The sequence below is a fragment of the Lutjanus erythropterus genome, chromosome 9 (assembly GCF_056507025.1).
Source record: "Lutjanus erythropterus isolate fLutEry1 chromosome 9, fLutEry1.hap2, whole genome shotgun sequence".
Classification (NCBI taxonomy): domain Eukaryota; kingdom Metazoa; phylum Chordata; class Actinopteri; order Lutjaniformes; family Lutjanidae; genus Lutjanus; species Lutjanus erythropterus.
The window spans coordinates 38,398,559-38,640,000 of record NC_139325.1 but is presented as its reverse complement, the minus strand read 5'-3'; the positions used below and the strand labels follow the sequence as shown (position 1 = coordinate 38,640,000).

Below are 241,442 nucleotides of genomic sequence, written 5' to 3'. Positions count from 1 at the left end.
CCCAGTCACACACTGATGGCAGAAGAGCTGCCATGCAATACGTTAACCACGACCCATCAGGAGCGGTTAGGGGTTCGGTGTCTTGCTCAGGGACACCTCAACATGAGCTCTGCAGGCCAGGATCGAACCAGCAACGGTTACAAGACGGCCACTCTACCCACTGAGCCATACCGCCCCGTCATTCAAAGTGATATATAAACCATGTATGTATGTATGTATGATTTATACATACATACATGCAGTCAAGCCTGAAATCAAACATACATACATACATACAGTCAAGCCTGAAATCAAACATACATACATACATACATACAGTCAAGCCTGAAATCAATCATACATACATACATACATACAGACAAGCCTGAAATATATCATACATACATACATACATACATACATACAGTCAAGCCTGAAATCAATCATACATACATACATACATACAGTCAAGCCTGAAATCATACATACATACATACATACAGTCAAGCCTGAAATCATACATACATACATACATACATACAGTCAAGCCTGAAATCATATATACATACATGAATACATACAGTCAAGCCTGAAATCATACATACATACATACATACAGTCAAGCCTGAAATCATATATACATACAGTCAAGCCTGAAATCATATATACATACATACATACATACAGTCACGCCTGAAATCATACATACATACATACATACATACAGTCAAGCCTGAAATCATACATACATACATACAGTCAAGCCTGAAATCAATCATACATACATACATACAGTCAAGCCTGAAATCAATCACATTCATACATACATACATACAGTCAAGCCTGAAATCAATCATACATACATACAGTCAAGCCTGAAATCAATCATACATACATACATACATATATACAGTCAAGCCTGAAATCAATCATACATACATACATACAGTCAAGCCTGAAATCATACATACATACATACAGTCAAGCCTGAAATCAATCATACATGCATACATACAGTCAAGCCTGAAATCATACATACATACATACAGTCAAGCCTGAAATCAAACATACGTACATACATACATTCAAGCCTGAAATCAAACATACATACATACAGTCAAGCCTGAAATCAAACATACATACAGTCAAGCCTGAAATCATACATACATACATACATACAGTCAAGCCTGAAATCATACATACATACATACATACATACAGTCAAGCCTGAAATCAAACATACATACATACATACATACAGTCAAGCCTGAAATTATACATACATACAGTCAAGCCTGAAACCATACATACATACATACATACAGTCAAGCCTGAAATCAATCATACATACGTACATACATACATACAGTCAAGCCTGAAATCAAACATACATACATACATACAGTCAAGCCTGAAATCAATCATACATACATACATACAGTCAAGCCTGAAATCAATCATACATACATACAGTCAAGCCTGAAATCAATCATACATACATACATACAGTCAAGCCTGAAATCAAACATACATACATACATACAGTCAAGCCTGAAATCATACATACATACATACAGTCAAGCCTGAAATCAAACATACATACATAAATACATACATTCAAGCCTGAAATCAAACATACATACATACATACATACATACAGTCAAGCCTGAAATCATACATACAGACATACATACATACAGTCAAGCTTGAAATCATACATACATTCATACAGTCAAGCCTGAAATCAAACATACATACATACATACATACAGTCAAGCCTGAAATCAAACATACATACATACATACAGTCAAGCCTGAAATCAAACATACATACATACATACAGTCAAGCCTGAAATCATACATACATACATACATACAGTCAAGCCTGAAATCAAACATACATACATACAGTCAAGCCTGAAATCATACATACATACATACATACAGTCAAGCCTGAAATCATACATACATACATACAGTCAAGCCTGAAATCATACATACATACATACAGTCAAGCCTGAAATCAAACATACATACATACAGTCAAGCCTGAAATCATATATACATACATACATACAGTCAAGCCTGAAATCAATCATACATACATACATACGTACAGTCAAGCCTGAAATCAATCATACATACAGTCAAGCCTGAAATCATACATACATACATACAGTCAAGCCTGAAATCAATCATACATACATACAGTCAAGCCTGAAATCAAACATACATACATACATACAGTCAAGCCTGAAATCATACATACATACATACAGTCAAGCCTGAAATCAATCATACATACATACATTCAGTCAAGCCTGAAATCATACATACATACAGTCAAGCCTGAAATCAAACATACATACATACATACATACAGTCAAGCCTGAAATCAAACATACATACATACATACATACATACAGTCAAGCTTGAAATCAAACATACATACATACATACAGTCAAGCCTGAAATCATACATACATACATACAGTCAAACCTGAAATCATACATACATACATACATACATACAGTCAAGCCTGAAATCATACATACATACATACATACATACGGTCAAGCCTGAAATCAATCATACATACATACATACAGTCAAGCCTGAAATCAATCATACATACATACATACAGTCAAGCCTGAAATCAATCATACATACATATATACATACATACATACATACAGTCAAGCCTGAAATCATACATACATACATACATACATACAGTCAAGCCTGAAATCAATCATACATACATACGTACAGTCAGGCCTGAAATCAATCATACATACATACAGTCAAGACTGAAATCAAACATACATACAGTCAAGCCTGAAATCATATATACATACATACAGTCAAGCCTGAAATCATACATACATACATACATACATACAGTCAAGCCTGAAATCATACATACATACAGTCAAGCCTGAAATCATACATACATACATACGTACAGTCAAGCCTGAAATCAATCATACAGACATACATACAGTCAAGCCTGAAATCAATCATACATACATACATACGTACAGTCAAGCCTGAAATCAATCATACATACATACAGTCAAGCCTGAAATCAATCATACATACATACATACAGTCAAGCCTGAAATCAATCATACATACACACAGTCAAGCCTGAAATCAATCATACATACACACAGTCAAGCTTGAAATCAAACATACATACATACATACAGTCAAGCCTGAAATCAAACATACATACATACATACATACAGTCAAGCCTGAAATCAAACATACATATATACATACAGTCAAGCCTGAAATCAAACCTACATACATACATACATACAGTCAAGCCTGAAATCAAACCTACATACATACATACATACATACAGTCAAGCCTGAAATCAAACCTACATACATACATACATACATACATACAGTCAAGCTTGAAATCAAACATACATACATACAGTCAAGCCTGAAATCATACATACATACATACAGTCAAGCCTGAAATCATACATACATACATACATACAGTCAAGCCTGAAATCATACATACATACATACATACAGTCAAGCCTGAAATCATACATACATACATACATACATACAGTCAAGCCTGAAATCATATATACATACATACATATGTTCAAGCCTGAAATCATACATACATACATACATACATATGGTCAAGCCTGAAATCAATCATACATACATACATACAGTCAAGCCTGAAATCAATCATACATACATACATACATACATACAGTCAAGCCTGAAATCAATCATACATACATACATACAGTCAAGCCTGAAATCAATCATACATACATATATACATACATACAGTCAAGCCTGAAATCAATCATACATACATACATACAGTCAAGCCTGAAATCAATCATACATACATACATACAGTCAAGCCTGAAACCAAACATACATACATACAGTCAAGCCTGAAATCAAACATACATACATACATTCAAGCCTGAAATCAAACATACATACATACATACATAAAGTCAAGCCTGAAATCATACATACATACATACAGTCAAGCCTGAAGTCATACATACATACATACATACATACATATATACATACAGTCAAGCCTGAAATCATACATACATACATACATACAGTCAAGCCTGAAATCACATACATGGTTATTATACATCATTAAAACTATATGACCAGAAGGACACAAAAGCAGCAAAAATGGAAATAAAATGACCAGAGAGGGACACAAAATAAACACAGAAGGACACTAAATGTTCAGAAAAGGACTATTAATATGGGTCTTGCTCCAGTCTATCATTTGTGCTGTGGCTTCTTATGTCAGATACTCTCTGTAGTCAGGACAATGGCAACCCACTGAAGCTGTTAAGATGTTGGAATGTTTGACTGTTGGAATGTTTCGTCCGTCTCTTTCTCTGTCTCTGGTCAGTTCTTTTTTTTTTTTTGTGAAGCTGCACTTTCATCTTTTCTTGGGTCCTTTGATGGAAACACCCTGTTAAATGACTGTTTCAGGATTGGTTATATGTTATATGTTATAGGCTATTATATTCACTGTTGTTTACATCGTTAACGTGTTTGTTAATAAATGGAGATTGCCTGAAAGAAGATATCTTGGTTCGATTTTTTGAATTTTATACTATGGGTCTGTGAGCAGGGCACTTAATAAAAATCTGTTCACCTTCGTATTTTACTAGACTATTTCTAGAATTGTTTGTCCTGTGCAATCACCTGTTGACTTTACACTTAATATAGCAGTGCCCGCTCAGTTTTCAAGATAATTTAATCTTTATTTAAAGCCTACAGGTAAATCTCATAATATACTTTATGACTGACCACTTTGTCACTTGACATCTTACTGATTAAAAGTGAGACCATTCATGAGACCATTAATGAGTGAGGCCTATATTTATGTCAGGTGTCACGTAATGTGATGTGGGTGTTAGGAATGCTTATGTTATATCTTTACAAATGAAGTGTCACTGACTTGTTTTCATGAGGTAATGATATGTTGGAAAACTGAAGTGAAGAGGTACGTTTAGGGAAGTTACCTGGGGTCTCCAGTGCTGCTCAAAAACTATACCAGAATTCCAGCTCAGATATATCTGAGCTGGAATTCTGGTCACCAAAGGAGGTAAGTCCATCACACACTCGCAGGACCAGGATGTCCCTGAGTATCTGCATGTGCATATAGCTGTATGGTATAGGTCTGCAATTCAGTCATTCTGTTGTTTCAAATCCAGTGTAGGCTATATAACAGTCTTGGATTCTCAAAACACAAAATGTAGAACTCTATATTACATTATCTGTCAAGTTTTACATTATTTTTTTTTTAAAAATGACCCACCTGAAAATGTAATAAATCTCCAATAATGTAATAAGGTATTATATCGGTAAAAATGTTATTACAATATCAGTCAGAATATTTTATTACATTATTAGTCAAGTTATTGCATTATTGAGTTTTATTACATTTTCGATTGAGTTAAGTGCAAATTTTATTACATTTTCAGGCATTATTACATTTTCAGTAAATTATTACATTATTGGGTGCTACAAGCTTTAAATAAAAAGTCTGCCAAGTGCTGGACAAACTTGGACGACAGTGTCACCATCAAGGCACTGAAAACTTGAAAACCCAAACTGATACTGTGACATTCTCACCCATTGTTTGGGATGACGGTCAAACAGTCACCAGTCTGGGCATCCCAAACCCGAATCTGTCCTGCCAGACAACAGCTAGCCAGCAGCATCCCGTCACTGGCCAAACACTCGATGTCCTGAAAGACAGAAAGACACAGTATGAACCAGTGTTTGGCTGACCATTGACCTGGAGCAATGTGCAATGTAAGCCGCAGCCTATATTTGTTTAAACAAATTGTCACCACAATAAAAGCATGCAGTATGAGATATCAGTGGCTCCTGCCTGCGATGTACCCATGAATGTCCAAACAACTCTCACAGTATTACTTTGATAAAGAAGAAAACTTAAAAACCTGATGATTCTTCTCAGCCAAGATATAAATACTCCATTTTCTATCATCTCTACGCAGATTTATGAAGGTTTAATGATGATGGACAGATAACGATATCTTTGGGAAGTGTAAATGACACTGAATTATATAAATGTGTTTCATGTTTGTGTGTTAAAAGTTGGCTGAGTTTTGACTCAACAGTGAACCAGATTTCTGATTCAGATTCACCTCACGCAGTATCTTTGGCTCACCTTCACTTCTCTCTTACTTCTCTGGGGAGGCTTTTGTCTTTGTCCTTCTTAACATCAATGTCAATTATGGACCCTATTATGTTAATTTCCCAATCGTTAAAATGCCCTCCGGAGGAGTTGGTTAAATTTCAGAAGAGGAAAAGTGAATATTTTACTCCCTAAATCCCCCTCTAATGTTAATCCCATGCAAATGGAGCCAAAGAGAGATTTTCGTCTTCCGTTTTTTGGTTATAAATTGCTGCCTGAAAATCATCTTGACCAAACGAATCCTTTTTTCAGTCGTCTAGGTTTCTTCCTCTTTCTTTTGTATTAATTGATTCTCACCATACTGTGGCCCCTCAGCAGCAGTGGTGAGATCTCGCTGACGGGTGGTGAGTAGCCATAGTCATCGCAGGGTAGGTCCCCTCGGCGCCGGCGCCCATGTGGGACACCGTTCTGGCCGTAATTACGTGGGCAGAGAACCCGGTAGAGACAGAAGAGCAGCAGAACCAGCAGGACACCCGCCGCCAGACCCAGAGCTGCCACCCTGGATGGAAAGGGGGACAAAAGAGGAGACAAATAAAAGATTTTTTTTTCCCCTTATAATCAGCTAAACACTAATGTTTTCTGCAGCAACACTGAGGTCAGCATTTACACCATTCTACATATTTACACAGTGGACAACCACTGTCTTCTAATAATTGTTCATTTAATTTTAAAATAAGTTTGAAAGCATTTCATTCATTTCTTATCACCAGAAGTGCTCCATAAAGTCTAATTTTCAACTGGAATATTACACTGGAAAATTATTATTAGTACACTTGATCTTATGTATCTTAAACATTAATGTAAAGACAGAAGGTTTTTCTCTTTTTTAACAGCTTTTGGATACTTTCAGAGACACATTCTTCATCAATACAACATGACAACTGAGTTCCCATCCAAAAATATTCTGCAGCTACTCCCTCACAGGTGCAATCTTACAAATTCAATCCCACAATGTGCTGAAATATCCATCTGGCAAAGCTTGACATGACATATCAGACTGCTCTCTCCTGCCTGCTGTGGAATGTATCATAACTGTGACGATGAAACCTGCCAGAGGAGTGTGAACTACTCCGCCTGAAATACCAGTCTTTTACGACTAAAAGTCACGTTTAGTGAAGTACAAAGTGAATTTAGAAGCGTGAGGAAAGCTGCGTCATAACCTATAAGATGGAAACTTGTATTTTGGGGGCATTTTTGCTTTTATTAGATAATAAGTAATGTATTGGGACATTTGAGTGACCTGTCAACCCTCGATCCTTGGAATCTGACATAGAAACAAGTGAATATGAGTCAGCCTGTATTTGTTTTGTTAGCCTTCAAGCTTTCATGGAATAAAATCAGCCACGTTAAGCCAACAGTACGTCCTTTGTCTGAGTTCTCATCGCTCACTTCTTGTTCTCTTACAAGAGGCCGGAAGTGAGATGTTTAATTTGTCCCCGTCTAACTGAAGTCACGCAAAGAACCCTGACATCAGTTTATAGTTAACTTCAGAGGGAATCAAATCTGATCTTGGCAATGCCTGAGTGGCACCCAGTTGAGCTGCATGTGGCAGTGCAGCACGTACACAGAGGCTCAGAAATCTTCTCTACAAAGACAGTGACTTGGAACAAAGTGGAGGGTTGATCTCTGTGCTGACACATAGATTTGCATTACAGAAAAATACACAAAGAAGCGCAGCATGTATCTCCGTTGGAGGTTTGAGGCTAAAAAGCTTACCTTCTTGTGTCTTTTTGCAACATTTAAAGATATAAGCTCTTGCTGTTCCCAGTTTAAATAGATGTAGCTTACATTTTCTACTACAACCTGTGTCACCAAACCTAAACAGATGAGCAGAGAGGCTACTGCTTCCTAAAGCCTTAAATATGTGTGTTTGTAGTCTTAAGACAGGTTTATGATGTGCAATTATGACCAGCTGAACATGTGGCTGTACAGAAATAAGCCCACTGTGAACACACACTGCAGAATAAAGGGAACAGGAAGGAAAACTGAAAATTGAAAATGAATGACGAGAAAGAAATATGGCTGCAATTAGTGATATTTTCACTGTCGACTAATCAAGTCAATTATTTTCTCGATTAATCAATTAGTTGTTTGGTGTACAATGGTAAATACACACCTTCAATTGTTCAAACTATAAAACTAAGCAACCAACTGAGGATTCTTACAAGTCTTTGAAATGAGTTTTTGAGAAATAGTGTAGAGTGAAGTGCTCAAAAACAGAGTCCGACATTAAAAGAGCCATTAAAATGTTCATGGCGTCATTACTGCATTATTATACACTGAAATTGATTAATATGTTTTATAAAACTTGGCGTGACCAGTTAAACAGTAGAAACCATCTTCAATGTTTGACAGAATCTGAAACAAAATGTTTTCAAACTGTTGGAATCACTGGGCTATAAAGTCTTTTCAGGTCAAAGACTAAAAAAACATTACAATTGGCTGAGAACCTTCACACAGGACACATCCTTCTCATCAACTATTTTAACAGGTGAAAAAAATAGATACTATCCTAATAATAAACCAAGATTTGCTTCAAGGAAAAAAAGAAAAGGCCATATCATGTGATGTTCTGCATTTGAAAATCAACTGAGATGACAAAGAAATGGCACATAACATGATGAACTGTGATACAATTTTCAGTCATATTTTCCAGCTCCTGGGACTCGTGCGTTAGGTGCCATCAGGAGGAGGACATGACACAGTGTTTCAGTTTAGTGGTTTAACTCATTCCTCAAGTAGAAGATAACGTCACTCTTTCCTCTCTGAGGTTTTAATACTGTTTGATGTTTGACTGTAGATCTTTTTAAGCTGAATTCCTGATTCCTCCACCACGTCACAGGGCCTTTGAATGAACATGAACACATACTGAGAGAAAACACTGGAAATACAAACAAATCTAAATGCTAATGTGGGAGGCGGTTGGGAGACGTGGTAAATGTGCTCTGAAGCAGGCAGAGTTGTTTGTTGTTGTTTGTATTGTTTGAAATAAGTCATCACAGTCAAATATGACTGGATGTATATGGAACATTTGACTGTTAAATAACATGTAAACTGAACTGAACTCCTCAAGGCTCCATTGTTGTGTTTTTGGCTGCAAGCAAAGATCTTTTCTAGTGATTTAAAAAAAAAAAAATCTTCCAGTGTTGCAACCTGCTAAATCTTGTTGTAACAACATGTTCACCTTTATCACACTGGCCTTCTCTCTGTCTCAGGGTCATCTAACGGTGCCGTAACCTCAGCTGCCACTTCCCCGCTGTTTAAGGTCATGACCCTGACCTACCTTCAGCTGATAGCCTTCGTATCTACTGTCCAGAGATGAAACGAAGGACTCAACCTTCCTCTGAGCAGTCAAAGTGACAACACAGCGCCTTACGCAACACGGTACAGTTAAAACACACTCCAGGAAAAATTTATGTAGTTCACAGGCCTCCTAAACAGACAGACCCAAAACACAACATGAAGCCTTGATTTCCAGGAGTAAAAGGCCTATGCTGTAAGTCAAAATGACGAACAATTTATGAAATTTTCTCATTGAAAAACCATAAATTGGTCATGAAGGGTGGGTCATGACCGAAAGAACAAGACTGTGGATACAAGTGGCTGAAATGTCTTTTTTTTTCTGTAGGGTGGTTGGCATCTCTCTTAAGGATAGGGTGAGAAGCTCAGTCGTCCGTAAGGGACTTGGAGTAGAGCTGCTGCTCCTTTAGAGGTGGTTTGGGCATCTCATAAGGATGCCACATGGTTGCCTCCCCAGAGAGGTGTTCCAGGCACGTTCAACTGGGAGGAGGCCAGGGGACAGACCGAGGACCAGGTGGAGGGATTTTATCTCCACCTCGGCCTGGGAATGCCTCGGGATCCCTGAGTCAGAGCTGGTTAATGTAACCGGGGAAAGGGATGTCCTCCCCTGGGGTCCCGTGCTGGAACTGGTACCTCCACAACCTGACTTCAGATAAGTGGTTGACTTAATTAACCTGTTTGAGTAATTTTTAAAGAAAAAAAACCCCAAAATTCTCTAATTCCAGCTTTTTGAATGTGAATATTTTCTGTTTCTTTTCATTCATTCCAACTGTAACCCAGTAATCATGTGAATGCAACACTCTTTCCATGCACACGTTTTCCAGATACACAGCAGTCAGACATCATCTATCAGAACAGAGAAGTAAAGAAAAAGCCCTGTCACTGTCCAACACCTCAGTATCTCCTCCAACTCTAACTATACACTACAGAACAAAAGAGATGCATTTAACCAACTGGCATATTTAATTGTTCTAGGACAATACAGGATAAATCGTCTTCCTCCCCACTGTTACATCACAGATCTCAAGTATCTCTGAAGCAACCAGTCGGTCAGGCTGGTCCAGTCAATGAGAAACAATATGTCCCGGAAGGCAGAGAAAAACCAGAAACCTTCTTCTTTGTTCTGTTTCTATTTTTTCCTCAGATAAGATAACAATCAGTCAAGTGACACTTGACACAGCGCATGTCACGCATCCCTGATTCAAAGATGTGGCTTCTCCTTTATTCCATAAAAGAAAAGGGCTCCTATACACTGTGTAGTTCCAAATATTACCCCATACAAGACCTGAAAAAGATTTATTTTCCGCATTAAATCAAATGCATGCTAATCAAATTTTTTAAAAATCCACTGTGTCATCGTTTTCTGCCCAGAGTTGGCCTTAAATGTGTGTTACATATGACAGCTCGACATGACCTCGACCCAAATCACCTTATAATTTATTCCGCTTTACTGCTCTACCTCCAGGTGAAGACAACTGCAGAGGAGACTTAAGCGAAAGTTTCAATGTCCACTGTGCAATCAGTTCAATGACAGTCTGGTGGAAAGACCCAAGGCCAAGGACCTTTAACTGCTGTGGCCTCTGCTTACACTAGTCCGTGAGTGAAGGTTTTTCTATTTGTTGTAACAAGGTGCAGTATAACCAATTAGATCAGACTGTACAGATGATGTCATTTCGACCTTGTTTGATCAGTGATTACAATGTGATTCAGTGCTATGAAGTAATAAAACATGACAAAGTCAGAGGCGTTGAGTGCTTTTATCTGCACTGTGCAAACAATATAAACTCAACGCAACTTCATCTAATAATCACAACAAATGTAATGATAACAAATACTTGCACTGTGCAACATTTTAGTTTAATCTACATTTCAGACAAATGAAATTCACTTTCTCATGATCATGTTAACATGCAGATAAGAACCTAGGGGCCCCAAACAAATTACTTTAAAATACACATTTACATGTAGCTGCTCAGTGATCAGATTTTCCCCTACCTACTGAAAAGTTTCTAATTAAGACTGGCATGTTTTAAGTTTTTCAGTAATATGAGACTACACTACTGCTTTTTGGATGAGAGGATTCTGACAGTTGTTGCAGACAGATCATGTGTTACTCTGAGTATTTATTTTACATATAACGTTCTTTTGAGATGTTGAAACTGACCTATTAAGAGTGTTACTTTCACTTGCTGAAATTCGTCATGTCATCAGCTCTATAAAAACTGGTGTAACGTGTGTTAGTACTAACTTGTAGAGGGTTAGATCCGTCTGTAGATCAGAGACTTTGGGAATGGGTGGAGGGGGGTGTCTGGTGTCCTGAGGGTGACGCGTCTCAATGGCCTCCTGGGGGCTCAGGTGAACAGTGACGGGAATGACAGGGAGGATGCTGATGTACCTGAAACAGGACACAGACAGTAATAAGAGAGAAAAGAGAGAGGAAATTATAAAACCTGATGGGGTTCTCTATGCAGAATCCAAGACCGGTCAAAGCACCTTTGTATAAGGGAGCAGGTTTATCACTTAACCCAGAACTTCTCAAAGTCTGGACTACTTTATTACATTTTGACAGGAGTTCAAACCTGTAACTCAAGGGTTTGCATTTGATTTTTAATCAAGGTCAGAGGTCTGTAATGATCAGCAATAACAAAATAACATTTAATCAACTCATCAAGCAATTAATTAACGTTAGATTAAGTAGGATTTGTCAGTTGCTGTTTGTAAATGCACCAGGAATATAGTTGATTGTTGAATCTCTCCAGGACGTCAAAGACTTTTTGCCTGCCTGACTCACCTCTTGGCTAAAGTGATGTTGTAGTAGCTGAAGAGTGATGGCCAGTGCCTGAAGGAGAGCCTCCTCCAGCCCTCCTCGTCCTCCGCCCCCCAGGTGATCTGGGGCACAGCAGGTGGAGCCTGAGGGAGGGGCTCTGCCCTGGCGGAGCCATGGTGGCCCTGTGATTGGTTCTCAGGTAAAGGAGTTGGATCTGGTGCTGGGTGGATGCTGAGGGTGCTGGTGGGATCTCCTCCGCGAAAGACGGGGGCTACGCCCAGGTGCGGGGGCAGACCACCTCCTCCAGGATCTCCCAGAGGGCTTTGCTCAGACACCTGCGCTGCCAGGTAGGTGCGTATTCCGGCCGGGTCGGTGTAGACGAGGATGCCGATCCAGATCACCGTGCCAACCTGGAGATGAAGCAGAATGATAATGATCAGTTCTCTGCTTGATTTGTTTTGACTTTTACTTCAAGCAGAGGTCACATTAACTGAATATTTTAAATCACTGACAGATTTTTTAACAATAATGAAAAAATCTGAAGGCTGACAGATAAAACTCTGAGGGCGATCTGCCATAATGAGCCGAAAAGGTTTGAAAAGTCACTAAATTTAGAGAGAAAGTAGTCAAGTTGGCAGCTCTGAGCTCAATAATTACGGTGGTGTTGAAATAAAGTAAAAGTGAAAACTGATGCGGTGTTTATTAGCCAGCTGCAGTGCTTTGTGTTTTCAGCAGACCTCCACTGCTGACATGAAAGGTGACTGCGCTATCAGTGTCTCTGTTCATCCTTTCTCTTCATGCCTTTATAACTGTATCATCTAAAGTTTGTTCTGTAAATTAAATGTAAGTGTTATCATGTTGTTTTTGAAAATAAATGCTATTTGATATTTACTGGCTGGTAAAAACAGAGCATGACTCAATTTTTGTGACCCTGCAAAGAGAAAGTCTACAGCGTTTTCCCTTGAAAAGGAATTTATCTCATTCTTTACATTTATGTTGATTTTTATTATCAGGCATACTTTCTTCCTGTCAAACAGATTTGTTGGCTATTGGCTGTCACAACAAACCAATTACTCACGTGCATCACATTGTGCCACAACAAGCAGAGAAACTCCATCAGCATTAAAACTCAAATGATACTTTCTGATCTGCACAGGGTTCGCATGACACACATTTAGTCATTTATCCATTTATCCATTTACGTCACCACATAATTTAGCCAACAGAGAAAATGCATCTGTTCCTCATCATTTTGGCCAAACTTAAGCTGGTCTTGTATTTGATGCAAGGGTTTAATTGCAGTCCTGCCATAGTTACCTCCTGCATAGGGTTTTAATTCATAGCTCAGTGTTGCACTGCACTTGTTCTTCTGCAACAATAGACAAATGTGTTGTATATGATCAGGATATATCATGCTGAATCCCCTAAAGAAACCATGTTCACATGATTTTATCATATAAAGCGACAATGAGAGGGTTCAAACAGGAGGAGGCCTTGGCTTGAAGCATCTTACTGAAAAGGAGACAATAACTTAGTATTTCCCCATAGCCCCAACGTGTGGTTAGATGTTGCAGGGGTGTCTTTCATGCTGGAACCCTTTACCACACAATCATAAATCCAGCTTTATCTGGTATTTTACATCCCCCAAATTTTAAAACAAGGATGATTTCCACAGTGGATGAAGCCGTAAAAGCTGGCCCCACGTTTGGACAGGGGAAACTACACTATTTTGACAAGACATCTACATTTCTGTTTGGACAGAGACCTTGAAAAAAAGAGCCTAAACAACAATTTTTCAGATTTAGATTAATGTGGATGTGGCCTTAAGCTACCAGTCAATGGTTGTGGTTTCAACTGCCGAGATACTTTATCCACTTTAAGCAATAAGCACACATTGCACATAAAAGTCAGCTTTAGGGTGCAGCCACACTGCTGTGTCACTGATCTGACAAATATTTGACAAAACAGTCCCATCTTCATGACATTAATACACAAGAATGCAATTAATAACACAATGACTTCAGGCACAGGAACAATGCAAAAGGACAAAAAAGTCAGACAACAAACTGTCCATAACACAACAAAAATTTACAGGCGGTTTTGAATCCATCTTCTTACCATGATGATGCGCTGAGCCAGGCGTGTGCGGGCCAGGAAGTACACCACGCGCAGCCTCTTGGGAAGCCTCAGGTTCCTGAAGGCCGGGGTCTGCAGGGTGATTGTGTGTGGGGAGGGTCGTGGCGGAGGGGGGACCTCGCGCGGACGCAGCGGGCCAGGCTTGGGTGGCGGTAGCCCTGCTTCGGCTGGTAGGCGGCGGTTCAAGTCAGCCAGCTGTGGGGGAGTGAGTTTGGTTTACCACTTTGTTTCAACCTTCTTAAAATGTTTTATTCACCACGACATAACTGTTTTAACTCCCAGGTGAGCTGTACTGAGGTTGTACAATCCTGAATGGCAAAAAGTTTCCTACAAGTAAACCGGAGTAAAACTGAGGTCCTAATCCTCAGCCCTCCAACACCAAAATCCAAATTCTTGTGCAAATAAATCGACTGTTTTAAGTTTAACCACAGTTCTTGCTCTTGCACTTCTCTCTGTGAAGGAATTAGTCAGGCAGGCTCAGCTTCTCAGACGAGCATTTGATACTGTCCTGTGTATTATATCATTGTATATCATTGTAGAATATCTTTGACTTTTGGACATTTAGTTGGAAAAAAAATATTTGAAGACTAAAAAAAAAAGAAGAAGAAGAAATCAGCTGATTACTTGCAAATAATAGTTAGTTGAAGCCATATTAATCACATATTTAACATATATCCCATATTCCTCGAAAGATTAAGGGTTTAAGGATATTTAAACAGATTTTTTGTGTGTATGTATATGTATAGGCTTATGGTGCTAATGCTCATTTATCAGGGCACTGAGCTAAACACCACTGAAAGGTTTCAGTATGTGTGTGACAGGTAGTGAAACAGTAAGAGGTTTTAAATAAGAAGTGCACATGTGGAAAAGCAGTAATCTGAAAACTATGTGGTGAATGTATTTGGGTTCTTGACCTCTATCTGACCTCACATATAACCTACAGCTGCTCATGAGGAAGAGCCCCAGGTTTCATGTTATCTTCATGTTTATATTTGAGATGTTTGCATTGATTATTACGATTGATTTACAGATATATGTATGTTTGTTAAGAATAAATACAGGCACACTTCAAAACAGTGGTAAACAACGGGTGGATTTTACTTCTTTTCACTTGGTATGTGTGCTTTGAAAGTAATTATTATGAAGAATAGCTGAAACTTAAAATGGGGATTTTATGAGGTACAAACTGATGTTTGAGTGTATGTGTGAGAGTTCTCACCTCCATGCGGCGGATGTCAATAGACAGCACTGTGGTGAAGAAGAACATCTGCAGGAAGAAGTCAGACACCAGCCCCACTACAGCAAACAGACAAAACTCCTACAACATACAGAGAGCAGGGGACACATCAGGCCAGCACACAGGCAAAGCACGTTAGGATTTCTCATATTTTTCACTGTTTAAAAAAAAAACAAAAAAACTGTGGCATGACAAGTAGCTGGCTCATAAAAATGAGTAATGCAGTAGCTTGCCACTAACAGCACATGTATGCTGAATTAGAACATAAGATTTCCTAAGACAGTTCTAATACTTTTTGGATTGAGTGTGTCATGCAGCAGGAAGGACACACAAGGTTTAGTGTGGAAAGAGAGAGGAGACAGAGGATGTAGTTTTTATACTGCATTAACATATTCTTCAGCACAAAACATGTCTAACTATTATTTCCTATACTTTGTTGTTTGCAGAGGCAACAATTCATATATATTTATGTTAAACATATAAATGAATATGTTGCACATTCCTGCACAGCTCTTTCATTTAAATGACATATTGTAGATATTTTTGTTTTACAATATTTGTAAAATTTTAATTTATGCTTCTTGACTTGCAGTACTTGCTTTGTATCTATTATTATATTTTTCTACACACTACGTTTAGTGTTATGCATCAATACTCAAAGCAAATTTCTTGTATGTGTACACCTGACAATAAACCTGAATCCGATTAAGACAATGTAAGATAAGATATTTCTGTTACCTGGATAGCTGGCACCAGAGTGAAATATCCAATGAGGATGATGCACAGTTCAGTGGCCATGTTCTTCATGATAGACCAGCTCTCATTACTTAGGCCTGGAAAAAAACAGTAACATTAAAGAAATGTTTTGTGTTTTATTTGCACAGTAAAAAACAAAAAGAAAAAAGTTAGAAAAAAAAAGACGTGCAGGTGAGGTAGAAACGCACAACAGGGTTATCTAAAACAAAATCTATATAAATAGACAAAAGAAGCAATGGATAATTAATATGGCAATTTATGCAGTAAGACACTCCAAAAGCTAATCAGTTTACCAGACTGTGACTTTTTAGAAAGAACAGAATACCTACTTGGTGAAGTAGTACAAATTTACTGATTAATTGGCATCTGGCCGCTGGTCTCATTGTACCTGAAACAGACTTGTTATACATTGTCTAGATTTACCCTGAGCGATGCGGAGTTTGACCTCGAGGTCGACGGGGGTGGACACCACAGACTTGGTGAGGACCAAGACGTTCTCCAGTCCAATCACCACCACCAGGTAAGGAAAAATCTCCCTGCAGACAGAAAACATGATTATCACTATGTAAATGTTCTCATGTCACTTTAGCATGTGTTTTTGAACCTCTGACTCTACTTTTCTCCCCATGCACGTTATAGCATCTGACAATGAAATCAAAAGTATCACTAAACAAGCTTTAGTTCCTGGATCATCAGCATTATAATAAACCCCAATCAAGGAGGGCAATAATTAAAACTGAGTTTGGTAGAATACATTTACATGTTTCTTTCTTAGGAGAAGCACTACTTTTTAAAAATGTATGCATCAACCATAATGACTCAGATGGTCATTGATTTCACCAGCAGCTTTGTTGTTTCTACATAACTGACTGTGTGACCATCAAGGGCATAACTTACAGTAAGAGTCAGATGAATCATCATGTTATTTGTTATAGAGGTTGACTGATATCATTTTTCAAAGGGGCCAATACTGATTATTAGTAATCTAGGACACCGATAACTGATATACATTCACAGTAAATACAAAAATCTTGTCAAGATTTATAACACAAACCTCTAACCTTTTTTAAAATGCCTTTTAGCATATGTTTAACTTAAGTTACTACAAAGAGTCTTTAACTGGTTATTAAACAGTCTCAGATTAACACTAATGTCTCTATATGACCTACATAAGCAATCAAGACCATCCGTGAGAAGATCAGCTATATCTGTATTGTTGTTTTTAATGTCGGATTCTCCTTGAAATCAGAAGAGAGGAGCCTGTGTTTATGTTTACAGTGAGTCGTATTTTAGCCAGTTAAAATGAAGCAGGGGATTTTTATTCACATTATTTTATTTTTAATGTTATAGTTTGTGGTTATTGCAGTAGAAACACTGCTGCTTTTGTCCACAGGGGCGTCCAAAAGAGAACTTCAAGTTAACTGAAAAGTTAAAATTCAAATAAATAAGCCACGGTTTTACAGAGTAAAATATAAATAAACCAACTAAAACTTTATTTTGTATTGAAATTTTAACCCTGCTCTCAAAGTACCTGTCCTCAATTTGTAGTCCCAATTCAGCACCAGATTGTGGAGCAGACAGCAAATTTGCTCAGCTGCTCTCCAGTGAGACGACTTCATCACTGGAAAACTGGTCATGCTCGTCATCATGAAATTAGATCATAGAGGTTGTGATGTTTATTGCAACAATATCTGCTGCCGTCCCTTCGAAACAAAGCTCTGCTCACTCAGTGAAGCTGCTCTAATCTGTGAATATGTTCCTCTTTGCCCGTCTGTGGCACAGTAGCCTTCAGTGTTGTTAGATTATTACTCGGGATGGGTGACCAATCATATAGCGAGAGAGACATAAAGGATAACTAGGGAGAAACGGGCCAAAACTACACCAGTTATTTCACCAAAGAGGCGTCTCTTCCTGCCAGAGCAGCAGTGAGAATAAATCAAATTATAACTACGCTCACAATGACCTATCAATACTTGGCAGGAGTCTGCGGGGAATTTCCTGCTCTGTTCAAGTGTACAGGGAGATTAGTTTGAGAGTTTAGATAAGCTTGTACTGCAGAAGTAAGTGTATAACTGGGTCACAGAGGAGTCAACAGCTCTGCACGTTACATCAGACGCATTCAGTAACACACACACACACACACACACACACACACACACACACACACACACACACACACACACACACACACACACACACACACACACACACACACACACACACCACTATCTCAGGAGCCTTGAGTGAGGAGTCGACTATGAGTAAGCAGGATGTGTAGTTTGCATGCATATCTTGCATGCTGACCCTGATGTGGATTTATGCAAACACGGTACAAGTGCAAGCACAGCCCATAGCAGCCCATGCGTGGATCCCGGTCATTGATTGGACAGCAGTGTGCCATTATCACGCCATGATGTCAGCTTTCTAGCTATCCTCAAGTGATTGGACAACCATTAAAAGTCAATATCAGTATATCTCCTCCCCCTCATGAAGTCCCACCCTCATCCATGCCCCTTCCCTTCTTTTTCATTCACAATAACACACTGGCTTTTCGCCCACACGCTGTAAACATTAACACAAATCCATGTATAATCAATGCCGAGGAAGTGGGAAATCAATAACGCAGCATGTATGTGTGAAAGTGTGTGCTGGTGGACCTGTCCTTGCATTTCTGTGAAGAAGATAAAAAATAATGATAAAACTGTAACGGCCTGTTGAGGCAGCAGGATAACAGGATACATTTGAATGTGAATAACAGAGCATGACTCTGCAGAAACTGTGACCCAGACGCTAAATTTACTGGGGGGTTTTTTCTGTGGTCTCTAGAGCCGCAATGAGAATTGCTAACTATTTTTATAATCAATGAATTAGTCTCAACTATTTTTTCAGGAAAAAAAGTAATAGTAAAGTAAAGTAATTGCTTTGGTCAGCGGCCTGGTTTGTACTACAACTGATCTTCATCAAGTTACCTCTATCAATGGCCTGTCATGATAACTACTTTTGTTGGGCAATATATTGACCCAGAAATAATACAAATAGGTTTGGGTGCTGTGAAAAAATGCTTAGGCGCTGCATCCAAGTCCTATAATAAAACAGTCATCATGTTGGCTAAAACAACGGGTAATATCATGCAATATATGGACAGAACCTCGATATTTTTTCCAACCTCAATAAGTTGAAAAAGTAATTATCATGACAGGCCTATTCTGTCGAAAAAAATGTATACATGACAATCTGTAACATAGATGCTGATGCTAACATTCGCTGATCAGCACTATAAAAAAAAAAAAAATCATTAAACCATTAAAGTTGAAGTTGAAGTCAGCAAGTGCAGGATTCCACCAAACATTTACACACTGTTGCACCTAAACACATCATTTCTGTTACTCATTTCAAGTCAAACTATTTTTTTTAACACCCTGGATTCTCAATTGGTTCCACATTCGCTGGTCTTGAGGTTATGGCTAATCATTTAAGATGAACTATTTATTTCCTTCTGCCAAAAACAAGTCACAGACTCTCTGCATTCATCTGTTTGTACCGCCGACAGACGGGCAAACAAACGAACCAGAGTGTTGACAAAACTATTTGGTAATTTTCCAACACTGAAGTATGCAGAAAACAGAGGGCATTCCTACCCTCCATTGAGCGTGGGTGTCAGTCCAAACAGCGTACACAGTCCCACAGACATGAGCAGAGAGCTGAGGACCGTCACCACAGCAGCCAGAGCCAGACCCCACTTAGACTTCACCATGTCAATCTTACCTGCAGGGAGGGAACAAAGAAGAGTTGTTGAGGACAGGACGGTACAGCTACACATTAAACTGTTAATATAAATACTCAACACCTCAGCCATTTTGCTGAATCAACTGAGTGCCAAGAGTTTCATTGACAGAGAACAGGTACGTGTTATCAAAATAAATATGAACTTTAGAAAATAGCCAGTCTCGGCCAGTGATCGGACAGGCAACAAAAACTCCAAGATGAATTTAGGAGTTATGATCCAAAATTCTTGAACACTGAGCAATTTCCAAAATCCCTACATTCTACAGATCTTGCCACATAATTTTCTTAAAATACTATAATTCAAAAATTAAATAATTATTCCTGAAAAAAGAAAAAATACACAAAGAGACACCTCATTTTTTAAATGCAAATCAAGACATTTTTTTCTCTTTCTAAAAAATGAAAACGTACGTAGTCGCAGTCAGTTTTTAGGTCAGTTGCACATTACATTTGGAAAAAACAAGGTACAAAACGTGAATCAACTAATCAGCTTGAGTGTGAATATAAATGTTGTATACTTTGTTCCATGAACTAATGTTTGTATTGGCACGTCGCTCAGGGTTAGGTAAGTGCATTCTTAGAGTGCTGTACAATGTTCCTGTGTGAGGATTATCCCTGCACCAGACAGGAACAACCTTGGCACACAAGCACACGTGCGCACACAAAGGCACAATGGGCATGAGTCTGGATCTTTGGCGCGTTACAAAGATTAAACGGTGCGATGTGTGCAAACAAAAGAAAGAGGCAAGAAGAAAAAACTACAGCGGAACAAGACACGCAGGACAGAGCAGACGGGCCGGGAGCCACACTCACGTGTGGAGAAGTAGATGTAGGCAAAAAGGATGATATATGTGGTGACGAGGGGGATGAGCTCTGCGATGCCGATCTCCTCTTTGAAGTGGACATGAACCATGTGGTCCTCTCTCAGGCTGCAGTTGGCTGACGGGTGGAGCTGCTTCAGACGGGCCCGCAGGCTTCCCAAGAACCTGGACACACAAAGACACCAAGACCATCATAACCACTACAGAGAAGAGTTTCTCAGTTTTCTCTCAACCAAGGAACCCATGCAAGACAGAAAATATGGCCAGGACCCCCTCATGTATATGGAATAATTTGATGAAGCCTGATTAAATTGATTGATTAAACAAATATTAGGCATTTATTAAAAAATATTATTATAGCAATCCAGCAGTTTTGTTTAATTCTTTTAAATAAATGTGATTCTAAACATCACTTTAAGACAGTTGCCTTTCTATGGTGTGAAGTGAAAAAAGATAATAAATAGAAATATCTAAAAAAAAAAAAATTCAATTCAAGTAAAACCGCATTTTTATTTTCCTCTACTATTGCATATGTGACTCACCTTGCATCGTATCTGGCCAGCACTAAGGTGATTGTGTACGTCACCACCCTCTTCCTGTTGTAGTGACTGACCCCAGTGTACTTCCCAGGGACGCCAAACAGCAGGTCTAAAAAAACACAAACACACACACACACAGTTTGTTAAATACACACAGCACACCACATTTGCCTTAATGACAGCCATTTCCTGTTGTACTTAGTGATATACAGGAAGTCAGAAGACAAAATATTCACACTTCACATCACAGTTTAGTAGTTGAGCAGTTGCGTAACAGCCAACTTAACATCCATGTTGTTGGTGTATTATACTGCCTCTTACAGCACGCTCAATAAAATCTATGTGCTGTTTAATTTTATTATACCTCACACAGGGTGCATAGCTTTTTATTGCATTAATTTGCACTGATAAAGAGGGAGTAAAGTGGGATTGTGAGGTGGCTGTGGAGACATACTTCATGATCCAGGTTCCTAAGGCAGTATGACTGGCCTTCCATCAGCTCAATGTGAACAAGAGTTATCAGTCTGACTGTATCTGGCAGCCAAGCTGTCCCTGACTCCGGCTCCAGAACAAGATTCCCACCTCTAAATCACCTGAGCTGCAAGGAGAGGCAGAATGCTGAGCAGGCTTTGAGCTGGCCAGGGAGGGTGATTTGGTTCACTGTGTCAGTGGGTAAAGTTTTACAGAGAACTCGATAAGTTTCCAAGGAATGAAACTGTTTGTTCTCTGTCAATGTGAAAGCTGCTTATTTTTCTGATACCACTAATCCTCTGCTCACCACCTCCCCACAATTACTCCTGCTGAATGATGGCAGGCTCCTTTCAACAAGGCAGTCAAGAGTACAAAAGCCTCTGAATAAACTCCACTTCACTATTTTGCACCTTTGTGTTGTATTTATAACAACCCTACCAACCTTCATCACTTTGATATGGTGACACCATTATAATTACTACAAATAAGTGAGTCGTGAAAGATGGAAACTTTGTGTCAAAGATGCTCTGCAACACAGTCAGACAGAGACTGGCAGCATCTACCAGACTATAAAATACATTTTCTTTTGTGGGTCATCCAGGCCTCTTAATGTCACAAAACAGGATGAGCACAGCACACTTTTGCAGCATGAGTCAAACTGAAAACTTTAGAAAGTGTTTTCTAGAAATGAAAAAACAGTGGTGGCAGTCAAAGGTCAATGACAACAATTAATATACTATTAGCGTTTCAGTGACATTCATTCAGCACTTTTGTCATCAGTAAAATTCAACTCAAATTTAGACACCAACATTTTTTCCAGGATTAAAAGCTGTGCCTCTGTAAGACAAGTCAAGTCCTGATTTGTAAAGATAAGATTATTGTTTTTCTGTCATTTACATTTTAAAATTCCCAGTGCCAGCATGTTGCCACAGTCTCAGAAAAGTGTTTCAGACTATAAAGGGTAGTTAAGTTACTGTAGTTAGCCATAATGTGGCTGGATAAGCATTTAATAATATTACTGAAAGGTCATGTACTGCGTTCGCTGTCACAGAAGGAAAATAAAAAAATCCTTGTTCATGCAATGTTACTGTGGCATCCTGTATTTGTCACAGCAGAGTTGTGTGAAATGCTTCTTAGCATGGATATCTGTTACCAGCAGAAAAACTAAGCTTGTTGCTAGATAAATGTAGCTATGATGGACAGCGATGTTCAGTCAAAGAACTGGCTACACCTCCAACTCTGTCAGTGCAAAGTGCAGCTGCAGGCTGCTTGTACACTAATCTGTGTTGTTTTTGAGATGTTGCTTTCTTTTATTCTGACATGTGCCAGATGCATGCAAGTAGGCAGGGGGAAAAATGATGGGAAAAGCTCATTTCACCCTCATATAAGGTTAGGGTGGTGATACATGGGAACATGTGCGTGGGCATCAAAAGCTAACTTGCAATGTATCTTGGTACATGCAGGCTGCGCCAGCACAGCACACCTGCATGAGCTGGAGAAATCAGCTTTCTTAAGCTTTCAATATAGCACACTGAGAAATTAATTTCTTAAACTGACTACATTTACCATCAACTCCGTCTGGACATCTACATGAAAAGTGCCAAATTTTGTGGGTAAAAGCTCAAGACTTATTATGCTCTACTAACTCACGTCATGGGTCAAAGCATAAGTCTGTTGGAAACACTGTACACAGAAGTATTTGACAGGTCATAAACACACATGAACTCAACCTTAAAAATTCAGCATGCTCTTTCTGTTCTGAACAAAAGCTCCAACTTCACTTTTTATGACAAAAAAGGAGGGCACACTTCTCCACAACCATGTTTTAAGTTTCTCTCACAACATCTATCCTTCCATCTAGGTCTGGGTATCAGTGCTCGATACGTTTCAGGTATCAACCAGAATAACCCAGTACAACAAACTTCTCCAGTCGAGTGATACCTGCATTCAGTCCTTTCAGCACCCTAATTAAAAAATCCCCAGCCCTACCCTCATCCCTACCTCGCAGCGTGGCCGAGGTGTGCAGGCCTTTCGGTTCGTGTTTCTGGATGGTCTTGAGGATATCGGGGTCCGAGTCGAACAGCTCCCGCTGGTTCTGCCAGTAGTTGCCGGGAGAAACGAGCAGGCAGCCATGCTCTGGCAGCACCGACTGCATCCGCCGTAACCCCGGAAACAGGTCTGTCACCTGGAGACACAGCGTCTCCAGACTGCGGATCCCGGAGCTGACAGAGGAGAGAGAGGGAGAAGAGGGAGAAGAGAGGAAGAGCATTTGATATTAACAAAGCTCACAAATACCAAAAGCTCCTCAAGGGATGATCAATTATCTATCAATTTAACTGCACAACTGAACATTAATAAATAATAGGGTGTGTGCAATTAGACGACTAGTCGATTAAACTCTATCTTCATTATTCGGCATCAGAAATACTAGAAGTGAAACTAATTAATATTTCATTAATGTACAACACTGGATATCTAACCCAACAGTATACAGGGTTTTTTTTATTATAAGGAACTATTATTAAGACAAGACAAGTATCATGTCATTCAGTCTTGAGAAAATGTTTTAGATTTGAACAGACGTCATTAAGATAAGCTGAAATGTACAACGTCTAAGCAAAACAAGAAACTGTCCTTTGAAACAGCACTCATATCAGTGCCTGGTATAGGACAGCTGTCAAACAAACAGATGGCTGCAGCACAGCACGTGCCCGACCTTCGTGTTCATAACAGATCAATGGTTCAGTTTGTTTTGTTTTCTCCGGTCTGCAATTTTTTTCATAGATGTCAGAGATGTTTTTCTTTCTTTCTCTCACGCCAAAGGCAAAATAGCTTTAGGTTCGTGACTTTGAACTGCTTAACCTGTGTCGGGGAACAGACACTAGTGTATCTTAAAAAGCAGCTGCATTCAAGATGTGGATGATTCTCCTTTACAAACCTCCAGGTAGCCTTAAACTTAAAGGTAGTTAATCGATTATAAAATTAATCTGCAACTATTTTGATAAGAAATCAATCATTGCTAATATTTCAAGAAAAGCTTCTATGAGGGGTGGAACAATTTTGAAAAAATATCTAATAGCAATCTAATATTTTAACTGATATTGCAAATGTGACATGATGAAGTTTACTGGAGACAGGAGTAAACAAAACTGAAAATATTCACATTTAAGAAGCTGAATTAGAGAATTTGGACTAAAAAAAGTGCTTAATCGATTACCAAAATTAGTGGTGATAATAATCAATTCGTCAATTAAATGTTGTGGCTTTACAATTATGTAAATTCTGGTTGCATTCTTAGTTTTGTTTATACTTGATGGATGATAACCTTTTTCCAGTGGAAAGAATGAACATCTGGTTTGCCACCTGCTGTTTGTGTGTCTGTGTGTGTGCTTACCTGTCTGAGTGAACATGGTTGCGGATCTCCTCTAGCAGGCTAAAGGCTCGACCCAGCGGCGACCGAAACACGTCCACCGGCACCAGACTGCTGTCCCACGGAGACACCGCCGCCTTCACCAACACCTGCTGGATGTAGGCAACCGGAGGACCCCGGTACTGCAGCGCACAAACACGCACAGGGACACATTAATATTTAGGTGACACATTCAGACGCAACACGAAATAGCAGCAGCTGATCTAGCACAGTTTAATGGTTGCTTTTTAAACCACAACACAGGCAATGAAAGTCTTCTGTGAACACTGATAAGTTTCCTGCTGCCCTGCCTTGAAGGCTCACAGGAAATTAAAACTACTGCTGACAAGTAAGTGAGCCACTGCTTTGTGTTCTTTTTGTGTCTTCTGCTTTCATAATTTATGAGCCTCCATCTTTCCTATGAGACCTGTATGCCTACTTCTGGGTCCGAGATGTTGTAGACATTCACTTTAGGGTTAATATTCAGTTTTAAGATTGTAATTCTTAGGTTAGGATGAGAATTAGGATTCAAGATCAAGGAATGAATTAAACAATGTATATAAATGTGTATGCATTCTCTTCTCCTACCCAGTCAGGTCGTTCTCCGAGGTCTCCCTGAGGCTCATGGGAAGGGACGCTGTAGTCTCGCACCCCTGTGGTGAACTCCACGGGACCCGTCCCAGGCAGGGGAAGCCTCAATAACGGATAGCTGAGGGAGGGAGGGAGGGAGGGGGGGAGGTCACAGGGTGCATAATAGATATGAAACACCAGTGTGAGAATGACTGAACCTCCCTATGTGAGCTGATTTTATCAGTTTTATATATTTTTAACAATACTGATCTAATTAAGCCATTTTTTTTGATCTGCTAATTCATCATTCAGGCATTAGTTAGGACAAACACCCATCAAAGGTTACCGGAGCTGAAATATTTAAATGACTGTTTATTTCTAAATCTGACAAGCAGCCAAAACGATCAGTTTTCCCACACATAGACTTAACTTGGGCGGAGCGCCCAGGTAAATAAACAATGCAATACAAATAAATCGACAATATTACACATTTTCCAACTAATTCAATACACAACAAATTATTCTTGCTTTCAAAGGTGTAAATAATAGATTGTGTGATGCTGCAGCCATGTTAAAGCTTCTGCTTAAAGGTTTTTGTGTGTGTGTGTGTGTGTGTGTGTGTGTGTGTGTGTGTGAGTGTTCACTGTGCAACACTTAAGGGAACATGAAACCAGAGCCTCCGGTGCTTCTTGCCACATGAAGTGCTACCTGGAGAGACCCGCTCTCTTTTCTTCCTGAAAAAGGGTGGGTCCTTATGAAACAAGTTCCCTTTGAGCACTTAAACCTGTCCTTCCTCTGTGTGTGTGCATGTGTGTGTGTGTGTGTGTGTGTAGGGGCAGAAAGTTTGTTTCGAAATAGTGTTGGGCAACTCTGACACATAGCTAACAGAGGTTTAAGCGGTGGCAGGAGAGATGGATAGATACTAAGACATACCTTGAAAAGATTTACACACAGCGTCCTTCTGACTGAGATAAGAGATTTTTTTCCTGTTTTCTTTTTTTCTGCTTACTGTTCACGCACACCCACATCACAGGATTAACAAAAACACAGCTAATCCCAATTCTTGTAAATCTACCATCATGGGAAAGAAACCTTTTAGCCTTACTAAGCCTCCCTGTCAGACTGACATTATTCAAGTACAATGTCATTATCAGCTTTACGGTAGGAGCACAGCCCCTCAAGAAAAGCCAACCACAGAGACAAATCAAAGCCAGAGCAGAGTTAACAGTTCACTGACTACATCTAAAATCAAGTCAAATCCGAGACCTGAGAAAAACCCTGTCCTCTTCAAAGACTCTCCTTTTGTATAAACACATAGCACCAGCAGCAAATTATAATATTGTAGGCCTGATGAAAGTGTTAACAGTATTCAAAACTTTATATAAATAATGATGCATTCAAAAAGAGGAGGGTTGCAGGCTGAATAATGCCCCTGTCATACAGGAGACATATTTGACCCAATCATACAAAAAAGCTGTCAGAGTCCATTCTGCAGTGTAGTTGCTGATACACTGATAAACCACAGACTTGCACAAAATGTTATTTTTTCTTTACTGCCCATTTGCCCCAGTTACTCTTAAAGGCAAAAATGGACTGTGTTAATTATTGTTTTCTGGTCCTTGACATGAAAGAGTTTTTCTCTGACACAGAAAAATCTTTGAGGCACAATTAAATTAACCTAAATCACAAAGTACAGTAGCATACTGTGACAGTGTATTGTGCAATGAGAAAATTATGGGTGGGAATCGCACTGAAGGGAAGGCTAGAGTTGTCTTAAACATACTATACTCTATTGTGTTTCCCACAGGATTTTGTGCGACAGTAAGGGGTGGACCTTGCAGGATTTCTCCATCTATGGTGAATCCAGAGACCTTGTTGGAGGGTCAGATTGATCATACAGGAATGAATAGTGATGACATGACAAAAAAGTCACGCCTCCATAGCATGGTAAACAAAACAGAATTTAACACAATTCACAAGTACAATATTTTTTCATGACAAGCTGCTATACATGTCCACAATGATATTAACTGGTTAGTCATTCTAAGCATTTATGGTGAAAAAAAAATGCATGTGTGCCTGGTTAATATTCTGTGACCTGGAGTTTAATATGTCATGTGTGATCATATTCTACTTGTTAATTAAAAATGCCAAAAATAATCCCAATATTTTTTGGTTAGTTGGTTCTAAATTTCTGTGATCAATTAGTCAGACTACCTAAGCACAAGCTTCAATATTAGCTTTGTGTACAATGCCCAGGATATTTTTAATTATTTTGCATATGCATCTGAGTGACAGTGAGACAGTGGCCAAACTTTTGAGTGGCATCTGCGTTAAGAAATGACGTGCCAGTGAAACACGAGTGGCATACCCCCACTGTAGACCAGTATATGCCACGGCACCAGCAGCATACCCGATCTACAGATCAGGATATGCTACTTTGCCACTAAGTGGCCTACCATCAGTCACTTTTCAATCTGCTGAAGTTGCGTTGCTTTTCAGTGTGTGTGGAGGAGCTCAGCAGCCCCACCCTCCTGCAAACAAACACTAACACAGAGAGGGAGGAAGAGAGAGAGCCGAGACAGCAGACTGACTGACTGTTTATTTCTGCTGTGTGACAGTAAAAAACTCCTCAGCCATCCACTAAAGTGGCTATTAAGACTGAGTGTGTTAGCCGGCGCTGCCGAAATCTACCCGCTTTTGGTGGGTGGGCGGATGTGTGTGTGAGTGCATAAGGGAGGAAGGGGGTGATGCACTAAGAGTGAGAGATGCTTTGCTCAAGCAACAGTTCAAAATGGAGATAAGAGATCTTTTATGTGATTATGAAAAGTGTAAAAATATTTTTGGTTCATTAAGAAACCCTGGTAGCCACAGTCAAGGTAATTTAATGCACTTTGCCAATTTGTGATCAATTTGTTATCCTGTGCTGTTTGTTAGTATAATTGTTACAGACTTCCCTTTTTGAAATTTGCTTGCCGATTGTATAGAACCCTCTCTTCATTCTGTTTTCTCTCCCTCTCTCTAACCTCCCACCCTTCCATGCCTCCCTCTGCCTCCCCCATACTCCGAGGTCACTGTACCTCCACAAAGGCCTCTTTTGTGCAGAGCCAGCCCCCCTCCTGACAGGCAGATGGAGGGACAGGCCTCCCATTCTAACAGGGCCATTTTCTCACAGCCCTCTGCTCTCTAGTCCTGCCTTTAACATCCCCATCGTCAAGTTCTTTTCTTTCACTTCGCCCCGGGTGGTGGTCAGTCGTCCATTCGGTCGGCACCCCCGCTGTAAGGTGCTGTGAGGACAGCACACAGCAGGTGCGCGTGTGAGTGTGCTTCATATTGCCAAGATTGTTTTACAGTGCCTTTACTGATGAAGCCAGGCCAACTCTCTGACCTATGTCCTCTCTTTTGACCAGAGATTTAGCAAGAGTAGATATGTGCGTGTGTTAAGTGAATGTTTGTGTCGTGGCGTCAGCAGGGGGCTGTTATGTGTGTGCAGATGGCCAGTTCAGATGAGCTGAGACGGTCTCCTCTGTCCAGTCACTTTCTCTACAATTCAGTCCATCTACACTGGATGACAAGATTGCTTCTCTCTCACACTTTAATGGAGCCTGCACTAAAATTCAGGCACTGCTAAGAGGTCTGAAGTCACACATCAATCCTAACACAAAGCATGACTGCCAGTCCCACACGCACAAATCTATCTTTTGTGGATGAAATACTTGTTGGCTGTACACTTGACAAATAGCTCCAAACAAAGTTTTTTAGAGGCAAGTTTTTTAAAGCTGTGGTCAACTTTGAGTCATCAGTAACGCTGTGTCTTTGGGATAGGTTTTGCAAGAACCAGTTCGAACAATGTGTTGTCCAACCATGTCGGAAAAGTTTTCACTGCTGTTCCAAGTGCCCACGCTCAAAGGTGGGGTGAAAAGCAAAGGTGGGTACAAATAATTAGGCCTGAGCAAGATAGCTGGAAAACCTATCACAATAGTGAAGTTTCATACCAGTCAATATCAGTAATTATTGATCATGTAGGTTATGACTGACTACATGTAGTGTACTCCAAGGGGTGGAGGCGGCTAAGATGATAAAACGAGTGAAAATCCCTATTTTTGACCAAATACCTTGAACCTGTGACAACACTGAAGGGATGACTTTCAGAAATTATTATGATGCTTTCAGAAAATATTAACCCAAATAGATTTTTTTCTACAACAATGTGGTGATTTCAGAAAATTACATCACTTGACTGTAATGCCACCTTTAACACCAGGAAAAGATAACACCATACTGCCATATCACGACATAACAATAGCTCAAATCTATCACGATATCTAGTCACATACCACAATCCAGTATAATATTGATATATTGCCCAGCCTTACAAATAATAGATTTCTAAATTATTATTAAAGATTTTGAGCACACGTGGGCGTATGGCTCTTTCATTGTTTACTGGAGGAAATACATTTCTGATTCCTCTTCACAGCAGAAACGTTTATCGAGCAGCCAAGAATGATGAGGAACACTGACTGAAAAATTTGTATATGACTGAAAGACAATCTACACAAATGTGGGATTAAAATCATGCTTGCATTTCATGCTTTACTTATAAATCTTATGATCAGTGTTGTTTAATATTTTCTCCAAAACTAAAGATTTCTTGTCATCTTGGGCGGCTGTGGCTCAGGAGGTAGAGCGGGTCGTCCACTGATCGGAGGACTGTCCTTGGGTAAGACATTGAACCCCAAAATGCCCCCTGTTGGCTGTTTCATCAGTGTAGGAATGTGTACGCAAAAGTGAATTAGACATAGTTGTGAAAGAGCTTATAAAGAATATAAATGCAAGTGCATTTAACAGTGTGATTACTTATTCTGGAATCCAGTATATCACAGGACTACTTGATCTGTGAAGAACAGGAGAAGCATTCAAATTGAAAAGTCGACTGTCACAGAGAGGGGAGAGATGACATATTTAAATATTGGGATAACAACCCATATTTTCAGAGAGTCTACCCTGGAAAGCATTCATAGAAGTTGCACTTGTTTGTTCACGAAAAAAGTGAAAAAACCGAGCTTGAGAGACAAGTTCAAACCCTGCTTGCTCTTTTATCTGTGAAGTGGGTGCAAATATCAGATTGTCAGTTTGAGAAAGTAATTACAGAAACTGTCAAACACAGCTTGCTCCCGATTTAGATGTTAGAAAGTGTGTAGGGAGGAGGGGGTTTTCCCAAAGCTGCACAAGCATCAGACAAGGTCTGATGGAGTATACCGGGGCCTTAACAGCGGCTCCTCCCTATTAGGGGTTGCCACAGTGGACCAGTGGGACAAGTAAAGGCAAATGAAGTGTGTAAAAATGTCAAAAGAAACCTATCACACCCTTCCTGCATAATGATCCACAGTGCAAAATAAATCAATCTTCTTTCTACAGAGCTACACCAAACAACCGGATCACCATGCAGAAGGAAGCGTGCATTTACTCATGGACAAGAGGTTACAGCTCAGCTAAGGAGGGTGCCATTAACGTTTACATCCAGTAGAGAGAAAGTAGTTCCTTCATTAAACTGCCCACAACAAGGTCTGTGCGCAACCAAGTCATGATTTCTGGAAAGAGACACTGCTGTTGAGAGCCATCTAGTCTCCTTATATTTGTGACAAGGCAGACAACTCCATCTCCAAAAATCCATCCAAAGAGTACTACGACTAGGAAGAAAGTATGTAGTTTTAATTAGTTTATATTCTTTGAGGGTGTCGTCCGTTACTCTGAGCAGCCGCAGTAGATAGCTTGTATTTGTTTGAATTTTCAAGGATTTCCAACACTACAATTTCTACTAATGCTCTATATTTCTAGCAGTTGAACAAATAAAATTTCACCAGACTGAACACCTACCAGCAGGTGAGGATGCTGGCTGAGGTGAAGAGGATGATGGGTACTGGGTAAGAGGCACACAGCAGCCCGTGGCGGTAGAAGGCTGCCGAGATCTTCTCTCTCAGCTGCTCGCGCAGCGTCATCCTGGTGGGCGGGGTCAACTCCCGGCCATTGGGAAGCACTGCGCGGCCGAGGATGTTGCGCCGCGGGGCATCCAGGGACCTGGAGGAGCCAAAAATAGTTTAACAGATCATTTAAAAACTTACAGTAACTGGTTTGTCTTTCACACGGTAAAAGCTACAGCAATGTCTATGAGGGACTGTTTTGTTTCCCCACACACATTCACCTCCACATGTACCTCACAGGCAGTTGGTATAAGTATCAGTGGTTATACGCAAAGCAAACTTTTGACGAATGTAAAAACTATCTATGTAGCTATTAAAGTTTTAATAATCAATAAATCATTTGCAGCTTCATATACACTTAGACTCATCTCCTTTCATACCTTTATGACTAGTACTTTTTTGAGAGTTGCAAGGCAGTTGTTTTTTTTAAAGACTAAACATGTTGCAGAGAATTGCCATTTTTTATAGACTAATGGTTGCTCAAAAAAAACAAAAAACTTCTCTTGACTGATAATTTACAGAATTATTCATTTCCATTCCTACTTAGAGGTTTTGATGGAACGGAATAAGTTCGTAAACTCCTGCTCAATTTCAGAAATCATTTAGCTGTGAGAAGGAATGAGTCCTATGTAAAACAAACCTGTAGCCTCGAGGCAAGGTTTTGTAAATGTAATCATGCATCTCGTCAGGAAAATGCTGTGGTACATCTCCACAGATACACAGGAAAACACAAACACACACAGTGGCCAGCTCTTATAGAGAAGCTCTGTCCTGAACACCTAATTTGTTGTATTCTCCATGTGTTAGCACATGTGCTGCTGACTAAATGCATGGTGTTTTTCCTTCATACCAGCTCAAACAGGGGTCACATGCTAGACGGCGTTTAGACACACAGCCCATTCACCAGCAAAAAAAGGTGTGGACACATTCCCACCAGCAGGAAACATGTAACTCTGGCTGGGCAGCTTCACTGACACTAACAGATGTGCACGTCTCATCAATCACCCCTGGCTGAAAAACAACCACCAGGTTCCCGCTCTCTCTTAAGAGTTATTGGACAACAGGCAAATCCCACTTCCATGCAGGTATGAAAGCACAGTAGGATAAACCAACCAAAGTGGAAGAATATAGCATTTAATTGATGTATTTACTACTACTGCTGAAATGATTAGTTGATTCACATATTCACAAATTAACATTCATTTTACAATGGAAAGCTGGGCCTGAAAAGAATTAGCCAATTAAATATTTAGTCGATTGACAGAAATTTAATCAGCAAGTTCTGCAAATATTTTGATAATCAATCATTTCAAATGGTCACTGTTGCAAGTTTTTCCAATGTGAGGGTTTGATGCTTTTTGTTTAATGTCATTGCAAAGTGATTATCTTTGGGGTTTAGTCTGTTGGATGGACAAATAAGACATGGAATATTTGTCTTTAGGGAATTGTGATGGTCACTGTGCTGGATGACATTTTATAAACCAAACGATTAATAAATAATGAAAATAACTGTCAGTTGCAGCCCTAATCCCGATTCCTCATTAGTGACAGTGAGTCAGATCAATGTAACAACACATTGACCGGGATTAACATATCAATTCAGCGTTCAATGATCTAATATTATCTATATTTTCATCTTTAAGATTTGTCTTTATTTTGAAAATAAGAATCTTGTGATTTAAACCCTGAGTGATCGTGAGTCTGCTCATTTCAGAACAGTTGTGCGCCAAAACCACTTAACTGTCACCTGACAAAACAAACAACAGAGCAAAAGCCATGGCAGATTTCCTATTTGACAAATAATTGCCAGCACAGACAGAAATGTTCAAAAATGATTTTATGTGAGCCAGAATGATACTCATCACTTCTCTGTCTTATCAATCTCGCTTGACGTGTGTGTTTGTATCAGCCACGTGGGTGAGGAGGGCCTGTACGCCGCTTGAAATAAGTGTGGCATCCAGCATATCAGTCAGGCGAGGGGCCATTACAAGGTTTTACAAGGCCATTATATTTCTCTTACTTTGTTTTGGGAAACATACACAGAATCACATACAAAATAAATTAAACCTGAAAGTCATGAAACTGTTAATACCGAATTGATGTCCAGGCATTCTCAAAATTATAGACCTACAGCACCGTGGCTCTGTGACTGCCAGCAGTCTGAACACTGATTTAAGATGAAATTTTTGCCTTATGGGTGGTTCACCAAACTTCAAACAAAATCGGTTCCCTCAGTTTCCCATATCAACGCAATCTCCTGTTGACTTCTCAGCCCAATCTCAGCTCTTGTCTCTGTGTTTACTCAGCACACAGGTTCAGCGCTGCCTATCAGTGTTTGTAGTTACACACTGCTCTGTTACAATATTTAACTGGCGGTGCTGGCACACATACAGCACCTGGATTTGTACAGTATCCACTTCTGCTAACCACTACCACCTTCCCAGCTCTCTCTTGCCTCTGCTTCTCATGAAATTACGTGTCAATCATGACAAAACACAACCACACACCCCTGTCACATCAGCTGTTGCCACGCTGCATCCATCATACAAGTCTTAAACTGTTCGGAGACCATACCTGCTAATGGGAGACCAGGTTATCTCTCTGACTCGTGGCCGCTTCTGTCCCCTGAAAGCGGCAGCACTGGGCTTTTTAAGCTTAAGCGTTGCCTTGTGGTTAACATAGTGTTCTCCTCTTGATTCAGGCAGAGTGTGCGACTGCTTGGCTTGTCCCCCCGGGAGCAACGGAAACATTCCCTGGGAGGAATTCGCCTCAGGAGTCTCTTGATCTGCTGTTATAAATACCCTATACAGTAAAAACAGCAACGTCCTGGCAAGCTTGCACAATGGGTTCTGCAAAGGTCAAAAAGGGCTTTGAAGTAAAGCCTTTCTGCTCCCTGTTTCTGTAGGAAAGTCGACTCTCAGCCAGGTTCTGGTCCTGCTCGCTGTCTAAGGAGGTAAAACTTTCAATGAATGCCTCCATCTCTCAGCTGTCTGTCCAGTATACTGCGTGCTGTGGTGTACGTGGGTGTAGCAGCGAGACCTGATTTGGCAAAGGCTCAGCAGCATCTCCGTCAGTGAACTAATCCGGGATTGAGCCGATCGGAAACTCAACGAGCAGGGCTCAGGGCCCTATGGCCACCCCCCACTGCTTCCCTCCTCCTTTGTTTGTTCTCAGCCCGTAGGCAGTCTATCCTGTACGTTGTAGCATGCCAAGACATTCACATCTCAAACACATGACAAGTTTGAGAGAGAATTAAAACTTCACAAACAGGGTGGAAAATTAACACCAGCCACCGGCCGAGCGCAGGTAAGCTGTTGTTTCAGGCTGGTGAGTTTGTGTTCTCTTCAGCCACTTTGGCAGGTAACCAGCAATTGTTTAGAAATCCTTTTTCGTCTGGCCGGATGGTGTTTAGTGGGATAAAGCAGCTACTATGGATGAGGGAATAAAAATAACATTTCTGCTTAAACTCAACAAACCACAAATGAATCTTAATGACACCGGCATGGAAAATGTCTCAGTTAAAAATCCCTGTGCTTTTGCGCATACGTGCAAGGCAACTAATAATCTAACAAAGAGCAGTCTATATGCCTCCCACGTGAGAAGCCAGCACACTTACTTGCAAACAAAAACACAGCTACAGACATGACAGACTGAGTGTTTCACATTGCAAGCACAAATTCAGTTAGGGAGATCATTGTGGGTCTCTGCAGCTTAATTAGGAGGCTTGCAGATAAGGGTAGATTTATAAAAACACACGTCTACAACATTACTGTAAGAAAAATGGTGTCTATGAATGACCTGCATCAAAGCTATTTCAAAACTAAGACTGTACACTTAAAACAACTGGAATGGGAAATTGGGCAAACAGCAAAAATACCAGCTTACCTCTTTTCAACACTTCCTAAAATGCCCAGCTTGAAGGCATCTCCTGGGTTTATAGCTTCCAATGACATATTGAGCAACTTTCTGTATCATGACATGCATTTATATGTGTTATTAAAACATAAAGTGGTTCACCATGACACAAAAACTCAAAAATAATCCACAAAAATTCCGGACAGCTTTAGGATGTGTCCTTTTTCCACAACACAACTCCATCAACATATAATCCCATAGTTGCATAATGTGGAGGCATGCTCCTCTGATCGGTGAGTCCCATTAGTCCTGCTCTTCATGCAGACCCAAGCTCAATGTGGAAGAGCAGATTACAGCAGCACGGCCTTTTACAACCAGAGCTGTTGACAAATGGGAAATGTCCTGTCAATCAGTAACTATAGAGTAATAATGAATGATGTGTAATAGGCAGTCCATTTCCGCATCAAACTTTCTGTATTTCTGGCAAATTCTTTAGAGGATTTTTAAAATTCATTATTATATATATATATTTTAAGAACTGATAATTATCTCCTTTTCATGACTAATACAGATCACCAATAATTTCAAATTTTTGTAATTCAAAAAGAAGTTAATACAATCTATAGTTCATGCACACCTGAGGTTAAGAAAGTGTAAAATGTACTGAGCAAAAACACCAGACCCAAGACCAAATCCAACTGACGTCACTATTACAACAAAAACAAAGAACAGTTCTGACTCTTCAAAAGTTTTGTTTTTTTCCAAGTAAAGAACATCATAAAACATCACTAATATACTTTTTATGGGGCAAAATGCTTTGACATAATCTGTCAAATCAGACATACTATAATTTAATTGTCAGAATAATCAATAATAATATTATTTCCCCATTATCTGCCAATCATTTATTATGCACCCTTATCAATTATATTTATCAGTTATAGTTTTGTCAGCTTTGCAATCTAGAGCACATAAAACCAGCCAATATGATGACATAGCTATTACAAGACAGTGAACACATGCAGAGATGATGGGGCTGATGCAACCCTGTCGCAACATCACCTGCCAGGAACAAGCTCACATAGTGGCTCCCTCAGCCACGGCCTGGGATGCACAGGAGAGACAAACAAGGGCTCTAGGATGGTCCTAAAATAAATAAAGGGTAGTTCTACTTTTCTCATGGGGGAGAATTTGACCAAATGTAAAGACAGAACAGGAGGATTTGCATGAGATTGAGTAATCCGCCACAGGTTTTGCCTGTCAGTTGACATTTCGAAAACCACATTAATTTAAATCAGTCACCACAAGGCATTTGTCAGATCAGTATCTATGTTTCTGGCAACACCAGAACCAAAAACAGTTCATGGCCTTCGTCAACAATTCTATAGTTTGTCATGAGAGGCTGTTGAAACCATTGAGCTCTCGCATACATATAATGGTCTTATTTTTTTATAGTTCAATGCCACTCATATTTTCAAAGTTAACACATAAATAAGCCTCGTTGTTAGTGCTTACTGGACGAAGTTATTTTCATAACTGAATCTGCTGTCAAGTGTCAACCGGCTAGCTGACTAACTACAGTAGCGTTAATGAAAACAGCTAGCTTAGCTAACGTTAGCATTTTGCATGTCTCCAACTTCCATTAAATGACACTAATTTTAAGAATTTAATATCAGTCTGAATTAAATGCTAGCACTCAAGTTTGAGACTTCAACAAAATTCATGAACTACAGAAATTAACAACAAATCCACTAATTGTTAGCTTGCTTACGTACGTGAGTGATCTCCCACATGCACAGCGCTCCATAACCAAAACATGTTTTAACTATCGGCAAATTTAAACACTACACCATTTCTTATGTTCAAGCCGACAATTAAATATATCCACACCTCTAAACTGTTGTACCTTTTGTGTACCTGAAAACAACTTGGGATGGCTCCAAGCTAAAGGCTACAATAGCTAGCAAGCGCCTAGCTATATTAGCTAGTTGTTTCTAAAAGGGAACCCCAGCCCCGCGAAAGATCTCGCGAGTGATTGATTTAGCCCTATTCATTATCTTTCCCTAATCATTTTCCAAGCGTTTTTCAGTAATTAAACCTATTTGAATTTAAATACATGATTGATACAATATAACATATCTTCAGTTTAAACAAAATGTACAGATGCGTACAAATCTCGCGAGGGTTTCGCAAATCAAGGGTTCCCTTCAATACACTCCCACGTTAGCTCCTCAACGAACCCAGTGAACCCGATCGATATGTATTTTATAAATCACATAGAAAAGCTTGTGGCTAACAAAACTGAGGTCATACGTGCTACTAAAGACTAGCGTTACTAACACCCGACTAACATGGCTGTCACTACGAAAGAATAGTTTATAGGTAACGTTAACAACGCTGCCAAATACCTAACTAATTAACGCTGAAGTTAGCTTGCTTAGCACGGTGATGGCGTTGGGTAGCAAAGTGTGGTTTGGGATGTCCGGGACTCAGGTTTGATTTTGCAAAACAAAAGCGATGCGTTTGAGCGCAATAACTGCAGTCTCGCTGTCATGGCCATTACAACGCTCAGTAAGTTAGCTAACATGTCATTAGGCAATTCAACAGCCCCCATGCTTTCCTCCGCCACGGAGCTAACTTTCGCACCGCAGCTAATGCTAACGACTTATTAACTGTTCACACACTTGCCTGGACAAACTTCAGAGATTCCCAAATGTTATTGTTGCTGTGGTCCTCCTGGGTAAACTGATGAACCACCACCGTGTTATTCCTTTGCTTTGGGAATTAGCTAAAGGCTAACTTGTACGCCTCCAATGTGATGCTGACATGCAAGAGCAGCGTTTCAAATCTACTGGTTGTCAAATCCCTCAGAGACCTCTCCCCTTCGACCTCTCACCCTGCAGAGTGGTGAGCAGGGACAGGGCGACCTCTAGTGTGCACACATGAAAATGACAACATTTTCCCCATGTCTAACAAAGAGGCAGTTCACAAGTCAAAAATACATATTTTCCCTTTTACCTGTAAGGCTACTAATCCATCTAGATAGTTTTGGCGTGAGTTGCAGAGTTTGGGCGATATCAGATGTGCAGCTGTCTGCCTTCTTGCCAATATAATGAAACTAGATGGCACAAAAAATACACTTAAGAACTTTAACAGCAATGTTTCATTCCAGAAATCATGACCTGGTTACTCAAGATAATCCAGAGACCTTGTTGTGAGCAGTTTCATGTATGTATCTATCTACTCATGGAGAGGCCGATGCTGCAATCCATTGCAAGTTGGAAGTCGATATTCCCAACTTCCAGTCTATTCATGTCAGTGCAAAGTGACCGTCAACTACAAAGTTGTTGCAGCAGATTTCAGAACAAAAGAAAAACTACATACGGTAATTTGATGAAAAGGTAACTGCTTGCTGTGTACTGCTATACTGTACTGTACGGTGTGTTTATGTAGGTGAACAGATGTAAACATTAACTGTAACCTCTTGTATATGAGTAGATGCACGCTTCATTATTCTCACTGATACTGTTGGTGTGTGTAGTTAAGTAGAAAGAAAATAGTTCCTTCATGAAACTGGTCACAAGCTCTGTCAAACATCTTAAGTAACCGGGTCATGATTTCTGGACAGAGACATTGCTGTTGAATTTTTCAAACGTATTTCTTTGGTGCTTTAAAAACCGAGTGCCATCGAGTTCCATTATATCTGAGAGAAGGCAGACATCTCCGAAACTCTGCAACTCGCACTCAAATTATCTAGATGACTGAATAGCACTACAGGTAAGAGGAGAACTATGTATTTCTGATTTTAGGGTGAACTATCTCTTTAACATCTAGTGACAACTCCATTAAATGTTAAAACAATTCTGGGTGGAAAGGCTCTTATTTCTTTATTATCATTATTATTATTAACTCTGCCACATTTCAGTCAGTCCATCCTCCATTAATGTTCACAAACCATCACAAATGTAAACAGTCTGCATTCACAAAATGCTGTTAACACACAAAAACTGTTTCATCTAGCAACCGAATATTGACAACAGCATGAGTCTGTAGTCACACTTTCATCAGACCAGCCTAGTAATGAGACTGAATTGCTATTCCTATTTGAATAGCTGTAAAAAAAAAAAAAAAATCTTTGAAGTGAGCAGTGTTTCAGAGATCTGGCTCCAGGCTACCAGCTGGCCGGATCTCCTTGTCCTCCTTGTCCAGACTGAGTCATTCACACCAGCAAGTATCAAAATGTAAAGCTTCGCCATACAGCTGGTAAAGTTGTCAAGTTCACCAACCACTTTGGCAGGTTAACAGTCAGCTGTCATGTGTAAAAGAGTGAAAAGGCAAACAAGAAGGCTGTAAGGTGGAACTAGAGAACAGCACTGGATGTCCCGCGAGCAAAGAAGGAGGCTCCTTTGTCATGGACTTTGTACTGAAAGAGTTTCTTCTGTGTGTGCTGCCCATCGCCTTGTCTCCTCCTCCAACACACTTCAACCTGCAAACAGAGAGAAAAACTCTTGGTTTATTTACATTTTTATTGCAGGAATTCATCATCTGTGTCTTGCACTGGGGCAATATATACCTTGCAGATATCTGTAGGTTCTTACAGACCTTATGCCATTTTTGTCACCTGTCAGTTATTTTTATCATAAGTGCTGTGATTTCAGTTGATTATTAATACTGTAAAGGTTTGAATGTTCACAAACAGCACCATGACTAAATCTAGGCTACTGATGATGCAGGTGATGGTTATGTTTGTTCATATTTATGAACATAAGTGAAGATTTAGTTTTCATCTATAGACCATCAAGTGCCAATGCCATGCCCCCTTATGGTTGAAAGAAATTGTGCTTTCACATGAAGAGAAAAAAAAGAAAATGCAGAAAAGCTGTTTTGTAGCAGGTTCAGATCTAATCTAGATCTCTGCTTCCTCGTGCAGCAGTATGAATTTATGAGTCTCCAGAGAACAGCGATTCTCTATTTTGGCAGCTGTGTAAATTCATTTTAGATGACAATGAATATGAATTAGCTTCTGTCATTTAAACTATGCAGAATAAGAATCTAGAGACGACTGTATTAATAACAAAGCCTTTCACACCAGATTTGAGACACATGAGATACATGAATATTCACTGTCAGTGTGGTAAACAGCTAAACAATAGTGGTGACAGTTACTACTGATGGACTGAGTGGGAGGCTGCAGGAATACAGTCACACAGTGTAGCAGCAACAGACTGTTGTCTCTGACTGAATCTCAGTTTCACCTGGACCAAACAGTTTGCTATTAACAGGTTGTTTATTTACAGACAGCACTGAACCTGACGATGCCTGGTGATTTAATCAGATTTGTAGAGATGTCAGAATAAGCAATGATTGTCTGTGTTACTGATCCACTTGGACGGGGAAGACTGAAAGTGCATGACAGCTGACTGATCAACCTTAATTTTTTTAAGGTATCACAACCGCTAAAGTTCAGGCTAGGTAGCAAAATTATTATAAGACGTGTAAAAAAAAAAAGACTACAGAGCAAAGGTTTAAAATGAAAAGAATTAGTACAAACTTGTCAAATTTTTAATCCAAACATATGTCAAATTGCATTGACACTTGTCGGATCTTTGTTTTTCTATCCCACAAAAAGCGGTGTGGCCACGACTGAGTACCTACATGTGCAGGTCTGGTCTAAAATTCAGTTCCAATTCTAATAAATTGAGTGAGCAATCTGTTACAAGCTATCTCAGTTGAAGACTGTTTGATACGGTCCTGCACACCTGTCTACCTCTTGGAATTCTGGGAGACAAAAAAAGATATGGGGACTACTGGAACTGATATCTAAAGGAATATAAAACAGAAAGGCTATACAGTCAGAGTGACACACACCTGCCCATGGATGTCCCTGCAGAAGCCAGTCGGGAGACCCTGTACGTGAAGAGTGAGGCTGCACTGGTGGGTGAGGCCCTTCAGAAGTCTCTCTGAGCCTTCATCATCTCCGTCATCCTCCTCCTCTTCCCCATCACAGCGTGCCAGTATCACCATATTGCCCTGGAGATAAGACAGAGTTTTTTTTAATAAAGCTGTTCCCTTTATTTTCTTTATTGAACATATCGTACGGCATCTCAGTGCATCCCATAAAATGTCTCAAATAAAAGCAAATTAAAGCTGGTGGAGAGATTTTGACGACGAGAGTTACAGCACAGACAGAAACACAATCATGCTTTGACAGCAAGAGGCAAACCTGCAGCTGGGAGCAGACGGTGGCTCGGCAGTAGTGGCTGAAGTCCAGCACGTCTCCAACACTGACCCCCAGACTCAGCAGCACACTGAGGTCATCCACCAGCAGCACCGGGGGTCCCCACTCCTCTGCCCCATCTGCCCCCTCTCCCCTGCCACCAGAGCTGTTTATACTGGACCGGACGAACTCATACAGGCTCTTCAGGCCAACAGCAGGATCCCTGAAAACAGACACAGGAGGGAGATGGAGATCATGAGAGAGATGAGAGAGAAGCAACAAAGTAGAAGGAAGTCTGGAAATACATGGGAAAGTTAATTTCATTTACAGTGTGGCTACAAAGAGATGTGACAACAGTGATAACATATGATGACAAAACAAAAATAAAGTTGCAACAAGCAAAAAAAAATATTTGTTTGTACCTGAGGAAATCCATGGCTTGACTTTGTGTGTTGGTTTCTTGAGGAATCAAAACTGACAGCGACTCCTTCAGTCCCTCTAGGAAAACCAGCTGACCTTTTTCTTTTGCTTGTGCCAGACTTACACCCTGAGGACATACATGTCAAATACAAATACACAGATTCAATGTCCACACCAAGCTAAAGGCTAACATTGCTAGTTATGCATACACATAGATTCAATTTTACAAGGTTAATTTACTTGTCATTGTACAACACAGAGTTGTACAAGAAGATTGAGGAGTCTCACAGCCTGAGGGTAGAAACTGTCCTGTCTGGTGTATGTGTGTGTGTGTGTGTGCCTCCTATCATCAATATTTGACAGAGCAGGTAACATGTGGCAAATTGTTGTAACACACGTTATTTTTAGGCTTTTTATCCTGCACTTATCTGGAGTTCAAAGTTTGAGAATGCTTACATTTCAAGCAACCAATTATGACCAATAATCCAACCTCACTAGCGCTATTCCTGTGACCAAAAATGACATTATAATACCATAGTGATGAGAAACAAGAATCATGGAGGGAGCAGATGACCTTTTTTAATGTTCAACTGTTTTTTTTTGCAAAGGAGACCGATATGGTGGATAATGGAGGATATAATTCTGTTGAATGAGTGCAAAATAAACTCACCGTTATTTGACTGCAACTTTTCATTAAACATACATGATAAGAATTTGCATAATGGGAAATTTATATCATGTATAATACTGACAAACTGTAGCCTATAAATATATAATTTGACAGTGTAGGAGCTATTTGTCTGTAAGTATTTAGTTGTCTTTTTTATGTGATTATGCATTTGATGTAACTTTTAATTGATAAATGGCCACAGCAGACAAATTAGCCTTTGTCGAAGCATTTAACTTGAATTCATATGCATGATGCTCTATAAAAGCCAAAGTATACACATATACAAGTTTGTTTTTTTACGTATTTTACTAGACAAAGTAAATTTTAAGAGTAAAAATTGTTCTTTTGTTTAAGTCAGAGATATGGATTATTAAATCATCCAGTTTTGCTCACTACATCTCAACCTTTCTTACCCTCAGGTGTACATAAACTACAGGTTATACAAACTTATTTTTATAATAAAAACATGGGAAATTATTAGTTATCTTATCTGTACTGGCAATGAGAGAAAAATACTGATGATATCAGTTATCGTGTCAGCTGAAAAAAAATCCATATTTTGCACTACTGTTCATGTCATGAGGTCCTCAAATAACACCCTGGTCTGTGTAAATGATAAATCAGATCACAGCACAAGGATGACATCAGTGGAAACTCACCAATCTCTGACTGATAGCACTGTAATGATTGAAGGACTGCACCAGACCCACGAACAACACTTTACAGCGTGCTGAAATTAAAAAGAGAGACATGGCTAAATAAACTGTATCACACCTGAATTTACTGCTTTCTCAATGTGACAACAGGTGATCAAACGTACCTCGTAGGTATAAAGACAGGAAGTGGTGAATGAGGAAAGAGGCATCACTCTGTCTGTCTGACACCAGGATATATTCTCCCTGTAGGTTGGGAAGTTACACATGTGATATTATGCATTATACTGCTGTGTCATTTTGTAGCTGAAGACTCTTACAGACATACCAGGAACTTAGACATAATAGCTACAACAACCTGTAACATTAATGTCACCGTTACAGTGCATGTTATCAGGCTATATCTATTAAAAATGATAAATCCTCACCTGTGTGAAGCAGTCGGGAGTGATGTTCAATATACTGTTGAGCTCTGTAAACATAGCTAACTTAACTAGCCAACCTAGTCTAACTAAATAAAACAAGCTAACCGCTAATTAAACAGTTTCTAGGCGAGCTAGAATAACGTTAAAATAGGAGCTGTTAACGGAAATTAATAAATACATTTGTCTCGTAAATTCAGAGTTTAAAACTAACGTCAGAGTTACTACTTCACACCATAATTCCCCAGCTTTCCTCTCTACTAGCAGGTGTGCTAACACCAGGTAGCCTAGCATGCTATCAAAGATGGGTGAAAACAGAACAAGAGGGCTCACTCTGCCTCGAGCGTAAAAGATTTTGGACCACGTTAACAACGGCTGGTGCTCTATCATATCTTACGCTTCAGAGTTTGCTCAACGAATTTTATCAAACACATAGAACACATAAACAAAATCTCAACTTTGACGACGGAATCGTAAATTTTCATGCGTCTTTTTTTAAACTAACCACCACAGGTCTGGGATATATTGGTATCCATGGTGACAGCAATGTACAGCTATCTTAATAGACGATCTTTGATAGCACATGGCGACTTCTTCGATGAATTTCTGTCCGTGTTAATTTGAAGACGTCGCCTCCTGCTGGCAATATCGTGTCAATGAGTAATAGTAGTAGCATTACGCAAACAGTAGTAGCAGTAGTGGTAGCTGTTAGAAGCTATGTTATCATAATCCATAGATATAGAATATATACATAGATATAGAATATATATTAATTTTGCTACAAAGATATGAATAAAGTCATCCACAGTTAAATGAATGTCAGTAAAAGAATAATGCTCATTTCTGTGGTGACAAATTCTACCTTAGAGAAACCAAACCTGAGCTCTGTTCTTCATTGTTTCACTCTAAAACTGATTTCTCTTTAAATTCGTGCATTTCAGCATCCAGATATGACTGAAGACAGAAGTAACCTTCCTTTAAAATTGTTCTCTTCATTTCATTCATGCCATCACTCTGCTTTTCATATAGGTAAATGGATTAATTATCAACTTTATAGAGGTTATTAAAACAGAAATCTGGCCTAATAACAGGAGAAATGTTAAAACAAACACCACCTCTTATTTGGCTCTGTCTTTACAGGAGGTGTTGCAAAAATTGCTCTAATCAGCTGAACTCATGTATTTATCTGCAGCACAACTCTCAGACACACGACATTACTGTATGTTGCAGTGTAGTTAAACCTGTTAGGTGAACTATGCTTACATATTTCTAAATCTGACAAAGGAATATTTACCAGACGATATAGTATATAAGTATACTCACTTCACAGTTCCTCTTTCTGTATAGAAATCTGAGTTTTTATTTCCCAAGTGGAATCAGCATCAGCATATGAAGATACATGTATCAGGAAATAATCCTCTGGATGTCTCTAATGCTTTATGTTTTCTGTTCCAATGCACAAATACAAGTGACAAGTAAATTTAGGGTCCACATAATATTTTTTTTGTCAATTTGCATTTACACCACATTTAAACCAGCATTCTCAAGGGTTATTTGTAAGAATGTAACAATGGCATCAAGGAAGATATAATTAATATATTTTTTTTATAATAACAATGTAAGCATAATGACATAGTGATGAACCTGCAGAGATTTATCACCTGAATCTGCAGCTCCCCTCAGCTTCAGCTCATTGTTTAGGTGTTCAGTCCACCACCTTACTGTTTTGGTTCACTCTCACCACTCTCATAGCATCGTTTCCTGTCATTTTAGAGATGATCTGAAAGCTCACTGTATACGACCTGCTCAGCACCAAACAACAGAGAGACACAGTCAGAGACTAATTGGTGAACATATTTAGAGTGCAGCTAAAGAGATGAAGGATCCTGGTGGAGACCAAAACTCTTATATGTATCAGGTGGATGCAAACACAAGTCCAAATAAATTCTGATGTTGTTGCTGGATGTTTAAATTTGCATCAGCTTAAATGGTGATGATGTTATTGCAGGTCAAAAAATGCTCCTCAAATACAGACATGTAGACACCTGTTGTCATATAAATATTTTATCATCCATCCTTGAAGATCAGTGCCAACAAAAGGTGTGCGGCTCTGCATTGAGCTGAAAAGCAGAAAACCTTCACGTTCATGTAAGTCATCCATCTTATACTCGTGCTTCATGCAGAACAGCAGAATAAAACACTTTCAAGTAAAATGGGAGATAGAGAAATTAGCAAGTGATCATCAGCAGATGGCAGTGTGTAGCTCTCAAGCAGCTCAATATCAAACACATCAAGACTGGGAATGCACTGAATCTGCATTTTAATCTTTAAACATGCTTCAAATTGCCCTACTAATAAGACTGGTTATCTGGTGCACTGCAGACTGGGTCATGTTTTAGTAATCACACCTGACTAAATCCTCCACATCTCCACTGTTTCTGTGTTACAGGAAGTGTTGCAGTCAAATAACTAAACCCTGAGGTAACTTTGCTTGATTGTGAGTCTGCAAACTCATGTAAAGAGCCCATGCAAATTTACATTATTGCAGCAACCGTCTCCAACTAAAATACTTCCATTATCAAAAACCTCCAACATTTAATACATACTTTGACCTGCAGATACCAGTGCACTCTGGGTTGATGATGCCAAGTGGTTGCACTCAAGGGGTGAGCTCATGGCGCCAGCCTCACCAGCACAAAGTAGAAAAAAATTCATTACATTAACAAACATTAACATATTATCACCTTTTTAAGTTTTTAGAGTATGTGTGCAAACATTTACACGTCCAGCTGACACAGATTTTGTGTACATGTCCACCTGATGAATGTTAATCCAAAATTCACTCTCCCTTTACCTTATTTTGGTGTCTAAATGCTCCACTTTGCTCACCAGCTCATCACTAACTCTGTCTGTCTGTTTGCTGCTGATCAGGTAGTGTACAGTGGCTTTATCAGAGCTTTATTCTCTTACAACAGCTGCCTGCAGCAGGTGGACAGAAAGTTGATCAGACTGAACCAAAACAGTGGAGCTGCAGGCTGTAAAACCAAAACATGGAGCTGAAAGTCACTAAATTTCTCTGTAGCTGAGAGAAACCATAGAGCTGCATGATCAGTGACGGGTTCACCACTACAAGCACCACTTTTCATATTATATAAAATCATTTGATCCATTGTTTACATGAAAATATTGATTAGCACAGCTTTAAAGGTCCAGTGTGTAAAATTTAGGGGGATCTATTGGCAGAAATTGAGTATAATATTCATGAGGATGTTTTCATTAGTGTATAATCACCTGTGTTTGTGTTACCTTAGAATGAGACCTTTAAATCTACAGCAGCGTTGGTCCTCCTCAGTGGAGGCCGCCATGTTGCATCACCGTGTTTCTACAGTAGCCCAGAACGGACAAAACCAAACACTGGCTGTATAGAGGGTCTTCTTCCATTTTTGAGTTTCTCGGCCATCGTAGGTTCTCGTACACGCTTGGAAGGGAAGAATGAGGCGAGGTGTTTGCAGTATGCAGGCTCACTGCTAGATGCCACTAAATCCTACACACTGTTCCTTTATCAATGACTATAAACCAATCACAACTTAACACTGTCAACATCCTTTCAAATCTGAGAATGAGAATTTCCACCAAGTCAAATAATAAAGGTGGGATAGTTTTCTGCAACTTTTGTCCATCTGCATGAGAAAAACAGACTCTTAGAGCAGGGATCAATAAAGTATCACATAATTAATATTCTACACCTGTACACAGACATTTCTATAATTTTACACTGCTGAGTCAGACATGAACGAGCTGAATGTGCCAGGATCAGGGTGCAGACACTGTGTCATGTGAGAAGAGGAATACAGAACAATCCAATGAGCTGTCATTGACTCGTTGTTTGGCAAACTGCCTGCTTGTTCTGGTATAATAGCTGGCACGGACGCTCAAATGTATAAATAAATGCTGGTGCTTCTGTCTCTGTGAAGGTTATTGGCAAACTTTGTAGTTGGAAACTCCTACAGTCCCTGAAGTGTTCCTGAGCAGAACAGGGGATTTTATTCATGTACACATGTGCATATTTTTCAAGTTATACATGAATATATATTTTCATTCTTATTACTCAATATACATTACTTTTGTAGTTGTTTGAGTTCTTTTTTCCTGATCTTATTCTTGTTGCCTTGTCTTTATTGTCTATTCTGTCATGGTTTTCATCATATTTCCTTTTTTTAAAGCACAAATGACTTAATAATCAAAACAATGAAAATGAACTGTTTTTTAAAAGACAAGAAAAATGACAAAAGCATTATTTTCCTCTTTTTTAAGTAACGAAAAGTGACAATAAAAAATACAAAGGCTTTCTGGCAGCGTCTCTCGCAGACAATTAAGGGTAACTTGTCCATCAGTATGAGATGCCAAAATAATCTTCAAATATTTATCATGCCATGACCTTTGTCATGAAACCTGCAACAATTATTTATCACCAAAAACTCCCTCTCATCTCCTGAGGACACTGCACAGATAGCACTTCCCAGTTGCTCACATTTATTACATTTTGGGAATGCAGACTTTTTGACAGCTCCTCGCAAAACAAATTGCAAGCTAGCGTCCACTTTTCCTGAATCACTTTCCATTTTTGTCCTAAGCCTTCTACATTACGCTCAAAATAACTGTTTCAACCTTGCATACAGTACATCAAACCATGGAAGCAAAACCCCATATAAATTCTTTTGAATTTTAGTTTCCCTGAATAAGAACCTCTGGTAAACACCAACAAAAATGCAACATAATACATTCACAACAATATTCAAGATGACAGCCAGGACAGTGAGATATGAGGATGAGTTAGTTTATCAGGGGGTGTAGGGGTTCAGAGTCCACTGTCTGGACTGCTGGAGCTCATTGATCATGGAGGCTGGCAGCGAGCGAGTACTGACGGGGCTGCAGACGGAACAGGGAGGAGACGGAGGGTACGTGTCGTCCTCCCACCGCAGGACCCGGTCCTTTGCTCTGCTGGGGCCATTAACAGTCCTGGCACGGGGCCCGTTGCGGATTCGGGGTTTGTTTTTGGGCACCCTGTAGAGGTAGACATCGTAGTGGGCAAAAGGACTTTTGGAAGGCTTGATGTTAGTCCTCTTGGCAAAGTGGAGCTCCAAGTCAATGGTCACCTTACAATAAAGGAACAGACTTGTTACTGACATGCAAAAGTAACCTGAAAGAGATATTCAGACACAGATAGATTCATACAAATATACAAATCAATTCCAGTGTTGCTACTGATTGAAAACACAGACCTGTCCTCTGGGGCTCTGCAGAAAAATGTGCTGCCGTGCTTCTATTGACCCTCAGCAGGCATCACATGGAAGCTTTATTCAATTTTACCTTGACACCCAGAGTGTCAAGGTATCTTATTAGTTTTGCAGCTATTTGGTTGTAAGAAAAGGCTGAAGGATCACCAAAATTTACATCTCATACAAGCTGAGATATTTTACCAGATAAGTGAAAACTTAAACCTGCTGGTGGTGCGAGAGAAAGAGATTCCTCCTCTGGGGACCATGAATGTCTGTCATTGAGACAGGTCAGACCGAAGTAGAGATGTACTGATTTCTCAGCCAAGCATCAGTATCAGCTTTGCTGACTGCTATCTGTTGTGGTGCATCATTTTTTCTCTCACTAAATGTTTTGTTGGTTATTTGCAGTCGGTTACAGATTCAGCACACTGTACCCGCTAGCAGATGAAAGCAACACACCAGAATTCTGAGGTACTTCAATATAAAACCCATCTGGAGTTGTAAGAGACACACCAGGCTTTTAAAATAACATAAAGAGGAAGAAAGTCTGCAAATGCAAATGCAAAAGAAGTCGGGGTGGATGGATTGGTCTGACAAAGTCAAGACTTTAGCCCTTTTAGACCAGGGTTCACGTGCCAGATACAGCCGGGGACCGGTGACAAATTGTTGGTATGTGACAAGTTGGGATGGGTTGCGTTTGCATAAGCTGTTGAGATAGCATCTAAAACACCAAATCCAGAAACTGTATCAACAGTGAATCTAAAAAAAACCAAAATGCTCCCACCCACACTTTTTGATTGACAGGTCAAAATTTCTAGGATGAGCTGTGAAGAAATGTCGCCAGTGCCAAAGATGAAACTCAAACAAAGAAAGCAGGACATCACCAACCAGAACAACAGAAGGACAGGCCAAGACTTTTTTTTTAGTCACACAGCCTCATCATCATCATCGTCATCATTATCAGTCTTTCCTGAAGCGAACAGTTGGGTCACGTCGCTCTCTCAAATCTCTGAAGTCGCTGCCATCACACCGCCCTGCTGCCAAACCAGTCACTGATTCACATGTAGTGCAGGACGGGGGGGGGGGGGGTTACTCTGCCTGAGACTGGTAATGTATCGCTACATTTCCATCAGAAAAGGAGCCAAAGGGTCCTGTTCTGATCAGCAGCATTCCTCAGAGCCTCATTAGTAAACTAGACGGTGCCAGAACGATTCATTTAGACTTTACCCCCCCCTCGCTTCTCTCCTCTTCCCTCTTGGTCTCAATCCCTTCTTTCAGGCGGCTTTGTAAGGCACACTGTGTGCTTGTGTGCGTGCATGCATGTAATTCTAAATTAAGTGCACTTGTGCAGTTTTCTGTGTGTGCATACATGTGTGTCACTGTGTGTGTTTTTTTGTTTTTTTTTGTGTGTGTGTGTTCAAATGTCCACGCACGTAAATCCAACTGTGTCAGTTTTATGTAAATTTGAACATTTGATTTTTGCATACATACATGCATGACTTTGTGTGACTCCATCACACACTACTATGTGTGTGTGTCTGCATCAACCAATCACGTCAGCCCCTTCAGGATCCTAACACCATCATTCCACCACATCGTCAGCCAATCACAGCCGGCTGATGAATCCCAAGTCCCAGCAGGTTTGACTCGGAACAGCAGAGAAAAAAAAAAGAAAAGAGAGAAAATCTTGACACGCCTTCGCCATGTTCTCTGTTTCTCAGTTCTTTTCCCTTCTTATATAGTATCCTCCACACACACTTCAGACCCCAGAGAGCTCTTTGTCTCATTTAAGATCAGCAGTACTGAGAGCAGAGCTGCTGATTTGGGATAAAATGAAAGTAACGCAGTACATTTACAGAACTGTGTAGTGTAATTTCAAATGCTTGTATTTTACTACGTGAGTATTTCCTTTTTATGGTAATTTTTACCTTGACTTCACTTTATTTCAGAGGTAAACTGGAGAGTCAAAGTCCCTCCCTTTCTGCTGTGTCCCCTGGGACCTTACTTCAGACAAAAATATAAACTGTAGTCAGTGGCAAAAGACTGTTTTTTGTTCCTGTTTCAAGTGCGCCACAAATTTCACATTGTCAGTTTAAAAGCTAATTTTACAAGATAAGAAAGTCTCAGGTTGTTGCAGGTTTGTCGTAGTTTTAGTTTAGTTTTGTGTGAACTACGTCTCTCGTCTTACACAACACATATCTTCATCCTCAACATCGTCTTTTGTAATTATCTTACCTTCAGTGATTTACCCAGTAACTCCTGGTGCCTTTATCAGCCAGGAAAGCGAAAGAATGAGCAAGACCTGCTCTTGTGTGTCTACATCCTGGTAGGAAAACACACAGGCATCAATGCTTTAATGGCTAACGTTAGCTTTTGGATGGAGAAAGTCATGAAGTCAATTACGCAACTTCTGGGTGTGTAGTGCCTGCCCTTTTCCAAACCTTTTCCAAACAGTTTTCAAACATGACGACTTCCCAGATAGTTCTGTGTAGCAAACCATGTGGGGTGTCAGGTTAGCTTTTATCAGCCGTGAAGAGACTACATCCTGGAACAAAAGCACACAGGCACCATAGCTACAGCGGCTAACGTTAGCTTTTGGAGGAAGAAAATCATGACATCACTGACTTACAGGTGTGCAGTCTTACCAATTACGTGTTTTCACAGTCTGATATTTCAACAGTTTTACCACAAACTTTGACTTTCTCGACTTGTAAAATTATCTTTTAAATTGAATAAACATCATATGTGTGATTCACGTCACAATTCAAACAGGATCAAGAACACTGACATTCATTTTGAGTTTTGCTTCTGGCCATCTGACAAATTTAAGTCTTGTGTTCAGTCTTTTTAGCTCTGTTTTTGTCTCCACCATAGACTTTATGAAGATGGATGACGCAGCTCCACTTTCTCTCACTGTACAAAAACAAAATTGAAAATATCCCACATACAAGCGCTGTCATCTTACCCCAGCGATGTCATTTGGGGCCAGAGTCTACGTTCACTTGTGAGTTCCTGCCCACACAGTCAGCTGACTCAATCACGAGCAGGGTCCAGGTATCAATCATAACATGAAACACCCGTTTTATATCATCAAATAACTATTTAAAACTGAACTTATCAGAAAAATCAACACTTGAGCATCCTTCAGCATTACAGGAACTACATCAAATGACAGAAACCATCTGTGGGGAAAATTCAGTTGAAGTGTACTTTAATGTTTTGGTTTGTCCCATGTCCCATCTGCTACCATGAAGGGCCAGGATTTAGAGTGTGACCTATACTGCAGCCAGCCCCCAGGGGGCGACTGAGATTTTCTGGCATCACTTTTGGAGAGTTATCATTTCATCCATCTCTATATACGTCAGTGGTATCCACCAACTCCAGAGGGAAATATCTGCCTCTTTCTCTGCTAAATGCTTCACTGTTTTCACCAGCTCGTCCCTAACTGTGTCTGTTTCCTGTTGAGGTGGGCAGGTAGTGTATGGTGGGAATTTTAGTGGTTTTTCACTGACGACAGTCCACAGTCTCCTGTGGCTGAAAATGATGCTTACAAGAGAAGTCAGACTGAACCAAAACAGTATAGGTGTGAGAGTTGAGAAAGACCTGTGTTGAACTGAGGGATAAAACAGAGAAACTCAGTTGGTTCAACATCTTTCACGTGTTAGGTAATTCTTATTATGTGAAAAATACTTATTATAGTAAAATTTGCTTGCCAAGGATCTGTGTCACTGATATTTTTACCTTTACTGAAGTAATAGTGCTGCACAAAGTCGAGTGTATAAGATTTACTGGAAATCTAATATAATATATTAAGTGTTTTCATTAGTGTATAATCACTGAAAGATAAGAGTAGTTGGTTTTTGTTACCTTAGAATTATGCTGTTTATATCTGCAGAGGGTGTGGACTCTCTTTCACAGAGGTCGCCAGGTTGCACTACGATGTTTCTACACTTTCCCAGGATGGAAAAATCAAATACCGGCTCCAGAGAGGACATTTGTTTGATTGTTTGTTTGCATTTTTTTGTGTGTGTTTTGCAACCAGTATAGGTTCTCCTACACACTTGGAACGGGAGGGAGATACAAGGTGTTCGCAACCTGCAAGCTAACCCTGAGATACTACTAAATGCTACAGACTGGTCCTTTAATTTGATTATCGAGTCTCACTCGAATAACGACCCAAAACAGTCAACTATCTTTCTCCAGAATCACCTTCTCCACCTTTAAAGATCATAATTTAATGTCTGTTTTAAAGTTTGCCTGCATACTGTCAGCATCCGGTTTACTGACAGTTGTCATCATAAATGAAAAATCTTCAGTATTGTAGGATTTATTTATTCATTGTTGGTATTTTTTAGTAGTTTTAAGTACTTTTGTTTGGTTATTCTACATGTTTTCTTTTTAGAGTGGATTTTGTTAGCTGTTTCCTGTTGTTTAGTAATTACTAATTCTTTTTATGCTCTTGTGTAATTAGTATTTTTGTGTGCGGTTTGGGTAATGCTGCGGGCACCTGATTTTACAAGTAAGAAGGCAGGAAAAGGACCAGCATGCACCTGGGATGGGAAAATGTCGTTTTCGCCAGAGCAAGAGAGGCATGCAGGAAACATGATTCCATTTTTCTTCGTTTGCTTGCTTGTTTTTGGCCAAATAAACCAAAAGAAACAGAAATTTTGCATGAGCAATAGATGTCTTTCGCCTGAGTACATTACGTGCCCATGGTGCTGCAGCAGCTCCTTCATTTAAGTTTGATTTGATTTTTATTCAACAAATGGCCTCCCTGTATAATTACTTAAGTCATGATGAGGACAGTGCTGTGTATGTGTGTGTGTGTGTGTGTGTGTGTGTGTGTGTGTGTGTGTGTGTGTGTGTGTGTGTGCGTGTGTGTGCACATCCTGAGACAACTGTAAGTGACAGCTGGACAGCTGTGCAGGGGAGGATTAGGGTCGTCTGAAGAGATGGCAGGGTTTAACCTAATGTGAAGTCGAGAGTTTTAATGCTCCGATATGCTGCAGTTCGTTACTAGACGACTGCAAAGCTGCATGAGAGTCGCTTAATCTGCCTCGTCCAGCCGAAGGCAGAGGAACCCGGAGGTCACCGAGTTTGGATCTCGTCCGCTCAGATTGTAGCAATCGGAGTGGGTCTCCATGGCAACAACGCCCTCTCTGTCTGAAGATGCATGAAATCGCCGCCAGCAGCAGATAAGTGAGAGTGCCAAAGAGAAAGAAGAAGAGAGTGATGAAGTGAAAATGTTCTGAAAGGTCAGGATGGACATGGAACACACACACACACACACACACACACACACACACACACACACACACACACACACACACACACACACACACACACACACAGGGGGTTAATGTGTCCTTTTCCTGCTGTAATAAATATGGATCAACCAGTTTCTGCTTTACACTGAGGGGTCAGGTGTTATCTTATCTTTTAAGCTACAATTATCATCTTTCAATCAGTTGCGACCTCTGACCCTGACCTGGTTATCTAATTCAAAGCATCAGACGGCCCATACAGTTCATACAACACTACATTTCTGTCCCTGATTCTACAGAACCCGCAGCTGTGCTTCTATCAACAAGTGTCATCTGATCTTAAAGGAGTTTATTCGGTGTTATTTCATGTCTGTAAATGATTTTTCAATAGCTAGTGTGCAGAGAATGAAGCTTAATCTTTCTCTATTTGCTGTTCGAGACTTTGGTGCTCAGTTGCTTTTTCCTCTGGAAAAAAACAGTAGCACTCATTAAGTGATATGTCTGACATTTTTGGCAGCGGCAGTGTTTGTTTGGAATAAACAAGAAGACAAAGTGGGGAGTTCAGCATCAGCAGTGGTAAGCATCATGACAGAACAAAGACAAAGACTCTGATTTTCATACTTATTTGGATAAATTGACTTTCAAGTGTGAAATTGTATACTGTCATTTTAAGATTAGCCTCTAAAAGCTCAATTTTCTCACTCAACCAACTACGAACTGTGAAAGCTCCTCCATTTACGTTTCAAACAGCAAAATCTAGTGCCTTAGTCTCACCATCTAGCGAGGAGTGGGGTTGTACAGATAGCCAGAAAAATCATGGGCAGGTAAAACAGCACTTTCAGCACTGGAAAGTTACCCTTGAACCTTGCTAGTGATAATTTATTTAGCGTTTTAAAGCAAAACTTGTGCAAAACCTTCCACCTCTCTCTCTGTTGCTTCGTATCACTGTGCTAAGCCCCTCCCACCAAACCCACAAGTTCTTACGGCAGCAGAAGCTCTGCGAAATCTCTCTCCACCAACATCCTGATCCCTCTTGCCGTGAGTCGTTTTCTCCAGGACAGAGCGCCCCGGGCCTCCAGTCCGACTATGATGCTGTTATTCCCCACTGTTCGTCATCGTGCCGAGCGCCATGACATCGAATACAGTCAGCCTGAAACTGTGCTCACACGTGTGTTTCAGACAGAGGAGTTATTGGTGATTTATATTGCAGGACTTTCTGAAGGATTTTCCGCCTCTGAATCAGGCATTTGTATCACAGCCAATAGGAACGCCCCGTCTCTCTGAAATGACCTGTGACTGGCCAAAATCCAGTTTTCTCTCAAACCACTTGGATGACAAGATGCTGAAAAGTTATTATGAAATCTTTCCCCGAAATACAACCTAACACAACTTTAATATCACCACATATAGTCATAGTTGAAAGTACTGTACTTAAGTACTATTTTATGGTACTTTCACTTGAACCTGAATACTTCTTTTTTTTATTATTTTATACTTCTACTCAACTACATTTCAAGTGGAAATATTGTACTTATTACTTCACTACATTTATCAGACAGCTGGAGTTACTAGTTACCTTACAGATTAAGACTTTACAAACAAAATGTAATCAATTTAGAAAATATGGCACTGTGGTATAGTTTAAACCATCCAACAGGATATAAAATATTTAAAATATGCTCCCCCTCCTCCACCTGTAACTTTAAATATATAACTTTCTGAAAGGGATTATTCTGCCTCACAAGTACTTTTACTCTATTTTGAGTATATTTTGCAGTTAAAGCTATATTATGCATTTTTACACAATTTATACATTTTTGCATTAAAATATCTAAAAATGTAGACCTCTGTTATATATTTTGTTGAGCTGTGTACTTACATTATCCCAAATGTTTACAACAATGGTTAAATCCCTAATTTATTCAAGGTAACGGTGTGTTTCCTGCTATCCTCTAGTTGCTGTAACTTCCAGGAAAACGTCAGTACAGCAGAGAGTGAGGAAGCAAGTCGGTAAACATGACGAAACATAACGTGACTGAAACTTTAAAGGAAAAGGAAAGAGGGAGTTTTTCTTCTAACCACATTATAAGGGGATAAATTGGGAGAATATGGCAGAAATTGAATGTAACCAAAGTTTGTATGAAGAGTTTTACAAGTAACAGAGTATTTTTATAGAGTGGTTTTGCTAATTTTACTTAAGTAAAAGATTGATTTTATGTTTCTATTGTGAGACAAGTATTAAATAGCTCTGTTATCCCTGCTTAAAGTACAGTGAGAGGTCAGGTTTGTAAAAATGCATCCTCTCAGGAGACTATTTTTTTAGGAGTGGAAAATAGCTATGAATGGATGAAGCCAGAAATTGAAAAAAAAAAAAGTCCTTTTTTTAAAGAATCTGTTTTCATTTGGTCCAGAAAATAAAAGAAAAGAGACGATGCTTTCCCTTCCACAGTGACTGACAGACGGCTGATCCCTGAAAATAAAATACACTGCAGCGATGAGCACTTAACAGCAAAGATGGAGGAGACAAAATAGAATTAAAATAAAAAAAAAAAGGACAATGATCTTGTGGATCAACACTCAGTATGGATCTGATTGTCATGGATATTTAATTTATCATCATCTATAGCTGCATTTTAGTGGGTGTAAATTGATAAAACTTGCCTTTTTTCCCTGATAAACAAGCACATAAAGGTTCACTCTGGTCACAGTGTTACTCTCAGAGGGATGACGGCACCTCCCCCCTCCTGTTTCACTTCACACTGTCGGTAATGTAATGCCCACTTGTTGCCATGGCGTCCACTGGTACTTCTGGCTTCACTCGTTTCAATTCAGAGGACCCTCCTTTAGTGTGCGTGTGTTTGTATGTGTGTGTGTGTAGGTGTGTTTAGGCATGTGCGGTCATGTGCCAACTTCTACAAATGTGTGTGTGTGTGTGTGTGTGTGTGTGTGTGTGTGTGTGTGTGTGAGGGGTTGACAGGAATAAAAGAGGGTGATAATCACAGTTGTTGCTGTTTTTGTAGTTTGCCTACTGCTGTTTCCTATTCTGTATGAAAAAAAAAGTCTTTTATTCAGCCGTCTGGGGGCTGAAATGCTCTCTAACCCCCCTCTCTTTATTTATTTGAAGAAAGAGAAGTGCACCCAGACCTTCCCCCACCCTCCACCCATCAGCACCCCTCCACCCTGGGAAGGATCCCCCACAATAACACTGTTTAACCCGTTGCCTTCTCACTGGTCCAAAGGAGAAGCCCGACAAAAGCCGGTGGCGCTGCGGCCTCATCTGAGACCCATTCAGGGTTATTTATCACATCACGTGTGTGTGTGTGTGTGTGTGTGTGTGTGTGTGTGTGTGTGTGTGTGTGTGTTATTGTACTTCTATCCTTGTGGGAAACAATTTGAGAACATTTGTTTGGCCCGCTCTTGCATAAAATTGATAAGACTAGGCCAAAGGGTCAGTGTTAGAGATGGACTTGGACCTGACCAAAGTCACAAAATTTGGATCACAGAAAAGTGCTGTGTAATTTTAGCATTTAGTGACCTTAAAAATTGAATCTAGAATTGCAATTTGTTTATGAAGACTTGCACTTTGCATGAGAATTGTCTCGAATTATCTCAGATCCAGACTGGACTTGACTAAAATGACTTGAGATTGACTTAAAATTGTCTTAAAATACTTGAAACGTTCTCAAATTGCCTGAAATGTCTCCTGAACTACTCCCAAATGGCTGAGACCTCAGTTGAACTTGTCTTAAACTTGAAATTTGACTCAGACTTGTCTCAGAGGGCTTGAGACATCACTTGAGACTTGCCTGGACTGACTTGACTGACTCTGACTAACTAGAGAACTGACTTAAATGGGGCTTGAATGGCATGTGACTAAACCTGAAACTTTTGAGCTCAGGCTCATCTTGAATGAATGTTATTTGACTTGATCTTGACTTGTTTCATAATGACATGGACTTGTGTCAAATGGCTTAAGACTTGGCTCGAATATGTCTTAAATTACTTGACACTTGAACTGGTCTCAGATGATGTGAAAGGCCTAACTTAAAGTTGAGGCTTGATTTTAAGCTTTTCTTAAATGACTTGAGATTTGACTTGGACTTGTATCAAATTACTTAATGGAGCATTAATTGCTGCATCAGCCTTAATTGCTGTTATTAAGTCCACCTGTGTTTTTCCTGGTCTAACATGTCAAAATGTCCACTGTGTGACCAGTTCATTACTTAAGAGCTGATTTAGGCTCGTCTTAAATTACTTAAGACCCAACATGGCGCTGGTTTTGCAGGACTCAAGACTTGACTTAAAAACAGCTCTGGTTTAGGTTAAAGGCGCAGGTCTACAAATTCATTATGTAAACGAGGATCCTCACTAGTGAAGAAGTATAAATGTGTGTGTGTGTGTGTTGGTGTGTGTGTGGCAGTGAGCATGGGAAGCTGACAGATGCTTTGTGCATGTATGAATGTAAGTGTGCATATGTGTGTGTGTGTGTGTGTGTGTGTGCGTGTGTGTGTGTGTGTTCTATTGTGCCACTTCAGCATCCTGAATGGAACAAAAAGGGTCTATAGAGCAGAGCTGAAATGTGTGTGGGAGGTGTGTGTGTGTGTGTGTGTGTGTGTAGGCATGTAAAGATGAATATGAAGAGTTCATTTCTATACATCCACTTTAAATAAAAGGTTTGATTTCCACACATTCTCAGCTATGAGTCTGTTAGAGATGCAACATTTCTCTCATGAACCTTAGTTAGACGTGAAATGTACAAAATCACAGAACCTGGAGGCACTAACCCTAAACTCTAACCGTTTCATACACCTCACCTCTTATCATAATAAATGTTTTAATGTATCAGCATCACTTTCATCATCTGTTTGCATCTGGTTAAAGTCCCAAGTTGTTGAGTTTTGGCTCCCTGTTTTATTGGTTGTTGCAGCCTGTGGCTTTAATATCAAGATGTTGTTGTGTTTTACTGATGAAGATTCATGACCAAAATATTGCAGCTATAATAAACTCTTTGTCTTTCATGTAATTTAATTTCCCCACTCACCTGTTTAACAAGTATATGATTGACAGTTGTGCTGTAAACCACTTTGTAGGCACTTGTGGTTGCATGTGTTGGTTTGTCTCCAGAGCATTTTCACTTTTCTTCATATACTGCATGTGCAACTGTAAGTGTTATTTAATTGCCTGTGTGTGAGCATGTCTGCAAGTGTGTGTGTGTGTGTGTGTGTCCAGCTGGAAAGAGGGAAGTGTCTCTGGAGGCAGGAAACATGCAGAAGCAGCAGACTGCTACCTGATGTCATGGCGTTTTGATTTATGTGCCGTGAAGAAGAAGATTTTCTAACAGTAGAGCAGCTGTCAGCTCTGGAGATGGTCAAACCCACAGTGACATCATCAGCTTTCTGGCGTTATATTGTGTAAATGGTCAGAGAGGCATGCTGACCTCTCACCTCCTGGTAATTATTTCTGTCTATATATCTCTCTGGTTGCTCTTGTAGTTGTAAAATCCAGACTTTTCCAGGATAAAGTAAAACAACCTTCACTATATTTTGCCTGTCACAGATGTTTTGGTTTCACAAACTCAAGAGAAACACAGTTTTCTCAGATCAGCATGAACCAATTAACCTCCCACCAGCCCGAGTTTTTTTTTCTTTTTTTGCTAAAATACAACCTGGCCCTGACGTTGACTGTGTGACATTTTGATAAGGAGATCTTACAGTAAGATCTTAAAAATACATTCTATAACCCTCCACATTAGAAAATGAAGTCAGAACCAGCCTCATCATGTCAGTTGATATGGTGCACATTCCTCAACAATTTCATTATTATCATTATATTGGATTTCTGGGGTCCCACGGCAGTTGCACGACTTGGCCATACCCTCCTTACTCTGCAAAGAGCATGTAATCAAAAACGATCAAAAACTGAGATTTAAGATTGTCATCAACAGAGTCTGATGAGAGCTTCATGTGGCTCTTTTTACCCTCTCCAGTGGCTCCCTGTGGCTTGGACCAAAAATTAACAGAAATGAATAATGGCCATATTAATTGGACTGATTTTTCCCCCTTATTTGGCCAAAAATTGATCTTTTGGTAGTAAAGTTTGCTGAATGCTGCTCTAGACAGTATATTTTGTTTCAGAGGTGGCTTAGTCTGGGATGTATCTTCAGTAACACAGATGCTACTGAATGACCATACAAATATATAGGAATACTCCAGGCAGTACTGCATCTCTATGATCCTGCAGCTGCATGTTGCTACACATTGCATGCAGGTGGCATTACTCTAAAGAGTATATAGGCTACAATATAGCATATAATTCAGTATTTATATTATATAGTTCAGAGAATATAATGGACACAAGATGATACTGATGGAAGGGCGACTTGCAAATCTGTTTGCTACTTCAGCACCATAGACAGCGACACGGATTTATCAACACAGCACAGATAGACTGCTGATATTTCAGAGCCGTGATCGGGGCCACAGATTCTAAACTTGCACAAATCTCAGTCAGATTAAGGATCGAGAAGTCAGACTAACATATGACATGGGAGGTGCCTTTTGGTCACAGTACTAACAAGCAGGATGGCATCACCCCTCAAATCACCTGCCACCTCTAGATGGAGAGGATCAACTACATGGTCTATAGATTAGATAAATGTTTGTAAATTCATATTCATCATTTTAACAACAAAAAATCCACTTATTTGGTTATTCAATTAGCTTTCAGCCACATCTCTTGGACTTCATCAGCAGACTGAGTTGGCTGGGATGAGGCTGAGATGGTTTAGTCGGAATCATTTAACCAAAGTTTGGGATTTATGGTCATGTGATAAGCTACACATCTCCACGACAACTGAGCCAACTGAGCAAATATGCTTTCAGGGAAACATAATGCATAATAATAATAATGCATAATTAACATACTTGGTGAGCCAAAAAAGTGGTGATACTGAATGTAACAGTAATATCATCACTGACCACTTATTTCATTTGCTTTCCACCGACATAGCCCATCTTGTGTTACCCTATCCAGTTGTAGTGACTACAGCATTATTAAAGAGTCAGCAGTCACTTGGGACATGAGATTTTTTATTAATATCTAACCAAAATGACAGTTTTCCCTCATCCTAGTGTAGTGCTTTTATTGCCTAAACCTCCCCAAAATCATGTTATTTCCTTCCCTTCATCAAAGCGCTATTGTGGCTGGACACAAACCCCAGAGTGTGGCATTTAAATCCTTTAATATTACATTGTAAAACAATTTACTAATATTAAAATGTAATTTGTAGGAGCCAGGATTTTGGTTTAGTAATAAAATTTAAAGTAAAATGTATAAATATTGAAATCATGATGTATAAATGTGTCTAAACCTGTATGTGTGTGTGTTTGTGTGTGTGTGTGCAAGCAGGGAGGCGCACTTATAACAAGCATCTACAAAGCTGCGTTCAAAGCCATGCAGAGAGTGTTTTGGAGTTCAGGGGTAAGAAAGGGGGAGGCGACGCCGAGGAAAACACAGGATCCACAGAGGTCATGTTAAAAAGGTTTATTTCAACAACTGTCTGAATCTTGTTTGTTTATTCTCTGTTCGAAGTCCCAAAAAAGTACAAAAAAAAACAAAAAAACAAGTACATCAAAGGATTAGAAATCACATCAATGAAAACCAAGACACATTGTGTTGCTTCTTTTTAAATCAATCCAAGCAATTTTTTTCCAATATTTATACATACTCACTGGATTAGTCAGACAAACATCAAAACCTCTCAGTAGCTTTATCTTAATTTTTTTTTTTACAATGACGTTTTACGTACGTTTTAAACTTCTGTATGATTTCTTTCTTTTTACAAAATACACCAATGCAGGCAGGGGAAGGTGTGTGTGTGTGTGTGTGTGTGTGTGTGTGTGTATACATATAAGCATGTTTATGTTTTCATCTTTTCTGTGTGTGTGTGTATGTTTCTTGTGTGTGTGTGTTTGTGTGTGCAGGTAAGAGAGATAAGGGACAGTAGAGTGACAGCAACAAGGGGGGCGGGGCTGCGAAACAGGGGCGTGAGTGGATGTAAGGGCGGGGGCTTGCAAGGCGGCGGCAGGGTGAGGCTGTTTGGGGGAGGAGGAGGGGTTACTCTCAGCTGGGGGCAGTGGCGGCGGCGGTGGTGTACGGTTTTTGCAGCGGCCCGGGCCGCTTGGTGGCAGTGTTGCCGTGTCGGAGACGGTTGCAGACTGGGTTGGTTGGCTGGTACGTTGGCAGGCTGGTTGGTTGGTTGGTTGGTTGGTTGACCAGTTAGGCGCACTCGGCAGCGGACGGACAGAGAGCAGAGGAGGGAGGGAGGGTTTGTTTTGGGAGGGGGGGCTCCCGTTGCCGGTGCACCTTGTCGTTTTCGTGTTGTCAGGTTGCTGGGGTTATTTTGATTTTGTTTTGTTTTCACATCATGTTGTTCTGCAGTGAGTTTACCTCCGAGGAGTTCTCCTCGCCCAGGACCTTGTGGTTCTCGTGTTTGGGGGTCAGAGAGTTGTGGATGTTGAGGGAGTCGTCCTCCTTGGGCGGGGCCTTCACCGGGTCCTCCAGCTTGTTCTGGGAATTAGGATCATCCTACCCAGGGGAGAGGTGGAGGTGGAGGGATGGGGGCAGAAAGTACAGTTAGAACCATGACAACAGTTTTGCATTCAGTTGCAACTTTGACCCTGTCAAATGGTGTAAATCTTTTTTCTTTTTTTTTTAAGCTTTTGGATCAAACTGACCAACCCATCAAAACTAGAGATCCTCATAGACTATGTCCATCTTTGCTGAAGGGAAAATTTTGCACTTTTCATGTGGATGTCCAGTCAGCGTTGATGGTAAATGTAGTCAAATGAAGCAATAAATTCTTCCGTGCATGTTATACTGACCAAAATTCCTGTCTCTCTGGGTAACCAGGGGCTAGGTTAGCTTGGTGATACACAGCAACAAGCTTATGTGCAATGCATCCTGGCACATGTAGGCACTGTCAGCTCTGCTTCGCAAGCAGAAGAACTTGGCTTTCTTGGTCGATATCAGACACTGAGGAATGTATTGTTTCAGTTGACTAAACTGACCATCAACACTGATCTAACAACCACAAAGAAAACCAGTCCTTTATTCCAAGAAAATTCGTCCATATTGGACAATTCTGCGGCTCACAATTTATGTCCAATGCCAACATTACGTGCCAATTCAAAAGCTGTAGTCTGTGTTCTTCATGCAGAAGACCAAAGTTTACATCCCATCACAGACAATTAAAATATCTCCTTTGTTTAAGTGTTACCACAATGTTTCTCTAATCTTTACCAAATGTTTTAGTTGCCTAACCCTTACCATACCCAAAACATTGCCTACCTACCATCGTTTGTTGAAAATTTTAAAAATGTTAGCATTGGACATAAAAACTGCTGTCACTGAACATAGTTCTTTGTTTTGCAGAATCATCCAATACTGACCTTCTGGTCTGGTGACTGTATTCGAGTTAAAACATAGCTAAACTTAGGCTCAGTACACTTTTGAAGAGTCCCTAAGCTTTGGATTTGTCTTTTGTCTCATGCACTCCAACGGATTTTCATGTTCCATCTTCATGCTTTAAAGAACCACACCAGTGTGGCTGCAAGTTTTAGCTCCCGAACTACAAATCTTCGCTTTACAATTTGTATGCTTGCATTATGGTTTTAGATTTTTGGGTTATATTATTCTCATTATTCCAGGGAGTTATTGGTTTCTGTACAGTGTAAAAATCACTAAGCAGACTCTTGAAACTTGTGTGGACAGTTGGTTTGCGGACTGCCATTCTGAAGCCTCAAGTTTGGCATTATGGCTGAAGCTCCGTCCGCTTATTATACTATTTCTGTGCAATGATGATAGCGGGTAACGGGTTAGATCTGGTACTTAGCTCAGCAGGTGCAGATTTGCAAAACTGGGCCTGTGCAGGAGGTATGTTGTAACTTTATAAGATGTAGCAAGAGTCAGTTAATATATTTTCAAATTGTACAGAAATGAACAGAAACAAACCCTGAAATGGCTGAAAAAATACACTCAACTTTATAAAACACAGCAGCATTTTTTTTCTTTGCAATGTAGAGTATTAGATTTGTGAACAAAAGGGCTGAAACCTGTAAAAAGAAGCACTGGTATGATCCTTTAGAGACTGCAAGAATGCAGCAAAATACCAGAGCATTTTCAACAAAATTAAAATTGCAGCTATTCTGTTGTTGCTTCAAGCAGGACCAGCCTCAGTAGCAGCCATTTCAGTGGTTTTGGACGCTCCGCTGTCTGATAATCATCATGCTCGGCTGGCATGTTGTGTTTGGTTGAGGAGGCAGTGAGGTGAGCTGCATGAGCGACACCAAAAACCAACCCCACCCCCCACCCCCCCTTTTCAGGCAACCCAGGAAGCACATGCACATCCACATGCAAGACCCTGATATGCCCCCATGTGCAGAAATGATCGCTCATGCAGAACGCCTCATCTCCTCCTGCTTCACCTCCTCCTCCTCCTCCTCTCATTTATTTATTTCCCCCCCACCCAAAAAAAAAAAAACAAAGAGACAAATACGCTCTCCATCCTGGCCTGTTTTATCTGTGGGTACCACCGTCATACATACCCAAGCAGTCACTGGGGGAAAAAAACAAAAAAACAAAACGTGTTTTAAGAGGTTTCAATTCAATTCATCTGAATTTAATTAAGGTCAGAGGGAACACATTGATTGCAGAGTCCGTTTTAGCTCTGTTTTTCCAGCCTTTTATCCCCATTAATATTGCATGGCATCATCGACCCTGCTGCGCCCTGGCATCCTGGGGCGTCCGTCTGTGCCTCACCGTCACACACACACACACACACAGAGGCACAAACACACCCTTACAGACAAGAGTATAGAGTGATACATTCATTCAGATTCACACACACACACACATCAAATCCCAGACCCTGAGGCCAGTGCCATTTACAAACACCCCCCTAATTGAATGTTTGTGTTTCGATTCAATGGCACTTTTAGAAAGGAAGAGCAGTGAGAGCATTTACCCGCTGGCTGCTGGCCTAGATAGTAACTTCAGGCAGGACGTGCGGATACGTCACTTCCATGGTTACGGGATAGGGGCCCTCTGTCCTCCCGTCAGCGTGAAACTGGAAAATGTTTTTTTGTTTGTTGGATTTCATTGTTGTGCATGGGTGGAGAGGTGAGGTGGGGGTGGGCAGGCGGTGGGTGGGTGGGAGGCACAGAGCCACGAGGACTTTAGAGCGGGTGTCACTTTGGGGGGTGGGGGGGTGGGAACAGAGATAAACAAGGTTCTGATGATGATGATGATGGAGGCACACGGACAGTTCCTGATGTCCTTTTGTGTTTTAGTGGGCTGGCGAAGGTGGACTGTAGATTTGATTTAAGGTGCTTCATGAGCTGTTTCAGAGTCCAGAGACAGAATTTATAGCAGATGGGAAAAAGCTTCTCCAACGTTCTGATCTTCTTAAAGCCCCTGTATGTAGAGTTTTGTCTTTAATGTGATTAAAGCACCTTTCAAATAACTATGAGGGCATATGTTTTTGTTTGTACAAAAATGAGACAGCTATACTGAAATTGGTAGAGTTTACGAAGTATGACATCAGACTGAGTATGTAGTGCATTTGAACTGCATAGTATTTGGATTTTGTGTATGCAAGAAATGTTTGGCAAGAATTTCTGACGAGCTTATTGGATGTAAATTTTCTTTTTCTAGGATGGCAAAGGAATGACCTGCCCAGGCTGCCTCTGACTGGCTAGTGCTCTAGGTTGGTGCATTTGTTGGTTGGGTTGGTTAGGTTTAAAGTCTTCTAAACACATAAATGTTAGAAAATAGTTGCTGGAAATGTGAAAACACTGTGAACTATGTAGCAATGAATTGTGGAGTTAGATTCTTAAACTATTTCTGTGTTCAGGATTTTTTTGGGGCTCACTTCAGTTCCAACAACCCGACACAGAAGAAAAAAAAGCAAACATCCAGAGGTGGAGTAGGGCACGTCATTCTTTTGCCATCCTAGGGGGGAAAAAAGTCACTCATTGACATACTTAACCTCCTCAAAACGCACTGTTTCTCAGACTGTCCAAAGGCTGACTGCGAGGCAAACAGTTCCAGCCCTGCACTGTGACTAGTAAGAGACATGATTGAACAAAATAATTAGGAACGTGAAACAGGAGCTAGTCAGGAAATTCTTGTGAAAGTCCCTTTTTTTCCTCTTATCCACCATATTCAAAGTTGCCCCAAATGAGCATTGGTGGCTACAAAATAGCAAGAAAGCGTGAGAATGTTAACAATGTATAATGGCAATGCACGCAGCTATAACCACAGTGACGGGGACATTCACATGAATGCACATTGCTAAAAATGGTCAAAATTTTAATTTGTCTGATACTTTGTTTAATGACCAAATACCCGTTAAACTAATGACATCCCCATTGATCTTAACTGCACTTCGTCTTTAGTGCTAATTAGCTAATTAACTAGTAAGCATGTTAGCGTGCTGATGTTAGCATTCAGCCTCACAGAGGCTAGCATGGCTGTAGACTCTTAATCTTGTTAAACTACCATTAAACCACACACATAGGGGCTTTAAGTCAAGTAAAATAAAATTAATGGATAAAGGCAGCCTTCTTTGCAGGAAGCAGTGGGGTTTATGGGAAATGTGGTCTTAAATTTGCAGCGTTGTTTGATTTTAGCTAACAGTCATCTTGATCATAGTGCAAAGAAATGACCAAAGTAGACATTAATTTGATCATACAATGTGTATACGTGTGTTAAGTGCAGGCAGGTGTTCAGAATTATTTGTATTTGTGTTTGGATCTCTATTTTTCTTCAGCTGTTTTCCTGCAACTGATTGAACATGTTCTGAATTTACATTGTTGTTGTGAGAGTCAGTACACCTGTGTGTTTGTTAGCTTTTGTGGATTTTTTTCATGCTTGGGTACATAAACCTCAGATTAAAATATTTGTATTGGTATATGTGTGTGTGTGTGTGAGTGTTTATATTAGCCCGCCTGTACTTGTTTGTGATTTGTTTGTTTATTGACTGGCTCTTTTCTCTGAGGATATGTTTGCATTCAAGAGTGTGTTTGTCTCTGGTTCATATGCACGTCAGTGTTTGTGCAAAGTGCAGAGGAACAAGAAGACAACAAGAAGGACTGGTCATCACTTGATTTTTAAATCGCTCCATCAGTAATAACTGTGTTTCCAGAGTGTTTCCGATACATGTGTACATAATGCAAGGATGATCTCTCGACAATTGAACTGATTCAAAGTTTGAGTCTCATTTGTCTGAGTTAAAATGTCATCTCACATTTCCATCTGAATACTCTGCAACTCTCTAAAGTCTTCTGGCGCAAAGACAGTGATGTCCTTTAAACTTAAATTTCACTGCCCAGTTTAACAAACTGGGCATTGAGACAAAACCTAATGAAAAATCCAATTTCTAAGTCCAAAGAAAAAAAAAGTCATAGCACTGCCCACGCTGCAGTGATAAGAGACAAAAATGGAGAAAAAACACTACTTTTCAGATCATCATTTTAATAATAAAATCAACAAGAAATCATCGATCTGCTCGCTCTAAATGGTCCCAGTATTTTCTGCTCTTACTGCATAAAGGATCATATGAACGTATTCAAATTCAAAGAGACAATCAACTCATTTTTAAATGTACAATATTACTGAGCGACTGCAGCGGTTCGACTTCAGGGTCAATTCAGTTTTGATGAGAGCCGATTCAGTCGATGGAAATGAAATCATCTTAGAAATTACAGCCAGCTCTGCCCGGTCAATTCATTTTCTGTGTAGAATTTATTTAGTATTGACAAAAAAAACAATTCCATTTCAGCATTCGCTGCAGAGGAAACTGTGTGGCTGAACCCTGCTGAATTACTGTGGAGCAAAGATTGAGGACAAGAGGGTTCAATTTGACACAGTGAGCGAAGCACAAAGCGTTCTATTACTGCAGGGAAACATAAGTGCTTTTTGTGTGTTATTGTTCAGAAATGATGTGTGTGTGTGTGTATGCAAAATGTGTGCGCATGTGTTTTTTTTTTTTACACGGTGGTCTTTCTCTGTTTGTGTACGGTTCAATTTCTTTGTAAATTCTGCTTTTTCACCACCAACTGCAGGGGTTGTCTTGTTTCACTGAAAGCCTCAGTGTGTGTGTGTGTGTGTGTGTGTGTGTGTGTGTGTGTGTGTGTGTTTGTGTGTGTGTGTGTGTGTTTGTGTGTGTGTGTGTGCAGCTGAGGTGGTACGCCGTCTGTCTGGACGTGTGACAAGGTCCTCACAAGGTCAGCAGTTTCCTGCCGCAGGACTGATGCAGTTATTACGTCTGTTTGTGACTGGGACTGGGTTTGGATTTTACCTCCAGGCTCTGCATTTTAAAGGGAAATTTCACCACTTTTTTTGTGGATGTCCATCCAGCCTCGATGGTAAATTTAGTCAAGCCAAGCAGTGAATTCCTCAGTTTGTGCTACAGTGATGTAGTTGGTGTTTAAGAACTACAGGCTTTTTCAGCTATTTCTAGTCTCCGCCTCAAAATCAAAACCTTTTTCTCTTCAGAGCGGGGATGCCAAACACAACAGACCCTGCTCGTCTGTTATTATTAGGGTCTCAAATTTTAAGTGCTTTCCTTAACCAGTCATTAGTAACGATAACAATCAATCAGTCGATCAATTGAAATTTTAGAAAAGCAGAAGTTTTATTTCCACAGCAATATATTACATATTTTCAGACAGCAAGCCAAGATATGGACACGCTATATTTCAGATCAGTTAAATTTAACATTATCAGTCAAATTCTTAACAACCAACTGATCGATTGTTGATTGATCTCGATCATTCCTGACCATGCATGAAGGTGTTACACCTCACTGAAAGACCTGGAGAACTTCTTCAGAGAGGCTGGAGATAAAGGAGGGCAGGCGACCACTGACTGACTGAGTATTTTTGTTGCTTGCATATTTTTGTTACATGCGTGCAATGCATCCTGGTACATGTAGGCACAGCCGGCATAGCTCCGTGTGTGAGCATCCTCGCTCGATACAGCACATACTGAGGAGTTTATCACTTCAATTGACAACATTTTTCATCAACACTGACTGAACAGCCACAAAAATGTGGTGAAATCTTTTTTCTTCTTTCTCAAGCTGCAGCAAACACTACAACTACTCTGCAGTAGATTCAATTTCAGGTCCAAGAGCTGGAAACAGATACAGAGGTGTGAAATGATTGGAGTTCCCCTTTAAGATAGAGTTTTAAATTCTTTAATGCAATGTTTACTCTCCTTTCATATATTTTGAAGTGTTGGTAAAACTGATTTGATGTTTTAAGTACATTTGATTCTAACACAATACATTATATGTGTGGATCTGTATCTTGCCATGATTTTAGGATATTTTTTGGTTTTTGGAGAGGGGTAAGACTTGGACTGATTCACTGAGAGCTGAGAGAGGGTGATTGACAGGGCCACAGTAACAATGAGAGAGCTGTTTGGGGAGGTGAGAGAAGGGGGTGGGCGGGACTATCTGACATTTGGGATTTTGGTCTTACCTCACAGTCGGACTCCTCTTTGGTCTTACACTCCCAGGTGTATCTGCTCATGGTTTTCTGAGGGGAGGGGGATGGGGCAAAGGGTTATACTCCTCAAAAACCATAACAGGCATCCTCAGAAAGAAAGAAAGAAAGAAAGACAGGTAGAGAAAGCGTGAGGATGAAGAAAGAAAGAAGGCGAGCGGGAGGAGCGACAGATCAGAGACGATACAGACAGATTAAGTGAGGAAGACGGAGACAGAAAAAGGAGGCAGACGGGAAGAGATAGAAGCAGACAGATAAAATAGACAGAGAGAGATCGAGTGTTGGAGACAGAGACCAACAGTAGGAGTAACGAGACTTCCTGTCAGACGACAGCTGATATTCCCAGCTGGCTACAGTATCTCTGAGGTAGAAACACACACTCTCTGGTCCTGTCTGGACTTTATTCTGTAAGTACAGGTTTGGATATTTCTGGTGAGGTCCTCCACCGTTGTGACACTGGGCTATTAGTTCGGAGGGGAATTGAGGTTATTTGCTTTATTAGTGGGTTCATTTTGGGGGAAACTGAGTGAGTTGGGATGGTTTTTGGTTTGGGGAAGCATTCTGTACACGTCTAAGTGAATTTTGTATGTGGTTGAAAAATAAAACTGGGCTGAATAGTAGTTGGAAATTTGTTTGGTTTGTTTTAGGCTCAACAGACAGACAAGAGAGCAGAGTGTGCCACGTCTGTCAAAGAAAGGTTGCGAGTCAGAGTTATTATGTTTTTATGACTTTCCTTTACAGGGTTGGGTTTTGGTGCCATTTTATTGGATCTGAATCCAGAATCCAGTCTGCTTATCAAATCCTTTCAAATCCCTTCTTCAATCTATTAAAGTTTAACCTTCAACAAGTTATAAGAGACTAAATGTCAAAGATTCACTTGAGATCTTGAATCTTTTTTTTGCAGGCTTATGGCAGCTACAGACTGAGATTTCAGCAATCTTAAAGTTTACTGCAGCCTCATTGTGTGACCTGGGTTTAAAAAACTTAGGTACGACATCAGGTTTGATGTATGTAGACTGTACAGTGATCACACCTACTGAACTGTAGGGTACCACGCAAGTCCATGTACATCATCAACGTACACAGCAAGAAGAGGAGAAGGAAAATGTGGACCCGAAAAGAGGCCAACTTAGGAGGCCAATTTTTCAGAGAAAGCTTGAGGTAACATTAAGTATTTTGTAGTTTGCTCAGTATGCTACAATACAATAAATGTGTGTTTATGTGTTGTAGCATCTACTGATATGATCTGGCTTTGTCAGTTGGTTGGTTAGTAGATGTAGGTCACAGCAGTGGTCACATTGTAAGATGGTTACCCTAAATTTCTGACACTGTCAGACTTTTGTTGCAGGCAATCGTTGGTTGCAAGGCTGCACACCGGTCATCTTTAGTCTGTGACAGAAGTTGCACAGCACAATTAGAAGGCAGAAACACTTAAGATCGATAAGCCGCCTTTCAACAAACGTTATTTGTCACAGGTTACTTTGTAAACAACACACTAGTGATTGCAGAGTGGTGCAACAGAGAGATTTCTATCTTTGCAACCAGTCTCTGACAGATTATAGACACCAGGCAAAAGCTAAATTTAATTTTTGATATTGTAGAAAGTTACTTATTAATGAAAGGTGCAGTAAGCGATTCTGAAAAAACACATTTGATTGTTGAGTCTCATTCCCAGACTGTCAAATACTGATGCTTTGGGTTGGTGGCAAAGAAAGTTATGTTCACATTCACCAACACTTGGTTCTCACCAAACATAATGAGTATATCCTTGATGCCTAACCAACATGCTGAGGACATTTCCTTCCTCATAGACCACTTGGAAAGCTGATTTTTATTAATATTTTTTAAACTTGCATCGTTTCCATCCATGTTTGCTAGATTGCAGTCTTCTTTCCTGTATTTTCCGCCACACTGCTATATTTAAAATATACATACATACATTCTTCTGCCACCAACTAAAACTAGTAGCAGAAATGTGCATTGCATTGCACCAATGCTTGACACCTTCATGTTCAGGCGTGTGCCAGATACAAACTGAACATCATAACACTGCTCCTTAACCATACTCATGGTCAAAAACTTTACAGGGGCACCTTTGGGTGTGCTCAAACAAACCAGTTAAAGTTTTTTCAAATACTATTCAGTCCAGTGGATGAGTTGGGATTTTAGGGGCTGTGATGTGGGTAGTGTTGAGTTAGAAAGTTGACATTTTAGAGATGTTATTAGGAGGTGATGATGGATGTTTTATTATTAAGCCTTTTGGATTTCTTGTCTGTCAGGGTGGTGAAAATGGTATTTGGTTTGGGGTTAAAATGAGACTCTTGCCTCTACAGGAATGAGATTTCTAAAACTGTGGAGCTATAATGAAAGAAATGAGACTTATAGAGAAGCAACTATTCTTTACAGCTTCACATGTTAACAGAACTACTGATGGAGTTGTTAGAGGGTGGTACCACATCCTATAAAACAAAAACAAATCAAAACAAAACAAACTCTACCTCAGTTGTAGCACTACAACTACCCATGCTGCTACAACCACAGCGTTGCAGCTACTAGCTACCCATGCTTCAGTTAGTGAGGCACCTGTTGGCTCTCTGCTGCCACCCGCAGGCAGCCGCGAGGCGTTGCATCTCAGATGTTTATCCTGATAACCCCTGACCATTTCTCCCAAATGTCCCACACCTTTAGCTTACCTGTTTGTGACATCAGTCCATCCCCTGCCTTGCCCCCTCCCCAAGGAAACCAGAATAAACCATTTTTTGACCAATCATAACAGCCCCTCCCACAGCCCTGCCCATTTTCAGGATAAACAAGTAAAGCAGACATGTTGTTAAAAGAGCAGATTCGTAAACGGACAGCGAAGCAGAGCTTGCGTTAGCTGACATGGCCACTAGGTGGCGCATGTTAGCGACAGAGCAGGAATGCCATGACATACCGATGCAAGAGGTGATCAGAGAGAGAGCAGGTTAGAAAGAGATGGGATGGGGAGGGGTAGCAGTGGAGGATTGTGGGAGTTTTCTCTAAAGCGAGGATGGATTGCTAGCTGCACTGTGAAAATAATCAGTAACTGTTCAGACTGCATAATTTCAGAGGGATTTAACCTCTAATCTTGGCTGCGTTAGTACCCTGATTCAGACTCAGAGCTGATTTATGCTCTGGCTTCTCCTTGTCAGCATGCAATTAAGAGTTTTTTGGACACAGCTGAATATTAAATGATAAATGTGTCCTTTTCTGGGCCAGAATAACTGTTTTTACTTGCCTGCTTGTTGATCAAATGAATGCTGAATGTTCGCTGAATAATTAAGCGTCTGTTTATGAGCTGTAAGAAATCATTAATGATCTTGTAGAATGCATAGATGTTTATAACAGTTAAATTAAGCAATATGTTAATGGAGTTTGGCAGGCAGTTAGACAGGAAGTCACTGACCTCCAACTCCATAGTGTGCATTTTCAGAGCAGTGGGCTTTTTTTTTTTTTTTTTTTACGGGCACAGCTTTACATTAACAAACAATTTAGAGTTATAAACACCCGATCAACTTACAGTAACTTGTAAACTTGTCAGTTTTACGATGCTACCCTCGATTTCTACTCCTGCAGCCCGTCTGAGCGTTTCCACAAAATTGCTCCTTTAGGACTTGATTTTTCCAGACGTTCTCAACTTGGTTAAAAAACAATGTTTCTACAGCAGGTTGGCACAGAACCTAAACTCTTTTCTACTTTTTCTCATCTCTTACGTGTGTGTGTCTGTGTGTGTTTTGCCACCACCTTCAAAATGGGATCAATAAGCAATAAACCAGGGGAACTGAATCAATAAACACAATGAAACTATGAGACTTGACATCCATCGTGTTACCATGGTAACATGCCGCAAGGGCTCCAGTCGTTCCTGCTTCAATACTTGTTACCTGGATCTGGTACAGCACAAACTCACCCTCCGTACGGTTGGTACTGCTGAGTGGAGTAAGAAAATGCACCCTCACTTTAAGCACTTTTGCAGGTTTTGACTTGCGTGCTTTTTGGTGGTACATTTATTCTTCTGATCAAGAGAAAGAGCTCATTACATTAACTTTATATTGCTACTAATGTCCCTTACGTCAAATCCATCACAGTGAACCTCAAGTTTCGTTATTTTATCATCAGGCCAGTCACAACCATTTATCTAAATGGGGTGGGTCTGATATAACTGTGCAGAGACCAAGATGGCTGCCGCTGATGTGGAACTTTTACAGTTGGTTAATGATATTGCATCAGTATTTAACAAACTGAACAGTGTATTTTCTCCAAAAGAAGCACAAAGAACTTCAGTTAAAACTTTTATTGATAAGAAAGATGTGTTTGCTGTACTTCTGACAGAATTTGGTAAGCTTGATTTACTACATTTACTTTTTTACTGCACTACATCAGACGTTTCGTTGCTCTGAATAGCTGTAGGTGTATCCGGCTGATCTGGAATCTGCACTTGTTGATAACACCCCATGGGAATCATAAATGAACTGTGAGATTCTGATGCCGGGCTAGCATGGCCTCAGAGCAACAAGGAAAGCTTGACAAACATGCAGACTCGACAGCTCAGTAGTGCTGAAACAATTAGTGGAATAATTGATTAGTCTACTGACAGAAAATTGTCATTTTATCAGGTAAATTGATTGTTTTAGCTTCTCAAATGTGAGGATTTGCTGCTTTTCTTGGTATTAAATGATTGTAAAATGAATATCTCTGGGTTTGGGACAGCAATGGGCACTTTCCAGCATTATTTTAAATTCTGTGAACTAAAGAATTGATGAATAAAATAGCGAAATGATTCATCAATATTGAAAGACATTGCAACTCAAGCAAGCTTCAGGAATCTGACATGCCTGAAGGAAATGAATGGAACCTGCACAGTTGGAAAAGTATACTCAGACTTCTAAATATATATTTGTAATTTGTGATAAACTGGCTAAAACATGCAAAAATTGGTATTAAATCAGGACTTGATTCTTTTAAATCAATAAAATCATTTTTAAGTTAATATTTTGTGTCAGATTATTGTAATAAGCAGGGTGATGTACAGTGAGCATGTCCTCGTTGCAAAATAAACCCTGACTGGGTGCTGAGAAAACTCCCACCATCCTTTCTCACACTTCAACCCCACCCATCCCCCTCTTTAGCATTGCACACCTCGGAGAATACTCATGCCCATGCATTAGGGGGAGCAGGGGTCAGGGGGCCCGGGCAGGGTTTGCAGGGGAGATGCAGAAAAAGGGAGAGAGAGAGAGGCGAGAACCACGTTACCTGACAGATAATGTTATCATAGTAAGCCAATGCACGGGCATGAGGGACGTTAGGAGGGGTGTCGCACAGTTTCCTTACATTTGGGTGGGAGCCCTCAGCGATGGTGGACAGCGAGAAATTATCATTGTGCTGCTCCGATGTAGGCCGGTACTTACTGCTGGGTGTCGGAAGATGAGGGGGGGGGGGGGGGGGGGGGGGGTGAAAGGGAGGATGGGGGGGAGAGGATGAGTGAAAGGTGGAGGGAAATAAAAATGGTGAAGGGAAAAAGAAGAGGAGAAAAGAGTTTGAGAGACAGGAAGAAAGAGTTTAAGCACAGGTGAGGTAACAAAAGCAAAGAAATTATATAGAGAGAGAAAGAGAGGAAGAGTTTGAAAAAAGAAGAGAGACAGGAGGAGGTAGGAGGTGAAAATGGAAAGTAAGAGAAGAATGAAGGACGTTTAAGAGAACAAGATAAGGAAGAGGGCGATTTGGAGGTTCAGATAATGAAAAAGAGTTTTGGAGAGATAGTAAGAGGACAAGGGAGTTGGAGGATTTGACAAGAGTCCAGGAGGAGGAGAAGGAAGACGAAGGAAGGGAGGATGAGACGGGGGTGAAGTGACATTTGCAGATGATGATCCACAAGGTGAGAGAAGCAGGAGGAAAGACGTTTGAGCGAATCCAAAGGGAGAAAAAAGAAGAAGAGACGGAGAAGATAAATGGAGAGACAGTGGAACAAAATGGAACAAAAGGGGCGAGAGAGAGGGACAAAATTTAGGAGAAGAGATTACATCGTTGAAGAAAAAAACAGACAGGAGGGATCGTCAGAGGAAAAAAAAGGAGGGGGGGAGAAAAAAGCAAGAAAGCAGCATTAGTTAGACAGCAGGTTTACGTCTTCTGTTTGTCCATCGGCAAACAGAAAAAAACAGACACACAAATAACAATCTGTGATGCAACAAACTGAGAATATAATGTTTCATTTCTGACCATCAGACTGAAGTTTCCTGCTTCTTATAGAGGCTCACATTTGACCCACTGTTGTCTTACTGTGACTCATAGAGAGAGAACAGTAGAGACAAAAACTTTTGTTTCTGTTTTAAACCACACACGGGTTTTGAGAGATTTGGTTTCTGTACACTCAACTGACAAGAAGTGATGATATTAATGCAAATAATCTTCCTCATGTTCATTACAAATTCTTGCAAATAAACTAACTTCATGCTTTTCTATCCGATCTCACTGTTTCGAGAGTACATGGGGCATCGATACTACCTCATAACTGAGAAAACGAGACCTTGCAAAAGCTCTGTGATATATAACTGTAACATCTGTCCAGGGACTGCAACTGCAAATTGGTTCAAACACAGCTGTCTTTGTGAGCAGAGCGTCAACAATTGTTGTTCAATCAGAAAGCATTTGACGTTGATTGAGGCAAATTACCTGTTCTTCAAAGACCACTGATGGCTTTCATTGCAGGGAAAAGTTGATGTGCAACAATAATTTTCCGCCACCTCTTTTTAGGTCAGTATTTTCAGTCTTGATTTGTCTGACTGACTGAAAACCAGCCAGAATACTGTCACATTCCCATCAGGAGTGTTTCAGAAGTGAAGCATTTTTCACACTGTATTTGTTGACTTGCCCGGATTTGTCATTTTCCTTACACTCCGTTTCATTGTCTCAGTACTCTGTGCAATTACAATAAAGTGAAAATTGTCTGGATTCTCTACATTGCTCCTGTGTCTGACTTCCTGCCCATTCAGTCTGCTCTGTGCAGCTTGATGTGGCATCCATCAAAAATAGACTTGGTACAAGGGATATGTCTGGGATACGCTGCAGCGCTTCTGTTGTTGTCTAGAATGGGAGCAAACAGCATTGGTGGCCTGCAACATTGCCGTGCTCAGTGAAGCTATTAGCCTATCTTGCGTAGTTTTCAAGCTCCAAGTTTAAGTTTTAACAGTCAGATTACTGAGGTTGCAAAAGCACACCTTTGCTTCCCCAAAGGTGAAGCTGCTCTGCTTGTTCGACTGCTCAGACATCTTTGGACGTATCCCTAAATCTGCAGAAATCCAGCCAATAATATTCGAATCACATAATTATCAGAAAGAAATGTTAAAACACTTATGCTAAAATGTTTCACCTTAGGTTGTGTGCTGCAGAGAAACATAGAAGCATCTCCTCCTTCTGCTCAGCACAGTGACACACAGGAGACACGGATGATTCCTGCCAGTCACAGTCTGCTCTGATCGGCCGGACGGACTCATGAAATCTTAGTGTACCACTTGAAAACAGATGCAGATAAACACAGACTTTCCCTTCATCTCGTCAGGGAAGCAGCAAACTCTGGGAGTTCCCCCTTGGCTGAGTGAGACTGAACTCTTTGAATTTCGTCCTCTTTCTTCTCTGTCGTCTCAGACTCCTCAAAGGGAGGAGATGTTTGTCTCAGAGACAGAATGAAACAATAACTTTGATAAGAGTGTCACAGATTTGTCTCCTCTCTCGCTCACAAATCTTCCCTCTCATATGAAAGAAACGGCTGTCATTTGCCCTCAACCATATAAGCCTTTACTCGGAACATTTTAGGATACCAAAAGGCATCAGCCGCCCTCGCTGTGTTTCTCCGTCTCATCTCTCCACCCCGTCGTATCTATAGTTAAAGAGGCCGTGATCTACTTCCTCCTCCCGTCGCTCTGATCTTCATGCGAGCTTCCATATTTATATTTCATGAATGCTGTGATGGGACAATCAAAGACGACAGAGAGAGAAATACGTTTTCCCATCTTAACTTCTCAAACTCTAACACCACAGACCAGCTTTGGACCTCTCACGCTGCAGTCGTTTTGTGGATGCAAAGTCAGGGTAAAGTTCAACCCTGACAAAATGCAGCAAAACATTTATTTAAACAGAAACGGTGGTGTGTTGAACATCCTTAGCTGTTCAACACACTACCTGCAGTACACCCATGAAATGAGAGGCTCAAAGTCCGTTGTACATCGTTTCATAGCGTTTTTAAGAAACGTGCTGGTCAACCTGGAAACGTGCCCAAGGTCACGTTCAGACTGACTTGCGCCCTGCGTGAAAAATGCATGCTAGGAGCTGCGACAAAACAACTGCAAAAAAATTGAACCAGGATCAACAATTGCTGGAAGGACATCATCTAGTAAGGTGCTGCATGGGTCAATGTAATACCTGCAAGCACACATTCCTAATACTCCTAATACTTTGCAACACGACCACCATATTTCTAATGTTTACCTCGCAATCGTTGTCATGAAAGACAAAACAGTTGCTGCTGTGATTTCTAGAGTTGTGAAATCCTGTCTGCTGTCAAACTATTGTGCAGTGATTTGGTGTGCGATGAGCATTCAGACGCTTTACTCTTTTCCTCTGAGTAGACAACCCAGATCACATTTTATTTTCTCACTGGCCACCCCAACAATGCACGTCCATGTGTTGTTTTAACACAGAGCTATGTTCAGTCTGAATTAGGGATGCATAATGTTGGATTTTTGCAGATATCCAACATTTTCCAACTAATTTTGGCTGCAACACTTGTCACTTGTAGTGACTTATTATTACACCTACTCTTAATATGATGGCACACTGGCAGATGCAGGCGTAAAATAAAAATGCCTGTGAAAATGTATACTTTCACTGGGCAAATTGTCATAATGATCAGGATGATGGCTCCTAAGTTGGGCAATTAAATTTGTAGCGTTCGAGGAATATGGTTCGGCTCCTTTTCACATGACAGACGCTGACGCCACATGCACATAATTAAAGCATCATCTTATCGACCTGTCATATCAGCAGAAATGTTTATTTCAGGCCAGTATTTCATTTTAAATCCTTAATCACTCAATATTGATGAAGCGCCGATATTTGCATTCCCGGTGTGAATCCCTGCTTAGGCTCTGGCATGTGTGCTCAGCTCCACAGTGACTGAGATAAAACAGAAGCACGCATCGACATGGCTTTACAGTTTTAACAAAGCCAGTGTGTGCGCACATTTCTCAATTTTATGCACCCGTAGAGCGACAAAGTCCACAGAGGGAGGTCGGGGTGGTTGGACGGAACAACGGGAGACTGCAGTTTGTTTCCAACCAACAGTCAGTGTTGGTTTCTCATGACAACGATTGTTGCTCAATCTTAACCACGCAGTTATTGTTGTAACCATGACAACAAAGGTCCCCTAACAGTCACTTTAACCCAAACCACAATGTTTTTTTTAAACCATAACTATGTATTTATAAAATCATTAACCGTGATAAGGCTGTCATCATGTCAACAGGAGCATCAGATCAGAAAACAACATATTTTGTCATTTAATCTGAAGGACTTGATTAAACCCAAAGGAGCGTGTCAGATCGCCGTAACTATAACAGGTAAATGACACAGATTCTGAAAAGTCTAAAATAACAAGGACGCGCTTCTTCTTCTCTTCTCCCTCTCGTCTTTTCTTTCTGTCTCCATCTTTGACCAGGATGTTGGTCTGATCTCGACTGCGGCAGAGAAACACTGCGACTGCAATTACCCACAGCAGATGGGGGAGTGTGGGAGTCTCATGTATTCATGAGCCTTGTCAGCAGTGCAAACACACACATGCATGCACACACACACACACACACACACACACACACACACACACACACACACACACACACGCTCCTCTGAATGTGTCATGCTGAGCTTTTTTTCTCTATAAGCATGCTCTCTCATTCCTTTTTCCCTCTCCTTCTCTTTCACTTTCTCTTTCCTCCTCTCCTCTCCTGCAACAGTTTCTCCTTCACTCCCTCCTCCTCCTCCTCCCCTGCTTCATCCTGCCCTCCTTTTTACTCCTGTTATCTGTCACCCTCCTCCTCCTCCTCCTCCTCATCCTCGCTCCTCTTCGATTTCTTTCAGTCGACCACTTGATGAGGCTGTGTTGTCTCTTTCATGCTGCACCCTGCCGCTGCACACACACACACACACACACCCCTCAGGTCGCACAGCTGTATGTAGGTCAACCCCGCCTCCCCCTGTTTCTCCCTCCCTCCCCCCCTCCTGTTCAGACTGCCCTACTTTCAGCTGGATCCAGAGTACCAATGACATCACCCCTTTTCTCCCTTTAATTTTTTTGCGAGCTCGCGTTGAGGCTGCTACTGACTGCACCACTTTTCCTCCTCGCCATCATCTTCATCATCCATAATCTCCTCCGCCATGACTGGCACGATAACCTTCCACCGTCCAGCTAAAAATAGACCCTGTAGCGTGGGATCTGGCGCTGAGGATTTGGTCCTTCGGTTCACATTTGCATCCACAGCGCTCGATCGCCGGGCTGCTGCTCATCCACGACGGCTCTGTTGCTAGGGAGATAGTCACTAAAACACCGGCGCTGGCAGCGCCGAACCACGTACCGCTCCACCCCCAACCCCCCTCAGCTCCTTTTTTGTATTCAATCCAGTCCTTCAATCTGTCTGTCAGTCTTGTTCTCTCCTTCAGTTTGTATTCAGTCCACCTCCCTCTGATGGTTGTTCTCTCTCCACGTATTTCACACTAAAATTGAGGGTTTTTCGGGGTTCTTCAATGGTTCTCTGTCAATCTGACAGTTATAGAATATTTTATCACATACATGATTGTTGATTAACAGTTTTCAACATTTTTGCTGATCATCATGCAGCAGTCATGAATAGTTTGATAAAAGCATGATTCAGCTTCTTTAATTTTAAGATGAGGCTCCAAGGATGGAAATTATTCCATATCTCAAATGCAAAAAGAAAAATCTACACAGACTTGATTATAAAGTTTTGGATTTACATGTTTCCAAATTTACACTAAAAAATATCTCCATCTTCTAAAGTCATTTATGTCTATTCGTGAGTCGTAAAAGTTGCACTTTCTTAAAACACATAAAAAGAATTTGCTTATTAGTATTTGCTCAAAAATGTAAAAGACAGTGATATTGAAACAATCTTACTATATTTGAAATTTTAACTCAAAAGATGATTTTGTACAGTGCATCACGTGAATCCCTTTAGGGAATCCTAGTGCCTCAGGTAGAGAACCACTATATGAGAAACACTAAATATTAAGTGAAAACACTGCATATAGACAGAAAATAAATCTTTTTTTTCTTCACAATATTTCTCATCACATCAATGTGTAATATAATTACTGTACAAACTAAATTGAAACACATTATAATACAGTACAGTGCTGTACATAAAAATATAGTTTACTGTACTTTCACTGTTGCATCTCGTTGGCACATTTTTGGCAGTTTGCCACAGCTTTTAGGAGGATAGATTTTTCATTCAGAGAAAATGACTTGTCATGACTGCAGCAGCAGCAGCAGCAGCAGCAGCAGCCGCCGCCTCAGGTGGTGTAGCATCATGGAGGCATAAAAAGGAATAGAATCACGATAGTTTCCTTTTTTTTTCCTATGTTGTCAAGTGACTCAAAATCGACCTTGTAACTGGAACACTTGATGACAATAAGCCAATTATTTAAACAGCATTTCTATAGGAATGATTCTGTCTCAGTCTTTTTGGTCAGTGGATGATCACTGAGAGTATTTTTGACTTTGTTGAATGGTTCTATGTAGCATCATTAACATCATATTCAGAGGCATATCAGCATGATATTGTAAGAGATTTAGAGGAATGCTACAGTCCAATGTCATAGCATTTCAGATTGATACTGTGCAATATGTGAGTGTTATACCTAGTGTTATATATCTTTGCTGTGTACACTGACTGGCCATTTTATTAGGTACACCTGTATAATCTAATGCAATCCAAAATGACTGTTCAGTCCTAACATTGACGTTGTGCTGTGCTGCATTATATTCAGAGGTGTTTCAAATTATGAAACCTCATTTAACAATGTAAAACCATATATAAAATAAAGTAAAGGCTTTTAAAGTAAAGAAATATGAGGCATTGCAAATCAGAAAGAAGCCAACATGGAGGAGTTGATAATGCTGTGTCTGAGTCCCCGGAGCTGTGCAACATGGTGCCGGCAATGCACAAGGACAGACAGAAGAGACACTGCGACTGGGACAGCATTTCCACCAAACTAGCTGACATGTTGTGCACTTTTGGTTGGGTTGTACCTGAGAACAAAAGAGCACCTTGCACGTATGTTGCATGTTCAAAAAAATTACAATGCCAGCACCAATAACAGTGCTCTTAATGTGATACTGATAGAAGCTTCACTAGCATGGACTGTATGGAGCTGGTAGCTGGTAGCTGTAGCTGCGGTAGTGGGTCAATCCCATGTTGCATTAAATCAAAGAACACTTGAATGCAGGTATCGTCTCACTGGAGTGGTTTTAATACTACAGGGTACTGAGTTATTTTGGCCAAGGTACCGAGTACCCAGTCGTACTTGCAATGTAACATCTATTTGCTGACTGTATGTTTTATGCACTGTTATTGACTTCTTGTGCACAAATGCACATATGAACTCCTGAGGAAGTGACAGGCGGAGCAGGAAAGGAATCAACATGTGAACTGAACTGGAGCTGAATAAATTAAAACCTTTATGCTAATCTGTTTTTCTTGTTTTCTCTGCCTCCCTCTACTGTATGTCGATACATGTAACAATGTTACTGGTGAAGTGAAATGACAAAATAAAGATTGGTGAATCAACTGCACCACCATTCAGGCTCGTTGCTTTTACAGCAGAATAACGTGGTCCTGGTCCTTCACAGAGCCCTTTTTCCTGAGAGTGCACACCGGCTTCTCTTGCTGCTGCCTCCTTCATCTGTTCTGTCATCTGGTTTTCTGCCGGCTGCTCACCATCAGCTCTCCATGCCGCCCCTCCCACCTCCTCCCTCCTTCCCTCGTCTCCTCCTGCATTCCTTCATTGTCTTCTCCACTTGTTCGCATTAAATCGCTTCCTATTCCAGCAGATCTATCCTACCCCCTCCTCCTCCTCCATCAGACTGTCCTTGTCTCTTTTTCTTTTTCGCCCATCCCCCCCTCCCCCAGATCCCCATCCTCCTCTGTCTCAGAGACCCTCCTCATCCTCCTCTTCCTCTCATTACTTATACTCCTCCTCCTGGATCTGTGTTTTTCCTTCAGATCCTTCTCGCTGCCTCAAACTCAAACATCAGATGATTCAACTTGTGCTTCTACTTGTATCTGTGTGTAAACGTGTTTCACGTGTTCAATGTTAAAATCAATTTATTAATATGATTAATTTCATTGATCAGAAGGAAACAGGTCATTACAGCAACAGTGATCATAGATACAAGGATCAAAATGTGGAAATAAATCTAATTCTTTTTTTTTACTTGCGTGAAGGTACTGGATAGGAAATGGGTTCAGACAAACTAAACTGTCTCTGAATGCTGTGATTGTGTATTTGTTGCATAATTAAAAAGTAACAGGCTCGGCCACTGTCATATGTCCTCTATTGCCTGAGTCATTCCTGATTCTTGAGTCATTCCTGCCTGAAAATGTAACTGTGAAAAGAAGTTATTGTTCTGAAAAATAATTCCTGCATTTAGAAAACAAAAAACTTTCCCACACATTTTGTTGTTAACTCCTCCTGCCTTTAGTCTTTCATGCTTACATCTTAAGTATTATCTTTATCTAAAACTTTGCTATGAACTCCTGAACAATGAACGTTAGGATCAGTTTCTTGAATGCTAAAAACATTGACAGCCAATCAAAATCCATAAAATATTGTGGTGTACAAATAACTCATTAAACACTTATGTAATGTAATATTATGCTGCAAATTACACACACATCCCCGAGCATTTTGCCTAAGAAATACTGACGGTCTTTGGCGTTCACAGGATGTCTGAAGTTCATTTGGTCCTAACTGATGTTTGATCGCTGACAATCGCCAAGATACCATCAAACAGATAATGAGCCGTGGGAAAGTGCGAATAACATTTGTCTTCCAAAGACAAAGACTCTCGTGACAGCGTGCTGGATTCTCCTAACTGCTCTCATGTTTGAAGTATTCTGTGATCTACTTCTGGTTTTCTTTTTGTTTCTCTGTGCAACGTGCAATCTTCATCTGCGTGGATGTTCACATCATTCGAGGTGAGCGATTCTGGAGAAAGATGGTAAATGGGCTGCTTTTATATAGCATTTTTCTAGTCAGAGCGCCATACATTACATCTCATATTCACTCAGCCAACCAGCAACCAGCATTTTAGGGTTCAGTATCTTGGACGTGCAGACTGGAGGAGCCCGGAGATTAGCGGACGGCTCGCTCTTCCCCTCTGAGCCACATCCCCTCCGATCAAGACAGCTGACAATTGATTCTCATTCCCTGGTTGGTCTGAGCCACCAACCCAAAGCGTCCATATTTGATGACTTGGGAATATGACTCAACAATCAATCGATCTTTCTCACGAGTCACTAACCCCCACCTTTAAGATTCAGTTGTAAATGTGGAATTCAAACAGGATTTTCAAGAATTAACAAGTGGTTTGTCAGCCGTAGGCAATCTCCAACTATCCAAACTGAGATGCCTTATGTCAGTGGTTCTAAACCTCAGGGCTGGGAGCCCCAAGTGGTCCCAAGATACATCTAAAAAGGTCACAAGATTACTAAAAGTTATACAGAATTAGTTGGATCATTTTCTGACTCATCTCTAAAATTGGCCTTTTTTTTGTGAAACACTGGAGACTTTCCCCTCAGATCATTAACAGATGGGTCCATCATTTTCTGTCTCATTCTGTTGCTTCCCGATAGTGTGCCTTGTGTATTTAAATCCAAACATTCAAAGTCTGGTGGAAGTTTGTATGTTTTAGCTTCAAAATACTATTTTCCCAAGCCTTTCTACAAATATTTTCCCACATGGCCTGACGTAGATTTCTGCACGATGACGTTGCCACATATAAACTCCCTGGGTTGAGGGCGAGGACAGCATCGGTTCTCTAATCATCTGCTTTTTTGGAAATGACTCAGTGGGAGTTTCCATTTGAAATATTGGGAACAGAATGCAGATGGAGTCGCCCTTTAAACATCCAGTAAATGAAACAACCTGAGGAGGAATAAAATCAGTCTTTGGTCAAGCTGATGAAAATTTACGTGCACATTGAAATATTGGTTGTTGTTTTAAGGGTTGCCAGTAAAAAGTCTGGGAACCACTGGTGTAGATTCACCCTACTTTTAGTGGACTAAAGTGGAAAAAAGTCCTGCTGGTGCTGCTGAGTCTTCACATCAGAAAAATGGTCATACATACACGTGACTTTTGTCAACTTCAGGTATTCTTGGAATTCAAGCATGGATTCCTGCTGATATTTGGATCTGATCAACACATTGCACAGCACAAATATGTGCCGCATGCTTCCTCTTTTTATACTTCAAGACAATTTTCCCTCTCCAAGACCAATTTCTAGACACCACTGACATATTGATTGAATGAGTGTTTAAAGCTGTTGTCTGCTCAGCCTTGAGATTTTATTCATACCAAACTTCTTTCCCTCTCTTCTCTCTGTCTATCGACCGATCCGTCTCTTCTCTCAAACCTCACGTTAAACACAAGCCGGGGCAGCGGTTTGGCCCAGAGGCAGCGAGAGCCACAGAAACAAAGCTTCTCTCGTCCAGTCTTTAACATTGATGGGAGTAATGTACCGCAGCCGAGCTTCAGTGTCTGCCGGGTAACTGATAATAAATCTGCACCCGATGCCTTTGAGCAAAGCACTAAAGACTTTACTTTTTAGTTTTGTTTGATCGATCTTTTAAACTTAGACAAATGAATCCACTCATTCAAAGGCGAGTGTGGAGCCTGCAGGAAACGTCACGCACAATAAAAGGAGATCTTGACAGATGAAGTTTCTCTTGGGTTTGTATATTTCATCATCAAAAACGTGCAATTTTGTTAAGAGGAAAGGTTTTACATCTTCCTTGTTCTCTAAGATCTTGTTAACATTACTGAAAATAAATCTAGGGAGTATGAGCCTGAGGTATAGCCCCAAAAAAGACTAAATAACTATATATTTTCATGCAGGAAAAAAGGGATGATTAAATACATCCATTTTTAAAAATTAATTATCACTTAGCTCAGACTCACCTGCGCTTACGCAGCTTCTTGTTCTCCGTCTTGAGCACGTGGAGCTTCTTGGCGAAGCAGACGATGATCATGAAGAGCAGCAGGACCACCAGGGCCGAGGCGCCCACGGCCAGACACATCACCTGGAACTCGGTCACCACCGCCTCGCAGCGAGCACCCTTGTGCCAGATGTAATCCTGGACATTACATCTAAAAATAGACAGAAGACAAGAGAGGGGTCAGACAAAATAAACTGAGCAGAAAAGTTTTGAAATACATACATGTGGCAGAGAGAGGATGAAAAGACGAAAGGTGCCAAATAAATTGAGTAGTGAGCAGAAAGGGAGAAAAGAGAGAAAAATCGCGTCTAAGCCAGTCAGTTTTTGTTCGCCGCCACCACATCCGCCACTAAATACTACACACTGGTCCTTTAAGTTTCATTGAACAGTCATTGTCGCTTTGAGCAGCTCTCTGTTCCAATTTCGTCTGTTTACGAACACTCAGGATCTCCTTTCTGTTCCTGATTATATTTAACTGCCTCAGTGTGGACCGCTCTTCATATTAAGCTCTTTTCATGTTGCATGTTACATAAATCTTTAGTGTTATTGTGGAGTAATGGACCGCAGGCACGTTGGTAGGATGGACGGCGCTTTATTCAAAATGGGTAAAGTCATCATTTTGTGAGTCTGAAAATAGAAAATGAAAAAAAAAAAGAGCCCGAGGCATTTTCCCTCTATAAACACACTCGCTGTCACAAACACACACACGCCAACTGTGCCAAACATACACAAACACCATCATGAAAGATGTTCAAAAGATCTAACACAATGCATATGGGCATCCATGTGTGGATGTACATTATAGGCACATATGTGAACACACACACAAAAAACACACACAGTCGCCATCTGAGTCCCAGACTCCCTCCGTGGCCGTTTGGCAGAGTACGGTGTCCGCCCGGGGACATAAACGACAGAGGCAGATGGCTTTGTCTACAGACTGTTTGGCGTGTAAAATGGCAAATCTATTTCACCGCTTAACGAGACTATAACTCTGCCGAGAGACGATGCTTCACTGTCACATGAGTGGGAAAATGCGTGGCTGTGCATTATTCTGTCTGTGTTTCCATTAAAAACACTAACATCATGTCTAGTTTCATTCTGAACAAAATGATGCACCAAACATCGCTATGGCAACAGAAGCAGAATTATAAAATCAATACATTTCCTCCTCATTAAATGTGTTAAAAGATTATTCTTCTATACTGTGTTTGTACTCATCAGAGGTGGCAAAAGTACACACTTTCTTTGCTCAAGTACAAGTACAGATACTTGTGTTAAAAAGAGCCTCGTAAAAGTACAGATTCAACTTCTTTACTCAAGTAAAAGCAAAAAGTCGCCCTTTAAAAGATATTTCTAGAGGCTGCTTCTGCGCTAAGCTAACTGAACCTCATCTTTTCTCTGCCGTTGAGTCTCCTTCTCCGTCTTTTTTGTAATCTTACGTCCACAGTGTGTGATATGCACTGATGGATGCACCAAGGAAATGTATTTTCTTTGTGTTATTGTTTCATCCATTTAGGCTGATATCAGTCAAGATGTTGGGAAGGTGGTGCACAATGATGCAAAATAAAAACAATCAATTATTGTCCTCAAATGCATTAAAACTAAAGTAACAAGCCTGTTTTAGAAATGTAAGAAGTAGAAGGTACACATATTTGTGTTAAAATGTAGGGAGAAACAAATATAAGTCTTGTACTGTTTTTTCTTTTGACCACAGAGCTGTCGAAGAGCCTGACGCAAACATGGACACGTTGGTGTTTCCGAAAATGACTATCCATTCACAGAGTAGCCTGCATACCAGTACTGTAACACAATGAGACAAACTGACAATGCTTTTTATTATAAAAAAGGAATAAAATAATATATCACATTAGCCGAATTCACAAGAGGGGACAAATAATTAAGAATTTGTCGATGACAGCATTTGAGAAAGTTTGTTAAGTTTCCTTCCACTCAACAACTCCATTCCTCAAGGGAGTTTGGTGATTTGCGGCCACCTCAAATTACTCACATGCAGGTTTTGCTCTTCAGGACAAAGATTACCATAACTTAACTTAACTTTATCTTAAACTAAGTCTTCACCATAAAATGTAATAATTTATATCAATGGTGTTTTGTCCCCTTAAGAAAGATGAGTCCCCACAATGTGACAGACTACACACGAGTAATACACACGCACACACACACACACACACACACACACACACACACACACACACACACACACACACGGATGAGGGAGTATGAAGTGAATGGAGGTGTCAGGGCGTATGGCCACTCCGGCTATGTTCTCTACATGCTAAACAGGCTCCTTTCACCGACCGACTTCCTGTATCCTTCCTGAATCCTTGATGCTTTTATTTTGCCAGCTGAAGGAAAACGCTGGCATGGAGCCAGGAGACGTTTAGAGTGCACGCATAAGTGAGAAAGAAAGAGGGCGAGAGATGACGCCTGATATCACATTTTCAAGGAGACTTCGGTGCACTCAAAACCTCCGAGCGATTCAGCGCTCACACAAAGACGAGGTTTATGTAAGTCGGAGTTAGATGGAGGGAGGGCGGAGGGGGGAGGGTTGCATGAAGGAAGAAGGCGAGCGAGCGGGCGAGGATGTGCTGGTCACCATGGCAACCCAGCTGAGCGGCAAAACGGAGCAGATGCGGCGCTGACATGTCATTCCATCACACGCACGCATCCTCACTCAGCCGTCCACAGGGACACAGTCGAGCTTTAGCGACTACTTCCCATTTCTTTCTTTCTTCCTCTCCATTTCCCCCCCTCCTCCCTCCTCTTCCTCCTCCTCCTCCTCCCCCTCCTTCTCTCCCGCTGCTTGTCTTGTTGAAAATCTCTTTTCTTGTTCACTGGCTCTTTACCTCCCCATCTCTCCTCCCTCCTCTCGTCTCTCCTTCCTCCTCCTCCTCCTCCTCCTCCTCCTCCTCCCTCCTGCACTTTGCCGAGCACCTCCAGCTGAATCATGTATCTGCTTTCAGTTCCTGCAACTGCTTTTTTTTTTCTCTCTTTCTTTGACATGAGGAGGAAAGCACAGCAGTCCAAGGTGAACGTTCTGGTTCAGTTGTAATTGTAAAGAAATGAGAAAACGACTGAAGTGAGCTGTATTGCCTGTGTATCCAGAGCCTGATATATCTTATTTCTCTAAGCCATCACACTCTTTTTTGCCCAAAAAGTATTAACAACACTTAGGGGATGTGTCCAGTATATTTTTCAATTGTTTGCAATCACTTCTCCACTTATTTACAATATTCCCCTTCATATTCAACATTTTTTTCTGATTGCTGACAGTTGAAAAATGTTTTTACCCAGTTGTCCAATCACAGCAGAGGACAGGTGGAACATATACCATCAAGACCAACCACAAATCCTACATGTACAAGTGCTGACTAATGACAACAAGAGAAGAAAACTTAATACTGCAGGCCTCTGAGGATTCATATGGCTCCAAAGCACCCTGAAGCACTTCCAGCTGGCTGGACCTTAAGTACATATTGATGCTAAAACATTTGTAATTTTAGTTCAGGAATATTTTGAATGCAGGAGTATTTCTACCCAGTGGCACTGCCACTTTCACTTAGGTAAAAGGTCTGAGTACTTCTTCCACCACTACATCTGCTGATCGTTGGTAAAGCCCCTGCAGCCACGCTGGCGGCTCTGGTGCTTTGAGCTAAATGCTAACGTCAGCATGCCAAAAGATAATGCTATCATGCTGATGTGAAGCAGCTGTAATGGCGCATCCTGTTTACCTCAGATGTCGGAGGCTGGAGCTGGCAATGACATCACACCCAAATTTTGTGCTCAATAACGACACATTACGCTGTACTTTCTGCGTACAAATACCATAGCAACGTGTCCACAGAGAAAAGTTGGACATTACTCTGTAAGACTGATTTGATGCAGCTTTCACTTCTGTTGGTGTGTGGAGCAGCCATCTTGGATTTTGAGGTTTCTCCAACTTCCTTGTCACAAATCCCACTTCACTTGGCGTTGTACAGGGAACTCAGAAATTCCAATGTCCCAGTTCAGCTGGAATGCACTGTTATGTTTACAATCAGTGTGTTAGCATGCTATCGTTTGCTGCTTGAAGAATAGCTGAGGCTGACGAGAATGTCATTAGTTTTCAGAAATGCGATCATATGTCAAAGATTTGGACAAATTGAGATGTCGACCTGTTTGTGGCGTGAGGTGAAAGGTCAGGGGATCACCAACAGGATTCGTCCTCTGCGCACCCTGAATGTCTGCACAGTATTTCATCCCCCATTCATCTAAATAGCTGTTGTGATATTTCAGTCTGGACCAAAGTGATGTACAGACCAGACGGATCAACACCGCCATCCCCAGAGCAAAGCCTCCAGCGGGGCTCAGTGTGCATCAATAAACCACGACACTGCACTGGGTGACATGTTGATTACACACACTATTGTTAATACTGAGTCAGACTCTCATACACCGTCCCGCTGCTGTAAATAAATACTGATTAGAGCAGCTTCTCCTCAACCAAAGATGGTGCAGGACTTTGCTCTCCCTCCCTTAGTTGGAGTGCTTCTCAGCAGCCACTTGACATTGATTTGTCCCCAGTTAGTGGTCACACAAGCTGGTGAGTTTTGGTTTTTGGTGTATTTTCTTCATACGTTCACTCAAGTATTATCCCTAAGAACAAATTTTACAAAATGTTTCTGGAGACAGCCAAGCTGTTAAGGCTATAAGGTAACAAATGTGTGTTAATCTGCAGCTGAAAATAGTCCCCAACAAATCCTCTGTTTACTCCTGTTTGAGTTACGTTTGCTCTAAGCTCCAGTGCCAACAGACAGATGCAGGCCTTATCCATTAAGATTTTTTTTGGAATATAGTTTAAGATGCTGCCTGACACAAGAGGAAACAGTTCTTGGCTGAATTTCGAAGACAATCTCCAGGATTGGATTTCCTTCTCCAAAAGTGTCACGTCCAGGGCGGCTGCACAGAGCAGAAATCAAATTGGAAATGACTCTTCATCAGGGACAAAAAACTTCCACCGTCAAACTTCTTTGTAATGTTAAAAGCACCGATGCCTCTCTGGCTCTGAGATCTGTGTGGACTGGCTTCCTTCTCCCTTCCTCTATAAAACCTCCCACATGTCCCACAAGCCTTCCCTTTGTGTCCCACAGCAGAGTTTTTTTTCTCCCCAGCCCGTCATTATCTCCATCACCACGGCTCACCGCCGCCGCATTTAAAGCGGTGTCACAGCCCGGCAGAAATATCAGCAGAATTAGCATCGCGGAGGCCCGAGCCACATTACAAAGAGCTAACAAATCCTCTCAATATTTACCTGATTAGGCCGGCCCACTGGGGCAAGAGAGGGAGACGCAGACAGACAGAGAAAGAGAGAGAGAGAGACTAATTTAACTTTCAGAGGGTGACAATGGTGCAGATGGGGCTGTGCCCCCCTAATAAGACCCCCTGTTGGGTTTGATGAGGAGTAATAGAGGGTGAGAGGGGAGGAGACGAGGGCGGAGGTGAAAGGATGACTCGAGACAGACAGTCGGGCTAAAGGCCAGCAGATGAGACGCAGAGGAAGGTATTTTTGGAAACTGAAAATACTGAGATCAGCTCCAACCTGAAGTCATCAGTACTGCTGAAAAAATAAAATGCACCTTTTCTCAATTTAATACACTAATGGGCATTGTTATTTCAGTCGTAGTTATTCTGGTATGATCAGTAGTTTAGTGTAAAGTTTGACCTCATTTCCTTAAGAACACATCAAATAACATAAAAGACAGGTGGAGGGTATCAGTGATAGGCGTACTGGACCTTAACTATGTTACATAAGTCATGTGATGTTAAACAAATAGTTCATGTTGTGAAATGGCTGCAGTTTGGTTAGATTTAGGGTCTAAAACTACTTAGGTTAGGTTTAGGAAAAGACTGTGATTTGGGTTAAATTAAGTCGCATGACAGACGCGATGGAAGTTACACTTGTAATCTAACTTAATGTTATTCGGTGGTTTTAAAACTTTTTGTGCCCAAGGCACAGCAAAGAACAAGTCTAAATCTCAGGACACAAGCATATGAGCATATGTTTTAACAGAATTTTTTTTTTTTTTTTTTTTTTTTTTTTACAATTTACCTTTGCATTGGGAAATTAGCGCTTACAGAGCACTAATAGAGGAAATTAAAAAATCATGCATAACACATGCATGTATGGAAATCACAAAATTGCACAGCACACCAGTGTGCCACTGCACACCATTTGGGAATCACTTATATACATCAAGTAACTTAAAACTTTAAATAACTCAGTGTTGACTGTTCATTTCACATGGGTCTATCATGCAGACGTCCTGTGTTTGTTTGACCCAACGCGCCGTCTTGTGTGGACTTCGCTCTTTTTACTACATCACCCGACTTGGTCTTTTCCTCCTGTCATAATTACTACAGCCACTGGAGGTCACAGCCAAACAGAAGATGTAAATATGAGTCATAATAAGATGCTTATATGCACATTTTATTTGTGAGAATGAGCTAGTCCTTATAGCGTCCATGACATGGTATCAAATGTGAAAACAGCGTGAGCATGTGTGACAGGTGTTGCTCATAGTGATGAACCTTCAGAGAATCTGCAGCTCCCCTCAGCTGTTTGGCAGTTTTTGGCGAGTTTCAGCTCATTGATTAGCTGTCCAGCTAATGTTTTGTCCACTCTCACCGCTCTCGTTACATCATTTTGGACTACAGCAGGCAGCTGTTTTTAGAGAAAAAGCTCTAAAAAAACTCTGTTCACTACCTGCTCAGCATCAGCAGACAGCAGACAGACACAGTTACAGATTAGCTGCAGATTTAGCAGATAAAGAGCCAGATATTTCCCTCAGGAGTTGGGAGAGACCAAACAAATTGACCTTAAAGGGATAATTTGGATTATTTGAAGTGGAGTTGTATGACGAATCAATATTTAGTGTATTTCCTACAGGAGATTTGCAGCAGTTTTGGAGAAGCAGGAAACTTTAGCCAGCTTAAAAAAGGTCCACTTAAAAATAATTAATATCAGTTCAGTGTACACTATATTTAGAATATTTTAACCACCTTACCTTTTCTGACAGAAAGCCAAATATTGCTCTCTCTAAAGCAACCAGACTCCTTTTTAGTTAGTTTGAATTGACAACATAACATGTAAGATTGCCATATTAACTTAAAAGGTGATATCATGTAAACACCATGTGCATAAATTGTTTCTGCAGGTTTAAGTTTGAACCTGGAGTCAGTCGGTCAGCCAACTCTGGTGATTATACATCAGTGTAACAGTAGTGTGACAAATTGATCTACGGTCAAAGGTCCACTAACTTCTCTCTCTTGTTTTTGTTGGAGCAATCTTTATTAAAGTGTGGTTATACCTGTGCATGTAAGGAGTCAAAAGTACACAGAGGCAGTTCCACTACACAACGATAAACCTTCAGGCTTCAAAAACCAAATGCAACAAATATTAGGTTTCAATTCAGAGAAATAGCTGCCAAAAGGAATGATTATATCTTGTTCAAAATGTAACACAGAGACCTCAGAGCCCCTGGTAACTCACCAAAAGGCTTTCCAAGACAAGACCGTGAAATTTGAGCGAAATTTATTTCCTTTGTTTTGTTATTTTTAAACCGGCTTAAGAGCTATTCCTCTGACTATCAAATGGACAAACGTGATGGGAAACCGACCTTTATTTTTCAGTGTGTAACAAGAAAAAGCACGGATGTATTTCAGCAAGGTCCTGGGAAGGTTAGAGGATGAACAACCAAACAGAAGGCTGAACCTAAACGAGACGCGTCTGGACTGACAGCAGAGGGCACAGCAGGGTGTTTACTGAATATTTTAGCATAAATCCTCGATATTTTGCATTAAAACAACACTATTTTAAACCTTTCTTCCTTGAAGCAATGCCTATTTTCTTATGCAATAACTGCAGAGAGTTAAAAGAAAGGAAGAGGTGGATGTGATGACAAAAGGCCAGCAGAGGACAGGAGAGGGGGTACAGCTCGGTGCCTCTGGAAACTTTTCCTCTCATGACTGACTATAAAACATCAGATTTGAAACTGGCTCCGAGACAAAACCTCATTTGAGCGAAGTTTCTCATTAAGGCCTGGGGCTTTGGGAGGGGAAGGACAACCGCTGGTCAGGCTGAGGGCAGGATTAAAAACTAGATTTGATTTTAAAATGCTGACAGAGATGAGGAGGAGAGACTAAGGAATAGAGGGTTTGATCTCATCTGATTAGATGACTTTATTTGAAATTTAATGAAGGGAGATAAAAGTTATAGTTTTTTTTCTTTTTTTTTTAAGAAAAGTTGTCTGACTACAGAATGAGGGAGAGTAAATAAAAAGTAGCTGTGTGACTTCACCCACTACATTATTATTATTATTATTAGTGAGTTCACTACACTGTGAATTACTGCAGTATTTTGCGGTTGAACACAATGCTGTTGTTTGGATTTCATGTAGTTAATTCAAACATACAGTACATAAAACTGAGGGGAAGATTACGATTTTAGGAAGGATGAATTATGTTTCCATTCACTTTTCTCTAATCCTTTTTTTAGTTGTGAAATACTGGATCAATCTTCCCTCTTCGGTAGAACTGCTCACAACTCAACTTGACAAATGCAACCTGTTAATAAAGGCAGTAAAGGTCTGAAGCCAACTGAGTTGAGATCCACTGGTCAAGAATTTGATCAATCAAGTAAAATTTAATCAATCTGGTATCAAATGAAGATGTGAAATATACCAGATTATTTAATGAGTGTGATCTGCATGATATCTGATATTTAATCATACATGTTTAATATGCAGATATTTACATCTTTATATCAGAGCCAGACAGGTGTATCAGCCTTATATTGGCCAATCACAGCTAGTATATTTGTCTATATTGGTATATGTATATGTTGTCTTATGTGCACTAATATGAAGATTTCTTTAACAGAACATAATTCAGCTTTAGAGGCATAATGTTAGCCTTAAATGTGCTTATAATTTGCAACCCTATTTCAGACCATAATTGGTATTACAGGATTCTCCAAGATCTTAGTTTTGAGAATCTAAACTTTGCGAGTGCCTTCACAAAATATTTCTAAACGTTATTATAAGTGTTGTCAGCAACTGAGCCACAAGTCCTTCTCCACATTTATTCTATATATTGCGTGTTCTTGTGCTTCTTCTTCTTCACGTTTGGGTGAGCTAAAGAAAACTGCCAACTGTGGTGAACAATACACTTTTATTCTTCTAATATATTATATTTTTATGATATTGTAAAATCACTGGCTGCACTACATTGATTTAATGACAGTGAGCGATGACTGTGTGACTTTAATTTAATCGTCCTTTCTATTGTGTTATTTCTTCCCCTTTCTGGCTGCTACATTTGGGGTTGGTGAAGACAAACCATCCATCATCCATCACTGTAAAGTTTAGGTTTGTCTGAGCTCAGTTCCTGCTGTTGAGAAAAAGTTTTCACTGTCAATATGGGCTTCCTGTGGTCATATATATCAACAGTGTCCCTGACCAGTGTCTCTACGCTTCAAACTAAAGGCCCTTTTACACAATATGCTGAAGGTGAGAATTTATTCTGCCCGTCTGTATAAAAGTGATGGAGGCAGGATGCAGAGTGGTCACCTCCGATCCACAAACGGAGGCAGTAACAGAGCCATAAAACAGCTGAGCCAGCATCTGTTTAAAAGTAAAATAAATTAAGAACTTATTACACATAGGAATTGTAAGCAAAGAGACGAGTGGACACTTTTTACAGCACTGACACAGAGCTGCACGCACAAAGAAGACACACACGAGCAGGCAGCGGGAGACAAATCCCTCCTCATAGATCATCAAACAAGGAAGATAACTGCAGAAAAAGCGACTGCCCTTTTATCCAGGAACACATAAAAAGCTTCATGTTATAAATTCATGAAATTAACAGCCTTGTGTGTGATTAGAAAAGAGCAGATGAGCAGAATCACTTGTTGACTGGTGCGATGTTGCCTTATGTCGCGCCTCGATTTGCACGATGCCAGCACACTGGTGCCGCTTTATGCTGCTGCTGCTTGAGTGAGTTTAAAAAACACAAAGGCGGTGAGATGTGAGCTTTCACTGCAGCAGTAGCTACCTCTCTAGATATACAGATTCATAGATAGATAGATACTTTATTTTGAAAGTCAACCCAGACATTTTTTTTTTGCTAACTTGACTGCAGAGTCCTACATGTGCAAAGCTGATGCTAGAGGGAAACAAACAGCATCAGTATTCAGGGCGTTTTCACACCAGATACGATTGATTCGTACCGTGCCAGAGTACGATTGCCCCACCTCCTCCTCTCCCCTGCCAGTCAGCGTTCTCACTAGTAACGTTCTGCGGCCGAGCACACGTCCATGTACACAACACTGAAGGAGAGTATGCCCGCGTCATCAACTAGGTGAAATTTGTTCATGTCTTGGCCCCAAACAGTGAATTCCAGTTGCAAGATCTCAGATCTGGAGTTGACCTTCGTAATATGTGTTTTGTCAAGGATGATCCTCTCTCCGGCCTTCCTGCTTCTTCCTCTATGGCCTTTGCGTCTCTGATGAGATCGGCCCACTTCCATGTTTTGGTCCAGTTCCTTTCACACCTTAATGTGGACCGTGCCCGACTTGGACATGGGCCAATGAACACAGTGCGGGTCCCCATTGTGTGAAAGTCCCCTAAGTGTAGGGCCACTGACTAAGTGGCTGTATTTGACAAGTTGGGAATGAGAACGTGTTGGTTCATGATGACTGAACTAAATTATTTGGTCATTTTGATTTATTTTAATATAAGAAGACTGATTGTTTTCATTGTTTGTTGTTGTGCATTTGTACTCTGAGCAGAATACCATCACTCTGCTGCTACAGTCCATCTCTCACTCTCACTGTTTATGTCTGGCCGTGCTGCTGATTGAGAGCATGTGACACATTATGAAAAATAAAACCATTTATGAAGACTGGACACGTTCATGATGTTTGAAAGATCTGGCAACTCAGCAGCTGTGGTACAATCCAGGCCACCTCAGTCAGAAAACACCCACATCGTATTGTGTTATTTTAGGTCAGACGCTTTTTGTCTTTCATCAGCCATCCTCCTAGATTTCCCAGAGGCACCCGGTCCTCTGCAGCACAGGCAGAACAAACCAGCTTAAATAAAATATCACTACATCATCAGCTTCCATTATGCAGATGGAAACATTATAACATTATTAGCAACCACAGTGGGCAAAAAAAAAAAACAACCTTCCATTCAATCAGCCAGTGATGCTAAATCCCTCAATTTAAAAACTGAAAGGGGATTTGAAAACATGACGACATAATCGGTGTTCTCCAGTTGGCGTTAGAAGAATCTGACCGATTCAAAAAATGTTAATGATGTTTAGATTCTTTCAGACATTTTGCTGAGTGAATTTTTTCCAGGGTTTGGGCCAACTGGGAAGGCAAGAGGAGACAGAAGTTAATCAAGTGCTTCTGAACAGATGATCTTGTATTTCAGTACAAGCTCAGAAATTCAGAGTCTTGTGCAGAGTGAGTGTGGTGCCGCGTGACGGTTCCTGAAAGACGCTGCCTCGCACCATCAAAAAACATTATTTTCATATATCTGGTGAGCAAACAGCTATTTTAATACATTTCTATCTCTTACTTGTCAGATTTCTGCAAAAGCCCTTTGCTAAGTGCTAATCTGCACTCTGTCATACTGTATGTAAAGAGAGGCTGGTTAACGCTGTAAATGACTCACTCAGCATGGATCTCTGGATACGACTGTGACCAAAACTTATTTAAATGAACCCCTGCGTCCCTGGAGAGCGCTCACAATACCATAAACTGCAAACCAATTACCAGCGCGCAGATGTGGCCCTCGCTCGCAGTCACTATAACCATCAGCCAGGAATACAGTATATCAGCCTAAAAGAGGCTCATGTTGCCCTCAGGAAGCCCGACATATGGATTCATCTTGATCCCATTAATTATGCAAACTGGAGTGGATACTGACTGTTACCTCCAAGAATGCTATAAGCTGCTAAGGAAACTAAGCTTGTTTTATATATTTAAAGATACTTTCTCTCCTCTCTTTATTATTTTTCTTTTCATATTGATGGATCTACACATCAACTTATGCTTCAAACTGTGTCGATGCCCCAGTAGCATCATTTCTGGAGGTGCTGGTCTAGCGTTACGTCTTGTTGCGCCATCTAAGTCTGGTGACATAATAGAAAGAGCAAGAAAGACTTTTCACTCAGGAGATCATGTCCTGTGTCCTTCTTTTCTAAGACATTACATAACTTATGTAGGTTGTGTATTTTGAACTTAACAAACGTGCTCATTGAACCCAAACCATGATCATTTCCTAAACCTATCTATGCACTTTTTGTGACTTTATTTTGAAAGTCTAACTGGATGTTGCATATGTATTACTGCTATGTTGACCGTGGAGCCCTGCACATGCAAAACTGACACTAGAGGTACTGCCAGCATCATAATTTAAAGAATAGGGCCCCTGACCAAGTGCTAACATGGAACAATTTACTTACTGACTTATATCACTGACAATACAATTTATATATATTTACATGATAAATAAAGGTATTATTACCATTAAAACCCATTTCAACTCATCCAATACCCCACCCCCTGCTGTTATTATGAAATATGTCAGATGTGCCGAACACGTGTGCTGCTCATCAAAAATGTGTGTGGGAAATTTGAAATTTGAATTCAAAGAGCCAGGAGTGAGAATGTTTACTGTAATCACGCAACTGTTTTTTGAACTGATGTTTTGCAAAAAATAAAGTGCATATAACACAAGAAAATCGTACCATTTACTAATTGCAGACTATGCCAACAGACCAAAACATTAAGAGAGCAGAGGAAGTCAAGTCTAAAATGGAGGATCATAAAATAAAATGGAGGAAATCATATTAGCTGTGTCACAAGAATCCAAACAGCAGATTATTATAATTTAATTGGAGATTGTGATCTAATAAAGGCTTCTAGAGTCTGGATCTATTTTGTGACTATACTGTTTGTTTCAGCTCAGAAAAAAACCCAAAAAAACATCAGGACTCCACACGCTGTGCATATTGATAAGGCTGGTGCAGACAATTTCCTCTCTACGACTCTTTCAAAATAAGAGCATGAAACATGTAGGGGGAATTTGAGGCCAACAAAGAGACAAAGACAGAGACAGAGAGAGCTGAGCTGGTTCAATAGAGCCTGTAAGCTCCGCCCACATAAAGATCAACAAAAATATGATGATTGTGATGTGTGTGTGTGTGTGTGTGTGTGTACATTTATGTTTGTGTGTTTAGTGAACATATTAGTAACGGTTACCCTGCAGCAGCATGACCACTGCCAAAAACAATTTGTGTGTGTGCATGTGTGTGTCAACAATTGAATACGTCAGACTACCTTTAGCAAAAACAAACTGTGTGTGTGTGTGTGTGTGTGTGTGTGTGTGTGTGTGTGTTTGTGTCTTTTGTTCCGACCTTCTCAGCAGCCGTAAATCTCTTGTGGGTTTGACCTCTGGCCTGATTCCACGACCCCACGCTCTTTGACTTGGAAGTGATCCCTAATACACACATAATCCTGGGAGAGCGAGTGTGTGCGTGCGTGTGTGTGTGTTTTATTTGTGTGTATCTATGAGCTGAGTGTGTGAGAGTGTTGCCATGATATAGTCATGAAATCTAAAATGAATACAAACTGCTGTTGGTGCTCAAAACTTCACTTAATTACATCAAGCTGCAGGACACACACTCTCTCTCTCTCACACACACACACACACACACACACACTCACACTCACACACAACAGTAAATTCGACCTGGCTCGGCCGAGTCGTTTCCATACTGGCAAGCGTTATAAGGTTCTGACTCATTCTCTCTCTCCGTTTCTCCTCCACCTCCTCTCATTCTCTCTGTCCACCTCTCACTTCTCCTCTTTCTCTGTCTGTCTTTCATTTCCTGTTCATAGCTTCTCGCTCTTTTCTTCCCCATCACTCCTTTTTTTTAAGTTCCCTCGCCTTCTTTTTCTTTCAATATCTGACTTTTTCTGCCACAAACATTCAGAATATAAACACCCTCTCTTTTGTTTCCCTGACACACACACACACGCTCCTTGTTCCTTCCCCTCCCTCCGTTTTCTCATCTGTTTCTCCGAATATGGTCCTCAGTCCTACAGTGGAGGAAGCGATTTACGACGCAAACGCTGTCAGATCCCATAAGTCAGAGGGACCGGGGAGCCGGTGCTGGAGATGCAGCAGATAGCTTTGAAAAGGAGATCATATTGCAGGGTGTCTGTACAGACAGACTCGGGTTTAGAGTTAAAATGTCACCAAGTCATAAAGGTGTGGTTTGGTTTCACTTTATTGAAGTGAGTTTGACCACTGGAGTGTTTTTGCAGTCTGTGTTTTGGCCACAAAGACACTCTGGAGGTGACAATTTGAGACATTGTGTGTTTGACAGCTCAGATTTGAAACGTCCCAGGAGCTCCAGTGTTTTTCTCTTTCTCCCGTCCTGGTTGTGTCGGCTTACTTTTGCTCTGTACGTTCATGGTGTTACAGAACTCCTGCACTGCTAATCTGTGTCTCCTCTCATTACTAACTTGAGCAAAACATTTGGACATTTTTCCTGAAGCTGAGGGACTCTGCTGCATCAATGACATGACATGACTCAGGCAGAAATCATGTTCATGCATGAAGTTCTTTAAAAGTTTCATCCATGGTACGTTACCATCGGCTATCAGGAAACACATTGTTATCTTGAATATCTCGCTCACATATCCACAGTGAAAACACTCCTATGGCATTAGCTTCTGCTTTGGCATCATCCAAATCTGCAGTCAAAGGCTGTGAGGAGAAGGACTCGTCTTCCAGTCTGTTTCTGTCTTTCTCTGCATTCAACACATTTGGGTGATGCCATCGTATAGTGACGCATTTGAAGTCTTTCCACAGACTTCACTCGAACAGTCTCGGCATAGTAACCTTTGTCCTGTACAGTACATCTAAATGTCACAGGAAGAACCTCCTGTTCTTGTCTTTTATTTGTGTTTGCCGTTCAAATGGCAGAAACACTACATGCACTTGATTAACCTGCATGATTCGAATTACGGGGGAGCTTGGCTCCCCTGAACTGGACATGGACTCCCCTGAAAGTCTACTTTGGAATATGATGTTCCTGCAATAAATTACTAACAGAAAAAAATATGCTGTATGTCTGTATGTTATGTGTTTATTTGCTCAAATTTATGCTCACTAATTAACACAATGCTGTGCCACCGGGGCACAGAGCGCAGGAGATTGATGGACAGACAGACAACATGTCACCTACTCCAGTTCCCACTTGCTTTTCAAGATTGTAAATAAAACTTTTGGCCCTAAACCCTGGGTTATAACAATCCTCAAACAGAAGGTAAACAACAGGGAAGCAAAGGGATGATCAATGAAGAGAGTGTGTGAAGGAGAGAGATGCAAGCTGCAAAACAGCTGTTTCTATGATAGTTTATGTAAAGTCCTTCCGTGTAAAAGCAAATGTGAAGCAGAAAAACAATGTCTGTCTCCCTGCTGACTTTATGATTTCGTTTCTTGTTTTTTGCTCTGATTAATAAATGCATTCTTTGATTTTGAAACAGCAGCTTTAATATTTTTGTAATAGTAGTTTGTAGTAGTAATAGTAGAATGCTTTCCGCAGTAACCCTAAAACTGACCTTGCTTCAGCGTACTTCCATGCATGTGTAATTCAGACCCTGCTAACCTGGCCAACCTGCAGCAGCTACAGCACATCATGGGAAACCCAAGAGGAGACGAGGTTTGAAGAACAACTCAGTTATCTTCTCCTTCTCGGTAACACATATGAAGCAAAACCATCTGCTGCAATCAACGCTCTCATTGACTGAATGAATGTAAACACTGCGACTGCACAGGGGACTCCACCTGTCTCCAGTAATGAGACAAAGTGATTAAGTTACTTGGATGTAACTCCAGTTGTATTACAATGTGCGTAGCCCCAAGTAAGTGAAACAATATAAACACAGTTAATGTTAACAGGATATAATTAAGGCAAGACACGGACAGGACACATGTGGTACATCTGTCTTGCCAGGGGTGCCATAAATAAGAGACATTCAACAAATCAAAACCTTCATTGTCACCATGTACAGCGGGACTCCTGCCGTCCCCGTGCATCGGGCATTAAATCTGGCTTAAAGTGAAACACACACCAGATGTGTTATGCAGCGTTGCGCCATGTGACGTGCGACAATTATCATCAGAGGTTGTCGTGATACGGCATGTGATAAAACTGCTGCTTTTCTGGAGGGTTTTATGCGTTTTGAAACTATGAAATTGGACAGTTGTGTTGTTATTTGTTGCCTTTCATTCCTCCACAGAAGATACTATGGAACTGTCTCACCAGGCTGTGTAGTGCTCCCTGTGACTAATAAACTGATCTCAGTGAAGTTCCCTTTAAAGGAATAGTTTGGGGAAGCTGAGGAAAGCTTGTGGACAGGGTCAGCAACAAAAGGTATTTTAGCCACTTAGAAAAGGTCCACATAAAAAATATATATTCGTTTAAGTGTACAATATATTTAGAGTATTTTTGCCACTTTAGTGTGCTGTCAGACATCTTTTTCTGACAGGAAACTGCTGTTAAATAAGCCAAATATCACTCTCTCCAAACCAACCAAACTCCATTGGCAAAATCAGTCATTTTAGCTCTCAGAATACATGAGTTGCTGCCTTGATATTTTAATTTGTTTGTGTTATTGTGTGACTTTAGTGTTTTAAAATGATGGTTCAGAACCACAAAAATCATATGACAACACAGACAAACTAACAGACTGAGGCAGTGGTAGACCAACAACTCCTGCATTCTGTGTGCTAAAATGACTGATTTTACCTGTGGAGTCTTTGGAGCGAGTGATATTTGGCTTATATTTTGTCAGTTTCCTGTCAGAAAAGGCTGCCTCAAAGCAAAAGTAAAACAGTAAAAATACTGTAAATAGAGTGTAATTGTTTTTGAGTATTTAATTAGAATGTTCATTTGTCATGTAAATGCAATAAAATCAAATTAAATCAGTCAAAAGTTCAAATATTGTTTATCATGTCATTGTTTGCCATTTATTATAAAAATACCAATTCAAGCAGCAGTTTAAATACCACTGCTGTTTAAAAATTATTGTTTTAATCCAAATATGAGGCAGAAAATGAAATGACTTGATTCTTAAACTCGCCAGCAGCTGTAGAAAGACTCTAGGCGGGTAATCAGTTACATGTAATCAGTTACATTGAGACAGGTGAGCATCCCGGGTACATATTTTTGCCTCTTAGAAAGAGATACGACAGGTTGGACTGAGGTCGGTCAACAGCGCTTCAAAGGGTCACGGGTTTTACTGCGGAGGGCTGAAGGTCCCGACATTCATCCTGCTGTAATTGAATCAGCCTGATGTATGAAGCCGCTCCAGTTCAGCTGCACACACCAACACACGCACACACAAATACACACTGGGTGGGCACACACAAGAACTCACAGTCGCATAAACACAAACTCAGTCACGTGTAATCAGACCCACAATCATGCCTAAACACACACACACACACACACACACATACAGAGGAACATATTGGTCCTCATCTGTGCCAGCGCTCCATTGACCCATATCGCTCTTTTGCCCAGCAGTCAAACGCCTCTCAGTCTCTGTGCAGCCCCTCATCTGACTCACTCTCAGGAGGTTCATCACTGCTACTATCTGCTGACTGAGGCCCAAAATCTGCCCTAAATATCTGGATCATGTCGTCCGCTTAGCAAGAGTTTTTTTTTTTTTTTTTTTTTTTTCAGCAGCGCTGTGTGAGCATTGCTCCATTTCCCTCTCAGTCAATAACATGTGTAATCTGTTGATTTGATACGGAACTATGGTGATTTTTTTAATCATGTTCCTCCTCAGTCACCGGTACAGCAATCTTAAATATTTATAACAATCATTTTCCAAAATAAAAATAGTCAGTCATAACCTTAGCATGTGCAAAAAAGGCATGTTGTTTGAATTATGTATGTACAATAAAATCAAAATAATGAAATAACAAAAGTAACCATGTAATACTGTGAGAGATATTGTCTCTGTGCAATATAATTTTTTACATTACATTTAATGTTATGTTAATACACTGTGCAATATTACTTTCCATATTACTTGCCATTACTACTTTTTCTATTCACCTAGTTTTGTACTTAACTTACTACTCTATTGTAATTCTATTAGGCACTGTTTCTTTGCATTTACTCCTTATACAAGTAGATTTTATGTCTATATTTCACTCATTTGATGCTCTATTGTTGTTATACTGTAATTTTGGAGCAATCTGGCACAAGAATTTCCCTCAGGATTAATAAAGTCTTATCTCATCACAGTCTGGTGGGTACTGAGACATTTGTTTTATTGCGATTTCTGACATATTGTTTAAAATAAAATTACTACACTGAAGTAAGTATCACCATCCAAAGAGTTGATAATTTGACAACCAACCATCTTTCTCCAGAATCGCTTACTGCACCTTTAAGTTCAAACTCTTTTAACGGTTGATATCAAATAACAATCGGCAAATATTCTCCCATTTTGATTCAAACGATGCGACACGCTCTTTGTCACTGATGGGGTGAAAGGTCGGGGAGGATCATGGTCTGCTCCATACAGCCCTCAGATGGGGGAGGCCACAGGGTCGAAAGGGACGCGGAGGTCAAGGACATGAGGATCTCATGTTTTTTGAAGAAATAAATCCGGGCTGTCTGGATCTTTTTCTGAGACGTTCAGCATCTCTTTGTTTTAGTTTGGACTGAGATGAGTCTGGTATTTATGTGTGTATGTGTGTATGTGTGTGTGTGTGTGTGTGTGTGTGTGTGTGTGTGTGTGTGTGTGTGTAGCTGTTGGCAGAGTGATACTCTCTCCATCAGCTCCAGTCAGGAGGCTGATCGCCACTGTGCATACATTTACATATTAATCTGTGCAGCTGCTCACTAATTGGAAGCCCCTCCTCGCTGATTGGTTGGTCCGTTCATTCCATGATGAAGCGGAAATGTATGTAAAAATCTCTACAACTGTGAAACGTGAAGCTTATGTGATTGAAACACGGACAGAAAAGATCAGCCTCAGATCTGACACTGTTAGATCTCACCGGTCTGACTCTGTTCCAGGTGTTTTTTATGATAGAGTTGCTGTTAAAACGTGCATTTTCCCTCAACCAAGGCTCCAGCGGGTGTATAAATTGATCTTTATGCCTCTTATATGATGGATTTCTTCCAGTACGGATGTTGACCATCAGTACAAAATGGCGGCTGTATGAAGAACTCTTTTCTGCTTCTTTTGTTCTCAGGGACTGACACCTAGACCTTACATTTGGAGCTGATGTTTCAGGCATTTACTACCACACTAACACCTCATTGTAATGCTAATAAAAGTATCTCAGTGTGACGTTACATCATCTACATTTAGAGGCAATTATGAAGGAGTAAGAAAGTCTAAACAGCATAATGGATCTGACACTAATAGCAGTTTGTACAGGCCTTAACCAGCATTTAAAACCAGTGAATGTTATTGCTTTCTATGGATTTGTTTACAGGATGAAGCTTCAAGGGTACAGGTTTGTATATGGACAGTAGGGACATGGTCCAATATTTTGGAAGGGCAGAATGTTTCTACTAACAGTTGAGTGAACTTGTTCGCATCTTTTGGACGAACAGCACTGCAGTTGTTTCAGGACCATGGACACTGAGAGGAAGAGAGAGCTGCAAGCCGCAAACTGGTGTTCCTGCGTGCCTCCCCTCGACCTGATTCAATGTTTTCTTTGATTTTGAAGCAGCTTCGATTTTGAAGCTGAAGCACCTTATTGCTTATGTCCATGTGTCTTTCTCACCACACAAGTGCCTTTCAGCCTGAGAAACAACACTTTATGGACACACATCCTTATACTGTTATTTAGCCTCTCTGAGGCTATTTAATGGTTAAATCAATGAATTTCATTTTATGAAACAAATTGCCCCCCAGGCAAGCCCTCATGACAGCTCTGACCTTTGCAGGAATGAAGAGCTGAAGAGTCCAACATGGAGGAAACTTATTAGCTCTGTTGTATCATCCACTTTTATTTAGCCTCTAAGTGTATAAACTGCTCTGCAAAAGAGGAACGATTTGCAGAGGGTTATGAGACAGGAGTTGATGTCACAAATATGCATTTTTGCCAAACAGTGTAAACTCATTGTCATGTTAGCAACGGGTGACAATTGACAGCTTGCTAGCTAGCTTGTGAGCATGCCAGGAGGAAGCAAACGGCACGTTACAGAGAAAAAAATAAAGAAGGTTGCAGAACCATTGTGACTGACAAGTGTGAGTATGTTCACAGCTTGGTAGCATGTTAGCAGTTAGCTATCTAATTACAACCAAGCCTGTGAGTAGAGGGAACTGCAGAGGGAAATGGAGGATTAGGGAGAAGAATATATTTCAAGTGGAAACAAAGGTAAATGAATCCTTGTTGTCTAAAGGCTGACAGGAAGTGATACTTAGTGTAGATTGTAAATGCAGATTTACTATTGATCCCATATATTCCATTCAAACAGCATCTCAGCACCATCAGTTGCACAATAATACAGTATTAGAAATCAGAAAAGCTATCGGACAAAGCACACATCGCCCTTCCCCCATCTGCAGCAGCTCTAATCCTGAGCCTGGCGTGCTTATGCAGTGTTTTTTTTTTAAACTCAAGTGTAGCTTTTCTCATCACAGATGAGGACGTTTTGATCCGCAGATGCGCTGTTGACTTTCAGATGCATTCGCGGAGGACTCATATTGAGCTGGAACTACTCTGTGGCTTACACCATATTTTCATAAATGATTCTCTTAATCCGTTTGGCTTTTGACCCCCACCTAGATTCAGCACCACATCAACCCGTATTGGATGGAGTATTGAGGAGAGTCACTGCTGCAGTTCACATTAATGCCTGGAAAGCAGGTCATATAGTGACGAGAGTGTTCATCGATATGCAGGGGGGGCAGGAGAGCAGGGGGAAAAATATGAAAATAATATCAATATACACCTCAGTGTTTGTGTATGAGTCAGTGTTGGAGTTTGTCTTTGTTTACAAAACCTTGCTTTTCACTTTCTGTGTGTTTGTGTGTGTGTTCATGTATTAGCTCATACTATGTGTGTTTCACTCTGAGTGTGCAGTTTGCATGACAAAGTAAAACCAAATCTGACCATACAGCCTGGCAGAAGACGGGACATTTCCTCATAAAAGTCTCTTGTTAAAAATAACAATAATGCGCTGGTTTATATTCTGCCCTGAGCTGTTCCACATGTTCCTGACCAGCAGAGCAGAACGCTAAATCTAGAGTTTCATGGAACATTTTATTTTACATACTGGTGTCCGATTGTTCGCTCTGTTGAATCCACTGTGGATGCTGCAGAATATATTTTTATTGTTTACACATGCAAATAAGAACCACCCTGATGAAGCCTGATGCAGCTGCAACACTTTTTTTAAAGCGCTGTCAGATTGCTGTACTAATCTTGTACTTGCTGGCCTAATCAATTCAAGTCAATCAAAAGAAAATTAATTACTGACTATTTTTATGATCAGTTTATTGTTTCAGTCACTTTTCTGGTTCAAGTTTCCTAAATGCAAGTCTACGCCACTTTTCTTTGTCATTTATGATCATAAATTTAGAGTGTTGTTTGTTTGAACAAAAATAGCTATTTGAAGATGACACTTTGGGTTCCTGAAACCTGTAAGTCGCATTTTTCACTTTTATTGGAGCATTTTATATAGATTAAATGATCAATTAATCAATCAATTAATTGCGAAAACAATCAGAACATTAATTGATCATGCAAATAAGTTAGTTGCTGTCCTAGTAAGCAGTACTGTAGAACACACCACACATATCTGTGGAACATATAAGAAGATATACTGGGGAAGCTGCACGATAAATACACTGAATTGGTCATTAGAATTGCTGTCAACACTGTAACCATCAATGTACAGATAGCATTGACCAGTTTATCTTTGATACAGACAAAATTGTCTAAATTTGATCATCACAAGGCAAACTTTTAAGTTATGTGGAGTGCCCTTTTATAAGATTTGTCTACATTTAACAAATCCTGCAAGTCCTGCTATCAGTGGGAAAATTAAGTTGTGATGATTGCAGAAGCAAAGGGTGCAAACTTTGTTGACTTGCACATTAAAGCCTGTGGTTGTTTTGTGAATGCATTGTGCAGTTTATGGTTTTGTCCCTGAGTGAATGTGTTTATGCTGCATCGTACCTGCAGAAGACTCCCATGCCCTCCAGCAGGTAACACTGTCCCCCGTTGAAGCAGTAGTTGGGCTGCATGTCGCAGGGCGAGCGGCAGCTTCCGTTCACCATCTGGTAGCCCACACGGCATCCACCCATCCCGTCTGACCCGTCCACCGGCGAGGACGCAGGAGGAGCCACCACAGGGACGTTTGGTACCGGAGCTCCTGCGCCAGGAAGTGCCCCCCCGGGGACGAAGGAGCCGGAGCCTGGGGCCCGGGGCCTGGAGCGAGCCGGAGACCCAGCGGAGAGCCGGAGGTCCTCGTCGGTCTCATAAGCGTCGGTCGTGGTGCTGTAGGTGTACTCATCAGCAGTGGGGGACACGCCATCCTCGTAGGGGGTGAGGTAGTCGTAGTTGTCCGGCATTGCCCAGGAGGTCGGGTCGCCGCCCTGCAGCTCATGGGCCAGTGACGAAGGAGAGGGCGGGGCCAGGTCAAGGCTGCGCCCACGAGAGGAAGGATCAAAGAAGTCCACATGGAGGACGTCGGGGTTAGAAGGATTGCTAGAGGCTGAGGGCGGAGAAGTGGTGGTGAAAAGGCGATCCAGGTCGAACACGGCTGTGTCCTTGGCGTGAATCCAAGGTGGGTCGGTGTGCGGCAGACGCTCCTCCTCCTCATCCTCCTCCTCCTCACCTTCCATGACTTCTGGTCCACGCGGGTTGCTAGGCAGCAGGTGCTCCGTCTCGGCCGAATCAGGGCTAAGCTGGGGCGGTGCTACCACGCCCACTTCCTCCACCGCAGGAACCACCGATTCCCCGAACATGCCGCTGCTCTGCTCATCCTCCTCGCCGGCGCGGGGGATCCGGCCCGCTCTCGGGGTCACAGTGCTTACGGTGTCAGGACTGGCTGAGATGCTGACCTCGTTGACCTTGACAGGCACCTCGTCCTCGTTAAGCAGGGCGGTGACATTGGCCGCGCTGTCCGGCTCAGTGGCGTTGGTCCCAACTACATTTCCTACAAAAACACACACAAAAAAGATTTGTTAGTACAAATATAACAACTGAAAAATAGTTTGTTTTAAAGCTTTCAAAGGAAAACGATGGAAATGAAAGCCCTCACTTTGACCTGAATAAAGGCAACAAAAAAAAAGAAAAAGAAAAAGTTTTTTTTCCTCTCACATGGAGAAAGAAGCAGAGAAACTAAGTGGTGAGTGAACTTCAGCAAATGTAATGAGGTGAAAATGGTTTCACTCAGAAAACCGACCACAGTTTGTATTGATCAGTTCAGGAAAAACTTCTGGCTCTTAAATGGGCCAGTTACTGAAGTGCAGGGCTCGTTATGGAGACATCTACAGCTGAGAAGCAGAAATACCCTTGAAAGTGTATAAAATATCCATGAAAAATAAAAATAAAAAAAACTGAGAGGAGCTTTGTGCATTTTATTCTGGTGAATGGAATTACTGTATTTCCTCAATTGGGCACCATATTTAAAATGCTGCAACACCATCCATCAAAACAATAATATTAATGGTTTCTTACTCGTATTTGTGGGACAGTTGGTGCTGCAATGCAGTTTTTAAAACCTTTTAATTGTTTCCAACCATTTTGTAAAAATATGTTTGGGGATTTTACGCCTTTAATTTTGCAGGGCAGCTGAAGATATGACAGGAAAGGATGAAAGAGAGTCGAGAGGAATGACATGCAGCAAAGAGCCAAAGGCAGGAGTCGAACCTACAGCTGCTGCAGAGGAATCAGAGCTTTAGTGCACAGGGCGAACACTATCGACCAAGCAACCTGGCCACAATGAAACCTAAGAGAATCTCCTAAAATGTTTTTCTATTTCAGCTGATATCTTAGTTTTAACAAGACTTAACTAAAAAAGCAGTTTTGTGTTTGTGTGTGTGGTATTTATCCAGTTTGGGGAAATTCCACGATCTCTAGAAAGCAATAATGTTGGCTGCTGACCCAACAGGGACTTGTCATTACTAAGGCTTGCTGAAGTAGTAAAATGGTTTTCATTACATAAAAAGCATCATGAAACCGATTGTTTTCCAGTATCCACTTAGTCAGACCCAATGTGTTTCCAGGGAACACTGCCAAAAAGTTTGTTTTTTATTTTGAAAGCAAATCGCCCGACAGTATAAATAGATTCTGATCATATCTTTTTATATATTTATAAATATATATTTATATTATATTTATTTTGTTGGTGAGGGTTGATGCTTACCGACCTTCGCCAAGTACCCACGGATGTACAGACAACTAACCCTGGATTATTTTGATACTGAAGAAAACGTGAAGAGTCTCAGGAAAATTCTGGACTTATAAGGAAAATCTATTTTCTATGATTTCTAGAAGATTTATGGACATCAAACTGAAGAGCAGCTTCTTCCCTCAGGCTGCCCAATTCATCCTCAGCACTCAACCTTACTAATTAATTTGTTCTATCAATTAGTCAAAGAGGGAACTACAACTAAATCTCATTCTACAACCTTGTTAAATGATAAATGAATAACCTTGGATTCTCGTATGATGATATCCTTGGAAGATGCAAGTCACACCGAATAAAAAAAATCTGTGCGATGAATAAAACTGCTCAGAAAACACAAGTACAGCTTAAACTGTAGAAAAAATGTTCCTCTGTGCAGCCAGGAGGAGACAAAAATGCTGATCCCACACAAAGCAGCATGACATCAGAAGATGCAGAAACCATTACTATGAAAAATTCAACAACCGACGGGTTGAAAATAAACTGGTCGGGAACTGAGAGGTGGAAAGAGCATCCCTCAGTTCCAGAAGTAAAAACATTTAAATTCATCTCAATGAAATGTTTATTCACCGCCAACGGGAGCTAAAAATATGATTTCCAGGAATATTAGCAAATATTAGCAGAGAATAACTGCACTGGGCTGTTGGATGCAACATCTGCTGTTGTTTGTATGTGAACTGTAAATACAAACATACACATACAATCACCAACTGGCTCGATTCACTCTTTCCAAAGACATTTTCCAGCCTTGCTCGGCAGCAGTTGTCCACCACCACACAATGACATCACAACAAGCTCAAGCTTTCTGCATCATGCCATGGATAAAAAATAAAAGGGGGGGGGTCGAGAAGTCTGGAGCTGACCCCGACAGGTGAAACTAATTAAAACGAGACGCGATTGGCTGTATACTTATCCTCCGGTCGATTACTTCATCCGAGGGTGGCTCGTTGAGTCATGCAGAAAGCTGCTTTTACGGCCGTTCTCCCTTTGGATTAAAGGAATAATTCACTAATGTACTTGGAATGGCGAGGAGCTGGGATTACGGATTATGGGGTCGGAGAGGGATTTGGGAGACTTTGGGGGGGTTCCCTGCAGGGTGGGGTGGGGTGATGATCTTGAGGGGACCCAGACAAGACAGTGTCTCGACAATTGTACTGTAAGAAAGCTGTAAATACGTGGGGACGACACGGAAGAGACTGTTCATCCCTAATCATTGTATGTGTATTGTATGTGTCTTTGAGGCAGTTTAGCAGCCTTTAATTTTACTGTAGGTGGGTTTCTTCTGCTTCTTCTTGCAAACCCTCAGGGGTTTCTTTTCTTTTCCCATCAGTTTTATTTTTTCTCTTGCTCAAATAAAGAACAAAATTTCTTCTTATTGTTAACTCCTACCTATAAATCCATTCTTGGATGTACAGTGAAGGCTATAAAACCACTGTTATATTGTGTTGATCATGTACCTTTTGGTCAGTCAAGGTAAGGGTGTGAGGGTTCTTTGTTGTTGACGAGAAGGAAAAATATTTCTTTGACCATGCACTGCAGGACTTGAATCTGTCCTTCAATAAAACTTAACTTGAAAAAGCAAATGTTGAACTGGATTCTGACTTTGATTTGAAGCCAGTGTACAGAGGGATTGGTGTTACATGAGACCTTGTGGAGGACTTGGTCAGAAGCTTGGCAGCAGCATTTTGGGCTACTTGTCCACAGTTGAAGGATGTCTTGCTCAGACAGATGAAAGGGGAGTTGCAGACATCAAGATGGAAAGAAAATAACCACATGTTTAATAATCTCTGCTTCTCAGCTATGGACAAAATGAGCCTGAGTTTTGCGATGTTTCTCAGCTGGTAGAAATAAGAGCGATTCAAACAGTCTACGTGCTGCTCAAGACTCAAAGCCTGGCTCATAAGGAGGGTAGATTTAACAGAAGAGGATATTAGAAAATGTAGGAAATTATCAGCCATTCAATCCTCCTAGAGTTGAGGCACTAGAGCAGCTAGTTTTGAAACATTTTGAGGCTTAAATTAAACATTAAATTGAATATCGTCTGCATAACAGTGGTAGGAGATACCTAGAAATACCTATTACCTGCTTGAGAGGAAGCAAGCACAATGCAAACAGCATCAACCCAGGACAAGATAGCACAAGACAGTTTATCTCCATCTGCATTTTTCAGCAATGAATAGATCCACTGTTGTTTTTTGTAGCTCCATCCCAGTTGGCCGGGCCAGCAGCCACCTGTTGCGTAGCCGCAAGGGTGCTGATAGTCAAGCAGCAGGTCATGGTGGCTCTGTGGTAAACTTTCAAAAATTCATCTTTTCACAGCTTGACAGAAACACTACATAACTGTCTCCATTTGGATTCAGCAGCTACAAGCTGAGTGAAATATGTTGATGTGGAAAACTTGTACTTCAGTCTTCACTTGGATGAATAAAAGAATAAACTCGATGAGCCTCGGCTGCCCTCACTTTAATATACGAGTTTAATACAAGACAAATGAAACACAGAGAAGATTCTGGTGCAGCATGAACACATGGGCGCAGCTTAGCTTTATAATATCTCGTGTCATCACAGCACCAGACAGGCAGCAGACGATGTGTGAGAGGGTGTGTGTTTGTGTGCGCGCGCTTGTGTGTGTGTGTGTGTGTGTGTGTGTGTGTGTGTGTGTGTGTGTTACTCAGGAACATCAACAAGGTCGACAGCTTATCGTTACCTCCAGGCACCCTGAAGCCTCCTCACATAAGTCACGCCAAGAACAGTGAGGGTCTCTCAGGCCAACTAACCAAGTCAACGCACAAATCAAAGGCTCACATTCAAAAATAACTCCTGCCAACCATTACAGAAGATTTTGCCGTGTCCGGGTCGCAGTGGCATGTAGCTCCCAGCCGATAACCGTGCACAGACTGTGAGCTCGGGACTCTTTGAATCATCCGACTCTCTCCTCTGCTCTCTGTCTGTGAGAGCTGCAGCGAGAGTTACACATACCTACACACAAACACAAACACAGAGCAGACTGAGGATCGCTTTGGCTGCATTCACACAAAAACGTATTTGTGCTTTAGGACATAACCGTTGTGAAACAATCAGAAGATAAACTTAAATGTATTCAAGAACCAAATCATCACGATAACCCTTAAGCCAGAGATATTCTTGCTAGTTAACCATGCGCTTGCGTAGCGTAAATTTCTGAGGACGCGCACAATCATCGCTCCAAATGGACGCAGGATATGCGAGGCAGCCATGAAACACAGGGATGCATAGGGGTGCGCATGCAAACCAGTATTAAAAGCAACTATATTTCCACCTTTAGTGGATACCATGACCTGGATGACTGAGAATCTTCAGGGTCAGAATCTTTTGACCACTGCTGCTCTTTCTCTCTTGCTCTCTCGTTCGTCTGGAAGAGCAACCAACTTTCAATGGTGCATTTACAAACAGGAATCGATAAATCCTGCTACCTTCAAACATTCTTGTGAGACACAGATTCATACATATTCGTATATTAGTCTGTATTGATTGCGATGCTGCTGATTTTGCTTGGAGGAAACTGTCCCCACAGATTTAAGGTTTCGGAGCTCACCTATCAACAGCTGCTTCTCCTGGTTGAAAAACAAAGAGGTGGGAGTCAGCAAGAGGATGTCATCTTCCTCTGCCAGAGTCAGACAAATTGGCACAAAAATGCAGACGAGCCTGGGTGGGATCAATACAGCTTCAGAGGTTGTAAGTCGACTTGCAGAAATAACAACTTAACACTGGAAAATTTCTCTGACTGACGTGACCTTATTTTGAAAGGAGACAAACTACTGATTGGAAGTAACTGCTCCTCATAAACTGAAATCAGCAAACATGAGGTGAAAAGTAAATGGCATTTCAGCCTGATCATCGTGCGAACAGAAATCCACATAATGAACACAATGAAGAGCTCTAATGTTGCACCGATTGACACGTTTTTTTATCATTATCGACACAGCACAACTCCATCTCTGCGTTAACGTCAAAGTAGCTCCATTCTAGGGCTGAACAATTTTGAAAAATATTGCGATATGATTTGTGATATCAGAGGAAAGGATAATTGTTACATCATTATTCTCATTTCCATTGAAAAACACATTAAAATGATCATGGTGTGTTATTTTTTTCAGGGATCTGCGCACCATTTGAGGGAAATTTCATTTCAGTTCTTCTCTCTCTGTCTTTAACAAATATTGCGCATCCATATTGCAATCTGGATAAAATTTTGCACACTACTTTGCAATACTACTGCTCCTGCAATTCCCAGGATGCATTTCGTCAACCCAAAAGGTGCAGATTTATCTTGAGTCAAAAGGCTAAAATATTTTGACTTGTTAGGATACACTGTAAATCCAACAAAAGCTTCCCAAAAAGAGAAATTCATCAATGTAGTCTGTCTAAAAACTTCAGTCCAATCTGAATCTGGCAATAATGGCGAGGATGCTAGAAGCTCTGCTGCTGGGTTTCATCCCAGTTTTCATGAAACGTGTTTCCGATGCCAAGATGCCATTCTTTCAACAATTGGACCGTTTCATTCTCAAATAGAACTGGAAAAGTACTCAACATGGCCTGTCACAAGCCAAATAGGAGAAATACGACTTTGAAATAATTAAAGCACACTGGGAAGTAATTAAAATGTGTGAATACTTGTAAAACATGACCCCTTTAACAGTTAGTTTGCTCAGGCCCAAGACATTTTTTCCAACAAACAACAAACATTACTGTCCACTAAATAACTAACTAATCATTTGTGTTCATTTTTAGATAACATATCCTTTTTCATGGTCTTTTATGGGGACTGATGTTGTTGTCTTCACCGCAAAATGTCAATCATATCTCTGATCTTACAATATTATTAATAACTGGTGTTTAATAAGCACCAGACTAAAAAGGCCTGTCTTAATAAAAGCATTAATCTGTGGAGAAATCTCATCAACTTAATAATAAAATGATAAATTAACACCAGCGTTATCCTTCAATATCCCGTCAGTGGCTTCATCAATGTCATTAAAAGGCTTCATATCACATTTATTCAACCTTTTTTGGACCGTATACGTTCATGTCTGGGGTTAAATTACCACCCTGATCACCCCTGGTTAATAAATGCGTGTACTTGTGGTCGTATAAGGAGCTTTGGTAAACAGCCTCCACCAAATGGCATATGTGAGGATATCTGTGAGGATCTCTGCCGACTGAAGATAAGCTCTGACCCTCTGGGACTTTAATCTGTCCATTTCTAAATGTTTCCTCAACACTCAGCGAGGCTCCATTTACGCAGCCGGTAGTGTATCATTTATTATGACCTCCACCAAAGTCTTATGACTTCCATGACGTGATGTCTGAACTGGGAACAATCAGACATTAAAGGTACACACCCTCACATATTAACAAACCACAAATCTAATAACTTTATCACGTATGAACTGCAGCAGAACAACAAGAAAAGAAGAAACACTTACTGAGAAACCTTTACACAATCTATTATCCTTCTGTTACTGATTTCCTACATGTTATTTCGAGTGTCTTAAAGGGATAGTTTGGATTTTTTGAAGTGGGGTTGTATGACAGACTCCATGTTCAGTGTATTATCATGGCTGGCATGCCGCCAGTTTGGTGAACCAGCAGGCGTACTGGTGAAAGAGGCTATGCAATACACTGATGTGGACACAATGTTATTTTCACCACTTTACCTTGCTGTCAGAGAGCCTTTTCTGACAGGAAACCACTGTTATTTAAGCCAAATTTCACTCCACATAGCAACCAGACTAAACCGATGGGTAAATACATTAATTTCACGTCGCAGAACACAGGAGTTGCTTGTCTATTGCTGCCTCGATATTTTATTGGGTTGGTTCAAAGTCTCCAAAATCACATGATGATGAGCAACCTGACATTTGATATCGCCAGTCGCCATCTATTTTGATAATTGATTAATCGGTTTGAGTAATTTTTTTGAGAAAAAGCCAAAGAGGTAGAGAAGGAGGAGAGTGTGAACCTGGTCGTGGTGTGGGAAAGGAGGCCAACATGGGACGCCAATTTTACTCTCTTTACAAAGAGAGCTTTAAGTAACATTAAGTATTTAGTATGCTGAGAATGCTAAAAGAGCAGACATAAATGTACATTTGTGCATTCCTGTTGGTTGGTCAGTAAATGCAGGTCGTAGCAGTCAGATTGTGAGATTGTTCTTCAAAGTTTCAGACACTGTCAGACTTTCTTCCTGGGTCATCTTTGGTCACAAGACTGTGAGAATGGCTCATCGTGCAACATAGATCAACGCTGATCATCTTTAATCCGGGACAGCCCAAAATCACACAGTGTAAACCTGCTTAAAATACATTTTGCTGCTGACCCTGTCCGCAGCAGTATATTGCTTAGCTTCCTAAACTCGTCCTGCTGCTGGTGCTGCTTGTGCTAAGTCACAAACTTGTGACTTAATCATTCAAAACATTGTCAATATATATATATATAACGGGTTAACAGCTGTCTCAACTGACCCGCATTTTATCTTATAGACTGAGCTGTAATTCATTACTTGTTACTGGAAAATGAGACTTCACATTTCTGGCATGACAAGAATTTCCTGCTGAGATCATAAAACTTTTCAATTTCACACATGTTCACATGTTTTTCAGTTAAATCAAGACATTAATTAGAAAATCAGGAAGTTAATTCATCCACCAGGAACGCTTTGAGTTGTACTGTAAGTTTTACCTTAAGCTGGAAAGAACAGCGATGAGTTAAGAGTTTTTCCAGACAAGTAACTTCCAGAGTAATTAATCATGTGATTTAACTGCATTCTGGTCTACTGAGAGTAATACTGAGAGGAGGATTGGTCTTCTTCTTTTTGGCTTCTTCTTTGATGGATTGATTTTTGTAATTTTATGCCTTTATTAGATAGAAAATGGAGACATGACAGCAAATGAGGGTAATAAGACAGAGCGAGCAACAAATTTTCCCTGTCAGACACCAGAGTTATGGTCGAGTTATAAGGATTTCTGTGATTGTTGACAGTTGGTTGAAAAACCTGCATGAAAATCACAACATAATGATCCAAGAAACTCAAGATTAGAAGCACTATGACCTGTAAAATATTCAAGCTACTGGAATAAACTCATACACACAGGCGGCATCTTCACAGGAGATATTGGCTCAGCTTCCATTTTCCGTTTTAAATGAATTAGTTCTGCTTTTCAGTGTGATAACACATTGTTTATATTAAAATATTCCTCCTGCTGCTGCAGGGTGACTGTGGAAGAAAAGTCTGCATGTTATCTCTCAGAGTCTCCTGTCAAAGTACCCTTGAGTGATCATTTTAACCAAAACCACGATCTTTCCCTTACCCTAACCAAGGTTTTTTTTTGTCCTTAAATCTACACTGATTTTAACCACGGTGGTCACAAATAATCCTCTCTAGACACGACCAAAGCAGGGTTGTGTAAAATGTTAGCTGCTAGATAACTGTAGTGATGGTGGACAGCGAGTGTCAGTCAAGGAATTAAATTAGCTACATCTCTCGCACGTTTGCTCGGTAACGGTGGCAGATTTAGCACTGAAATTGGGAATAACTGCAGAAAAACGAGGTCTCTGATTCCACAGAGAAATTAACTGACGTAGACTTCTCATTTCTTCCTGACAACCCTGGATTTTCTCCACCAAAAAGACGACTCTTACTAGCACATTAGCTAGCTGATGTAAGCTAATGCTAATGCTGAAGCTCCTTGAGTCTGCTGAGAAGTCTCCAACTGACTATTTAATGTTTCCATCTGAAACATTTTAAAACAAGAACCACGAGAAAGGATCTGAAATATGTAAAGTTATGTAACAGCTGCGTACATGATATAATGCTAATGCTAAAATATAACATATATGTAAGTTACCGCTCATCTTAGAGCCCCATGCACACTGGTCCACCATGTGGAAAAATGCAAAGCTTGACAGGCCTGCAGGGCCTTAGTTACTGTTGCTAATGTATGATTGGACCGTTCCTGTTTGGAGGCGGGGCTTAGCAAAGGGTCAAGTGGATACATCTCCAGCTCCATCAGTGAATAATGCAGCTGCTGGCTGCCGGTAAGCTACTTTTTCTTCTGACAAGCCCTGATGAACAACAGGACAGTGCTTTTGCTGAAAGAGCAAGCCTGCAAAATATTTCCTAAATCAACACTGATCAATAAACAAACCAAAACATGTAGCACATGCATGTGGATGCATGTATGTGATGCTGTCATCATTAAGCGTGAGGCTGTCACTTCAGCCACGAGGCATTTGACAGGTTGAAGGCTTCAGTTTATTGAAGGTTTTGTTTTCTGGCGCAGCAGCAGCGAGCTGCGTCTTTGAAGCCGGGGTCGTTCTGGGGCTAATCCTTCCAGCAGTCCCACAATCCACTGCTGTTTAACACATCAACTGAGCAGCCCAGGATAATATGCCAAAACCACACTGACACACACACGCACGAAAAACAGGCTTTACTATTACTACACAAGAGCATTTTACACACTAAACGCTTGATGCTCACCATGAAATCAGGATTCAAAACCGTAAAAGTTCACCTCTCTATTAAGCACACATCAAAACGATCACACTCACCTTCGTTTGCTTTATCTCTCGCTTGTGTTTTCTGTCAAACACACACACACACACACACACACACACACACACACACACACACACACACACACACACACACACACACACACACACACACACACCTGACAGTAATACCCTCATTAAGTGACAGTTTGTCCGGATGAGCGCAGTGTTTGGGTGAATCTCCCGGGGAAACCAGTCAGCCTTCAACACAACTAACTCCTCCTGCTGCTTCAACAAGCCTGATGAATACAAACCGTGCAGACGGGAAAACAGACAGCAATGGCTGCCAGAGAGAATGACAGGGGGTGATGGGGAGAGACGGTAACGAGGGACGAGGAGAAGTGACACATCATGACAGAGGGAAGAAAGAGACAGAGCGGGAAAAGAAAAGCAGAGGGAGGATGTGACAGAGAGAGGGATGGTGAAAACGAGAGTGACAGAGAGGACAGGAGATGCTTTCATGGTCCATGAAAGACTCTTGGACTTTTACTCCAACTCTGCCCGTCTCTGTAAGGGGAAAACCCTCGACAGAAGTCTTCAGTCTGTCACTGGCCTCAAATCTCACACTGCTTCAGCTGAGTTATATTACAGAGTGATGCTCCTGGTGTAAGAAGCACCACCTGTTTAAATTATATGAAAGCTTAAAGTAATGCATAATTTAAGGCGTGCCCGCTTTGAATGACAGGTGGGTGCTGTCACAGGTGGCTAGCTGCTGCATTCGACCTCCTCAGCTCCACCCACAATCCACGTCTTTGCTTATTTTTTGGATTAGCCAGGAGTTAGACGAAGTCATGCACTGCCAAGGTGGCAACGGCCAGAGCGACCACAACGAGAGCTTCACAACGGCTCTTCATAAACGTGTACGTGACTTCACGGCGACCACATCCATGTTTTATACAGTCTACACCCAGAACATGCTGCTCAAAATTTGGAAAATTACATTCTTCAGTGCGTGAATACACAAATGATCACATCACTGTAAATGACACAGAGTCCTCAAGCTGAACTGAGTGTACTGAATCATCATTGAGTAGATTTACATGCATATTACCATCCTGATATGGTGTTTACATGGCTCATGAGAAACTGGGTCATTCATGGAACAATTAGGTTCCGTCTACAGTTTGCTGCATCTTTTTATTAAAGAGGTGTAGTAGTTACACCCGTATGGGTCCCTTTGTAAAAGAATTTTATCTTAATCGGGGTTTAGAACTGTTTTACCATAAATTCATGGCGATTTTCTGCATGCTGATACCCCACCAAATGCAGTTTATGAAGTTTTTCTTTGCTGCTGTACATCAGACATTTCCCAGTATACATGATAATAACAGTATCGAGGTTACCTAGTTGTCAAACTCTCTATACCAATCAGAAATTGGTTTGTAGTTGTCTAATTTCTGCAACAATATAATGTGACGTGTTACATCTATTATCATCATAAGGATAATGACACTGAGGGATGCACGTGCACACACAACAGACAGTGATCAAAAATCAGGACGTGCAAGCCGAGTCAGCAAAGTGATTCATAATTTCGACCTCTAGAATAGTTCTTAAAATCTATATTCCTCGATCAAACATCAAAAGTCAACTCTGACCCGCAATCCTCCAGAGTTTACAAGAAAAAAAAACACATTAATGAATTTGATTGGCGGGCTTCAAGGGAGAGATGGAGGACTGGAAGTGACTTCAGACCTTGTATTAAGAAACGTAAATTCATTCATGCATTCACACACAACTACTTAAGTATAAAGAGTGGGACTGAGTCACACCAGTGGAAAAAGGAGCTCTCTGCTAAGGCCTGTGACGCCTGATGCAAGGCTCTATGACAAAAGATTCATGAGTGATGAAAGGAGGAGTGTAGGGATTAATGCAAACTGTCACCAATGAAGCAGGAACCCCCTGATGAGACCAGTAATGCCTCCCACAAGAGTTACGAGAAACGGTAAATGGCATGAATTCTGTGAATCCATTTGGGAGTTACAGGCCACTCCCATTGCCACATCCCATTTTAGCAAATTAGCATGAACTCAAACACACACTTTAACACACACACACCTCCATGCCAAATTTCAGCCTCCTTGGATGAAAACTGTGGCCACCAAAGTGTGTGAAATGTCTGTGGACCGATCGACCTGCGGAGCTGCTGGTCACAGCTAAAACCATCCTGCACTCAGGCTGTTTAAAAAATCATGGACGTCATCAGCTCACTCACAGGACATGAGGAAGATTTCACCATTGCTTCATTTCTGGCATTGTTTTGCGATCTCAAAAGCCAATTTTGGATCAACAGAGGTGGAGCAGGAAACCAACGCAGCTGAGCGTGAGTCACCTGTCAGTCAAGGAACGTTCAGCAGCAAGACTCCCACTACAAGAGGGGAAATTAATGTTAGACCTCTCGTGGAAAGACATTTGGCGTCTCCAGATCCTACATATTTTTGTAATTTGTAACAGGGAGTCATCATTACATGGAATATTCATTAACTAACATCGGTTGAACACTGAAGCTTTTGTTTGTGTCAGTCTCTTATAACAAAATCTTCATCTGGGCCATTTTTAGCTCTATGGATGGCTTTGTTGTTGTTGTTGTTTGTCATTCTAAGACTTTAGTATATGAAATTTAGTTAAAACCTTCATGGTGGCCAAAGGATGAAGCTTTATGACTTTCGTGATCCCCTGAGTTTTCCTTTTTTTTAGTGAAATATTTTGGACTATTGGACTGTTTGCTATGAAATTTGGTCCAGACAATTCTGTTCTCCTCAGGATAAATTATTATTAGAGCAGACGTGTAGGCTATGACCATCTGCTCTGAGTTACCACGAGTGAGATAACTGGTTAGCTTGTCATGTCATGTAGCGATGGCTGCCAGGTTTTAAAGACTAGTAGCATCTATGAAAAGAAAATATTGAGACCATGTGGATATTAGCCGCAGTTTCAAGATTTGTTTGACTGTTATTTTGCTCCAGAGTTGCACTTTCTAGTGTGGTCAGTTTAAAGGTAACAGTCAGTGTGGATATTCCTTCTTTATAAAGATTTTCAGCATTGTCTTATGAAGACAAAAGAGCTGTGGTCTCTAATGGGAAACCAACAGTTGACCTGCAGGATCTTACCCAGTGGAAGGGGCAAACAAATTTTTCAAACAGACTCACTCTCTGATTGCCTCGAAAACCTTTAGCAAAAGTTGCATTCAGGGATGGATTTAGTCATTTCAGGGCAAACGCAGGTACGGTGCCCTCAACGTCATTTGTCAACTGTCTTTTTCAATCCTTAGATCCTCGCGGGCAGTGACTGGAGCAGGTATTGTCCGTCATATTCTCCCGCTTCCTCTTCCTCTATATTTCACAACGCTGAGCCGCTCGTTTACACGAATTGGCTACTGTTTTTCTGAATCATTCATGAACACAGAGTTTAAAAAAGTACGTTTACGAGGCGCTTTTTGGGGGCCTGTGGTGGCTTGCAACTGAAGACAACTGCTAACTATTGTCTAATGATAAGTCTGCTTCTGGTTGCAGTGACATGACCCTGCAGGAGCAGCACAGGCTCCATATCAGTGTGCCCCGTGCAAAGATAAAAAAAAAAAAAAAAAAACAGAGAAAGCTTAAAAAGCCTCATTGATGAGCCCTGTTACACTGCCAAACATAATAATTTCCCACATTTCCTGTCACAATGACTCTCTAAGTCTCTCTTTACTGACATCTATTATGCTGCATAAGTCTATATAGTGTAAGCTAGATGTGTCTATTGATTAGCTTTACTTAACAGTAGGCCTGAGGCATGTTTGATAATTTATAGACTAACAAATGTAGACTATATCTTATCCATGCAAGCGTAATATGAACTCGGGCTGCTGTGTTAGGCCAGAGATATACTTCCTTTTAACTATGCATTTGCGTTCGCACCACTGCACAGCATGGCTCTCTCCCATATCTGTACTGCATCCATTTGAAGCAATGGTTGTGCACATCCTCAGAAATTAATGCTGTGCATATCGAATGCAAATGTGTGGTTAATAGAGATGCACCGATCGACCGGTCAGCGTCACATATCCGATTTTGTGCCCGTCATTGTCACACACATGTTCTGCACGATGGTCACGTCATGCGCGCAGCAGACAAACCGACCGTGACATCAACACAGCGCTGATAACAGCTACACACTCTGACACATGCTTGCATGAAGTTGATGTTAGCGACAGATTTCAAGAACAGGATAAAGAGAAGACAGACAGTCTACAACGAGACAGAGCAGCTGTCAACAAACAGCCGTTAACCATGTAGCTCTTCAGGCTAATGTTAGCCAGCAGCAGGCTACTGTTCACAGACTGACAGTTAAAATCTCACCTCGTGTTCTGGCTGAAGAATAAACAACCTGTGTTGATGTGTCTCCTCAAAATTTTCTTATCTAGACTCATTTAACTTCTGCATCTGTTTTTCTCACGGCAAAGTTTTACCGTAGCAAGCTGTTGCAGAGCGTCTGTCTCCGGTTTGTTTACATCTGCTTCCACAGGAGATCACGTGAAATCGCGTCCCACGAAATCTCGCGAAATTCCATGGTCTCGCGAGATCACATTCAGCTGATTCATAATCTTAATGTAAACCTATGATAAGCCCTGGCTGTAACCTGGAGGACTTTGGAGAAGATTTTAATAGTATTTAATGAATATTTAATAGTCAGTGTCATATTATGAACATCTAATTTAATTTTTACAAGAAAAGTTGCAAAAATGTTTGTGAATGCTGTCAATTACAGTTCTTAGAAAGACTGAAAATCGGAATCGGCCAAAATCAGAATCGGCAGGTCAGACCCTTATAAAAACTGGAAATCAGAGTCGGCTAAGAAAATTGCAATCGGTGCATCTCTAGTGATTAAACAGCAACTTTATCTCCAGCCTTAAATAAATGTAGAGATAGGGCTTCAAGTGATGATTATTTTCATGATCATTTTTATTATTTTCATGAATGATCGATTAATTGCTTTGTCTACAAAATGTAAGAAACTTCTGAAAAATGCTAATCACAATCTCCCAGAGCTTAGCGATGTCCTTACATTAAATTCTTACACTTAAGCAGCTGGAACAAGCAAATGTTTGACCTGTTTTACCTGAAAAAATGACTAAAATTATTAATGCATTATCAAAATGGCTGGAAACCAATCTTCTTTCAACTAATCCATTAATCGACTAATTGTTGCAGCTCCAGACATATGCCACGCTGCCTCTCTAGACAAAGAGTTCACTGTGTGTTACTGCCTAACAAGACTTATAAAACAACAGTTAAACAAACAAACTTTTTTTGCACACAAACATTGGCAGGTACACACACTCACACACAAACTATCAGAACTCAGGCAGTCTTGCGGCAGCAGACCACAGCGGTGTCAGTCTGCCAGAATCCTCACTGTGCATCTCTGGACTGAGCTCCAATTAAGTGGAGTTGTCTCTCTTTCACCGTCTTGTTAGCCTAATTGGATTAACGAGGAGGAACCTTTTGACGGACAGCTGGTTTCGGAGCAGCGCGGAGGCTCCGTGGCAGCCACAGAAAGTAAACTCTGCATCACATCTGTACACAACAGCTTTCTTTTCTATTAACTCTGATGCACTGCAGTTAATGTCGAAAATATACAGCCGATATTGACTGAAGTAATGTGAAAATATTGAATCTAAGAGAGCCACATTCCCTCGCTGTCTCATTATCTCTCTTGGCTCTGTGTGATAAACACAACAGGAAATGAATCATAACAAGAACATGATTTCCAAACAGACCATAAGGTTCTAATACTACACATGAGAACAATTAATGAGTCCATAATGAACCCGCTGAGCCATGATTTTTATGATCACACTGCACACTTTTAGTCAAAGTTTGCAAAATCAGTTTTCGCTAAAGAATTCAGAACTGAGTTAAAGTAATGACCGATGTTCCATTTCACCGAAGCCCTAAATTCAAGGTCCCATGTGTTATGAGACTTAGTTATCACATACTGTTATTCATAAAAGATTGTTTTGGAGTGAGATTTCTGCTGGTTACGGTGGATAGTGTAAAATAATCGCCACTTTCTCCTGACAAAACAAACTAGAAGAAGTCGCTCAGTAGAGTGCAGATCTCTGCCAAGCAACTCAAAATGAATATTTAGATATAACCTCTTTGAAATAACCAACATTTTCCATTAGTAACTGTAATTTAATCTGATTACAATTAGATTTATTTTGTGAATAAATTACATCTAACTTGTTCCATGTAACTAGTTATTCCCCAACACCGCTTGTTGATTAGCCTTGTGTTCAGCCTAGCAGCCGTTGATGACTTGCAGCTCCTACTGGCCTGTTATGAAGAGTGAGGGGTCAGCAGTTGGTATAGGTTTTGAAATTTTCCAAGGTTTTTTCGATAATTGTGAACCGCCACACCCACAAGAGGTCCTTGAGCTCACAGTCATAAATGTGCACATTCAATTTTAGGCTGTTACTGCAGACCTGTGGACTGTGACGTCGATAAGTACATAATTCAGGACTGATTTCACTGATTCAGTTTTGTAGAAATGAACCAAAAGCATCACACTGACTGGTGTTGCTGAGTTGACAAGCAGAACTGTAACAATTATTTTATAACAGAAAGTTAATCTGCAACTACTTCAATAATGAACTGTTTTTTTCTAACGAAAATTCAAAGCGATCAATGGATATGTGCATCTTTGGTAAATTCTAACTGGTGTTATTACTACTTTCTGACTTTTTATTTTAAAAAGAAAGATTGATTAATAGGGAGAATAATCAGTAGATGAACTGATAATGGAAGTAATTGTTATCTGCAGCCCTGATGTCACACATGACAGTAATGAACTTAATGAGTTGAAACTATGATTAGTTCATAACTGCAATGCAGGATTTGGATTTTGGTTGATCCATGTACTCTTTTTTAATGGATTGATGTTATAAAGCCTGATCCATTACTGATCTTTAGTCTGTGTGAAAGGGTGAGACGAGAGTGATGGTATTAGAGATGATTTTTTTTATTTTTAAAGTCACTTTGTCTCTATTTCAGCAGCATTTTATTGATGAACCAGACCTCTAAAGTGCAACTGATGGTGCATACAAGCTTAAAGCAATAACAGACAACATTTAAGCAGTAAAATGTCTAAAAATGCTAGACATAATGTTATATATTTTTTAGGTTGTGTACTCACATTATCCCAAATGTTTCATGTAATGGTGTGTTTCCTGTTCGCAGCAGGTTGCATACAGGTGATGTGTTATACATCAGAGAGTGAGGAAGGAAGTGAGCAGACGTGTCAAAACATAATGTGAATAAAACTTTACAAGTTTTGGTTATGCTGAGTATGATTACATCAGTTGATGTAATGACTAATTTGTTTATGTTGAATGGTACAAGAAAAACTTGGCTCCTTTGACTATATAAATAACAAAAGACTAAATGAGTCACAGAGACTGTTTAAGGACAAAATTTCTTCCAAAGTGCAAGCCTAGCAAAACCAACAATGACCAGCATCTTTTACCCAATTAGAGCCAGCAACCTGGCAGACTAGACATCAACTGGCAGGGTCAGGGTCGGGTCGAGTCAGGACGAGTTGGTTCAGTCCGGGTCCAAATGAGACCAAGCCGATGGAATAAAAGAGTCTTTGTTTGTTTCCTTCCAACTTTACAGGAGATAATCAAACAGTGTTACATAAGGAGATTCCTCACACTGCGCGTCTATCAATTTGTTTATGTGTGTGTGTGTGTGTGTACGTGTCAGTGTCAGTGTCTGTGTGTGTGTGTGTGTGTGTGTGTGTGTGTGTGTGTGTGTGTGTGTGTGTGTGTGTGTGTATGTGTGTCTGTGTGTGTGTGTTGTCATCTCTTTGCCAAAATAACCCACTGGTAATTGGGGTGGCTTCCAACTCCTCTGGTGAAGGGTGTGGATGGTCATAATGAGAAGATTTTGGCTTGTGTGTGTGTGTGTGTGTGTGTGTGTGTGTGTGTGTGTGTGTGTGTGTGTGTGTGTGTGTGTGTGTGTGTGTGTGCGTGTGTGTGTGTATCAGACTGATTGTTTGGGGGTGATGGCGCCTCAAGGCCAAGTGCTGTTAGCCTGTGCTGGCGAGTCGCCGACCCTCAGGCTTCGCCTTTTGTTTAACCCAGATCATTTTGGAGAGGGGAAGCCACTAAACCACCCACAGACCCGGAGCACTCTGATTGGCTGTGACAGACCGTAAAGAGGAACCTGATTGGTTGTGACAGTTAGGGCCCGCCAGCCAGTTTGCTGACCCAGACTGGAGGGAGCAGGGGAAAGGTTGGACACTGGATGGCAAACAAAAAAAAAAGCTCACAGGCTCCTGTAGAAACGATGCAGAGGCTTTACCTCGTCGGAGTTGTTGGTGAAATCTCTGTAAATATGTGGTCATTTCACTAATTACATAATATGTAAAATCCCATGACAGTGTGGTTAATATATTGCAGTTGAAATGTGTCTCTGTGCACATGGCCAGTGGTGAGTTGGGTTTGGATCCTGACATGATCCGCTGGAAAACCAGGCTGTGATGACTCGCAGCAGAGAGAGGACGAGTCGGAGAGAGGAAGTGTGAATGTGCACAGTGTGGACATGATATTAAGTTTCTTTGGTCATGAAGCCTGATGTTCCTCTACAATTCTGTGGTTTACACTGCAGACTGGAGTCTCTGTTAACAGTGACAAATGGCCAATGTGATGAGGGGAAAAACGATCCTGTAAATCATTAAAAAGAGGAATTTTCTCAAAATAATGACTTTTTATCTCAAAATAATGAGTTAGTACTCATTATGTATCACACACTGATGATCATTATATAGACTGACTGACTTCAAGAGTCCCTGTGTTTAGCATTAACAAATCAGGAAAAATTTTAATAAAATAATATACTTAAATTTCATTTTATTATTTTGTTTCATTTTATTTTATTTGATAGCCTTACTGCCCTTGCATTTGGTCTTTGTGCCCCCAAAATTTTGTAACGCTCGTCCCTAAAATGATCAAATTCCAGGCCTCTTATTCAAAAACACCACTATTTCTCAGAAAAACTCAATTTCCTCCCAACAGCTTCTGAGGGTGTAACACTTGACAATTAGCAAGTAATTAAAGCGCAAGGTGAAACATTTTCCTTGCAGTCACTTATTCAGCAAAGAAAAAAAGGCAAAGTGGTGCCAGTCTTCAATTATAGATGAGTTATAAAGTGCTGCGCTGCTTCGCCAAGTGTGAGTAAGAAAGGTCACAGATGAAAAGAGGTGAAAGAGTCGCAGCGAGGAGCGAAAATAACTGCATTTATAATTGACAGAATGACTCTGGTGTCCTCCTGTGTGGTGGTTAATGTGGGTGAGGTGATACCAAGAGGGTATACGGTATATACTTTAACCATTCTGAGGACAAAGGAGAAGCCTTCAAGTCATATTCTGATAATCAGATCATCCTAATTGGTATTCTGGTCATATTTCTTTGTAGTTCTGTAGTATCTGCCCAAAGTCCACTGGGAGAACTTGATCATGTTCAGAGCTTTTCAGGGTCCAATTTTTCCAGCGCTTTGGTGAAGTTTTTAAATTCTTTTTTTTTTTGGTAAAACTGGATGAACTTTCATGATTGGTAGGAGGCAGGAACACACACACCAATACTGGAGAGGTGCAGACCAAGGAAAAGAACAGGCTGTGAGAGAAAAAAGTCGCTCATAGCCACGACGAAAAAGACAATATTCTTTTGCTGCTTTGTCCTTCAATACCCTCAAGAGGGCTGTTATGTCAAAACATTGATAAAATAAAGAATATCATCTTTGCATCGTGGCAACAAGTATGCAACTATTTTCTCCTGCAAAACTGAGCATGTAGCTGTAATTAAAGGCCCAGATATATTTTAAAAACACACGGACAGATGACAAAATGAATGACAGGCAGAACCTCGCAGCTATGCAAATGATGAAAAAGTGCAGTTTAAGTTTAAGTGGGTTGACGAGGCCAAAGGTTAAAAGGTAACGCGACTGCAAATGGAGTCGAAGGAAAGACGCCACAAAAATACACGTGGGTTTGATTTAGGCGGCACAAATATGTGTCTGTGAGTTGAAAACGTTTCAACTTGAGGGAAAAGATTCACGTTCATCTGGAGAGGAAACAGTAGAGAAACAAGAAGAAGAAGAATTGCTTTGATTCCCTCGGGGGAAATTCAGTGTTTTCCACTCCTTTGTTATTTTTTTTTTTTACACAGACACATATGCAGGTCCTCAATACACACACTCATAGACATGCAAGAGAAATTTGACAAAAAACAAGTAGAGTTTACGGTTGTGAGCTGTCAGACACGTACAGTCAGTGTGTACTGTCAATATGCTTCAAACAAACCGCTCATCAGATCGTCAGACAGCGTCTAAAACCTCCTTCTCTCACAGCTTTTTAACACTGGAATTTATGCAGTTGTAACTTTCTGAAGCAGACGATCTGACATTCACGTCCATGTCAGGCAGATATCGGACAAACGTGTGGAGGTGAGAAAGGATCCGTTTTTATTCTACACACAACTGTTTCTGTCACTTTCTGAGTTTTTGTGAGTGCAACACCATGAATAGCTTGCAGGGGAGCGTGCGCAGTTATCCTCATTTGTACAATTCATCATGTCTCATCCATAAAAGTGAAGCCAAAGCATCTTGATCGCCTCCTGGTGGCTGGCTGCAGTACAGATGCAAATGAATATAATCATGTAACAGTGATGGAAACACTTGATCAGGACCCAAAAAAATAAAGAAACTAGGAACCTGTGATTAGTATTGAACTAAAGAAACTGGCTTCCATGTGACTGTTTTCTGTATTTCTTGTAGTTTGTGGACATTAAACACAGGAGAGATGATTTAACTCATGTTACAAAATGACCGCAGCGACCACGACAGAGCCGGAGATGAAGCAGAGTGAGTGAAAGCCTCTTTAACTCATTCGCATTGATTTTAGCTTCAAATACCTGAGCCTCGAGAGAACCACACACACACTTTACTTCTCTCCTCAGTCGTTCCCACACTCACTTGCTAATGAATAAGACATGAGGGTTTTTTAGCTTTACTCAACGCTGCTCATTAATATCAATATAAAGAGGAAATGCACAGGTCTGCGTTCGGCTCTAATTGAAACCCTCTGCATCGATTTTACACCAGCCGCTCCCGCTCCTCCTCGATCTGTCCTTCTGTCACTCATCTTTTTCCCCCCGTCCTGTTCACCTCCTCCTCATCTCCCCTCTTTTTTATCTTCATTTCATCCCTTTCTTTTCCTTTTCTCTCTGTCTCCAAGCATTTCTCTCTCGCTCTTGTCTTTTTTTTTCTCCTTCCGTCACATAAATCCTTTCATTTCTGACTCCACAGGTGGTGGGATGGAGGAAGGATCTGTTGCTATGGAGACGGTCTTGGCCTCGCTAGAGTTGATGCGGCGCTGCAAACCCGAGAAGATCTGCATGCGGTCACGTTAAACACACACTTGTGCACGCAGGGATACACACACACACAAACACACACCTAATAAAAAAAGGTGTTTATCTTTGAAGAACTGTGGTTTTATGAGGTTGGAAAATGTGATACAATGCAACTCCTGTGTGTGTGTGTGTGTGTGTGTGTGTGTGTGTGTGTGTGTGTGTGTGTGTGTGTGTGTGTGCGCGCGGACATGTGTGCATGCATGTACGTGTATGAGGCCATGCATATTAGATTTCCACACTCACAAGCTGTGTGTGTGTGTGTATGTGTACATTAAATGCATGCATACTGTATGTGTGCATCCATGCATCTCTACTTATGCAGCCGCTTTTTCTTTCCTCCCTCGTGACCTGATTTTTAACGGTCAGTCAATTAAAATTCAAGTGTGTAAGTGTGTGGCCGTGTCCTGTGTGTGTGTGTGACACACACACACACACACACACACACACACACACACAATCCTCCCATCTACCCTCTTACTCTCTGGTTTGTAAATGATTCATCTGACTGATGAAAATGGTCATGTACAGTTTATGCTGGGCTCATTAGTTTAAGTTTTTATTTTTTAAATTATCAGTATTTTGAACATAAACAGGTAAAACTCAGACTAAGAAATAAATAATACATGACAGTGAAAATACTTAAAAACACTACTCCTAATCCAACCATTCAGAGGGAGGCCTAATCAGCAATCACTTGCATTTTTACTACATTTACTTCAGATTCCCAGAGGACTCTGAAGTAAAGAGAGGATTTTATTTATACTTTATTTATACTATAAACAGCAGTGTTGCCTTGCAGCTAAAAGCTGAGACCTTTTTGATGTGTGGGGACATGAAATCTGTGTGAAAATATGTATAAACAATTAGGGATTTTATTGATACAAATGCCATTATTGATTCTGTGCACAGACTTGAATCTTTATCAATTCCTGATAAATTTTCTGTGTGGAAGAAAGTAGGCCTACACAGGTTTCATTTTCATTTAGGTTTTCTTAGTCAAAGAAAAAAACTGGTAAGCCTGCCTGTGCGACGTTATCTCTGTCTGCCATGACTCCTCCTTGTTGCAAGTTTCCAGCAACGTAAACACATGATGTAATTGTTTCGCAATGTGCAACTTGTTCAAAAAAATATACCAGAAAAGGAAATGATAAGCTCAGAGGCATACAAGTCCCTTAAAATTGGACAATTTCTGGATCTGGAACTAGTTCTCAGTTCCCATCCCTATAAACAATACGCCTCAAAAACAGCAAGTCATCCAAATAAAATGAAAAGATATTATTTATAATTGTGCTCCAGAATGGCACAAATCACTGTTACTGTTACTGAGGAAGATAAAAATGTTTTCTGGCCTGACACTTCTGTGGTTACGGTTTGGTTAAGTTTAAGAAAACAAACTACATCATTTGACGGGCTGTCTGACCACATTGGACGGCGAAAGTTTTTATAGCTGTTCTGAACAGCCACGCTTGAAGGCGGGGTGAAAAACCATCTGTCATATTCAGACAGTCCTTTCTGGGAGACGTTCATAGTGTTGCACTTGGTTGTTCACACATTCACAAAAATAAAAACAGTTGAGAAAAATGAAGCAACAAACAAATTCAAGAATCGCTTTCTTTCTTGCTTCCAGAGACCCAACCGGTTGCTGCGTAAAGTTGGTGGGAATGTTGGAATGTTGGTTTTGGAAAGTTGCAGCCTCCCCAATTCCAGTGTCAGGCAGGTATGTGGTGAGGGGTTTTCAGATGTCATGCAACCATCCAACAAGAACCTCAGCTGAAGCAATACAGAAATTCACATTATCATCACTCTAATTCACATTAATTAAAGTTCAAATTAATGCAGAATGTTTGACGAATGAGTAAATGTCTGTTTATGAGTTGTAATAAATCATTAATAATCTTGTAGAAAGAGTAGATGTTTATAACATTTAAAGTCACCAGTTAAATTGAGCAAAATGTTAATGGAGTCTGGCAGGCAATGTGCCAGCCATTTAGAGTGTGTGTTTTCAGAGCAGTTGGTTTTTGTCGTCTGATTAATGGGCTTATCTCAACATCGACAGACAGCTGACAGTTATAAGCATCTAATCAATTTACAGTGTAGAACTCGTCCTCGCGTCAATTCAATGACTCCGACTCACTGTTTGGACTGCAGTACTCATTTTTGCACATGCAACTGCTTCATGTGGCTCCTTTAAGTAAACAAAGCGGATCATTGGACGGGTTGTCTGACCACACTGGGCAGCAAAAGTGTGTAAAGCTTTTCTGAATGGCCACAGTTGAAGATGGGGTGAAAAAGCATCTGTCATGAAGAAGAGAGAGATTGTGGTTGGTTGCATAAAAAGCAAAAAATGGGCGAGATGAGAAGTTCAAATCCTGCTTACTTGTTTTCTTCCACACACAAGCTGCGTAAAATGGGCGTGAATGTTGGTGTGTGGGGAGGGGCTTTGAGACGTACTTCAGCTGGAGCACACTGATGACTTCGGTTAAAGTTTGGGGAACATATCATAACCATAAAATTAACCAGCACTGACTCTCAGCAGGAAACTGGAAGCAAACGGTCGTCTCTTGTATCAGGGTTCAACATGTAATGATCAATCAGTTCTCTTCAAATCGACTAATCAATTAACTGACAAAAATTCTATCAGCTCTAACTGTCTTTTGTCTCTTTCATTCTATTCTGCACATCTAAACACAACCTCATCACACAAGTGAAGACAGCGTCACACAAACCAAATAAACTCGTCTTCTGCTCAGCCTGGTTTGTTGCCGTGACAGGTGTGTGTGTGTGTGTGTGTGTGTTTGTGCATGTGTGTGTGTGTGTTCACAGAGGGGTGTGATCGGTGGACTGAATGCTAATTTGACAGCGTGCAGCAGAAGAAGAGCGGAGTGGAGCGAGGACCGTGCACGTGCAGACGGAGAGGAGAGGGGAGCTCGTGCATGAGCATGAACTCGATGACTCGCTTCGGCAAGGACACGCCGATACACAGACAGTCTCTCACCTACACAACACACCAACACACACACATTTTAAGACACATAGACAGTAGAAATCAGTCGCACTGTAACCCACATACACAGAGAGAAAGGAGCAAGCCTACGCACAAACAAAAATCTGTATCCATCTTGCATCTTTTCATCCTTTGTCTCTCTCACACACACACGCACAACGCCTACATGAACACACACACACAAACATGTAAATTGCTGTTGAAGGGCACCCAGAGTTTGAGAACAACGCCAACTCAGCACTGCTAAAAAAAAAAAGCACACATACTGTACGCTAATTGTTTCGTCTTTGAGCAGGAAGGACAGAAAAAGCTTGTCACTGTCAGACCGCTCATGAAACTTTGCACGGCTGGTTGACGACCTTCTACACCTGCAGTCCAACATAAAAAAAAAAAAAACACAACAAAAACTTCTGGACCACCTCCGCCAAGGACGACAGCAATGACTCCCCAAACAACTGTCACACCTGTGAGTCAGAGCTGCAGCAAAAAACACCTGGACGCTGACACGGAGGAGAAACACGAAAGGACACTTAGATGACGCTGCGAGTTTTAGAAAGCAGATGAGGACTTTTTTGTAAGAAATTTGTCATTGCAGGAGGTGCCATTATCAAAATTTTGTAAGATTTTATGCTAAACCTTCCAGGAATAACCAGTTTCACCTGGGATTTTATTCATGTCCAGGTTGAAAAGCCTCTGCGTGTAACAACAACTTCAGGGGACAGTGAGCTGTAACCAGTAGTAGTAGTAGTAGTAGTAGTTTCTGCTCATTCTGCAGTATTTACTCAGGCACCATGTGCATATTTTGGCTGAATCTTACATTTGAATGTTAACAGGGTCAGATGAGTGTTTACAATTAGGTTTTTTGTAGGTTATGTGTTTGCAAGACCCAGACAATGCCAGGTTTGAGGAATTTGAATATGCAAGCTGAAGTACTATGATAAAAACAGGGATGCTGTTGACACCTTATTCAGGTTTTTGATCACTGTCTGCCATTTTTCCAAGTTTGTTCTTGACCTGAGGGCTGCTGTAGTCCAACCTGATCGCCAGACAAGAATGCTGATATTAGATGAATCCGCAGAACCCCGGATTAAGTTTGATGACAACCTTTTCCTCTTCTTTGTGCACAGGGCTGGTCATTATTTAATGCCCTTCAGCATTTTATGCATTTGTTTTTGTCAGATGCCTCATATGTGTAGTATAGTGTCAAACGTTTTGGTGGTATCTCTACATGCAAAACTGCAATTCCATCAAACACAACATGCTTGACTTTACCACACGTCAGACTATATGTGTTGTAGCTGCTACAGTAGAGGGCCAATCACACATCACATTAAATCAAAGAATGCTCACGGTGATTAGCTTTAAGAAAAATCTTACTGATAGTCATTTTTGTAGATCTGGGTAGAAAAAGGTTTCAATGCAAATAGAATTTGACCAGAGACACTTCTGTACTACTTGGTACTGGGTTATTTCGGGCATCGAGTACCGATACCAAGCCCTAATTGTGCAGGGAAATTTCAGTATGGTTACGGTTCGGAAAAGACTGTAGTCATTTAAAGTTTTTGGTATGTTTGGGATCAGGGCAACTAAAGTGCTGGTTAAGACCACATGTCCACTGTGCCACATTAGTAATAAACATCAGAAGTGCATGCATGGAAATTGTGAGGTGCAGACTCTCCCAGTATGACCACAGTTCTTAGGGATACTGGGCTGACTAGCCATCCTAATTTCTCAGTTTCATCCTGCAGCTTCCAGCAGGCAAAGAGAGACACTCACTGATATTTTACAAGAAGCAGGTCAACAGATATTAAGATTTTAAGAGCTTGTTGGGTTAAAACATTTACTTTCTTCTTCTGCAGTGCAATGGAATAGTCTTCCTATGAGTCTAAAGTTGAGAGGGTAAATTTAAGTGGCCTCTCAGTCATTTGTGTGACTAATTCCTGGAAGTGATGTGAATGAGTGAAAATCGCTTGTCGCTTTTTTTAAAATTTGTTCTCTCTGGTTGTATTTTTGAAAAATTGTGTCCCTCAAATCTCTTTTGGTCAACATGTTGTTCCTGTTTCTTCTCCAGTGAGCAGTCAACATGGAAGATAAGAGACTAACTCATGAGGTTGAGAAGCACCCTTTTTATTGGGATATCCTCAAAAAGGACGGGATCTGATGGGAAATCGGGGAGCTGTTGGGAGTTTCAAGTACGAGGGACGGAGGGAGAAATCGCTGCAACATAGTCCATCTGCCTCACTGTGTCCTGCTATGTCTGTGTTGTTTGTTGGATCTCTGACCAGAATGGAAACAAATCACAAGACTTCATTGTGTTTTTGTCCTCAATGACTGTAACTACTGCTGTACAGAGTTTTTGAAATTATCAAATAAAATCAACAGGCTCTCTGATCAATATTATTGATCACACAAAGCTTACTATACAATCAGTATGTCAGCCACAAAGATTGGACCATAATGGGACACTAAAATCTCCCACTGAAACCAGGATAATTAGATTTTTTCAAGTTAACAGCTGTTTGAAGGAGGAGGAAATTGACTAACTGGTAGAGAGGCTTGAAAACGTGTAAAAACATTTAAATTAGGAGGTAGATTTAACAACTAAATAGACAGAAAACCTCTGCAGTGTCGCTGTTCTCTGAGAGGAAACACCTCATTTGCTTTAACATGATGGTAATGCATTTACACTAATATCCATCTATCCTCATTTCTTGCTTTTATCACGTATTTAAAATGATGCAAAACAAACTTCTTGCATAATTTTCCTGCAACACAAGTCTGTTTTTTTTCCTCACACTGTTGTTACTTTGTGTTACGAGGACATTTGCACCTCAGAGGAAGGTAAAATACACACACAAACAGCCATGTGCAGTACGCATCTACACACAAACACAAACACAAACACAAACACACAGTAACAGCGTGCAAAGCCAGCAGCTGGTCGGGTCAAGCCTGTGGCCACCTACGTATGCTAATGTTGGCCTACAGGCGGATCCAGGTGGGAGGATATTACAAATGAGATTAGGATCACTTAGTTTCCCAACAAACAGATTTATCTGGGATGAGGCACATAATAGCCGCCACCGATCTCAATTTAGCGCCGCAAGGAAAGTTTCTGTCCCTCCCTGCTCCCTGGGGAGAACAATACGCCCCATCTTTCATGTGGTAATTCAGCTTCGGCGGTTTAATCCAAAAACACCTTCCACCACGATGATTAGGTTCCGCAGAAGAGATGATTTTCATTATCGATTACTTTTTAGTCTGTCGTTTAATCTGTCAAATGCGAAAAATAACAACAAATTGCTTGTTTCATCGTCATTTATTTATTTAAATCCTCAAAACATGTTGAGGGAGAGTCCTCATTTACAGGGGAGCCTCAATCTATAATGAGATGAGACAGAAAAAAGCAGAAAAGCTGTATAGTTGAAAAGTTTAAACCAGTAAATGTTGATATTAATAAAAATAAATGACATTTTCACATGATTATTTAGTTAACTGAATGTGAAAACTGGCTTTAATTCATTTTCTGTAAATTAACAGATCAGTGTATCTAATGATCATTTAAGGATTAACCATCAATGTAATTTTCTGATCATCAGTTTGCTATATTTACAGTGAGAGAACCAATCAGGGAATCTCATGTGCCACGATAATTTTTAGAAGTTGTTCCAGAATCCTAAAACAACTAAATAGCCTCAGGAGCAAATATACAGTATTTCTCTTGTTTCTGTAGTTAGCTTCCTCAGCTTCCTTACTTTCAAAACATAAGTTATTTATTTTTTATTTTGTAACTCACCATAGAAACCAGCAGCTTTCTCTTTATTTAAGTATCTTACTGGATTTATTTTGTGCCCCCCACTTCAGTCTCACAGATATCAAACATACTTAGATTATGAATCTTTTTTTTTTTTCATTTACCAGTCTCTCGATCACTAACCGAGTCCAGCGCCAACATTTTTATAAATCTTTTGCTTGATATAATGTGTGCGCATGACATGCATGATGATGCACTGAGTAAATAAACTCAGTATTGATACAGAGTGGATTATCCTGGTTAAGTTAATGTAAAATAGGGGCGACTGTGGCTCAGGAGGTGGAGGAGGTCGTGTATCGATCACAGGGTTGGCGATTTGATCCCTACCTCCTCCTGTCCACATGCTGGGGCAAAACACTGAACCCCGGGTTGCTCCCCTGCCACTGAGGGTGCACCAGCTAACTAACTGTGCCAGGAAGGGTGTCCAACAGACGTCACAGTCCCACATGCCTGAGAGTCATCGTCTACTCAGTCCTTTCTAATTAATATCCAACATACATATAAATATTGAAAGAAAGTAATAAAAAATTACATCAACAATATGATCGTCCAACACAATGATAAAAATGGACATCGCCAATTCATCGCTCAACTCTAATGTGGGTCACAAAATGAGTCACTAAGATGTTTGACAGTTTGACAGATGATCAACTTTGGCAAACCCAGCTGGGGGGCCTAATCGGAGAGCTGCCGGAAGAAGATGGAGGACAAGAAAAAGAAGAAATTAAAGTAAAATGTTAAAGTGCAGGAAAGATCACGGTTATGGTTACTTAAAAAGCGACCATTAACCGCAGGTTTCTGGTTGAATGAAAGCTTGTGATCCTGCTCGGACGTCAGACGAGCTACACAGCCCAACCTCCTCGCTTCTACTGCCAGAGAATCGCCAGACGGAAGTTTGATATTTCACAGTCGCAGAAGCACAGGTGTGAATATTAAAATTAATGATGGCTGAATTCCATTTAGATGCTTCACTTGAACAGAATGGAACCATCGTTAATGTTATTACACCTGTGCCTTTCCAGCACATTAGACAGCAACTGTTACTGGACTCAAACTACTGACTCATGACTGACAAAACGAACATCACTGCAGTCTTTCTCTCCTGCTGTCACTCATGATTGCATGTTACTGCTAATTACTCTCCATTACTGGACCCATTATGGCTCCAGCAGCAGTTTGAAACGGTAGTTTGATGAATCATCACCAGACATCAGCTCTGGATGTACGTCACTCAAGTCAAAAGCATCGAACAGATAAACTAAACTATGATGTTTTGTATGAAGTAACTGTTCAACGTTTCAAACCAGCAGCTTCATTACAGAAAATTGGTAGACTATCTTTCATTATTTTAAAACTGTAATCATTTTCAGTAAATGTTTCTGTAATCTGATTGTCTTTTTTTTATCTGTAACTGTAATGGAATACAGTTACTTATTTTTGTATCCAGATTATCTAATCTTGTTACATGTAATCTGCTACTTCTACAACTTTGAGAACAGATGTTTCTCCAAAAATACCTCCCTCAGGAATTCAAATTACAGTCAAAACACTGATGTTTGCACAGTCAACAGAAAAACGCGTACATCTGCTGAAAATCAAACAAGAGTATGAAACCATTAGACAGAAATAGTGAATCCACCGGCACAAATAATGATATCATCTACAAATTAGAGCGGGTAATGATGGACTACACCCATTGCCAGTGGCTTCAGGCACACACACACACTTGTACAGAGACACAAACACACACTGATGCGTGGTCAGTAGGCGTCGAGCCACCAGACCTGGTAAGAATTCTCAGCGTGCGCCAAAATCCAACCAACATTTTGAGCTGTAATGAAATTCAAAGCGTGAACACTTTATGGCGGCGATATGAACACGCTGTTCCGCCAGCCGGTGTCAACGGGTTTGTGTGGTTTCCATGGCGACAGAGAAGATGCAGAGGAGAGAGTGCAAAGCCATTGTTCACCAATAACCGGAGCTGTAGACGGTATAAATTTCATGATTTTGAAATTATTTGTGTGTGTGTGTTTTTTCTCTCCTTACACTGAGGTTTTAAAAAAAATAAGGCAGGATTGGGTTAGTGGAGTCATGGAGGGAGGATTTGGCTTGAAGATTAACCCACTGCACATCAAAGATGATCTGCCAGCGAGCAGATATGTGTCAGCAGGCCAGAGAGGGAAAAAAAGAGACAGAGAAGAGGAGGAGGAGGAGGATGAAAGGAGAGGAGAAGAGTATAGGAGAGGAGAAGAGTCCAGGAGTTTCAGTGCAGGAATGAGGAGCCAATTCTCCGTCAATCACCTTTCTACCAGCCCAGCCGTGCATGGGGGGGGGGGGCGGCGTATCATCTCTATTAAACACACAGAAGGAGGAGGAGGATTGCAAATGGCCACCGGAGAAAAAAGCCGCCAGGAAATGACTGACGGTATTCTGCTCAGCTGTTGTCAGTTCGGGGCAGTCGGCCTTGGTCGTCTGAGCATCGTTCACAGATGTGGGGCAAGCTGCCGCCTCCGCACTCCATCGGTGAAGCGAGAAAATGTGCGTATATGTGAGTCTGAGTGTGTGCGAAGGGGATGGAGGAGGACGGTTAGCCCAAGGTTGTTTTAAGGGGGTCTGCACCAGATCTGCCAGCCTCTCTTTATCAAATATCCACCTGAGTTTGAGCAGACACAAACTCACTGCTGCAGCACTGATGAGAAGTGACAAAAATACTCCTGAGGAGGAGACATACAGCGCTTATTAGTGCTCAAAGGTGAATTCAAGATGATCATATGGTATTTTAATGTCCTAAACACGGCAGAAATCTCAGTTCAGTTTTCGCAACACTAGCTCTGTGTCTCTGTGGACTCCACAGTCTCATGGCGGTTTGTGAAATAGCTGTACTTATTTTCCATCATGAGGTCAAAATTTTAATTTGTCTAGTACTTTGCTTTATAGCAAATATTAGCATGATAACATGCAAAACTGACACTGTTTCTTGAGCAAGCGAACATCAGATTGCTTCAGTTTTTCCCAGTGAAGATGTCCTAACCTGCTCTGTGCGTCACCAAACAGGCTAAGTGATGTGTTGCTTGTTAAAAGAAACGCTCGCCTCAAAGACTAATTTACGAAGCTGAAAAACGGCACATCTTACTTGATTGACAGCATCCTTTTTACAGGAATATCCTCAAAAAGAACTAAATAGAAACAAGGATGACTTAAGAAAATTAAGTTTGTTGTTAATAAATAACATAAGATAACTTACTTTACTAACTTGCAGAGGGAGAAATCACAACCGGCACCACTGCGATATCGCTTGTAGTATATCTGCTATTTTTCATGTTGCATCTGCTCAAGAGTGGGAAGTGTAAGTAAGTAAGGATGCTAAATTATCAGCTGATATTGGCCTATCCAGCTATATCGGTCTACATCTGTATCATTATAAATTATCCAATAAATGTTGGCTAAAACAAAATCTGACTTGACAGACTGTTAAAGCATTTAACTGAAAGAAAATCCATAGTGGGCACCTTGAACAATGTTATACCTGCTAAACGTCACTTGGCTCAAAACACTGTCATGTCAAAGTACAAAACCTCACAGAGCCGACAGTACGATTTTTATTAAATCCTTAGGCTGACTGACTTGTGTTCTTGATTCCAGTGCATCAACCTGCTTTATTCTGTCTTGTTTCAACGCACAGACTTGTTTCAGACAACTTGACTTACGTTGGAAACCGGCTGAAACACTCTCGCTGCAGCAGTCGGTGAATGATGTTGGATGATAGGTCCATCAGTTAAACATTATTGGATAAGATGAGGATTTCTTGCAGTGTGAGAAGGAAAATTTCTTTTTCATCACCAGCCCTCTTGCTGGGGTGCCAGCTGGTGTTTCGCCTCCAGAGCAGCGGGGAGTGAGGTGCTTTGCTCGAGGGCACTTTATTATAGAAAACTACTGAGAGTTGAAACCAGGGTCAGCCACAAGACCAGCATACCCAAACTTTTCATCTTTAATATCAATCCTGCAAAACCCTGTTCAGATTTGCAGTTTTGATGCAATATTAATTCAAATCTTTAACACACAGTTTGAGAAATATGCTTGTGTCCGCCATGAGGTTGCTAGGCAACCAGCAGATTAAGTCACTGAACTCAGCAAAGAAATACTCCTGAACATAACCTCCATAAAACCACAGTGGGCTGATTTAACGCTCTGATTTTTGAACAGATGAAACAAACGGAATATAGCATGTTATTAAGTCAGATTTAAAGGTAGTGGCAGGTTGACTTTGTTGCCTCCAGACAGAGCCAAGCTAGCCGCTTCCAGTTTTTATGCTAAACTAAGATAACGTCTAATGGCTGTAGCGTCACATTTAAAGGGGTAGTTCGGATTATTTGACATGTGGCTTTATGAGGTACTTAGCCATAGTCAGTACCTACAGTACATGACAGTCAACACATCCCCAGTTTGGAGAAGAAGAGAGCAGCACCAGCAAAAAAGCTAACTAATGAACTGCTGTAGACAGGGTCAGCAACAAAATGGAAAAAAATCTCAATGATCAATCAGTTTAATTCTACGCTATATTTAGAATATTTTCCCTGCTTTACTTTACCGTCAAAAAGACGATTTCTGACAGATAACTGCTGTTATATGAGCCAAATATCACTCTCTCCAAAGCAACCAGACTCCATTAGCAAAAACAGTGATTTTACCTCACAGAACACAAGAGTTGCGTGTCTACTGCTGCCTCAATCTGCTAGTTCATTTGTGATATTTGTGTAACTTTGGTGAACCTGAACTAACCTTTTAAAACACAGAAGTCACACAGTAACACAAACAAACTAACAGATCGAGGCAGCGGTAGATCAGCAACCCCTGTGTTCTGCGAGATTAAAATTAGTGATTTCAAGCATGGAGTTTGGTTGGCTTGGAGAGACCGAGATTTGGTTTGTATAATGGTGACTTCCTGTCAGAAAGGGCTGTCTGCTGGCAGTGAAAATATTCTAAATATAGCGCGCACTTAAGCTGCTGGCCCTGTGAACAGCACTACGTTGCTTAGCCTCTGCGTCGGTGCTCCTCTCTGCTTCTCCAAACTGGGGCCGTGCCAACCGCCAACTGTGCCTCATCCAATCCTGCATCAAATAAACCGAACCATCCCTTTAATATATAGACTTCAGAGTGCTACCAATTCTCTCATCCACCTCTTTATAAGAACGCAAATACAATGTTCTGACATTCATGTGTATTTCACCAACTGGACAAGCTCTTAAAGGCTTGTTAGACACTCTCATGTGTTTCCTTTAAAAAGAAAAGAAAGAATCACTCATATCCATTATATGTGACTGGAAAATCGAAGGAAAGGCTGAAGACTGAGAGGATGTAATTTGGTCAGTGTGTTAAATCATTACATATTTGGCTCAGATGCAGCTGACAGGGAGCACAGCTCTTGGATGATCCACCGATGTGAGTTTTTTCCCCCCCTTTAAAGAGCCTCCAGATGGATCCTTGTGCTCCAAATAAAACACGCGCAAGACCAACATGATTTTTTTGGACTTCACCTTGCAGTCACACCCCGTGAATTTCAGCCAGTGCAGTGACAAGAATCAGCCAGATTATATTGGATTATAACGCCACACTGATTCCATCTCGTGCACGCTCCTGCATTATTAATCTGACAGTAATGTAGCCCGCTGCGCGCAATGAATCTCAGACAAAGAAAGCCTCCGTGTCTCTCTCCTTTTTTTTATGTTTACTCTGGTGTTTTTTTTCCTCCTTCTCCTCCTCCTCGCTGTGTATCAGAATGTCCATCCAGATCCCTTCATGAATTATTCATCAGGTCCCCCAGCCCTAATCCTCGCCTTTGTGTGTCTGTAGTGCCAGTGTGCCTCCGGGGATCTGGTTTACTGCATCGGCTGGACGCTGTCACTGTCACACATCTCTGTAATTTCTCCCAGAATATTCCTACAGTGGCTTATAGCTCGCCTGCAACACACTGAGTGTTGATTTAGTGACCTGATTTTGCTGTGATTTCCTCCTAAGATGCCTCTTTAATGCCTTATCAGTGTTCCTTCACTGTCTGGAGGCAGTTAAATGGCATTTTTTAACCTCTCATGCTGCATAAAGAATTACAATATCTGCAGTTTTCATAATTGAGCTGATAGTGAGCTCATATATTAAGATATCTCTTTGACTTTCCTAAAATTTTCACCCTTAAGAGTGTAAAATGTTTCAATTTTGTCCAAATATCCCATCTTGCAGTGCATCTGTGGGGTCCAATGGGTTTATAGTGACCTAATTTTTACCTCCTCTTGTGTCTCTATAATATTCATAAGGGCTTAGATCGTCTACTGTGTCTTTATTGTGACCTAATTTCAGTTTATGCCATTTTTTTGGTCTCCTGTGACATCTCTAAAATACTACAGGGACATATTGTCCATTAATGACTTGATCATAACATTAGGCATCGATATAAAATTTTAAAATCAACATGATGTTCCTAAATTATGACATTATGGCAGCATCTGATCTAACGAAAATGTGCATTGCCCTAATTTTGCCCTCCTATGACATCTCCAAGATACTCCAACAGGAATACATTGTTCAGTTATGCCTCTATCATGACATTAGTGTCTCCTCTCGGTGTAAAACCCCAATGAAATATTCATATTCTCATGATATTTGCTCTAGTATCCATAAAATGTGTATTACCCATATTTTTTCACTCCTTTGACATCTTCAAACTACTCCCACAGGGATACAGTGTTCAATAATGACATTAGTGTCTCCTATTGGTGTAAAATCCCTATTAAATCTGAAAATTATCATGATATTCATGTGATATTTGCTCTAATATCCATAAAAAATGTGTATTACCCACATTTTTTTGAGGACATATTCTCCAAAATCTGATTTATTTCCAGTTTGCATTGACAGGAAAATTACAAAAACCATTGTAGTGTTTAGAATAAAGCCACCAGATTTTACTAGCCTGCAGTCTATCATTGCCAGTTGAGTGTGAAGTGCTTCCTAACCTACAATCCGAGCCTCACTGACCTCCTTTCTGGCTGCCCTGTGGGAGTGCGTTTAGGTACCCTGAATCCACAGAGAGGACGTGCTGCTGCAGCAAGAAATTTCAGTAATAGTACAAAAAAATGTGGTGGAGCTTTTTGCATGATTAAGGTGCACGGTTAAAGGACAGTTTTCTTACCGCGCACAGACAGCGGGATCAAGTGCAGAGCCAGGACGCACGACAGCAGCGTTAGTCTCCAGCATCCCGTGCAAAAGCTCGCCTCCTTCCCCTGCATCCTGATAGCCTCAGATGATCAGATAAGAGGGAAAAAAAGAGAAAATCCTGGTACTAACTGTGAGAATAGAGTTCAAAAATGTGGCAAAAAAGTAATCCGGACAAGTCGATTTGTTGATTCGCGTGCAGTCTAGACTCCAGCCTCCCTGCGCTGCTCCTCCATAGCCGCTTGGTCTCAGCTGTCTCCTCGTATCCGCTGCTGTTTCACACACTGAGGGGTTGGTTACGGCTCCATTGCCACAGAACGGCGGTCGGAGACGGTGAGGCGGAGGGTGGGGTGGTGGTGGTGGTGGTGGCAGTAGTGGTGGTGGTGGTGGAGGCGGGGGCAGCGTTCGGGGGCGCAGACGCACGCCGTGGCTCGGCTTGGCTTCAGCTTGGCTCGGAACGGTTCGGTGCTTTCGGCACTTTGTGGCTGAGAGGGAGACAAACGCACGGCGGAGTGCAGCGCGCCCGGCAGCCTTCTCATCATCTGGGGAGGAGGGGGGAAGAGGGTTGTTGATGCCCCCCTCCTCTTCATCACTCCTCCTCCCCCCTCTTTCCCAAGACTCTTCCCTCCTCCTCCTCCTCCTCCTCCTCTCTCCATCCTTCCCTTTCCGAAAACTTTTCCTGTTTTTTTTTCCAGACATATTTTCTTTCTTCCTCCTCATTTTCTTCATTTTCCAAAACTTTTAGCAAGACTTTTTGCTTTTAAGCCACTTGTCCTCTTTTCAAAGATGTTTCATTTCTATTTCTCCTCTGAAATGTCTTCTTTTCCAACTTTGTTGCTCTTCAGATCATCCATGTTTCTCTTCTTCAGATTGTCTTCCTCCCCTTTTCCTTCATTTTCTAAGACTTTAAAAAAAAAGTTTTCCTTATTTTTAACAGCAAAACTTTCCTATTTCCTATTTCCTATTTCTCCTGCACTTTTTCCAAGATGTTTCTGCCTAAAATTTCCCAACCTTTTGATCATCCAACACTTCCAATTCCAGCTTTACCCCCACAGATTTCTCTTTTCCAAGGACATTGTCATCATGTTCCTTTGCTTCTTTATTTACCAAAATATTTTAATATTTCCTTTTTTTCTTTACAGAATTGTTTTTGACTCATGCACCATTTCAAAGATTTCTTTTCTTCTCTCAGATCTGCATTTTCAGACATTGTTCTTCCTCCTCTCCATAGTTTTCTTCATCTTTCAAGACTTTTTTTTGTTTTTAAGTTTCTTGTCCTCTTTCCAGCAGTGTTTCATTTCTTTTCCTCCTCTTAAATCTCCATACACCCCCCTTTCTTCTTTCAACTTTTTTCCAACTTTGTTATTCTTCAAAACATCCACGTTTCTCTTCCTCACGTTATTTGTCTTCCTCCCCTCTTTCCTTTCATTTTCCAAGACTTTTAAAAACATTTACCTTCTTTTTTTTCCAACATAATTTTTGTCCTCTCTCCTGCATGTTTTCCGAGATGTTTCCACTGACCTTTCTGTACCTAAAATTTCAGGACCTTTTCATCTTCCAAGACCTCCAATTCCTGTTTTACCTTCACAAACTTCTCTTTTCCAAACCTACTTTCTTTATGTTCCTCTTTGCTTCTTTCTCTCCCAGAACATTATTTCCTTATTTTTTCCTTCCAGAAGAAATTTTGTCTTCACTCCTGCACCATTTCAAAGATGTTTCACTTCTTCTTCTCTCATTTGCATTTTCCATCTTTCCTTTCCATCTGTCGAGGACAGTTTTCTTCCTCCTAATTTTCTTTGTCTTCGAAGACACTTTTTTGCTCTTAACTTGTGGTCTTCCTGAAGATGTTTCACTTCTTTTCTGCCTCTCAAACCCCCATACACTGAAACATTTAAAAAGTCAAGTTTACTTAGGAAACCGATTACTTTGAGGGAAGTAAATTAAAGAACTTAACTGTGTGAAGTTGTGCATTATTGCCACCAACTTACTCAGAAAACCACAAGTAAATATTATAGAATTAAAGAAGTATGAGGGCAAAAAATACTGGACAGTGAAAGCAAGAAAAAATAAGATACTAGTAGAAATGAAGTTAACAAAGGCACTACATAATTTAAGTTAATGACAATGTTTGATGGTGTTTATCTCCCTCCTTTTCCTTCTCCTTTCATTATTTTTTCCAGCTTTGTTCTTAAAAAACATCCGTGTTTCTGTTCTTTAAACTATTTGTCCTCCCTTTTTCTTCATCTTCGTTTCCCCATATTTTACTCTTCTGCACCTTTTCCAAGACATTTCCATTACCTCTTCCATCATGTTGTCCTTTCCTTTCCCTAAAATCTTTTCAACCCCCAAGACATCCCTGTTCAAAATATCTTTATTGTCTCTTACGGAGAAACTGATTTGCAGCCAGGATCATGCAAAAACACCCAAAGACATTTTCCACATGTTCCTCCTCACTTCTTCATCTTTCAAGACAATTTAACACTTTTCCTCCTTTTTTCCTTTCAGAAAATGTTTTGTTTTCACTCCTGCACCATTTCAGAGATGTTTCCTTTTCTTATCTCATCTCAGATTTGTTCCCTCCTTTCCATTTTCCTTTCCACAGCTTTCCTCTTCATACTTCCTCATACTCATACTGAAGCTCAGAGGCAGGTAGAAGTTTGTTTGTTAGAAATAATGCTAACAAGACAAAAATATGTTGATCATTGTGTCATCATCTGTGCCTTCCTGTGCGCCCCAAACTTTTAAAAAGAGAAGCACTTGCCTACACAGCCCAGTCTCATTCCCATGTTGTCACATACCGACAATTTGTCCCCGCCCCTTTGTGACTCATACAGATGTGATCAGTACCCGTTAGCAGCTCACAGTGACGCCCCGGGCATTTCAAGTGACTGTCTAAACCCGTCTGAGGCTGTATAACACACCCCGGGCTGTTGGCGTGGTTTAAAGAGAGAGAAACTCCACACATGGAGGAGGTCGGGTGGACTGATGGCACAAAGAAAACACAAGACTTTTGTCCTGGAGGCTGGAGTTTGTGCCCCGTGTGAAACCAAAACATAATTAAAAGTTTTAAAGGTACATAACTGGTGACTTTTGTCTTGCAAGTTTCTTCAGTGACGTCACATGAAGTATGTTATGAAGTTAGTGTAACCCTGAACATGGTTGATCCTACACCTACCTAAGTAGATTTTGTGCTGAATCCTACCCAAACTGCAACCGTAATCACATGTTAAAAGACGGTTTCTGGCCACATCAGATAGAGGGATGAGAATGGGTTAGCATAAATTGGTGATTGGATCTTTTTTTATTCCTCTTTATGGTTTATTTAGATCCAGCTGCTCTTCCTGGAGTCCATATATTAGTTGCTTCCCTAATTATTAATAACTGATAATAACTGTAGGATGGAGGGACGTGATTTTTTTCAGTCTCTGAAGGAGGGCGTGCCAGAAAAAGTTTGGGAACCGCTGGTGTTTATGGACTCACAGGCTGAGAACTGGAGGTAAGCTAGCTACGTTTTAGCACTGTCCCTATTTTCTTTTCACGTAATGCATCATGTTGCCATGGCAATTTCAGATGCTCTGTTTGTCACTTCGTGCAGGTGTAGGAAGAAAACAAAGGCTCTGACCTCAGGGGAATCGATACGTGGCTCTGCTTCAACTGTGCAACAGCCTGATAACCTGCCTGACATGTCTGAAATTCATCTGAATGTCTGATGGCCATTTGGGAGAACTCTTTTTATCCTCCACCCTCCTTTCCAGAAAAATCGTTCATCCTCTTTGAAATTGTCCTCTATCCTGTACTTCTCGCCTCTGGTCCTTCCCTTCTTCCATCCCTAAAACGGTTCCTCCTCTACCTCCCCTCCCTTCCTGCAAAGACATTCCTCCTCTTCTTCCTTCCTGCATCCCAAGACATCCTCCCTCCTCTTCCTCCTCCTCCTACATGACACCTTTCCCCATCTTTTCTTCCATTCCCGAAACTTTTCTACCTCATCCCTCCCTCCCTCCCTCTGTTTCCCAAAGCATTCAGTTATTTGCTATTCATCTGTGAGTGTTGGATCTCAATGGGAGCGCACACTCTGCTCTGGACACTTTTTTTCCTTCCCAAGGGAATTTTCCAAGGAGCTTAACTTCCCCTCCTTGCTCCGTGTGTGTGTGTGTGTGTGTGTGTGTGTGTGTGTGTGTGTGTGTGTCTGTGTGTCTGTGTGTGAGTGTGTGTGTGTTGGAGAGGATGGAGCAGTTTGAGATTATGTAAAAAAAAAAATAAGTGTGGTGTTTGATGCCGTCAAAACAAGCAGCTTTGTTTAATGGTGTGACACAACAGAGAAGCAAACAAAAGGGGGGGAGGAAGAGGAGGAGGAGGAGGAGGAGGAGGAGGGGAGGCATGGGGGGTGTCTGGGTGAAAGGTGGGGGGTTGGAGGGGTAAATGGGGGGGTGCAGCACACGGTGATGAATGCCCAAAGGCCCTGGGGGTAATGATGGTGGTGGGGGTCGTGGGCATTCTTCCACACACAAAAAAAAGCATAAAGAGAGAGAGGGGCTGGGCAACAGGAGACGTTTTGTGTGCATGTGTGTGTGTGTGTGTGTGTGTGTGTGTGTGTGCGTGTGTGTGTGCGTGTGTGTGTGCGCGTGTGTGTGTGTGTATCTGCAGTCAGTTGTTTACATGTGGGAGCAGAAGAAATACCAGATTTAAAAAAAAATCCGAAATGTTTAGTGGAATAGAAAATGTGTTCGGTGAATTGTGAAAAGTAGGTCAAGAGGACATTTTGGTGGCCTCCATTTAAATAATATAAAATATGGTCTCATTCTGCTGGAGAAATGTTTTGGGAACACTGTATGAACAATGTGAATCCTGCCAAAAAATATCTTTAAAGATGAAATCTGTAATATAATTACTGTAATAAATCATAAAACAATGATATGCCATCAAAGATCAATGACGCATGTTAAGTTGAAATACTTGCCATACTACAGCTGCAGTATCCCCCTTTATATTTCTGTTCTGGGCCGGAATAAGTTTTTTAGTTCACCTGTTTCACATTAATTAGAGTTCAAATTAATGCAGAATATTTTCTAAATGAGGAAGTGTCTGTTTATGAGTCGTAAAAAATCATTAATCATCTTGTGGAAGGCGTATCTGTTTATAACTGTTCAATTGGAAGAAATATGAATGGAGTTTGGCAGACAGTGAGACAGGTAGCCACTGAGCTCAAAGCCCAGAGTGTGTATTTTCAGAACAGCGGGCTTTTGTTTTCAGCAAACATCAGCTTTACATTGACAGACAATTCACAGCCATAAACAGCTGATCAACTTACAGTGCAGGACTAGTTATCGCTTGTTACTGTCAATTTACGATGTTGTTCATTTCCTGCAGTGTTCCTGCAGTGTCCCTGCAGCCTGCAGAGCTTCCTTGAGACCAGGGAAAAGGGTGCAGGAGGAAACGATTTGCTTCAACCATGTAAATAGGATTGCAACCTATTTAATATACAGTCTAAGCTTCAACTAACTATTTAGATGGTAGTACTCATTTTTGCACGTGCAGTTGTTTCATATTGCTCCTTTAAGTAGTGAACACCTGTCAATTCTTGCTCTTTTTCTGCCTTGTGCACAGATACAGCCACATAAGTATCAGTTTCTTCGTTCAGAACACAATAAGATCATATTCACACCACTGACTGTCCTGCTTAGTTCTGATTTTATCTGATTGCACTGTGTGACCGGTTATATCTATTGCACTGTGTGATCCCAATATGAGCTGGCAGCAGTGTTGGACAGGGGGACAATAACAAAACACATCCCATCTGTTATGAACTTCAACTTCAGGCACATTTTGGTTGCATCTTCCATGTCTGAAATAAGGTGTCCTGCAAATCTAATAAAGTGGGATATTTGTCTTTTCATCCATCTTTTCCTCATTTTGTCTTATTATTGTCTGAGTTGTCATCTGGCAGTTGTCTCGGGCGAATCATCAGCACTATTTTAAAATCTCACAATGAATGCTTATTAATTTTCAACATTATTCAATGTTCCAAGACAATTTGTTTGAGTCAGAAGTAGGAGCATGGATTGACATCACAGAGTTGGAAAACCAAGATGGACGCCTCCAGGACAACACAAAAGACAGAACTACTAATAAACCTATGGCCTTTACTACTGTTGATGTGCAAAGCAGCAGTCTTCTATTTTGAGGCTGGGAATCTCAGAAATTCCAGTTTTCCAGTTCAAATGCAAGGCACCATTAGACACAACAGTGCTTTGAGTTACTCTAACTTTAACAAGCACAAAACATAAAGCACAGCTGAGGCTGATGGGAATGTCCTTATTTTTGCAGGTATATTTGGTCATAAACAAACATGAAACTTCCACCTGATGGTGGTAGATGAAAAGAGATCACTACAATTTTACAATTCATCCTGAGAGGAACATAAACATCACACCAGATTTCATGGCAAATCATCCAGTAGTTAATAAAATAACACATATGTCAGCCTCATGAAGACACTAGAGGAAAAGTCAGGGGATCACCGAAGTCAGTAGGGTTCACCCTCTATGGATGGCAATCCATCAACTAGTAATTGAGAAATTTCAGTCTGGACCAAAATGGTGGACAGACTGACTTGACAGAACCAGAGCCGCGCTGTTAACGTGACTAAAAATCCGACAACAAAATCAAATGTTCATGAACAAAACTTGCAAGTTGGTCGCAGAATATATTTGAGACTAGTGCAGTGTTCCCTCAGAGTGAGGTGGACTTCACACTCAACACTACACACCTCTGGGTCCTCAGAGCAGTTTCATGTTGAAACTACTTTCTTTCTGCAGTAAAATCTACAGGAACTATTTTGAAAGAACATATATTTTGGGGTGAACTGTCCCTTTAATAGTTAGATAAACCGGGACCAACTTGCTCACCAGGAGGGTTGATCATTTAGTTCATAAAATATCCACCTCAAATTGCTTTTGTGCAACAAAAAGTCAAAACTCCAAAGATATTCAATGTATATAAAATGTGATATAAATCAGTAACTTCTCACATTTGAGAAAGTGAAACCAGAGAATTTCTGGTCATTTCTGCCTGATAAATAAGTTCAGCAGTTAGTGTGAGTGTGAATGTGAATGTGGCTCAAATGTACAAAAATCTGTCTCGCTGGCATCAGATCAGATGCACAGTGACACGGCTGATGACAGGAAACAGGATGTGAAATGATTCTGAGGCTTGAGGTCTTTATTATAATAGAACAACCTTGATGTTCACTACACACACACACACACACACACACACACGGACCTCAGCCTAATTCTGTCTGGCAGCACGCCGTTGGTTTTCCAGTACTTTGGGGTTAATTCCTCTTACAGCTATCATGTCCGATTGAGGGTCACGTGCTGTTGTTGTGACAGTCGCGGCCAAACACTTTAGTAATATTAAAAAGGGGACAGTGCTCATCAACACATGGATTAGAGACATTTAATCCCTCTTGTTCACCTCCGAAACATAAAGGCCCCCACCCGCCTCACCTCCCCTCCACTGCATCTGATTCTCAGAGGGAATAAATGCAATATGCCATCCTGAGAAGAACAAACATTTATTACATCCCTCATCACACATCTTCTCTCTAAGTTTTTTTCACACTGCAAAGCAACATAATAAATTTCATTTCCAATAAAGCTGCACAAACATGGAAACCCACATTTGGCTACAGCTGTACCTGTCATCGAGAACAAAATAAGTCATTTTTTTGTTTACCCACAAATGTAATGTCCTCATTTTTCATGGTGCAAAGAGCAAAAGTAATAAAAAGTTGCAGTAATGAAGAGATTCTCAAATTTACTTTGTAGGAAAATGTCAAAAAATGAAAGCTGTGATTCTTTATGAATGTTTGGGTCCATTATTTTGATCTAAGCCATGAAATAATTTTATACACTGTTTTCTTCCTTTTGTATTATTGGCACTGTAGATTATTAGCGCTAACTAGCTCGCCTCATTTAATCAAAGGAGCAACATGTAAAATATGACCACCTGTCAAAGGAAACTTCAACCACACAGGGGGCAACATATCAGCAGAGTAAATGCTAAATGCTGTTTACAACACTATCTTTGGCTGTAGTTAGCCTACTAGCTGCCGTTAGCTCAGGTAGCCGTGCAGCCAGAGGCACTATAATGCCTTGAATCTGGCTGGATGTGCTGCTCAAAGCACCGGTGGGAGTATTTATGTTTACATCAGCAGCCTCTCAGTGCAAACAGCTGAACTGGGACAGAACACAGTCTCTGAGAGAGACAAAGGCCCATTTGACATCAGGGAATACCGTACTTAGGTGATTCACAGCAGCGCCGACCAGGACTCTGACTCCGTGGACGGACAGAGACGGGAGAGGTGTGAAGCTCCTCATGGCTGAATGTCTCACCAACAGCATTTCTGAATCTTGGCTGCCCAATTGTGGTGATCTGCTCAGTCATTTTTCGCCAATTTTGTGCTTCTACCATAACTTTGTTATTCACAGTGCCACTCAAAGGTTTGGCCACATTTTCTCATTCACTGTTTCTTTATTTTTTTGCTCTTTAATGTTTTAGATTCTTCAGAGTAGCCACCTTTTGCTTTAATGACAGCTTTGCACACTGTTGGTATAATCTGAACCGTTTCTTATAAAAACAAAAGAAAAAACATCGACTGAGAAGCGTGTCCAAAATGTTGACAGGTCTGCACAGGATGTTTTAATTTAGTGGACCTCTATGCTGTGTCTGACTTTCCGGCCGCTGATCTGCTCTGTGTGGACTGACAAGACATCTGTCAAAAGACTTGGTGCTGGGACGCGCTGCTGCTTGTTGAATAATGTAGAATGGCCACGATTGGTTAAGGTGCCGGCTGCACAGCCGTAACGTGACGCAGCCTGGTGCAATCAAGCCAGAAGATATTTTAGAGAGTTTAGTTTCTGTTGAATTTTTGTCTTAGGCCTGAATTCAGAAAGTGTGTGGTTTATGCTGTTACAGACAATAGGTGTAAAAATATTTCATATCTTGAGTTTATTTTGTTTGTTTGTTAGACTATTAAGAGAGCATTTGAAAGTGTCAACCTCTCTGCTTGCGCACATCTCTGAAACTCCATGGGGAACTGGACTGTCTCTTGATAGCTGGTTAGCATGCTAACTTCAGTAAATATCTCTGCACAAAATACATAGATGTCTTCTGTTGATAATATTACAGTCACTGCAGGAAGCTGTGATGAACACAATTAATGCAAATTCAACCATTCTCTGTGAATTCTGCACAACCTTGTAATTTTCAAATTCATGTGCCAGATTTTCCAGTGAGCCAACACAATATCAGCACCCTGACTCTATTTGACCTGATTGGAATGCAACCTTAATCAGTATCACTGATAACACCAGTTTACTGTGTCATATTAACATGGGTGCTGCGTAAAAGGGCTTATAGGCGTGAAAGGCAACATTAGAGCAGGAAAAACAGTTCATGTAAGCATGTGCATGCCGTACAAGCAATTAACACCTCATATCATCAGAGAAGATCTAGTGACCCATGCATGAATCAGTTTGCTCACTAGTGTGAATTCAGTGCTGTTCCATCATTCTCAGTCTGAACAACTGGAACGAACACAATACAGCCATTCTGCAAGTGTCTAACAGCAGACCTGAGGTCATTTTATGACCTATATCTCTATACATGCAGACTGAATTGTATCTACTCTAATTAGCTCGTATCAGTAACAGATATGCAGTAATGAGGACAGAATCTGGCCTTGGAGCTCATTTCATAAAGATGTTGTTTGCTACAAATCGCTCTGGATCCCTGCACAACAAGCAAGCAGGACTTTTACACTGGGTTCTGTAGTTGTGCAGAAAATAAGCTCTGTGGCCAACAAAACTTTATGACACTGACATGCAAAATATTCACAAAAAGAAAGGAACACCACTTCTATTATTTTTGAATAATTTGAAGTAAAAAGCTAACATTAGGCTATAAACAAACAACACCATCTCTTCTGCTTGTGTTAACCACAGACCTCATTCAGGCATCTAACTAAAAACCCACTCAAGATGAAGGAACCGGACATGCTAATATGCTAACTCATTTCTGGGTTTTAGGACTTACTCCTGCAGCTCTCAGCAGACCAAAAAATGGGAGACAAAGTCCATAGTCCCAGCGTGACGACCCCTCTGCCTGTTTCTCTGCTTGTTTCACTCAGCTGTGGCTGTTCTTTCTCCTCCAGGCTGCTGACCAATTAGAAGCTAAATCAGCAGCATGAGACACACCTGGGCCCAGTGCACCACATGCACACAAAGCCTGAACAGCAGCCAGTGTCCTCGTCCCAGTGCCTTTGCTTTTTGTCTTTCCTTTTACTCACACAGCACATTTTCACTAACCTGCTCCCTAAACTACTGACTTAACAGATTTCTCTTCCATCTACTTTGTTGTGTTTTTGACTATTTTTGTTGTAAATAAATTACCTTGTGATTTAGTGTGTCTCTTGTTTTTGTTGCAGTTTTAACAGCCAGGCTGTAACACACACTGTAACACACACACAAGCGTTCTTCAACAAAGGTAATGAGGCTGCAGCAGTCAGCGTGCGCCGTCCTCTGAACACATATAATTTGTCATGGTAGGAAAAACTCAGGTATTATTAATAATATTAAGAATGGCTTCAATCTATTTAAGTGTCCCGCTGAGCACCAGCGGTTTGACAGTGAGCATGATGGCAGAACCATGAAACTGAAACAGCTACATGGAATGAACCATAATTAATTTTATCATTTACATCCGTGCTTCTCCTACTGTGACACGTCAAAATGTCTTAATGAGTAGCAGACTGTTGCTATGAATGAGATCACAAACTGACCAACTAGAAAAAATGACAACAATTTGACACAAAATATTAATTTAAAGATGACTTTATTTAATTAAAAATGATTTTCTTGCTCCTCCATGACCAGAACTACATCCATAGCAACGGACGGTTTTGCATAGCAACAGTCTGATATTCAGAAATGAAACCTTTAAATGCCATTATTGACCAACTGACCAACTAAAAACATAAATAATATGACACAAAGTATTCATTTAGAAATTATTTTAGAGATTAAAAAATGATTTTATTGCTCTTAAAGAGTCTATGATCAGAACTGCATCCTTAGCAACAGTCTGTTATTCAGAAGTAAAACTTTAGAAGGCCATGATTGACCAACTAAAAAATATTAATTTGACACAAAATTAATTTAAAACTAATTTTATTGACTTAAAAGGGATAGTTCACCTAAAAATTAAAATTCAGTCATTATCTGTTCACCCTCATGCCGACTGAGGGACGGGTTTACTTTGTTAGCCTGCAAAATGCTGCTGGAGTTTCACAGGAAAACAGTGTTACAGAATCTCCCAAACAATGGAAGTGAATGGTGACCAGTTTACAAACTTAAAAAACAGCTAGAAAAAAAACAAACAGAAAAAGCCTCCATACTGCTTGTCTGGTATAATCCAAGTCTCCTAAAGTCCCAACATGCTGTTTGCACACCGTCACAACACACACACACACACACACACACACACACACACACACACACACACACACACAGTTCAGACAGCGTGCATGTGTATGTGATCGTGGCTCCAACCGAAGGATTTTTTTTTTTTAGTGAATTTGGCATGTCGGGGCTTTAGGAGACTTGGATTACACCAGACGACGAGTATGGAGGCATTTTACGCTTTTATTCTGTTGTTTCTTTTACATTTGAAAACTGGTCACCATTCACTTCCATTGCCTCCATTGCATTCTGCAGCGCTGTTCTCCTGTGAAACTCCAGCAGTGTTCTGTAGACTAAAAAACTAGTGATTTAATCGAGATGAGGCAGAGTAGATAACAACTGTATTTTAATTTCTGGGTGAACTATCCCTTTAAAAATGACTTTATTTCTCCTCCAGAGTCTATGATCAGAGTTGCATCCATAGCAACGGTCCGCTATTCAGAAATTAGACTGTACAATGCTGTAATTGGCCAATCAAAATCGAGTATTAAACAACGCCTTGTAATAATAGCACGTCAACAGTTTGCATGCAGGTGCAGTTTAGAAAGTTTTGTGTCAACAGTTTTCACAGAAGACGTTTTGACTGCACAGTAACACAAGCTTGGCTCTCGACTTTACCTGTTGTTCAAACAAACACTCTTTTAATTTTTTTTTTCATTCTCCTCCTGTTGCCTCGTCTCTTTTTTACTTTCCGTTCTCGGGCTCGGAGGGTGCAGCCTGCTGTGTTTGCTAACCAGAGCAGAAATAAACTATTTGTCCCCCGACATCATAATCAACCCCTCCCAGTTCTGTCTCCCCAAGATATTACCCCAGTCCCTCAAAAAAAGAAAAAGAACCTACTAAACACATACATTTTTTCCTTGTTTTCCAAATGCAATATTTTTTTTCTTTTAAATACACACAGGCTCTTTTCTGACTCTGACGTCTGACTAGACATATTCCAGATGACTTCTTCTCAAATTTGCAGTTCAAAATAAGAGCATGTTAATATTTGTTGATGTCTAATGCTGTACCATCAGTCAAAGGTGGACTCTGATGAATTCTGTCAAGCTGCAATTAATGAGAGACGGTTTTCATCACGTCTTCCAGACTAGACCTACCACCACTGCTCCAAAGAGGTCAAAATATACCCACTAACTTTGCACGTGTTAATATTTGTCAAAGTCTGATCCAGTGTATGTCTCTCAAAGTCAAACTCAGGATTTAATTCATTCAGATTTTCCAACAGAAGCCGCCCAGAACCAAACAACAAACCAGTAACACTAAGCTAGTTTTTGTTTTGAGACAAAAAAAAGAGATTTAATGTGTCTGTGGGACAACTAGTTTGAAAAAAAGTAATTAATTCAGACATAAGTGGTTCATTTTATTAGTTATTATGGTATTCTATATTCAAAGCTTCTTCTTTGGGACAGATTAGTTTAGAAGTTCAGAAATTTAAAAGATTAAAGAACACCTAAAGATTTCATAGATTCCATATATTTCACACATATAGATCCTCAAAGAATAAATATTCACCAAAAAAAGAATGCTTGTTGGCCAATGAGCTGACCTTATCTTAATTATATAGACATAAATGAAACTGTGAACCCCACACAAATGGTAAGATGTAATGAAGGAAGAGAAAATGAACGACATGACAAAATCTTATGTCCAATTAATCACTTTATTTATAATTTGAAGCCGAATTTAGAATCCAATCAAGTCCAAATTAAATTTATTCTACGTCTTTGCACACCAAGTCTATATTTCTCAATTTGTTGCACGTTTACAGAATGAATGAAACCTCACACAGATTGGAATTTAAATAAAATTGCCATTTCAGCTGTCTGTAATTTCACTGAAAAACTTAAAGGGTAACTTTTATTTTGTATTATATCGTCGCTGTCCTGTGAAAAACGCTTATCCCCAAATTTGATGGTTTTGAATTGTTTGCTAAAACTGAAGGAGAGGATGCACCTTCATGACTAGAGACACTTCTGTTTCTTTAGCCAAACAACCCGTTTACAAAGCGGAAAACGGCTGTATTTCTTACCTCATGAAAAGTTGATGTTTTGGAGAGAAGTGTCATTTATTTTTATTTATATTAGTGGCGATATATAATTTTTTTTTTTTAACTATACGTATTTTCCTGTGGTTTTGTGTGTAAGTGACTAATGGGGACGATCATTTTTGAAATTGGTCCAGGAGAAGGCAAGACAAGATTATGGAAAAGATCGCAGAAGTTTGGTTTAACTAGAAACAGATGTTATTGCTTTCACCAAACTAACCAGACTTCCTTTTAGGCCAATCAAGATATTCAATTTTATCATGGTTATCTTCTATACTGGTATTGTGACACCACTACTCCCCCCTGTAAAACTGTAATTTTCATTATCTTCATTTAAACATGACAGAAACAAAAAGAAAAATCACCCAAAATTTTGGGTCGTCTTTCCACTATTCCAACAATCACCAAGTCTGGTTTGGTTGAAAACCCAGAACGTTCTTGTTGTGAGGTGACAGCGCAAACCACTGATCCACTGTGCCGCCAGAGGGAGTCTGGTTAGTTTGATGAGAGGAATCATACAGCTGTTGCTGATTAAACAAACATTAAGGCTGGGTTGCACCAACAAATATTAATTTAATCTCCGATTAAAAAATTTAAACACATTACATTTCCAAGCTAGCTAAAAAGTTTAAAAAATTTTAAATAAAAAATGAAAAATTGTTTACTAGAAGAGAACATTATATTGTTTGCTAGCTAGCTAAAAAGTTAACATGTTACATTGTCTCCTAGCTAGCAACAAAGTTAACATATTATATTGTTTTCTAGCTAGCTACAAAGGTAAGAAAACATTGCATTGTTTCCTAGCTAGCTACAAAAAGTTAACGTGTGTGTTTGACTAGATTATGGAAAGGATCACTCTTTTTAACGCAAGTTTGGTTTAACCAGAAACAGCTGTTATTGCTTTCACCAAACTAACCAGACTTCCTTTTAGGCCAATCAAGGTATTCGATTTTATTTTATTTTATTTTATTTTATTAATTTTATCATGGTTATCTTCTAACATAGAAGCTTTTTTGTTGCTAATGACTGTGCCACCATGCCGCAATAGGGATTCTAGTTTGTTGATTCTAATTTGTTTGGCGAGAGCAAACAGACATGACAAAGCTGATCTTGCTCTTTAAAAAGTCTATCTCTGTAGGGATCCTTTCCATAATGTTGTCAGAAACACAATAATGACAATCTGAGCCTATCAGTGGCAAAAACAAACACCTTCAGTGGACAGACTTTGACAGCGTGCAGCCAGCTGGAGGGACCAGATTACCTCACAGTTCAGTTTTGCTCCTGCTGGCTGCAACGGTCTCCCTCACTACTTGCTGCCATTAGTCACTTAGGCACAAAGTCACCGAAAAATGAGTATCAAAGTTACCCTATTACAGTATGTATTACGGTATGTAATCTATGAACATACAGACTTAGTGTGCAAAGATAGTAACGCCTGCTTTCTAAACTGTCCAATTAATCAGGTGGAATTTAATGATGTTAAATGTCCAGGCTGGAAAATATCAAGATAATATTATAGTTTAGCCCACGCAGTTACGACACCTCCCTCAAGCGGGCAAGAAAAAACTCCCAAACTGTGACCCTTTTAGAGGGTATAGCCTGGAAGAAACCTCGGGAAGGACCGCACAAGAGGGAACTCCCTTCCTGAGATATTCGGGTGTCGGGCGGGCTAAAAAACCTGGTGCTGTTAATACTGAGCTGGCTTCACCTGTGCAGGTGTTACTCACACCCCTGATGTCTTCCTGCTGCCGTCCGTCCTCACTCCGTCCTCTGTCCTTCCTCGCTCCGTCTGCGATCCATCCTTGCTCCGTCCTTTGTCCTTCCTCGCTGCATCCTCGGTCCGTCCTCGCTCCGTCCACGATCCATCCTCACGTATCCTCCTCAGAACTTCGTTTTCTACACTTCTGCACTCACAGAGAGACAAAGCTGTTGAGCCTCTTAAACTCATATCGCCAGAGGTGAGAAGTAACTAAGTACAAATACTAAGTCCCAGTGCAGTCAAATCTAAACAGGCATGTGACGTAACACGTACTTGTCGTCACTCGATGAGTCTTTAGACTTGCTGGACGAAATGACGGACTTGTTCCGCTTCTCTGCGAGGTAAAAAACAAAACAAGTAAGTTGACGTTCAACAGAGTTTTACCACACCGCTTGCACTGCTGCTAGTTAGGAAGCGGTGTCACAATACATGATAGATTCACAGAGTTTCAACAAACTTTTATACAAGAAAATTTTATACAGGAGACGGTTGAGATGAGCTTACTTGTTTGCGTCTCCTCCTCATCCGTGCTCCTCTTCCTCTTTCTACTAGGTTTTATTTCCACCTCAGTAGACGGCGTCTCAATGGGAGCCTCCTGTGAATCGTCAAGATTCCTCTTCCTCGTGTGTTTTATTTCAGCCTCACAGTTAGACGCTGCAGTCGGAGCCTCCTGTGAATCGTCAAGACTCCTCTTCCTCGTCTTCTTCATGGGTTTTATTTCAACCTCACGGTTAAGACGCTGCAGTCGGAGCCTCCTGTGAATCGTCATGATGGCTCATCTTCCTCCGCTTCCTCTCTGATGAACCAGTGACTGGAGTTCTGCAGAATTAGACACGTTTGAATCTCGTGAACTTGAACATCAGTTTAGCTTAATTAGCTCATGCGTGAATTTTTTCTTATTTCTTATTTTTCTTCAGTAAGATTAAAAAATACAAGTATCCTACATGGGATTCATTAAAACGACACTGACTGTCAAGTTTGTTCTTACAAAGGCTGCAACTAAAGCCTATTTTCATTATTAAGTTTATCCATTAATTAATTAGTTGTTGGGCCATAAAATGAGAATGAAGAAGCAGCAGCAGCAGATCAGAGAAGCAGAAATAATGAGAGATTTCTTCCATTTTACATTTAAAAGTAAAGTCAAAATGATTAACAGTGAAAATAGACAATTAACAATCAACTGATTTATAAAATCATTGCAGCTCTAGTTCTTACTCCCCTGAATATGCTGCTGAAGTGTTTCATCTTAAATTTTTATGTTTTCTTCATAACAATTGATTCATTAATTTATTGTTTATGTTACCAATAATCAATAAAGGAAGGCGCATATATTTTGCATCCCTAACACTTGTGTAAACATTTTTCTCCTGTGATTTCATAAGTAAATTATTAGATAGGTAGGTTATTAGGTATTAAGGGATCAAGATAAAAGTCAACGATACGACATTTATCACGGTATCAGAAAAGAAAAAGAAAAAGTTTAAGAAAAGAAAAAGTTTATTAAATGATAAATCTGATGCGTGTGATGTTTTTGGTTGCATAAAATCTGTTTTTCCTTTTAACTTCTGCTTTTCATGCTTTACTGAATAACATAAAAGTAGCAGCCATGATCGAAGCATGTGCAAAAACTGGCATAAATGAACAATAATAAAATAAAATAATTCACCACGTAATATCACGGTAGATATCGACAAAGTCCAGCGCAGTATTGAGACATTTTCTTATTGCAATATTTAATATATCGTTTCATCTCTATTATTGACATTTAACAGCACAAAGCACAAGCTGACTTTTGTTCCTAAGAACAAAGTGGACGTACGAAACTATTGATAAACGCCACAAAGTCCTTTAAATCTGTGCGTGTGAACGATTCATGCGTGAGACCCAATCAGTTCAGACAAGTCAGTAACACCTACCCGAGTCCAGTGTATGAGTCTATAAAAGTGGCCCAGGTTCTCTTCCTCTGAGGCTTCACTGCAGACGTGATGGATTTGACCTCAGCTGGAGCCTCTCTGGAGTCTTGAGGTAAATCTGGAAAAAGTAAAAACGTGGCGTTGTAATGCTTACAGAGTCAAGGTTCATGTTGATGAGCAGAGTCTTACTTCACCATCATGCTGACAAAACTGATGCTTGTTAAACATCAGCTCTTGATTTCAGATCAGATTTAAAGATTGTTGTCCACTGATTTTAAAATAATTGGTTATTATAATTATAATGGTGCAGCTGAATAAAGAGTTGAGTTTAGTATAAAACAAACTAGTTCCAACATATCAGTTTTTTGTTAATTTTACACTCTTAAACTTAATGATCAAACTTTTGTTCAGCTGGTGCAACAGGTCCCAAAATGTGTTGCCATAGAAGAGCCTACCTTTGAGTGTCTGCACAGCGTCCGTCTTCTTCTTCTCCTCTGGTGAGTGGGTATCTGGACTTCTGTAAAAAAAAAAAAAAAAAAACAGATTATTGTTCGAGTCTCTTAAACTTTAAAGGGTTAGTTAGAAGATGTAGAGAGGGCCAGTGTGTTAGAATAAAGCCAGATATTGCTTCCTTTCAATCTGTTGTTTTTTTGTGTTATTGTGTGACTTTGGTGTGTCAAAAGCACAGTGCCCCTCTCTGCTTCTCCAAACTGGGGGCGTACAAACTGACATCCCTGATGAGAACCTCAGTTCAAATGGTGTGAACTTTCCCTTTAGCATGTAGAGAGACATGTCATAATACTTACTTTCTGTCACTGTATTCCTTTAGATTTTCCCAAGTCCATTGGTCCTGTGATTTGATTTGATTTGACCCCTTCACATCGTCAGTGGTAGCTTGTCTGTTTTGGCGTAGTTTTCTAATCCTCTCCAACTTCCTCTTCCGGATGTAAAAAGGGGCCCTTGGCTTTTTTTGACGCATGGGTTTGCGTAAGTCCATCTTCATCCTCTTCCTCTCTGGCGGCTTGCTTGTTGGGCTTCTGCATAAACAAATACTATTAGACATGTACTAAAAATAAAAATAAAAAATCTTATAAATCGAAATTCATATCAAATTGTGGATTTGGTAAATCATAAAAATCAGTAGAATATAGCCAGACAGCACTTACCTTTCTCCACTGGATGTGTCCCTCCGCCTTTTTCTGGCAGGTCTAACTCTATCTGTAGAGGACTGAGCTCCTGACTGGACGGGTTGTGATTTACTCTTGTCATTATCGATGGAGAGGCTGCTGGATAAGTCCGATGTGATCCCCACTACAGCGGGATGCTCTTCTCGACTGTGCCAAGCGGGCGGCGCCTGGCGAAAGCCTTGCTGGTCCTGGTAGGCCGTGCTGGTTGAAGGCTGTGGGTTCAGCCACGGATCTGTGGCTGGAGGGTTCAGACTCAGATCCTCACAGACTTGCATCAGTTCATAGCACGATTTCACACTGCAGGAAAAAAGAGATGGGAACTGAGTTAGTATTAACACTTCACTGTTGTATTTAAGTAGAAGTATCTGTACTCTACTTGAGTATTTCTTTTTCCGACAACTTTTTAGTTCTACAAAAATGATGCAAAAGGTGTAACAAGACAAATACAACATTACAAGACATAACAAGATGAAAACAACCTAAAAGATGTAACAAGACATATACGACTTTTCTTTTTACACAAGTACTTCTATTTGAGTAAATAAAGTTTGTTCTTTTGCCACCTCTAGAAGAAAATCCACCGTGGACATTTTTATGTAGACTTACTAGAAGCTGTTGGGGTAGTTGGACGTGAGATCTTTCATGGTGATGAATGGATCCTGAAGAAGCTGGGCAGGTGTTATCCTTTTATCGACGTCCAGATGAAGCATGCTCTTAAGCAGATCTATGAAGTTGTCCCGATCCTCCTTTTCCGCCATGTTGTTCTCCAGATAACATGGTGGTCTTATCTGAACCAGAACAGATCACAAAGGTAAGTCAAAATCTCTTAATTGGTCATGGTAATTTGTGGCAAATGTTATCATGTTTGAAAAAATCTGGCGAGTCAAATGAGATGCCATACATTCTTCATACTGTCCAGTGAGTCGATATTGTCTCTCTTCCAGTTGGCGTATCCACATTCCTTTGGCGTCTAAAGAGAAAACACATTTGATTGTTTTAATCTGTTCCAAACACAGTGAGCGGCATACGATGGAAAGACCAGACAGCAAGACGTTTTAGGTAAAAGCGCTGAGTGTTCGTACCTTTAATGTCCACACACGTTTACGTTGACGACGTCTCCTTCTCCGGAAAAAACACCTAGTCTTAATTCCATAGTTGAGAATTCGCTGCGGCAGGTTACCCTGAGTCTGGATTATATATCGTAACTGTGGGCAGAAGACAAAGTCACAATGTCAGGTACACTTCAAACATATAAGTAAGGGATAATGCATAGTGAGCAGGTCGTTATTGTGACATAAATCCTGATAGAATGATGCAGGACTTATTTTTCCACCATAACGATCAGGTCATTGCACATTATCCTGGTTATGTACCGAAAAAAACAATAATTTGAATGAAACTTTTTTTGCTGGCATTCAACACGTACCATTTCGTATTCGTTGTTGCCAGGATACAGCATGGAGCCCAGGAACAGCTCTGCAGCAATGCAGCCCAAAGACCACATGTCAGCAGCTGCTGTAAAGGGAATTCCCAGGATAACCTCTGGAGACCTTAAGAGAAGAGAAAGAAATATAAACACATCGTTTTAGCTTTTTGTTTCACCTGCTTTGTTGGAATTAAAATCTAAACCTATAAGTCTCAACGCGAGTGTGTTGAGAATCAATGTGACTGATTTCTTACCTGTAATTGCGTGGCTGGAGGTAATTACCCCACTCTGACTCTGAGACAAAGCAGGCCAGTCCAAAGTCAATCATTTTAGTCCTCCATGGCTGGTTTGCGTGGTCCACCAGCATGATGTTGTCCGGTTTGAGGTCTGTATGCGCAACCCCTTGGTTCCTCAGTAATTCTAGAGTTGTGGCCATCTGAAGTCAGAAATAAATCAGGTAAACAGGTCAGTCACTGTACTTCACATCAGTTGATATTTCTAAATACAGGCTTTGCTGAGTTTTGAAGACATCTGTGACTAAGATCTGAGCTCAGAGTCTTTTCAGGGCAAATTACTTAATTACACTCAGTAGAACAGAAACAGAAACGCCTCTCAAGGGGGAGAATAGTGTATTTAATGTATTTTAAGTCTACTGAAAGTGAAAGTGCTAACATGAAATTATTCAAATATAATGCATCTATTTTATGTCAGATCAGATAGTCTGATCCATCAAAAACATGTGCCTCCACAGTTATCAATTCCTTTTACAGATGCACACTGCAAAACAATTCATCTCTGTCTTCATTTTTATTTTTGACTAACTAAGTTTGCATTTGATTTGTGTTACTTAGTGTGCTCGCTGGGTCATTCATTAAATTAGTGATTAATTAATGTATATGCACTTTTTTTCCCCCCAAATAATAACAAGCAGTTTTGGGCAGAAGAAATATCCATCTCTATCGCATTATCTGTGCTTTCCCAAATAACAGACTTGAATTCAAATGTAACCCTACTGAGGGCCACCATTGGTCTGTGGGCCGCACTTTGAGAACCCCTTAGCACAACTAGATTGTATTTTACAGGTATTCTTGCATGTACACCTGCTGTGGGTCTTTTACAAACACAAACACTTAAGTTTTGAAATACACTAAACAAAGTTTTGCCAACCTATAATCTTCTTTTGAGATAATTTACATTCCTTCAGCAGATGAACTTGAAGCGTTCAGTTTTAGACTGTCCACCTAAAAATGTATTTATTTCATTTGGAAATATCAAATTATTATATATATATATATATATAAACATTATTCACTTTCAATTCAATGAGTTTAGTCAACAATTTCTGAAATACGGTGGGTGTGGAGGGTCTAAACTCAAAGATTTAAGTTTACTTAAAGAAGAAACATAAATTATCTCAACAAAACATCATTTGTTGGAGAAACATTTTCAAACTTTTTGAAATTCTCTTGTTTTTACACTGTAAACCTATTGTGGTATAACTGTATTATGAAGGAAAGTGGGACTTACCTGGTGCAGGATCGGGCGTATCTCTTTCACGGAGAGACTGCGAGAAGGTCTTCTTTCTACGAAATCCCACAGATTCGTGTCCAGTAGTTCAAACTCAAGACAAACCCTCCCACTGTCCACGAACATGTCTCTGAATTGGACGAAGTTGTATTTGTCTGGATCAAATTCTCTCAGGTGACTAAGTATGTCCAACTGGGGAACAAAGGAGATGTTTAGAGGTGAAGCAAATCTGAAGAATCGTACAGAACAAATGAAAGACAAACGCTGCTTCTACTTTACCTCGTTCTCTATCTCGGGTGTTAAGTTGCTGTCCTTCATGACCTTCACAGCCACTGTTTCCCTGGTGGCTGCCTTCACACACTTGAGGACTTGTCCGTACACGCCCTGCCCCAAGTAGGCCTGAATCCAGTACTCCGAGGTGGGGGAGTAAAGGATGCCTAGGTAGGGTTTGGCGTCCTCATCTGAAGAGGAGGATGTGGTCCCATCCTCTTCAGATGTTGTTGTGGTCTGAGCTGTGTATCTGTAACTGGTCGTCTAGAGGAGAAAGAAAGAGATGGACACAACATGAGACCATTTTGTCCCATAAAACAGGAAAACAAGCGTTAACAAGGATTTTGTTGTGATAGCTGATTATAAATACTTTTTAAGAACTACATTTAAATGGAACATCTCAATTTAAATCCATTAAAATTACTTCTTTATAATCAGACCAAATACATATATCAACAAATTGTAAACTCTGATAATAATGATGATAATCATAATGATAATAGATACTTATGAGTATCTGTACGATGAGAAGTTTTTAACTGGTTAAGAAACCATAATACTGATGGCTCCAAAAAATGAAAAATTTCAAGGCAACTCACTTCAATAATAGTTTGTTGTTGTTGTTTTTTTTTTTGTTTTTTTTTGTTTGTTTTTTTAATCAAATTAGACATTGGTACTAATTCTAGAAATAATATGTTTATTCTTAGAGAATATTAGGCTCTTTATTAGCCTTCATTAGAGGGTAATTAGGGACATGTTTCACTTTATTTTACAGTACAGTTCTGTTGTTATGTGTCCCAAATTACCATCTAATAAAGTCGAATGAGGTTCTAATAAAGTGTCTAATACGGTCAAATAAAGAACATTATTTCTATTATTTGTGGAATCCAGATGTGAATTAAGTGAGGCTAAATTACATGTAAACAGAAATATGCACGTTTTTTTTGCAACCAGATGTTTGAAATCATCCTTGAAGGTAAATTTATAAACTATTTACACTGAAACAAGCAAATTTAACCAACTTACCATTTTGCTTGATATCAGCAGTGTTCTCTCAGTGTTCTCTCAGTGTTCTCTCAGTGTTCTCGCTGAACTGTTCAAGTTAAAATCTTGAAGTTGACTTGTATTTCTCTCTAACGAACAGGTTGAACTGACTGATTTCTGAAGTGACATCACATCATTCTAAAGTCTCTGATGACATCACAGTGCAGCAATATGCTACATTCCGCATATAGAACCTTCATTATGTTAATGATGATACAAATATGGCTGCTTGCAGAATTACCATAAACAAATACTGTATTCTTTACAGCATTGCATTTTTAATAGATTTGGTTTCACATGAAGAAAAAACAAACATATTAAATCTTTTTGATTTGTGAGCCACTGCAGAAAAATGTTATTTTGATTCTTTCTGATCAAACTGAACGATTCTGAGGAAATATGATATTGCAGTTGTTTTGACTAATATTGCATCTGTAGTTGCGATTTGCGGTATTAAAGAGAATGGTCATTTTTACATCATTATTCTCATTTACGGTGAGAAAAAACACATTAAAGTGATTATGGTGTGCTAGTTTTTAATTAGTCTATAACTACTCTACTAAAAAAAGTATTAACACATCTTATTACTGTAAAATGAAAAAATGTCTCAGCTGCTTTTATTTATTCATATGTAGATATATTTTAAGTGGCTATAGGGAACTTTCATAATTTGTTGATTTTTGAGGCACCTTTGGACAAAAGGAGTAATTCTTACATGATAATAACCACAAACTATAAAGTAAAAAATTTTATTATCAAAAGAATAATCTCCTCCTGCTTCTATTTAATGGCTAAAATGAAAACACAGGCTCTTCAGGTCTGCATACTGTAAATCACTGATTTCATGAAAATCACACCTGGTGGCAATAATAACTGTATTAATAATATAATATAATAAATAACTGTATAGAAAGAGCACGTTTTTAAAAAAGTTGAGAAAACTCATCATTTCAAAACAACTGCCTTCACTGTATTTTTGAGTTCTGAATCAATCTCTTAAAGGACCAGTGTGTAATAATTACAGGAATTTATGTACATAAATGAGATATATTATATAAGTATGTTATTTATTATTATCAATCAACGTAAACTCATAATCAATATGTTCCCGTTACTTTAGAAATAGCCATTTATAGTTACATACGGTCGGGTCGCCTTACGGAGATCATCATCCTGCGCCGTCTACGGCAGCGCAGAGCGGACAAACTGCACTAACAGTGAGTCTTGGGAAGCCCATGGCGACCTTAAGTAGACGCCGCAGCGTAAACACGGAAGTAGACGGGGAGATAGACGCGGGTGATTGCTGGCAGATCATTTAGCGTTGTGAACCTTGACTGGCACAGTTTTGACAAATGGAGGATCATACATACACTGTACCAGAACAAAAAGCAGCGGACAGTGAATCCCCGTCATCCAAGAAGCGGAGACGCGAAGAAAGTAAACGCAAGCATGACAGGAAACGGCAAAACACGAATCAACATCCGCATAGCGTTTACACGAAGGAAATCACTGATGGAGGACAAACGTTTTCACAGCTTTCGCTCGCCATTTTGTCTGCTGACGGCCACCGTACTCTTGGTGAGAGAGGGGCGGTGTCGGGGTAAATCCTCTTAGTTGCAATCTAAGGTTGGAACGTTAGATGTCACTGGAAATCACACACTTCTCCTTTAAGTTTTGAAATGAACTTTTGCTGACCTTTAATCTTTTGTTTCCTTTTTAGATAAACACGAATCTTTGACTGTGTTCACAGTTTGGGTGTTTGAAAATTAAATGGCTGCAAATGAAAGTCTTAAATTATTAACCACTAATCACTTTCACCTCAGTTAGTTTACTCAACAATTTTTGGGATTCAGAGATTCAAGTTTATCTAAATAAGTGAACTAGATCTCCCCAAATTAGGTGTTAAAACTTTTTCAAAACTTAAGAGTTTGAGTTGGGCTCAAAACTCAAATCTATTAAAGTAAGTTGCCTTGAAATAATAATAAAAAAAATTAAAATATACAGCTTTCTACCCTCCGTCTTGGTTTGATTATCTTTCAGTCCATGTGGAGTTCAAACTGGCAACTATGCAGATTCTCAAACCTCCAAGCTGCTGCTGTCCTGGACGGGTTTCTAGAGCAGAAAAAAACAAAAAAAAAAACAGACTGAAGACAGAGAAAAACTGACCAATTTGCATTTTGCTGATGCTCCTACTGAGAATATCTGACAGCCAGTGAGGGAGACAGGGCTGACTGTTTTACACAAGGGCATTTTAACTTGACACGACGGCTCAAACCGTGACCTTTTCGTTACAAGACAGTCTGTCACTCTACAGTCTAAAGTGCTGCTGACGTCAGATGTCTCTATATTTAGGCACAGATCTGATATTGTTTGAGCTTTCACTGTCTCTTCCTCTCATATTCAAATGATATGAGTGAGGCGGGCAGCGGAGAGTAACATGATTGACGCGTGTCTGCTGAAATTTGCTCTCGCGTCAGTATTTGTTCAGTGAAGCAAACAATGAGATGAAGTCTGGATGTAAAATGAGTCCATCAGCCTGCATCACTTCGTGGGAGGTGGAACAAGACCTCATGAAGACTTCATACATGTCATGAATCATTGCTGTGATGCTACTTTAATCCACAGCATGTGATAGAGTATGATTTATTATGATTTATTATTTAAATATACATAGAATTCTTGGGATTGATTTGATAGTTTAGGTTTATCCCAAGCAGAATAATCACAAACCTAAACTTGTCACTTCAACAGTATTAATACACAAGTTGGAGAGACAGCCTGGAGACACAAAAATAAATCAAAACAAAACCCATGAACTTACACTCACCGGCCACTTCATCAGGTACACCTGTTCAACTGGTTGTTAATGCAAATATCTAATCAACCAATCACCAGTGTTGTGCTAGTTACTGAAAACCAGTAACTAGTTACCATTACTAGTTACTTTATTTCAAAAGTAACTCAGTTACTTTACTGATTACTTACACCAAAAGGTAATGCAGTACTGTGAAAAGTAACTTTTTAGTTACTATGAAAAAAAAAGTCTCCCATTAATGCCTTTATAGCCTTAATTTCAACAACTTACATTTAACTAAAACGTTCTTGTCTTCGTGCTCGACAAAGGTCAAGTAGTGAGAATATCTCCATGTAAAGAAACTTGACTTGGGCTCCGCCGCCTACGCCATGATGATACCGGTGTTATAAACAGACACGCCCACACGGCGTGTCTTCTCCCCCCTACACACACACACACACACACACACACACACACACACACACACACTCAGCTCAGTCTCTAGCCGAGACTACACAAAAAATAACGTAAAATAACGGAGTAACGCATCATGTAGTAACGTTAACTGAGTTACTGAATTTTAAAAATAATGCGTTAGATTACTAGTTACTGCAAAAAATAATGGTTAGTCCCAACACTGCCAATCACGTGGTAGAATTAAGGTAGTTCTGAAGGCAAAAATGAGTCCAACCCGGTATTAGCAAGATGTACCTAATAAAGTGGTCGATAAGTGTAGATTCATCGATTATTACTATCGTATTGTGTAACACTTTAAAATGGTAATGTTAGCTAGGAAGTGCTTGAATTCTAACATTAGCTGTTATCTCATGGTAACTAATGGGTTATCAAATATGTTATTTTAGCTTGAAATATGACCCAATGTTCCGACAGACTGTCACCATACATTAGGATGCTTTTGCAGGAGAAAAACACTTTTCGGCAACATCTTAACATATTTTTATTGACATTAGATGTTATTGTAACTTATAAGCTCTTAACTTCCCTGATCTTTAATTGCTCATTCTGGTCAATGCTTGTTCCCTCGGTAACATCCATCCTTTTCATTTCTTCATCATGCAGCCACCCACTGGTGTAGCGTCTAAATAAATCGGAAAAAAGCAATGCTGCAGTCAGTTTATATAATTTTTTCTGGGACCACACATAAAAATACAAATTCATCAGCCACTCATGGTCCTGTACAATCCCCCAGAACATTAAAGCTTTGCTTCTTCACCTCCTCCTCAACTGAAGACATGAGGAGCAGCCTAGTTGTGGCTTTATATGTTCACAGTCACACTGAGCGTGTGTGTGTGTGTGTGTGTGTGTGTGTGTGTGTGTGTGTGTGTGTGTGAGAGTGTGTGTGTAAGTGAACGCACTCGATTCCCCAGAATGTTTCATAATTAACATGGCCGCTCCCTCCGGCCTCCCACATCTGCACTGAATCTGCCACTCCTGATGAGCTTTACACGTTACAAGTCAACCGTTCTTTGCATCTCTCAGTTTCTTTCTCCGTGTCTTGATCTGTCAAATCTCTGCCCTCCTTCTGGTTTGACCTTCTCTGACACTCTCACCTCAGATTTCAACTTTAAGTTCGGACTGTTTGAAGTGGGTTTTATGAGGTACTTAGCAATAGTTAGTGTGTTAGCTACAGTAGATGACGGTCAGCAAACCGCCAGTGCCACCAACAAAAGGTATTTTAGTCCCTTAAAAAAAAGATAATGAATCTAGATTTTAAAAGATGTCATCAGTCAAATTCAACTAACTTTTAACTTATGTGTTTTGTGTTTTTTGGCAAATGAGTGGAGAAAGTCTGTGACCATGACTGTACAAAAGCATAAAAAAGTGCATCACACTTAATAGACAGTGAGAATGTGTGCGAGGGCGGGGCGCTGGAGGAGTGAAACATTATGGACATTTTAGACAGCAATAGAAATATGCACATGCTGGGGACACTACTTTTTTCGTTACTTCCTTTTCATTTTTTAAGGCACTATATGGACATATATTTATTTTTTGCTCAAGTAGTTCTCATTTTAAGTTATTCTGCAAATATTCAGCTCCCAAACGGCTAAAATGCTAATTAAAACAGGCTAAAATTTAATTTCAAACTCAGCTGATAAAGAAACTGTATGTGTGTGTTTACTTTTCACATGTAACATGCTTTTCAACATTTCATTATGTCTGTCTGAGTGTGAATGTGTGTATCTCAAATGCTGCAGCAGCTGAACTGCCGCAGGTCCTTGCCCTTTTGTTGGAGGAGCCTGTTGCTATAGCGATGGTTCCATGGTTACAGGGGGTGAGCCTGTGGTACCCAGCGTTCTGTCTTGCAGGTCGTGGAGCCAGGGCGCTGGCTGCGATTGTAACCCCGACCACCTGCACCACCATAAAGACAGTTTAATAAGAAGTGTGTTGCTAGGAAACAGTCTAGGTCCAAGTTTGTTTCCTGCCAACTGTTGTTGTTTAAAAAAAACTGCAACAGGATGAAAAAACTGAACCTGTTTAATGGTTGTTTATGGTTCTGCGAGTTAGCCAGTGATGCATTTCTGTAATGCGTTAATGCACAGAGATTTTGTCTCAAGGAATTATGGCAGCGGAAACTCACTCAATGTGTCCTAATGTCAAATTAAATGACGGTAAAATTAAACTGTTAGCAGACTCAACAGTCATGAGCTGTATGGTTTGTTTTGAGTTTATTAGGGTGACAAAAAAATATTAATTACTCACATCACACCAGAGCTTTTAAAAATAAATCGTACCATGGCAAAAAGATGTGATCAACATCAAGTGAACCTGACCTGGGGCTCCTTTTACTCTATAAAAAGAAGAAAAACTGGGTGCACCCAATATAAAGAAAGGCCAGTTTCACTGTTTGAACCTCCATAGGAGGTTAAGCAATATAATGCTGCGGACAAAACGTAATTTAGCTATCTAAAGAAATCAATATCACTTTAAGCGTAGACTATATTTAGAATATTTTCATCACTTTACCTTGCTGTCAGACAGACTTTTCAACTGGAGTATCTGAGCTAAAGATCACTCTTTCCAAAGCAACCAGACTCCTTTAGCAAAAACACAGGAGTTGTTGGTCCACCACTTCCTCAGTCTGTTAGTCGGTTTGTGTTATTGTGTGACTTACGTGAATCTGGACTAAAACTTTTCAAAAAAGACCAGCTTCTTCTGTTGTGTTCTGAACTCCAGACTGCAGTGTGAGTGTTTGTGTGTATAGGTGAGTTCCTGATGAGCACACTGGTACAGTACATATGTAGTGTAGCTCTGAGTGACAGGAAGACAAGGAGGGCATTACATAAATGTAGTCTACTATTATGTTACATATTTTTAGCAATTCATCAACTTTTAAACAAAGTTTATAGCTCCTTTATGACCTGAATTGCTTGTATTAATGTTAATATTTCTGGTGACTTGCAGACATTGTGTCACCAGTTTGTGGACAGTTCTGCATGAACAGAAATACAACTAGGCTGTGTCTCCCTTTCTGTAGACAACATATAGAATATTAATGCTAATGTGCATCTCATTCATTGTACACCTGCACAGAGAGCTGACTCTGTGAAATATGGCGTTCATATGTCAGCACTGCAAACCACAGTCATTTTCTATTTTTCAGGTTATGTGTGGTGATGCATGTCTTTATAGTTGACATTTCGGTGCTGTGTGTGCAGGAGGGCATAAATGTTGCTCCTGTGTGTGTGTGTGTGTGTGTGTGTGTGTGTGTGTGTGTGTGTGCACATCACACAGGTTGACAGGTTGCATTCAGTTCATTTTGTTTTGTGATGGCTGTTTGTGTGTGTGCAGTCATTCTAGCGTTTACGTGCTTATGTGTTACGTGTGTGTGTGTGTGTGTATGCGTCAGTTTGTTTGAGTGCGTGTCATAAAAAATGGAGGAGGCTGAAGTAGGCCAGAGGTTCACAAGCACCACATGGGCTTATGGGGTGAAGGAGCCAAGAAGAAGACATCTCCTTTTTCCTCTTTGTTCTCCTCCTCTCAAATCTCCTACCAACCTTCCTCTTCTCTCATGTCTCCTCTCCTCTCTCCTCTTCTCCCTCCCCACCTCCTAAAAGCTACTTCTTTATATTTATTTGCTCCATCAGAGGCAGTGAACAACAAGGACCAAAATATATGCTGTTTTTTTCCAAGAATAACATGATGCCTATTATCATAGATAAAATCACAATTAGAACCATACTGCACCTGATTTCTGGTACAATCTGTTTGAATGATTTATTTTCCACTCTGAGATTAGATTTAAAGGGACAGTTCACCCCAAAATCAAAATACATATTTTCTCCATGGCCTGCAGTGCTGTTTATCCAGTTATCCGAGTTTTGGAGCTATCTATCCATTAAAAAAAAAAAAAAGCCCTTTCCCACCCCCACCCCCCTTCTTCCCACCCCACAGAGGGCGTAATCACCCTCCAGCCCCTCATCCCTCTCAATAACATCCTCATGGTCAATCTGCTGGACGGAGAAATCCCCCCTCTCGCCAGATTACAGTGCAGCCCGATCGGGATTAGGTTTTAAACAGCAACAGGACGTGTTATTCTCATCATTTCTACTGTATGCATGCACGCACGCGTGCACACATGCGCACACACACACACACAGATGCTACCCGCAAAGAGCTAAGCAGCAAAACAACCACATCAAGAACATCTTCTCCTTCCTCACATTCCTCCCAAAAAGCCCATGTTCTAGGGCTTTTGTAACAAATTGGATTTAGAAATTCGGAAAGCAATCTAATGACCTCAAATGAAATTTGCAGATTCAGTCTAAAACCACTGTGCACAGACTGTACCTCTACAATGTAAAATGTTTGAGCTTTTAATTTAAAAATGCAAAAACTTAAAAACATGTTCAATAACTGATTGAGTTCTTTTCTGTTTAAATTTAGTTTGTTATTTTGTTTTTATTTCAGTTTAGTTCCAGACTAACTCATAGTTAGAACAGAGCTAACACGGCCTCCAAACTTCTAAAGAAACCATGAAAGCAGCTAAGTAGTGTGAAGAATGAATCATAAAAATACAACATACAAATACTAAAACGATTCAAGTAAAACAGGTACAAACACAGGCAGCGCGGTTATTGATCAGGAATTTCATTTCACCCAGAGGCACCAGAATACTGACTTTTACAGTGTTTTTTATAAAGAGCTCCAGATGGTCGGGAACAGAAAATAAAAGCAGATCTTCCCAATTTAGTAAAGACTCAGCGGACGTATAGGGAAAACCAGATATTTGATCGAATTTGATATGATCCAGAGGACCAAACTAACACAGATAAAATGTATGACGGCACTTTCAACAGGTAGATGTGCTTGTCCCGCCTCTGAGATGGAGACAACCAACCAACTTTATTATATAAAATGTAATGATGAATGATGTAACCATCCCTGGTAATAAACCTGAATGTGGAGCGGTACACAGCATCCAAAACCTTGAGAGTCAAGAGTCGAATGCACCTTCTACGTATTATGTGTCTGTGGGAGAAGCATACAGGAATCGTAAAAATCCTCTGTAAATCTTACACACTGGATACTTAATACAATACTGTGCTTGTATCATATGTTTCAGCAACTTTTTTGTTCCTTTTTTTTCTCCAGATCATAATTTTTATTTTTTGACATTTCTTGCATTACTTTTGACTCACATTGATAAGATGTTATCCAATATTACCTAAAATACAGGTGAGAAAATAAAGCCTTAAAGCTTGACTGCGTTTCTTTTCTTAACTGTAGAGAGTTTTCAGGGGCAGGTGTGTGTGGTTTATTTGAAGTAACTTTGCCATCTGCTGTGTGAAACAGCTGTTAATGGCAGTCGTTGCACATCTTGTTGGTTGTATTACAAAGCCAGTATTGAAAAAAGTAACATTATTACATGGAAACTCTTTATTTTTTATAAATCTCTGATACAAAAGATCCGAGAGGGATGACAGAAGTCTGAGGCAGATGTCACCTCTTTGTTTCCACATAAGAAGGAAACGCACACGTCTACAACAGCTCGATAAGTGTGTGATGTCACTACAAACCGTAGTTTACACACTGTGAACACATTATGTGCAGATGTTTTGTAGCAACGTCCCTAATCCCAACACAAAGGCGAGGGGGAAACACAAACAGATAATCCAGTTTCTCCTCCTGGAGCTGCAGACACAATAACAGGAAATACAGAAACAACCATCATCTGCAGATTACACATCCTGATTTTTCAGCTTTTAAGGTTTTTTTGGGGGGAGTAGATGGGGTTACTTACCAGGTATGTTTAAATATTTCAGGTGTCCCTCGTGTATAAATGCAACAAATATAGTTTACTGATGTAACCCTGCTCTAATATTCAAGACCAGTGGTTGAAGAAGAGCACAGACCCTTCTGTGAAAAGAGACACTGCTAACTATTTTTTGGCATCATGTCATGCTGAAGAAAAGGCTGACATCTCTGCAGCTCATATCTCCAAAACTCGGTAAATCACACCAAAACAAACTAGATGGATAAATAGAGTTTCAGGCCAAAGGAAAAATATGTTGACTTTGGGGTGAACTGTTAAACTGTTGGATGAGAGAGCAACCTTTTTCTATTTTGATTCAGGCACAACAAGCAGCATGAAATATGTTTCTATTAGTCTGCGTTTTTTTCCATCAGTGGTATTCTGTCGAACAGAGCCGCCGATTCACGTCAACATGAGCTGTGTTTGTCGTTTGTGTGCCGAGTGGAAATGGGGTAGAAACCAAACCCCACCTGGCGCAAAGTGGCACACAGTGTGAACCGAAATGACTCTTGAGGTGACTGGATCAATCTACAACTCTAAACCAAACACAGTATCTGACAGACAGCACACAGTCCTGGTGTTATTTGACTGGTCTGGCTTCCACTTGGTTTTCACTCCTGTGAGCATTTCTGTCACAGCAAAACTGGAACTTGTGAGATTCAGGCATTACTTTAAATGATTACCATGTATAAATGATAATATTGCAAGATTTTGCAATATTATCATTTAGTTTAGTCAGTAATTCTGTCCTTATTTGATAGTTGTGAGGTGTACATATTTGTTAGTTTCATATTTTGTATCAAGGGTCTTCATGAAATTTGTAATTACGCGAGTTCTGACACTGGTTAAGGTTTTACTGAGCTTGGCTGAAATTATTTATCAGTACTGTAAGTTTCCTTTGATTATATCTTCTATTACACTGAATCATTTGACCAGCTGATGAAGAAAGTTTTAAGGGGAGTGTTAGAAAGTTGTTGCACATTTAAAACAACCATGGTTGACCAAAGTGCTTTACAAGCTTAAAATACAAAACAAATGAGCATAATAAGCTTAAAATAAGAAGAGATTAAACAAACAAAGCAAAAATATATACATATATGCATATGGGGACATACACAAGTACATACATACTGTACCTACACACAACTAAATACACATGTATACACACAATAAGCAAGACGAATGCAGCACAGGTGAGTAACTCAGCCTGAATCAAACGCCAAAGAGAAGATTTGGGTCTCAAACAGTGACTTAAATGTTTCTGGGGTCTGCGCAGCTCTTATATGAAAAGACAGATTATTCTATAAATTAGGGGCGGCCACTCAAAAGGCTTGATTGCCTGTTTTTGCATCTGGATCTAGGAACGTCCAGGAGCAACTGGTTAGAAGATCTCGCCACCCTGACCGGAGTGTGAAGATCTAAGAGCTCGGACAGATACGGTGGTGCCAGTCTATTTAAAACTTTAAAAACAAGCAATTAAGTCTTCAAATCCAGCTTGAACTGGGCAGGAAGCCAGTTGAGAAAGGCGCCAAAACTGGCATTATGTGATTATAGAACCACCCCTCCCACCTACTAAAATAGAAAATGATATTATTTAGTTCTCGTGATAATATTAAAAAAGTTGATGATCCTCTCTGACTCTCACTTCTGATGAGTGGTGAAAACTATGGAAGGACCAGATGGTGATTTCCAAGTCTGTTAGAGCCAGAGTTATACAATCACAATTACAAAAATAGATTCGAGCTCCTCGGATCTTTGCTGGCATGTTCGTGGACAACTGGGAACTTTAATTTGCATGTTATGGCACTGGCCTGCAGTCAAGTCCTTTTGGACAGAAGTGTTTCATTTGATCTTGGTAATAATGAACACAAATCTCTCCCCATGTTGTCTGGTTGGCTTGTTGTTGTTGGTAGTCTCGCATAACCAGACCTCTCTTTCCACAGCGTTCAGCACATTCTGCTAGATGAAAAAAAAAAGAAGCTCTGCCTTGTTTTTCTTTCTTTAAACCAGTGTCAAACGTCTTGGGTGGAGCTAAGCTCAGGAGGCAGCGAAGGTGCTGCTGCAAAGTAGTGTTAGGAGGGAACTTTTTTGGTGGAAAATTTGCAAATTGGGACGAGTCCTGGAATTAAAACGGATAAAACGCCCTAAAAGAAAAGGTAACAGCCACTAGCTTGTTTGCCTTTGTACCATTAGCATCCCAGACACTAATTTGCCATTTTCAGCGTGTAGGTTGCCACCTTGGAGGTTGCTGCTGTTTCCCAGGGACTTGAAGGTACGTGAAACAGGCAACCAATTTTTGTCACTTATACTGGCCGTGTGGATCCGGTGAGTCAGACTAGTTGTTAGGATTTAGGGCTGCACAGATAAAGTCAAAGCCAACAGAATGATTGTAAAACTGGAAAACTCTTAAGCCAGAATGTCTCTTGATAGAAACATGGTTACTTCTTGGTATAGAACGAATAGTTGATATGATCAGCAATTCAACTGTTACAATGGTGTATTTGAAATTAAGTTAGACTGAACCGTCCTATATGAAGTTTGATTCTTGTTTTCCATATACTTCATGTTCTCGTGAAGAATTCAATAGTTACTTAAGAAGCAAAATCCTGTACACCCCATTTTATGTTATGTGCTGTTGCATAATAAGTCATTGTTACCTTTTCCACCTTTTCTTGCTTTTTTAATGTATTTTTCATTGATGCTTCTTCTCTTCTCCACTTTGCTGCTCCAACACTAAATTTCTCTGCTGTCGGACTAATAAAGGAATATCTTATTTTTGTTATTGTGCGGTTGTTCTGTGGCTGTTGTGTCATGTGTAATTGTAAGGTTTTCTACCTTGTGTGGGTTGTGTGTCTGTTTTCATTTTTGTATGTCGATAATAAAGGGACAGTTAAGCCAAAAATGAAAATTTTGTCATTATCTGCTCACCCTCATGCTGATTGAAGGTCGGATTTATTTTGTTGATCTGGAAAACACTGCTGGAGTTTCACAGGAAAACAGTGTTGCAGAAGCTCCCAAACAATGGAAGTGAATGGTGACCAGTTTTCAAATGTAAAAAATAAAAACATAAAATGCCTCAATACTGCATGTCTGGTGTAATCCAAGTCTCCTAAAGTCTTGACACACACAGTCCAGACAGTGTGCATGTGCACATGAACGTGGCTCCAAGCTAAAAATCTACAGTGAAGATTCAGGCTAAAAACATGGTATAAATAACATTTTGTTTAGTAAACTTGTATGTTGAAGCTTTAGGAGACTTGGATTACACCAGACAAGCAGTATGGAGGCATTTTATGTTTTTATTCTGTTGTTTGTTTTTTTTAACGTTTGAAATCATTTACTTCCATTTTTTGGGAGATTTTGCAACTTCCTGTAAATCTCCAGCAGTGTTTTGTGGACTAAAAAAATGTATTTTCATTTTTGAACAATTCTTTTGAATGTGTGAGTGTAAATGACATAAACGAAGAGAGAAGATACACCCTCATTACATTATGAAAGGTTGTTGTCTAAAGAAGTAGTGAGTGGATCAGTTACAAAAAAAATAATGGGGACATCAAGCTCATACAAAACACAGTTTATTCGACAGTGTCTAGGTCCAAGTACCAACAGACCCCATACAAAATAAAAAAAAGAAAACAAATGCTACAAACTTCCAAAGAACAGAGATAACTTCCATCTACACAAAACTTCTCCTTAAAAATACATTACCATTAACACAAAAAAGTAGCAATTAAAGATAATATATGTGAGGGGATTCCTGTCATATTTAAGTGATATTACGTAACAAGCCTGGAAAGATGTTGAATGGAACAGGAGGGCGTGATGTGAACGAGAGCGAGAGTTAATGACCGTACGTGTGTGTGTGTGTGTGTGTGTGTGTGTGCGTGTGTGCGCGTGTGTGTATGTTCTTCTTCCGACAGACCGGGAGAAGAGGGCAACAGTCAGTGATGCAGCAGTCATGTGGGCAGGAAAACAAAAAGAGACCAAAGAAAGGAAAATGGGAACGAGAGGTAGCGAAGGGATGCGCAGAGAGGTAGCAGATAGCAAGAGGAAGATTTCTAGAAGAGGTAGCTAGCAGATGAACAAGGAAGAGGTAGCAGAGATACTAACAGTGCTAGCGGAGGGGGAGAGGAGTCGTTTTAGTTAAGACTTCACGATAAAAACGACCTTATTTGAGCTCATTTTTAACCTGTGCGTCGACTGTAGAAAGATGCAGGATGACAAGTGTCATATCGGTTTAGTGTCTGAGCAGAGTGAGCACTCAAAGCCACGCAAGTTCAGATCACTATTTCTTAACCACCAGCGTAGAATTATTTTAAGCCAACGTGCACTTAGATGCACTGCAAATGCATCAAACTAATTTATGGCACATGCTGATGGGAAATTAACCATTAACTATATAGTTGGCAGAAAGGCTCTGGAGCTTTTGAGCAGATCAAATGATCTTCCTCAGCTTTAAGGAAGAGAAGAGCCCGATTCATGACAACTGGGGAAACCTCATCTGCTGAGGAAGATCGTAATAGCTGCCCCAATAAGATTTGATGCCGTTCTGCTGCGTTTTCTCACTGCTGATTGGACAAAACAAGCAACCAGAAAACACATGGCAAGCACTTTAACATTTTATCGACTAAAAAAACTGGATCGATAGTGAAATTAAATAGGGCAGAAACACATTTTAGTAAATAAAATGTCAAAAGGCGAAAATGTGCCTGACGCTCAAGCCAACGCTTTAAAAGGTCTCGTTTTGTCCGACCAACACTCCAAAAACCAAACAAGTTTACCATCATATAAGACAAAGAAGAACAGCAAATATTCATATTTGACAAGCTGGAACCAGATAATGTTTTAGCATTTTTGCTTGTGAAACTACAATTAGGCAGCTGTTATTAATTTTCTGTTAATCCACTAATCATTTCAGTTCTTTAAACAAATGTTTGGTGGTTGTTTCCCTTGTTTACACCTTTTTATTTATTGAAACATCACAGGACACAGGATTCAAGGACTAAACTGTGAATTTCTGATTGCTTCTCGTTGGTATTTCCAGTGTACTGACATAGGCTGATACACAGGAATGAGGATATTGCTTCGTTTTCCCGTGGCTTGTGGCTAAAAAGCATCAACGTGGGTGTGTGTGTCTGTGTGTGTGTGTGAGGTGGGGTTAGCGAGGTAGGCTAAGCGTTAGGGAATCGTGAGCAGTGGAGGAGGAAGGGAGGGGGGGAGCAGGGTTTGTTCGCTACAGTTATCAGCACCTAAAAACATCTAGAAGCCCACCGCGCTGAGGAAGAGCGTCGTTCATGTTCTGATGTTTCAGTCGAGCCGCATCACAGCGTCTCCCCTCTCTGTAAAGGCCGTGTGAAGGTCAGCAGGAGATTATATGTAAGTGTTCGTGTGTTTTGCGCGTGTGTGGTTGTCCAGTGCTTTGCGGCAGGGTCTGGCCGAGTCGGTGTGTGCACGCAGCCTCCAGTGTGAGCCTCAGTTTAGCTTACATTTCTGTGTGTGTGTGTGTTACAGTGTTGTGGTTCGTGTGCGGCAGAAGGCAACGGTACGTTCAGCTGTCTGTCCTCACATGTAATCAGATCTGAGACTTTTGCATTCGTTAGAAGATAAGTCTGGCCTAACCGCCAATTAATCCAGTGAAAAGACCAAAAACAACCAGGTATCAACCCTAAGAACAAATATTCAAAACCTGATGTCTTACTCCTCTGTGCCACAGAGCTCCACTGCTGTCAAAAAACTATTAAAAAACATCAATCAGCCACACTGTTGCACTGAGTGACACGTCCCTTCACTACCATGAACACACACTCTGCAGTTTATTGACTCAATACTGCATTTACCGCCCTGCTGCCTGAAACACTCAATAAAGCGCCAAATGTGGATTAATCTGCCACTAAAAATAGTCCCCAACAAATGCAGTGTTTACTCCTGCTTGAGTGGCGTTTGATAAAAACTGCATAAGCCACCTGTTTAGGAAATTACTCAGCCTATTTAAAGGGATAGTTTGGAATATTTTAATTAGTGTTGTATGAGGTACTTTCCATATTCAGTGTTATTACCTACAGTAGATGGTGGTTGACATGGCCTCCCAGCTTGGAGAAGCAGAGAGGAGTACCAGGATGGAAGCTAAACAATGAACTGCTGCAGGGTCAGTAGCAAAACATATTTTAGCCACCTAAACAAATCTGCCGCTACATTTATAATATTTTCACAGCATTACCTTCCCCGTCAGACAGCCTTTTCTGACAGGAAACCGCCCATATATGAGCTCTCTTGCTCAACCAGACTCTAAATATACCTACTGTAGGTTATACTCTAACTATAGATAAGTACCTCACACAACCTCACTTCAAATAATCCAAGCTATTCCTTGAAATGAATGGACCTGTGTATTTTTGACACATTTTTTTAAGATTTACAGCTTCAGTCTGAACACATTTGCTTGGTGCTTAGAGCCACAGATAAAGCAGGGAAGTCAGAAAGTAATCAGAGGCGGACTAACATGTTAGTTTTGTTTGTTTCATAAGATTTGTTGGCAATAAGGAAAAAAGGTTGATCTTATCCTTTAGATTTAGTCAGGAAAAAGCCAGCTTTTGTCGAAATGAGATAAAACTCATTGCTCAGTGCATTTTGGCCTATTATCTTCACACGCTATCCTTTTGCGACAGATATTTCCAGTTTCCAACTTTATTTGTGTCACTGGATGGAGACATGCCTTGTTAAATAGATTAGAAAACTGCTTTATTATGGACTTCCGGGTTTAAGTTTTTGTATTTTGTGTGTGTCTTGATAAGTTGTTGCTCATTGTTTGATACATAAAATGTCAGAAAATGGTGAAAAATGTCGATCTGGGTTTCCCAAAGCCCAAGATGACCTCCTCAAATGTCTTCTTTTTTTCCCCCACAACCTAAAGATTTTTGTCAAAGAAGAGTAAAGAAACCCCAAAATATTCACATTTGAATCAGAGGAATTTGACTTTTTTCCTCAATTCATCATTATAACTTTAATCTTCACACTCCTTCTCCATCGTTTCCATATTGATTTGGGACAATGGGTGGAGACGCACCTTTTTAAACATTAGAAAACTTCTTAAATGTAGACTAAGCTTAATTTTTTGTAGCAGCACAGATGACTCTTCGCTTATTATCAACATGTCTTCAAAAGCTCACTGAGTTTCGTTTCAAGTGTCATTTCTGTGACTCAACTTTTGTAATAAATGCACAAGTCTCAAATGGAAAAGTGATGATTACATAAGAGGCACAAACTGTGGCCAGGAGAGGCGGACGAGCAAACCGCCATCATGCACCCTTCTGCCTTGAACACACACACATTCACGGACACGCACGCACACACAGAACTACAGTGTATCGTTTAAAGAGGAGCGAGAGGTAGATACTCGACAGGACAAGAGCGAGGGCAGGCTGGGTCCCCTCTGTGTGTGTTTTATTCATATCATCATCTGAATAATCTGCTTGCCTCACGTGTGTGTGTTACAGCTCAGGTTGCTCAGCACACACACACACCCCTGCACGTCTGACCGGCCCTCTGGGTTCACTAGCTCCCCCTAGTGTTTGGCTTGGAGAAAGAGGGGAACCAGACAAGAAGAGGTGTGTGTCTGTGTATTAAAGAGAGACGGGGTAGAGGGGGGTTTACAGTGTCATTTAAAACAGCGTTGGAAAGAGAAAGAAGTGGAGACAGATTGAGTTTTTTTATGTGTTCTGTCTCCTTGTTTTGTTTACTGTACACAGAGTCATTCTCTCCAGCCTCCATCTGGCCCAACAGAGCAGAAAACAGTGTTTATTACTAGACGACCCTTGCCGCTGTGCCCTGAGAGGAAGTCTGGATGTATGTGTGTAAGTGTGTGTGTGTGTGTGTGTGTGTGTGTGTGTGTGTGTGTGTGTGTGTGTGTGTGTGTGTGTGTGTGTGTGAAACTGGGTTTCCCTTGCCACTAAACCCTGAGTGTGTGTGTGTGTGTCCTGTGAAAAAGTTTCCGGAAATTTTATGTGTTGAGGGGAAAATACCGAGCCAGTAGCAAAGGCCATCAAAAAGGGGGCTGAGGTTCAGAGATAGAGTTAGCTTTATGTCTGTGTGCTTCTGTGTGTGTGTGTGTGTAAGTGTGTGTGTGTAAGTGTGTGTGTGTAAGTGTGTGTGTAGTCTTAGTTGTCGGCCCCACGAGCGCTCGGGGGCACCGGAGGACCCACAGGAACTGGAGGTACCGCGTCAGGCTGTGCAGGTGGTGGGCCAGGGTCTGGAAAGAGGAAAAAGATGCTGGTTTTAGAGCAACAAAGAAGTAAAGGAGACTCCATGATGGCTTGATGGTGGTTTCCAACATCAAGCTCTGGAGTTTGGATCCACCCAAAAGTCTGCTAGATAAATCTCGACAGGATAAGAACACAAAACATCCCTGCCACACAAAATAATGTAAATTTCTCAGACTGTTTTCTATACTCAAATGTAACTCTTAACAAGGAAAAAAATCACTCTTGGGATGAACTGCTCACAGGCTGAAGACACTCACTGTGGTGAGGGTAATCAAATATTCATTAGTTTAGTTTCAGGAGCTCACAGGTCAACGAGTTTAAAAAATGTTACAGCAACTGTCTTCTTCTTAACAATAATGTATAACCTACAAATGGTCAAGAAAGAAGAAGGTTAAGGGTGCTGTGATCAATCGGGCACTGATTACTATTAGCCAATATTTGTTCTAAATTGTTGGATTTTTGATCTCTTTAGAGGCAGATCAGAAGACAAAGCAGCAGGAACCAAAATTTAAACCCGCCAAGCGTCAAACTTGGGTAGACTTTACGTAAATGTTTGGGGGAAAAAATTATTAACTATGCTGAGCGTTTCTCTGCAGTGTGTTTTGGTGTCATTTCTGGGTGCACTGCTTCTGTCCTGTGCTGCGTCTGCTGGAGTTTCACCCACAAAGTTGGACAGGTCTTCATGATGCATTCAAGTGCACCTCGTAAACTCCAGAAATCTATACTCTAATGGCCACGGGGTTTCTCTTTTTCTTATTTTCCTTTGTTAAGAGCAAACCTGTAACTAGGCAGGTGCACAGGAAACTAATCTGATGAAGCTGATCTCTTTGAAATGCTGTTAATAACTCTTGAATTTGCAAGTGCAGAGGACAGTATGTGATAGTCTTTTTTCTTTTTAGCACCCTTAAAACAAGTTTTCAATTCTTAAAGAGAAATGGAGAGCAAATAATGACCATCCTGCTCTATTCAGTCTGCTGAGATAGGAAAACGGATAAGTTAAATTCCTCTACATTATTCTCTAAGTGTCAAATCACAGGTACAGTACAGATGGAAACACAAACACAACATCCATCAAAAGAAAATGTATCTTTATCTAAAGAGTTGCTGTCACACTGCTTCCTGATTTCAGTTGCTAACAGGGTACAGACTCAACTAGATTTGAGACATCAACACAAACTAGAGGCTTGTATAACGTGATGCTAATTAGCAGCAATGACCCAAACCTTTAACTGCAGCTGACATTCAAAGTAAATACCATCTGTCGGCTCTTGGGGCAGAGTAATATTTGGATTCCCAGAAACCTTTTTTTTCCCCCTCAAGTTATTTGTGGTGTAAATATTGGACTCTAAAACATCACCATGTTTTCAAGTATACCAGTCTGGGTGAATTTAAATGCTACACACAACACCAAAAATAAAGATGTACACAAACATGCAAATTATACGTGTAAACACACAACACAAACATAACAGGAATGTGTGGCAGGAGGAGATTTGTACTCACACATGCCGTTGGGAGCTCCAGGATGGCGTGGGGGCATCATGGGAGGCATGCCGCCAGGAGGGGGGCCCGCGGAGGGCGGGCCGGGCATCATACGTCCGGGCATCGGCTGGCCTGGTCCCATCGGCCCTGTAGTGGAGACAGGAAAAGCAGGGACAAATCAGTCATGTGGAGAGGATGGGCTGAAGCAGGACACTTGACGCTGGGAGGATTTCAGGCTGCAAAATTATTTTCATGATTTTATGGCTGTGGTGGGAGGAATTTTACAAAAGCACAGCGACCTTTGACAACCCAATTCTCATCAGTTCGTCCTCGCATTCAAGTGGATGTTTGTATCAAGTTTGAAGAAATTAAGTGTTCCTGAGTTATCGTGTTCATGAGAATGTGACGGACAGACAGATGGACAACCAGAAAACATAACACCTCTGGCTGTGGTTAGCATGGAGGCATACATACATACAAACAGCTGAAGCTAATAAGAAGCTGCAGCAGTCTGAGTTAAACAAATCAAGTGGTTTTCTTCCCAAGCTGCAGTCATTTCAGTGCAAAATTCCCTCTTTGAGTTATTACCTCTCTGCTGTGGCTCAACAAGGACAAACATGATGAGAAATTTGTACTAAATAATAACTCTAGAACTGTAACTTAACAAGAAACCAACTACGTTTGTCTATCTCTAACAAATTAACTGAACATTATAAAGCATTTTTCACAGATAAAAGGCTGTGGATTTCGTTCCCCTTCACCTGCTTAACTAAAATCAGATTTATTTATTCTAATAGATAACTGGTTTTCCAAAAAGAGATTTTGAAATCATCTCCATCTCTTTTCTTAGTTGCTCCTATATTCTCTCTGTTCACGTTTTGGACCACCTGCTCTGTGTTTCTGTCTCTCACCTGTCTGTCCTGGGTGGTGGGGGGCCATTGGGTGGTGGCCCATCGGGGGGTAGCCGGGGTGCATGGCTCCACCGGGAGGGGGCCCTCCGTGATGGGGCACCGGTGCTCCGTGGTGTGGCTGGAGCCCTCCGGGGTGCATACCAGGCGGAGGAGGCCCAGAGTGGGGTCCAGATCCGGGAGCCTGTCCCTGTCCTTGAGCCTGGGCGGCGGCAGCCGCAGCCGCAGCAGCGGCTTGCTGCTCCATCTGCTGCCTTGCCTTCATCTCGGCGTATTTGAGCTGCTCCATGTGGAACGCCTGGCGCTCGGTGAGCAGCTGCTGCCGCTGAAGCTCCAACTGCACAGAGAGACAGAAGAAAGGCCAAGAAATATGATTAAATGAAGAGATTAACAATAATAACCCTCACCAAGAACGACAGTCAGCTACCCACTAATGACTGGTGGGTGAGAGCAATTGTGTAGTAAAACAGTGAATCTCAGGACCCCTCAGAGTCCATGAGAGGGTCACCGAGGGTCCTTTAGTCAGACTATTACCATTAATTCACTTTTTAAATGTATTAGAGAATGTAGGTTTGAGAGGTTTTGCCTGTCCTGCTGTTAATTTCAACGATAAAACCCTATTATGTCTTTAAATAAGGTGGAATAAAATCTTAAAAATGACGATGTGTAGTTTAATGTATTACATTTAATGGCATCAAGCACCGACAGTGTGTTACATGCATCGAGGGCCGTAATTATTTTCACAGTTGATTAATCTGCCTATTACTGTCTTGATAAACCAATTAGTTGTTTTGTCCACAACCCAAGGATGTCCAGTTTATCATTACAGAGGAGTAAATAACCAGAAAATATTCACATTTAAGAAGATGAAAGAATCAAGATGTCAACTTTGACTTTTTCAGAAAAAATAAATAAAAACTGAGCAAAATGATAATTTTATAGTTAACAATTAATCAATTAATCATTGCAGATCCATATTAATTTTACAGTTAAATTAGCAAACTATAAAATATGTCAGAGCCGATGTTCCATTCACTTACTACATCACCGAGAGCTGTTGACAGACTGGATTGTTTATGTACTAGATTTAATTTAATTGCAACACTAAAAAGGGTCAGCTGACTCAAACAATTAGTAAACTAAAAGACAATTAGTTGCCAACTTTTCTGAGAACTGATCAATGATTTCAGTCATTTTTCCAAGCAAAAATATCAAACATTTATTGGTTCCAGCTTCTTAAATGTGAGGATTTGCTGATTTTCTTCATAATTTATGTTAATGAATGCGTGTTTTGGTTTTGGACTGTTGGTTGGACAGAAGAAGCAACCTGAAGACGTCACTTTCAGCACAAATTGTTACGATTAATCTGAAAAACAATCTGCAGATTAATCAGTGATGAAAATAATCATTAGTTGCAGCTCTAATGCAGATAGTATGGCCGCAATTTTTTTTCATTTTCTGTAACTGCAAGTTTCTTTAATCAACAATTGGCTATGCCAGACCAATGTCAAATGATGCACAATTACTGCTATTTCTACGCTATCCATTAATTATCAGTTATTCATTTTTAATCTGTTAAATTCTTAACAGTGATTAATCAATTAATAATTAATCATTGAATATTAAACATCCCTTGCAGATAGTTTTGGTTTTATGTGCCAGGGATTTGAGATGCACCAAAACACCTGCAAAACAATGAAGGTCAGCTAATTTTCATATGTGGCGTTCCCAGCAATGAAAAATGGAAAACTTGACAGCAGCTTGTGTTTGCAGGAAACAGTTACCTGGTCACTACTAGAGGGTGACGCAGATTTTCAGTCCTGTCCTGTCTCACTCCTGGAAGACCGATTCCAGTCCACACATTTTTTAACACATTAAAAACTGATGTATTGTTATTATGATTCCCGTCCCCATCGACTTTTTTTCCCTTTCCCATGACGAATAGACAAAGTGACTCCCAAGGAGGATTCCCAAGAAACTGTCAGTATCTAGTCGCTATTTAACAGACCTTTCTGTTAACTGTTTTCAGTGTTACATAATGAGGCTGTATGTCTCAGAAAGTGGACATATAAAACAAGAAGTCTACGCATGGCTAGATTCAACTGGGCCTAAGTGGAAAAGCATGTCTTTTAGTAACAGAACTGACACTTTAATACTTTAGTCTTTAAACTAGCATGTAAAAGTTTTAAAGTTAAATTAAAATATTCTGCAAGAGGACAAAGAGTGCAGCACATTTGTACACTTCAGTGGCTGCCTGCGTGTCTGCAGACGAGAAGGTGCATCTATGAGCCTGTGAAGCTTTAGACTCTGTAAAACTGTCTTATGTCTCTCTGCTGTTCTGTGAGGATCTTTGTTTGTTTTTTTTTTTTTTCTTAGAAGCTCAGTGTTTTACAGCCTATGGCAGCAGCAGCAGAGGTTTGATTTCTCTCCAGTCTTTAGAAGGCTTATGTAAACCAGAGTCCTTTTCATGCACTATTTACAGCTGTGAAACTGGGCTACGCTCCCGATGCCTCCACCGCGAAAACACAGTTTTACACTCTCAGCAGCGTCTCCAGGGACTGTCCAGCGGCAGGACACACACACACGGAGCTGAGGGCTATTCATTTGCCCTGTAGAGGCAGGTAACAGTTTCACTTGCCTGAGTATGCAGCTGCTTTGCTCTGGAAATGTTTTATTCCTAATTCAGCTCTCTCACAAAGAAGTAATTCTGTCTCCTCCTCTGTCTCTGTGGAGGGTTTGGACCAAGTGGGGAAACAACATGTTCAGTGGCCAACGTTGGCGGATGAACTCCAAATATTTACCAGCTACTTATTTCAAATTAGCAACCACAGAATAAGGACTCACTGTGCGACACTGGATGACTTTCGGATGATTACAAAAAGACAAATTTTATCACATTTACTCCCCGAATTATTTTTTATGATTACTTATTTGTTTTAAATTTAATCACACTTCACAAAATTTTGTTTTTGTCATTTACACCTGCCTCCTTACCTTTTCAAAAATGTGTTTCACTCTTCAAATTACATAGGCATCATTTTAAAAGACTAATTTATATTTTGCTATCACACAAAATGGTGAACGAATGGCTACATGTAAGCATGGCCTATTTCAACAGGATTTGGATTTCACTTGGGAATCAAAATTTAGAAAAATCCAGATTTAGATGAGTTTCTGAGCAAACGTACTCGCATCAAATTTTCTGGATGCATCTATGCAACGTTTCCACAATAGATATTTGTACATATAACAGTAATAAACAATATGGTACCAGTGAGGTTTCATCTTGATGATCAACCGTTCAACCGCATACATTATTAATTTGTAGGCAACCAGTCCAAGAAAATAAATGGGCCCATAAAGCATGAAATTGATCTCAGAAGCTCTGCTTATTTTAAATATTCATCTGTCAGTTATTGCCGTTATTCACTGTGTGTTTATGATTCCAGACACGCCCAAATACAACGGAAAAAAAAACAGAGCTGAAATAACTTTCATTTGTGCTGCTCACAACTTTGAAAATGACATTTTAAAAACTCAACAGCTACTTCTGTTCACAGGAAACCATGTCCTGGTGACCCTGAATAATCCTCAGACCTCGCTGAAAACTCTTTTCAGTGTTTTGTAACGTCTGAGGTGAATATCTCAGGAAGTGGACACAAAAGTATCTGCATGACTAGATCTAACTTGGGCTAAGTGGAAAAATATGTCTTTTGGTAATTTATGTGACCTGACACTTTAGTAGTTTGGAGAGAAACATCACTCTGAGTCTAGAACCGTGTGTTTTGTAGTTCACCGAGGCTGACACTGTGGCTACTCTTCTCTACAGACATTATGCAGCTGATTGCGACACTCAGTTACTCGTAGAAAAGGCTTCTTCAGTTCTGAACTGAACTGAAGAACTTAATCGAAGAAGCCTCTTGGATGAGATGCAAAGATTAATCACTTATGACTAGTCTGATAACTGATTAATCAGTTTGGCTATTTTTTATTTAAGAAATGTGAATATTTTCAAGTTTTTTTTTTACTCCTTTATGACAGTAAAATGGATATCTGAGCTGTGGACAAAACCAGACATTTGAGGATGTCATCTTGGACTTTGGGAGACAGTGATCAACATTTTTCACCATTGTGACGTCATCTAGTTGCAGCCCTAAACTTTTCCTTTATGTAACATTATCTTCAGTTTCTCATTGACACATTTGATCTTTCTGTTCCTGTTTACATCAGTATTATGGTATTAATGAATATTATTTATAGCAATATACAAAATACAAGAGATTTATTTATCATCATATGACACATGTAGTTGAGTACTTACATATATCACTGATTGCCATTTTTCAGCATTTTATGACCAAAAACTAATCAATTAATCAAGAAAATAATCAACAGATTAATCAGCAATGTAAATAATTGTTAGTTGCAGCCCCATTTTAGTTGTTTATAATATTTTTTGCTTATTTCATGTTCTAAGTTAAATGTAATTAAATTCAATACATGGATTTGAAAGGATTCTGATTTGATAAAATGCTTTGAAACTGTTTCACATTTACACTGAGTGAGTGAGTGGGTGTGACTTTAACCTGCAGGGTGAGCTTCTGTTAACAGATCTCCTTCATTATTAATAACTACAGCTGAGAGCCCTTACTGAGTGTGTGGACATGAGTGAACTTTTCATGCTGAAGCTAATGCAGTTGTGAAGCGTCACTGTGGGCCAACAACATCTACATTTAAACTCAACAGTCAAACAGCACGACCACTTCTTTTTCACTTACAGCCTCTTTCTCTCTGTCCATGATGGTCTCAAGCTCCTCGAAGTGCCTTAGCTTGATCTCCAGCTTCTTCATCTGGGTCTCCACCAGCAGAGCCACCAGGGACTTAATCTTTCTCTCCTCCACGGCTGCCAAGTGCTAAGAGGATGAGACGGTCAAATGATAAATATTTGATCAATAGTGGTTATATCATCAAGATATCATGAAGTGCGGCTTGTTCTGCAGTTGTTTTGTGACCTGAATTGTTTGATAATGTTTCTTAGTTTCGCACATTTTAGAAAATGCCTTTCAACAATCCCCAGAAAACCTTAAGTATTCCATTTGCATTCAGGTGTGCAATACAAATAAAGGAGGACAGAACATTAATGATAGCAGAATGACAGATTTCCAGTCAAGTAAAAGTTAAAGTCATTGCCTTACACCTTCTGCATTCGTGTCCGAGGTCCTACACAACATTCAGGTAAAACTTAGCAGGATCAAACCAATGACTTTCAGCAAAGTTTTCAAAATGAAAGCCCAGGTGAACACTGGGAAAAAATCAGACTTGCTGCCGTGTGTGTTTGACGCGTCAGCACTCCTGCAGGCTCACCTTGGCCTTGGTGGCGGCAGATGCCAGGGCAGCGGCGGCCGCGGTGGCGATGTTACCCTCCTCAATGTCATGCTCCAGTTTCTTCCTCTTGTCCTCTCCCTCCTCTGTAGCTGCCTTCTCCTCCTTATCCTTCTCCTGCTCTGAGGACGACGTCTCCATGGCTTCCTCCTTATCTTTGTCTGACAGAGACAAGACAGACATTTGTACCTCTGCACGCTTGTATTATTGAAAAACAAAAAAAAACTGTAGGAAACATTTCTACACACTGTCTGCTATTAATGTTGCAGCTGCAAACTCCACAGTCAGTGATTAACCTCTGAAGGCAACTATCTATATTACGAGTACAGATGAGACAACTGGTTGATTAGTCATTTTGTTGATCCACAGAAAAATTATCACAGTTATTTTGATAATAATAATAATTGATAAGTAATTTTTCAAGCAAAAGCAGCTTTTAGAAATGGATTTTCTGCTCTTCCTGTGGCCCCTTGTAAAGTCTTAAAAGGTCTTAAAACAAAAACAAGTTAATAAATAACCGTAAATTTGCTATAGTCATTAAACTTACAGATGGTACATTTCAGGCTGATGGGAAAATTGTAACACACAACAGCCTACTGTAAAACATCCAGTAGAGTGTATTTGTTTGACTAAATTATTATTAGATGATGAGAGACTCCAACATTAATAGAAGTTTTACATTAAATTTACTTCATGTTAGGTACTAACAGATGCTTGGTTGCAACGGTTGGTCAGACTGGAGAAGCATTTTGACGGAAGCTGCTTTGGTTTTAGGAAAATGTGGTGGCCATTTGACATTTGACAGAATATTTGATTCATTAATTAACATAATCATCAGATTCATTAATGATTTTACAAAAATAAGCCTCAATTATGACCTAATTGCAAATCAAATGCTCTAGTCATGAGCTTATGAAGTAAAAGTGTGTTGTACATTTTCTTAATTTTTATGACATATCTAAGTGTTACCTGCTGGAGCCGTCTTGGCCTCCCCTCCCTCTTCGTTCTCCTCCTCCCGTTCTGATGCCTCTGCTCCCTCCTTCTTCACCTTCTCCGTGGTCTCCGTCTTGTCGCTGCTCTTCTCTGCGGACTCACTCGGCTTCTCTGCCTCGTCCTTCATCTCCGCCTGAAGGAAAAGGACACGGACACACAATGATAAATGGTCTGTGTTAATGCCACTGCAAGTACACATTAAGTGTGTAAGTTACAAGTAAAGATCATGCAATATTTAGCACTGAATGCTGCATAAATGGGTACATTAAAAAGATGGGTTGCATCCTTTGTTAAACCAAACTAAGAAAGAACAACATGGACACACAAGACAGTAGAAATTTAACAAATTATAAACAGCATCAAAGAACAACTTAACAACCACAACAGGTTAATGTGGCTGCTTGTAACAAATCATCATTTTAAAGGGCCACTAATCAAAGTCTATTAGGAGAATAATAGCTGGTAAACACTGTGATGCTCAGGGCAAATGGAGTAATGGGTCGTATCGTGACCCCGTCTACTTTTTGGGAACGATCGCTGTGAACTGGACAAAGTGTCTGGCATTGGTTAATGGATGCTAATGAGGAAGCCATCAACCAGCAACCTGCCCAACAGACCGGAGACAACGTGAATGTAAAAAAAAAAAAAAGAAAAAAGCCATTGCATTCAGTCAGTGGGCCTTTCTGACCCAAGAAACACCAAATGTAGATGAGTGAAAAATCTAACTTTAAAAATCCAAGTAGGAGAGGACAAGTGTTCAAACACAGAAGCGATTATTTATGGGATGCATGGGAACAAAAAGTAATTTTTACCTCAACAGATCTGCACAGTCACCGACTGATATTTAATACAATACTAAATTAATGCTGTTGAGTGGTCATGTGATCTGAAGTTTTTTTTGTTTTTTTACTCAATCCCACACACACCACCCTGCTGCCACAAATGCTAATTAGTGTATTAGTCCACCACTAAAAATAGTCCTGGACAGAGGCACTATTTGAGTCATGTTTATTAAAAACTATGGCTGTTTTCTGAGCTTGTTTAGCTTGTTTTTTATTAAAAAAGGAAACTTTTCGGAGTAGATGTATATCTTTAGTGGAAAACGATGTACTTAGATATATGCTTGGGAAACAATGCTAATGCATTAGTTGATGATTAGGAAAATGTTAATTATCAATGTTTTTTTTCCATTAAAGGGTCCAGTGTGTAAGATTCATGTGGATTTATTGGCAGAATATGGCAGAAATGAAACATAATACGCTTAAGTGTGTTATCATTAGAGTATAATCACTTGACCTGTGTTTTCGTAACCTTAGAATAAGCCCTTTATATCTGCAGAGGACATGGCTCTAGATACAGCCTTTTGTGTTTTTTGTGAGTTCCATGGTCACGGTGGGTTCTCCTACACATTTGGGATGGAGGGTGAGGCGAGCATTATTCAGTAGAAATGCACCGACTCCAATTGTCTTGGCAGATTCCAATTTCTTTTTAAGGGTTTGATGTGCCGATTCCGATTTTCAGTCTAAGAACTATAATTGACAGAATACACAAACATTTCTGTATCTTTACTTTAATGTTAATTTGGATTTTCATTAAATGACTTTAACATTTTTTCCAAAAGTGCTCCAGGTTACAGCCAGGCCTTATTATATTATTATATTAAGATTATGTACCAGTGGGGAGGACGATCTCACCAGATCTCATAGCGAATGTGATTTCACAAGATCTCATGTGGAAGCGGATGTAAACAAACCAGAGAATGATCTGGTGCAACAGTTTGCTGATGTAAAGCTTTGCAGTGAGAAAAACAAAAGCTGAAGTTAAACGAGTGAGAAAATGTTTTGAGGAGACGCATCAGCACAGGTTGTTTTCTTCTGCTACAACTGCGGGTGAGATTTTAGCTGTGAGTTTGTGAATAGCTGTATGCTACAAGCTAACATTAGCCTGAAGAGCCACAAAGTTCACTGTTGTTTGATGACACAGTCAGCTGCTCCGTCTGCTTGTGGACTGAATTGTCTTCTCTTTATCCTGTTCTTGGGATCAATCGCTACCACAGACTTCATGTAAGCATGTGTCTGAATGTGTGTTGCTGTGACCAGTGCTGCTGTGGCTGCGAAGTTACCGTCTGTGTCACTGAGAATTTGAGAGATACAGCTCAAATGTGTGATGCTAACCAGCCGGTCACAGGTTCAGGTTTCTGGCCAATCAATTGGTAAATCCCTAGTATTCAATGAAACCCTCACCACTAGATGCACTAATTCCAACACATTGGTCCTCTAATTAGCAGAAGTTTCCATTATACTATTCTTTCATGAGTGCAAACCAAATTCAGGTTCTCAGGTTTTCCCGACATGTAGGAGAAGATACTGTAAAGGTGATCTTACCTTATCTGCCTGCTGGGAATCTGTGTCTGTGTCCATCTTCTCTGCCTCTGTGGTTTCTGCAAGTGACACGTGTTGAAGAGAAATTAGCATCACGTGAGAAGCTAAAACTGATCAAAACTGTTACAAAATTTGTGTTGCAGCATCAATTTTGACTGCAACTATTCATTCCCCAAAGAACTGTTTATGCCACCAGAAACCAAGAACACCAGACGAGGAGCAGGGTGACATCATGTTCAGGCATAATCAGACAGAAATTACACAGCTAATGCAATACGCACAACACTTGTGATACGATGAACAGAATGAAGCAACAGTGAGCCTGTTTGAAATAAAATGCATTTATGGATTTTCTGAGACGATCAAAAACTAGCATTAGAGGGAAGAAAGTCAGTACAGGAAATTAAGGTCAGAAGCATTTTAAGTGAGCAGGCCCACAGGGGAGGTATGAAGTGTGTGTGAGAGTTTGCACACACTCACAACTGACCAAACACACACACGCACACGACTGGGTGACTACATGTGTACGGTTGAGTGTTAAACCATGTCATGGGTGCACTTGAGTGTGTGTTAAGGGTTTGAATATTGATTGTGTGTGTGTGTGTGTGTGTGTGTGTGTGTGTTGGTCAAGTGCTTCCGGCAGGGCGAGGCACTGAATGCATTTAAGCTTAATTGATTGCAACTGTGGCTCTGGAGGGCATTAATTCAGGTATAACAAATGATTGGCAATATGTGGAAGAGTGAGAGTGAGAGAGTGTGTGTGTGTGTGTGTGTGTGTGTGTGTGTGTGTGTGTGTGTGTGTGTGCATGTGTGTGTGTGTGTTGTGGGGAGAGGAAGAAGCAAGCAGAAGTGAAAGAGAGAGAGATGTTTCAAGAAAGCAAAGAGCCAAACAGAGAGAAAAGAGATAAACATATGATAGAGTGTGATGACCCAGTTTTCTGCTCCCCCTCCTCCCACTCCCCTGCCCCATCTGCCACCGTTGTTTTAATCCACTGGTTACCACGGCAGTATGCACAAACACACACCAATATTTGTGTAGCGCTCACCCCCTGCTGGTAAAAAGTGAAATGTGTATCGCCTTCAAATATCAAGAGAGACCGATCATCTCTGCGTGATATTCAGGTGAAGAAAGACCATCAGTTTTATTCAAATCTGGAGGAAAAAGGATTTGAGTATAGGAGAAAGTGACAACTGTCCATTCCTCCATTTGTCTTTATATGTCCTCTCACACACAGAGCAGTAACCTGCATCAAATATGCCTCTCCCTGCCCAATCGTTGTCGCCTGACACACTTTTACTGCTACTATCTGCCGCCCTCCAGTGGCTGCAGGAGTCACAAAAACTACCAAATCTCCTGAGAAAAAGATCCAATTTTAAAGGTGATAAAACATCATGCAACATTTAGAGCAGAGCTGGCATGATATGCTGATTCCATACTATCACAACACTTGGGCGTTGATTCGATATTATGATTCATTGTGACTTGTTCACTTTTTTAAAAGTAGACCACAGGAAAAGGTCATACACTTTTTAGAGTCTGTATTTATTTCCAAAAACAACACATGTAACATATCAGTGAGTCTAATTTCCTCATGTGTTACTCACCAGTCTTCTCTGGCTCCTCGGGGGCGGTGCCAGCAATGCCGCTGCTCTCCAGACCGAAGGCGGGGTCCACCTTCCCTGTGCTCCTGGCCGCCTCCTGCACCTTCTTCACGTGAGCCTCCACCAACTCCGCCGGCACCTCCTCACGCACACGGGAGAACTCCTCTGCAGACGAAAAGGCGTTTATTGACATAAAAATAAAAAAACTGCCACTTCTACAGTGAAAAGGCTCCACATTTATTGTATTAATTGGAATAAATATATTTTTTAAAAACAATAGTGACATGGGTGCATTACTTAAAGACTTGCTCTTATGCTTTTGTACAATCATAATTTTGTCTTTTTAACATTGTTTTTTTAGATATTTACAGTTATTTATCAGTGTATTAATAACCAATTCTGGTATCGGTTCCACAGGCTGCACTTCGAGAACCTGTTTGAAGTTTTTAATTCTTCTTTTCTCAATTGTGTGAACATCTGATGACTGGAGTGACAAGCTGACTTATATAATTATCTGTACAGGGATAAATAAAGTTGTGTTGAACTGGAGGAAAATAAAGGAGAGGAAGGAAAATGTAAAAAACATTTTACATCTAAAAGTTCAAGAATTTCACCAGAGAAGCTGTCAAGATTGTGATCACTCTCAAAATAAATCTCTAAATATACATTCAATATTTATCAGTTCTATCACAGTGCCATTTTAATTTTTGACTTATTACCTCACATTTAACATGTATTTCATATAAAAAATAGTTTTTAATCACAGTAAAATTACCCTTATTTGCAGAACTCAAACAGATTTCAAACACGTGTTGTCTGTTCTCACCTAATGCTGCTCTGGCAGCAGCAGACGCCACTCTGGGGTCGACCACGGAGGCCAGGAAGGCTACCGTGCTCATGACGGGGTTTCCAGACTGGCTGAAGGGTATGGGCTGGTAGGCCAAAGGGCCCAGGGAGGCCTCAGTGCTCTCCAGATACGGATCCTCAATGGGCAGCCGCAGGAAGTGCAGGATACACTCGTCCTGGGTGCGTGAACCGATGTGCTCAGACACTTTGTTCCAGTCATCTTTGTACATCTCCAGAGCCTGGAAGAGATGAAGGGAGTGAATATACAGGTCTTAGTCATGTTATATTGTGTGCAGCTTTCATAGAGGTTTGCAGGATCATAAAAGTAACTGAGGAGTGGGAGGACAGAAGTGGAGATTAAAGGGCTGTAAGACAGAAGATGAGCTGGAGGGAGAGAGGAGGAAGGTTATATACTGTGGAAATGAGGGTAATTGAAAAGTGGAAGGGCAGAAGAGAATGAAAGATGGCTTTGAGAAAGAAACGATTTATAAAGTCAGGGGGAATGACAGATGAAGACTGGCTTTCAGTGCTCAGCAGCCAAACACAAATCTTAACAGGTTTCTTTTCTCTCCGGCGTCCTGTGAGACTCACCTCCAGCAGCAGTAGAGTCTCCTGCTCGGTCCATTCCCTGGTGGAGGTGGTCGGTTTACCCTGTGGAGAACCAAAACCAGTCACATAAAGATAGGTAATAATAAGACAATTGGAAAATGTGCCGCATGCAGGCTTCTTTTCCAGTCATCTCGGTAGATTTTTCAGACCGCAAGTGACTTCTGAGTACACACAGCAAGAAATCTATTATGTACATTAATGGATTTAAATTCAAACTGTTAACATATGTGTGACATTCTGACTACATGTGCTATTATGTTGCCAAATAACTGCCAGGAGATTGTAGTTAGGTGCTGTAGCTCAAACAAATTGATCCCTACACGACGATGTTGCACCATCAATGTTGTATTACTGTCCGTTAGCATGCTCAATATTATTATTGACTAAATTTAAATTCCATACTCTGTAGCAGCTCTGAGTATGGTTTCAACAATTTTTGTCTATGGCCTTCCACATAATTACATTATATACATTTCTAAATTTAATATATTTATTACTGTGCAACATTTTTACCTTCATTTACCATTTTAGAAACCCTAAGAAATCATCTCGCCAGCTCAGGAGAAATAAAATTCTCAACATATTACAGGATGTTAAGTGAGTTGTGTGCTGACCTTGGCGTTTTTCTTGTACATGTCGGTACGAAGGCCAAAGTTCTGCAAGTCGGTGGTCTTGTCTTTGCCTTTGTCTGCGAAGTTGTGCATTTGCTGTGGAGGGGGAATCTAGAGGGATGAAACACAGCACATGATCAAAGTTTACAGGTACTAAAAAAAGTAATAAACAAAGAACTTTATAACAAAATGCTCCATCACAGTGTAGCTGTGATTTTCATTTGTGTTGCTTGTGTCTCTTTCTCTGTTTCATAAACTCCCTTCATCCATCCATCCATCACTCGCTCTGTCTTACCGGTGGGGGTCGGTGGTTCAGGGGCATCAGGCCAGATGGCGTGTCAGCCAGCACGGTGAAGTGTGGTGTGGGTGGGGGGCCCATTGGCAGTGGGCGACTATCAGCATCGACCTGGTAGTTCACCAAACCCCACTGTTCCAAGAACGCATGAACCCTGGAGACAGACAGCATTTATATTTAATATGCTTTCATTTTTTCTGATTTATTTCAATTAATTCATAAAGTAAAAAGTAAAGTTTTCCTTCGCAGTCTGTATTACAATCCAGCAAACTACATCTGTGATTATTTTCACAGCTAAGGGGTTTCCCATGAAGTGTCATATGATCCAAAATAATAGACTTGCTGTTGACTTCTTGCTGAGACCAACAAAAGGATTAAAGCAAAACAATTTGTAAAACAAGTTACAGCCACATTAGCCCTCGACACCTGCTTAACAAACAGCATGTTGTGTAAAATTATGAGACTTCAGCACCACCTCATGCATAACCGTTGCTGCTGTTCTCTTATGTAGCCATCAAATTGTAAAAAGGCTTTAACCTACACTTCAAATACTCAAGACCAACAGGATTTGAAGGGAACAAGATGCCTTTGAACAGTTTTTCTATTGCTAGTTTTCTTTTTTTTAAAATGTCATTTCAAAGCTTTTTTCAGTCTGTGAAATAAAGTAAAGTCTGAATAAAAATACTTAATTTCAGAATGGGTGATGAGAACTTCTTCCCTTTAAAAATGCATATTCTCTGGTATGACTTCTGTGGTACAACACTATCACTAAAATTGCAGGATTTACCTTCCAACTGGGTCTGGAGCTAATTTATTAAAGACCTGTACAACCATCAGCAAATGTACATTAATAACAGAGAGGTCACGAGCCCATCTCCTCATGAAAGGATGGTTTATGTACATGAAAAACTGAATTCCCTTTGAAACGATCAAACACAGTCAGAAAGGGAAACAACATATTGCTGGCAGCTTAATTTGACCTATGAAACCAGTTTCAGATTCGAAATAAATACATTATCATCATTGATTAGCCATCAGTAGTCTATCAATAACTCAGCAGTGTCAGAATTGTCTAGTTATAGTTTTCCTGACCACAACTTAAGCTTTAAGTCCTTTTTCATTTTGTATGGAGGGAATTTTAAGCTTTATTTATGTGTGCACTTTGGAGATTTTGATAAAACTTTGTTTAAATCTAAATAAAAGTCCCCCTAAATATCCTGCTCAAAAAATAAAACCCTCATACTCTCTAAACAAGCGCACACATTCATGGGACTTGTCTCACCTCATGATGGCACAGACGTCCCCGGTCAAGTTCCTGCGACAGGAAGTGGAGGTGAGGTACTCCTGAGGGTTTAGCCGGTATGTGTCGATCATGAAGTTACGGTAGGCCAGGTATCTGAAGAAGAACCACAAAGAGATTAGTGTGACAGGACAAACTATCCGCAGCAACACAATGTACAAAAAAGACATACATGAAACATGTCTGGCAGTTTACCATATTTTGAAACTGTGCATGGTGTGTGTGTGTGTGTGTGTGTGTGTGTGCGTGTGTGTGTGTGTGTGTGTGTGTGTGTGTGTAGAAGCTTACATCTCAGGAGTTTTGGACTTGTTCTTTCCATTGAAGAACTCGGGCAGGGCTCGTCTCTCAATCTCATGAATGCTGGCAGGAAAGGGGGGAAAAATTGCAAAAAGAAATCAAAGTTTCTGTTTTAACATCAATCATTTTTTCCACACCTTAAAATCATACTACCAAAAAACTGCTATAACAGTGGCAGACTCAACTGCACCTTTAAGTTTCCCTAAGATTCAATAAGTTATTTAAATAAAGATGTGATCCTTGGTACACATCTTCAAATTAAATGGATGTACAGTGTTACAGCAGACAGAATTAATGGTTCTCATTAAACAAACAGAAAAACAACAAACAAAAAGCAAAGTCTAAAAAAACAAGTGTATGTATGTTTCCAATGTTTGTAATCCTCTTTCTCCAGTCCTCACCAGTTGTAGTCAAACCAGGCGCTGTAGCTGGGGATGATGATGTGGTGAGTCTGTTCAGTCACATTGTCCTCGCTGGCATCGATCAGTCGGTTGACTTCAGCTTTGCCCTGTTCCTCGTCATCCTGCAGGAAGAAACAGAGTCAGAAAGGTCAGCCTGATGAACCCAGCTTCTGGGTGAACAGTGTTGGGAGGCAGCAACTGAAAGACATTTTTTAGATATATTTTGTGGGATTATTGGACAACAATGGCAACTGATATGAGCATTTTTAACTCTTTTTGCCACCTAAAATAAAGGCATTTTGATTTTGTACAAAAGCGTGCCTTGGATTGTTGCATTGCATTTTCGATTGTTTACTGAGACCTTTTCAACCATGCAATGAGTCCTCTGCAAGACAAATAAGCACAAAATACCTGAAGTATCCAAAGAGCACCTGTATGTGACCAACAGAAAGACCCAGGAGTGCTTCCACTCTACGGTCTTCAACATCTGGTGGGTATTTGTCTTTACTTGTTTTTTTTTTTTTTAGGCCAAAATCATTATTCACCTATGCAGCTGCAGCTCAACTGAGAGTCCAGGCAAACAGTGAGCACACGTTCCCTCCCTCTCAGTAACACACACCTACAGTATTTGGTTTGATGAAAACATGGAGGAAATCTGAGTCATGTATCATCTTACCTTTCCACCAGACAGCACAGAGTCGTCCTCCATATCATCTGGAAAAAAAAAATAACAACAGATTGTAGTTGAAAAACATCACACTCATTATTCTTCTGAATTGATTCATGTAATTCACACACAACTAAACAGATCAATTCAGATAAAGACACGCACCCAAGTCGGCCCCATTTCCTCCTTTCACTGGAGTATTCTCACTGTCTTTCTTTGAATTTGCTGTGTGTGGAAGAAAAGAGAAAAAGATAAAAAAAAAAAAAAAAGTGGACTGCTAAAAAGGGAAAAAAGAACCAAAAAAGAATTCAGAGACTATTAAATTCAGCCGACGGCACGGAAGCGTTAACCATCAGTGCTCTGGTTTGCAAAAGAGGACACTGAAATAGATAGAGTGTGAAGAGGCGCTCGCGTGTGTGTGTGTGTGTGTAGCGATTTTGTAAAAGTGGGACATCCCAAATGGGACTTGATCTAAAAAGTGCATTTTTAGTGAGGATTGTGTGTTTAAAAGGAATCTTTAAGGAGAATACAGCCTGAGCTCCATTCATCTCTGGTTAAAAAGCACATCCTCAGGTTGTTTTCCTACTTTTCTGACTGGGACACGGTGTGGAGAGATGGGATTTTTCTTCAGATGAGTGGATTTTCTTTTCATCCTTATGCCCCAGTGTGAGATAACCACCCAGGGAATCACAGGAAACCCACCACAGATTTGAGAAAATGAAATCAATTACATGGATCTCATCTAACGTACAGTTATGTATCTGGTGATAAAATTCGATTCAGTGGTATGTCTGTTTACTGCACTACGCTTCATCAGTGAATTAGTTAGTCGTTAAAATGGAAACACAAAAGGTTTACAATAGTAAAGATAATCTAATACTTGTGGGAAAAACAGTCCAGCTACAAAACTATGCTTCACTTTCACGCAGTGGGTGGATGTTATGCACATCAAACTTCAGCTGGATACAAGGGCAGACCAAAACAAAAACCAAAAAACACAGCATAGAAAAGAAAAGAGGTTGTGCGCTTTCAAAAACTCTACTAAGGCAATATTTCAAGAAAAACACTGTAGATTCCGGCAAAGTATAGGTCTGAAAGCAGTTATCAGACAAATGTCAGCGTGCGTGCAACCTTTTCTTTTCCTTTAGTTTACTTTACTTTCCCTCCTCTACAGCTTCATGTCTGCTCTTCAGTGATCTGATACAGCAGCTATAAACACGTTTTCAGCAGTTTAAACTAGTGACAAGCTGCTGGCCTCTAACTCTGAACATAACGTTCTCTGATGTTACCAATCTTCCACTACAAATTGGTTGCCCCCAGGCCTTCTGGTTCACCAAGCATGACTGGCATTGGGGAAATCTAAACTTAGAACATAGTTCTACCAACTCTGTGCCAACTATTTGCATTGGAATACCACCCACATGTGCTGTAAGAACCTAATAGTAAACAGACAGAAAACAGATAATGAATCTACAATTTTCATCCACTGCTTTTCTGAGTTATATTGTCATTGTTGATTAAAGAGTTTTGGACTGTCTCAACCACTGGCGAGTCAGATGTGTTTTTCACTTGCAAGTCTTACGCAACAGAAGTTTTAATCTTTGCAGCTGCCTGCAACAGCTACATGTGTCTTGTGACCCAGCGGCAGTGTTCATTTAAACTATTTAGACTTCAAGTCTATTTTATTTGACAATACGTGCATAAACACGATGTTGGTGTCCAGTAAAAAGGCGCACACAACTTATTTTATCCACATTTTGTAGCCTAGGGGCTACAAAAGTGCAGAGTGCGCTCTTGAACTGTTTTTTTATGGGCAAACTGTACACTTACTGCCACTGGACAAATTCCATCCTAAACTTTAATGCCTCTGTTCAGATCATCTACACTTGTCTGTGTGATGCATTTCTTAATTTTTTAAAAAATATGTGAGATAAAACAATTTATCAAAAAGATGATCAAGTTGATCAGTAATCTTTCCTGCTTCTGCACATCACAGTGTCTGATCAAATTAAAGACACAGCACATCATGATTCTAGAACCAGACTATTATCGGCTTATCGCAGCTATTTTTATTCATAGTTATTTACAATTATTAATTATTAAAAAAGTGTGATTATGTATAAATTAGTATATTCCGTATATTATATTCTAATATATTCTAATAATACTGGGTGATGTGTATCAATAGATTTTGTCACCATTTCTGCCACAATTTCAACACTAAATTGAAAAAAAATTGAAATAAGCTTTTTATATCAATTAACAAAATCAAGGGCAGAATCTGTGATTCTCCCTATGGTTGTTGTTCCCTGATGATTGGTGAAATAAGTGAGCCTATAATTATAACATTTTAAATATACTATTTAAGTTGACCTTATGACCTTTGTGTGGTGCATTAAAGAAATGATGACAGTTACATCACACTTGATCCCATGTTGCCCATTTTTAAGGATACCTTGAAAGTGTAATTGACAGTTGTCAGGGAAAAAAACAATTATCTGTTACAAATCAAGTTGCTGTAGTCTAACAACAGTACAGCAGTCAGTGCTGGAAAAAAGTGTAATTTGAATACCAAATCGATTTGTGAATTTAGAGAATGTAACACCCCACCTAGTATCGGCATCGGTCCCAAAAATCCACTATCCATCGGGCTCTACGTGATGTTTATTGCCAGTACAGTACAATTAATAGCACAGCTCTTCTTTGACTGACATCTTAACCAAACAGCTGCCTAAACTTGGTTATTCAGCATGATCATGTTAATCAAAAGAGAGCGTCCAGCTCAGCCCCACCCTCGACACATACCATTCTTGGACATGCTGCCCTCCTCCATACTGGCACCGGCTGAGGAGTCGTCCATGTCCTTGGTCATATCCTCCTCTGTGTCCTCCTCTTCGCCTCTGTGGCCCCGTCGCTTCCAGTGAGGCCCAGGGTTTCTGACATCAAAGAGAGAGTCACAAGTCAGTTAAACGCCTCTGAAATTCCTCAACAAAATCTAATTTAGAAATCCAGTATGTTTTAAGAGAGCAGCTTAAACTGCTCAGAATATCCACAAGATCAAAAATTTAAATCAAAAGTATAAATGCGGTTCAGACAGTTTCCCCATACAAAGTCTTCTTTGGTTGTGCAGACCATAAAGCCATCAGCAGCCATGACTCAAAGTCTGTATATACTTGGATTTAACATAACTGTTACTCTGCAGATGTTTCCTTGTGTTGTGTCATTGATTTTAAGTTTCCCGTGCAGAGACATAGAACATGAAACTGGTTTATTTAAAGTCAATCCCACTAAGGCCGCCCTGCTGGTTTAAGTACTTACTAGAGCACCAAGAGTGTATTAATCTGCTGCTTAAAATAGTACCCAGCAAATACACTATTTACTCCAGTTGAAGTAACATTTGCTAATAACTACAGAAGAATTGGCCTTCTTACCCCTTCTTTCCTCCCTTCTTGCGGGATTCAGCAGGAGTGCTGGGCGGCGAGGGCGAGCGCCTCCTCTTCTTGCCGGCAGAGTTGGCCTTGCGCTCCTTGCGATCGGGTGTACGGGAAGACTGATCAGACAAACCCCGTGCAGCGCAGGGAGTGAGGGATGGAGGATGAGAGAAATAGCAGCAGAATGAGAGGATGGAACGGTTGCACACACAAGGAGGGGAAGCGGTGGGAGAACGACAACAGGGAGGGGGTGGGGGTGGGTGGGGGATGCCGTGGTGGTGGAGGAGACAACCAGGGTTCCTGTACACTTGCTAAAAATAGCTCGTCTTTCACCCAAACATTCACGTCTTGATTTGTGCACTGCAGTGAAAGATTTATCTGCCATAAATTATCTTGAGCAGACAAATCACAACCTAATGTTTGTTGTTTCATCATCTTTGTTTACATACTATTGTTTTTGTTTGTAAACCAGTTGGCCACTTCACACTCTGAGCAAAATGCAAGTAAAACAACTAGGGCCGACATCTTCTGGTCAGTAGGTTGTTCTTGTCCGACCAAATTCTCATTAATCAGACGGTCGCTGGTGTTACTTTAATAAGGACAGGTCTGTTCACATACAGAAGCCAGTGTGACCTCTGCGACCCATGTAACGGCAAATATACTTGACAAACATGATGCTAAAGGTAACAATATAGATACATATGAAAAAGACATGGTCAAACTGCAAGACTTAATCTGCTTGGCAATGTTGTGTAACTTTGATTAGTACCTATTTAGGGTTTAAGTAGAGTTTACTCAGTATGCTGTGGCTGATTTAATTATTTCCATTGACCAATCGAATGGTTGAAGAGTAGGCAAAATTTCAGCCAACCAGGAATTTTTTTAGTTAACAACAGCTCTAAAAACAACAGATTACTGATTAGCTTCCATGGCCAGTTAGCTTAATACAACCAGCAACTGTGAGGGTACTTCCATAACGTGTCAGTGAAAAGGCAAAAAGATATGGTTTAAATGTTTTCCCCATTTATTGAATCCTTCAAAGGGCATCTAAATGCAATTGTGTCAAATATTTTGGCCTGTGAAGTAAATAATGTGCAGCTAGAAAACTTCCTTTAGCCTATAAGATCTTGTTCTGATTTTTATTTCTGGAAATTATTCAAAATAATTTTCCAAACGTGGACAGAAACCCTGAAGTACATTAGAAGGAGACAAAGAGTGAGGAAAGGTTTGGAAAGGATGCGCAACAAACAGACAGAAGCCGGGCACAGACGCACAATCCACAGGGGACAGCCACATGCAACAAAACACAAACTGGCAGCAAAAACATACACTTATACAAAAACCAGCAGTCAGACTCATTCATCAGTATCTGACCAGTTTTAAGTTTATATTTTTGACGAATAATCTTCTTTTGGTTATTTATAACAATCATAATACTTGGAAACAATCAGAAAAATCAAAAAGTCGTTGCGGACGTTAAACAACAATACCAACATGGGCTTCAAGCTCTACTGATGATCTGGGGATTAAAAAATATATAATTTTCAGACCCAGGAGTTTCTGGGACAAATAAACACACACAGCACAAATATGTACCTCCTCCTCCTTGGGGAAGATCCTCTGGCGGAAGCTGACTGGCTTCTTGTTCTCGTCCACCTCGTAGTCTTCCTCATTCATCCACTCGTTAAAAGCATCAGTGTCTGAAACCCACTTGGCGTGGACCTGAGGGGGGGAGAGAACAAGACGAGGAGGACGTTGAGACAAGTTGTTCACCATGATCCGAGCCTCAGTGTGCTGATCGTCCTACAAGAATCTAATCATCCTTTTACACTGCTGTCCTCATTTTTATTCATCATTTCCCAAAAGAACAGACTCACTGTTGCATGCTAAACGAAATGAGCAGGGTTTTTTTCATAACACCAGTGCCAAGAGGTAGAAATTATTTAACCATTAATAAACATGAACTGTACTTTTTAAGACTCTTTTTAAAATGTCAAACACAGCATCACCTGAACATCTGTTAAGTGCTGCTGGACACAGAAAAGCCGTAGCCACAACCTGTGCTTCCTGAGTGCATCTCTTTGAAAAATAAATTAAATGGACACAGGCTACTATTTTTTTCTCTTCTGAATCCCATTTTGGGTTAAAGGTGTTGAAGCTGCTAAAAAATCTGTCTCTGCTCACCTTCCATGGTCTGTCAGTGCTGGGTGGGTCCTCCACATCCGCGTCCACCTCGCTGGCTGAGACCCAGGTATCATAGCTAGCAAAATTTAAAAATAAAGGGAAAAATATATATATGTATAGTCACAAAATTGATGAGCCGAGATGCTGTCTGCAAGAATAAAACAACTACCCAACAGGCCAGGGAGAGATTTGCTATTAGGTACGAAAAGTTCTTGGGAGAGATTTAATAAAAACTAATTAAACGAGAGAACTTGTCGAGAACTCTTCTTGGCATCTCTTAAGTTAGTCATACTGTTGAGTGAAATGTAAACATCAGATCCCACAACCTCTTGATAATCATTTTAAAATACAGAAAAAAAGTAAGAGCCTCTGGTGACATAGGAGAAATTTCTAATCATTATTATTCATCTTTTGCTTTATCAACAAATATGTATAAACATACTAACAGAAATCTATGCATGTTTGTGAGACTCGTCTCTGCTCACCTGTCTGGAGAGAGACCCCAGTGAACCAACACCTGCTTGTCTTTCCTCATGACAGGACGAAGCCACTCTTCTGTAATGCACACGAACCAATGCAAACACACACAGTTCACATATTAAGCAATGAACTATATGAAATACTGAGAATAACACAGACAAAAGACATGTTTACTATAACAAAATAATGGACTGAATATTTGCTTAAGTGGTTTCATCAGAGGAAATGTATGTCCTTTTTAAAATAATTCACTTTTTTCATTGCTATAGATTATCCCCACGTGACTAACAACTGACCTTTTTTTGTAAAGATACAGATAATTAGAGCAACAACTAATGGTTATTTCCACTGACGATTAATCCGTTGATTATTACCTGATTAATAAATTAATTGTTTGGTCTATGAAATATCAGAAAATGGTGAAAAATGTTTCTCAAAGCCCAAGATAACTTCCTCAAATGTCTTGTTTTGCCCACAACCCAAGGATATTCAACTTACTGAAATAAAATGAATAAAGATACTGGGAAATATTCACATTTAAGCAGTGATTAATTTAATAATTGCTTAATTGTTGCAGCTGTACAGATAATTCTACTCTACCTTCTTCTTGCTGGGGTGGAGAGGGGTAAATGTGGTGGGTAGCCTTTGACTTGTCATCAGTAATGGAGCCCTGAGGAGGACAGAAAAAATAAATAAACAACCAAAGAGACAAATACGACAGTTTGCCTTTAGAAGGAACTCTTCTCTGCTTCACGGACAAATCCTTTCACTGGCTGGTTTGATGTAGTGGGTTTGGGCTCACCTGGTGCCTTTTGATGATATCTTTGAGCTTACTGGCTTGTTTCTGCTCGATGTCCGGCGACAGGAAGACGGTGGGTCTAGTCAAGCAGTTATTCTAGAAGTACACAAACATTAAGTTAGAATCAGAAACTTTTTTATCCCTAAACTTAAAGTAAAAGACAATCACTGCACATCGATCTATGTGTGCAGTTCAAAAAACATCAATACTACAGTTTATACTGAGGAATATCTACAGACTGCAGAAGACGTGTTTCTAAAAAAGCAGCGTGTGCGTGGAGATTATGGGTCACACCTGGACCAAGTTCTTCTCCACATTTAAGAACATTTCCACGTTCCTGTCCATCCGGGAAGGATTCTGCAGGTCAAATCTGCGCCTGACAAACAACAGTAAGACATACAGTGAGATGTGGTAGCAGTCGCCCAGCACTGTTAAGTTTTATTATGTCCCTTCAGTGACAAAACCCACAAAAACTATTATGATCAACATGATTATTTTATTCTTCAACAACCAAAAAAAATATATAATCCATTGACTGTGCCTTAGAGGAAAAATATTTCTGCAGTGTTTTGTGAAAATGAAAGCAAGCGTGAAAGCAGGAGCAGGATGTTCTCCGTCATGACAAGTCAACTGGTTAATATGTCAGAACTGTGTGTGTGTGTGTGTGTGTGTGTGTGTGTGTGTGTGTGTGTGTGTGTGTGTGTGTGTGTGTGTGTGTTACAGTTAGGGTCAACAGCAGCTTTCTATGGAAGTTAAAACAAGTCAACTCACCAGCCCTGCTCACTCTTAAACTTGTAGACCGACCCCAAGATGTGACAGAGAGCTCCTCCTGCCTTGAAATCCAGGAAACACTTGGCCTGATGATAGAAAAGTAACAGTGAGGTTATGACATGTCTGTGCTCACACAGTTCAGTGTGTGGAATTAACAGAAATACAAAATGAGTGTGTTTGCTGTGCTTACAGGTAGCTTAGTAAGAGCAGGATTGTTGACTCTGCGTCCAAATGCATCCTCCTGGAACTGCAGCAGCTGGACCACCAGACCCGCCAATGATTTACTGGAGGGGGAGTCATTCTGGACATACTGGGACCAGACAAAGATTAAAAAAGTATTCATTAACATACACACACATCTAGAGCTGCAAAAGTTTTCACAAAAACAACAAGGCAGCACAATTCTAACTAATGATAGACTGATTAATCGGTCAGACGATGTCCATCGGTACAACATGTCCTCACATGGCCAATAAACAAAAAATGTGTGCAAATAAACAGCAGGCAGCCTCGTCAGTGTGGATGCTGTGGACCAATGCTGGTGCTTCCTATTGTGAATTTTGGTAAAGTCCTAAAATAGTTAGTTTCAAGCCCTGTGGTATAATTTTAATGCATCATGCTGTTAACGTTTGCCTAAAAGTCCTTAGTCACCTTTGTCCTTTCCATTCCATCCTAAATAACAGCAAATCTAATCTTAAACAGTTTTTGCTACTGTTTCTTATGTTATAACGCATAGAATAAAATAGCTGAATAACAAAACTTGACATACTGTATCGTACCCTCCCTTAAATACTATATTTTAAAATCTACAACATATCCAGTGCATTTCATTATTTCATCAATTGACAGAATTCCATCGAAAAAACAACATGTTACTGTCTAAAATAGAGAGATTACATTGTAATGTGCGTAAAATAAGGGAATTATGCATGCATGACTTTTTTGTTTCGATATCTGCATTACATAATAGCAATCGGCCACCCTGCCCTCTAAATAAAAACCTGTATCGGTCAACCACTAATTCTACCATCAGCAATTAAAGAGGGAAATGTCACCTTCGAACAGAGCTGCACATGAACAGTTTGTCACATTTTCGAGGAATCCATCGTTTCCACAAAGATAAAAACATGGCTGTTTTTCTTAGCTCCTAAGAAGCTGACATTTTGGAGACAAGTTGTTTTCACAGGATAACAAAGCTGTGATTAATGAATTAACAACGTGGTCAAAAATGGCAGCAAATAAACTTTTCCAAGTACCAAGAACCCAAAGGAACATCCTTAAATTAGTTTCCTAAAATAATGTTAACTTATTCCAAATGACAAACCTGTCCAAATGTTTTAAGTAGGGCTAGGTAATATTATTGATATTAAATTGATACTGTGATATGATACTAGATATCCTGTTTTATCTTAGAGTCTGGATATTGTTGTATTGTGATATGGTATAAGTGGTGTCTTTTTCCTGGTTTTAAAGGCTGCATTACAGTAAAATTATGTGATTCTCTGAATTTACCAGACTGTTCTAGCTGATCTGCTTGCCTTTGTCAACTTAACTCATTATATCCAAACTAATGATGACTACTTATCAAAAATATCCAACAATATTGATATTTGTGCAATAATGTCTAACACTACAGGAATAATTCAACTGTTTAATACCAATTCAGTAGTACAATCATTACTGTATTTATTTATTTACACTGTGCATATAAACCAGTCTATACTCTTACATAAACAATTTCACCCACAGGGATCAATAAAGTATTTCTGATTCTGAAACCACCAATAGTCATCAATATATAATATATATTGCTGAAATATCAATACATATCAATATTGAAACATGTGACCAAAAGATACTGTGACATGAGATTTTGTCCATATTACCAAGCAATAATTTACAGGTGTATTTTTGTTTTAAAAAACATGACAAGTTGTTATTGTTGCCCACACAGATCCATTTATTTGACATGCCCAGTGAAATGTGTGTTTTCACTTGCTGTCCTCCATAGAGGAGGTCAAAGGTCATGGTCAATAACACCAGGAGCTTGCAGGAGATTCAGGGTCTTCCTAGAAGGTCTTTCCAACAAAGTAGATTTTTGTTGTCACCGGTCCTTCCATCTATCAAACACTATCTTTTCCTGACCACAGATTCACTGGAGCTACAATGTTTCAAGGACAAGTCATGATACAAGGTCTGACAATGGAAAAATAGGACAAGCCAAACTAAAAAAAGGGGGGAAAAGCTCACACAAGACCTGATCTATTTATAACGAGGACAGTGTCAAGGAGACCCACATCTAGCCCTGAAACACATACAACTTAGCTGTTTCAGGTACTGTGGCCGAATGTAAACAAACTCAAGGCATGCGTATGGGTTAGCCTTTGTGCTGAATTTAAGTCTGCATGTTTAGTTTCAGCCGTGCTTCTGTGTTAAAACATAACTTGGTCTCCAAAACTGCAGCCACAACTCATCATCTTTGTTTATTTAATTTAATCATTGTCTAACTTCTTCAACATAATCGGCTGAAACGTGTCAATGGGTTTGAATGAGAGCATGAAGAGACAGGAGGACCAGTCTTTGTTTGGCTAACTTAGTGGGCGAGTGGAGCCTGCACAGTCTGGTATGCTGCTGTGTTGACAAAACTCAACCCCGCTTGCAATTCAGCACGAAATACGACTGCGCCTGCAAACTACACCCAGTGACCTGATGACTATTATCGGGCAAAAGTATATTTTGACCGTGAATAAAATGTAAGAGGGATCCTAGATTGCAATATTAGAAGTTGTTTGAATGCACGACATCCCGTGACTAGCATTTCGTTAGCTTCTCGGGCCTGATCAGGTGCCGATAAGATCGTTTCACTAGAATATTGTGAATTAACAAAAGCTGCAAATGGGCCTTGAACAGGTACAGCAGCTGCAACGTGCATGTGCAGCTCATTTGTAAACATTTCCCCCTGAACGTGTTAGATTGCTAACGACCAAGTGCGGCCACATAGCATACAGCTAACAGTGAGCTAGCTAACTGATAAACAGCTTCGCTCCAGTAAAAGTATAGCCTTTTTATTTTGTGGCAAATCAACGCGAGCATTTCTCACCTGTAACTTGCGCACAAAAGTAAAAGCTTGAATAAAAAGCCTAAAGTTTAGCAATAGGCAGTTTTGTGTGGCAGCAGCTAGCTCGGATAGCAGCGCTCCATTGTGGCAGCGGGACGCGGGCCGTCATACAAATCAATGGAGAACCGGAGCAGCTAGCGTTAGCTCACCTTCTTGTAGTGCTTCCCGATCCACAGCCGCACCGTCTCGAACTGCGATATCGTCTCTGAACTTTCCCAGAATTTCGTGGACGGACCGCCGTCCTTCTTTCGTCCCACCGTGGTCCCGCCGCCCACCGGGCCGGTGGTCGGTCCACCGGAGCCCGTTCCGCCTGCCGTTGTCGCCGCCGTCGCCATTGTGTGTTTTGTTCGCTGCGTTGTCTTTCTCCTCCACGGCGTCGCTCACCGTGCAAGTTTTCGAATGATATTGCGCAGCCGCAAACGTGTTAACGCATTTCAAGTCTCGCGAGTCTTGGCGTTGAAGGGCTTGTGGGAAATGTAAGAGAACAATTGGTGTCTACCTGCTCCAGCACTCTGAGCGATGACAAAAAAGTAATTTTAAAATGACCATATTTAAAGACACAATCAAAGCCATTCTTGACAATGTCAGTAAATGTCTGTAACCTAAATTCCATATTTTTTTAGGATTTAATCTGGATTTATTGCAGTTACTTTTTTAAAAAAAAAAAATCTGATTACATAACCCCGATTACATGTACTACATTACCAACCCTGCTTTTACATGAAATGCCCTTTACAAGTGTGATATAAAAAATAAAAATAAAAATCATGCAGTCTTTGTGTTTCTGCAACACTGTTTTCCTGTGAAACTCCAGCAATGTTTTGTGGACTAAAAGACTAAACTCAACCTTCAGTTGATATTAGGGTGAGTAGATAATGACTGAATTCTCATTTTGTGGTGAACTGTCCCTTTAAACTGCGTGCATCAAACACAAGGCCCACAGGCCAAATCTGGCCTCATTTTATGTGGCCTGTAAGAGCCTGCAAAGAATATGATTTGTGCAGCAGAATTTCATGCTGCGTTACTGAAGTACAGTGCCCATAAACTACATGATCCAGAATGCACCCTGATTTTCTTCTCTGCACACTGAAGGCCCCGACAGCCACTAGACGTCAGTATACACAAGAGTCTCAAGATCATATACTTGTTTCCAGCGGTGCCAATTCAATAATAACAGCCATTTAAAATAAATTGTAGGCCATGATAGTTGTACACTTGAATGTCTTCTCTCCATTATTTTTCCTATAGACTTCTGCTTTCAGAGTTACTTATTAATCATTAAGTTATTACTGAAATAACAAACAAATGAGAGGCAATTATGTAATATGAAAAAAAAAAAAGTAGACATTTATATAGTCTTACATGAACAACTCACTGTTTGAGGCAAACTATAATGAGTTTGACACCCTTTGTTTGACTTCCTCTTACATTCAGTTTTCACATAATCATATTTATTATCATATTGCTATATTACTAGTTAATAGTTATCATGCACCTTTTTGCTCTTTGTACTCTTGTTGTTTCACATTTGATTGTTTTTTTTTAGCATCATATAATATTACAATCCTGAGAATGCAAAGTGCACACATTACCTAATCAAACCAGGTCGTGCCTTAAATGATCCACCTGTCAGCATCTCAGCAATACTGCAATCCTCTGATTTCATTGTTTTATTTCTGTGTTTATCTGACGAGGAAGTACAGCTGTGTGTATTCGAGAACTGACTATAAACAGCACATGCACATGCCACATTTTTTAAGACAAAAGGCGCAGGAAAACAGATAATAAGAGCTTGTTCAGCCATGACTGGACTTAACTTTTGCACAACTTTCTTTTATGTCTGTCAGCAGCTGATCAAAATTCAATCATTTATTACCATTAAAATGAAACATTGATTGGAATTTGATGAAATCACTCACAGCAAGGTCTGTGGATTATCCTGAGCAACCAGGTCATGATTTCTGGAAATAGATAATTTGGCGCTTTTATGCTTGTAATGTCATGTTGTATTTTTTTTTCTTGTCCTATTGATGCTGCAAATGGAGCTGCTATGATTAAAGACAAATTTCACACTTGTTCTGTCCCATTAAATTTGAGACAAGGCAGACATCTCGACAACTCCAAAACTTGACAACTCACACCAAAATAATCTAGGTGGATAAACAGCACTACAGGTCAGAGGACAAATATGTATTTTTGATTTTGGCACAAACTTCCCCTTTAAGACCACGTAGTCTTATTCCTGAAGGGAGAGATACAAAAAGCATTGCACTGGCAGGATGAGAGGGGGCTCTGATCATTGAGTCTGTCCATCCAAGGCCAGGAGGTGGAGCAGGTTTACAACAACTCCTCTTCTCTGAAACGGACGCCATCTCTGGCATCATCATCAAAAAGCATCGCCAGAGACTTTCCATCATGAGCCAAATCAAGACGTTTAGAGAGAGGAGGCTGCGTCACCTCTGGCCGGCTGTGACTGAATCCATACTCGTCTTTTCTATACTGGCTTAAGCCAGCCTGGGTGCGACCCCGGGAGAAAAAGCACCTGGACAAAATTGTACAACATTAAAATAAAAATTCTCTCAATTTCTGACAAATTTTCACACCTTTCTTTCCTTTTCATTAACACAACCTGTTTCTGGCACTGTGCAGCATGTATCAGCCCTCTAAAAGTCTACTTTCCACCCAGACAACAATTCAGCCACACAAAACCAGTTTTCAGATCACTCAATAAACAACAACGCATGCTACGATAAGATGTGAACAAAAATATCCCTGTGTGGTTCACATCAAATCAGCATTCATTCATCAGCACACCAGTGCACACAAGTGCAGCTTTACTTTTAAATATGGAGCGTTATTTAATTTTTCTCTTCCTTACTGTGCACATTTAATTTCTATGCATTCTTGATATCTAACTTCTAACTAAATTAATTAATTTGTTGGGTGTAATTCTATTATGGACTGTTTTTCTGTCTCTGCCAGAACAATGAAACACAGTTCAGTCCTGCTTCTGCAGCTCCTTCTGAGGACGTGCTCGTCTTATAAATATCGTAAGTACGATCTGCCTGTATCTGTGATATCTTAATTATAAAACACTGACGTCCCCTTCCACTCAGAAACGCGTCTTTCTTATGTACGCCTCAGCTGGATGTTTGAGCGTCATTGTGCAGAATGATGTTTGATAAGGTTGTTGTTCACATTTATCTTCTGAAGACGGAATAATTGTCTGTGTTCACCTTGATTAGCAATCATGGTAGTATGCAGTTTACACAAGTGTGATGTGGAAAGTTGAATCCTCTATTGTGTTGTCTTGTGTCCAATGTCCAAAAAGTGTCCTCTTGGATGTGATAAAACATGATAAAATTCCCTCTAGGATGGCAGAGTGTCCAAGACAGCATGATAAAGTGCCTGCTGGGTTGTCCTGCCAATAGAGAAAACATGATGATAGAAAGTTAGAATAAATAAAGAAAGTTAGATCAAAACTTATTAGGTTAGTTATTATGTGGCTTTGGTGTTTTAAAACTTTAGTTCAGATTCACCGAAGTCGCACAACAACAAAAACAAACAGCAATAAATGAGAAACTTCTGACCATTAGATAAAGTTAACAAAGTAATTTCTGTTTTTGTCAGGTGTGCTGTGATCCACAGCCTCACTGGAGGTTTCACCAGAAACTTTGCGTGTGATGGGATGGATGGTCGATACGTTAATACAGTCATTCCCGGACGACACGAGTCCCTGATCCTGTGTGAGGTGGAGGTTTATGGCTCCAGATTAAGTCTGAGGAGGTTCAGAAGTTATAAGAAAGGACATTTTGCATTGCCGCGGCTGCACAGACTCCTGTCACAATCTTGGCATAATTCACCTGCAAGATTGTCATTATAAGACAAAGCAGTAATATTGTTTAGAGCAGCTTAAAGCTGAATTAATACAGTTTTAACCGCTAGGGGGCAGAAGAACTCCAAAACAAACTGACATTTTCTGTTTGAAAACTGGTCACCATTCACTTAAATTGTGACCGGACCTTCAGTCTACAAGAGGGTGATTAGATTATGACTGTACTTTCATTTTTGGGTGAACTATCCCTTTAATTAGTTAATTTGTAGACAGGCTGACTGTAAAATCTAACATATTTTTACGAAATCTTTTTTCTTTAAGACCTGTATTGGGTGTGCCAGCTCTTATTTGTTTAAATCTTATTTACATACTCAGCAAACTTTTCCAAAATAAAAGCGTTCATTTGGAGTAAATATAGAGATAACAGAGATGAGAGAAAAACCTTATTGTGACAAACTTTATGGGACTAAAGAGCTTAAAGTAACTTAAAATAAGGATGTAGAATTACTGTATGTTATTGTGTAATACTAGTTTTAATACTAATACTAGTTTTAATAATAATAATAATAGTGTAATACTAGTAACAATAAGATTCAGTCAGTGAAGTTGAAAATAAAGATTTTCAAAGAAAGATGGGTTATGGGCCATTTAACACTTACTGATTTTATCTGATAAAAATGTGGCAAGTTGAGTATCTCTGCTGTAGAGCCAAATAAACTGTTCATATATTCCTGTTTCAATGCTTTTTATATTCATTATAAGCTCATTATAACATGTGCAGTAGTACTTTGCGTACAACATTAAAGCTAGCATAAAGCTTTTACACTAGCTGCATTTTTAATTTAGCCAAAACATTAAAGCTGCTATTTTTAACTGGCTATGAAACAGTCTCAGTTTATTACTGATGCCTCTAGTGACCTACATAAGGAAATTCTTCTGAAGCAGGGGATTTTTGATGTTATTTTTGAGGTTATATTTTGTGGCTGTTATGGTGGAAACACTACCACTTTTGTCCACAGGGGGCTCCAAAATTAACAACATCTGAAAGTCCTTAGTAGTAGCTTTAATTTGAACAGATTTTCATATCATTGTATTCATCCAACACGCAGGTCAGTCATCATCAGTGTGTACAGAAATCACATTTTTCTTATTCCAAATGATCAGACACCTATTTGCTTTGTGTACTTGTGTGGTGCACACATTACCAGAGGTGTCAGTGTTATTTATCCTTAATCACAACACAACAACAACAACAACAACAACAACAACAACAACAACAACAACAGTGTTACATAACAAAATGAATGTTGTCAAACCAGGAAGCTGAACCTTTTATAATTGCTGGCAGCAAAATTAATATGATCTAATTTACTGTTTTATATCTGTGTTTATCTGACATGGTTATGTACAAAAGGAAAACAGATAATAAAAGCTTGTTCAGCCACGACCGTGTTGAACTCATTCTCATGTGTATGTCAGCAGCTGATAGCAGACTCAACTTGGCAGGAGACAGTTTGTGAATCTGGGGTCCCCTGACTTCTCGGGCCCCTGAGCCTGTAATCCATCCATGTTCTTCGTCCATCACATTATTGAACTGCTCTGCCTGCACCGACTGTATTTACACCCCTGAAACTTTTGGTTCCAGAGCAGCATTTACTGTATGTTACTGCTGTTCACATTCTGCATCAACTACTGAAAGGATTTTAGCAAAATATTTGTTTATTTAACACACTTCACACTTTCTCATTTGGCTGCTTATATTTGTTTTGTCTTCTCGTGTGTTGTCATGTGCCGTGTTTTTTTTTTTTTTATGGCTTTATGTTTTAATGAGCACACTACAATGACCTGACCTGAATAACAGGTAATATTACATTTTTCTTCAAACAAGGAAACAGCGGGTCTGTGGTAAATAATCAATAAACAACATGATAAGATGACATATAAATATCTCTGTGTGGTTCACATCAAATCATGTTCATCAACACAACATAAACTGCAGCGCCTCGTCTTCTTCTGAGTTTATTTTGCGACTCAAGGTAAGTGATTATAGTTGAATATTGAAGCTTTTACATTTTGAAGCAGTTTTTCTCTGCTTTCTGTGCACTTCACAGCCTACACACACGTAGTTTTATTACATTTCTCTGCACTCTGGATATCTAACTTCTGTAGTAAAGATTGTTGTAGGTCTGGGATATAATTCATGCAGTTATAATGTTGACCATGTTAACTTGTTCAGTGTAATTCTATTATTGAATCTTTTTCTGTCTCTACCAGAACAATGAAACACAGTTCAGTTCTGCTTTTGCAGCTCCTTCTGGGGACGTGCTCCGCTTACACCTACAGTAAGTATGAACTGATCGTATCATTGTAGGAAATCTTAGAGGATCTTAGAGGAAACAACTCATCTGTTAAGAGTGAGAAGCAGACAGATATCTGCATTAAAGTCTCATCTCTATCTGTGGAAGCCTATTTCTACCATTATCAGCAATGCTGAAATTATCTGTTTGTACTGATGCGGGCACTGCAGTTAATTGGATGGGCGAGGCTGCAAAAATTAACATTGTGATATAGGCTGCAGGTGAATGAAATAGGATGGTGCATCTCCCCCTGTGCGAACTGTTTTTGTGCTGTTATGCACAATCTGAGGCACAGAGGGATTAATGCACATAAAAACAGTGCTATGTTAATTACTGAAAGCAGCCACAACTATCATTAAAGTCAATCTTGAAATAAAACACTCACACATCAATATAACACACAATAAAGCGGTTGAAAGCTTGCGCTGCCTGACATAATCTAAATGATGCTTTAATGATCAGAGAGGCCACTTTCAGTTTTGTTTCCATGTGCCAAGTAATGTAATTGCTCCAAATATAGTTAGTAATTAAGCAGGAAAGCTAAAAACTTTTCTATACAGACAGGACAGAGGAAACTCTCCAGAAGAAATCATTTTGTAGACAGCTCTGATGGAAGTCGAGCTGCTTTACTCAAAAACTAGAAATTTCTTCATATGAACTGCGACCGTATGTGAGACCATTTAGATGTGTAGAAGAACACAGGACTTTAATTACCATCAGATCCTGACTGATCCTCTCAGATTTAAACAACCAATGAAATTGCTGCTGTGCATAAACTGGCACTGTCTCTTGTGTATGTGCGCACACCTTCATCCTCTTTCATACTTGCAATTCATCTGCTATTAATCAGACTGTTAATTTTTACTAGAAGAAGAGGATGACTAAAATGAGCAGCTTAGCTCGAGTCGAACAGCTGTAAAACAGTGAATGAACACCAAAAATTCTTCACAATAAAAGTCCTGTGCTATTGTGTTTTTCAAAAGCTTTAAACTAGGAAATATTCAGTTTTCATCGGTGGTAACTTGACATGACTCCTGTATGACTGAAAACAAACATGACATTAAAATACAGCAGCTACCTGAATGTAAAAACAGCAACACAGAAGAGAAACTAAACTTCAAACCAGAGAGATTAGCTTCTAAAGAACTGACAGCTGAACACACAGACACTTTTAGAAACATCTTTCTCTCTTTCTCAAGTTTCTCTCTTCTCATAACACTCGCTTGTTCATGGGCTCACTTTGACCCCACCCATGTTGGGTGTGACCCAGCACAGCTCAGGCCGATAAAAGTGTTTTTTTTTTAAGTTTTAAAAGTGTGTGTTTAATGTGTATTTCAACTGTCATTCATAGAAAATGTGGCTTTGCGTGGAAAAGCGACCCAGTCCAGCCGCGACGGCCGTTCATTTGGATCCGCCTACAGTGCCATTGATGGAAACCGTGACTCCAACTACTCATTTGGATCATGCACCCGCACTGCTGAACAGACCAGCCCCTGGTGGAGATTGGACCTGCTGGAGTCCTACATCGTCACCTCTATCATCATCACCAACAGAGGAGACTGCTGTTCAGAAAGGATCGATGGGGCAGAGATTCACATCGGCAACTCTCTGCAAGACGATGGTATCACAAACCCGGTGTAAGTATCAAAATATAATGACATAATGACCCTGGAAAATTGTCTAGCAGACATAAAGCCACCCTGATGGTGATGCATCTCATCTTATAATTATCTTAGAGGATGGACTAAACTCTACACACCCTCATTGAACATATTGCATTTGCTGCCTGTAATATTTTTTTATCAGGGTAAAGTTGTATTTCATAAAGGATATTAGTATCTTTTTTTTTTTTTTTTTATCATTTTAGCTAAGGTGGTGTGGCCCACCTCCAGGTAACAATAAAATATCCAGCATTTGAGAATTAGTCTTATAATTCATTGCCTTTGTAATTCTGGGCAATTTTGACTGAGCATTGTGTTCGTTTATAGTCTCAACCTGTTTAATATACAAAAGTTTTTCAAAGATTAAAGATAAAAACAATCAAACCTGCTTATTTCAGGATAATATGGCCTCTGTGAATGATCACTTCTGAGTGGCTGCCATGTGTCCATTGACTTGCTGATAGTGTCATTGGACCTCTGGACCTCTGATGCAGATAGTCTACAACCCCAACTCTAAAAATGATAGGACCTCGTTTATAGCACACACATGCACAAACAAAAACAGGATGCAATGATTTTCAAAACTTTTCAGCGTGTATTCAATTGAATACAGTACAAAGCCGAGATATTTAGGGCCCAGCACCAGTGGCGCAGGTGACTTTGCTATCTTACGCTGCCACAGTTGCTATTTTTGCTTTATCTGCAAGCTAGTAAATGCACTTGTACCTAGTCTCTGTTGCCATGAGTGGGAGGTCTAAAAATGAAGGCAAAACAAAGGCGTGGTCAGGCACATTTGCTATCTTGTGCACGGTGCATTGCAGTGGAAACCACTTGCACCTGGCTTGACTGGCTAAAACCTGGTCGAAGCACAAAGTCTGTGGTGCAATAGGTCTGTCTGCACAAGATAGTAAAATTAAAAAAGTGCGTTTGGCCGAAGCACACATCATAAAACACGTTCATTTATGTTAAGGCGTTTCCCCACACAGGAGTGTGGATTAGTAAAGTGTTCTTTGAACATGTGTCTCGTGTTTGACTGAGGCGTACACACGTGTCTCCACAATCACAAAACACCTTTCATTTATGTTAAACAGTGTACTTGTGTCTCTATCACCTGTTAAAAATTAACCCGTTTACCTGTGAAATGTTCCAAACACTTTTGTTGCTCCTGTCCCAACTTTTTTTTTTTTTGAAATGTGTTTTGAAATTGAGTTTGACACTTCTGTTGTGTACCTGTTAAGTACTGCAGCTGCACTGTTTCCTCTCTGTCTCCTTTAGGGTTGCTGCAATTTCTCGTATCCCAGCAGGAAGATCTTTAAAAATTACTTTCACCAGACTCGTGGAGGGACGTTACGTGATTGTGGCTCTTCCTGGTTCAAGAAAGGTTCTTACACTCTGTGAAGTGGAAGTCTACGGGTACCGTGCTCCAACTGGTGAGAATGTGACCTATTACATATTAAATATGAAGCTGAAACCACATCAGATGTTATTTTCTGGGTGATGCTGCCACCTCATTTTCTATACAGCTGTGGTCACACCAGAAGTTCAGTCACACTCATTTGAATGAAGAAAATGGGCAAAATGCATGTTCATGTATCTGTTTCCTGGTACTGACATACTGTGTATCTGCTTTGGAAAATGGCATTTGTCTGAACTCCAACATTCAATATAGTGAGATTCCAACACATTTACAACTGTTAGCTGCTGGGTTGTGTTTCAGTTTGTTAACCCTGAGACAAAGGAAACTCTGGGTTTTCTGTTTCAGAGAGAGATAACTTTAACTCTAAGGGCCCTGTCTTACACCCAGAGCAAAGCAGATGGAATTGGTGGCATTGGTATCTTATACCGCCACGTGTGCAAGACAGCAAATGAACTTCCGCTTAGTCTGTGTGCCCATAGGTGAGAGGTCTAAAAATGAAGACAAAATGAAGGCGTAGCCACGAACAGTTGGTATCTTGTGCACGGCGCTTTGTAGTCAAAACCACAACAACTTTCCATAACCTCTCCATCTTTTACTGCAGTTTTTTTTTCTCACTACTGCAAAGAGCAACAGTGCGCAAATAGACAAACACAGACTGGAGACATTTTGTTCTGCAGAGAGCATCAAGGAAAACCTATCAGTGCTGATATTTGCTTTGTGTCCTTTGTGCAGGAGAGAACCTGGCACTTCAAGGAAAAGCCACACAGTCTTCTCTGCATTCTACATACATTGCATATAATGCCATAGATGGGAATCGAGCCAGCAACTGGGGCGAGGCTTCCTGTTCTCACACAGGCCACAACTTCAACGCCTGGTGGCGACTGGACCTGGGCAAAACCCATAAAGTGTTTTCTGTCAGTGTAACCAACACCATCGGTGCTTACACACGACTTAATGGAGCTGAGATCCGAATTGGAGATTCTCTTGAAAACAAGGGCAACAACAATCCCAGGTAGTTTACAGTTATTAAATAAAGGGTTTGTAATGAATGAATATCTGTGTTTTGGTTTGTTTGGAAAAACAAATGAAAGAATACTGGTTTGATATAACAGTTCTGGCACTAACCTGTATCCATCAAATTATTTGGTAAAGTAGTATCTGTAGAGCCCCCACTGGTTAAACTGACTAAGTCATTTCTTCGTCTGTTAGGTGCGCTGTGATCTCAAGCATCCCTGGAGGTTTCACCCAAAACTTCCAGTGTAACGGGATGGATGGTCGCTACGTTAACATCGTCATTCCCGGAAGAACCGAGTACCTGCATATTTGTGAGGTGGAGGTTTATGGTTCCAGACTGGATTAGGTCTGAGGAGGTTAAAACTTTTTATACCAGGGCCTGGGTGAACATTATTCTTCCATAGCAACATTAAAGAGCACAGCTGTCAAAGCTCACACCACTTCCTTGTTTTGACTTGTCATATTTGGAAAAGGTGATATTATTGATGTTAATGGCTCTGATCCATTCAAGTGTATCAGTTAGTCATGACAGTGAGCCAACATGAACAATACCAGGATCTGGAAACTGAAGCAGCTAAATGGAATTCTCTGATCACACCTGAATTTTTTTTCTACTGTCACATGTCAAAATTAAAACTGATGGCCTTAATATAAACATATAGCAATGTTAAACTGTCCAGGAGAGTCTTGTGGGAAACATTCAGGAATATTTTTTATCACTAATATGTAGATTTTATTTAACCTACAGTGGCTAGGTCTGGGACGATACACTTATCTCATGATTACATATCATGATACAGTTCAATATGTTTTGTGATTCTTAAATATTGTAAATATTATGATTTGATTTCATGATTTATTGGCATTTTTATTTGCTTTTTTTTAACACTTGACCATGAGAAGAAGTTGAATCACACACTTTGAGAGACTGAATAATATGATTCCTACTTCCAAAAACAATATGTGTTACATGTCAGTCTGAGTTTTGCTGAGTTTTATTTTATTTCATCGCTATATTGCATACAAAAGCTGTAAATAAAATACTGCTTGAAGCAAACTGCTAAATTTGTCGGTTTCTATTCACATCAAGCCAGTGCCATAAGAAAATAATAAATAAATAAAATAAAGATGTTAGGGTCAAAATGAATATAAGTTTGAGTTTTGACCCTTTGAGGTTACTGTAACTGGTCAGTATGGAGTGTTAACAACGCAAAATCAGCAGGTATTAGTTTGTTTCAACAGATCACATGTTGTTTTATGTTAAGTAAAATGAATCAGTTTCTTAAGATGATATTAACATGATTGTGATGCTAATTTTCATTAGCGCATCAAGCTAATGGACTAAGTGCTAGTTAATTGTATACACAAAAACTGATTCAGGCATCAAAAAATCAATTCAGGTTGCTTAGTTCAGAATGTTAGTCTAGTCTTCCCGACTCACTGATCCCTTATCTGACTGAATGAATCCATAGCAATGTTTCCACTGCAGGAACTTTGCCCAGGGACTAAGAACCCTTAGAGGAACTCAGTGCATTTCCATCACAGGCACCAGGGTCTAAATTACGTTCTGGTGACATTATTTTATTCCCCCAAAAGTCCCTGCTTATGGGTTAGGACTTTCCAAAAGTACAGGAACTTTTGGGGTGGGGCTTGCAGTGCTGGATTTTTTTGATTGGTTGATACATTCATTTATTATTATTTTTATTTATACAGCCACCATTTTTAAAAATCTGCAGCTGCTAACCAATTTGTGCTTCAACACATCAACATGGAGAAAGAGAATGAAGTCTTACACATGAAATGACGTGTAAGAACGGCTGTCCCTTTTTCATATGTCAGCGGAGGAATTTGCCTTTGTCTTAGGTCTTAGGACCATGGTGAAAACACAGACAACAATGAGCATAAACTCCAGGGATTAAAAGTTGTTAAACCCCTGTATCTATCTATCATTTCTGTTGTTGGTGCTCATATTTGTCTCCATGCTGTAAACCCCTTTACATGTCTGGCAGAGTCACACAAACGTATCTGGCCATCCAGTCCGTTATCAGTGTAAACAGCATCTGTGCAGTGTGAGAGTGGAAAGCTTGACAGGCATAGCAACAGTAACTAAGGTGGGCAGGGCTTAGCGAAGGGTCAGTTAGGAGGGACCAATGAAAATCTACAACAATTTAACATCTTGTGAAGATAATGTTCTATGATTTAAACATAACAAACAGACTAAGCTTAGACAATACATGTTAGAAACTGCTCCATGTGGAATGAAAAGGGATTAGATGAAAACAAAGACATGACAGACTATTTGTCTTCAGTTTATTTCAGAGAAGGTGATATAATATAAATACACAGGTAGTGACAGTACAAAGAAGAGTCTTAGAAAAGATGTTGATGTTAGAAAAAATAAGATGTTAGGAAACTTCAACTCAGACAAAAAGACAATGCAGCAAGAACTTTATAAAATAAAATATGACCCAAACAAATACAAAACTACAAAATTTGTACAAAATCACATATACAATCAGTAGGTGATATCAGTATCAGTAGATTGTAAATTTTTAACAAGGGGGTTGGACCCAGTTCATTTTCCACCCAATGTAACCTGAACTTTTAGTCCCAGGAACTACTTTTCAAGAAACTAAGTTTCCTTCAGCTTGTTTTTGACTATGTGTACACTGCGATCTTAAGATGTGTGAAGATCAGACAAACCAGAAGCAGAAACTGGTTTGCAGCTGCAGATTTTTAAAAAAATGGTGGCTGAAATAAATTGCTGTGAGTATCAACTAATCAGTAAAATCAGCGCTGCAATCCCCATCCATAAAGTTCCTGTGCTTTTAAAAGTTCTACCGACTAAGCAGAGACTTTTGGGGAATAAAATAATGTTTCCAGAATTTAATTTAGACTCTGGTTCCTTGGCTACAGATTTGAACCTCAATCAGATAAAGGATCAGTGAGTCAGAAAGACTAGACTAACATATTGAACAAAACAACCCCCTTCCCTCGAATGGATCAGAGCCATTAACATCAATAATATCACCATTTCCAAATATGACAAGTCAAAACAAGGAAGTGGTGTGAGCTTTGACAGCTGTGCTCTTTAATGTTGCTATGGAAGAATATTATTCACCCAGGTCCTGGTATAAAAAGTTTTAACCTCCTCAGACCTAATCCAGTCTGGAACCATAAACCTCCACCTCACAAATATGCAGGTACTCGGTTCTTCCGGGAATGACGATGTTAACGTAGCGACCATCCATCCCGTTACACTGGAAGTTTTGGGTGAAACCTCCAGGGATGCTTGAGATCACAGCGCACCTAACAGACGAAGAAATGACTTAGTCAGCTCTGGTCATTGTAATAAATGGGCACTTTAAAGATACTATAAACTGTAAACTACCTCGGATTGTTGTTGCCCTCATTTTCAAGAGAATCTCCAATTCGGATCTCAGCTCCATTAAGTCGTGAGTAATTCTCAACCCTGTTGGTTACGTTGACAGAAAACACTTTATGGGTTTTGCCCAGGTCCAGTCGCCACCAGGCGTTGAAGTCATGTCCTGTGTGAGAACAAGAACCCTTGCCCCCGTTGCTGGCTCGATTCCCATCTATGGCATTATATGCAGTGCCATAAGAATGCAGAGAAGACTGTGATGCTTTTCCTTGAAGTGCCAGGTTCTCTCCTGCACAAAGGACACAAAGCAAATATCAGCTCTGATACCTTTTTCCTTGATGCTCTCTGCAGAACAACTACTGTTGCCCTTTAAAAAGAACCTGCAGTAAGAGATGGAGAGGTTATGGAAAGTTGTGCAGATCCTTGTTTATTCAGATCAATGCTGCAAAACCTGAAGGATGCACCAGCTGCTAGGAGTAGTAAATGTGTAAAATGTGCACAGTTTCTTATTTTATGATTTTAATTCATATCATCATTCAGTTAAATAATTCCATAAAATTAACCACCTGGTTAGTGTTAGTACCAGGAAACACCAGTACATGAACATGTATTTTGCCCATTTCCTTCATTCAAATGAGTGTGACTGAACTTCTGGTGTGACCACAGCTGTATAGAAAATGAGGTGGCAGCATCACCCAGAAAATAACATCTGATGTGGTTTCAGCTTCATATTTAATATGTAATAGGTCACATTCTCACCAGTTGGAGCATGGTACCCGTAGACTTCCACTTCACAGAGTGTAAGAACCTTTCTTGAACCAGGAAGAGCCACAATCACGTAACGTCCCTCCACGAGTCTGGTGAAAGTAACTTTTAGAGATCTTCCTGGTGGGATATGAGAAATTACAGCAACCCTAAAGGAGACAGAGAGAAAACGGTGCATGAATTTGTTTTAATGCTGCAGTACTTTAAAAGGTACTGCAGAGGTGGTGCTAATAGATTATAAACTAATAGATTATGAGATGAGTAAGTATGTATTTACCCTGTAGTCATTATATTTTTTACTTACACTGGGTTTGTGACACCGTTGTCTTGCAGAGAGTTGCCGATGTGAACCTCTGCCCCATCAAGCCTTTCTGGATAGATGTCCCCTCTGTTGGTGATGATGATGGAGGTGACGATGTAGGACTCCAGCAGGTCCAATCTCCACCAGGGGTTGGTCTGTTCAACAGAGTGGGTGCACGATCCAGACGCGTAGTTAGAGTCACGGTTTCCATCAATGGCATTGTAGGCGGATCCAAATGGGTGTTCAAAACGGTGAGACTGGGTCGCTCTTCCATGCAAAGCCAGATTTCCTATGAATGAGACAGTTAAAATACATGATAGTGTATTAATGACACACAGCAAGTTTTCATCATATGTTTTCTTCAAACTACAAAAAGAAGAGTTTTAACTCTTGCACAAAAATCTGCTAATTTTCAGATCTGATACTTTTTACAAACAGCTCGCATAAATCCTACTGACTCTACCTTTAACTTTAATAAATAAAACCTGCATATTTACATTAAGTTAGTGAGAAAAGATGAGTTGATTCCTCTAAGATCCTCTAAGATTTCCTACAATGATACGATCAGTTCATACTTACTGTAGGTGTAAGCGGAGCACGTCCCCAGAAGGAGCTGCAAAAGCAGAACTGAACTGTGTTTCATTGTTCTGGTAGAGACAGAAAAAGATTCAATAATAGAATTACACTGAACAAGTTAACATGGTCAACATTATAACTGTATGAATTATATCCCAGACCTACAACAATCTTTACTACAGAAGTTAGATATCCAGAGTGTAGAGAAATGTAATAAAACTACGTGTGTGTAGGCTGTGAAGTGCACAGAAAGCAGAGAAAAACTGCTTCAAAATGTAAAAGCTTCAATATTCAACTATAATCACTTACCTTGAGTCGCAAAATAAACTCAGAAGAAGACGAGGCGCTGCAGTTTATGTTGTGTTGATGAACATGATTTGATGTGAACCACACAGAGATATTTATATGTCATCTTATCATATTGTTTATTGATGATTTACCACAGACTTTGTCTGTTTCCTTGTATGAAACAAAGGGTAATATTACCTGTTAATCAGGTCAGGTCATTGTAGTGTGCTCGTTAAAACATAAAGCCATAAAAAAAACATGGCACATGACAACACACAACAACAAACGTTTTGCTAAAATCCTTTCAGTAGTTGATGCAGAATGTGAACAGCAGTAACATACAGTAAATGCTGCTCTGGAACCAAAAGTTTCAGGGGTGTAAATACAGTCGGTGCAGGCAGAGCAGTTCAATAATGTGATGGACGAAGAACATGGATGGATTACAGGCTCAGGGGCCCGAGGAGTCAGGGGGCCTCTGGACCAGAGCATCTCTTTGAAATGACCATTAACATTTCTTTGCAACATTCAATCATTTGACTACATTGTTTTCATCTTGTTACATCTTGTTATGTCTTGTTATTTTTTGTTGTGTCTTGTTACATTATTTTCATTTTTCCTTGTTACATCTTTTACATCGTTTTCATTCTGGTACGTCTTGTTATGTCATGTTCGTCTTGTCCAAAGAATCGGCTTTTCTCTGAGTCATTGTCCACTTCGTTTGCATTGGTTGAAATCAGTCACGGTCTTAGAAATGGGGTGTGAAGAGAGGCAAAGTAAAAATAATCAGTAATTCCCCTCAAATGCATTAAGATTAAAGTAACAAAGAACAGAAAAATGACAGAAAAACACTCAATTACTCCAGTAAGGTATAGATACCCAAAAACTCAACTTTAACAGTCCTAACACAGAGAAAATAATGGACTCTGTTTTACCTCGTGGTGCTCCAAACCACATACTCATTGCCATAAAGCCCTAAAGGGACAGTTCACCCCAAAATCAAGAATACATATTGCCTTCTCTCGACTATATTGGGACTAAATACACAAAGTGCCACCAGTGTCTCTTTCCGAAGATCATGACCCATCGAGTCGATCACAGCAAGGTCTGTACATCATCTTAAAGGGATAGTTCACGCAAAAATGAGAATTCACCCATTAAGGTCAACTTTAGAGTTTTAGTCCACAAAACACTGCCAGAGTTTCACAGGAAAACGGTGGAAACAAAGCAACAATTTGCTATCTGAGTCTCCTAAAGCCCCGACATGCCAAGTTAACTTGAAAGACACCATGTTTTTAGCCTGAATCTTCACTGTAGATCTTTAGCTTGGAGCCACCTTCATGTGCACATGGACACTGTCTGAACTGGGTGTGTGTGAGGATGAGTAGATAATGACTAATTTTTCATGTGTGGGTGAAGTATGAAGTAACCAGGTCAAGATTTCTGGAAAGAGACATTACAGTTGAGTTTTTGGTGCTTTGTGCATCACACCACTGGTGCCATCTAGTTCCATTATATTGGAGAGAAGGCAGACATCTCTACGTCCGACATCTAAAATAAAATATGTTTTTTTGATTTTGGCGTCAACTGTCCCATTAAGGTTTTGAACATTTGGTTTCTGGCATGTCGTGTGCAAGTATTTGTATATAAGTCAAAGAAATTTGTTCAATTTGGTGTTACTGTCCCTAAGAACATATAACTGAATATTAAATTCATAGTTATGATTAATGTAAATTGGAGAGAGCTGATGTCTTTTCGTGTCTTCAGTGAGTGAAACAGAGAAGTACCAGAGCATCTGGCATTTTGACATAAAAAATCTTGAAGTGATGCTGACATAGAGAAGTTTCATGGCATGTGTACATTGCGCAAAGTAAAAATCCGCAACTAAGCATTTTCAGCCTTGGTATTCGTTTCATTTCTATGCAATAAAGAAGAAGAAGCAGCCATAACTATTAAATTCTCTGTTTTCCTTTGTGACTTTTTATTATTTGGCATATATGCTGCATGTTTTTACAGCTGAGGAATGTAAGAATCACTTTAGGCCTGCAGAAATCATAGATAAAAAGTCAAAGGTTAAAAATAAATTATTAATTTTCATATACTTTTTTTTTGTCATAGCCACAGGGAATCATTAGAGGGCCACAGGAGGCTCTGGAGCTGCAGGTTGCAGACTCCTGGTTTAGGTGCTACGAAGGTGATCAAAACCTTGATCACCACAGTTCTTAAGGCGTGAGCATGGGACAGACGGACAGTTAGCTCGCCCTCTTGACCTAAGAGGGCGAGCTAACCAATGCTAATTCAGTGCTTTTGGAATGCCGGTGAAGAGATCTAAGTAGGGGTGTAACGTGAGACTGTCTTGTCTTTGACCTAGTGTGAAGTCGTGCAGCAGTGTTCGGAATCACCTGCAGACGATCGAGACCAGACATGCTAAGTGCAGAGAAAAGTGTGCTACAGTGGTCGATACATGATGAGATGAGGGCGTGCAAGAGCATTTCTACTACTTCTACAGATCTGAGTTTACCGATGTATTTTTAAGGGGAAGAAGCAAGATCTGATAAGCTGGTTGACATGGATGTCAAACGACGCAGATCGATCAAATATTACCTCTGAATTACGTAAACTGGCCGGCAGCAGAGGACAGATGCCCAGTACTTCGTGAGAAAACTGGCACAACATTTTCCTGGAACAAAAACCAAAACCTATTCATCAGCATTCAGCTGTAAGAAATTTTCTGCTGTCCAGTCTCCCAGACTGAATGTCATTCAGTGACGTGATCAGGGGTCACTTCAGTTTTTGTGTCAAGGATTCCCACAGTTTGCAGAAACTCTCTCTGGCTGGCAGCTCAAAAGCACATAGAGAAAGACTTGGAGCGCCGCAAAACTTCTCCCCATATTCACACAAACGCCTTAAATGTCTGATTCACTGGTCTGTTTGACTTTATGATTACATATTGTGCAATAAGCGTTAGGCTGTTGCAAAATAACAAGATAAACATCAGTGCGTCTCGTAACTCTACATTCTTTTGTATTTGCATCACCTCTGTGCTGATGTGAGGATGGGTGAAGATCTCCAGTTCACAAAACACTCCTAGAGCTTCAGCAGAAAACAGCGTTGCAGCCAAATCCAGTACCACTGAAGTGAACGTTGACCAGTTTTAAAATGTAAAAAAAAGAACAAAAAAACCCCACAAAATGTCTCCATACTGCTCGTGTGGTGTAAACCAAGTGTCTGTAAGCCACGACATTACAATTTGACCCCAAAAGACACCATTTACACCGTGTTTTTAGCCTAAATGTCAACTGTAGCCTCTCAGACCTGATCCATGTGCACACGCCGAGATTAACGAGATCTCGCGATACCTTCACACCTGTGTTTACATGCTACCTGGAAGCGACTCAGACAACAGAGAGAGATCTACTCAGAAATAGTGACTTGTTACGCGCACAGATGACTTTGCAGACTTTCAACAAAGAAGAAAATGTCAGAGACTTTGACATAGAAGAGGAACATAATTTCTTTGCTGCAGCCGCGCCGCTTGGGCGAGAGCCTGTGTACCCGCTTCAGGTGTGTGCACGAGGATCAGGTCTGAGAGGCTACAGTTGACATTTAGGCTAAAAACGTGGTGTAAATGGGATCTTTTGGGTCAAATTTTAATGTTGCGGCTTACGGACACTTGGATTACACCACGCAAGCAGTATGGAAATGTTTTGTGGGTTTTTTGTGTTCTTTTTTTACATTTTAAAACTGGTCACCACTCACTTCAATTATACTGGATTTGCTGTTTTCCGCTGAAACCCCATGAGTGTTTTGTGAACTGGAGATCTTCAGCCATCCTCACATCAGCACAGGAGTGAGTAGATATTGAATGAAATTTCATTTTAACACCAGAACACCATTTCATTTTTTTCATTTTTCCTTAAACTATCACTTTAAGGAAAAAGTACTTAGTAAAGTACAACAGTTAAAGTCAAGTCTAAGTAAGGTGCTACAGTAAAAGTAAAGTTACTTTACTTTGTACTATCACTTTAGTACTTTATGCAGGACTTTAAATGACCACACACTGGTCCTTTAATATTTTGTGAAAGCACCCATAACCATCCTTACAATATTGTTGCAATAATGTTAGGATATTTGATTTGATCTAGATATATATTGTATAGCAAAAAATAGCCTAAAAATATAGAGATATTACTTATAAGCCATACTGCTCAGCCCTGAGCTGCAGTCTGCAGAGGTCATGAAGAGTGTCCAGTGACACGTAGGAGTCATATCTTTTACTATTTTGCAAGTCCTGCTTATGAAATTTTGCTTAAGTGAGAGAGGATGAATGATTTTGTTGCTATGGTTTTATGAAAGTTAATGTAAAGAATGTGTTGTGTGATCTCTGGCTTACTTCTTGGGAAATACTTGGATAACCTCCAAAACTTGAATAACTGGTAGGGAAGTGAAAGCAGCCGATGCGTGTGAGTAATCCGGTGTGATGTGATGGGAATATGTTGAAGATGGATGTTATATGATTTCTGATTGGTTCAACTGATGCAGACATGAAGAAAGAGATGTATATAAAGCGCACAGGAATTGTTGTTTTTAGGGGTTTGGAAGTGTCCTCGCTCTGTCAGCATCTCCAGGTAAAACATCTCATTTCTTTGGTGCAGATTGAGTTCTGTGTATTCTGCTCTCTTGTCCTGCCTGAGCGTATTGTATGTTACTTTATTAAAATTTTCTCTGCAGCATGTAGACGTGAATAATAACCATATTTTGAATATTAATTCTGAAACTGAACCACAACCACAACTTCTAATTCATGTCTGAATTTCCATTTTAAAACATCCAATTTATAACTTTAAGTAAAGCAAGTTAGAACACTTGATTTTAAATTACATTTTTTTACAACTGCAAACATAATTTTTGCCTAATCCGCAGTCATATTTTCAAAACTCCACACAAGTACCACAACATCCATCTGTTGTGGACCATTCTAGAGCTGCAATGATTCATTGATTATTAAAATAATCACCAACTATTTTTTGGTTTCTTTAGTCCTTCATGACAGTAAACTGAATATTTTTGGGTTGTGAGTAAGACAAGACATTTGAGGACGTCATCTTGGGCTTTTGGAAACACTGATTGACATTTTTCACCTTTTTCTGACATTTTAAAACAAACAGTAATTAACTGATTAATAGAGAAAATCGACTGATTAATTGACTATGAAAATAATCATTAGTATCCCTTGACCGTGCCATTAACACAATGCATGTTGTTTTCACAGAATTTTCATTAATTCAACCTTCATTTTAACTCGGAAAACACATTGAGGTAGAGACCTCATTTACAATGTAGCTGAGTAAAACAATAAAAATAAAAGCACCCAAAGATGAATAAAAGCAGTAAAAATGTAGGACACATTAATCGGGTAAAACAGGAACACCCTGAAGTAAAATTTGATACAGTTAAAGATTTGAATTGCCCTCTGGATAAAAATGAGTAAAGCTTTAAATTGATATCAGCCGTAGAGACGTCTGCCATCTTTCCAATGTAACGGGACCTGATGGCACTTCACTTGTGGTGCTAAAAGCATCAAAAACAACATTTTAAATTTAAAACCAGTGCCAAAAATCATGACTCAAGCTAATCCACACACCTTGTCATGAGTAGTTTCATGAAGAAAGAAAGTCGTGCTGGTAGATTCTACTGCACAAAGAAGTTCTCATGCAAAACTGCTCACAACAAGGTCTGTGGATTATTTTGAGCGATCAGGTCATGATAACTGGAGAGACGCCGCTGTGGGAAAATAATTTTTTAAATGCAGCTGAAATGTGTGGAACTTTGCGCCGTGCGGCACGAACACTGCACACTGTCCTTCAAAACATGACAGCATCTCGCTAAATGCTCCACCTTTTCAGAGAGAATCACAGAACCTGCAGGTTAACCCGGAGCTGACGTTAGCTGCCAGCCTGCCACACAGTCTGGCTAATGTTAGCTGCTCTGCTTGCAGGTTAATGTCCACATTTGTGCTGAATGTGGTTACGTATGTTGCTCCAGTTGAGTAGTTGTATACCAGTTTATTTTGACACAGCCTACACTAATCTTTATTTTCATTTTCTACATGAAAACACGAACAAACTGCGCTGGTTTTACAACCTGTCATTGGTGCATTTTTACTGATAACAACATCCGAGGCCAGACATCGGGGCATTTTTGTCGGGTGAGAGGGGCTGCCGTCTGCTCAGGCTGCATAACATCTTAAAGGCAACAGTTCACTGGCATTGTACATGATAAAAAGATTGATAATAGTTTAACTGACTAATATTTCTGGTGCCAACTAAGGAGAATGGTGACGTTTATTCATAGAGTCGACTAATCTCAGACATCCCTATTATAAACATGGTTCTCTGCTTATCTTACAACAAAATGTAGCTGAATCTTGTTCCCTGAATGATACACATCTGAAGTAATGACAAAGAATAAAATATAAATAGTGAAATTACATTTTTAAAACATGGTTTGTCTATCTGTCTCAAACAGGATGATGAATCTCAGTGTTTTCCTTGTGCTGCTCCTCTTGGGGACATGCTCAGCTCACACCTATCGTAAGTATGACCTGTGAGGTGGAGGTCGCCAGCTGAACAGATTACAAATACAGATTTACAGTTGAAATCTGACTCCTGCTGCTCTGTGCTGCTGCTGTGAAGAGCAGACACTTTCAGTTCATAATGGTATTGTCTGTCCTGGTGTTGGCACAGCGCTGGACTTTATAATTTTGACACAATACCTTGAAAGGCAGACAGAACAAGAACATGCAGCTGTGTCGATTGAAAGTTTTTCAAGAATTCAGTTTTGATATTTATCAGTAAAACAATATTTTTGACAACACTACACTGTCGTCCAACTTTGCTAACACGATGGCAGGATATAACTGGTTTATGTCTCAACAGGTCAGTGTTGGCGGGCAAAGGATTTTCATTTTAAAATGAGAAAACCAAAATCAGGAAACAAGTTGTTCACCGATTCAAAAACAAGAACAAAAAATGGAAAATGATCCGTTTCTCTTTCTTTGCTTTGGTAGTAAAAAATGGAAAATGAAATGAATGTTTTTCTTCAATGTTCTTCTAAATTTTTGCATTTTTTTATTTTTAGTATCAACACAAAAACAAACAAACAGGGAAGCCGTTTACAGTTTTTTGTTTCCCTGTTTCAGAGTAGGAGTTCTCATTTTCAGACGAAAATCTGTTGGCCACCAAGTACACATTCAAAAATAAAAAACAAAACCAAAAACCTGCTACCACGGTGAACCTAGTCTGCATACAACCTTTTGCAGGATTTTTGTACGAAGTAAAAAGTTTACAATTTAAACAACAAAAGACGAGACTTAAGTGTTTTGATTCAGCATACAGACGGCTCTCTCGCTGAAACTAATGATTATTTTCATCATCGATTATCATTTTCTCAATTAATCGATAAGTTGTTTGGTCTATAAAATGTAGGTCAAGGTGACGTCCTCAAATTTCTCGTTTTGTCCACAACTGAAAAATATTCAGTTTACTGTCAGAGAGGAGTAAAGAAACCAGGAAATATTCACATGAGAGGCCAAAATCAGAGAAACTCATCCTTTTCCAAATAAGCTATTTTTTTTGACAACCTGCAAAATGTCTGCATCGGTTGTTGCTGTCTGTCCTTTGTTTTCTGTCTATGTGCATGTGTCCCTTCAGCTGCAGTGCACTGAGCCCTCAGGAGCTGAAACACTGATATAAACTTATCAATACACAAACAATCTAACATGATATTTTTTATTTGTATTTCATTCATAGAAAATGTGGCCTTGCGTGGAAAAGCATCCCAGTCAGAACGTTATTATCACACATTTGGATCTGCCTACAGTGCTATTGATGGAAACCGTGGCTCGAGCTTCCACGCTGGATCGTGCACCCACTCTGCCGAGGCAGAAAACCCCTGGTGGAGAGTGGACCTGCTGGAGTCCTACATCGTCACCTCCATGATCATCATCAACAGAGGGGACTGCTGTCAACACAGGATCGACGGGCTGCGGATCCACATCGGCAACACTTTACAAAACAACGGTTTGGACAACCCAGTGTGAGTTTTATAAAAGCGCACCAGCTAACATGATTCTCCTTAAATCTTCATTAAAATGTTCTCCTCGTGCATTTTTGCACGCTTCTGTCTTTTTTATCTTGTGACTGTGATGCACACTGACTGACAAAGAAACACAAATGAATGCTCAGCTGGAAGAACCTGAGATGACTGAGGGATCACAGACTAATTATTTTAATATTTGACTCTCACAAGGCAGCTCTAAACACATTTTTTCCTTTTACTTTAACCAATCAAATCTTCAACTAGTCATAAGTTTCTTTAATCTTCATGTTACAATTGAATCCTTAAGGACTGTAGGTGTTGAATGTGACTTCTCTCGCTCTGTTAGGGTTCGTACAATTCCCCAAGCTGGTTCAACGGTCTTCTTCAACCTGACTTTCACTGATCGTGTGGAGGGACGTTATGTGACTTTGCTGCTGCCTGGTTCAGATAGGTACCTTACACTCTGCGAAGTGGAAGTCTATGGGTACCGTGCCCCCACTGGTGAGAATATGAGTTAAATAAATGTGAACAGTTTGCAGTGAATCTAATCTTATTAATAAACTGTGATATAAGTCCTATAATACATGTTTTATGTCATTTGAAAGCTGCATAGAAGCTGCATTTGTTTCATAAATGGGAGCTAACGCAGCCTTTATCCATCATCCTACTTTATTATTACAAATTATATCACATTTTTGTACATTAATAAATAAAACATAGAATATGTTGTGATTTTGTTGTAATAGTAACTGCAGGTGTCAGTGGTGTAATATAAGTGTTTTTTGTTTTTTTTTGAAGGAGAGAACTTGGCCCTCCAAGGAAAAGCCTCACAGTCGTCACTTTATCAACATGGCTTTGCAAATAACGCCGTAGACGGGAATCGTGGCAGCAGCTGGGAACACGGCTCCTGCAGTCACACAAGCAACGACATCAACCCCTGGTGGCGACTGGATCTGCGCAAAACCCATAAAGTGTTTTCTGTTAAGATCGTCAACATAGACGCTGACCCAGAACGACTCGACGGAGCCGAGATCCGAATCGGAGATTCTCTGGAAGACAACGGCAACGACAATCCCAGGTAGTTTACAGAGAGTTGAGTCTGTTATTCTTTCTTGATTTAGATCTTCAGATACATTTGTGTACAGTTACTGATTACCTGTTGAAAACTGTAGACAGTATCACATTCTAAAAGTAATGTAACTTAATTTTTTATGTTCATTGTAAACTTTAATCAATTGTTTATCCAGATATTTCTTCTTTTGTGATGTACAAATGCACGTTTAGATAAATAGCAGTAATTATGCACATATAAATGTACTTTTTTAAGTAACGTGATGCTATTCACACAATCAAACTTTAAGTAAACTGACACACAAACTTACTCACATACACTCCATCCCAGTCACCAGCGTCCCCCTTCAGTTGCAAAATATATTTCTTTTTCAGTTATTCTCATTTTTACTAAATGTTACTAACATGATAATAATAATAATATAATAATAATATAATTTTTTTTTATTTTTTTTTGCCATGCTAGCAGATGGTTAACACGCTGAACATTAGCATTTCAGCATGCTGACGTTATCATTTAGCTCAAAGTAACACTGAGCCAACCTGTACCTTCACTGAGCTGCTGCCGCTGCTGTAGACTCTTATTATATTAAAGAAATACTGCACACTGACACGTATTATGAGTTATTATGTATTATATTTCTGTACTATGATGAAACACGTCAATGCTGGTGTTAATATTGAAGTATCTTATTATATTTTTAAAGCAACAAAGATGAACTTTTTTTTTCTTCTTCTTCTGCCAGGTGTGCTGTGATCACAAGTATCCCAGCGGGTGGCGTCGCTGAGTTCCAGTGTAACGGGATGGATGGTCGCTATGTTAACATAGTCATCCTCAGGGAAGAGTTCCTGAGTTTGTGTGAGGTGGAGGTGTACGGCTCCGTCCTGGATTGAGCCTGAAGATGTGCAAACCACTAACTAGAGTCACAACTTAAGCTTCAATACTTTTCTGGTGAATTCATTATCTCCCCGTATGATGAAAAAAAGCAAAAACTAGTGCACATGTTAAAGACACTCCAGTTTCGTTCCACTGGTCATTCCATTGTTTTTTTTACTGCCCTAGTAGAGAACAAAATAACTTTAATAGTTTTAATTTCTAATGCTGTTGTTGAGTTACCTTTTTTAAGAGACCTACAGGAAAATAAAGCACTGTGTAATTTTAGCAGGTTAAACAATGCCTGCGGGAAAATGGCATTAATCAGAAACACGGGGTCTTCAGCTCCCAAAACTGTTAAAATGAGCCTACAACAATCATGTGTGAAACCGGCCTTCTTCAGTACAAAAGCATGTGTTTAATAAAAACATCTATGTTTCAATTCCTAATGCTGTTTGGAATAATTCAGTATTGGTCTTGTGATTGTATCATATGTCCATTAAACATATTCAGTTACATTTATCTCAGCTCACAAATAAATTTTGATCCATCAGTTTTATGAGTGAACTCTTGCAGACATCTGTGACACAGACATGTCATGGGAATTTCAGGATAAAGGTGTGTCTTAAAGATGATGATATAGATCGATATTTTCACTTTGCATCGACCGTTGAACAATGAATCAATATATCGATCCAGATCAATGTATTGTTACACCCCTACTGATCAAACTGCAACACAAAAGTATTTGTAGATTTATTGTAAATTTATCTAAAACGAGAGGTTTGTGTGTGCATCAGAAAAACAGTCCTGACTCTTTTTTTCCATACCTGGATCTTTTTGAAAAATAGAGGTATTTATAAGTAAATCCTTCTATTTAATATCGAGACCCATCTGATTCAACACTAAATAACTTTTTGACAGTTGCTGCTGATGTCCACTGGCACACGTTCATCTACCTGCTGTAATTTAAACAGCTGATATTCACATGGGTCTTCTTACTTAGCCTGAAAGACATATTCAAGCTGACTGGCTGTCATCTTGTCCTTTTGTAGTGTGAGACTTTATTGAATTAAGTGGGGGAATTGTCCTAATTTTGCATTATAGAAGTATGTATGAAAAAACTTTTAATAAACATGTCACAGAAAAATCTCTGTCATATTCTGTATAAAAAGTCCCAAATAAACAACCACTGCCCGCTACACAAAACATTCCTGAATAGACTAAAGTTAAAAAGAACAATAACTGTATAATTTTTATTTTTTAAAGATACATTTAAGACAAAAACAAAACAAAACAAAAAACAATGTTGCTGATGGCAAATATTTTATTTTTTTAAAATACAGACAAAATAGACAAATATTATAAAAGACATCTGAAACACACCAACGCCTGCAACAGGAATAAACTATTTATGTCAAAGTGTTTCGGGAAGTGTGACAACGGCCACACTCCTTAAAAACGGGCACTTGACTTACAAGATAACTTTTTCACCACGAATCCTTTCGTCATCATACATAAACAAACTCTGAGCTCTGAAATCAGGTGGACAAAATGTAACAGATTAAATGTGTAGTGTTTGACCTGTTCAACTGTTCAGTCCGGCATATTTAATCTCACCTAAGTGGACTTTTTAAATTGTGAATGTGTTCGTTTCTCTTGTCATTCTGGTGCCTGATAAACGAAATCAGCCGTACTGAAATACTTCAACCTGTTCTCGCACAATTAATGTATTAAAGCTGAGAGAAACTTTTTATGAACGAAACCCATCAAAGAATATTTGGTAAACCGTTACAGATTATTATGAGGGAAATGTCATCACGTTTGAGGAGTAAACATTCAACAGAAAACCCAGCAGCCAAATGTCTGTACAGTAAAGACTTAAATTCACTCCTCTGAAGGAGGAAGAGGAATCAGGGAGGAAGAGGTGATAGTA

At 40.1% G+C, this 241,442-nt stretch overlaps 8 protein-coding genes across 20 annotated transcripts in view; 2 read left to right on the top strand and 6 right to left on the bottom strand.

Annotated features, from left to right (window-relative positions):
• scap (SREBF chaperone) overlaps nucleotides 1–36,239 on the bottom strand; it is a 53,791-nt gene extending 17,552 nt beyond the window's left edge. Inside the window, exons 1-16 of one of the 2 annotated variants that reach the window (XM_084727559.1) lie at nucleotides 35,900–36,239; nucleotides 31,911–32,111; nucleotides 26,049–26,169; nucleotides 25,446–25,603; nucleotides 24,053–24,273; nucleotides 21,584–21,689; nucleotides 21,034–21,206; nucleotides 20,073–20,199; nucleotides 16,858–16,970; nucleotides 16,417–16,511; nucleotides 15,661–15,759; nucleotides 14,424–14,636; nucleotides 12,330–12,715; nucleotides 11,787–11,933; nucleotides 6,536–6,737; nucleotides 5,650–5,765 (exon numbers count right to left, since the gene is read on the bottom strand). In XM_084727559.1, coding sequence (XP_084583685.1) covers nucleotides 5,650–5,765; nucleotides 6,536–6,737; nucleotides 11,787–11,933; nucleotides 12,330–12,715; nucleotides 14,424–14,636; nucleotides 15,661–15,759; nucleotides 16,417–16,511; nucleotides 16,858–16,970; nucleotides 20,073–20,199; nucleotides 21,034–21,206; nucleotides 21,584–21,689; nucleotides 24,053–24,273; nucleotides 25,446–25,603; nucleotides 26,049–26,169; nucleotides 31,911–32,111; nucleotides 35,900–35,967 — 2,546 coding nt within the window. In that variant the 5' untranslated portion in view covers nucleotides 35,968–36,239. Of the gene's footprint in view, nucleotides 1–5,649; nucleotides 5,766–6,535; nucleotides 6,738–11,786; nucleotides 11,934–12,329; nucleotides 12,716–14,423; nucleotides 14,637–15,660; nucleotides 15,760–16,416; nucleotides 16,512–16,857; nucleotides 16,971–20,072; nucleotides 20,200–21,033; nucleotides 21,207–21,583; nucleotides 21,690–24,052; nucleotides 24,274–25,445; nucleotides 25,604–26,048; nucleotides 26,170–31,910; nucleotides 32,112–34,588; nucleotides 35,103–35,899 lie in introns of those variants that run through there. The other variant, XM_084727558.1, reaches the window with a different exon arrangement.
• A 3,491-nt stretch (nucleotides 36,240–39,730) lies between these two features.
• On the bottom strand, nucleotides 39,731–44,564 carry elp6 (elongator acetyltransferase complex subunit 6). Its single transcript, XM_084725779.1, has 7 exons — nucleotides 44,258–44,564; nucleotides 43,997–44,075; nucleotides 43,836–43,906; nucleotides 42,509–42,633; nucleotides 42,093–42,309; nucleotides 41,738–41,899; nucleotides 39,731–40,355 (listed from the first exon to the last, which is right to left on the bottom strand). Exons 1-7 carry the CDS (start codon nucleotides 44,309–44,311, stop codon nucleotides 40,230–40,232), a joined length of 834 nt encoding a protein of 277 aa, XP_084581905.1. The 5' UTR covers nucleotides 44,312–44,564; the 3' UTR covers nucleotides 39,731–40,229.
• A 17,757-nt stretch (nucleotides 44,565–62,321) lies between these two features.
• On the bottom strand, nucleotides 62,322–145,840 carry cspg5a (chondroitin sulfate proteoglycan 5a). 10 transcript variants are annotated; one of them, XM_084727551.1, is made up of 7 exons: nucleotides 145,265–145,840; nucleotides 108,981–109,962; nucleotides 86,633–86,821; nucleotides 75,638–75,794; nucleotides 70,340–70,396; nucleotides 65,818–65,919; nucleotides 63,241–63,380 (listed from the first exon to the last, which is right to left on the bottom strand). In XM_084727551.1, exons 1-6 carry the CDS (start codon nucleotides 145,359–145,361, stop codon nucleotides 65,833–65,835), a joined length of 1,569 nt encoding a protein of 522 aa, XP_084583677.1. In that variant the 5' UTR covers nucleotides 145,362–145,840; the 3' UTR covers nucleotides 63,241–63,380; nucleotides 65,818–65,832. The 10 variants fall into 10 exon arrangements, with proteins under 10 accessions (XP_084583673.1, XP_084583676.1, XP_084583674.1 ...); XM_084727556.1 differs by having other exon boundaries at nucleotides 75,716–75,794; XM_084727547.1 differs by lacking the exon at nucleotides 65,818–65,919 and having other exon boundaries at nucleotides 62,322–63,380.
• A 14,739-nt stretch (nucleotides 145,841–160,579) lies between these two features.
• On the bottom strand, nucleotides 160,580–169,154 carry LOC146322144 (uncharacterized). Its single transcript, XM_084727684.1, has 16 exons — nucleotides 169,143–169,154; nucleotides 166,948–167,202; nucleotides 166,669–166,860; nucleotides 165,396–165,577; nucleotides 165,142–165,265; nucleotides 164,798–164,920; nucleotides 164,617–164,685; nucleotides 164,322–164,503; nucleotides 163,695–164,012; nucleotides 163,335–163,565; nucleotides 162,984–163,045; nucleotides 162,532–162,646; nucleotides 161,368–161,434; nucleotides 161,120–161,318; nucleotides 160,889–160,949; nucleotides 160,580–160,760 (listed from the first exon to the last, which is right to left on the bottom strand). The coding sequence occupies exons 1-16, from the start codon at nucleotides 169,152–169,154 to the stop codon at nucleotides 160,580–160,582; spliced, it is 2,373 nt and encodes a 790-aa protein (XP_084583810.1).
• Nucleotides 169,155–184,940: 15,786 nt separating this feature from the next.
• smarcc1a (SWI/SNF related BAF chromatin remodeling complex subunit C1a) lies at nucleotides 184,941–214,463 on the bottom strand. Of its 3 annotated transcripts, none has more exons than XM_084727545.1 (28): nucleotides 214,018–214,463; nucleotides 210,941–211,060; nucleotides 210,751–210,836; nucleotides 210,274–210,355; nucleotides 209,983–210,075; nucleotides 209,781–209,850; nucleotides 209,186–209,255; nucleotides 208,701–208,776; nucleotides 208,113–208,238; nucleotides 206,517–206,611; nucleotides 205,891–206,021; nucleotides 203,251–203,310; nucleotides 203,095–203,132; nucleotides 202,419–202,540; nucleotides 202,009–202,080; nucleotides 201,703–201,816; nucleotides 200,421–200,574; nucleotides 200,129–200,236; nucleotides 199,497–199,556; nucleotides 198,886–199,144; nucleotides 198,063–198,224; nucleotides 196,461–196,516; nucleotides 194,053–194,209; nucleotides 193,066–193,244; nucleotides 192,480–192,614; nucleotides 187,705–188,038; nucleotides 186,815–186,940; nucleotides 184,941–185,298 (listed from the first exon to the last, which is right to left on the bottom strand). In XM_084727545.1, the coding sequence occupies exons 1-28, from the start codon at nucleotides 214,201–214,203 to the stop codon at nucleotides 185,207–185,209; spliced, it is 3,363 nt and encodes a 1,120-aa protein (XP_084583671.1). In that variant the 5' UTR covers nucleotides 214,204–214,463; the 3' UTR covers nucleotides 184,941–185,206. The 3 variants fall into 3 exon arrangements, with proteins under 3 accessions (XP_084583671.1, XP_084583669.1, XP_084583672.1); XM_084727543.1 differs by having other exon boundaries at nucleotides 206,517–206,635; nucleotides 214,018–214,462; XM_084727546.1 differs by lacking the exon at nucleotides 203,251–203,310 and having other exon boundaries at nucleotides 206,517–206,635; nucleotides 214,018–214,462.
• Nucleotides 214,464–219,652: 5,189 nt separating this feature from the next.
• Nucleotides 219,653–225,209, top strand: LOC146322142 (uncharacterized). The gene is made up of 6 exons (XM_084727541.1): nucleotides 219,653–219,739; nucleotides 219,978–220,045; nucleotides 221,412–221,697; nucleotides 222,997–223,151; nucleotides 223,871–224,150; nucleotides 224,348–225,209. Exons 2-6 carry the CDS (start codon nucleotides 219,982–219,984, stop codon nucleotides 224,496–224,498), a joined length of 936 nt encoding a protein of 311 aa, XP_084583667.1. The 5' UTR covers nucleotides 219,653–219,739; nucleotides 219,978–219,981; the 3' UTR covers nucleotides 224,499–225,209.
• Nucleotides 225,210–226,737: 1,528 nt separating this feature from the next.
• On the bottom strand, nucleotides 226,738–229,698 carry LOC146322141 (uncharacterized). Its single transcript, XM_084727539.1, has 6 exons — nucleotides 229,486–229,698; nucleotides 229,180–229,247; nucleotides 228,604–228,889; nucleotides 228,294–228,448; nucleotides 227,544–227,823; nucleotides 226,738–227,461 (listed from the first exon to the last, which is right to left on the bottom strand). Exons 2-6 carry the CDS (start codon nucleotides 229,241–229,243, stop codon nucleotides 227,311–227,313), a joined length of 936 nt encoding a protein of 311 aa, XP_084583665.1. The 5' UTR covers nucleotides 229,244–229,247; nucleotides 229,486–229,698; the 3' UTR covers nucleotides 226,738–227,310.
• A 6,292-nt stretch (nucleotides 229,699–235,990) lies between these two features.
• On the top strand, nucleotides 235,991–240,350 carry LOC146322140 (fucolectin-5-like). The gene is made up of 5 exons (XM_084727542.1): nucleotides 235,991–236,054; nucleotides 237,273–237,558; nucleotides 237,908–238,062; nucleotides 238,360–238,639; nucleotides 239,379–240,350. The coding sequence occupies exons 1-5, from the start codon at nucleotides 235,991–235,993 to the stop codon at nucleotides 239,524–239,526; spliced, it is 933 nt and encodes a 310-aa protein (XP_084583668.1). The 3' UTR covers nucleotides 239,527–240,350.
• Nucleotides 240,351–241,442: the final 1,092 nt, after the last annotated feature.

Coding starts and splice junctions, on each gene's coding strand:
- elp6 (XM_084725779.1), bottom strand. CDS start 44,311: ATGTTTACAGAGCTCAACAGTATATTGAACATCACTCCCGACTGCTTC. Junction 41,900..42,092: donor CCGTCTGCTCCCAGCTGCAG/GTTTGCCTCTTG, acceptor TCTTATCTCCAG/GGCAATATGGTGATACTGGC. Junction 40,356..41,737: donor GCAGGGACATCCATGGGCAG/GTGTGTGTCACT, acceptor CTCTGTTTGCAG/GTTGAAGTGTGTTGGAGGAG.
- LOC146322142 (XM_084727541.1), top strand. CDS start 219,982: ATGAAACACAGTTCAGTTCTGCTTTTGCAGCTCCTTCTGGGGACGTGC. Junction 220,046..221,411: donor GTGCTCCGCTTACACCTACA/GTAAGTATGAAC, acceptor TGTCATTCATAG/AAAATGTGGCTTTGCGTGGA. Junction 221,698..222,996: donor GATGGTATCACAAACCCGGT/GTAAGTATCAAA, acceptor TGTCTCCTTTAG/GGTTGCTGCAATTTCTCGTA.
- LOC146322141 (XM_084727539.1), bottom strand. CDS start 229,243: ATGAAACACAGTTCAGTTCTGCTTTTGCAGCTCCTTCTGGGGACGTGC. Junction 227,824..228,293: donor CGGGTACCATGCTCCAACTG/GTGAGAATGTGA, acceptor TCCTTTGTGCAG/GAGAGAACCTGGCACTTCAA. Junction 227,462..227,543: donor GAGGGCAACAACAATCCGAG/GTAGTTTACAGT, acceptor TTCGTCTGTTAG/GTGCGCTGTGATCTCAAGCA.
- smarcc1a (XM_084727543.1), bottom strand. CDS start 214,203: ATGGCGACGGCGGCGACAACGGCAGGCGGAACGGGCTCCGGTGGACCG. Junction 208,777..209,185: donor TGGGGTCTCTCTCCAGACAG/GTGAGCAGAGAC, acceptor AAATTTTGCTAG/CTATGATACCTGGGTCTCAG. Junction 208,239..208,700: donor GCACTGACAGACCATGGAAG/GTGAGCAGAGAC, acceptor TCCCCCCCTCAG/GTCCACGCCAAGTGGGTTTC.
- LOC146322140 (XM_084727542.1), top strand. CDS start 235,991: ATGATGAATCTCAGTGTTTTCCTTGTGCTGCTCCTCTTGGGGACATGC. Junction 238,063..238,359: donor TGGGTACCGTGCCCCCACTG/GTGAGAATATGA, acceptor TTTTTTTTGAAG/GAGAGAACTTGGCCCTCCAA. Junction 238,640..239,378: donor AACGGCAACGACAATCCCAG/GTAGTTTACAGA, acceptor TTCTTCTGCCAG/GTGTGCTGTGATCACAAGTA.
- cspg5a (XM_084727547.1), bottom strand. CDS start 145,361: ATGCAGGGGAAGGAGGCGAGCTTTTGCACGGGATGCTGGAGACTAACG. Junction 75,795..86,632: donor AAGAAGCTGCGTAAGCGCAG/GTGAGTCTGAGC, acceptor TCCGACACCCAG/CAGTAAGTACCGGCCTACAT. Junction 70,397..75,637: donor ATGATAACATTATCTGTCAG/GTAACGTGGTTC, acceptor CCCTCCCCTCAG/AAAACCATGAGCAGATACAC.
- LOC146322144 (XM_084727684.1), bottom strand. Junction 165,266..165,395: donor CTCCAGCCACGCAATTACAG/GTAAGAAATCAG, acceptor TCTTCTCTTAAG/GTCTCCAGAGGTTATCCTGG. Junction 163,566..163,694: donor GACACATCCAGTGGAGAAAG/GTAAGTGCTGTC, acceptor TTGTTTATGCAG/AAGCCCAACAAGCAAGCCGC.